Source organism: Alosa alosa, chromosome 16 (assembly GCF_017589495.1).
Source record: "Alosa alosa isolate M-15738 ecotype Scorff River chromosome 16, AALO_Geno_1.1, whole genome shotgun sequence".
Taxonomy (NCBI): domain Eukaryota; kingdom Metazoa; phylum Chordata; class Actinopteri; order Clupeiformes; family Clupeidae; genus Alosa; species Alosa alosa.
In genome coordinates this window covers 21,013,733-21,298,643 of record NC_063204.1, presented here as the reverse complement: position 1 = coordinate 21,298,643, position 284,911 = coordinate 21,013,733, and the positions used below count along the sequence as shown (strand labels likewise).

The window sequence follows — 284,911 nt, the reverse complement described above, 5'->3', positions numbered from 1 at the left end:
TCTTTCTCTTTTTTCCCCTTCCTCCTTCCTCCTCTCCTCTGTATCCTTCTTGTCTGCAGTCTGGCCAACCTGGTGACCCTGGAGCTGAGGGACAATCTGCTGAAGTCTTTGCCAACGTAAGTCACACCGAGGGAGTATACGGAATTCTAGCCTTCTAGGAGTAGGGAGGATCATGTACACCCTGTCTGTGCCAAGCAAAGTGATATACAATGGGTATCCATGTGGTATTTATATATAAAGAATTGCATTTGCTGGCATGCCTGATTCAAGAGTTTGTTATTTAAAATAGAAGCTGCTTGATTAAAAAAAGAATTTCTCAAATAACAGCAGGGGAGTTGCATTTGAAGTGGCTCATATGTATGTGGAGAAATTCGGAGCATTTCAACAATGTTGTGCATGACTGACCCAACATGGCAAACACTCCACTCTTCATATCTGGTGATATTTCTAATCCCAATGCATCAGATTTCTCACCCACATCTGACCCCAAATGTGCTTTTAATCAGCTTAAGACACACACACACACACACACACACACACACTACTTGTTAGGTCACTCATTATTTCTCCCTGAGAGATGGTAAGAGAGAGCACAAGATTGTAAGAGTGGGAATAGACAAAGACATGAACAGAAAGAAAGGGTGGTGAGAGAGAGGGAGAGGGAGATGGAGAGCGACAGAGTGTGTGAGTGAGTGGGGGAAGATTGTGAGAGATGACAGATTGTGAGAGATGACAGATGGTGGACGTGTCAGATAGGCTGGCTCAGCAGCAGGCTGTCTGGATTGTGTGTGTGTGTGTGTGTGTGTGAGAGAGAGCTAGCTAGCTTGTCTACAGCAGCTACCCCTCTACTGTAACACACACACACAGATTCTATCTCACACACTTCTCTATACGCATATCTGCACACAAGCACTGATACACACAGGTACCCTGGCATGCTGTGATGCATACTGTATATACATAGCCTTGTTAGCGCCACCACTTCTCAATGAGACGTGGTCTGGGAACCAAACGTTCATTTTCTCGTATTAGAAAAAAATGCCCAGATCCGTTTATTGGGTGCCACGGATGTCTATCAAATGCGTCTGTGCATAGCTCATCATCGTCTTGCTTTCCCCCCTGTTCTGTGATTGGTTCCCTATCTCAGGCGAAAATTTGCTCCATGGTCTCCAGGCTGCCTTAGCAGCGTGAATCAAATCGCGCGCAAGGCAGCATGGGAACACCCAGGCTAGTGTATACACAGGCACACACTGAAATTATAGCCTTGCCTTGTATATAGATCTAGATATATAGATTTGCACACACACACACTCACGCAAAAAGCAGCTCTCACTGCAAACAACATTTACATGTACATACATACATACAGCGGGGTAAGTATTGAACACGTCAACATTTTTTTCAGTAAGTATACTTCCAGTGAGTCTATTCGCATGAAATTTTCACCGGACATTAGTATTAACTTAGGTAATCCACACATATATGAAAATACAAACATTAATGTCTAAAAGTAGAGTTATGAGTAAAAAAGTAGAATGGCACAGGGAAAAAGTATTGAACACACTAAGAAAAAGCAGTACACAAAGGCAAGGAATGGCAAGGAACAAACTGGAATCTATAAGTAGTTAGAGAAATTATCCCTCCTATCTGTGCAAATTTATATTAGCTGGGTTAGTACATACTGGTAGGCTATAAAAAGGTTTTTTGTTACCAAGGTGTCACACAAGAAACATTTCATGATAAAGGGTAAAAGCAAAGAGCTCTCCCAAGACTTTTGCAACCTTATTGTTGCAAAACATATCAATGGGACTGGTTACAAATGTACTTCAAAACTTCAGAATCATTCAGCGAGCAGTATTGTAACCATTATCTGCAAGTGGAAGGAACATCACTGCATCATCAACTGGCCATGCACAGGATCTCCTTGCAAGATTTCTGACCAGGAAGTCAGAAGAGTAGCCCAAGAGCCAAGGACCACTCGGAGAAAGCTCCAGAAAGACTTAGAGGCAGCAGGTACAATTGTCACAGAGAAAATCATAGGTAATGCACACAACCGCCATGGCCTCTATGCACGCTCATCCCGCATGACTCTATTGCTGAAGAAAAAACATGTCAAAGCTCGTTGCAAGTTTGCTACACAACATTTGTATAATCCTATGAAATACTGAGAGAATGTATCCTGGTCAGGCAAGAGCAAAATGTAACTTTTCGGATGTCATACTACACGCCATATTTGGAGGATAAATGGCACTGTGCATCACCCTAAAAATACCCTACCAACAGTGAGGTTTGGAGGTGGTGGCATCATGGTGTGGTCTGTTTTTCATCTCATGATACTAGCAGACTTCATACAATTGAAGGAATGATGAATGGAGTCATTTTGTTCCGGGAGAATCTTTACATCCACCAGGATGATGAGGATGAGACCTGGCTAGACCTTCCAGCAGGACAATGATCCAAACCATTCAGCAAAGGAAACTCTCAATTGGTTTCAGAGAAAGGAAATCAAGGCCCTGACTTCAATCCAATTGAACAGTTTTGGAAGTTAACTAAAGATCAGGATTCACAAGAGGGACCCCTGGAATCTTCAATATTAAAGGACTATCTGTTTAAAAGAATGGGCCAAACTCACACCAGAATACTGTAACTGATTAGTTTCATCATACAGGAAATGCCTTGAAGCTGTCATTACAAATAAAGGCTTTTCTACAAAGTATTTCAGAAATTTCAGCAGGCGTGTTCAATACTTTTTTCCTGTGTCATTCCACTTTATTACACACAACTCTACCTATGGACTTTAATGTTTGGATTTTTTTATATGGGTGGATTATCTGAGTTAATACTAATGTCCGGTGAAAATTTCATGCAAATAGCCTCATTGGAAGTATACTTACTGAAAAAAAATGTTGACGTGTTCAATACTTATTTTCCCCGCTATACATACATACACACACACACACACACACACACACACACAAAGTGATCAACTAGCTTACACATACAGAGAAATTTGTACACCAAGATGTCACGTGTACATACGCATGCACGCACGCAAGCCCTGCAGATATCTCCTGTGTCTGGCTGGACTCACATGCTCCATATCCTTCTTCACCATTCTGTTTGAAGGTTTGTTCTGTAACACCCCTCCTACTTCTCTCTCTCTCTCTCTCTCTCTCTCTCTCTCTCTCTCTCTCTCTCTCTCTCTCTCTCTCTCTCTCTCTTTTTCTAATTTTTTCCCCTCCTTTCCCCCTGCAGGTCTCTGTCCTTTCTTGTAAAACTGGAGCAGCTGGATCTGGGCAGCAATGTGCTGGAAGTCCTGGTAGGCAGAAGCAACCCCTCCACACACACACCGACAAAGGCACTGAAATATAAAGACTACATTTAAACTCAAACACGGGGGCAACACCATACATTCACTGCATGTATGACACGCACATGAATCACTCTCTTTGAGCCCTCAGTGGCAGTGTGACCGTCAGTCCTCAACAGATGAATGAAAAGCTGCAATCTCTTTCAATGCACAGTGACAGATGAGGTACTGAGTGTGATGTTTGATTAGCCCCTTACATACAGTACACACATGCTACTGAATAAACACACACACCCACACACACACACAATGAGGCGTGTAATCTACGGCAAACACCTTCTCACTGCTACCTTCTCACCACACCAACATTCTAAATTTAGCCTCTGCTCCCATACACCTCCTACTCAGAGCAGTGGTAGATGGCTACCTGAGCACTCTTGTGGTGCAGCGTGTGTGAGCGTGCATGTGTGTGTGTGTGTGAGTGAGCACATGATGCTCACTGAGGCTGTGAAGCAGCCCATGTCACTGGAACCCTAGGGTATCAATGACCCATTTCTCTCCCCCTCTCCATCTTTCTAACGGATCACTCGCTCTGATTTTTAAACACACTTTTTCCTCAATCTGTTGTCTCGCCATTGTAGTGGGAACACCCTGTGCCACGCAGATAGCGGGTAAACAATACCCACTGGCCTGGTGAGGGTGATGTCAGGAAAAAGTGCCCGGCACAGTGCTGTCTACTGAGGGCATGCGCAACACACACACACACACGGACACACACGCAGACATACACTAGACGCATATAATGTTTTAGCTTATCTTTCCAGCGGCAAAATAGCTTTTGGAAAATGCTGTAGAGACTGGTTGGTTATAGGTAGGTTATAGGTCACATTTGTGAAAAAATCCTGTTCGATTCTTGAGACATAATTGTTCATTGAATCGATTTTACAATCGATTTTTCATGTCTAAAGTCGTTTCAATTTTCAACACCAAATATAGGACAATCCACGAACAAGCATTAGACAGGCATTAGGACGAACGTAAAGGGGGCGCTTTGTGTAGGGACACACAATGGCGTGAAGTTTCGTGCACAATGACAAACAGGAGTGCAACATTCTCGAAAAACAATAAGCAGAGTGGACTGCCATAACATCAGTGAAAAACATTACTGCAGGCTTCAACGTGGCTGCATTTACAAATACAATTTACAACTCATGACTGCACAGTTTGCATACCGCTTTGTCCTTCTCCATAGTTTGATATACCCAAACCCCGAAGTGTTTCCATATCGAACTCCTCAAGTTTTTAGAGCCTATCACTCGTATCTCTCATGTCGCACTGGTTGATTGCGTTGTCCTCAATTTTTTGGCAAAACACCAGCAGCACAGCAGCCGAAAAAGCTGTTTCCGGTGCCTAAAATTGGTGGGAATTTTCTTTTTAGCTTTCGCAATGCTTACTGCACTTCGGAATTCTTTGTTATTTTTCTGCTTGTTCCTGAGTTTTGTTACATCTATCTTTTTCATTTGTTTAATTCGTTTAAAATTAATAGTGTACATATTTGGTTAAAATCGATTCCCTATTTTAGTTTTCGAAACTTATGTTGGTTGGTCCAATCGATTGTGCAATTGATTTTCATAGGCTGGTTGTAGATAGCAGTGTTTATCTATTATCCTGTAGAGAGCAGAGCAGTCCTTAAAAGAGGTGGTTTGCATGGTGTTTGTGTACGGTAAAACGGTGTTTGTTTAGCCTGAAAGTGTGTGATCAGTCACACACACTCTCACATGCATACACACCCTTCAACAGGCCACCGACTAAATCACCTGCATTACCTCATTCTGCTCAGGTGATTTTTTTTTTTTTTATATATTTTTTTTCCTCTCTGTCTGACACACCTGTCTCCCTCCTTGGTCTTTACCCAGCCGGACACACTGGGAGCCCTCCCGAACCTGCGTGAGCTGTGGTTAGACAGGAACCAGCTGACCTCATTGCCACCTGTGAGTACATCACGCGCCTCATTGGCCGCTCTTTGTCTCGATCCGAGCCAACGCCTTAGCTAGTTTACGCTTTTAGGTGTTGTGGTCTCTTGCCATTGGCTGAACTTATTTGAAATGATAGGACTTAATATATTTACAATATTCTATATTTTACCCTAATGCTATTCTTAAATACATTCATATGTCTTTTGCCAGGGTTTTTGGAGGCTCTACCAAAAACTTAGTGTAGCCAAAGCATTTTGGCAGGGGTACAGTCCCGGTGTCTACTCCACAGTCCAGGTCTGACTGCCATGTTCCAGGGTTTTAACAGTCTTTTCCCCCTGTGCCAAGGAGCTGGGAAACCTGCGCCGACTTGTGTGCCTGGACATCTCCCAGAACCGTCTGGAGGAATTGCCCAATGAGCTCAGCGGCCTGCTGGCTCTCACAGACTTGCTGCTCTCTCAGAACCTCCTGGAGGTCATCCCCGACAGCATCGGTGAGCCCAGGAGAGGGGAGGAGAACGGGTGGAGGGACAAGGCTTAGATGTGTTATTCGAAAATGTTCTGTTGCCCGTCGTTAGCCATTATCATTATTTGAGAGAGCAGGATTCGTTCAAGGGGCTGGCATAGACCATCCCACCAAAGCATTTTAGGGCATATGCATGCACCATTGGTGAGTTAGATATGAGCCTATGACAGACTGACCCCTAGTGGTAGTGCACTTTTATAGCAGTAAAGGTCACTTGGTATTTTTCTGTAAGGTTTGAGTATAACAAGGGTCTGATTACTTTTCTTTTATTCATGACTTTAATGTGGATACAGAGTATTTTTTGTTACCATCTGAGCGTTAAATACATCACCCAAAAGGAGTCTAAAACATGTCATTCCTCTTGTTGTATCAAATTGTGTGTGTGTGTGTGTGTGTGTTTAACCTAGTGTGTCTCATGCTTACAAATGTACAATGCCACCCCCAGGCTCCTTGAAGCAACTGTCCATTCTGAAAGTGGACCAGAACCGGCTTTTGCAACTCACAGACTCCCTGGGAGAGTGTGAGAACCTGACGGAACTCATGCTGACCGAGAACCTCCTGCAGGTACTCAGCGCACTGTCCCATTAGCCTGTACTTGTGTATGTGTTACATGTGTGTGAGGGCCTCTGGTTACAGCTCAGGAGACAGGACCACTCTCAGGCTATTTACTCGCTTCACTTAGTCAGATCTGAGTGATAAACACACAGACAAAGTCTCCTTGTACTGTCCAGTAATGGGCAGACAGCCAGTAATAGAGATACTATCTTAATTGGTCTAGTTGAGCATGTAAATCCACAGTGGGTATAGTCCTGATAGTATTTAAGGGGAAATGGCATGCAGATGGTCTAATGGTTGGCGGATGGGTCTGCCCCCACCCCTCTTGCAGTCTCTGCCCCGCTCGCTGGGGAAGCTCAAGAAGCTGACCAACCTGAACGTGGACCGGAACCGGCTTGGCACGGTGCCCCCTGAGCTGGGCGGCTGTGCCTGTCTGAACGTGCTCTCGCTGCGGGACAACCGGCTGGCCAAGCTGCCCGCTGAGCTCGCTGACGCCACCGAGCTGCACGTGCTGGACGTGGCTGGGAACAGGTGAATGGACACACACCCCGAGACACTCACACGCAGCTCATACACTGGACTAGCATCTTTTTATACAAGCATTTATACATGCAAACTATCTGAGATGTGCACTCATTTTCAAGTTAAACAAAACACACACACACACACACACACACACACACACACACACCAGCGGAAAGCTTAATGCTTACCCATTAGACCATCATTTTGCAGTGAGGTCATGTTATACCTGACGGAGCCACACCCCAAAGTGATACTTTCCTTTGTGTGTGTGTAAGTGTGTGGCTAGTTGGAAGGAGGAAATTAGATCTCTAAATGACTGCCAATATCAATAAGGCTTTTATCAGGCTTTTGTATGTGGCTCCACTGCTTTTGTTTACAAATGTGTGAATGTGCACACAGGCATCTTTGTAAGCAACAACATGAAATTGTTTTAGTCAACACACTTCTAATCGAATGATCAGGTTATTATGTTAAATGAATACAGTATTAACAACCACGCCTTGCTGTCTCTTTTTTGTACATATCTATCTCTCTCTGTCCTTTGCTGTCTCTCAGACTGCAGAACCTGCCATTTGCTCTGGCTAACCTGAACCTGAAAGCCATGTGGCTGGCAGAGAACCAGTCGCAGCCCATGCTCAAGTTCCAGACCGAGGATGATGAGCAGACCGGAGAGAAGGTGCTAACCTGCTACCTCCTACCCCAGCAACCCACGCCCAGCCTTGGTGAGTCTTAAAACACACACACACACACACACACACACCACACACCACACACCCCACACACACACACACACACCACACACCACCACACCCCACACACACCACACACACACACACACACACACACACACACACACACACACACACACACACACACCACACACACACACACACACACACACACACACACACACACACACACACACACACACACACACACACACACACACACACACACACACACACACCACACACCACACACCACACACACACACACACACACACACACACACACCACACACACACACACCACACACACACACACACACACCACACACACACAAAGTGAACGGCCTCTCCATCTCCTTCTGACACCCCAATTCTAATGCATGCCTTCTCTTTTCTCCCCTTCGCCCACAGAGAACCTACTACAGAACAGTGTGGATGAGTCCTGGACAGACAGCAACCTTAACCGCGTGTCGGTCATCCACTTCCAAGAGGAGGCCAAGCCAGAGGAAGAGGACGACGAAGCTGCTGCTGAGAGAAGGGTAAGCGCACTGTTAGAACCATGGCACCCACCCCAACAGCACAGGACCAGCAGTAGCCTGAGGACAGTGGGGAAGAAGGGATACAATGCCATTGTAGGGCCTTATCCTGCTCTACATTGCAAATCTATAAGGAATAATCTGTAAATGTAAATCAGGTTTATTGGGCAAGTATACAAGCATATACAAGGAATTTGTTCTCTGCATTTATCCCATCTGTGAATTAGTGAACACACAGAGCACACAGTGAGGTGAAGCACACACTAACCCGGAGCAGTGAGCTGCCTTGCTACAGCGGTGCTCGGGGAGCAGTGAGGGGTTAGGTGCTTTGCTAAAGGGCACTTCAGCCGTGCCGGTTACAAGCCCTAACCAGTAGGCCACAGTTGCCCCTGGACACAACAAGTTATCAAAGCAGAATGGAATTAAACAGATTTCTGGAAACCTTTGATAAGAAATTACAAACATGGTGATGCTGATTTGAAGTGTTTCAGAAGTGTATGAGTTAATGTATCAGAGCGTCTGTACTAACATTGGTGTGTGCTTATGAGTTAATGTATCAGAGCGTCTGTACTAACATTGGTGTGTGCTTATGAGTTAATGTATCAGAGCGTCTATACTAACATTGGTGTGTGCTCATGTGTTTCCTAGCAGGGTCTCCAGCGCAGGGCAACTCCCCACCCCAGCGAGCTGAAGGTGATGAAGAAGGTGATCGAGGAGCGCAGAAACGAGGCCTACACCGCCAAACCAGACGGGGACCTGGAGTCTCCCGACTCCGAGGTACACACACACACACACACACACACGCCTCCTACCACTCTTGCTCATGTAAATATTTTACTCAATATGAAGATATGAGGGATATTTAGAAATTCTCGCCACCAGCTTCTACTTCTATCGGGATTATTCAAGTCTGCCAACAGAAAAGTAGTGAGTCACACTAGAGTCTAGACTGAGTGTTAATTTCTCAGTCTAGTGTAAATTGGTGTTGTGCATCACTGCATTAATTATTCTTTTTTATAATTGGTTGCAGGAGAAGCGCCTGAGTGGAGTGTCCAATCAAAGCCACGACTCTCAGGCCTCCAACAGCACTGCCTCTGCGACCTCCCATGATGAGAGGCAGGGCCTCAACAACCAGAGGGAGGCTCTGGTGGACAGCCACAGACACGACCAGGAGGACGAGGAACTAGATGAGATGGAGGTGGAGTATATTGAGGTGAGAAACCTAAAAATAGCCCGTTTCCTGTCCACGCTGAGAGCCTTTATATGTCTGACAGTGAGTGCAGCGGTTACCTGATCACATGCCAGATAACTGCAACACTGTTGCAACAATCATTTGTTTGAAGCGAGTGACAGACTCACAATCATGTTCAGTAGAGTGGGCCATCTCAAAAGGTTCTTAAACACAGAAATATACGTTTAAATGTCTGCTTCATAATCATAATAATAATATTAATAATAATAATAATACTGTATGTCTGAACCAGAAGATTGCTGCTTTCGGCTGCTGAAGGTGTTGGACCGCAATATTAATGACTCTTGAGTAATGATCATCTTTCTGTTTGTCCTGTCTTTCCCATCAGCCCACTGTGCACTTTGCTGAGGAACCCATCATCCGAGGCGGTGACGATGATGAAGACGATGACGAGGACAATGACGATGGCGGTAGCGACGACAACGCCGAGCCGCCTCCCCCATACCCTGGCCAGAAGCAGCGCCTGATCCGCAAGGACACCCCACACTACAAAAAGCACTTCAAGATCACCAAGCTGCCCAAGCCCGAGGCCGTGGCCGCCCTCCTGCTACAGGGCTACAACCCCGATAGCCTCCCCCACTCCCCGCACGAGCAGAACAATGCAGAAGAGGAGGAGGAGGAGGAGGAAGAGGAGGAGCGAAAGGACATGAGACAGAGAGAGGAAGAGGAGGATGATGAGGAGCAAGGGGTGAGCGCTTCTACGCCGCTGCTTCAGCGGACGCCGGGCCCAGAGCTGGAGAACAGCCGGCTGCTGCACGTCAACTCCTCCTTGCAGCCGGTCAAGGTAAGATCCAGGGCCAGCTCCAGCTGGGATTGGCTAGAGGAGAAAGGGGGAGGGGCATCTGCTCAGTGTGGTTGTGTTGTTATTGTTAGAACAGCTTCTAGGTTTATGCACAAAGGCTATTCTACTAGGGACTGAACATTTTGTTGTGCAAACGTTGTATCAGCAGAAGTCAAATACACAAGCATACACACATTTGAATAGAGAGACACATGAATGTTGCATTACAAACACAGGAACACTAGCGTTTGGGTGTAGTTTTAGCATTGACTGAAATGCATGTTAACTGACCTTGCATTTTGCAATTTGCCTGGAGACGCATACATAGGCACTTGCACACATTAAGATGCACAGGAATAAGTGTTCATCTTACTATCATGCACTATGCATTTGGGTTGTTGTCACGGGAATATGTCAGTTGCAACTGCATGGTTTCAGATGATGTGGATGAGCTCTTCATTATCTTTGTGATGGTGGTTGGTTGGTTGGTTGATTGATTGATGTTTACAGCTCTTTCTCTCTGTGCTGCTTCTTTGTTGAGCCGATTGACAGAGTCCCAGTGCTGTCTGTGCGTCTCCCCTCAGTACCACTTACAGGTTTCACAGTGTGCACTGGTGGAAGTGTATAGAGACACACAAAGTAATAACTGGAGACCCTTCTACACACACACACAGACAGACACACAGACAGACAGACACACAGACAGACACACAGACAGACACACAGACAGACACACAGACAGACACACAGACAGACACACAGACAGACACACAGACAGACACACAGACAGACACACAGACAGACACACAGACAGACACACAGACAGACACACAGACAGACACACAGACAGACACACAGACAGACACACAGACAGACACACAGACAGACACACAGACAGACACACAGACAGACACACAGACAGACACACAGACAGACACACAACTTTCTCACGCACATAAACTTCCTCATGCAATTTGGCCAGGACAGTGTGAGCCAATACAGAGGCTCGGTTACAAGCTTAGTAAACTGAACACCAGAGGCCTCTGATAAACATGAATCAGTTTCCCTGAGCTGGTCTGCACACACTCCTCTTCCTTCTCCATTTAAATGAGGTGTCTCTTAACAGGCTATTCCAACACACCGTCATCTCACACCCTGACAGTCAGATAGACTCCAGTACACAAAAACACACATGCAAATGTTTTACGCTAGCCTGTCAACTTTCAAGCGCTAACGTTAATGGGCCGTTATGAACGTTATTGGGAACGTTATTGGGCCGTTATGAAGGTCTTCCTGATAGGGAGGGATCTCAAATGACAGAAGCCCCCTCTTCTCCCTTGTCATTGGCCCCTCCTGCTCCAGGTCTCTCCACATTGGTCCCTCCCTTCAACCTCTCTCTGCCCCCATTTATTTTGCCTGTGTCTCTGTCCACACCTTTAGCGCGCTTCATTTCCACCACATTATTTGCTGTTTCTCATTTCTGTTGAGCCAATCCACTACCCTTGAAAAGTGCCCCCTGACTTTTGCACTGAAGTGTGAATGTGTGTATGTGTGTGAGTGTGAGTGAGGCGAACTGACCTGAAAATAACCAAGTACACATTCTTCTGATTCTAATTGATCTATAATAACAACAATCACAATTGATGTAAATAAATGATAACTATGCCATTTTTTCAGTGCTTTGCTTTACCAGCTTCTCATTAGATCCTTGATCCTCTCTCAACTTAGAGGTTTGTTTTGTAGGTTTGCCCCGACTTGTATGCTGTTCAGTATGGCTAGTAATGGTATGAGCCAATTCTAAGTTTATAGGACCATAGGTTCACCTCAATGTCATCATGATTCTGACATGATCATTTCTTTTACTCCAGGGCATGTTCTGATAAAGCGTTAGAAAAATGGCATAGATAGATAGATAGATAGATAGATATCATATATAGTCATAGTGGATTTGTTAAATTGTTTATTTCTTGAGGCCAGAGAAGTAGACAAGGGGTCACTGTACAGGCCTGTCCCAGCCTAGTCCCGTTTTACTGAGTATATGTCCCTCACCATCTAGTCTTAGTTCTCTGAGCCCCGACAGGTTTTCTCCTCACATGCATCTGTACTGCTATGGCCACCTTACAGCATACATTTACCTAAATGCACAGAGAGGGGATCAGGGATCAGGGATCAAAAAGCCACAGCCTGCAATGTGTGTGTCTGTATGAGTGTGTTTGTGTTACAGCCCATGATATTTGACCATGGGTTAAGATGTGTGTGTGTGTGTGTGTGTGTGTGTGTGTGTGTTATAACCTGAATGAATGCTGTGTTTTTGTTCTGTCCTGTGGGATTGTTACTGTACACATACAATATGTATGTCGGAAGTGTCTTGTGTGTGTGTGTGTGTGTGTGAGATCACCCTCCAGAGGATATGCATGGCAGTGGTGGAAACTTTGAGACCCAACGACCAATAGGCCTAGGAAACAGGAAATTGTAGAATGAAAGAGAAGTAGTGCTTTTGAAGTTGTTCAAATCACTTCCCGTAACTGTTTGCTCCCAAAATATATGAAGCGTAAAGGGAAACTGTTTACCACAATGTATCCAGAAATAGGTACCTGCTTCCTACTTACTTGCCAACATTTAAGACTCTAGATTTATTAATTTCTATGATGCCCCCTCTACTGCTTTTATCATTTCATTATACAAAATCAAGTCCTAACATCTGTAAGTAGGTACTTTTATTATTCAGATTATAGTTGTCAGATACCTTCCGACCTTAAGCTTTGGTGACTTGGCTTTCTGGACTTGCCCGTTGCTTTGGGCAGAGGTTACTGCTTTTCCCTCACACTGTCGCCTCTCTCTTCCCCACGCTCTGAGCACGCTCACTGCGTCCCTGGTCTCGACTCTCCACCTCTGCCTGCATCTGTGATTGGCCTGGGTGGCCTAGCAAAGAAAAGCCTGCTGCTGCTCAGTGGCGCCCAACAGAGCAGACGACAAAAGCCCAGTGGAGGTGCCTCCATCCTGGGGATTTTCTAAATTCACACCCCTGCTTTGAACGAGGGCCCTTTTCAGTTATTTCTGCCACTGAGCATGCTTCTTTTATGCAGAGCATTCATACGGAAAGAATGAATGTGTGTGTATGTGTGCCTGAGAGAGTGATGTCACTTTTTTGTCCATTTTTCTTTATTGTCCTCATTCTTGTTTTGTTTCATTTTGTTGTGTGTGTATGTGTGTGTGTGTGTGGGTATGAGTGCAGGTTTTTATTTTTTGGCCTCACTAATCCGCATGCCTCTCGCTGGTTCCTATCCTAACAGGGGGTGTCATTTGATCAAGTCAATAATCTGCTGATTGAGCCTGCTCGAATTGAGGAGGAAGAGGTCTGTACCTACTCTCTTTCCCATCCAACCTACCTCTCTCTCTCTTTCTATCTCTCTCTCTCACTCTCTCTCTCTCTGTGTACATCCGCCTCTCTTTCTCTCTTCTCCAACGTAAAACAACCCAAGCAACCCATGAAAATTCCATGATTAATCCAACCCAATGCCACGGGACAAACAACCCCCAAACTCACTTCTGAGGCACCAGAGTGTAGCCACCTTCTGGTTAGGAGAGACAATGGAAGTGCTGATAAAGTCCAAGTACTGGAAAGCTGAGGCATTTTAGACCGGCGGTTCTATTTTGCTTTTTGTCTCCTTTCCAGGTTGGACGCCATCTGTGGCAAAGGATGTGATGTTTTTATGTACATCATATTTTTTTTTTTTTGAGAATGAAGTTTACTTGGCATCTTTCCACACCTCACCTACCAGAAGGATTGCACAGCTCTGGGGTTTCCATCCCTCCCTCCTCTTGATCCCTCTCTTTCTACTACTCTACTCACATCTCCCCACGACGTCCCATCTCTTTCTTATAAATCCATCTGCGAGGCTGCAGAATTGTTTAGTGCCGATGGGACACTTCAACAAGAAGCATTTCCCCCTATATAATCAATTTATATGTTTTCTGAGCCCAAATCAGTGAGCTTAGTTCCACGACAAAATCAAGGTGGAAGAAGCTCTCTCCAACAGATGTTGTTGATCAAATTATTACATAAGCAAACCCTCAAAGTTCTTCCATTAGTCAATATGGCAGTGCCATATTATTTCAGACTACTGAAACAGTTCCATAATTTCGCCACACATTTACTGCTTTAAACAAACACTAAGGTTGAAAACAAGTGTATGTTGGTATGAAATAATCAGAACACGTACCTCATTTACCATTAACATTATACATAATGCCATAGAAAGAGAATCCTCGTTGCCTTTCAACTCACCCTAAAGAATTGTTTAACTCCAAGTACTATAGCAGTACCAGTAAGAATCTAGCTATACGGTTAATTGCCCACTCTTAATTATACTGAATCTCACTGTCTAGAGAGCAGTCAGAATTCCTTTGAATTTCCTTTGATATTTAAAGATGTACATCTAACCATTAATGGGACGGATGCTTATAGATCTCTATAAATTGCTCTAGTATCCCTTCACCTCAGATGTGGTTTCTCCATCAGGGTTCATCATATTCCCTACTTCAAGCAGGGCACTCGGTAAAGCCAGAACCCTTAAAAATGTCATGATCCTTTATGTGTTAGTGGTAGAAGACGGTACTAGGCCCTTGCCATTACTTCCCAATGACCAGGCAATGACACATTTCAATCCTGCAACATGGGTTTAGTTTTCCAATTTAGGTGTAATATTTTCTGGTTGGCTGGCTAAGATATGCACAGGAAAGTTGTTAACTTCCTTGTGCTGTAGGTAGGGGATTTCCTACAGTGGCAAATCCACAACCATGCAACAATGCATAGTTGGCTGGTGGCTGGTAAATGCACCGCATGTTGTAGCCAGGATCTGTAGCGGCCCTGCTTCTCGGTATCACATGCACTGCCGGTAGCATAATTGCACAACCTAAGGACCCCAAAGCAGCTAAACAAAATCACCAACAAAGCAACCTTCATGCGCATCACCAACAGAACCGCCTTTGTGAGCATTTCACTGGGGTTATCCAGCAGGCACCTTCCTTCATTGGTGTTTTCATTTAAGCTAGGTCCAGGCTCAACAGTAGTGTCAACTACTCAGCTCAACTTTCAGACCCACCTCCCTCCACATAAATGATGGGTTCTCTAACAACAAATTCTTTGTTCATTCATCTATTCGTTGCTGTGGCCGTTCATGATCCGATCAGCAACATAACCAAACAAAACCCAAGCCCTTGATGTGGGCACCAATGAATACCAACACATTTTCAATCAATCCTCTTCGTTGCTGTGACCATTTATGATCCCATCAGCAAGACAACCATCCAAAATGCAAGCCGTTGGTGCAGGCACCAACAACTACCACTCTAGAAACATAGCGACACAATTCATCAAATCTCCCGAGTCAATTCAGGTTACATCATGATCCCAAGTCGCCTGTGAGCACATCAACTATTAGCTATAGCTATTTCAGCAGCCAATATGATATAATAAAAACAAGAATAAGTCTTTTTAACCAACACACTGATGCCAGAGTTGAATGGTATTAGATCTCTTGGCTAAAGCTAACACACCCATTAGCTTCACCAGGTATAAAAGCAGGTTTTAAGATGTCACATAATTGCAGTTAGATAAACATATTGAATGAATGTGCACTTACGAAAGGTCCTTGTAGAGTATGTTTTGTGCTCCAGTAGATTTGGCAAGCCCACACTTGCATGGACACACTGCATATGGTCTCCAGTGTGAGTTAACTCCAGCAGAAGAGCATTATGGACGAGCCGATGACTGACTCCCAGAGTTCAACCCTCCCAGTCTTACAGTTCTTGCCCCCTTCCCTCCCAATTCCCTCTACTACCCCTTCACTCACCCACCCATCCACCCCTCACTCAATCACTCTCTGCATGGCTTGTCAGGAATGGTTTCTCTCTCATGTTTACCCTTAACCATACCCATTTTGTCCCCTTCTTTCCCTCATCTTGCTGGTTGCGGAGGAGTTTGTTGTTTGTGTATTTTGGCATTGTGACTCATGTTATGGTCCCCCCCTCTGCCTGAAATTGTGTGTCTCTGAGTGTCCATAAAAACCGAGTTATGCTCGTGTAGGTTAATGTGTGTTTATGTAGATGATGTTTGTGTCTCACTCTGGGGTGAATGTTAATCCAAAGCGTCTGGATTGTAATTTGGTCATCACATTTGCTGATTATGATGATTTCCCCTTTTGTATGTAATGAAACTTTCTTCAGCTAAATCTAGATTTGCCTCTAGTGTTAAACCTTAAAGCATTTTTCCTTACACAATCCTTTTCACTTGGATTCACATGTCCGCCCTACTGACTCAGTGTTGACTGTCTGTCTGTCCATCACATTGTCCAAGGCATGTTATTGTTGCATACTCTACTGATGTTTTTAATCAGTGCTCACCTTCTTCAGCCAGCTGCACACCAGGAAGAGCAGCTAAACTACATTACTCATGAATCACAGGGTGGTTATGTACCATTTCTAAATGCTAAGATATTTCCCCATGAATTCCATTTTGTGAATGTTTTAGTTGGTATGCAGCGGGCTGAAGCTTGTGTGAAGGTCACTGGTGGTGTTGGGAGGGGGGTGATCATTGACACTTGAACTGTGACCTCTCTTGCAGTTGACCCTGACCATCCACAGGCAGACAGGAGGTCTGGGTATCAGTATTGCCGGTGGAAAGGGCTCCACACCCTATAAGGGGGATGATGAGGTAAAGCGCCTATTGTAATTTATCTAGTATCATAGAATGATGATCCTTTATTAATGACTGGAGTCGCATCACAAAATGTCTATATGACCACCAGGCTGGTTTGAACTATGTAATTCAACCATAAATTTGAGGCAGACCCAGGGAGATAATACATATGTTTGTACACAAAGTTAATTCTTATACTAGTACTTTAGTTTTAGTCCCCTGGTGTAGAGTTGGCGAGTTGGCTGATTGATTGTTTTGTGGCTTGTGGTCTGCAGGGCATCTTCATCTCGAGAGTGTCAGAGGAGGGGCCTGCTGCACGTGCAGGAGTTAAAGTGGGAGACAAACTCCTAGAGGTAAAGCCTTCTGTGTGACTATTTCTGTGACCTTTGGTGTGTGTGTAGGTTTATTGATTCTGTTCTGATCTGTGTGGATTCTTAGTGTACCCCAAGGTGAGAATGAAATGTCTACCCGTATGGACCCTTTCAAGAGTTCCATTATCAGCATCATAGTTGGCCCCACAAGACTTCCGTTTTAACATTCCATATGTTATCTTAATGCAGAGGAAGTAGATTGGGGCCCAAATAGAACGTTCAAGCATTGTTTTTGTTTTTATTGTTGAAAGGGTCTATACTATTCTGTGTATTTCCAGTTTTCAACCCCATCTCCTTTTCTCTCTCCCATCCACAGGTGAATGATGTCCTCCTGCAGGGTGCTGAGCACCACACAGCAGTGGAGGCTCTGCGGAGCTCGGGTGCGGCCGTCACCATGACGGTTCTGCGGGAGCGGATGGTGGAACCGGAGAATGCCATCACCACCACGCCGCTGCGGCCCGAAGACGACTACTTCCCGCGGGAGCGGCGCGCCAGCGGTGTTCCGTTCTGCATGGAGCCCGGCTCGCCCGCACCCAGCACCGACACCTTTCGCCTGTCCACATGCCTGCTGCGCAACGACAAGGGTCTGGGCTTCAGCATCGCTGGAGGAAAGGGCTCCACACCCTACCGGACTGGAGACACGGTGAGACACAGCAACATTTATATTTAGTCACATGCACACTTATATGGTCGGTCACATGCCTTTAGCACTTGGTATGTGTTTCCATATTTTCCTTAGAGGTTACTTGCAGCACACATACAGCACTTCTCTGCTTATGGCAGGTTTTTTGTAAATGCTGTGTGTTTGTTTACCCAAGTCCTTAACTGGTGTCTGTTGTCACTTGTCATCGACCCTTACACTAGTCCTGTCCAGGGGTGTCATTGTGTATAAGTGTGTCATTGTGTATAAGCCTGCCATGGTCTGCCCCCTGTTAAATATTTCAGAGTGTAAGCCGAGTTGGGTTTTCCTTCTTTTGAGGCTGTTAGAGTAGTGACGTCTTTCCATGCTGTAGGAGAGATCACAGGATTCCTCTGTGAGATTGCTCTGCATAGGACTGCATAGAGGAGCTTACTAGAATTCTGCAAGGCGAAATCTGTCATTTAGCAGCTATTCTGTAGGAAAGTACCATATATGTGATCTTATTCACCATTCTTGCTACACGATTGCTTAACCATGGTAGATACTTGTGTGGTTACATCACAGATTTCAGTACGTACAGTGTCTTCAGCTGTTGCATTGTTCTTTCCCCTTTTTCCTTGACCTTCACAGTGTCACAACTCTAAGCCTTTCTGCCGTCATCATCATGAACCACTTTGTAGCTAGGTTTATGTGTGTGGAAAGGTTCTTTTTTCCCCCACCATGTCAGTCTGTTCAAGAACAGCGTTTAGTGCGGTCGTCAGGGAGACGCTGATATGAATAGCAGTCCTTGACATCTGATAGGGCTGCTGGATGGAGGGGAGTTGGGGAGGGGGGGGGGGGGGGCAAGTGTATTTTTGGTGGCCTCCGCATTGGCCACATGTTCATCGTAACACTACTTTCTAATACACGCACACACACACACGCATTCATATGCCCACACACACACTTACACATTACTGGAATGGCTTTGGCGATGCACAGCACCACTCATCCATTTTTTTTCTGAGTAACTGGAAGTGCTCTTTCCGGAGGAGCTATAACCGGTCAACAGCTTTCTTCTTGTAAGTGACTGTTAATGCTGTGCATTAGTGACTAGTTACATGTAACTCTTTGTCATGAGGTTAGCGCATAGACTGTATAAAATAGGGTTAGAGGTGCTCTGCAGTTGTTGTTTTTTCCAGTTGTGAAGTTGTTTATGTAGAAGAATGTCTTTCTTTGTAAGTTAGGCCAACACACAGTGTGGTTGGAGTGCATGGAAAGACAAGTACATTAATTGAGCTGTGGTATCATTGATGATGTTTTTTTTGTAAATTATGTGCTTTTAATAGTCGCTTGAGTAATCTGTTATTGACACAAGGAGAGTATGCTGGCCCACCACCACCCTATAGCCTCCTTGATGTAAACCCTTTCTATAGAATGCAAACTGACAGTTGGGAAGCTATGCTGCCCACCTGGTAGCTGGTTTTGAACTGGCGAACAGTCCTTCATCTCACGCCATGAGCAGCTGATCTGGTCAGTCTTGTCTTTTTGGTTATGACTAAGCCAAGGAGATAAATATAGTGCATACTCACCAGAGAGGGAAGCCCCTCTTGACCTCCCATAGTGGTAGTTTATATGACAACAAGTATAAGGCCAATGAGTTTATGTCTGCTTGTAGATTGTGTGTGTGTGTGTGTGTGTGTGTGTGTGTGTGTACACGTGGTGAGGATTGATGCGTGTATGGGTGTGCGTGTGTGTGTTTGTGTGTAAGAGGGAGATTGGGGGGTTGGTGTGTGTGTGTGTGTGTGTGTGTGTGTGAAAGCAGTGCTTGCTAAGTGAGTGTGTGTTATTGCACTATGTTGCGCCATCCACCCCTGGCCTCCCCAGTGTACATGGCTGCTGTGGTACAGTGCCAGATCCTCCAGGCTCTCATGCCCGCTCTTCCCACATCACCCCATGGAGCCCTAATCCGTGCCCCCGGGTCAGGCTGGCATTAGTCACCAACTGTCACTGACACTGATACTCATTTTGCTTTTGGCTGTGGCTGTTTTTCAGTCATTTCGCTGTTCCAGCAGTAGCCTAATGCCTGTGATTCAGTCTCCTGTTGCGCAACTAGCGGAGCAGGACTTGATTTTCTCAGGCTAGGGGAAGACACACTGCCCAAATGAATGTCCCCCATGTGGCCTTCAATGGTTTAAAAAGGCTCAGAAAATGTCACAAAAAATTCAAGCTTTGGGGGGAATCTAGCCTGGATGCCAGCTGAACTTTGCCTCGCCCACAACATTTGAGGTCGGGAAGTTCGGTCTGGACTTGTTCCGTTGTGGACCAACTATGCCCGAACCAGAGCTGAGTCACGGTTCGGACCAGAACTCCTGAACGGTTTTGTTCAGAGCTGAAAATGCAACTGTGTGTGACAGAGGACAGATGTGGGTTGCTAGTGACAAAATATTAGCTTTCAGTATGGTACAATGTCTTTGTAAGTGACATTTAAATAAAACGTTTAATTCTTCCCGGTTCTTCCTAACAAAAATGCTGTTGCTAAAAGGTAGACATTTAGCGCAATAACTAGAAAACAATGTTAAGGCATTTGTGGAGAAGCAGAACCCCTGTATCGGTTGAAACACGCACCATAATCACATTCCATCGGACAGTATCAGACTCAAATTCTGACTAAAATTGAGTGATGTCAGGCTAGGGAAAATCAGCAATATAAAGTCAGAACTTACTTTATTTTACTTTTTTTTTCAACTACTCTTATACAGAAAATCTTCTCATCGCAGGGCACTAACATGCTCACGTTGTCTTCATTACTTGTACATTTTGAGAATTTCTCTCCAACCCTCTCTTTGCTCCTCCCGCAGGGTATTTTCATCTCTCGTATTGCAGAGGGCGGATCAGCGTCCAGAGACAACGTCCTCAAAGTGGGAGACAGGGTCATCTCTGTGAGTACTACACCCCCCCACCCCCAACACGTACACCATTACATGGCATCTCTGTCTAACTTCAGTATGTGCCTGGAAAATGAATTTGAAAAGCCTACTTTTCCGAACATTGCATTTGTTCGCTCCTATCATTAACATTCTCCAGCCTGATGTTTCTCTGCTTTGTTGTCAACTTGTCCCTCAAATGCATGACCCTCAGGCCCCATTTTACTGAACCTCCCTAAAGGCAGGGCCTCTACATGATATTTCCTACCTCGTGATCCTCAGGTCTTCCCTTTTAACACAGGCTTTTGCTAACTAACCTATACAGGCTTAACAGTCAGACACCAGTACAATCAGTGTGCCAGTGTGCAGCTAGGAAAAAATGTTCCTGATTTAAAAGGCAGTGTCATTATTGAACACATTTATTATTTATTTACCACTACATTGCTTGTTACACTATGGCCACCTATTCCCAAAATGTATCCTCGTGTGGCATTTAAGCCACAGCCTTTGCCACCTCACTCAGTTAAGCCAGTTAAATTTGATCCAGTGAGGTTCATCCCACTGTCTGAACCTGAGGCCGTCAAAGTTCTGTTCCTTGTAGTTTTTTTGCTGCATGCTTCAGCTGGCTGAAACAGTGTCTACAATTGATTTCTCTGCTGCTATAACTTTCTCCCCATCTTACCCTGAATGGCATTGCCTCCACCTGTGATTCAGTGCCAAAGAAAGAACATGTGCTGTTCAATGAACATGGCTGCCCCTCTCTCTGGACCTCCGGGGATCCTTCTGCATCTATATCTTTCTGTGCCTTCTCTCTCTCTATCTCTCTCTATCTCTCGCTCTCTCTCCCTCTCTCTCTGGTCTTCATCCCTCTCTTCCTGTCTTGCTCTCTGCATGAGCACTAACGCACTCTGGTCCTGCTCGGTGTTGGGTGTTGGTGTTGGGGCGGTGTGTGGGCAGAGCCTGTGGCCCCGCTGACATGGTAACCGCATGTCTTACCATAGCAGCAGCAGCTGCGGTGGCAATGAATCGTCCAATGGTAAGCGCTGATACTGAATGGTCAGTGCTGGCTTCTGTTCGCCGTCTCGTCACCCGATCTCTGGAAGACTTTGTAAGAGTGGAGTAGCTAAATGTAGCTTGTGGCTTTGAGTAGCCTTAGCCCTTTTAAGATCATTATTGTCATAGATAAGCAACCAAAAGTATTGCTCAAGTAAGAAGCCGTCATTCAAGAAGTATTCAGATGTATTCAGTCTTCTCAACTTTGCTTATTTAAGGCGGCACTTTTGAAACCACCTCTCTGTTTTAAATAAGTAAAGCTGAACAGCCTGGCTCATCAGTCTAGCTTAGGCACGAGTGCACATACTTGCAGTAAGTATGAATCCATCTGTTCTTCAGTTAGGACATCAGTAGGGCCACTGGTACTTACTAACTGGACTATGGGACTTGGCCCTCACACACACAGGAAGTGGTCACAGCAGTGTTTCCTGAATGCTCCCTGGCTTGCTCCCGTCACTCCCCTCTCCTGCCCTTCCACCTCCGCTCTCTCGTCAGCTCCACTGTCCTCCCTCTCTCTTCTCTTCCTCCTGTTTGGCTCGTTTCGTTCAATCAGGGCCCTCGCTCTCCTTCTCTCCTCTTTACGCATATTAGATACTGGACATGGCACTGCATGATAGCCACTCAGCCATTTACTCAGGCTGTATGGCTGTGGAATGTATGCCTGATTAAAAGCAGTTATACAGACATGGGATTTTTATATGCATTGAAAGGCAGGATTTGCTGGAAATGTTTTAACCCAAGTAAGAGTACAGCAAGTTTCTATCACTAACACCTGGTGGAGCTACTGTTAACTTTTTAACCCAGCCACCAGATGACTGACCTGTGCTCTTTGTCTTGTTAACTAATGACCTCCTTGCATTTCTTAACATTTAAAACTGAAACTTAAATTGTCATGAGATTTTTTGCAAACTATCTTTCAAAAGATCTGTATGTGAAATAATAGTCTCTCACACATGCACACCCCCTCCAGTAGAAAAGATTTTGCTTTTACCTGTAGGTAGGAAACCCGTCTCCCAAGGGCCCTCACACACTCAGATAGACAGATTTCTCCTCATGCACTTAAAAGTTGGTACAACCCCACCCCTGGAGAGGGTGTCTGGCACCCCCCAACGCCCCAGTCTCACCCAGTTGTTGTGTGGCTGTCACTGATGCAGATCAATGGTGTAGACATGACAGAGGCCAGGCATGACCAGGCAGTAGCGTTGCTTACCGGCACCTCCCCCACCATCGCCCTGCTGGTGGAGCGCGAGCAGGGCCCCCACGCCGGCCGCGGCCGAGCCCACTCCCCCCCGCCCCCAGAGCCTTCCGACTCCCCCGAGCAGGAAGAGCCCAACGACGAGCACGCCAACCACCTCAGCCGCACCATGGAGGACGAGTACCCCATCGAGGTGAGTTCAGGGGATGGAGGGATGAGAGAAAGGGTGAAAGGGGCTGGGACAGAGCCCCCCCAGCTATTAAGGACAGAGTTGTATTCCATATTAATATTTCATGATGAACCAGCATATTTCTTTTGTCCTAAAAGTATTATTACCATTATTATGGAAAACTGTGCTTGGTAAATATGGCTGTTGAAGGTAGAAACAAGTGATTATATCGGTTCATTTTGCTGAGACCTACATTAAAGAGGTTTCTTGTCCCAGACTATTTGCCTTTTAATTGGAGGAAGAAATACCAAGTCCAAGTACTAAAGCACAGTAGCATTACTTCAATAAATGCATTTGGCATTATTATGTTGTGGCCAAGCCTGCGCAGACATGGATCCCGCAACTTCAATCTGCCTAATATTTAAATTTAAGGAAATTGAAATTGAACATTTTAATTTGATGGGGAAGTTAAATGAGACTCATTTCCTTTACCATCAAATGTTCCAGATTAAAGTAAAATGGTTTAGGGATGCTAAAGGGATGCTCTTAATTAAACACTTTGTCTTTTTGATTTTGTTTATCTCATGCCACTTGTCTCAAAATGCTCCTTGAATGCCCCGAACAAAAGTGGTACACGGTATGACCATTTTCTTGTAGCTTTAGGTCTGACGGAATACCCTAATGTCCCTCATTGTTATGTGTTCAGCCAAGACATGAACATGCTCCCCTCCACAACCAGCCCTCAGCCCGTTCATCTGTCCAAACCATTCCTGCCAGTACTACCCCCCCAATGATCTCACCTGATGTTGTTCAAACGAGTAGAGTAGGTCATCATGTATGCTGTCCCTTACTGATCCAAACTTCCTCACCGGTTCCCACCACCTAGAGCACAGAGATTTCAGTGATGTTTGTTGGGTTCACTAAGAATTTCCTGGGAAATGTCACCCTGAATACCCAAATTAAGATTAGTTAGCCAAGGCATGCCTGACTACCAGATCACCAAACCAATCAGAATAATACCCACAAAGACATGGTTTGAATGCTCACTTGACGCTTCCTTTCCTCACAGGAAGTGATATTGGTAAAAGCAGGTGGACCGCTAGGACTGAGTATCGTGGGTGGCAGCGATCACGCAAGTCACCCGTTTGGCGTCAATGAGCCGGGGGTCTTCATCTCTAAGGTAAATGGCAACATAATTGATCCATATGCGCATGCATACTAAAGATACTAAGTTTCAAGTAGACACATGCTAAATTTGATGTCTTCCTCTTTCTGTAAACACCTCCAACCTAAAGAGCCACTGATATGTCACCTAGATACATTTTTATTTTTATACGTGTTCTCTAACCTGTGTGTGTGTGTGTGTGTGTGTGTGTGTGTGTGTGTGCGTGTGTGTGTGTACGTGTACACAGGTGATCCCCCATGGGCTGGCGTGTCAGAGTGGGCTGCGTGTGGGCGATCGGATCCTGGAGGTGAACACCACCGACCTGCGGCACGCTACACACCAGGAGGCGGTGAGAGCACTGCTCTCCAACAAGCACGAGATCCGCATGCTGGTGCGCCGGGACCCCTCCCCACCTGGCATGCAGGTATGCACACACACACACACACTCCGATTGCTGTATCTATATATGTATTCTTATGCGTATGCATTATGATATGCCTAGAGACCTTAGTTTATGTCATGTCATAAAGATATGAGCATTTGTATGAGAATTATGGCAAAGAATCACTCTGATATGCACTGGAAACTCACTTTTTTGTGAGCAGGAGATCGTGATCATGAAGCAGCCTGGTGAGAAGCTGGGCATCAGCATTCGAGGAGGAGCCAGAGGCCACGCTGGAAACCCCTTTGACGCCACAGATGAGGGCATCTTTATCTCCAAGGTAACCACCACGATACACCACTTCCTCCTACCAAAGGAGGCTGTATTTGTCATACCAGACTGACTATAATATTTAAGCAATAAACCCCGAGAGGCCGTTCTATATTGTGAATATAGCACAGCTGAGGGTTGTTTAACGGCACTCAGCTTTGCTTCGCTCGCTTCGTGCCTAACAACACCCCTCAGCTGTGCTATATTCACGATATAGAACGGCCTCTCGGGGCTTATTGCTTTTATAAAATGGCTACCACATATTACGGGCATTAAAAATGTATACAAAATAAACAAATAATCATGAACTGTAAAAGCTATTTCATCTACAAATGTCCATTCTTCTGCGGAGTCCCCATAGAATAGTTCCACCGCTCGTGGAATTGTTGCTCAGCAACTTTTAATTTTAACCGTTATGCATTCTAAGCGCATTAATATAGAACGAAATGCTATATCGGGGAAATATACAACGACATCGAACGCGATTCAACCAATCATAATCAAGGACCGGAACTATCCGTTTTATAAATATACATAATGGACTCTAATCACCTCTCTTCCACTCTTTAATTGTTTCTCTTTCCCCTCCCCTGCCATTTTACTTTGCTCTTTCTTCTCTTCTATTCTTTCTCCCCCTCCTTCTCTTCTCTTCTTTCTCCCTCTCACTCTCATTCTCTTCTCTTTTCTTCCCCTCTTCTTTTCTCTCCCCCTCTCCATCTCCTTCTCTTCTCTTCTCTTCTCTCCTTTCCTCTCTCCCCCTCTCTCTCAGGTGAGCTCCACAGGGGCGGCGGCGCGTGACGGACGGCTGCTGGTGGGCATGCGTATCCTGGAGGTGGGCAACCACAGCCTGCTGGGCATGACTCACACGGAGGCGGTGCGGGTGTTGCGCTCCACCGGAGACACGCTGGTGCTGCTGGTGTGCGACGGCTTCGACCCTCGCAACGTCACAGGCATCGAGGTAAGCACAGATGCAAACTCGGACACAACTTGGGGATTTTTTTTTTGGCCTTTTTTATGCCTTTAATGACAGGACAGTGAAGAATGACAGGAAGTGAGTGGGAGAGAGAGAGTCGGGGTGGGATCCGGAAAGGACCACGGGGCGGGAATCGAACCTGGGTCGCTTCTGACCCATTGAAAATAATTGTTTGCCATTCATGGTGTTTCCCCATATTGTTTACAGTCTTCACCTGGGGTCATCGCCAACCCGTTTGCAGGTGGGATTGTCCGGAAAAACAGCATGGAGAGCATTTCATCCATCGACCGAGACCTCAGCCCTGAGGAGATGGACATCCTGCAGAAGGTGAGTCACTCGGCTGGGCCTGTGCCCAAACACATGCTAGTGTGCACTCTGGGCCTGTGCCCAAACACATGCTAGTGTGCTCTCTGGGCCTGTGCCCAAACACATGCTAGTGTGTGTGACCTGCGTTGTGTTGAACCTGCGCGATTCAGCCCTGCACACGCCCGGACTCGAACCCGTGAACAGCAGCACCTCGGATCGGGGAGCCGCGGGTGTTAAGCAATTGAGCTAAGGGCCTGTGCCCAAACACATGCTAGTGTGTGTGACCTGGCGCTAGGTTGAACCTGCGCGATTCAGCCCTGCGCCCGACTCCTCGAACCCGTGGAACAGCAGCACCTCGATCGGGAGCCGAGCGCCAACAATTGGAGCCAATAGCCCAGGCTACTGGCTCGCATGCCAGCAGCACTCTTGAGGCGTCGGGGAGTGAGGTTTACCAACGTTCCACAAGCACAGCTAAGCTAGCTGGCATCCGTTACATGTGCACGCTTTAAAGAGTGTTCTTTCTTGTTTATGGGTATTTTTTGCCTGTAGTTTTTATTGACTGATAATCAACTGTTGTTCAGTTCTCACCAGCGCTTCATCTCCCTCTGTCCTTCTTATGTGTAGGAGGTAGAGATGGCAAGAGAGACCTCCCAGTGGGAGAGGGAGGAGATGGAGAAAGTGGTAAGTTAGTTATATGTCTATGTTTATGTTTATTCTTTTCATTTATGGTCTACATTTTTCATCTGTCACCAAGCGCAATGATCAGCTGTTTCTTTTTACATTCCGGTTTATATACACACATTCATTTCAGTATTTTACATGCGTATCTCCCATGGTCATACAGCAACGCTTAATGAAGAACTGCCCCCAAAGTGTGCCATAATTCTTACATGTCCATGGAAAGCATCCTGTTGTCCCATGAACAAGTTCTTCTAAAATACCTGGAAGACTTGTCATTCCAAAATGGCCCCTTTGCTTTCTGCTCTCAGTCTGCGCTCCATGTGAATCAGTCTGCTAATTTGTGTGGCTTTTGTTCTTTTGTTGTTTTCTCTCTCTCTCCTTCCTGTCTTTCTTTTTCTCTTTTGTCCCTCCCTGCACACCCTGGGATGTTTGGGTTTCACTCATACCACACTCCTCCATCCCATTCCATCCCATTCCATCCCATCCCTTCACTCCTTCCATCCATTCCTCCTTCGTTCATTTGTATTTCACTCTTTCACTCCATTTCCTCTTCACACTTTTAACTTCATGATTTGTTGGTTGTTTTTGCCACTCATCCGTTGCCCGCACCTCATCCCATACCCTGCCCTTGAACTCCAATCATTGTGTGTGTGTGTGTGTGTGTGTGTGTGTGTGTGTGTGTGTTGCATTGCATGCATGTGGTTATTGTATTGTCCGTGGGTGTGTCTGGTGCGTGAAAACCAAACCAAACATGGTTGTGCCTGAATGAATGCGGCCCAAATTCCACCACCCTGTTTCCTCCCTCCTCCCCCACTCCTCCGCTCATCTCTCTGGTGAAGGAGCGCATGCGTTTGGAGCGCGAGGAGGCCACACGGCAGCTAGAGGAGGAGGCCGAGGTGAGCTGCCCCCTCCACCAGGGGGCGTCAGCAGCAACACCTGGGACCAGTCGCCTCTGACATGGCTCTCTTTTTTCAGGATTTGTGGATTTAGAATAAAAACAGCATCTTGAGCCAACAACAGAAGATTAAGGATTATTGTCTTAAACTGAGCTGTCTCCTATAGTATCTCTTAAAAATGGATCTATATTGAGTTCATTGTCATATACATTGCTCTCCTTTTTCACCTAGTTGTTTAATTTTTGCCCACAAAGTATTAGTCATTTATCATGTTTTCCCATAAAGAGCGATTCTTGTCAAGAGCTCTCTCTGATTTGTCTCAAAAGAAAATCCAGCTTCAGTATCACAGCCAGCCAGGTTGTCTAGTTAGTTACCTCTCTGACTGCTGTTCTTCCCTCCTCCAGAACATCAGCGCCGGTCCTCTGAAACTGGACTACAAGACACTGGCAGCACTACCCACAACCAGTCTGCAGAAGGTCAACCGGGTAAGTCACTCACTCCTCATGCCTCAGTCTGCACTGTTTGTTGCCTTAAGTTAAACCAACTTAAAAAAAATGGTTCATCTCCCATTAATCACTGTGAGATTAATCAATCTCAGTGAGATTGTTCTCTGTGAAACCTGCCTTCATATTATGGGCTGAGTGTGATGAACTCGTTGCTGTAATAGATATTGGACCTGAAACAAATCGGAAAATGTTTACATTCTAGTATTTAATCCTGATTTTTTGCTCGCCACTGTTTCATGACACATTGGGGATTTCTCACTCTCTGAATCCTTACCTCACGTCAAGGCCTCTCTCTAAATAGTCTGCTCTGGAATCTCCTTTGTGCGTTTTTTTATTCCCGGGATCCCCTCTCGCCCCTAGAACAGAGGTCAAGCAGGTGCTTCTGGAATCCCAACCTTCCGACTTCAGCATTCTTCTCTAAAAAATGTTGTCGATAAGTGTAGCAGGTGTTTGGTGTATGAGTCTCTGTGTCATTAAGGAGGTAAAGAATGGAGGATGCGGACTGTGAATTCCTGAACACAGTGTTGCGAAAACAGAATTGAATGGCATTCTTCTTCCACAAAAGCATCATTTCTACTGTGAGGAGTCACAAAACTACTGAACCCCTACCGGTGTGACTGGTGCCCACTGTGGACAAGAGACGACTTCCCGCCACTAGGAAGAGGCCGTCAGCAGAACCCCACACACAAGGGGAACCCATCCACAGTGCCAGGAAGAACAATAAGGCTTTTGCTTCTCTATGAATTTAGTTACAGCAGGACATCCAAAAAAAAAAAAAAAAAAACGGTCAGCGGAAGTCCAAGTCACAAAGAAAGCCCTGCGGTGAAGAATAAAGGTGGCCTTGACGTCTTCCCTGTCTGCCTGTTGTTGGCACAGCAGTCCAAGCATAGCAAAGGCCAAAGCACTTTCATATGGTTGTCACAGCAAGGCTGGATGTGAGATGCATGTGCGTGTGTTCAAATCGGTGCACTGCACTGCACACTACCCCAGCCTAATTTTAGGGGCAGAATGCAGACGCATTGATGATGATGATCTCACACGTGTGTGATGCCGCTTGTCCGGCTCGTTCCTCAGCTGTGCTAACAACACCCCTCCGGCACCTTCCGTGAGGCGGGTGGAACGGCATGCCTCCACCAGTGAAGAAGAGCGCGCCGCATGCTCATCACATGATCAATCGTGCCTGGCATTCCGCAGACCACAGAACTATGGACCAGAACACTCTCGTGGGGGGATGGGGGTGTGCAGGGTCCAGAGAAGGACCCTGGCGGGAATAGGGGGAGGGGAGGGGAGGGGGACAGCTGATGATTGCTCAGGAGTTATTTTAAAAGCGGGCGCGAGGTGATTGGTCAGGCAGCCGATGGGTAAGGTGGGCCGGCGGGAGCCGAGAGGACCGTAAGATCTTCTTTTTTTTCCCCCTGAGCGCAGCACACATCACAGTGTCCTGGAAGTGTTCACTTTCGCGTGGAGGTTTGTGGAGTTTGTCCTGAATCTACAAGCGGCTCTGTAGAAGGTGTGGTAAGGGAAGCTCTGCCTCCATTGGGCTTTGCAGCTTTCTCTCTCTCTCTCTCTCTCTCTCTCCCCTTCTCTCTCATTCAGCTTTCTTTCATCACTTTCTCCTTTCAGCTGTTATCTGGGTCTTTACTCCCATTCATTGTCTCTGATTTGACCCTGGTCATGCCTGGTTGTTAGTTTGTGTTTACAGTTTACGACTGGGATGTAGGAACAATCCATGGTGTTTTTATTAAGTACATGTGAACAGTTTGCACAAGTGTGTGACATGACCTAGTTCCTCACAGAGGTTGGGATTGTGAATACCTTTAGTGTTCAAAATTAAGTTAGCATTGTCCTGAGTATCTATGGCTTTATTTAGAAAAAAAAATGGAATTTAAAAAATTGTTTGCAAGTTTGTGATATTAGTGGTGTTTTACATTTTTAACATGTGTGTTTGTACTAAATCAGAGCTGGATTTTGTGTTGATTCAAACTTTAATGTCTTTCAGATATGCACTACTACTACAATAGAATACCTCTTCTTAAAGGTCGTAATATGTAGAGTCATGATCTGAATGTTCTTGCTAGGTCAGGAGTTTGTAACGGTCCAGTCGGCGTCTTTTCTGAGAGTGTTTAACTCACATATCTCTGCCAGCTGTCGCCTCAAACATGCCGAGAGGTTAGGACAGGGGGTGTTCACTGCCAGTGCAGCGCTCAAGTACGACCCCTCTCCAATACCAAAGGGATTTGCGCTCCATAGCTCTGGCCATCTCAGTCCGAGGCTCTTAGATGAAGATTCCTAGATTAAAATTGCTCTTAGTTCTGTTTTATTTGTGTCAAGGTGGACCCCCCGTCTTTACAAGATATTGTAATGCATTCTGTTTTAACAACCTATGTTAGTGCAGCCCCCCTCGTATCAGTGATTCTTTTCAGGATGTGCTATTTTAGGGGCAAGCTTGGTATCAGGGTTGGCTGAGAGTAGTGTGTGCATGCAGATAGGCCCTTATAGTCTTTTGAAGGAGGCTGAACAGTGAAGTAGTGAGATAGTATGGTAACCGTTGTAGCGATATAATTGCATCGCTCTCCTGCCTTACGTGACTACTCAAGTGACTGTCTCACTGCTAGCTTAGTTAGCCTAAGTGCAGTCATTTATTCAGACATTTTCATTCAAATTGGTTGGTACTGCATGCAAATGTACGACCTCTGTGTCAGTACCTTGCTCTATCAGTGGAGTGACACACCTAATAAGTACAAGTAATGTAATCCACTATTAGACACATTTGCACTCCTATACAAAATCAGTGTGCTGATTAGTTGGCTAGTTAGAGTAGTAAAGTAAACCCACCTCCCCAGCTGCCGTTGTACTGAAAGGGCAGTGGGTCACATGCCACACCAGAACAGACATGCTGAATCCTAAATGGCTGACGTGGGATTAGATGCCATGTCATATTTAGTGGTTCTGGGGAGGAAAGGTCATTAAAGCACTGGCCTGAGAACAGTGGATGGACATGCATGTTTCCTGACCCTAGTTCATTAGTGGAGTAAGCCCTCCACACTCAGGGGCACAATGTTGCTATTATCAGGTGTGCTATTTACTATATAGGCCAAGCTGAATTTAGCTTCTCTGTATGATGCATGGTGTGGAATGCTTCGGCAGACCACAGGGTTGTTGCAGGAATGTTTGGGTCATTGTCCTCTTTTAAATTATGTTATATGTATATGACCAGTTGCCGTTCGTTGTCGAAACAAAATTGCTGTTTAATTACGGAGATATCGGTTTTTAGGTTTATTTGTTTTAGTTGTTAGAATTACAAATGTTTGCAGCTACCCAGAGGTTATCTGGATATTATTAGTAGAGGTATTAATGAGGTATTTGGTTTCAGATGTTTTCCAGTGGGACAATGACCGTGGGAAATGTAGTGGGTATTCTGCAAGAGTTTGGCTACTAGGCATGTTGGATGGTACACTAGCAACAGAGTAGCCAATAGAGTGTCTTTCCCAACCAGGCTGGCTCTAGCTCTTGTGTGATGTTCATCCACTCAGTATCAACTCCTACTCTTCTGGCACTCATTAGCCCAAGACTATTTTGCTATTTATTTATTAGTTATACTCTTTATCTCTTTCCTTACCCACATCACATCCTGTCTTACCCAGCCCCTACTGTGCTGTGTTCTGAGGTTGCTGGGGTAAGGGCTTCTTGTTGTTTGTTTGGTTTTGCCAGCTCCATCTCTTTTTGCCTTCTCTGTCCTCTCACTGCTTTCCTTCCTTCCTTCCTTCCTCCCTTCCTTCCTTTAATACTTGCTTTGGTCACACCCTTTCCCTCTCTTGTGTTCTCACCTGTCCCTTGCACTTTTTCTCCCCCCCCCTCAGTTCTCTCCCTCGTTCTCTGCTTCCGTCCCAATGGAGGCTGGCCTGCAGTGCGTTGCCCCCGTAGACCCCCTGGCCTTCGAGCCCGGGGTGGTCCTCACCACGTACTTCTCCCCCGAGCCCATCAGTGTGGTCCCTGTGTCCCCCAAGATGAGCGCGGTGCTCCCCCCGGCCTCCGGCCTCACCCAGGAGCCCCCCATACAGCATCCCGCCACGCCACAGGAAGGGGAAGAGGAGGAGGAGGAGTGTCTGGTGGACTCCCAACCCATCTGCTTCAGCGAAAACCCGTTCCTGGTGGCCAATCGCAAGGGCAAAGGGCGCCCCCCACAAGAGCGTATTCTGTCTGGGCCCCCAGTGGGTTATGGGAAACAAGGCCAGCTGAAGACCTGGCAGTACACTAAGGCAAGAGGCCTGCGGTGTGTCTGATTGTGTTCCAGCATGGCTTGTTGCCCCTCAGCTAATGGCAATTACCCTCAACACCCCTCGGTGCTTAAAAAGGACATCCTGAAGCCGTCCACTGACCTCATCAGGCGTATTAACAGATTTTTAACAAGCTTTTCCTTGTTTGGTGCCAGTCCCCTGAAAAATGGTCAGCAGGAGCAACTGGTCACTTTCCCCAGTGTTTAAAAGCTGAATGCATCTCATCTCTGCACTAACACTTGCGAAAAATCACACAGAGCATGGTTTGTTTTGCGTTTGTAATTATATTTCACAGGAAAAGATTTGATTCATATTGGTTGCAAAAATGGCCTTTTTTTGTAAAAGAAAAAGCTCTTATTCCCAATCACAGCACACATGTCATGAGACCAGTAAGCTGGTAAAATATTGTCCCTGTGCCAGAGTTAAACCTGAGATGACAGGAAAACCTATTGCAGCAGCGGTTTCTCTGGGAAAGCCTTGCCTTAAGTGGCGTTCCTGTGTGGAGCGTGTCAGGAATGACAGGAATTCCAGAGCGACAGGTGTCTGTAGGGAGAGGCCGTGTTCCATGACCTGTCACTGCTAAACATCATTACCACATCACCACACACACACACACACGTGAATGTGTGTGTCCCATGGGATACTCCAACCACCAGCAGTTATATTGTAGAGTACTGATCACTCAACATAAAAATGTACATTTTCCTAGTTCAATTGCTGCTCTGTTGTGTTCCTGTGAGGGTGAATGAATATAGTGGTGTCCTATGCATTTCTGCTCATGTGTACGTATGAAATAACAGAGCAAATGTTGCAAATGAACTGTTGCAAAAACTGACTGAAAAACCCTGTGGCAAACTACAGTCTCAGGATTTACAACTGGCCGTGACAGGAATGTTAGAGACTCTGCCATGGGGCAACTTGTGGTCTGTGCAAATGCATTGCCCACTTTAGCATTAGAGAACATGTCGTTCCACTGAGTTTGCTGAGTACACCAGTTTTAAAAGTTGGACTATTGACTAACAACATGGCTTGAGGGATTTACTGGGATGGTAGAAGTAGCAGAGATAAGCAGCTGTTGACTGTGTATGTGCGTTTGTGTGTGTGTGTGCGCGCATGCTGTTTTTTCCAGGCACCCTCCACAGACGCCCAGAGGACAGACAGTCCTATTCGTGATGTGTCCTACTCACCCAGCTCCCAGCCCGTAAGTAACCCCCAACACCCCCTCCATGGACACATTCTGCCCACTCCCCACACACACACACTCAAACTCTCTCTAAGTTTGGGCATCTTCACAGAAGCCTGTCTAGACTGTTCCCAAGAGTGTAAACCCATAAGGCCTTTCCACACTGCTAACGGTAACTATAATGATTAAAGTTATAATCCTGTGGACAGTAGAGACCCTGACAGCCCATTAGAATCCATCTAATTTTAGGCATTACATTAATGAACTTGAATATTCTTGAGAGGCTTTCCATGTCAGTGTTGATGCTCCTATTGCTTCTATCTGTGTACATCCATCAACATCAACACATTTAGTTTATGAGGGAATTGTCGAGTCCTGATGGAGCATCATATTCCATTCACAAAACCTTGCTATCACTTTTGGGTAATCACTGCATCCACAAAAAAACACTTTCTACAAAAAGAAAGATCGCTCTCTCTCTCTCTCCTCACCTCATCCTTCCCTCCCTCCATCCCTCCTCCAGCCGTCTGTTAAGCAGCACTCCTCCCCAGCCCAACCGGCAGCTGGCAGAGAGACCCGGTTTGTAAGTGGGGCTCTGTGGTCTGGTCTGGTCTGGTCTGGTCTTCGTGTCATATGGCCTGGCTTTTGCCTGCAGAAAGCATTTGAGCTCTGCCCCTTTGGAAGTGACTTGTCATGTGATCCCAGTCCACATTCATTCAGAATCTTAGGAGTCCTTAGTCAAGAAACATGATGCAGAATTGCATGTCTCATAACACTTTGTAACAAGGCGGAGTTGAAACTGACAGCTAGTGCATACTGGAGAAGGAGGTGTTCTTGAAATATATGTATAGAAAAAAAATCAACTTTGATGGCCCATACCCAAAATCATAAGCATAAACAATGGTTAGAGTTAGGATCTGGCTGAAATGTGAAGTGCTTTCTGATGCTCTAATCGCTAGTGGTCCTACTAGCTATAGCAATTAATGTATGTGTGTTTGATATTAAGACCTGATGTCTGTACTTGACGCATGTTTAGGAGAATATGATCAGAAGTGTGTGTTTCTCTGGGCTTGTGCCTGCTTCTCTCTGTGGTCTGTGAGCCTTCACTATCACCATCACCAGTCAGCTCATTTCCACACGGTTTCTTTTGCTTTTCAGGCCAGTATCCATTTCACCTCTAATGCCACTCCCAAGGACAATTCATCTGTGAGTGTCACGTCTTTCAGTGGAGCTGTGGGATCTTCACTATTCGTCAAGCCATCGCACTTTCAACAAATACACATTTTATATATAACAAAAAAATACAAATAATGCATACAGTAGAATGTGTATATTATGTTTATCCATTTCATTTTTCTTCATAAACAATTTTTTTGTATTGATTTTCATGACATGGTCTGATTTGCCTCAAATGAAACTGAACTGAAAGGACTATTTGATCATAGCTGTTGAAGCTTCGGCCACTGGAGTTGTGGCTTGTACACTTTACAACCAGAGCTTACCCTCTGCCTCTTCCCTTTTTCCCCCCCTTGCAGACCAAGCCGGGTGTGATCCAGCCCATGTCTCGCATGAGGCAGACGGCCTCGCCAGTCAGTCAGGATGGCCACAGCAGCCCCAACCCCTTCCAGCATGGCCCCTCCCCCATCAACTCCCAGACTTCTGTAAGATCCCTCACGACCGTGTAGAGTGCACCGCCACGCGCCCCTCCTACTCTCACTGCATGCCACTGCTGCAGGCTTTAGCGGAACCTTCCGGAGCATCTCAGCGATATCCCATATGGAGATTTTCTGTCATTTTCTATGCGCTTAACCTCTCCTTTTATGGGTCTATTGTTTAGCCAGACTCATACGAATTGACTGAGATTCATTAAACTCACATCACACTGGTGTGTAAGACTTTACATGCAAACATTTAAAGCTACTTTAATTTACCTGGATGAACTTTGATCTGATTTATTTTTTATTTTATTTTTTTTAAAGAAAATGTCCAACACCACATGTGCCATATTTTTTCTACTGCTACTTTTTGTACTTACAGCTTTAAAAAAAAAGTATTAGTGTGCTTTTTTTTGGTAGTGTAATGTCTAGCCGTGGCAGATAGTGCACTCACGTTACCTCAGGGTCGTAGAGTTGTCCCTCCATGTTCCCCAGTGTCGATCCATCTCCACTTTTTCTCTCTCTCTCACACACACAGTCATTCTCGTTCCTTTCTCAAGTCCTACTCCACCTCCTTCCATATTCTTGTCCATTCTGCGTCTCTTGTGCGGGAGGCCAGGTGTGCCTCCTCTGCATGCTGTCCACTGCTGTTCCTGTGGTCCTCTGCTCTTCCTGCTCTCTCATTTGTCTCTCCTGGGTTCCTCTGTGTCTGTCTTCTCGTCCATTCCCTCTTTCTGCTCCTCCCCATCCCTCCTTTCTTCTCTCTTTCTTTCTGTCTTTCTTTCTTTCTTTCTTTCTTTCTTTCTTTCTTTCCTCTGGATCCTGCTCCTGCTGCCCGCCCGTCCCCCTCTCCCTTGACCCTGTGCAGCCGCGCGCCCCTTCCCCTGACACAATTGAAGAGTTCCCCATCAATATCAAGCAGGCCTACAAGGCCTTTGCCGCTGTGCCCCACTCTCTGGCAGTGCTGGAGCCGCCTCAGGTAGGATAGTGGTGTCCCCCGCCCTCAACCCTCAAAGCACAATCCACTGGGGCTACCAAGCATGTTGTGGTCCCCATACCCCCCCCCACCCCACCCCCAGCCGAGGCCCACCGTCTCTGGGTCACCCAGCCCAGGGAAGAGTCCTCTCCTCTGGAGGGTCCTCTTAATGCATGGTTCCCCCTTCACCTGGTGTTTGTGTGGTGTGTTGGGGAGCACGTCTCCCTTTGGGTGCCATCTTCTGTCGTGAGTGTCTTCATCCGTAATGTGGACGGTCGGTCTTGCTTTGTACAGCATTATGTGGATACCCAAACTAACCTGACAGACTATTACACACAAACAAATGGAACCTTAACCTTCCACGGCTGACACATGGTACATGACACCCCAGTACAGTTCTAAGACTCATCCATGAGCATTCACTGCACATCTGCACTGTGCTCCCTCCCCTGCTTGCTTCCCCTTTTGTTGTGACAATGGTGATTTCATTGTAAATATGTCAACAATATTCAGTACTATATTTCCAATTACCCTGTTCTTCTTTACTTACCTTATCGATCTGCCCCCTTTCTTTCTTGCTTTCTCCGTCTCCCTCTGTCCGACTCACAGGACAAATTTGGTCAGCGGAACAATGTTCACCCTGTACAGCCATCCCCTGAGGTAAGATAGCACCCTCAATACATTTTGACGAGAACCGCACACCACTGGATTAGCAGTTGCCTGTTATTAGTGGCAGAAAACTAGGGCAAGGAGCGCACTGATCTTAAAAAATAACTGTGTGTGTTTTTACTTTAAGCACACCTCATCATAGCACTTACTGGCAGCTACTGTACTGTTGACCAGTGCTGTAGAGGAAGTCTCTTGCTAGTGTCAGACTCAGGAGTGAGAGTGATATGAGTGTGAAGTGACTGTGGTGATGTTTGCGGCTCCCTCCAGTCCGATGGGGGAGATGATGTGTTCACAGATGAGGTGGAGGTGGACGGGGGATCGGACTCAGTCTTCCCCCGCCCCTCCCTTGCCTCGGAGGACTACGCAACTCTGGCAGCAGTGCCACGTCTTTCGCGGCCCACTGTGGAGTTTAAGGTACCCCCTGCCCAAAGCCTGGCATTGCCCTCCGTCTGCTGGGCTGTCTTGGTCCTGCTTCGGTGGTGGTGGTGGGGGGCTACTTTGAATAAAGCACTTTATTTAATCCTGTCTTGTTTGTAGTAATGGGATCTACTGATTTCTTTTCCCCTCTTTCTGACGAATGCAAACCTAGATAGATTATGTATTAAATGACCCTCAGGCTGTGATTTTAAATATGTTATAAATTGTTGCATGCTGAATGAATGTTTTGAACTGGGAATAATTAGCTCTGCAATGGTTGTAACAGTGGGACCTCTTCTTCTCTCTTTTCTCAATCATGGAAAGGTTTTGAATGTAAATGATGAAGGTGTCTTTTCTCTGCTAACGTTTATAATAGTCTTGAGCTGTAAGATAAAAATCATTGCTACTCAGAATCCTACTGTACTGTAGCCTACCCCATAAACACCAAACCAGTCTGGATTATCGTCCCAGTGATCCCTGCCTAATCTGAGTGTTCCTTTAACAGACGCCTAGTCCCATGGGAAGGAACAGCCCAGAGCAGCGCTCCTTCAGGGATCGACAGAAGTACTTTGAGATCGACGTGAAGCAGCAGACTCCAGACAACAAGCCCAAGCCCCGTGTCTCCTTGGTGGGGGAGGATGACTTGAAGAAGATGAGGGAGGAGGAAGGTTAGTTACCTTCTCAGTTGATTATCTAATTTCCCAAATATTAGCCGAGGTTTATTCGTAGATTTTACAACATTTCCTCAGATATGAGATTAATACACTGCCATTAATACACTGTTAATATAGTATTAATATGCTTTTGTTTTTTTAACTTGCATAAAACACTATCCTGCGGTTTACACAATGCGGCTAATACACAGGAAATTACTGTAACTGGACTGATTTTTTTAATCTATTTTTTAATCCTCCAGCAAAGCGGTTTGACCAGTGTGCACGGGACTACTTGCTTGATGAGGAAGAGGAAGAGGAGGAAGACCTTGCCAAACAAGTGGCTGCAATGAAGGCCAGTGGAAAGGTGCTGCTGGATGGCGTGGAGTACAAGGTTGAGAGTGTGGGTGGGAACAACTCACACGCTGCCACGCCCCCCAGGATGTGTGCCACTCCCCCTAGCTACAACTCCACACCGCCAAGCTACTGTGGAACGTCCGGGTACGTCACCACTCACCACAATCGCACACACACACGCTCTTAGCCATATCTCACCAATGCACACTTTCATTTACAGGTCTTCACACAAGATTTGTAAAATATTGTTTCTCTTTTTAAATATGCGTGTGTGTGTGTGTGTGTGTGTGTGTGTGTGTGTGTCTCTAGGCCTTCATCAATTGATGGCAGAGGAGACTCACAGAGAAACTCCATGGAGGAGACTTTCAGACTGGACCAGAGGCCCAACTCCATGACTGGGTAAGCAGTCTCAACCTCAAACACCACAAATAGTGTAGAGGAACCAAGAAACTGAACCATCCAACAAAAAAAAAAAAACATCTCATTGCCCACATTTGACAAATTGACAATGTGCACATGTTTGTTTGTGTGTCTGTGTGCAGACTCGTGCCCATGTACCCTGGTGTTGAGTCTGCCGCACCCATCCGCACTGCCAAGGCGGAGCGCAGGCACCAGGATCGTCTGCGCATGCAGAGCCCCGAGCTGGCCATCGCATCAGACAAGGAACTGTCGCCCGCAGAGAAGCGTGCCCTGGAGGCCGAGAAGAGAGCCATGTGGAGGGCGGCCAGGTAGCTCATACGCTCTCATACTTACTAACTCTGTAAACACCATGGGCTGTATTTACCAAGGGGGTTCAGTCTGCATTTTTCTAATCTACTATATGTCTAAGCCATAAATAAATATTTAAATGCAAACAGCTAAACTGAATTAAGAATGATGATCAGCTCCTGTTTAGCTGTCCAGGCAGTGTAATTACCATGGGCCAGAAGAAATGAGGGGGATTTATCTCTGGACAGGTGCAGGTGATCATCAGCAGTCATCTTTTAAAAAAAAAAAGAAAAAAACAAGAAAGGTTTATTATTCGAACAGCCTTGAGACTTGTTTTTAAGTATTTAATGCAGTCGTCTGGGTAGTTTATGTGAGTTTTCCCAAGATGAAATACAAGAACATAGTCAGGAATAGCCTACATTTTCAATATGAGCAATCCTTTCAAAGAGTCTGATACCTTTCATAACCTGATATAGAATTTAGAGTTATAGATTTTTCATATTAATCTGGCAATTTAGTGATCATATTCCTTTACATTCCAATGAATAATTTCCCTCTTCTGAAACACATTAAAATTTAAATTAAAAATTTAAATTATAATGCTAATCAATGCTAACAAAATACAACTTTTAAAGTGCTTTTTTACCACTGTGGACATGTTGGCTGCATCTAAACAGCAGTCTAGATTTCTTGCCTTCAACTCCAACAAACCCCATAGGTGTTACACCTCATTATCCTCAACACTCTGGTGAAGCAGGACAATCATAGGTGTTACACCTCATTATCCTCAACACTGGTGAAGCAGGACAATCATAGGTGTTACACCTCATTATCCTCAACACTCTGGTGAAGCAGGACAATCATAGGTGTTACACCTCATTATCCTCAACACTCTGGTGAAGCAGGACAATCATAGGTGTTACACCTCATTATCCTCAACACTGGTGAAGCAGGACAATCACAAGTACCTTCTCCCAATTTAAGGGGCACATCTATCCTTGTGTCAGAGTTTGACGCTGGTATGCGGGGTTGTATTGAAAACAATGTAAACTAATATAAACGAGCATCGTAAGCAGAGTGTGCAGTACACAAGTCAGTGCCTGTGTGGGCACATCTTTAGATGTGTACAAGAGATACAGTAAACACCCTTGGTACATATGGCCTTATATAAATAAGGCCTCATGAGTGAGTTGCAGATCACCAGATTGAGTCTGAGTCAGACAGATGTGGCACAGAGAACATCCTTGTTGAGTATAGTTGGAAGTCCCACAGTCTCTTCACTTCTTCCTGCTCCCTACTTTCTCTTCCCTCTGTAGCACCTAAGTGTATTTTCATATTCTCTCGACTATCGCGGTGCCCTTTTTGGTAGTCCACAGAGCCTGTTGTTTCTAGCTCTCTCCTGTTTTTGTAATTGCGCTTGAGGTTAATGAGGAGTAACCAGATATCAAGCAACATATCTCCTACTGTCAGCGTTGTCACCAAAGATTTGTCATTTTACATTCATACATCTCTGCATTTATTTAGAGAAATATATACATTGCCGTGCAAAAGTTTGGGGGTTCCATTCCACTCCATTATAGACAGAATACCAGCTGAAATTAGTTGCATTGTTTTTTTTTTTAATCAGGGCAGCAGTTTTCAGATTACATTATGTGCTTACATAATTGCAAAATGGTTCTCCAATGTTTTCTCCGTCAGCCTTTTAAAATGACATCAGATTAGTTAACAGAATGTGCCTTTGGAACATTGGATGAATGGTTGCTGATAATGGGCAATGTTGATATTGCATTAAAGATCAGCCATTTTTTTCTACAACAGTAATTTACAACATTAATGATACAAGGAACATGGACATTTCTAAGTGACCCTAAACCTTTGAACGGTAGTGCATCTCTCACTTTCATTTATAGAAGAGGTTAGATTTCATACATATTTGATATGTAGCTATTCATGTGTAACCATCTAGATTGGTCAATTATCATTGAGTGTCAGTGAGACTATTATCTGTCTACATTGGCGTTGTAGAATCTTCTCTAGTGACTCTAGTGACTCTTCTCTCCTGCCTTTCCTGTTCCTCTTGTTGTTGTACTCTTACTCTTTTCTGCCCTGTTGTGTCCTCGCCTCCTCTCCTCTGTGTTGGTGTGTATATGTTTGTGTGTTTGTACCCTATACCTCTCCCCTTTGCCATGCTCTTTTCCTCCTCTCCTCTCCTCCTTTCCTCATTCTTTTCTCTCTCTCTTGTTGTCTTCCCTTCACTTGCTCCCTTTCTTTCCTCTCCCCCTTTTTTTTCTTTGCATTTGTCTTCCCACCTCTCCTCCTGATTTTGCTCTCTCTCTCTATCCTCCCTTCCCTCTATCCCTCCATCTCCACGTCTCTCTGTGATGGTTGGTTGGTGTAGGCCTTATGGCCTAGAGGAGGATGTCAGGCAGTATGAGCAGGATCTGGCCAAGAGACTGTACCAGTCCAGAGTGCGGGCGTCGCAAGCCAGTGCCAACACCAACCCCAACCCTTCCTCCTCTTCCTCTTCCTTCCAGCCCAGGTCTGCCCTTGCCCGGCCGTGCCCAGCCACAATGCATCTTGGGGGGGCTGTGCTCTGGGCTGCTTTGGGGTGCTTGATAGCGGGTCGGGGCGTTTGAATACTAGGGGTTACCACGTTCGAGAGCTGACATATCCAAGCCTTATAAGTGATCCAGCAAAAGCCACTTCCAGCTAGCTTCGCACGATCACGCGCCTGCACTTTGAGTTGCACTGTTTTGGTCATTTTCCCTCTTTGCGCTTTCTTCTTTCTAACTTTCTCCTATTTTCCCTATATTCCCCTTTTCTCCCTCTCTTGTTCTATTATATTGCACATTCTACAGATATTTACTTTGCTGCCCTTGTATCTCTTTATTCTTTGCATATGTCGTCCATCTGGCATTTCCCATCTGTTTCCTTCCCCCTGTGTAATGCACCCTGTCTTTGCGTTGCCTCTCAATAACATTGGCTCACCTCTGATCATCCCTGTTTCTAACCAGCTGTCTTAGACGTGATCGATATCTAACTAGCACACACTGTTTTTCATACTGTATTGTCCATTACCTGATGCATTCATTCATGTTCTGATGCTATGCCTTTTGCCATTTTGTCATCTTTGTTCTCCATACCTGCTTTCTTTGCCTCTTAAATGTCCTGCTTGCTCTGTCTCCCATTTAGTTAGTCTGTTCATCTCTTTGCTACTCCTCTGTCTGTCTGCCTTATAATCTCTAGCCAGATTTCTGTCTCTTTCTCTTTTCTCCCTGTGTCTCTCTCTCCTCTCCCTGTGTCTCTCTCTCTCTCTCCTCTCCCTGTGTCTCTCTCATCTTTTTCTCCCCTTCGCTCTCTACCTCCCTCTACTCCCTTCCCTTCCCTCGTCTCTAACCTCCTGCTTTCTCTCTCTTGTCAGGATGAAGTCTCTGGAGCAGGATGCCCTAAAGGCCCAGATGGTCATTGCCAAGTCCAAGGAGAACAAGAAGCGCAGCACACTGGACCAGCTGGTCGAGTCGCCCTCGCCAGCCCCGACCCCCTCCCCCACACCTCTGGATGGTGCGCATCAGCCTCTCACCACAGCCACCACCACTTCATTAGCAGCTGGAGTAGTCCAGTATAATATCTGATTTCATTTTTGTTTTGTCTTCAATTGTGTCATTGTCTTACACAGATATCAGTCCTCGAGGTGTGACATCACCAGGCAGACTGGTAAGGAGCACCCTTTTTTAAATGGATTCCTGTTTCAGTGGTCATGGTCTTTTGTTTTCCAGGAAAGTGATGCAGGGCACAATGTGCTGCACACATGACTCCACTGAGCCATCCGAAGCATCACCCACATCTTAACACTACCTACAGCTTATTAGTATCACCCACATCTTAACACCACCTACAGCTTACTAGCATCCACATGGACCCCTCACAACAGTAAACATGCTTTTTAGTGTTCACCCACCACATATCAGTCACTGACGCAAACAGATCACCTCAGGTCAACTCTTTCCTATACATCAACATGGACACTCCCTGCTTCCTTCTCTCTGTCCTCTCCTCCAAACATTTTCTCCTATTTCTCGCCTTTCTTCTTCTCTCTTCCCCAACTATACCTCCTTTACTACTGTCTCATTCATTCCTCCCTGTCCCTTCCTTCCTCCCCTCAATTTCACCATCCCTACTTTTCTTTGACTCCTATTTGCTATCCCTCTCTAGTCCCTGTCAGAAAAGAAGTTTGACTACCGCCAGTTTGCCGCCATTCCTTCTTCCAAACCTGTTTACAACATCGAGGTATTGCCTGCATGCCCTGCTCCTCAGAGCCCCCAAACCCTTAGCCCCTCCACCCGTCTCTCCTGCCCTCCTCTCCACCCCACCCTCCCCCCTTTCAGCCTTCCCGAAGATTATTCGCCAGCGAGCCTCTCAGAGCCACCCGTGTCCACAGTGCTGCAGGCTAAAGATCAGCCGCCATTTTGGCTCAAGCCTTGGCTGCAGCCTTGGTGCCTCTGCGTACCTCTGCTTACAACCGTTTCCACTTCCTGCTTTTCCTTTTAACTAATCGTACTATGGGAGAATTGTAGAAGAGGGGGCTTATGATTAATCTCTAAACAGGTGGTAACAGGTGGGCACAGGTGGGTCACACTAATATGGGGCTTTCTTTGAGATTGTGGGAGAATCGATTCTACTTGAAGCTCCTCTTTAATCACCCCCAGACACAGCTCCATAGGCAGAAGCAGAAGCAGTTTCTCACCAGTCAAGAAGCAGTTAATTTAGATGGGACCTGAATCATGGCACAAGCCAGAAAGAAGCTGCTCGATATTCAGTTTTACCTCCATAAACATGATGGCCACCTGTATTTATTTAGGTGTGTGTAGGTTTAGATTGTAATGTGGCGTAGCCTGTTTGCAGTATGTCAGGTGGAGACACCAGAAGGGAGAGAGAGCAGGAGACCCTCAGGTGGGAGGGTTTGGGGACGTGGCGGGGTGCTTGTGTGTTGAGTTTGGTGCCTGGGTGTTTGTCAAGTGGTTAGTGTCTCACCATTGTGCTCCTTGATTTGTGTTTGTTTGGGTTGTTATGGACTGTCCTTGGTGTTCTAATTTTAGTGTGTGTGTGTGTATGCGTGCATACGCCGTATGTTTTTAAGATGTGTTACTTGTTCTCACATAATCAGCCAGTAGCTTTCACCATCCCCCTCTCCAGGTTGCAGTGTTGGCCTGTTTGATTAAATGAAGTTGAAATGAGTGGAAGCACGATGCATCTCCTCTCCAGGATCCCTTCCACAATAGGTCACTCAGCTGGAGGAGGAATGGGGCGAATATGTGGCCAGTAGTGTAGTGTTATGTTACACAAATGGGTCCATAAAGAAGTGGGCTTTACACAGGCATTTTACCGGTTAAATTCAATGTCTGTGCTTTGGTTTGCATGCTTTGTGACTGTTAGTGTGAAATGTTGTTGTGGTGTTGTATATTGTATGTTCTGTGGACAGACTGGTTGTCTCTGGTAACAAGTAGCGTATTTCTGTGCTTATATGGGAATGAATTTGGCAGAAGGCTTTTGCAAGGTGGCTGGCAACTATGCCTGGAGCTGAGACTAACCTTTCTGTTTAATTGTGCTAACACCAGTTTAAGGAAACAAGGCAGCAGTTTCTTGCATTGCCATCTAGTGGCTGGGGGCTGAAACTGCATTGCTCATTTCAACTTTGGGCTGAATGGTTCAAACGTGACCTCTAACCGCATCCGCTCTCGCTGCACTGATGTGTGCAGAAAGGAGCCGCCTGGGATGGCCCCTCCAACTTCTGTGGCACCTCTGGCTTCTCTGTTTCCATGGTGAACTTCTCCAAGGAAACGGTGTGAACAGGTGAACACTCTCTCAGGTTGCTAAGGTTCTCTTTTCTCTTCCCTTTCAGTCTCCCGACACTGCTGACAACATGCGCTACATTGATGACGGCTCCAGCAACCCAGGTGAGAGCGCAATACCGCCCCCACTCTGCTCGGGGGAGGAACTGCATGCTGTGTGCTCTTGCAGGACAAAGGCCTGTAGTGAAAGAACTGCATCATTGGTTTCATTTGTGTTGTCCTCCTGAATACAGGTGACTTCCTGGGATAAGTCGTCTCCTATTGGTAGGACACTCTTTCCTGTGTATGAGTGTGTGCTCGCTTCTCTTCCACTGCTTCACAGATTTTGTTTTATTGTTTTGAAATTAACCAACTCCACAACGCAACCTAAAATTAGTCAACCTCTACAGCTGTCAATTGGTCAACTCGTCAGTAAAACCGACTTGTCAATCAATTGTCAATCCCTTGCTGCCTAGAAAGCGGGACCCGTTTTCCAAGTGCTTCTTCTGGGGTGTCTCTGAGGGTTTGTCATCTCTATCTCAAACTCTCAAACTATATATTATAGAGTACCTGCTGTGTGTGTGTGTGTGTGTGTGTGTGTGTGTGTGTGTGTGTGTGTGTGTGTGCGTGCGTGCGCACACATCTTCACCTCATCAGTGTTTCTAATTGAATGAGTCAATGAATGAGAATGTGTGTGTGTATGAGAGAGGGAGAGAATGTGTACAAACCTCTTCAAACCTATTGGACAGGATAAAGACAGGGCATGAAGGGCAGAGCTGGATCTAGTGTGTCTGTGACTGTGTGTCTCCACACACTACACTGCATAATGAGCACACACATCCTGCATGAGCAAAGACCTAGACACCCTCTATATGGATGTTTCAGCTTGTGTTTTTATCATTTTGGATCTAAAATTGCATATGTGTGTGTGTGCATGTGTGTGTGCGCGCATGAGTGTTAAGAGTGTCCACAGGTATGAGTGTGTATTTAAGATTGGGGTGTGAAATAACCTTGCCGGAGAATTCCACAGTGGTTTGAACAGGCTGGTCGTGGGGGTTCAGAGACATCACTCCCTCCCTCCTCTCTGCCGATCTCTCTTTCTCTGGGCAACGCTGGAGCTTCAGGTGCCCGCTGCCACCTCTTGCCACACACTTCTCTGGGAGTCTGGGATGGGTTAAGACTAAAAGAACATGTATGGTACAAATACACCATCATGTCAGCTAGTGTGGGGGGAGGTACTGAGTACATGTATGCCACATATGTGGCATCTGATGCAATTGCAACATGCTTTACTACTTCATATAATCTAACCACCTAAGCAAAGCCAAAATCCTCCATTACAGCTGTACTCCTGACCACTTATTTGATCACAAATTGGCATTGAACTAAATCATTCAACCAAGAACATTCTGGACATGCTTTTAGTATTTGACCTCCTCCTCCCAGGGAACCAGAAGAGAAGTGTGTGGCGCCTCTCTCTGCCTGTGTGGAGGTTCAGCTCATGACTTCCTAACCTCCACCCCCAGCTCCACTGGGTGGGTGGGCAGGGACTGGTTTCCCCATAACTATATCCGGGTGTCTGCAGGGGAGTGTCCCACTCCGGGCAGTGCAGACTGGAGCTCTGTGGTCCTCCTAGGATGGCAGGTTGTGCAGCTGGGATCCTACTGCTAGTCCTGCTGCTACTGCTATTCGTCCTGCTACCAGCGTTGCTACAGTGGAGGCTTCTGATTAGCCTGCTCGCCTGGGACTAGCCATGGGGCTATGTTGGTTGATTAGACTAGCTAATTTTAATCTGTCTTTATCTTTCTCTCTCTCTCTCTCACTCTAGCAGTGGGTGCTGATGTGGAGGTTTCTGCTGTGGTGGGCAGCTCTGCTCTGGAGGAGATGGCTCTCTACAGCAACAAACGCAAACTCCGCCAGGCTCGTCGCAGCCTAGAGACAGCAGTGCCCACATAACCCCTAGACACACACTCACACAAACACACACAGTTGAGATTCCCATAAACAATCATATACACACATGCAAACACATTCTCTTTAACACTAATGACTGAGGTGAAGTTTTAAACACTAATGTACCACACTTGTACTTATACAGTTACTGCACAGTAATCAGACTACACACACACACACAGTTTCAGACCAACTTTCAGATCAAAGCACCAAGATTCATGTGTTCAATTCACCCCACTGCCACAACCTTGAGGGGTGTCCATGGACGTGTTCACCACTCCAGCTCCTTGTCTTCTGGACGCCAGTCATGCCTTTCAGAGCCCAGGGGTTGGCCAGGGAAAGCCCGTGTTCCCAGTGCTCTGTGCTGGACAAAGAGCCAACGTGATGCTACCAGACCACCAACACTTAACTCATTCATCTCACCGTTCTGTCATACTCTCCTGCCGGCCTTCAGTTTGCGTTTTAGAAGCTGAATTATTTTAAACTGACAACTCACACTTTTTTTCTTTCTTTTTTTAATTCACATGTAGTATTTTAATGACAAAAAAACACAGTTGTTTTATGAAGAGAGAAAACATGTAAAGAAATGTAGTTGCTGTTGTACTAACTTTTCTGTTAAGTTTGATGAGAATTGTTGATGATGACTATGCTAGAGGTATTCTGTCGCAGTTTGAGGAAGGAGAGACGGCTACCTTCACTACCCCCCTTCCACAGGTCCTAAAGCCCACCAGATTAAACCAGAAACCCATTTGTAGTCCACTCCATTGTGATCTTGTCATTGTCAGGTGTTCTTCCTTTCTCAAAGTAAACGTCATCCCAGAAAAGGGGGCGGGGGGAGTGGGGTTTTATTTCTGAATGCACCAATTACCTCACGGGCATGAGAAAGGTGGTGCAGAGCCTGGCGCAATCACACTGCTCGAGGCCTTGTCGCAGAGCTTTAAATTCATGACATATCTGGCAATCTGTCATATCCTCCATGTGTGAATTGGAGCTTGCTTCAGAGTTATGCAGATGAATGTAGTTGTTTTATTATTTTTCTTGAAATTTGTATTTTTTAATCCATATTTGGGTGTCTTGCATGAAGACGTCATATCAGCCATGAGGCTGATGCTCTCCCAACAATCGTGATATTTTCAAATTGAAAGTAGGAAGTGGCTGTTGTGATCCCTTTTGAACTGGACGGTTAATGTTGTATGACCACTCGCTCGTCAAACACTGTCTGGGAGATGAGTGTTTTTTTGTTATTGTTAAATAAGAGTTGGCATCAGCCTATTGGCTGGTCCTTTCGTGGATTTCCCCATGCTGAAGTAGTCAGTAGTATGTGGTCTCTGGACCAGTTGGAGATTCAGTTTTCCCTGGACCATGTTAAGGTTTTCCACATCTATCCCATTCCACAGAATGAGACAATATACTGGTGAAGACCACAGGAAAACTAACAAACTAAATTATTTTCCTTGTGTGTGTGTATACACACACACACACACAAACACACACACACAAAATATGCCGATAAACATGCAATCATCTGACCATTGCTTTTAAGAGCCAGTGAACGTTCATCTCATCTTCGTATGGACTAAATGGTACCATGCCTTCCTTTTCCACTTTATGGGGAGGAACTCACAAGCAGACATGTTTAGCTTTGTTTAGTGGTGTATAAAACTTATTACACATATCTGCTCTCCGGGGCTGCTCCATACAGGCTTGTGAAGGTTGCAGCTCATTTGTACTTTTTATTAAAAAAAAAAAAAAGTATCTTTTACCATATGAATGATTAATTTAAATCTGAAGCCACTGAAAAAAAATGTTTATGGTCGTGTGAATAATGTACAAAATAACATGAAAGGCTAAACTAAACACTCATCTAATGTGAGCTGGTTCACACCACAGTCAGTGGTCCAGCAGCTCCCTGCGTGTATATTGGCTTTAGTGCATTGGTTTGTTGTTTTCTGCAGAGGGAGAGAGAGATTAATCCTCCGCATAGTATAAAAGAGATAGAAACATGTATTTTATTTTTGAGCTTTCAGAAAACAGTCTTTCCTCGGGCGGACCGCCGTCAGACCTGAATCGGAGGGTTTTGTTTTTGAAGAATCATATCAAGAAAATAGCATTTGTGTTTGTAATTTAATTTGACTAATCTTAGCACCTGTTTTTATCTTCTGTTTTTATTGTTTTTTGTTTTGGATTTTTCTTTTGCTTTTCCATGTCGCTTTCACTGACTGAAATTCAGTTTGGTTGATAACACTTCTGGGAAAGGCTGATTTTAGCTCTGTCTATTGGTTTTCTTTCGCAAAACCAGCGGTCAAAATCATGGTTCTCCAAACTAACGAGATTCACTACATTACTATAATTTCATGTTCCATTACAGGACCGTTGTTTGATCATCCATCTTTTTTGTTTGTTTTGGGTTCTTTTCTTCTCTTGGGGAGGGGAGGATGTGGGGAGGGAGGGTTTTGCAAGCGGGTGGGGGTCAGAGGGTGAGGGACGGGGTTAGAGTTCATCCAAGACTGTAACTAGTGAATTTGTACAACCAAAGAAGTCTATTTTGTGGTTCAGGAATAATAAAGTTTACTTTTCATTTAACATGATGATTTGTTGCTGTGTTTTTAATTGAGTGGTTCATTGTGCACAATTTTTTGCCTAAACTTGGAAAGTACCCTAAGAAAGAATCCAGTCAGCTTATCCATAAATGGCCTTTCTTTTCATTTAGCTCTTATGCTCCGTCCCTTAAGATAGTCTTTTGTGGTAAAGTGCGTTGATGTTTTTATTCATGCGTCAAGACCATCATAGAACCAAATTATTAACATCTTATGTCCATTTGTTGACAACTAAGGATTTACATCCAGCCAGCGTCATAAGAAACAATTTGAGGTGTGTTGGGGGAATTCGTGTGTGTATCAATATGGGGATGTGTTTCCAAGATGTCGGTACTCTGGTGGTCTGTAAGGTTAGTGATATGAAGTGGAGTGAAGGGCCTTTGGAGAAGATGATGGGTTTGTGAAGTGGGGAGTTGGCACCCCCCTCAGGTTACTGAAAGAATGGGGGGCAGTTTCATCCGCCTGGCAGGTGTGCTATTTCTCCTGGGGCTCCCAGCCTGGCTCTTGTTACTGCTTCTCTGCACAGACACACACATTTTTGATTATTCAGTAATAAAGTATATCTATCCATACAGTCAGTGTTTGGCTGTTGTTTGTACCTATCGACAGAAAAGAAAAAAAAAAACTCATGTCCTATATTGTGCATGTTGTAAGTGTAAGTCATGTCCTGTTGTGTGTATGTGAGTGTGAATTTATAGAATGCGTGCATACTTCTACCCTCCTACTGGGAGCCTTGTCCTGTGTAGAAGTGTGTGCATTTTGTAATGGTGTTGTGTGCTCTCACCCTTCTTACTGTTCGGATGTGGGCGTTGTAGAAGGACACAGCACTTGGGCTCTCATCTAACAACTTGTAACGCATACGCTCAAAGCGCTCCTGCTCATCCTCCTCCTGGTGGCACATACAGTACACAAACACAGACCTTTATTACAGAAATCACTCACAATGTGAACACAAAAATGCTCAAAGCTCATGATATGACTTAAGATAACTATAGGACAATGTCATGATATTCAGCACAAGGTTGATGTATTGTTAATCAGGACTAAGGCTTTTAGACTAAATAAGCTAGAGAGGAAAATGTAGGGTGAAGGTTTTTCTGTAGTCATTCAGTACCGAGCACGTGGTTTCTTGGTGTTTTAAGCCCCCAATGTTGTCTTCAAGGCAGCACTGCCTGGAAGGCGCTAGGGTAAGGCATGGGTTAGAGTTAGGATTAGGTGCGGCAGTGGCAGCGCTGCCTGGAAGACGACGTTGGGGGCTTAAAACACCATCTAGCATCCACGTGGGCCTTTGTTTATAGTGAGTGGTACAGTACTCACCAGGGCTAAGGCTTTCTCCACGGGCACCAGACCAGGCCGGATGGTGCCTCCTGCCCGCAGCACTCCCTGCACCTCCTCTGGCAGCATGAAGGATTCGTTGTACCAGCTCTCAAACTCTGTCACGCACATAAACACATAAAACACACACGTATGCAAACTCAACTTCTCAAAACAGTCATGCATCACTATCTAACCTTGCCATCCTGATTCTTACGTGAACTGGTTTTGCCACCAGGAACATGAAGATTGTACATGTTAACACAGCTCAGGCTTTTAGTTTTCAGTCAATAGACTGCACTTCAAAGGAAGAACTTCACATTAACAAGGGAAGGATCACATTAGTTGTCCAGGCAATGGTGGCTAGCGTAATGAAATATGGCTGATGGAGAACCAGCGATGGGGCATGTCCCATAGTGAGATACCTCACTCATGCTATCAGAAAACCGGGGTTACGTGAGTAACCTTAAGTTCCCTTGGTAAAAGTGGGGAAGTGTGTTTAAAAACAAATTCACATAGGCTGTGTTGATGTTGAAGTAGGCTACATTAGGCTACACTTTCCAGGCTAACAGTGCAATACAATAGAAGTAGTCTGATTTACTATGTCAAAAAAAAAAAAAAAACAGATGGCACAGTGGATAGCACTTCAGCTGACTATGCGGAGGTTCCGGGTTCAATTCTCTGTTGGCTTGAACGCCAGGTATGGTATGATTTACCTAAGAGTTGAATTCCTGAGCTTTCTCATTCAAATCCAGAAAGTGTGGCAAAGAGATGTACAATACCTAACATTCTAGACTAATTAGGCAATGTGACACACATGTGTTAAAGGATATCCCCACAGCTGTAATTTGGCCATAGACACGACGCCAAGACAGAAGGCTGAGTACCTCAGGCAATTACAGCTGTGGGGTTATCCTTTTACCAATCCCATCACCACGAGTTTCATATTGCTTTTATAACCTACAACAGTTCCATTGGCAATTCACTTTTATGATACAAAATTGTGTGTTCTATCATTAATTTTTGTTAGTTCATCCTCCGAAACCCAAAAAGTAGCCTAGTTCTAAACATTGGTGTTAACCGTTGCAATGTGACACCACTCGAGAGACATAAGTTGCTTGAAAGTGAACTGCCGTTCCCTTTGAAACCAAGTTTGAAGACAATTGTAATTTCAATGAGCTTCCTATAGGAGTCAGTATTTATACATTATTCACTCTCTGTTGCTTGGAATGACTCAGCACTTAATGTAAAAGTGGGGAAGTGTGTTTAAAAACAAATTCACATAGGCTGTGTTGATGTTGAAGTAGGCTACATTAGGCTACACTTTCCAGGCTAACAGTGTAATACAATAGAAGTAGTCTGATTTACTATGTCAAAAAAAAAAAAACCGATGGCACAGTGGGTAGCACTTCAGCTGACTATGCGGAGGTTCCGGGTTCAATTCTCTGTTGGCTTGAACGCCAGGTATGGTATGATTTACCTAAGAGTTGAATTCCTGAGCTTTCTCATTCAAATCCAGAAAGTGTGGCAAAGAGATGTACAATACCTAACATTCTAGACTAATTAGGCAATGTGACACACATGTGTTAAAGGATATCCCCACAGCTGTAATTTGGCCATAGACACGACGCCAAGACAGAAGGCTGAGTACCTCAGGCAATTACAGCTGTGGGGTTATCCTTTTCCAATCCCATCACCACGAGTTTCATATTGCTTTTATAACCTACAACAGTTCCATTGGCAATTCACTTTTATGATACAAAATTGTGTGTTCTATCATTAATTTTTGTTAGTTCATCCTCCGAAACCCAAAAAGTAGCCTAGTTCTAAACATTGGTGTTAACCGTTGCAATGTGACACCACTCGAGAGACATAAGTTGCTTGAAAGTGAACTGCCGTTCCCTTTGAAACCAAGTTTGAAGACAATTGTAATTTCAATGAGCTTCCTATAGGAGTCAGTATTTATACATTATTCACTCTCTGTTGCTTGGAATGACTCAGCACTTAATGTAAAAGTGGGGAAGTGTGTTTAAAAACAAATTCACATAGGCTGTGTTGATGTTGAAGTAGGCTACATTAGGCTACACTTTCCAGGCTAACAGTGTAATACAATAGAAGTAGTCTGATTTACTATGTCAAAAAAAAAAAAAACAGATGGCACAGTGGGTAGCACTTCAGCTTACTATGTGGAGGTTCCGGGTTCAATTCTCTGTTGGCTTGAACGCCAGGTATGGTATGATTTACCTAAGAGTTGAATTCCTGAGCTTTCTCATTCAAATCCAGAAAGTGTGGCAAAGAGATGTACAATACCTAACATTCTAGACTAATTAGGCAATGTGACACACATGTGTTAAAGGATATCCCCACAGCTGTAATTTGGCCATAGACACGACGCCAAGACAGAAGGCTGAGTACCTCAGGCAATTACAGCTGTGGGGTTATCCTTTACCAATCCCATCACCACGAGTTTCATATTGCTTTTATAACCTACAACAGTTCCATTGGCAATTCACTTTTATGATACAAAATTGTGTGTTCTATCATTAATTTTTGTTAGTTCATCCTCCGAAACCCAAAAAGTAGCCTAGTTCTAAACATTGGTGTTAACCGTTGCAATGTGACACCACTCGAGAGACATAAGTTGCTTGAAAGTGAACTGCCGTTCCCTTTGAAACCAAGTTTGAAGACAATTGTAATTTCAATGAGCTTCCTATAGGAGTCAGTATTTATACATTATTCACTCTCTGTTGCTTGGAATGATTCAGAATAGAGGTCTGCGCGGGACAGATTTTTCAAACCTGCACCCACCCACTACCCATGTGTTATCACATCTCATCCTTATTAGCTTTTTACACACAATACTAGGCAAAACAAATGATTTCTGTTCCTGACTTATGATACAAAGACTATTGACTGTTGAGTGGCCCTGCTGGACTGACCTGTGAGCAAGCGCACCCTGCACTGGTCCACCAGGTGTTGGCAGTAGCTGACCTCAGCCCTGGTACCGCACAGGTCCTGGTAGTCTTGTCGGTACTGGGCCTTCAAGTCCCTAAGCTTCAGCACCAGAGTCACCTCCGCCTCGTCCAGCACTGGCTCACCATCAGACCCCACAAACTGCCCTTTAGGTCCAAAGTGGAGACAGTGCAGAAGGTGTTTGTATGCAGGTAATGTTCAAAGCATTTGGTTGGAATTTACTTGGAACTTTACTTTACTTGAGGCACTGATACAGGCATGGTAAGTTTCACCTGCAAATATGCAGGTGTCATGTGTTTTTAAATAGTAATACTCAAGGCTTAAACTTAACTTATAAAGCTTAAAGCTTACTTCATATAAACTTATAAATATATATTATATATGTATAGTATATAAATATGAAGCAAATACTTCATATAACATATAAAACATATATACAAATATGATGTGGTTTCATATTTATGACCAAACAGCACTATAGCGTTATGAAACAGCACCGACACAAACAGTTCAACAAATCAGTTCAATATGTTCCAGCATACACAAACCATTGACTGTATACAGTCTATGACACACACAAACAGATTTATAGAGTCTGGCTTTTCATTATAATTGGTGGGGTGAGTGAAGGTTTACGTCCTCTCACGTTACTGAGTGTGTACATGGGCCTGAGTGAGTGAGTGTTTAAGTAGTTTCATACCTTGGCTGTCCCTGTGGTCTTGTCTCTGGCGCAGGGTGACCGCGGCCTGGTCGATCTGCCGCTTGGTGGCGTTGACGCTGTCGGTGAGCTCACGCAGGTGAGCGCGTCGCTCCAGCAACACGGCCTTGTTCTCCCGCAGGATGCGGTTCAGCTCGCTCCCACACTCCGCTTTGAAGTCCTCAAACGCCTCCTCTTTAGGTGGCGGACTCCTGGGGGTACAGGCGCTCATGAAGGCAAGAGAATAAACAGGGTCCTCATTGGAGGAGGGGTGTCATTGTTCCTGTACCAACTATACGATATAGCTCAATGTAGGACACACTACCGGTATACATTATCTACTAATAATGCTACCATCTGTAAGGTTAAAAAAATGGTTGGGTGACTGTTGGTCATATTAACTATCATGTTTAAGAATCTGAAGAAAATAAGAGATTTAATTGAGAAAAGTCTAATAGGTGTTTGTGGTCAGGTAGTTCAACATATAGTTGATTCTATTTGAAATGACCATAACTACTGTAGCACACAGGTCAAAAACACATACTCATTAATGCTTTGGTCTCTGCAGGAGAGTGATGGAGAGGCTGGAACCTGATGGTCCTGAGAGGTCTGGTCTGAGGGCTGGTCTGTGTTTCTCTGGGCGGAGCCCCTCCTGATGACCTGGCCACTGTTTGTCTGCTTTCCGGGGCCACCTCTGTAGGACCACATCTCATTAGCAGTGGATCCTCCACACAAAGTAAACTAATGCCAACCCAATATCATAACCGCACTACCACCAAACTAACAACTCGGAATCAGCTACTAATTCAGCTGGGAAGGGTCTGTACTCCTGGGGTAGGGCTGGGGTGGGGTGGTGGAGGAGGCTCTACTCACTGATTCTCTTTGCCTTTTTTGGTTCTGTTCTTGCTGGTGTTATGCGCATCAGTGTGTCTCTGAGACGATGTGGCAACTCCAACGCCGAAGCCACAACCTTCGACCTCTCCCATCGTTCCCATGGCTCCCCTCGCCTAACAGGTAAAGTCCATGATGAAAATCTAGGCAATACTGAGCTTTATAGCTTAATGAACTGATCGCTCTGGACTTGCCTTGTCGGCAGCAGCACCTGGGGTGCTCTGAGGTTTCTCCACCAGGCTGTAGTTCTGGCTCAACTCGTCCCTCACCTTCTGTTCCTGCTGCCTGTTTGAAAACACAGAGCTGTTGGAGTGCAGCTCAGTCCAAATGAACCAAGCAGCAGTTTAAGAAGAAAGGTCTCAGCATCCCAACACAGAATGACGCTATACAACTCAGCATGCAAGGAGACTAGCACTGTATAGTCTATTTGCCACAATGACAACAGAAAGTATATACTCACTGAACAGCCAATTTGAATTGTTTAAACGCTTCTTTAACCTGTCTGATGTTCACAATCTATTAAATGAGAGAGAGAAAAATGATATATAAACAACATATCTATTATTTAAGTTATAGCCTCTGGATTGATGTTCAGCAAGATTTAGTTTGGTTCTTACGCTGATCTCCTCCAGACTGCCGTCCAGAAACCTCTGCACCTGATCCTGAATCTCTGCCACCTGGCTGTCTGAGAGCGGCTCATAGGAACTTGCTACCCGGTTTGGCTAAGACAAAATAATAATAATAATAATAATAACTGTGAATCAGACATGTGGACTCGAGTCACATGACTTGGACTCGAGTCAGACTCGAGTCATGATTTTAATGACTTTAGACTCGACTTGATAAAATTCAGCATGACCTACAGTAAGCCGTTCCTGAGTTTTGAAATTGCAGCACATTTCTACATGGTATCCAACTTTGAGCTGAAATTCTTATGTTATAGCCCAAAATAATTAACTTGGTTTCCATATCAAAGAATCAAAAGTTGATCATGGCATCCACAAGCACCAACTGTGCTTTTGAATAGATAGCTATGTCTACCATCATGTTTCAGGTGACATGAATGTAACAATCATGAGACACAAAGTATTTTGGCTGACATAACATGCAAGTATGATCACATCATACTTTCACAGATATAGGAAGCCACTGTCTTGAAAACGATATCCTAGCATAATAGCCCTTACAATGACCACAGAGCTAATAGTAAAATTGCACTGAATATAGCCTATCCTCAAAGGACTAATGTATGACTTATCTGGTTAAAAAGGTTCATAGCTTAGTCTAGGGTGCAATTGCTTAGGTTTGAATATTGTTTGATGATTGTTTGATTGTTGAATGATGAATGATTACATAAGTTAACAGTAGTTTGTAGTAGCTAGTTAAGCACTACCCTTTCAACAAAACACTGATCAAATGATCAAATGCTACAGGAGAGGAAGGGTGGAGAGAGAAGGCAGTGCATCATTTCTCAATCTGTATATCTGCTCTTAAAATTTGATGGTATTCTGCAACATTCACATCCAGACAGTGATGACTCAAGAGAGTATAGTAGTACTCTCTAGTAGAGTACAAGTCTAGTCAGTGTTCTCTTTTAGTCAGGTTTCACTTCTCTTAACTGCAAACATCTCACATTTGCACTCCCTTTCTCTGTCAGTTATGTAACCATTTAGCATACCATTTCCCACTTTGTAACAAGTAGGAGGGGGGGTAGTATATATTATTACTACACATCATACATCTAACCTATACTGTCTTGGCCCAATGAGCATAATAGTAAAATTGCACTGACAATAGCCTAGGCCTCAAAGGGTAGCTACCAATTAACTGAATCCCTTTAAAGGTTTTTTTTTTGGTGCGCTCCATGCATTATAACCCTAGTGACGTCCCTGTTGAGAGCCAGGGCACTTTGATATAGACTGCACTCACTGTGATTTGGAAAATGGACAAGAATATGAAGAGTTGTCTTTGCCTTTGTGTAATGGAACTGGTGAGTCTTGAAGTCTTCAATAATTAGTTTACATGAAGCACATGATATGCCTCATTCCACTCAGCTAGTGTCTACTGGCTATCAGGCTCATATTTCACTTTTAATTGCAAACAGAAAATGTCTAGCAAGCATCATGTCATTACATGCTTCTATTTCCAAAGGAATGAAAGCTGTTTGTGCCAACTTAATATCATGCTTATCATTGTTAATATTGTGCTATACATGTGGCACAAACAATGTTAGAGTTTGTGACTAGCCACAGAATGGAGCTGGTAAAAAAAGATGAGAACGTGTGGACAGTAGCACACATTACAATTACAATACAATTACAAAGTGACAGTGCACCATTTACAAATGAGTTAAACGTCATCAAATGTGTAGTATTTCTTAAGATATTAATAATTTAAAACAAAATTACTGTGTCATTATTGTCATTTAAATAATATAAAAGTGTTGACCTTGGCTTCCCTTATGAGTCACCACTGGCAGACAGCCTAATAAATTGTTTGCAGGCAAATCTGTGGCCTAGCGCAGTGAAATGCCATCAGTCAAATTATTACTCATCCCTTGCAGTGGACGCCGCAATTTGAGAAAACTATATATATTTTTGCAGCTGTGCTGAGTGTCATGTAGCTATCCGTTTTGTACAGGTATGCACGCGTATATTGCACAGGTATGCGCATGCATATATCGTAAAAGATTTCAAGACAGAAACATTGAGCATATTGTAATCTGTATTTATAAAATCTGTATTTATAAAAAATACTGTAGATTAGATTGATGTGTTCAAATTATGATCGATAGTCTAATAATGGCATTATTGAGTGAAGAGTACCAGATGACTTGTTCAGGACTTGAAAAAGATTAGGACTTGGACTTGGACTCAACTTGGCTTTCATGTGACTTGGACTTGGACTTGACTTGCCCTTCTCTGTCTTTACTCTGACTTGACTTGACTTAGACTTGACTGCTAAGACTTGGGACTTACTTGTGTCTTGCCAAACAGTGACTTGGTCCCACCTCTGCTGTGAATTACAATTGACTATACTGTAGTCCTGTAGTTACAAAATCAGAACTTTAACTTAACTATTTTTTTAGGTAACACTAGCACTTACATTGTTTATTATTATTATTTACATTTATTTATAAATCTTTTTTATTTATAGACTATGAATGGTGCACTGACTGGAGAGCACTTTAAATTTCGTTGTACAGTACCTGTGACAATGACAATAAAGATCTATTCTATTCTAAAAGCCAGAAAGAGTCTTCACTGTGCGTTAGGTGGCACTGCTAAACAGCTTAATGATTATTACATTAACTGTACCTGAGTACAGTAAAAACATTATCTGCCATTTCTCTATAAAAACACTGTACACACACCATATTGCTCTGAATGGCCAGGTCCTCCTTCAGCAGCTGGATTTCCTTCTGCAGTTTCTTCACCTGCACCTGAACAGCGACACATAGCATTTCACCTCTGAACCACTGACTGATGTAGTCATGATAGATTGCTTCCGTAGTACAAATTCATTCTTGTGCTTGTCCATTTTAAAGCATTTAACACTTAAAACTCACCACTGGGTCTATGTGTTCATTAACTGCTGGTTCAGTCTTGATACACTTCATCCTACTGGCAAACCTCAGTGTGGAGAGCTGCATGGGTCAAGGTGATCAGGTGGTCATTCATATTTCACCCACAAATAGTATCAGACATTTGCCTGCATAAACACAAGTGCCTTTATCCTTCATGGTTGCAACATTAATATGTTGAGAGCCATACTCACTGTTTCCTCAATCTGCGCTGCTTCACCATAGATGTTGGCCACCAGGACTGTGTTACAGTTGCCACCTGCACAAAACACCCGAGAGCCAGTTTTAGGAAGCCTGGACTCAATGACTCTATGAGTGGCAAGGCGAAAGCATGTGTGAGAGAGAAAGAGACCGTGAGCAATGTAAGGGGATCTAAACAACAGAGTGAGACTGATATCATGTACAGATGACATGGGGAAATGGGGTTTCCCAATGCTGCCTTATGCGCGCAATTTTATTCACACTGCTAGGCAGCCTGGATTCCATGGACTTTGTTTTCACCTCAACGAAGGAACCAATCACAGAACAGAGGAGGGACAGCAAGACGATGACGACACACTGAACCGGTTATGAGCTACGTACAGACGCATTTGATAGACATTCGTAGCGCCCAATAAACGGCTCTGGGCATTCTTAAACCATGTTTCAAATATGAGAAAATGTACATGTAGTTCCCAGACCCCATCTCAGTGAGATGAGGTTTGGAGTTAGCCAGGCTATGGGGACACATCTCAAGCATGAAGCTTACCCAGGGAGTCTCTGAGGGCGTGGGTGAGTTTGCTCTGTCTGAAGGGTACATGCTCCCTACGCCGATCAGCTAAAGCCAAGATGGCCTGTTCCAGGAAGGACAGGGACCTGTTGATGCACATGGCCTCCTTTTGGACCTGACCCTCAGACTAGACACAGAGAGAGAGATCGAGAAAAGAGATCAGGTAAAAACCAGTTTGCTTTGAAGAAAAAAAAACCCTCTTCACTTCAATTCATATTACAGTAAAGTTTGAAGTGATGCATTGTTGTTTCCCACGTCTAGACTCACCCCAGTTTTTCCCAACCTTTCGGACCCTGCCAAGTCCACCAGGTGCAATTTGGAGGTGATGTACCTGGCATCTGATAAAGTGCGGGAACGAGACTGCAAAATGCACATTTAAGAATAAGTACACTGCAGTAAGCCTACTCAATGTTGTCAACACAGTCTTTGGTAGGCTGTTGTTTATTGCCTACCTCAATGTAAATAGTGAAAATACAGTGAGACCTGGATGAGTTCTTGTTCATGGCATGTGACCCAATGATGCGGTTCATCTCTCCCTGATAGAGATGCACACACAAAATAAAATCAAGACTTCCCATGGCAGACTTTTTTTTTCAACACATTGAAGATTTAACATAACACTTTCACTCACTTCTTACTCCTGTTCATTTTGGAAAGATAAACTGGGAGAATGTGCTTACTCATACTGTATCACAATTCACCAGTTAATTTGCTTTAAAGGTTGCATCAGCGATTGCAGGCCCAAAAAAGGCCCAAACATAAATGATCACATTCATCTAGCTAGCTGCCCGCAACATAAGCAGGCCGTCAAAAAAACGTGTCTCTGTAGGCAGCCTAGGCTCTGAGATCTGCACACAAAAACAATTGCTACCAACAAGTGTTGCCAACCACTCAAAGGTAAAATAAAGTGTTCCAACCAATAATCGATGAGATGCGCGTTCAGGAGAGTTTCAATTGCATGGGAGGGAGGGGGAGGGAGCAGCGAGATAGCTCTCTGTTTTGTTTGAACATCAACAGAAGTGACGTTCCCCTGCCATCGCTGATACAACCTTTAAGAGACTCTTAATTTTATTCTGTGTACTGTGTACTGTGTATGATTTTCACCACATCTGGAACATCTGGAACAGTATTAATGACTAACTCTGAATGGAAGGTTGGCAAAGTATCTGGAGTTCAGTGAGGTGGTCAGCTCTGGTCAGTCATATTACCTCAAACAGCAGGTTCAGCGCCTCTTCCTCATTATGGACCGAATGGAGGGAGAGCCCTTTGACCGACACACCCCCTCCTGCCTCCTCCACCACTGCCAAGCCACCCAGCCCTGCCCTAGTCCCACGCACTGAAGACAACAAGTCCACAAGCATCTCATTGTAGATCTCCAGGTATGACAAATGGATGGTGAAAGAGTAGTTCTGACGATTCTCCACCTCACTGAACACCTGTGATAGATAAAGAAAATTAGGGGGAATAATGTGTAGCTGCTAGTGTTTCAATAAAGTATAAGACAGATATAGATAGATAGATAGATAGATAGATAGATAGATAGATAGATAGATAGATAGATAAATAGATGGATAGATGTGCCTCATGAGACAACAGTGAGGCAAGGTATCTGTGCATATACTAATGGCCTCCATTGGATGTTATTGGGAACTTAGTACCTGTTGTATGGCTCTGGGGATGAGGCCTCTTTGTTTGTAGCTCTCAGTGGCTCCTGTCATTGTGAAGGTCTTCCCTGCCCCAGTTTGCCCAAAACACATGACTGTTCCTGCAGAGCAAAGGTTCAAATGTAGCAGTAAAAATGAATAATTTAGGCAATTTTTCCTGTCTATAAATCTATCCCCACCGTGGCCTGTTATAGAGTATCAGAAAGGGTTCTTTGCCTAATCTGTGTGAAAAGCCTACCCTGTCTTGAAACAGCACCCATTAAAATAATACTTACCATTGTAACCCTCCAGCGCTCCAAGGACAACCTTATGAGCCACAGTGTTGTAAACATCTTCTTGGGAAACATCATGCAAGACTCCATTCATTGGGAAGGACCAAGAACTCAGCTGATTGTTCACCACCCCTCTCTTAGAATCTCTTCTTTGACTGATATTTATTGTCTGAGTGAGAAATCAGGGTAGTTTTAAGGATATGCAGGGGGTTATGTGTGTCAGATGTGGTTTTATATAAAAGAAACATCAAGCAAAAGCAGAGGGACAATATTTAATCCTTCAGTGTCTGATTCATGGACATTTGCCTGACATACCTGTCCATCTGGTAAGTATTGAATGAGCTCTTGAGCGAAACTTGCAGTCGGACGGATACGCACAAACACCCTGACTTCACTGCCATTGTCACCCATGGCTGCTGGGGAAATGTTTAATGTAGGTTAGCCTAAACATTTTCAATACGACAGCCCGACTTCTTTCAAATACTTTCACGTCAGTCTGATTGAAATACTCGGTCAAAGCTACAAAAAACTATTACGTTAGCTAGCGTTACTGTAACGTCAACGTTACCTTGTACTCCCAATTTTGTTTTTGAACAAAATATAACGCTATACGAAATGATCAAGAGTATTTCAAAACATGAAGTCATAGTGTTACAAGAGTAACTCACCTTTTTGTAATTAAAGAAACATCAGTGGGTGGTGAGAGGTGGGTTTTATCGACCACCGAAAATGTTGATTATGGCATAATTTCAGAATGTCCTCAAGCTCTACTGCTTTGTTGACATCGTAGTCATGGAGATTGTAGAGCATTCCAATAGATGGCGCTGCGCACTTTAAAAAAATGTCATAGTAAGGCCTTACCATTATAGTATAGGGCCTAAGCTTGAGCCTGTGCATGATCCAATCACCATACTAAAACTTCCCAGCATGTGTAGAGAGTATAGTTTTCTTTACATAACAAAGTTTAATAGGCATGTAATTATTTCCTTCTGTTTAGATTAGTAATAATCCAACTATTGTTACCATGCCTTAGACATGACTAATGTAGGCCTACTCTTGACATATTTAGCAGTGACACTGCATCTTGCTTTTGTCTTGTAAATATGAATCAGGTATTCATTAACATCGATTGTTTTAAGATTATGCAGTCACATCTTCTGTACATTTATATAAATGCATTGACATCAATGACATCAATACTCTCGTTATGCAATAAGTCAACTACCACATCATTTTATTGTCTGAGAAAGGAAACTGTAAATGAAGACTTAGAAACTCTCAGAAAGAGGCTTTTTCTGCCATTCAACTTTGGCCCCAGCGGCTACAAGCAGACATCTCCGAAGATGAAGCGAATGTTGTCCATGGCATGCTCAGAATCCGAGGAGCCGTGGACAGCGTTCTCCATGACGCTTTTGGCGAAGCGCGCTCTCAGGGAGTTGGGGCTCACCTCCTTGGCCTTCTCTGGATCCACCGGACCCATCATCTCTCTCCACTCAGAGATAGCGTTCTCCTTACTGAGGATCATTAGCACAGAGGGACCTCTGCACAGCACACAAGAGCAGATGGCATGAACTACAGCTGACACATAGCCTCCACATAGATGTGCCATAATGTGTACTATGCAGAAGGAACAAACTGGCTGTAGTGTAGAGATATAGTATATAGTACTATTATGATGAATGCTGTACATCGACTTTCATCTCTGAATTATTACAGAAATCATACTTTTTGCCTTTTTGCCTAGATGTGAGAAATAAAAACATATTCTGATATGACCTAACAATAAACATAATCATCACACTCACTGTGACATGAAATCCACCAGAGGGTTGAAAAAGCTTTTGTCATGATGGTGTTTGTAGAAGTTTTCAGCCATCTCTTTGGTGAGCTGTGCCTCCTTCACCTGAGAAATGCTGAACCCTGCTGACTCAATGCGACTAATAATATCATCTGTGAAATCAAAACAAATCAACAATCATAATAAATGACATGATCATTCTCTAAGTCAACAGTGAGATGTACTGAAACAGATTAGTGCAACCCTATGTCTCTCCACCTGACTCTATAACCCAAAGAAGATGGTGCGTTTACTTTTGTGTTGCTGTGCGGCATCTGGTTTGATGACGGCAAGCGTGTGCTCCACAGGGAAGAAGCGCTGCAGCTCTTTCTGAGCCTCCTCCATTGTGGAGCTGCCATGGAGCTGGTTGACCGGCACGTCATCAATGGCAAACTGGGCACGCAAACTTCACAAAACAGGGGATAAAGAGACTGTACAACTGTACATACAACTGAAAAGTCTAGAGTTATAGTTTCACTAAGATTTCTTCTCAAGTCTGTTGAACCTTTTTAACTGCCCATCAAACGTGGTATACTGTTATAGTTAGGTGGGCTTATAGAAAATTTGCATATTACTTTATAACATTAAGGGCCTAATTTAAATGCTGGACAAAGTTGAGCGATAAAGCAATGAGCAAAGTTCTTGTACATGAACTAAAGCTATTATGCGGTGCATGAGAACTACGAGCTGACCCTCTAATATTTGTGCTTAGGATCTTAATCATGGTATTATATTCACAAATAGATTTTGCATAGTTATTAGTTATTAAATTAGCTCCAGCTAGACGTTAGACTCTGCACTTTGGCAGACATTCAAATTAGAGCCATAAGAGGTCTTTGTACAGTACGGTTCTGTTTATTTATAATAAAAATATTGTATGATAGATAGATAGATAGATAGATAGATAGATAGATAGATCTGATAAGTGAGATCTATAATATCTCAAATTGAAAAATGCAGGTAACAACACAGCAACAGAATAAACTACCGGTAAATAATTGCTCTTAATTGCTTTCCTACCTGTCAGGGCACTTCTCTTTAGCCTCCTCCAGGATTTTGGGACCTAGTAAATTCCTCCAGTGCTGGACGGCATCTTCACGAGTCAGAGCCAGAGCAAGCACTGGGCCACTGCAAGACAGACGACACAGAAACTCTCAGCCAAAAACTCTTCCAAAAACACTTCTCATTTGATGTAGAGATACAGACATGCAAAACAACTCACATACGTAAATGAGGTTTAGTGTAATAATATAAAATGTATGTAATTGTGTCCAGACAAAGGTGCAAAAGAGAGACAAAGTATATGCATTGCAACACAACAACTAAATCAAGGATAATAGGGCAAGGGCAAATAATATGTTTAGATGGTCATGAAAAAGATGGTTTGCTACTTCTTGAAGCTCTTGAAGAGTTAATTTTTGAAGTTCTTGAAGAGTACCGGTAACTGTTCTTATGAGCAAGGCTAGACTTGAAAGCAGGTGAGATACACTGCTGTTTAAAGTTGTTCTTTAAACGTTTTAGACACTAATAGAGATTCAGCAGATATAAAAAAGTTGATCTTATATACACCAAATACGCATGGCCAGTATGTCTGGTTGGCCTACCTGGTCATGTGTTTTATGAAGCTCTGGAAATAATCTTTGCCCTCATGTTCTTTATAGAACTCCCTGGCCTGCTCCTCAGACAGAGTTATCTCTTTCTGAATGGCCACCTGGAAGCCTGCATCATGGACTGCCTGCAAGATCTCATCTGTACCAAACAATATAGACAAACAAGATTCTCTGTTTCTTTCAGTAGGAATGCAAACCACTGGCAGAGTAGGCCACTGTAATCAACAAAATTGAAAAATGTTGTTAATCTGGTGATTAAATGTGATTTCATGGTCACTTTTTTTCTCCTTCACAAGACTAGGTCGAAGCAGAGCAAAAGTTCTCTGAATCCTGGAGTCGTTCTTTCTCATTGTTCCTGTAGCAAAATCAAAAGACGGAAAGAAGAAACCCAGCTGTCTGCTTGCAAGTTCGCTGCTGTCTCCACACACCTCCAGAATCACCTCCTGGCCATCTTTTGACCTGGACACAAGATCACACAGATGCAGATCTATTGTGTTAGTCGAGGTGATTCAATTTAAAGACCACCTCCGGTGATCAATGACGTTTTTGACCTCGCTGTTAACATGTCTATATAATGACTGTTAAAAGATAAATCGTGAACGAAATAAGCAGTCATAGCTGAGGAGTTCTGCTTCAGATCTAAGCTTCAACCAATCACAACCTAGGTGGGACAATTCAGGCCTCAGTACATTAGTGTCTCATAAGGGTACAGAACCATTTCTGAGTACCTGGTGTACTAAAGATGCAAACTAGGAAAGTAACATGTCAACAGTGTGAGTAAGGAGTGCAAGGCCAGATAGATCCCAATTCCTGACATGTCGGAGGAGGGTGTAAAGTTTAGGCCTCCGCACGAAGCCGGAAATGACAAGTAATCAATAAAAAAACAATGGATTTTATTAGTGTCTTTAAAAGCTTTTAAAAGGTATGCCACTAACACTAAACTGATGTATAGATGAACAGTGTTGTGTCCCACCTGTTTTTTGGTCTTATTAGGTCAACTTGAGAAGGATCAATCATTTCTGTGAGGGCAGGTGGGCCTCCATCATCCATATGTTCTCCCTTCTTCAGTATGAGAGCATGAACAGGCCCACTTGACATGAGCATCACAAAATCAGGCTGAGAAAAAAAAGATATTCAATTCAAACAAAATAGCAGGCCAATGCAACATACTTTATGATTGGTATCTAGAATATTAACTCATTACTAGTCATTTACCCTTTGATAATGAAATGTCTGTTTGATGTCTGGTATTGTAACTTACTCCGAGTGGGGAGCAAAACATTCCTACCTCATCAGCCCTGTCTTTATAAAAATCACGTATCTCCTTTTCATTTAGAATTCTCTCTTCGTCTGCAACCACACAGTATCCTGCATCCACAGCCTGAAGGTCAAAGATCACATGTCAACATGTCAATCACATGTCAACTTTGCTTATATGTTTGGTTTGCTTAGTAGGATGTACTACTACAGCATTAAACAACCTAAACAATTGAAAGTGACAGATTATAATGTAGAGTATTCTTTAGTGTTTTAGCCTAGAATAATAACAGCATAAAAATCAGACTTTTTTTTTGATGGTCTCCACTTGTCCCTCTGCCACAGCATCTGGTTTTATGATGACAACATGGTAAGAATCCACATCTGAGGGGGATAATTATCAAGGACATAAAAAATGGTTACATGCAGACATACATCATACATCGGTATTTATCATGGTACAATTTGACCTCAAATATTTACCACTGATGCACTGTTCTGACCTTTAATGTTTAAAACACGCTAAAACCTTGGTAGCCAACACGCTTCTATTCTTGTGATGCCTTACAGTGGTGTTATGCAACGGTATCTCATCCCATAAAGGTTTCACCCACCATCAGTGTCTTTTGATTCCTCCAGAATGGTCTTCTTGGGTGGCCTTGAATCTTGATAGTCTTTAAGGAAAATTTCTTTCACCTAAGTGTGTGAGTTTTAAAAAATGTAAAGACTATAAACAATATTAATAGGTCACCTCTGATGGAGAAAGATGGTGAATCTGTATACTGTACTTACATCCATTTTGTATTTGGAGCCCAATTCCTGTTTTTTCTTCTGCTTTTCAATATATCCCATAATTGTCCTTTGCAAAAGAGGTCCATTAACCCCCTTAACTACTGAAACTAGTTTACCTTCCTGAAACAAAGAAGTAGTTATACCAGTAGTACCAGTAGTAAAGAAAATATTTAAGTAGAATATTAGTATGTAGTGTATAGTTCTCTACTTACCAAATACAATAGAAACACAGGTTGACACTTTCCCTTGAAGATTGTAAGATCACTTATGGAGCTGGCTTCAACCTGAAAGCATAAAAACATATGTGGCCAATTGTGTTTCACACATGCACACGCACCAGTGTAGGTAGGCCCAAAAATGGACCGGACATCAGTTTACACTACAGATGTGTGGTCCATATTGGCTATCATTGGCAATAATGCTGTCAAGGTCTGAAAACTCACCACTCCAAATCGAACTAAGTCATCTCCATTTTCTGTCCGTAGTTTTCGGAAAAGGCTTTCTACTGCCTTGCAAGGACCACACCACTCCTGATAAACGTCCACAACTGACAACGTTGATTGAGGTGAGGAGATGGGGTGAGGTGGGTTTACATAATTTTAATGTTACCAGCAACCAGACCATTGTGCAGAGCAAACTAGCTTAGCAATGTTAGAGCACGTTAGCTAATATTAAAAGTCAAGAACCTGGAATTAACTGTTGGTAAAAACATCTAACGTTATTATACCTACCAAAAAGTGTCGGGTTTGATAAGGCTTCCAACCACTGTTCTTCATCCGCTATTTCAACCTAGCAACAATAAATGCACTGTGACTAGTGCTATCAGCTTTAGCTTCTAACTTCAGCCATCTAGAAGCTAAACTCATTGCTGACAGATTAATTGAGCACTTTGTGTATAATGGCAAAATGGTTATGTAATAGAAATGACTCACGTGGATTGGAACGTCTTTCTTTCTTGCTGACATTATAAAATGAAACCAGGAAACAAATGATGTTAATACTTTATGGCTGCTGCTAGCTAACAGTAACGTTAACTGTTCTTCCTATGTCAAAGGGCTGAGCGCTCTAGATTGCAACCGACAAGTAGTTCTGAGTTCTGATGGATATCTCTGGATTCCACTGCAACAAAATATTCATCTTTTCACTTAACACCAGTTATGTAGGCAGTTATGAAGGATGACGTGAGGTTTTGTTGAAGTGAGCTAACCATAAATATTAACATAAAACCATTGTTCACATTTAATATGCATTGCAAGTGTATTTTTTCATGTCACAAGCTACTTTCAAGGCAAAACACAGTTTTACACGGATAGTCTAATGATATTTCCATTCATATTTGTGTCTCTCTTTCACTGTGAGCTTTTTCTTTTCAGCTTTCATGTATTTTCTATCTGTTGGCCTTCTTGGGTTCAATGTCTGCAGTCAAGTAGCAATTTGTACAGTAATTTTGCAGCCCACCACAATTAGGCCATGTGTGTAATTTTGTAAATATAAGATTTTGGTTAACCCAACTGGTCTACCCAACAGTCTTTAACAGTCATTGCATTGATCAAAACAAACAGGACACCTTCTACATGGTTTTGAATCCAGTTCATTAATTAAATCAACATTCAAAAGCTGTGAACTCTCTGACTTCACTGATTATAGCCTACCACAGACCCTACATTGAACAGTGTAGTGACTGCCTGCAGAACCCAGTGGCTGCTGTCTGAGCCCCTCCACACTAACATTAGAGGGATCATTATCTGATTGGTTCTGAGGATCTGATTCACATGGGATAAACAGGCCAATCCTCCAGCCATATTTCAAGGATTATTTTAGCCTGTCCTTAATCTTATTCGACCTGCAGCAGAGGGCATTCACCTACAGTGGGTGGTGTGCTCAATTGCTTGTTACAAGATGGCTCTCCCTTCATTAGCAGAAAGTACAGATAGGTTGAATAAATTAATAAGGTAAATTAAGCTTAAATTAAGGATAAACATCCTTATTCAGTTTTTACAGAACAAATTCTTATACATATACAGTATATTTCCCTTTCTTTGTGTAGACTGTGAGGATTTTCTCTCAGCTTCCATTACAACACATACGGTTTTGGGTAACATTGCTTGGCAACATTTCAAATTATGAAATGAAATGTAATTATTGCATAAAATAACAACAATAATCACTGCATATCTGTATTACTTCTCCAAAACTGCATTCCACGTGGTTGCTCCATGTCTCCATGTGGAGACATTTTTTGTTGGACACTGTCCAACTTTCACTTTAAGTGCAAACACGCACTTGACTTCAGTGAAATGTATAGATGTAAAGATTAAATCAGGATATTCTCTCATTGAAAGCCACGCAGGGCATTCAAGGTTTCTGTAATGAAAACCTGAAAACATCCTTCTGTAAAAGGATGTCGGCCATTACATGATGCTGGGAGCCAGCCGAGTAGAAAAGGATCTCCGTCTTCTTCTCAGGCTTTGTCTGACTTTGTCAACACGGATGGCCATAGGGCTTGGGAACAATTGGACTGTGTATGAATACAGATTGAAGTATATGATGCATGCTTCTATTTTTGAATCCAATGGATGTAGAAAGAAATCATGCGAAGCACTGTCTGGTAATGGGATGGGCAAGTGGGCCTATTAGTCAGAAAAGTTTTGGATTGAGGCACTGTCCCCCAAGGGTTTCAGAAGGAAATGCCGTGTGAGCCACCATTTTGTTTCTAGGATCCTACTTTTAATTTTTATTTCAGCCTGGAGCTTGTGTTGTATATAGATAGACTAGAGACAGTGACTGTATATGGTCATAACTATTTCACATGCTACTCATGTCAGCTGACTGAAGCAAAAAGTCTTTATGATCAAAGTGGTTTTTAGTTCTCAAGTTGTAGGGGTTTGTTGGAAAATAACTTGACCAGCATTAAAAACCAATAATGTGGCAATGTATATGTTCACATTTAGCAAGTCAATCTATAGAGTAAGACCACAAATACACTTTTCTTCATCCGGTATAATATGATGACTTATTACTATGTACAAATACATAATGAAAATGGTTTAAAATATTTATTTTTCAGTTGGCTGTCTGTAGTGTTACATGTTTCAATGTGGAGTGTATGAGAAAGACTGCTGCCTATTCCCTCAACCAGCCTGAGGTCACGACAGGCAAAAGCAGTAGTGGTGGTGGGGTGGGGGGGTTGGTGGGGTCGAGGTGATACTCCCTCTTTGCTGCAGCCCATTCTCCATCTATCAGAGAAAGTGATGTCTTGGAGGAGGCAACATGTTCCCTAGCAGGAGCACCACTGCATCTCTTAGCTGCAGATAAGGAGATTAGTTACTAGGGTTAACCTGCGTCAGCAAACACGGGTCAGTCGTGGGGATTATCACATATACCTGGGACTTACACATCACCTCCTTAAATTCAACCAGCTGTTTACTTTAAAGCAGTTTTAATTGTGTATTGTATTGTATTTTACACGTATTGTGCTTTTAAGTGGATGATTCTTTACAGCTGTTCGCGGAGCGTCTCAAAATCCAGAGATTCTTGTCACAGGAGTGTGTGTGGGGTAACATTGAACGTGGCATGTTTAATCTGGCGAAGTGCAAGACAGTCCTGGCTGTGGGACTACGACCACTCCAGCTTGGGAGCTTGGAGGGGTGAGCTGAGACAGGATAACACCCTCTCCCGCTAGGCAGCTGGGACGGGGGGCATCCCTGTCACACCTCAACAACTATACCCATGCCACTTACCAACAATAAAGTGGGTGATGATGGCACTGCTACGGCGGCAAATCCCCCTGAAGATGGGAAAACCATGGTGGACTGCCTTGTCAAGGTGAATTATTTCATTCAACTATATCTGCAATGCTGAGTATTAAGTATTTATTTGTTGTTATTATTATTGTTATTTTTATTGATTGCTGGTCAAGAACACTATAATTCAGCGAATTATACTTAATAAAGGCATAGCCTGTGTGCTATAGAATTTGATATTTTGTTGTGCTTTCACTATAACACTATGATGCTGTTAATTATTCCTTTCCAGAAATATTTCCTTTTATGTGTGTCTCCTACCCTTCTTGAGATGGCATGTGATATAACCTAGGGGCAAAAAGGCACTAAGTCTGCAAAAAAAGCTCTATGGTTCACTGGCTTACTATTTCTCTTTTTATATAGTAGAGGGTCAGGTTTAAGACAAAGTAACTTGCTTCAATAAACATTGATGTCAGGAACCAAACAATAGAATAGATTTGGGTCAGCTCTGTTCTGTAAAGCTTTTCTAAAAGGAAATGGTGTGCACAATGCAATAGATTGCTGGTGCACCATTGACTATATTGGTCAAACACTGAGCTGTAGAAAATACATGACTGTTATTGTATAATTCACAGCACATATCTTGCTCTAAAGGATGAAGACGTAAGTATTTAGCCAATGCCCATCTTATTCAGTGACATCTTAAAATGGTGTCTAAATCACAACATGTTTTTACCATTTATACCTCACCAAGTGTGAGTTCATTAATCAAGCAAGCAGCCATGTTATTCTGGGATCTGTGAAATGTGTTTAAACTGGCAAGCTACTGACCAAACATCAATATCAATGCAGTTGGCACTGATAAAAGCAAAGTTGATAGCTGATTTATTATGGCAATATGTTTGTAGGTATGTTTGGATGTCATACTACATTTTAGCATAGACCTGGGTCACAAAACTAGCTTAGTTAGATCATTGACAGATGTAATAATTTCTCCTCTCAAATGACCATATGCCATCAAAATGAATTTTGGGATAATATCAAATTTACATGTACACACGAGTTAAAACATGTACGATGTTCCATTGATATGGCTGATTTGTACGTTCTTGGAGGGATTTCTTTCACTATATCTCGCGTGATGAGACTGAGTGTAAGAAGCTATAAGGCTTATACTGAAATAGATCTGAGGCTACACCTAGCAGATTATTAGTTATGTCTCCAATGCACACACTGATGCTCTAGTCTAAATCCTTAATTAAACATTTTACTTTCTACATTGACCTTGTTCTAATAGAGCATAATATACAGTGTTACACTTTTATTGTCTGTCATTTTAATAAATAGAGATACATTTACCCTCAAAAATGTGAACCTAAAATATCTCTGACTGAAGACATGATAACCAAAATGTAGGTATAATTTTGTATTGCAATTTCTTTTTTTACGTCTTTAAAGAGAGATGTCAGTTAATACTTTGGTAGATCAAGCCTCCATTTTGTGTCACATACTGGACGGCGTTGTGAAGTTAGCCTCTGAATAGTGCTTCACGAGAATCTGCTCTATTCAATTTGTGATCTTCTATGGAGAGTTCTGCAATGGACAGACAGTCCGCATCTCTCTGTCCATTACTGGAGCTGTGTTTGCAAAACATTTACCAGTATGTTGCAAATGTACACACTGCAGAAAGGTCACAACTCCAGCCCCTCAGAGGCTCCTGTAGACCTGATATTTACCCATCACCGGTTTCCAGTAATTTCATCCACCTTTGCAGAAAAGCCAATTGAAAGACTAAGAAATATGTTCAAAGGGAATTCCAAAAAGCTGCGAGATGTCAGTGTTTTAACCTTGTCAGTAGTAAACACTCTGTATTTTACATCTTCTTTCCCAGAGGTATTTTTAACTAGAGTTATACACTTCAATCTTCACCATATTATCCTCAAATTCACCATCCTCATCTTCATCCTCACACAGGTTGTGGCCTGCCACCGGCACCTTGCCTCTTGTGTGGGCGGCAGCACCGACAGCCCTCACCTGCGACAGGAGTTACGGCAGACCCGGGAGCGGGCACACGAGCTCGTGGTGTCCTGTCGCCAGCACCTCACCTCCAAGCTGAAGGACAAAGCTCTGCCTGAGGCCGAGCGCAAGGATGCCGAGCTGCTGTGGGTGGCCTTCTCCTCCTCAGTGGAGCTCCTCCACGCCGACATGTGCAAAGTGTTTAAAGTGGGCAACAACTTTTCCCTGGCCAACACCTGTGCCTTGGTGCAGACTGGGTTGCAAGGTGGGCATAAAACAGAAACATTGATGGATTTAAGTATTTGTGTGTAGCTGTGCGGAATTCAAATGGCTTGTTGCCATGTTTACAAATGTGTTATTATTAGCCTACAATGTATTATTTCAATGTTAGTTCAGAGGTTCGTTTAGTTCTCCTTGTAAGTATTTCAAAGGAAAAGGTGGCCTGGACCACATGGCCTGGTTACACTTCCTCCATCTGTCTTCCTTCTCTAATCCCCACTCCAAGGCCTTATTGCTGCCTATTGTACCTGAATGATGCTGTCACCTGAATTACACACATACTTTTAATAATATATTTGTTGGTGCAGCAAAAATTATATACTGTCAAGAGAAACCACTGACCCAGATATAAACACTCTGACATGAAGATCCCTGAAGCATTAGCATATTTATATAGATGGCATATCATTCCATAGCTATCTTTTTATAGATTTATCTTCTGGTGTGCTTTCCTTCTGTTATATCTGTACCATTGTGGTACTGAGAGACTAGGAATTGGATTTTTTCTTTGGGATTATTAAAGTTTGTATCTATCTATCTATCTATCTATCTAGTGAGGTGAAATAGCCAAGCCAATTGGTTTTATGTATCTGTGTGGTGTTTTCTCCTGCCATGAAGGTGACACCAAAGAAGTGGCCGCCCGCGCTCTGAGCCTGTCCAACCTGCAGCACGAGGAGACAGGGGCCCAGTCTGACAGCGTGGAGCACCAGGAGCTGACCCAGCTGGAGCAAGAGATTGCCCAGGTGGACCGCACCATCGAAGAGATGGAGCAGAAGGTCAACGTCATGCGCTGGACAGTGGAGGCCCGAGGGCCGCAGTACGGCGAAATGGTCAGCACGGACAGCGCCTCCCTCTCTCTCCTGGGTGGAGATGAGGAGGCCTCACCCCAAGGCACATTTCAACAGAGCCAGATCTTTATGATCATGGCCCTATGCGGTGTGGCAGCTGTAGCCGTAGCCATCTGTGTCTGTGTCGTCTTTCTCGTATGAGGGAGAGGTAGCAGTGGGAAGCAAACAGTTAATAAGGACATCCATGGACAGACAGTTATTGACATTCTGTCTTACCTGTGCTGTGGAGACATTGAGGGCCAAATGACCTGTCAATGATGTTGAAGGACTGAGGACTATATCTTCCATCATTTGTGGGCAATTTTGGGCCCAACGGATCCACTAGTTGATTTAGAAATATAATACGGAGTCTATTTAATGATTTGATTGACCGCAAAAAGAATTACATGTTGTTTTTTGGGACAGCCGTGACCTACTGGTTAGCGCTTCGGACTTGTAACCGGAGGGTTGCTGGTTCGAACCCTGACCAGTAGGAACGGCTGAAGTGCCCTTGAGCAAGGCACCGAACCCCTCACTGCTCCCCGAGCGCCGCTGTAGCAGGCAGCTCACTGCGTCGGGATTAGTGTGAGCTTCACCTCACTGTGATGTTCACTATGTGCTGAGTGTGTATCACTAATTCACGGATTGGGATAAATGCAGAGACCAAATTTCCCTCACGGGATCAAAAGAGTATATATACTTATACTTCTGGGAATAAACAAGCTGTCCAATAGGCAAACGTGGAGTTGCTTAATTTAAGAGACAATCTGGTGCAATATAAAAACAAATCTCATTAGGGCTTTGGGCTTCTAAAACAGCTGTGTATGAATGTGTTGAAGAGGATATGTTAAGCGCAATCAATGTTTTCTGCTGTCAAAAACAATGAATGCTTCAAGACCTATAATGAGGATGACATACTGTACATCTGAAGGATGATATTTTGGACCAAATGTGTTATGACAAGGCTAGCTAACTTAGTGTTCCTGTGACATTTTTGCATGTTGAAACTGTCTGAATGTGATGTGTTTTATGCATTAGTTGACAGCTGACACCCAAAGGTAAAAGGAATGAAGTAGAGAAAGTGTGTACCATAATGTTGCAACACTGGATGGATTTATCAGACCTTCAGGATAACATCAACATTATATGTCCGGAAGCACTTACATTTTTGACAACAAAAACAACTTACTGTACCTTTAAAGGGTATAATAAATACCAGGGTCTCTCCTTTATTGTTGTTGTACTGAGTACTTGCCTGCTGTATTAAAGTCTTCAGTTGTCATCAGTTACATGGTAAGTGTATGACATAAACATGACAAATACCAATGCAAAGAAATATTCTATGAGCCAAGACGGTGTCTCAATAAAGTCACTGAATAATCAAGTTGATCAAGAACATCAAGACGCATTTTGTATAAGTAAATATGCTCCTTTGCTGGTAGTTTTCTCAACATTGAGGACGTGAGAGAAGGATGGCGTCATTCTGCAGTATAAAAGGTAAATCAGGACACATTTGAAAGACTGTTTAAATGAAAGGATTAAAAATAGGAAAAAGAACAAAGACATTGAAAATGAGTTATAAAAACGGTTCATCATTATGGTCTGGAGGTGCTTTGATGTAAGAAATTAGAGTAAATGAAATGTTAAACAAGGAGGGCCTTTGAAGCTGTTAACTGGAATCAGTCTGTACTTGATTGGCCAGAGAAATCATAGAATATAAAGCTTGTTGTTCTGTTGTGAAAGCTTGACTGTAGTTACAAAAAAGGTATAATCAAATTGTGGGAGGTGCTCCAAGACATGGGCCTATGGGTGAATACCTCTGCCTCGACAAATTGATAGAATCATGCAAACAATAGTGGAAAATGAAAGTAAGATGGCCAAGAATTCCTTTTCATTTTGCTATGTATTCGAGAGATATGACAAGTTTTCCAAACAGCTGCTTACTTCTAGCTGAGTGTGATCAGTCTTCAACCAATCAAAATGTTGAATCGAAGACAAGATAACAACGGTAATAGCCTGGATGGAGTAAGGAAAGGGAGAGGATTTTTTCAGTTAGCCTAGTCAGGCCCTAGTCTCATAGCAACAGTGTCATAGGAGGATTATGAGATAAAGGGCCCCTGGGCACAGATTTGTAGGCCTGTGGAGTTTTGGAATAGGAACACAAGCAAATAGGCTAGTAGGCCTACTAGCTTTTTGTGTTTACTAGGTCAAAAGGTACATAGGGCTTTTAAAATTGTTGACATGAATGACAAAGCCCTTGAACTATGCACTAAGAAATGCATTCACAAAGATGCTCCGGAACCTGAGACCTTGGTTGGACCTGTCACCTGGGTGGCGCATCCATTAACCCACTGCCCATAGTGTTCTAGAATTAGAGTGTTTTAGTATAGTATAGTAGTATATAGTATATACTCTTTTGATCCCGTGAGGGAAATTTGCTCTCTGCATTTATCCCAATCCGTGAATTAGTGAAACACACTCAGCACACAGTAAACACACAGTGAGGTAAAGCACACACTAATCCCGGTGTTATACGGTAACTGGCTTTCATGTTAACTGGCTGGACTGTTTAGCCTACTTTACCTCTGGAGTTAACGGAACTGCCCCCTTCTTTTGCAGATGTGTTCAGCTGATGATTTAGCCTCCGATACCTGGCCGCAGATTCGTCTGTTTAACTGAAGTTCAAATAGAAAGGTTTGTGATGCTCCATTTTGTTGTTTACACATGCGCTACATGCGCTGGACCATGAATGCTACCAAATAAATACAACTAAATAAATTCCACATGGGTCTCGAACCACTACTAAATTAAACTGTTTGCATGATAACCTGACACCAACATGCTTGCGCCACTAATCAGTGACACTTCCCAGCGAAATTGGTAATACTAGGCCTACTAGTAAATGAGGTCACCTAGTATGTTATTGTCAATTAGAAATATTACGAGGAGATCCTGTGCATGGCCAGTTGATGATGCAGTGATGTTTCTTCCTCTTGCAGATAATGGCTCCCATGCTGCTTACTGGAAGATTCTGATGTTTTGAAATGCATCTGTAACCAGTTTCATTGATATGTTTTGCAACAATAAGGTTGTTCCCCTGTGTTATTCCACTTCATTACATGACTCTACTTATGGAGTTGTTTGGATTTTTTATGTGTGGATTACCTGAGTTATTACTAATGCCTGGTGAAAATGTTGTGCCCCCTGTATTCCACTTTTCACGGGCCCTCTCCTCCATTGGGGCCCTATACTTCCCACTTTCCCCCCCAGTACGACGCCCTTTAATCTGCTGAACCTTCTGCTCGTTTCCAAATATAAAAAAAACTCTCTGCAACTCAATATTGGCCTGCCTGCCTCAGCTGCCTGTGAGGGGCTTTTCAGTTGTGCCTGGATTACTGTTCACTGCAAAGCGACCCAAGGATGAGTGCAACTAACTTTGAAAATCAACTACTGCTCAAACTTAAAGGAGAACTCCGGTGATTTTTCACATAGATCTCCATTTCTCAACGTCCTTTTCAGGCAAGTACCTCCACTCGGCGGCCATATTGCAGCACTTTTTGGGCAACACTTTTTAGGCACTTGCGTGTGCGTAAGGCTTCACGACACCAATCTTGCTCCAGCAGCGAGATCACAACAGATGATTGGCACGATGTCTTCACAGCACACCACATGATTGGCTCAATGTATTTTACAACACACCACATGATTTGCTCAATGTATTCACATGTCGACGTTTTGCTGCGGAAGGGTTGTGATATGTGTAGACATATGATGTGTAGACAACTGCCATATTGGCGTTACAAACTAAACCCATGCATTACTATGGAGGATTTTTTGAGTGCTGTATCTCCTCATTAGAAAGTCTTTGGTAAAACCGGTTGTTCTGGTACCCCACAAAAAGAGTAACTAAGTAACTTTTACTTAAAGTACATTTTAAATGACCTACTTTTTACTTTTACTTGAGTACATTTCAGATCGGTATTTTAACTTGTACTTAAGTAATATTTCATCAAGGTATTGGTACTTTTACTTGAGTACAATATTTTCGTACTTTTTCCACCTCTGACAATAACATACTAGGTGACCTCATTTACTAGTAGGCCTAGTATTACCAATTTCGCTGGGAAGTGTCACTGATTAGTAATTAACAATATTACAATTGACCAGGGAGTCAGAAGGATAGTCAATTCCAAGAGCCAAGGACCACTCGGAGAAAGCTCCAGAAAGACTTGAAGGCAGCCAATTCAATTAAATAGTTCTGGAAGTAACTAAAGATCAGGATTCACAAGAGGGACCCCTGGAATCTGTTTAGAACAATGGGCCAAAATCAGACCTGATACTGCGACCAATAAGTTTTGTCATACAGGAAATGTCTTGAAGCTGTCTTTACAAACAAAGGCTTTTCCACCAAGTATTGAAGAAATTTCAGTAGGCAAGTCATTCCACTTTAATACACAAAACTCTTATGTTTGGATTTTTTATATCTGTGTTAATATAATGTGTGGTGAAAATTTCGAATAGACTCACTGGAAGTTTAGGCTAATTACTGGGGAAAAAAATAAGCATTCAATACTTATTTCCACCATATATTTATTTTACCTGAATATTTTAACATCCAAATTAAATGTCAAAATGAATGTCAGACGAAATTTAAAGTTTGACTGACTGGATTTTGTATACAAAACATAGTGAAAACTGTGTAAGGTCACTCTCACTCTCCCTTGCTAAAGAGCTAAATGGTATAGTCCGCCTGCGCCTGCACGATTCATAAGGTAGTCTATCTTTTGTTTATTTAGTCGAGCATCGCTAGTAGTGGACCGCTAATTGTTTCCACCTCTGGTTATTGTTTTTAGCAGGTTAACGGAGCGGATTATGGTGACTGGCTACTGTGTTATCTTGCAGTGTTGCCCAAAGTAGCCTATCATATTCAGTTTACAAACATTTCACTGATTGCTGCTGTGGCCGCCTCTACTTGAACTTATTATGAACGCCAGCAAAAAAAATAAAATAAAAAAGTTCAACTATGAGATTCGAACTCGAATGACAAAACTAGAACTATAGACTCTTTCAACAATAAAAACAAAAACAATGCTTGAACGTTCTATTTGGGCCCCAATCTACTTCCTCTGCATTAAGATAACATATGGAATGTTAAAAAGGAAGCCTTGTGGGGCCAACTATGATGCTGATAATGGAACTCTCTTGAAAGGGTCCATAATCTGCATATTAACCTGATGCATATCACAACGCAGCAACTGGAATCCATGCATTTCCACTGAATTATTTTTGGAATCTGATCCCTTATCATACCTGTTCATTCTTACTCGTTGCAAACGCTAAACTTCGTGAAGATACTGTCTGTATAAATCGTCTTGTAAATAAACTACCAGTACTTTTTCAAAGTTTTCAATGTCTCGTTTTAAATGTCAGGGTCCTCGGAAGTCTACCAATGAAGTGTGGAGATACATTGAGCCTCGTAAATGGGTGTAAAACAGTGATTTATTTGCATTGCTAGCCCGATGTCGAAGCACCACTATTGAAAAAGCTGTTGGTAGCATCGGCTAACTAGCGCCAGATTTTGGAGTGCAGGGGACAAGCCGAGATGGGCTATGAGACATACGTTCACACTCGGTATCATGTTTCAATACACTTTAGGTCAATATCACACCGGAATTCTCCTTTAATGTCACGTTATCATGCACGTAGTTTAATTTAGTAGTGGTTCGAGACCCACGTGGAGTTTATTTAGTTTTATTTATTTGGTGGCATATTCATGGTCCAGCGCATGTAGCCTAGCCTACTACAGACAACCTGACACTTTCAACGCCGACACATCGTGTTGTAAAGCTTTATTAAACAACAAAGTGCAGCATCACAAACATGTCTATTTGAACTTCAGTTAAACAGACGAATCTGCGGCCAGGTATCGGAGGCTAAATCATCAGCTGAACACACCTGCAAGAGAAGGGGGTGGTTACGTTAACTCCAGAGGCAAAGTAAACAGTCCAGCCAGTTACCGTATAAGCTGCCTGCAACAACAGCGGCGCTCGGGGAGCAGTGAGGGGGTTAGGTGCCTTGCTCAAGGGCACTTCAGCCGTGTCTATTAGTCGGGGTTCGAACCGGCAACCCTCCGGTTACAAGTCCGAAGCGCTAACCAGTAGGCCAGTGTGGTTTATTGATGTTCCAGCTAAGAAAGTGACTAGGAATGTTAAAGGTGCCCTGCCACACAAAACCGTTTTTACTTGCATTTTTTTTAACATGTTAGGTCTATATGTGTTTGTGCTATGTCGTGAATGTGAAAATAAACAGCTACCTCCTTAGTCAGCTCCAGCCACTGAAAAGAAAAAGCAGAGAAATTAGGCCAATTGCAAAAGCTCTTCAGATTGACGTGGAATTGATGAGCTCATTACTATTCATGAGCTGCCCAGTTGAGACCATGCCCACAAAATTCATTTCGCTTTGTGACTGTTTTAGTAGGCCTATGCAAGGATGGCTGAATGTCAATGAGCTATGCACAAATAGAACTTCAACAATGCATTTTGCCCAAGAACCCAGATTTGAGGATCATGGCTTCAGTTTATTTTTTTGGAACAATGCTATAGGCTTTGCAAAAAGGTTGCTGTTGAAGCCTGGAGCAGTAGGCTACCATCGCAGCAGTCTACGACCAGTGCCCGTAAGTAAAACGTTATTGTCAACTCAAGGAAGTGCTACAGGTTTAATGAACTCGCTAGCCTAGCAGGATTTATTTATGCACATTTGGACAATGCTAGCACTCGCTAGCCAAGCAAAGTTCATGCCATGAAGCTAAAATTAGTTGATAACGGCTGTCATGTTATGGAGGAAACCTACTAGCTGTTAGCCAATCAGAGTCAAGCAGCTTAGCTCGTTGAATATTAATGAGAACTGGTGCAAATCGAGCTGAGTCTTTATGCAGGCTTTCAATACCACGCTAGAATGGCTTGAAACAAGGTAACCAAGGCATGTTTTCCACAAAAAATGTTACAGAGTCCATGGTAGAACTTCAGACATTACCACAAAGTAATGAAATACGTGTGGCAGGGCAACTTTAAATTAAGTACTGTCAAGATATGATATGATAGATGAGTAGTACAATTTGGTACAGTAGTCTGGGCCACAGGTGGCCAGATAGCTAGGGCTTTAAAACCAAAAACATTCTCCTTTCTACACGATCTGAACTGGGAATTTCTGGGAAAGTTCTTGGTTTGAATCTTACCTTAAAGGTCGTTCTTTCAGCGTGTCTTGGCAGGGACAGGTATCAAAGTCTCATGACCTCACCACAGGTGTGTCTCAGGGATCAGTATTAGGGCCCCTGCTTTTCTCTATTTATACCACTTCCTTAGGTGAGACCAGGGTTGGAATTTCACGGCAGCCACAACGGCCATGATCGTCGTTGCCCCTTGCTTTGGGTGTGATGGCCCTTTGAAAATCAGAGGTTCACAAGCCCATGTGGCCTTATTGGTGCCCCCTTCTTTCAATATTTGCTTTGCGTCCGACTCATAGCGATTTTAAGCATTTTAAGTCTTTTAAGCAGTGGAGAAAGTGACAGCGCACGACAAGAAAGTGCGTCCAAATTCACCCATTCTTGTCTGTTGAACTACTCGTAAAATAACCTACTCATCTCACAGACATCACATGTATCACATCACAAGAAAGAGCCTTTTCTCAGCTTTTAAACGATGGTGGCTGCTAGTCGCTGTGGTAAACGGTTTGCGAGAAAAGTAACTTTAAAGGGACACTTCACCGATTAGCATTAAGCTTTGTATTAGTAGAAACCCAGTAGTATTTTCGAATGACTGTGCTTCCCCTCCCTCATGTCCACCTGAGACGAGAGATATATGTATTTTCTGTCTGTAAAAAATCTTCAGATGACGCAAAAATCATAATTTTGGGTCATCGGAGGATTTTTTAGGCAGAGGCTGGAGACTACATCTCTAGTTACGCATGCTTTCAACCCGCCGATAATAGGGGGAGTTTCTTATACTGTCTATGGGGGTGTGACCTCACTCCGAGAATTTAGAAAGTGTCTTCTTTTAAGAATCTTTCTTTTGAGCTAAGCTAACATGCTATGCTGTTGCTCTGCAGAGAAAGCTGATAAGTAAGGATGATGGCGGATTTTGAAACTGATATGGCAAATGGGGATTCTGAAGATCTGGTGTGCGAATCCGATGCTGTTACTACCTGTATACAGGTACAGCAAGCGATGAACAGTTGAGGATGATTGAGGAGGAGGCCTGCAGCAAGACCTGCCTATCAGTTAGTAGGAAGAGCCCGGGCCGGCTCGAGCTGGGGCGGACTGATGGTGTCAATCCTCTTGCGAAATTGGCTGAGGAAATGGCAGTATGTAGAGCACCATACTTTTGTGCCACAAATGGATAGGGGGGTCCTGGATACACACAAGATCTTCAGATCTTCCAGTACAAGGCAAAACAGGCTCAACTACCTCGTACATAACGTTGGGTTCCCGTAAGAAGAATATTTAGCATGTCCGGTTGTAGGGAAGCTAACTTTGACGTAATTATGCCTGCGTATTTCTGTTGTACCTTAGCGAGATAGCGAGATGTATTGTTTGGATAAGAAGCTCAGTCCAGCCTGAAGTCTACCCAGCACGGAAACTCATGAGCAAAACCAATGGAAAAGCTATGTAGCTTACAAGACCATTGTACAGTACAGTATGTTAATGTAAAGCATTACAGAGGCCTAAAAAAAATAATGTAAGAGGTTTTCGATGGATTGACAGTAGGTCGGAAAAGCGGAAAGAAGATTATAACTTTTTTTGTTTGTTTTACCATTGACTGTGTTTGAAGATGTTCATGTCAGGTAGTTTCAACATGAACACGACTTGATATCAATTGTGATGATGATGTTAATAATAATAAATAAAGAAATGTTTAACTTTGATGACTTTGAATGCGAAGGAAGTGTGAGAAGAATTTCTGTGTGAACCATCTATCAGATGAGTTACAAGATTCAGTTGGATGGCAATGTCACAAAGTTAAGTTTTAGTCTGCTCAGTACGATGGGAGGCCAACTGAAAAAACTTTTGAATTTGTGTCAGTGCCCTCCCATTGAAAACAACAGTCTGTTTATCTATTTCTTTTACTGTCTATGGTCACACCCCATAAGCAGTAAAAGCAAGCCCACCCCTTATGGGCGGGTTGAAAGCATGCGGAACTAGAGATGTAGTCTCCTACCTTGGAAATATCCAGACTCTCGTACGTACATTTCATTTGTATAGAGTGTACAGGCAGTTCTCGATAGGGAAACGTTTGGAACACTTGCATCGTGACGGGCACTAACTTTGAAATCATTGCTCCAGCCTTACCAAATATTGATCAGAGATCCCTAATGTACTTCCTACTTCGCCTAAACTTTACAAACTGACAAAAAACAGCATCAACAGTTAGGAAACAATGTGAGTCTAGCTTTGCTTTAAATACATTTCTGCGGCCCCAGCAGTGGCGCGACTGGCTGAGGGCACCTGCACTGTACGCCGGCGACCCGGGTTCGATTCCCGCCCCGTGGTCCTTTCCTTCCCACCCCGACTCTCTCTCCCACTCACTTCCTGTCAATCTCCACTATCCTATCTGATTAAAGGCATAAAAAGCCCAAAAAATATACTTAAAAAAAAAAATTCTGCATTTTTCCAACAGCATTTTTTTTACGTTTGCAGGCGTTGCTACTTCTGTTTATCACAATAAGTTTCGGTTTCGTCTTCGCACGAGCTCATAGTCATCGTTCTCAGCCACGCTGACCCAGACTACATACTGAAGGGAAATAGACCTCTGAAGTTCGCCTACAAAAAATAACCAAAACGGACATTTTTGCCCATAAGGAGATCCGGTTGTTAATTGAAGCTAACTATGGCAAGTTGCATTGCAAGTTAGCTCTGGGGTAGCCTAGCAAAAATCTAAGTGTGCCGCCTTCACGTACTGGAGATCACAGTATCCACTCGAAGGCAGAGGACAAAAGTGTGTTCAGGAAAACGTATGCATTTCAGACTTTTTCATCCCCGCGAGAGTTTAACAGGTACGATGATTGAAAATCCCCATGTTATTTTCCCATAGGTAAAATCGCCAGATACCGGATGTCAAAGATGGCAGCTTTTTTGTAGGCGAACTTCAGAGGTCTATCAGAGAATGTCTAATAAGGGTCTATTAAAATTGAGCGGAAGTAGGCCTACGTAGGAGGGCGGAGCCAGGCTAGTCTCCAGCCTCTGCCCAACAAATCGTCTGATGACACAAAATTATGATTTTTGCTCATCGGAGGGCTTTTTCCAGACAAAAAATATAGATATCTCTCGTCTCAGGGGGACATGAGGGAGGGAATTAGCACGGTCATTCGAAAATACTGCGTTTCTACTGATACAAAGCTTATGCTAATCGGTGAAGTGTCCCTTTAAAGCACCCTACGGCGTACATGTACTCACTACGTCACTACGTTTGTGTACTGTAACGGGAAGTTTTTGACAGCACATGCACGGAAGTTGACTGTTGTGTGTAGCCTACATTTTACACACATATCTGAGAAATGCTCCTCCGGTTTCCTCATAACGTCATAGGTTCTTGTGGGAGCAGATCTGCTCCACAACTTTTTGACTTTGGGAAAGGCTGTACTCAGCGTGGAAAGACGGGACGTTCTTTGGTCGACTCCTCTGTCTTAGGGCAAGACAGACTTGTCAGCCCTACCGTTCAACAACCTTTGGAAGTCCTTCGACGTCTATATCTCCGATGGTTTCAAAAGCTTTCGTTGACTGCAGACTTACCGCCCTGGCGTATATCATCTCGAGTCTGCCAGATGTTATGCATCAGAGGGAAGCAGAAGATGCACGTTGGTTATATATTTGCTAACAAAACATCTCAAACCCCGACGTTTCTAAACGTTGGGAAGGACCCGGTGCTTCTGAAACGCACCAAGTTGTTAGTCAGAGGTACCTGTTTATTTCCCCCTTTTTTAGAGTGCTGACATTCCATATATCCTCGTGCACTTTCTGCATGTGTATCTGACTTAATTCATGTAAAAACGGCAATGTCCTTCTGTTGGCCTACCTGTTGAAATTAGATTGTTTACACCCGTTGAATGAACACTAGTGTGATGCTACATACATATTATACATTGAATGTGGCTCACATGCACTTGACTTTCTAATATATATATATTTTTTCCTTATCTTGTTAAAGAGCTCAGCACATCCATGACATTTCTACAGTATGACGTGAGAAAAACAGATATGGTGAAGTCTGGCAGCAGGAAGCTCTTCTTTGACACACATGCCATAGTGCGTCTCTTGGAAGAGAATGGTAAGATTTCCAATTCTTTTGGGGATGAATCAGTCAGGCTGCTGTATCAATACCTGGGAATGATGGCTGATAGGTTGTTGGTGTCTGTTGTTTACTGACAGGATTCAGCACGGAGCAGTCTGAAGCTATTGTCTCAGTTATGGTGAAGACAACCAATGCCAACATGGACACCATGTATGCAGACATGGTAACCAAAACGCAGCAGGTGAATGACCATTTAATCCTTTTATACAGTCTATGGTTTAATCATGCATTTCCTTATGCCTCCCTCATCATGGTTTACGCGATCAGTCATAAAAGTTATGTCAGTGTGGTCGTGTTTCGTAAGGTCCAATGCCATTATAGCCCAGAGGCTTGAAAGTCTGTGTGTGCTACGGGCAGGGTGCGATTTGTAGGGGGGGATGGTGAGGATTTCCCCCCCTCTGGTTTTCCTATCCCTACCTCTGCTAAATTATTTTTATCGTCGGCGGGGACAACATTTATCCCCTCTGCCCCTCATATTGATTAATGCTACTTCATATAAGTAAAGCGCTGCAACATGAGAACAGTCTAGTAGGCTAGCCTACATAATAATCTGACATCAGAAACGCACCGTCACCGTCAGCACTCATGCTGCTGACACAGTGACTGCGTGATAACTTAATTTGGCCTTGATCGTGCAGGACATTTCAGAATGTCGAGTGTGTAATCCATCATAAATGGCTAGGTTCAATGGAAAAGTTAGCTGGACAAATAAAAGAAAACGAGAAGGATTCAGTGAAGCATAATAATGTTTTAGAACCTTCAAAATTAGAAAACGGATGCAACTGAGATGGAGGACAACTGCACGTAGAGTAGAGCGTAGGCCTATTGTCCGAAGGAACTCACATTAAATGAGGAGATAATTGCTGAATGTCACAAAAGGTGTTACAGAAATTGCTTGTCATTGCTTATTCAATGGCTCTCTACCGAAACACCTGTAGTTTGCGGAGGATGAACGAGAAAGCACTCGTTTGATAAGTCAGCCAGTAGTAGATAAATAACTTTTAGAAATAATCTGTACTGCAAAAACGAATGTTGGTGGGTATTTAAACTATCTAGCGGGTGTTTTAACAGCTGCAAGAAATAGAAGCGTCATGGTCTTTATGTTCTGGTTCGTAAATTATTTTCCTAAAACTTCAAGTTGCCCTATAACTTTACTCTCCAAACTCTTCACTGCACTGTAGGCAATTAACTGACAGTATGATAGGCTATTTATTTTCTGTAGGCTACAATAAACACATTTATTTTTTCAACTTTTGCAATATTACGCGACTTGGCTACTGAGCGCCAAATCAGCAGGAGAGAGAATGCACGTAGCCTACGCAGCTATTTGGTTACCAACTAACACTGTTAGCCAATTCACTAACTTAAGACTTCAGTGCCATCATATACAACGTTTTTTTACACAACAAATACAGAAAGGATGGAGGCAGCAAAAGTAGAGAAGTCATTTCAGATGGGGCAAGAACAAGGTGAATTTGTATGCTTGTGAAAACGTAGTCCTACCCTGCAGCACACTCGCTGTTTAAAGTCATACTCCACGGTAAACTAAAACTAAAATGTTACAAAGGTGGCAAAAGTAATATAGGGTATTTTTAGCCATGACATTACTAGGCTATGAATCGTTCGTTCATTTTTTTTTTTTTGGGGGGTTTACAAACTTATTCAAAATCATCCCCCCCCCCCCCTCTGGTTTTTACACAAATCGCACCCTGGCTACGGGTACTGTAAAGTTTTGTCAACAAAAGCTTGGAAATGTGTTAAACACGTCTTGGAAGTTGGAGCTGCAACCACTAGTCCAGTTCACTATGTTTGCTTCTGTGTGTGCTGCTCATGAGTGTGTGTGTGGGGTACATCTTCATTTCCCCCTACCGGCAACCCTTCACACCACACACACAAAAAACAACATTGAGGCAGTTATTTTGTAGTAAAAGCTAAAACAACAACCCAGACATAGGTTAATGATCATCTACTGTACATCTATTTGACATTAGTACCATTGGATTTTGCCACCCAACATTACAATTTGACTGCTGGAAATTCAATCCAAGGTAATCTTGGAGATGTGAGATTGAGAAATTAGTAATTAAATGTCCCTATTTTGAAAATCCAATGGCCTTGGAAAAATTTGGAATCAAAGATTTTCTGATTCTTCATCCTGTAAGGTTTCCAAAATAGTTATTTGAATGAAATTACACAAGGATACTGACTAAACAGGTATGGCATGGCATATTATGTGATTCTTTTTTCTTTTTGTTTATAAGGAAATTATGTTGCAGCGAGTGATGTCTCACATTGTCGCTGTGAAAAAGGACATGATCATCCTGGAGAAGAGTGAATTCTCTGCTCTGCTGTCAGAGAATGAGGTAAGTGAGTGCTGCTGTAGGTTAAATGCACATAGTACTGACTGTGTCATGAAACCATAATAGACCATCTGACTTCGATCCATATGTGCTGTGCAGTGCTTTGAACTTTAATCTAAAAGAAAGCACTTGTATATATTGACTTCTGTCTTTGATGTGCTAATCTCACCCATACGTCTTCCCACAGAAAGTGAAAATAGAGCTACTGCAGCTGAAGATGCAACTAGCTGTAAGTGTTTAACTACATATATGAGAGTTATGGCATAATTTCTCAGAGAAACCATATTTCAGTTTCAGTGCTTCCCATACAGTACTAGGAAGCATGCCACTGTTATCAAATAATGTATTTTGCTTTTACTGTTAACAACTGAACTGTCAACTTCCCAACCACAGGATGTGATGAACAAAGTCCGATCTGACGCAATCATGGATATGAATGTAGAGAAGAGCAGAATGAAAGAGATGGTATGTCTGACATTATAATTATATGGATTAATATTGTTGTGTTATAAAACATTCTTAGCACAAAATATCTGATCATTTCAGATCTTAACAGAATATCAAACAAGTAATAGTAATTCACTGATATTTGTACTATGTTTATGTTCTGATCAATTGATTTCATCTGTCATAGAAAGCAGAGCACGAAAAGAAGCTTCTGGAAGCACGGAATGAAATGATGGAGATGGTACAGCTAAATTAATTACATGGTTATTAATGGGTTAAATGGGCTGTTTAAAGGTGATTTGATAATCATGAGTGAATCAGTTAATACCAATGCGCAGAAGAGATCATATTTGTTACTGTACTTGTTTATGATGATAACATTTCATAATTTCCAGAATGCAGACAATGAGCGCCATGTCACTCAGATTAACATGAAGATTGACACAGAGGTAGCTGGCCTGAAGACCCTGCTGGAATCACACAAACTGGACACCATAAAATACCTTGCAGGTAACTTTTTGTCTTTTGGCACCACAGGTCCTACCCTGAGGTCCTACCCTGTCCTACAGCTGATGCATTAGAGGTCTGCCCAGATGTATTAGATAAAATACTTTGTTTTTGTTGAGCGGACATAAAGCATAACACCTGCAGTGACAGTGCAAGCATTAACCATCTCGTACTGGCAGGGGGCTTAATTTAGGCTGCTAGGTTTAGATGTGGCTCTGTTACTGGTTTGCTTGAAACTAAGCTTTCCCTCATTACAGGTTCTGTCTTCACCTGTCTCACTGTGGTTCTGGGATTCTATCGGATATGGATGTAGATCAGAACGATGAACCACTGGACAGTCACATCTGAATGGACTCAATTAAAGATGGTCTCGGCACAATTAGAATGTGGACAAAAATCGCACAAACTGTAGAATCGCACAAACTGTTGTTGTTGTTTGCTGTTTTTAAAAGGGATGCTTTGTGAGGTTGGCGAGGCATTTTATCTATTTGTCTGCTCTTGACTTCACGTACACACCTGATGTTTTAGAGAATCAAATAGTACCAAAAGTGAAATTATCTTAGACTTACCACTTTTAACTGAAGTCAATTTGAATATCTTCACTCAGTCTAAGTGAACATGAACAGTGAAGGAAGGAACCTTTTGGCCACTTGACACAAATTATTGTTTTATAAGTGTTTTTAGAATAAAGTATAACATGGAAGATTGCGTATTGAACTTGCCTTGGACATACTAATGTCCAATAAAAACACTGCCTTGGACATACTAATGACCTGCAGGAAGAGGCACTGTATGACCAAATGTACAACTATGCATGAAGACCCTGTACCTTTGAAACTTTAGATTTTATAGGTTTTGTAAATATGACAAGGGGACTTCCTCAGGTGCCAACAAAAGATTTAGTATATTGAATATTTTTTATATTTCTAGACATTCTGCATTACACTAAGATACTAAACATTTTCAAACAGTCTTGTGAGACATCCGTTATAAATGTTAAAGAGAATGTTAATATCTTGATACGGTTTCATGAAAATACTTTTTCTACTGGATGCTGAAATTGTGACCAAGTGATGACAAACTGCATGACAGCAAATGGACCATTTGGTTTTCATGGGTAATAAAACTGTTACATTGGATATAAAATGCTCAAATTGTGTCAGTAGATTTCTGTTATTTAACTTGATAATGACTGCACATAACTTAATGAACAATTTAGTTTTAATATTTTTACTAAGAATATATTTAACACGTTTGTTAAAACTATTTTACGTAAAACATATACAATCCATCTAACCATTTGTTTCAATGATGCGTACCTAAAGAAAAAGAAATACTTGGGTACTTGCAATCAATGGGTGGGGGACAATTCCTCCAGAACAGCAGATGGCGACATACTTGAAACAAATACAAGAAGAAGTAAACAGGAAGTGCTGGGCGAAACGGTCTGTAGTACACATTTCACGTGGGCTCTAACATGTTACCTCTTCTATTATCCTGGTACGTTTTACAAACTGTCAATTGTGACATTTATGCAATAGTTCATTATGCTCATTTTGTACTGTTTTATGTTGTCAATGCTATGTGGTTTCTGGTCATTTGAGGTGGAATGAAGTTACAAGTTACCTATTCGCAGGGCACACCACACTGTCAGTTGACGTTACTACTAGCTTCTACTTCATTAGTGAACCCAGCCAGAGCTAGTACTTTGAGTAGGTAAGCATTCCTGTCAGTAGAACAAAAAATAAGCTACAAATTATACATTAAGGATAGTAGGTTGAGCTAAATGGTGAAGTTATTTTCAAACAAATTATGAAGTTATATCAAATATATCAGGCTGCTACCATGCTTAATGTAGGATAATGAATGCAAACCAACACTTTCGATGTCATTTTGAAACCTAAAAGCATACAAATAGTCATGTGGATTGGTTTTCTTTATCATCGTGTTTATGTTGTTCTGTGTGGTGTCATAAGCTACTGGGATCTTGAGTTTCCCCTTGGGGATCAATAAAGTATCTATCTATCTATCTATCTATCTATCTAATTGAATTTACCTTGTAATCCCGTAGACGTCATGACAGACGCTTTCAGCACTAACAGCGAGCTGGTCATTCAGCGCTGTGTGGATGTAGCCTCGATCAGAACAGACCGTCCTGCTGGAAGCTGGGAAGAGCTTTACCAAATCAAGGAGACCTGTCATTTCATCAACGATAACCAGTTCAAGAAGGTATGTAGACAGGATATGGTTTATACACTTTGTATCTGGTATTATAGTATTACTCAGTGGCTTTTTAGTCATAAAGCACTGAGATGGCCACTGTCAGAAATGTTTAATAACAGCATAGATTATTTGTGCCACTCAAAGCTGTTTTTTTTTTTTCCAGAGCTGACTTTTCAGTAGTCAGTGCAATATAAATTCTGTAATTTTCAACAGGTTGCCCTGCAATTTCCCGATGATCTCCTGGTCGATTCCATTCCAATCTCGGCTGAAATAGAGAATAATTCAGAAGCTAAAACCTACATCTTAGGTGACACCTCATATGGCAGGTAAAGTACACCATCATCCATTTGGATGTACAGTCTGCTTGGACATTATCATGTAATAAAGCATCACAACTCAACTTTCTCTCTAATGTATCCTTTTCTTTCAGTTGCTGTGTTGATGAGGTTGCTGCAGAGCATATCGGCGCAGACTGTATAGTGCATTATGGGAGAACATGTCTCAGTCCGTCCAAGCGGCTTCCTCTCATGTATGTCTTTGGGAGGCAGCACATTGACCCTCAGCAGTGTGCCCTTTCCTTCAAGGAACTTTATCCAGACTCTCAGAGTCATGTGGTCATATTGTATGATGTCATCTATTCACATGCCATAGGTGAGTCGTTGCTTTTCTTAGGTATGGTCCTGTGGAGTCATCTCGGTCACACAGGGGTATGTTTTTTGTATGGTGTTTTTAACAAATAAGACACCTGTGTCTTTGTCTGGTTCATTTTCTCTATAGATGCATTGGTGAAGTTATTAAAGGAGACATATCCCAACATTGTTGCCTCCACTCTTGTGATGGATCACTGTCAGAGTCATGAACAGGCGCAAGGCTCACCATCAGAATCTGACTGCAATGGTCCAGCACCAGGGACAGACAGCAAAGTGGTGGAGAAATTTGGCCGGCGCTTTTGCCTGGAAGAGGGTGTGAGAGTAGAGAATTACTGTATGTTCTATGTTGGCCAGGAAGGTGCCACACTCACCAACTTTATAATGACGTGGAACCGCTGCCCTTTCAGCTCCTTTGACCCTGAGACGTCAATAGGTCGGGCTGAGTCCGTCAACGTCAACAAAGCCCTGATGAAGCGCTACTATGCTATCGAGCGAGCCAAAGACGCCGGCGTGGTGGGTATCCTGGTTGGCACACTAGGGGTGGCAAGTTACCTTGCCATCATTGATCGACTGAAAGAGAGCATTCGCATGGCAGGCAAGAAGAGCTACATGTTTGCCATGGGGAAGCTGAATGTTGCCAAGCTGGCTAATTTCCTGGAGATAGACATATACGTGCTGGTGGCCTGCCCTGAGAACTCCCTACTGGACTCCAGTGAGTTCTACCGCCCTGTGGTCACACCTTTCGAGATGGAGATGGCCTGCAACAGCAACCGGGAATGGACCGGAGAGTATTTCACAGACTTCAGAGATCTGTTGCCAGGTATAAAGTTCTGTTTCTAAGCGGTGATGTATCTATCACTGATCTGTTCCCTATGTTTTCTTTTTTTTCTTGATATGTTAGAAGAGTGATATTTTGCCTCGATGGGTTGCAGTGAACAATCTGACATGTAGATGGCAGTAATATTCATTACGGCTCCCTGTCATAGGCCTGTCAGGTCTTCTGTGATGAAGTGCACATTAAAGTGTTTATGTACACCTGGTGCACTTATTAGATGATATAACTGTGCCCCTTTCCGCTTCATTACATTTATAAGTAATATACACTACCGGTCAAAAGTTTGGGGTCACTTAGAAATTGCCATTCCATTCCATTATTGACAGAATACCAGTTGAGATCAGTTGCATGGTTTTTTTAAATCAGGGTAGCAGTTTTCAGATTACATTAGGTGCTTACATAATTGCAAAAGGGTTGTCCAATGTTTTCTCAATTAGCCTTTTAAAATGATATCAGATTAGCAAACAAAATGTGCCTTTGCAACATTGGATGAATGGTTGCTAATAATGGGCAATTTAGATATTAAAGATCAGCCATTTCTTTCACAACCCTTTTGCAATTATGTAAGCACATAATGTAATCTGAAAACTGCTGCCCTGATTAAAAAAAACAATGCAACTGATCTCAGCTGGTATTCTGTCTATAATGTAGTGGAATGGAAATTTCTAAGTGACCCCAAATTTTGACCGTTAGTGTATAATGCCTTAAAAAGGCTAATGTCCCTTCATCATGTGGCATTTGATATGATTCTGAGGTTAATCTTGGCCTCTTTTGTAGGTGGTTGCAGTCATGTGGATCTCCCTGATGCCAACGAGGAGACTGTTACAGATGTGTCTCTGATCACGGGGTCGTTGAGAGCCACAGGCCTACAGGACTCAGAGCAGGCCAAGGCAGAGTCTTCGCGGTCCTCCCTCGTACCCAGGAACCAATCCATGACAGTAGCCAATGCCAACAAAGCAGGTGGGGAGCACACAGCTTGCATGCCACATACATCAAAACAGTTTTCTGTACTTTTACTTTCTAAAATGTATGTTTTGTATTATAATTTAAAATACCCTATCCATTATTAGAAATATGTATGTTTAACAACAGTACATATAATAAAATCTCTATCACACTTAACTAATCTTTATAATAAATTACAATACTGATGTTTGTGTTTGTTACGCTCAAACACTTGTGGAGGTTCAACGTGTTGTCTGGTAAACTGTGAGAGGGCAGGGAGAGACAGCCTGCTGTTGTTTTTGGGCCCGTCTGAGTGGAGAGAGAGACCACTTGTGCTGGCATGTCTGGGGCTAATCCCTGCTGTCTGCTGTTTGGCAGCCGCCTTCCTGTCGGGCCGGAGCTGGCAGGGCCTGGAGCCGCGGCTGGGCCAGACGCCGGTGGTTAAGGCTGTGGAGGGACGCAAAGGCATCGCCATCGCTTACGAGGAGGAGGGCGAGGACAATGCTAACTATTCATGCTGAACGGAACAACGCACCGCCAAAATATTGGCCCTTTTCACAACAAACCCAAGATTCTGGAGGACATAAGTAAACCGTGGCATGTGTACAACAGTAGCATTATGTGCCAGGAACAAAGGCCTGTTTAAATTATGCTCATCTTCCAGAATCACAGTTTTTTTTTTTTTTTTTTTTTTTACTTTTTGCTGTTGCTGTCAATATTAATGTATATATCAATCAAAGAATGATCCATGATAAATTAAAACATTTATTAATTGACAGATATATATGAAATATTCATCAGTAATCATTATTTAACAATATATTTTAAAAAAACGGTCATATGTTTACACTGCACTGATATGCGTCTTTCGAAAATGTTAGTAAAACAATAAATAATTGCTTCAAAACTGAATATGTAGGCCGCCTTCAAATAATAAAAAGGACAAATACTGAATTGATAAAGAAACAAGGTTTGTAACCAGATGAAAATTACAAACAAGAGTAATGAAGTCTATTTTATGTAGAGGTGGCTTTAAATCGCTTTAAATCACAAATTACTAAAGAGGGATCAATAGGATGAATGATGACTGTTCAGACATCCAAAAGATTAAAGCACCAATGTTAATCTGTGTGAAGACTTTGTACAAAAGATGCAGGGAAGATGCCAATCTTTCCTTTACACTGTCCTTCCAGCCAGTCTGTGTTAACTGCCAAAAAAAGTCAAGTCAGAGACTTTAAATGTAAAATATAATTCAGCTATTCAGACATACCCACTCAGGCACTGAAATGTTTAATGAGTCGAAAGTATAATTAAAGTTTAGTATTATGTAGAAATTAACTATTTTTTTTAAATACATAACTATACAGAAATTACCTTTGGAGAGGATTGTGATGAGATCGCCTTGGGAGAACTCGAGATCCTCTGGACTGGAGGCCTCGTAAGAGTACAGAGCCAGAGCCTGCTGTTTGGGTGGCTCCACCTTTGGGTCCTTTGAGAGACATGTTTCTCCTTCAGACACATATACTCACATAGACTACATCTCACATCGCACTGCAGTACTGCATGTCAGTGTTTTTGATGTCATGTAAGTATTAAGTGTAGCATTTTGCAGTGACAAAAAAAGCTATCAGTAACACATTATGCAACATTTTAGTGAAAATACATTGACAGTGAATAGAAATTAGAGTTGGTATGGTGATGGCTTTAATGATCCCTGCAAATAGCGATGCATTGCCCTAGCTACTATACCTCAGACTGGGCACACCACAATGTCAGACGGCCACTGCGCATGCAGTGCCACACCATCGTCATCTCTGACTCCCCAATGGTCACTCTTTCACCAGATCTCACATAGCTGAAGGAAAAAAGTATGAGTGTTTTTATAATGTAAGAGTATGTAATCTGAACTTAGATACTATCTTTTACAAGGAGTATCACATTGCTAAAGTATCTTGCATTTTCTAGTTATTTTACATGTATTGATACCATTTTCAATGAGTTAGTGTATGTTAATCAAGACAAAAGCTCCTGCTTAAGCTAAAGACAGCCTAGTGAATAGAAGTCAGTCTTTACAGGCCAAGTTACTCATAATGTTTGGTTTATTAAGTATGCATGCCTTGCCTGAGAGAAAGTGCGGAGGCGGGCAGGTTGAACTTGTTGCTGATTTTCTGCAGCATGGCCTCATAGGGAATTCCAGGCATTGCTCTGATCACCACAGTGTACAGGAAGTGGACCTTTACAATGCACCCAAGGAGTTCCTGTGACCACTCAGCCTATGACAACATGAGGTAATTAGGAGAGGAGCTCACAAAGTAAACAGCATATCTAATATTGAAGAAAAAAAATCATATTCCGTCACACATTCGTACCTCATTTACATATACATCATCAGGGCAGTCAGACAGTGCTGTCAAAATGAAGAATTCCATTATTTTCATAATTTGATTTGTTTAGTAGAAACAGTTCATTCATATACATACATAGTTATGTGTCATCTTGTACTCATGTATCTCTTAAATATAAAGACTGCAGTACATATACACTCTTGTCCTGTCTATCTCACATGAATGTCCCACAGGTCTGGTGTCCTGTCTATCTCACCTGAATGTCTCACAGGCCTGATCGGGGGCTCTTTGAATGGTGGAGCTGGGATCTCATTTCCTCCATTCTATAATAATATCAAACAAACAAAATCATAACAGGACAATCCTTGTAGCACATGCACATATGGTATAGGATGTTGTATATTTGTTGTTTTAAAATAGCTGTAATATTTTATTACAGCATATGTTTTTATATATTTCTGGACAAGAGAGACTGCTAAAGGAAAAACAATCCATAGACTAAATACATCCCACAGTTCGGAAAGCAAATGTGACAGGGTGTGCAGATCACATGATATGCCACCAGTAAAGTAAACGTTACCTGTCCCTGCTTAGATGAAAGGTCCAAGGGCTCAAGGTAATTATAAGGAACAAGTCCCCTCTGAAAAAGAAAAATCCATGAAATCCCATGTTTAATGTAATTGGATTACAGTCTGCTGTAGGCCATGACATATGACATTGGATGTGTCTGCACTGCTCTATCTATTTAATCTCTACTGAGCCAGAATACTGCAATGACATTAAGACAATTAAATAAACAAATAGACTGCATGTTGGAATCTATGGATAGGTTTTCCTGTAAACCAGTGAAAAAAGTGTTTAACCAGTTGTCATATGTTAACTGTCAAGTATAATTTTGCCATTTCTATTACACTTTTTTGGAATGAACAGTATAGTAAAACAGTCTTGTCTTTTTTCCCTGTATAGCAATGAATGCCATGGTCTGGAAACAAACTGCAGTAAACAATACTGTGAAAGTATACAGTAAATATGAATCTTCTCTGATTTACAATCTCCCACATAATGTGTAATGTTTACTGTTGAAATTGATATATGGCAAAAAAGAGCAGCACTGTTATATTGACAACATTGCTGATAATTTTGACTATCTTGTTCACAACAGTGACACGGGAACTTTAGGAATAATCTAAGCATTTTGAGCAAATAATCCACTATGTGATGCAGTTTGCATAAATTGTTTTGAAAAATGCACTTACTGTTGTGCAACCATTAATGATGATTTGAGAAATGCACCAAAGCGTCTGAAAGAAGCTGTAAATTCGTTACTGACCCCGGCATGGCCAGCCACCAGACATGCAAACGTGCTCACCCTCTCATTAAAGATGACAGAGGCCCAGTTGTCATCTCCCTTCTGCAAGACAAAGACGACGTTGCCTGGCAACACTGCCAGCTCGTCACTGGTCTCGGGGGAGAACTCGTACAGGACTGTGTGAGGCTCTCCTTTCAGGGCTCTGGGAAGACCGAGACCAAAGGGTCAATAACATCATCACCAAATGGATCACATTTTTGTTGCAGACATTTAGAAGTCAACTGAAACATCTAAAAGGTTCCACCAACAAAGCTGAAAGTATGCATACAGATCTAACGTAGTTAATATTTGTAAAGTTAGTCACAGATAACTGAGGGGGAAGGGATAGTTCATACAACCATGTGCTGGTTCTACCTTAGGATCTCCGGGGCTTTCGGAGTGGCTGGGACGTCTTCAGCCTGTCAGACAAAGAGGGCCTTATAATCATGTCTACAGTGTTTACAACAGACTGTTCTGAGCGGATTCTAGTATTTTCGTCTTCTTCCATTTCTAATGAGATAATTGGGGAGTTGCAAACCTGTGGTTGCAGAGCAGCAAAGCCAGAGAATTCATCTTTGTGAACGACTGAGGCCACAACCTGAGGAAACAGGGTTATGTGGGGTTATTGCTCTCGCAGAATTTGTAAGGGGCATCAGACTCATCTCCAGACAATGAGACACTGTGAGTGAGTGGTGCTTCACAGGACAAACACTGGGATTCCATTTCAGCATTCCAACAGAACTAGAGAGCAGTGCAAACAAGTAGTTAAGTACAGTTCAAATACAACTTTGAGAAATGATTTATTGTATATACTGTATATCACATTGGAAAATAAACCATTCAGAATGAATGACAGCATGAAAAAGTCTGCCGATACCTTGGCCTTCCCCAGGTAGTCTTTCTCCTGTAGTTCGGCCACATAGTGTTTATTGGGGTGGAACAGCAGACCCTGTCGTATTTCAACTAGATCAAAGAGCTTCTGTTTCTGTACAAAAGAAGGTAACGATTATTTTGCATCTATATGCAGCATACCCTTCACACTTTTTCTCATATCAGAGACATAGCAGAAAGAATATATAACCATAAAACCACTTAAAACTGCCATTATTGGTGGGAATTTCAAGATGTGCAATTAAATGCCATCTATATTGACAACGACAACTGACTACTTTGAAATGACAAGTATGACATGTGTCTTTATGCATCACTGTTAACCACCTGGACAACACAGGTGTCAGGACACCTGATGTCATAATGACCTTGTCCTTGACCCTATAGCCACGTAATCGTAGATGTGGAACAAATACAGATCAGGAACAAAAATGAATAATAGCTATGGATAAACAGGACAGGAGTGAGCTCTGACCAGAATGGCTTCCAGGGCAAGGTCCACATGTCTGAACTTGGGCTTCAGGGCCAATGCTTTGAGGAGACTTTCTTGGGCTTTGTCCCATTCCCCTTGGTGAGCTTGGGCTAAAGCCATGTTGTGTAGGACCTAAAGTAACAGGGATGCATCAAGAATGTGATTTCTTTATGATTAACGTATTTCTTAACATTTGTTAAGAATATTCTGCATCCATGGAATGTGTGTGGACTAGGTAAGATGTATAGAAATATGTTGGACAGTTTTGATTGCAATATATATAAAAACAGGAAATTCTACCCATTCAAGACATGTGTGGATACCTAAAGGACACTAAATAGAAAAATCCTGCTTTTCAAAAAATCTTGTGCACTGCAATGTGATGTCAGTAATCCTTTCTTGCTTACCTCAGAGGCATAGAGTTTATATCTTAGGCCAAGGAGTTTATAATCAATCAGATTATTTCCTCTTAACTCTCTGAAGGAATTATTGAAGTCTGCAAGAGCTTCTTCAAAACTGCATACACAAAAATGTTCCCACATTATTGGTCAAACACTGAGATGCCACAATGACAAAGTCAAACTAGATGTACCGCATAGCGGTACAAAATATGACCGCCGCTCAGTCCTGTACATCCGTTCCGCGAAAATAAATCACACTTCAATTTGTCTCCATATTTTACTCCATCCCCCCACTCTTGAAACTTTTGTGTATGCTTGTTTGGCATGCCTGAGTGTGTGTGAAAGGCTGCACAGAAAGTACCCTACTGGTGCTGAAAAGGTGAATAGATTGTAGAATAGCCAAAGAAGATGTAGAATTGTTATAAAACCTTTAAAATCTCTAAACAATCACAAGTAGGGCAGTTCATCACAGTTCATCCATTGCAACTGGATTGATGAAAGGTCACTTACACCTGTAGGCTACATTGTATTTGGGAAAAGCAAAAGGTATCAGCATAATGTTATTTATTTTTTTTTTTTTATGTATTTATAAACAAAAAACATCTCTGTCAGTTCCATGCCGTTTTCAACAGCTATCAAAAACAAAGGTCATTTTTGGATGGATGGATTTTTTGTGAATGTTTCTTCTTCTACATAAGATTTTAGTCATCTTTAGTTCATGTAATATTTTATTGTCAATGCACAAATTAAGTAACAGTAGTCTGAAACGTTATTGTTAATGCACAAATTAAGTAACAGTAGCCTAGTCTGAAACGAAATGCTGTTTTACATCTAACCAGTGGTGCAAATAACTGACATGTCCAAATGGGCCTTGATGAAATGCGTCGCTAGACTGTTCATACACATTTTAACGGGCCAAAGTTGAAGAGCTTTTGTCCGTTATTGTTCGTGCAAATATAGGCTGATTCATGTTCCCTTGCATTGTTTAACTGAGGTCCATGGCTAGTCTGGCATTCATCAGACCAAGCTCAATCTTTTAAGAAATCAAAAAATAAATAGCGGGCAGATCAGGCTGGGTTCACCCAGCCTAGTCCATAGGCACCCGATATTGTTTAATTTTCCGATTGAGATATACACGCTCTGGCTATTCTAAATGCAAAAATGCATCAGGGAGTTATGACAAAACGGTAACTAACAAACTAGATCCTAATAGAAAGTTGTTAGCTTCCCTAAGCTACAGGTAGGATTATAAGGTAGGCCTATTGACAACATAAATTGTCAATAGGCTATGCTGGCGACACAAATAAAATCTCCTTTGAAACCAATGGCTTACGCCTTTACAGTATCAAGCGGACTTAAACTGTCATATCGCGGGCGAAAAGTTGTAATAACATTCACGCAGCTCCATGAGTCAAGGAAAGCCAATGAAGTAGCCACTTCTAAATGGGACCCACTACACAGTAGCTTAAGGTGTTTTGCTAAAGCAGCCATAATGAAATGAAGGTGTCATTGTTTGATACTTCACACACACGTGCTTTTTTTTAATTTCACAGACTACAACTACCAAGCTGTAATCAAAGCACATCGATTCCCCTCTCACACCCTGCACGCACTTAAAAACAAAATAAACAGGCGCCTCAGTCTCACGCATGTATAGGCAAAACTGTATCAGACCGTGTAACGTTGGTAAATCTTCCATTGCACAGAATGATTTTGTAGCACGTGCAATAAATGACAGTCGAAAGATACAAACAGTGCTGCTATACATTTGTTTGGTATAACCGCATTTATAGTTTTCTACAAATGCAATAAATCAAATGCCTCCATCACTCAACCAACGCTTAACGGTAACATTACCTAGGTCCTTATTGATATTACAAGATTAACGTACCTGCAGTAAAACCAAGCATGTCCGATAAACATCCTCAGATTTATTTTCGCTTCAAGAAGAAATGGGAATTACACTTCATGTGAACATCGCCCTATCCTTATTAGATCTTCGCTGCAGTAAATTACAGTCCTTGTATGAAGCGCCCATTGTTTTTCCAACCCACTTTTTCCAACAAAATTACGCCTCACTGCAACGATGCGCCATCTAGTGGACAAACGACTACTTCGCCAATACTGAAAATGCAGCCATGATGATGATGATGAATATTTATTTTGGCTTTCTTTTAATCCTACTGATTTTCATTTTTTACCGGGGCAAATCACAAATGAGTGATTATGAGCCAGGTTGATGTGGGCCCTTGAGACCAACATACCATAAAAGATTCACAGAGAACTGTGTCTGCCCTCCTTCGGGGTCCAGTCCAGTGGGGGGGGGCTGCAGATGAAAACTAAAAATGACGGTTCCATGCTATCCATGTGGGGTACATGCTCACCAAGTTTTGTGTACCCCGGTCTTTCAGTGTCCCGGGAATCCTTGTTGGTGTACGCCACTAAATGTACACATAAATTATTTTATTGTAAGGCCCCCATGAACGAAAGTACACAAAACTTGGCATGCATTCAGAGGGTGTCATAATGATCCTACACTTTTAATTTCGTGCAGTTTTGACCTTGTCAGCCAGAGATATTGAGATGAAAACACCTAATTTTTTTGCTTTTTTAATTTTTTTAACTAGGTGGCGCTATCCATGAAATAAGTGGTAATGGGATGGGTTGACATGCCCCCTTAAGACCAACATACATAAAAAAAGGTGGACCTCCTAGGCCCTACGGTTCTCGAGATATTCACAGAAAACTGTCTCCGGCCACCTACAGGCCAGTTGGTGTATAGTAACATAAATTAATTTATTGTGTGCCCCCCATGAACGGAATTCCACAAAACTTGGCGTGCATACAGAGGGTGTCATAATGATCCTACACTTCCAATTTCGTGCAGTTTTGACTATGTTAGGTCACAGATACCTTCAATTACACCACCTCATTTTTACTTTTTTTGTGTTTAACTAGGTGGCGCTATACATGAAATGAGTGGTTATGGAATGGGTTGACATGGCCCCTTGAGATCAACATACAAAAAAAATGGTCCTCCTAAACCCTACGGTTTTCGAGATATTCACAGAAAACTGTGTCTGCCCTACCCTCCTTCGGGGTCCAATTCAGCGGGGGGCTACAGATCAAAACGAAAACGATGGTTCCATGCTATCCATGTGGGGTTACATGTCCACCAAGTTTTCGTGTACCCCGGTCTTTCAGTGTCCCGGGAATCATTGACGGAAATTTGGGCATGCGAAAAAAAAAAAAAAAAAAAAAAAAAAAAAGAACAAAATCTGACTAAACCTATATGACCGCCGCTTCGCTGCGCGGCGGTCATAATTAGCTAACAAACAAGGAACTATGTTGTGGGTCACACTTATGAGATGATGTAATCTTTCCTACAAAGTCAACTTTTTGCATAATCACCAAATAAGGGAAAATCCAGACATACTTTTCCTTTTTTAAAAATGTAATTCCTCTTTGGAAAAAAGCAACAGCTAAATGTTCATCCTTGCCAATACTGCAGTCAAAAGCCTGTGAGAGAGAACAAACATAAAAAAGTTCCGCTGTGAAAAGGAATTACATTGGTCTCTTACTTTTACTTCCTTTTCTCACATATGTTTTATCAGTCACTGTGAGGTCTTATTAGAAACAGACCTTTGACAAAGAAAACCCTTGAAAACAAACTGAATAATTATTGGGAAAGCTCATTATTTGACTCGATAGCAAAATGGCACTCACTTTGCTTGATTTTAAAAAGCTTTAATTACTGAATTGTGTTCAAACTGAAAGAGGAACAAACCTTCTCAGCAGCCTCAAAATTGTTGTTAGCCAGCTGAAGGCAGCCAATGTTAAAGGAGATTTTGGAGTTCTTCTCGTTGATGTCTAGAAATGTCCTCAGGGCAGTCTCAACATCCCCTTGGTCAACACACGCCACAGCCTGATCCCACTGTCGAAGAGTGTTTAGGAAAGACATGCTGTTCAGACTGGCACTGACAACAGTACTGAAACTGACAGGGAGGTAAATGACTTCTCGTATTGCCACCACTCCCCCGTAACTTTCAGATGGGAAGTAAGATGTTTCATTGAGCAGAAGAGGTTAATTATTTCCTCTCATATTCACAGTTGCTAGGGTAAGAACACAAGTCATATTTACCGGTAGCCTATTATACAAATGTCAGCTAATTTGTGAAGCACTCGTAAGCCTTTCTTCAGGCAAAGTTCTGAAAATCCAAGTGGCTTACGATTATTCAAGGGCCTCCCTGCCCAGAGGAGGTTTAATATGGAAATCTTTGACTAGGCTCCAAGCTGGCTTAGGGTGTCAGTTCTAGAATCATTATTTGGAATGGAATGGTTGATCTACTTTTAGGCTAGGCTACCTCAGGTGGACACAAACTGGACTTTTCTGCTTGGCTTTCTGACATTTTCCATATAAATCTGCCATTCACCTTTAGTGAAAATGATGCAAATGCCTGCAAACCACAGACAGACGTTGTATATAGCCTATTTATGTGGGCATAATAAAATAATAAAGCCAAACAAATAGCCCATAACTGCACTGAATGGTCATGTCAATGTGACTCAAAGAATGATTAGGGCCAGATCATAGACTATGATTAGGGCCAGACCTACTGGGCTGTAAGTCAACAAAGGTTAAAGTCAGTTGAAGTTGCCCAAGCAACCACAGGCGCTGGGAGGAGGAAATTCCCATTGCCAGGGACGAGATTTCTATGGTTTGGGTATATGGCATTTCCTGTCAGTGTAAATAGACTGTCGAGGTGATTTGGCTGCTGGACAATGCATGATTGTTTTAAACTAAAAACAAAACGGCATCAAAGAAAATATTCTCTATGCAAGAACCATTTTTTAGAACAAATGAATGCGGCGGCGGGTAGGTCATTGTGTTAGCCAGCTAACATGGACCTGGGATCAATGTTGTACAACAATTTAAAAGATGTTGCATGGAGCACGACGACTCTGTCCCTGGATCGACTTGTCAGTGCCTACAGACTGCCACAAATTGTGAAACTGGATGGTGGTAAGCGCATTCTCTTGCTATTCAGTGATAAACAATGGGTAAACTTCATCAACTTGTGCTACATAACTAGCACGCTAGCAAGGCAAGTTGGCAACTTTGCAAGAATCTGAACGTGGGTGGCTTTCCCGTAGGTAGCTAGCAGAGCTTGGTTACAACCAACATACTTTGTTAGCCATTTAGCTTAGTTGGAAACTGTGTTTCATATATCACTCGTAATTCATTTATTTACCAACTTAACGCTGGGGACGTCGAAACAATGAAATTGAGCTAGGCAACACTTTTATCTACCCAAAACCTGTCGAGAACCATGTAAATGGAAGCAATGTTAGCAAGCTGGTTCTATTTAGCAGGGTAGCTTGTGTGAACAACCAGTTCACCCCAGATTCCTAACGAGCTAACGTTAACCGAATTGGAAAATGGTATTGCAATCACTTTTATGAGGGTGCTGGCGCTGCATGCCTACTAGTCGGCGTACCATTTGGCTTCCCAAACACATCGATTTGTGCTGCACCAAAGCTGACAAGCTGCAGTCAATACTTTGTGTTGTCTTCAAATTAAGGCTATTTCGAGCTTACTTCATCAGCTTTTCACTCTTATCTGGCCTGTCCTACAGGAATGTGTACTGACTAGCTAGCAGTGCATAAGGCTGGCTTTTCCGAACCTCCAAGCAATATACATTGTAGTAATTTCACTGAATAGAATTTGTAGCGTGTTATGAATTTCCCTGTGGAAGCCTGCATAGTAGGATATGTTGGCCTTCTTCTCAATGAATGCTTTGCTTGCTGACGTTAACAGGATATAGCGAGATAAGACATTTAAATACAGTATGATAACATCGGCGCTTAAAAATACCAACTAATTTCTGCAGCCGCTTCGTCTAACCACGCGCATACATCTACAAATGTTATTAAATACCAAATACTAACATCTCGAGGAATAAATGTTTTAGTGGTATGTCGTCGATTGCCGGTTGTAGTTCTAATCTTTGGCACCTGTTCATGAGATGTGGACTGTCAAATGTCAACAACATAGACTGTGGTCAACAAGTAGGCTAACCAACCTACTCTGATTTTAAACTCGCGCATTGTTTTTGGGCTACGTATTATGGTGGTGGTGTGTGTGTGTGTATATATATATATATATATATATATATATATATATATATATATATATATATATATATATATATGAGAGAGAGTTTGAAAAGGCAGCCTTCGAGTGTAGATTTCACCACCCATTATATCATGTCAGTTGTCAGATAACATCTGAACAGGCCGTGTAATCTGTTTTTTTTTTAGGCCAGACTGTGGAAGGATTGCGTGAAAATGACTACCTCTTGATTCACTCATGTCGACAGTGGACCACAATCACTGCCCATAGCCTGGAGGAAGGCCATTATGTCATCGGTCCCAAAATCGAGATCCCGGTCCATTACGAGGGTGAGCCAATCAACTATGCCGTTGGTTTGCTCTTGCTGTGTTTCCTTTGTTTTCATTTAAAATGCACTTCTGTGTTAGTGAAAAAGTCTGAATTCTCATTGGGGCTTAAGGAATGACAGCTGTTTCATTCAAAGAATTTCAGCTAGTGGCAAATAGGGTGTGAGTCAATAGTTGAACTCAGCTAGAATAACAAGTCTTCTCTTCAGTCCATAGCTTGCATTACATGATAATGGCTAATATGTTGCTGACGAAAGCATTACTTGGTTTGATTCAGACGTCAACAGTTTAGATTTAATTATTTTTAGAAATTAGATGAATATGATCGAATTTGGTATGGGAATATTTACCATATTTATGGATGCAACCTGCTTGCCTTTTAGGTGAGACTCACCTTTTTAATTATTATTTGACTAGTACCCCTGAAAATGGGTTAGTTTCTGATATAGGACATATGACCAGTACAGAACACTGGTAAATAAGGGTGTGGGAAGGAACATAAACCGTAGATGTTTAAGGCTGACAGAACGGTTCTTAATGTTTTGTTAAATGTATTGTTCCTAGCCAGTAACAATGGAGTCTAATGACATTTTCAAAAGCTCTGAAATCACATTATGGTGATATGATGCATATGATTTCCATTTGTCCCATCTTTCATTGAAACTATGTGAGTGACACTGTCTATGCCATTATACGGCCTCATCACTGCCTACTTTCTCTTAGGCCAATTTAAGTTACTTGAACAGGACCGCGACATCAAGGAACCTGTGCAGTACTTTAACAGCGTGGAGGAAGTGGCCAAGGCTTTTCCCGAGCGGGTTTACGTGATGGAGGAAATCACTTTCAATGTCAAGGTCAGTCTTCTTTACGTCAGTCCTGTGCCTAATAAATGTTATGGCTAAATTAGTCCCCTTCAACGTATTCCATATTCTTTTATAAGGATGTCAATCAGTAAAGCATTTTAGGGACACACCAAAATGATGTCCGTAGTGGTAGAATACACTGTACTTGCATCTATTCACATGCATGTAAGATAACAGATACTGTTTATTCCTGGGCTGTTTCAAACGTTCTGGTGTTTCTTGCTCCCACATGCAGATGGCCTCAGGTGAGTGTAATGAGGACACAGAGGTTTACAACATCACCCTGAGCACGGGCGACGAGCTGACGCTCATGGGTCAGGCCGAAATCCTGTACACCAAGACGGCCAAGGAGAAGTCGCGCTTCAACACCATCCTCAAGCGCATCGGCAAGCTCAACTCGCTGGGCAAGCTGGGCCGCGGCAAGATGCCGTGTCTCATCTGCATGAACCACCGCACCAACGAGAGCATCAGCCTGCCCTTCCAGTGCAAGGGCCGCTTCAGCACGTGCTCGCCGCTGGAGCTGCAGATGCAAGAGGGCGAGCACACCATCCGCACTATCGTGGAGAAGACGCGGCTGCCGGTCAACGTGACGGTGCCCAGCAGCCCGCCACGCAACCAGCACGACCTGCACCTGATCCGCGAGGGCCACCGCTACAAACTGGTCAACATCCAGACCAAGACGGTGGTGGTGTGCTGCGCGCTGCGCACCAACAAGGTGCTGCCCGTGCACTTCCCGCTGCACGTGGCCACGCTGCCGCGCCTGCTGCTGCCCGAGGGCCTGCTGCACGGCGAGCCGTGGCTGGAGACGGTGGTGCACCGCTGGTTCACCTTCTGCCAGGAGCAGTTCGACATCGACGACTACTCGCGGGCGGTGCGTGACGTGCGTGTGGACTGGAGCGAGGAGGGCAAGAGCCCCAAGAAGGGCGGGGGCGGGGTGGGTGGGACCGGAGGGGGTGGTGGTGGTGGTGGTGGCGGAGGCGGAGGCGGAGGCGGAGGCGGAGGAGTCGGAGTGGGCGGCAGCAACGGCTGCCCGGGCCATGTGCACCTGCCCAGCTCGCTGAGCTCGGCCCGCGACGAGCTGACCCAGTCCTTCCACCGGCTCTCCGTCTGCGTCTACGGCAGCAACCTGCACGGCAACAGCGAGGTCAACCTGCAGGGCTGCGTGAGCCTGTGCGGCGAGTACGCGCCGCCAGCAGCGCCCGTGCCCAGTCCCGAGACGGACTACCTGCTGCCTGAGCTGACCGAGAGCAGCCCAAGTGGGACCAACTCTCTCAAGCCCGACGTGCCCTACGAAGAGCTGTGGCTCGACCACATGAAGAACCAGGCGCCATGCTCGTCTGCGCTAACACTAACAGACCACGGCAAGCCCGTTGTAAGGAGCAACATGACACCCGTGCTACAGTACCCAGTCAGCATCCCTGCCTGCCCCCTGTTAAGCTCGGACCTCAGTCTACCTCCACCGCCGGTGCCTCCCAAATCTGAAGCTGTAAGTCGCTGTCTACCATGATAACGGAATGAAGAGCTTAGTACTTTAAATCTTGTTCTTTGTAGTTTAATGTCTTCAGGGGCTTGTGACTATTGATCACACTCAGCCATTTTTAAATAGAACATTAGGTTATGTTTTAAATTCGTTTAAAATGTAAGTGGATTTCATTTAATGTCTCGGTTAACTTCACGTTACTGGAAGCAGGGGTGCTGCCTTCACCACGACAGGAATGATCTATTTATCTGAGCCTCCAGACATGGCAAACACAAAACCCTCCTTGTTATTGTTTTTCCTTTACCTGGGCGGTGCATAGAGACCATTAAACCATATTTAGTGCTCCGGTGGCATGATTCATGGCTTTAAAGGAAGGACTAAGATGACCTCACTGCCCTGTAGTACACACAGTTATTTCCTACATGCAAACATTAACTGTAACAGGAGAGTGAATCTTTTCGGACCAGTGATTTCAGCTCATCCCTGCATATAAAAGGCTAAGGTGGTGGTGGTGGGGGCAGTCTTTAAAGTTGATCTGTGCGGATTCTCTTTTGTTGAAAAATGGGAACCCATGTCTGCTTTCATATAACTCTAGGGGCCTATTCACATTCAATCCACCAAAATACCACAACACTCTTCAGAGCTGGCTACAAGAATACAGCCTTTTCAAGGCTCCCCCCTCTACGCAAAGCAGCAAATATTTGTGTTAGTCATTAAGGCACACATTGCCACAAAGCACGGCCTACCTTTGAGCATGACTTGGGTTAATTTGTTTAAAAGAAGTCACTGTTTCAGCGACATATTTGCAAAACAAAGTAGCACACAGTATGCCCACGCTTTATTGGTTTAACACCAATACCATTGCTTACTATCCTCTCACACAAGGACATAAAAGAATGTGTCATATCTCAATAAAAGTTGGCACATAATACATTTTGTGCAGGTTAACCGGATCGTAAAAATCACGCCATTGTTTATTTTAGGTTTAAGATTATGTTGATGTTAACAAATGGATGTACAAACCAGACTGTGACCCTTGACACCAGTGGCAGTGTTGACTTTGGTTGCAGCAGATGGAAAGCGCTGTGACAGGGCTGCTCAATTCTGGACCGTCGATTAAAAAATTATCTGGTCTTATATTTACAAAGTCATCTGGACAGAACGGAGAATCTCAAGTTAAAATGATCCATCCATGTATACTACAAAAAAATGAGTACAGATTAGAAATTAGATGTTGATCCTAAAGCCTGAAATTTGTCAAACAGTGGTGAACATTCCTAGCAAACTTTTGTTGTTTGCTTTAAACTGTAAAGGGTCATTCCATGTCAATTCAACCAGGGCCCACGCACTTAAAAAAATCTCGGTCTCAAAAAAATCAGAAAAAATGACCAGGTGTACCTATGTTACCCAGGAGACACACTGTAAAATACTTTTTACTTATGTAAGATTAATACTTTCCAAGATACAGCCAGTTTTTCGGGAAGAGAGAGAGAGTTTCGCGAGAGTTTAACAGGTGCGATAATTCAAAATCCCCATGTTATTTTCCCATAGGAAAAATCGCCAGATACCGGATGTCAAAGATGGCAGCTTTTTTGTAGGCAAACTTCAGAAGTCTATAGTATGTAGCAAAATCGTCAAGTTTGGTCTGGATGATCCTGCATGGTTATAGCTGTCCCTCAAAGTTGATCAAAATTTTATTGGAGTTTTTGGTTGGGCTCTGTTTAGGCCTTCAGAAGATATTTGTACTAAACATAGGCTCTTGATTTATTTTCCTTATTGAGATAAGTAGAAACACTCACACACACACACAAAAAGCAATGGACAAAAAATAAATCCCTTCAGGGTCTGAACAGCAGACCTCACAAGTCTGAAAAATAATTTGGTTCTCATTTTCAGAGCACCCAAACACCTTGTGGGAATATACATTTTTATATGTATATATATTTTTTTCTTTATTCTCTATGATCCCTTCTTTTTAAAAACACCAATTTGACTTGTCTTATGCAAATATAATTTTTAACCCTGAACATGGGCAAAATGCACCATTGACATCAATATGTTTTGTATAGAGTTACCACAGGTTGTATTTAAAAAGAAGGGATCATGGAGAATAAAGAAACAAATAAAAAAAAAATCTTTGTATATTCCCACAAGGTGTTAGGCTGCTCTGAAAATGAGAACCAAAATTATTTTTCAGACTTGTGAGGTCTGCTGTTCAGACCCTGACAGTGTTGCGCGGTCTGCCCGAAATAAAGCGGTTGCCCGCGGATGACCGCGGTCACCCGCGGTTATGAGTCATAAACAAAATATTTTAATGATATTCGGGTCATTTGCGGGCGGGTCAGTTCAAATTAATTAAATATATATTTCTACAAATAGGCCTACTTAAAATATCACAAGAAGGCTGGCATCAATACAGTAAAGCATCAATAGAGTAAAGTCAACAGTAAAGAAGCTGAAGATGCGAGTTAAAAATAAGACACCCCTTCAGGAAAAGCGATATAGGCTATGGGAAATATTGGGAAAAATTCCTAAAGAAGATGACAGTAAGTTATGGTCTATGTAGGCCTACTTCTTGCGAAGCCATTTAAAAGTATGACCGCCAAAACGGGCAGCCTGCAGGAATAAATGTTATGGCACAGACTACACATCCTATGTATAGGTTCGCGCATGCATAAAAGTTACAGTTCGTTGTGTTTGAGACTTTAAACAGTGGATGTGCTTTTGTAAAGCTTTGTGCTTCATTCAGCATTATAAACCAGTTCTTACGCTAACGTTTTGACCAGCAATGTATCTCTAGCCTACCTCGCCTCACCATTTCTGTTTTCGAAAGAAAGATGTATGTCCATGGCCTTCAAATCTTATCCTAGTGTTCTAATCCTTGGTGGTTGCGTCGTGCTTGGCTCTTATTCTCATTCTCTCTCCCACATAAACATTATGTTCTGCATGCCTAAATAAATTAGCTTGTTTTACAGAAATGGCCTACTGTCACACTGCATGCAGACTATAACCAAAAGCACACATTTTGTAAATAAGTGGGTCGGGTATAATTTTGTCCTAATTAATATTCGCTGTCCGAGTTGCGATCGGGTTGATTAAAATATCGGGCGACCGCGGGCCGCTTGTGACCAAACCCGCGCAAAACTGGACCCTGAAGGAATTTATTTTCTGTTCATTGCTTTTTGTGAGAGTGTTTCTACTTATGTCAATAAGGGAAATAAATCTATGTTGCCTATGTTGAGTACAAATATGTCTTCTGAAGGCCTAAACAGAGACCAGCCAAAAACTCCAATACAATTTTGATCAACTTGGAGGGACAGCTATGACCATGCAGAATCATCCAGACCAAACGTGATGATTTTGCTACATACTATTCCTATTTATCAGCATGCAAAATTTGAGCCTCCTACACTTTATTTCTTGCGCTATGGGCTTGTTAACATTGACAAAAAAAGAGGCCGAACAAAATATTTTTTTTTTTTTTATAGATTTTTTAAGACCTAAGTGCGTGGGCCCTGGTTGAATCGACCCTAAACAAAATGGCAAGCAACAAGATAAATAATTGCCACAAAGTATCGCCTCTGCTCACCGAATTTGAACGCACCTCTGGCTTTAGGCTCAACACACCACTCATCTTGTTTCACATTATACCCCTCTGCTTTCTAGAGGTGGGTTCATATTTGCAAACATAGGCACATAACCTAAACATAACGTTTGCAAACAGTTTTCCATTAGTCTTAAGTTTTCGGCGACGTTTTGCGAACAATCGTAAACAGTCTGAGGAGGTAGTTACAATGGAATGTTAACACCAAATCGTTCAAATTGAACTGTTCAGAGAAAACATGTTCGCCACAAATGTTTACCATTTGTTGGTGATTTTAAGAGTTCTATATGGGCCCCCAACAACCCTCCCCTCTCTTCTCTGTTCCAGGTGAAGGAGGAGTGCCGGCTCCTGAACGCCCCGCCCATCCCTCCACGGAGCTCCAAGCAGGCAGGCGTGCCCTCGTGTTCCACCCCAGTAGCCGCTGCTGCGCCGCTCCCCCTGGTCAAACCCCGACAGCAGGACACCCGTTCGCCCAGCCCCACCCTCTCCTACTACTCCTCTGGCCTTCACAACATGTGAGAACCCTGACTGCCTCAGGTCAACACCCAGTAGGTGGCTGGTGCACACTAGTTTGTGCAGTAGTAGCCTAAAACTAGTAGACTAAAAATTAGTAGATTAGTAGACTAAAAATTCTAAGCATGTATTAGTGCAATGAATGAACATACAGTTTTTGGCAACACAAAACAGCAGTTTACCCATTTGAACTTGCAGGAGATTGAAAGATGCACTCCAGCCATTGATTAACCCCTTAACAAGTTCCCGAAAGATTAATAGGTTTTGTTTTTTTATCCGTGAAAAATAAAATCTCTTTACAGCCTTGAAACCGCTAAGTATGCATTCCTACGCCATCTGCCTCATCTCCAATGTGTGCAGCTAATGGCCCCTGCGTACAACATTATTGTCCCACAAGCAGTTAGTGTACAGTGTAATACATGACTGCTGTATAATTCAGCTCCCACGCAGCCCAAGTGTATAAGGTTGGCCGGCCTTGGTGTTGGTCTCAACCTGCTTGATTTGTGGATTAGAATAAACAGAACTGGCAGCTTAGACATGACATTACATTTAGCCACTGGCCTTTATCCAAGGCAACCTCAAGTATATTGGAGGTATTTTATCAGGCCTGGGAATTGAGATCATGGCCATGGAATTTCGAGTGCCATTAAGGAAAGCCACAGTAACAAGGGACATTTTATTTTCTATGTATGTGCTCCCTGAGCCCCTCTCTCGATGTCTCTCTCTCTCTCTTGGCATTTACTCAACATTTCAACAACAAATGTGCTCAAACTGGAGTTTTTCTGACAGGAACTGAACTAGTCCTTGTGAAAACGTAATCTAGTCTTAGACTGCGTTAGCTATGAAGTATATCAAAGCAGTGTTTGGCTGTATGGCATAATGCATCATTTAAGCATTGTGGTTGCAATGTGCACCACGAGCAATTGTCACATTGTAGGATGTACCATTTCAAGTAAGGCAAATGCTACAACTTTTTTTGCTGCTTCCTGGTTATTTTCCGTTACTAATTGCATCATAGTGAGTCAACCGGTGTATTACACAACCTAATATCCACTTTAGAATAACACAGCCAATTCAAGAAAGGAGAGTTTGTGCTCCAAAAAAGCTGAGAAATAACTTTGGTCTGAAGAATTTTTTGAAACTATGGCAGAAAATATATATTGCCATGTTTGTTTTTTTGCAGGTCAGTTTTTGCTCCCCCATTTTAATGCAGCTCTAGATGCAATGCTCATCTTTTGTCAGCTAGGGCTGGGATGGTATGGATTCTTACCGTTGTTGGAATCAGATTCATGATTCCCCATTGAGAGTTATGGATTATGAATTTTGTGCCGCTATCACAGCCAATTAAACTTTAGACAGCCACAGCAACTTCAAAGATCACTGGACCAAATGCTTTAGACATGAAAGAAATAAGCAGTTTATCAACAAGGCTAACACGATTTTAGAATGGTTACATTCATGACGCTTTGCTACTTTTACAACGGTAGGCTACCCCACGTTTTAGGTGGTGTTTAGAAGACAAAGAAAATGATAAATGGTTTGCGTTTGACCCGGTCATTAATGCCTCATTTACATGTACCCGGATATTTCTAGATAACCAGTTTGTAGAAATACCTGGGTATGTGTAAATGAGGCATTAATGGCTGCATCAGGTTGTAACAAAGGTAGGCCCTAGGCTACATGTCGCTGTTAAGTTCAGTTCTTAAACTAGAACATGTTTTTGAATTCTGTTTCAACATTCATGGAGAAAACATGTATGACTGTTTTCTGGCTAAATTTCACAGCTTTCAAGTCTTTGTGTAAATCGAGTTCGAACGGAGAGAATAGAAAAGTGTTCCGATTGTGCCAGTTCTCCCCTACTCTCGCATAGTAAACAAATGGAATGTTGGAACATTGCGCTCCTCAACACAAACGTGAAAGGTTTGCTTCATCTTTTGATACATTTTGAAGTTTTGTTTCAAAAACCTTGAATCCATGTCATAAGATGGTTCCTCACATTAAACATCACAACATTACACACTATATGCACACATGTGCAGGCCAATGTTTCACAGATTTTTTTTTTTTTTGCGGTGATGACTGTGACTGTTGCCAATCTATGTTGGAAGTAAAATTTAACGTGTGTGTGTGTGTGTGTGTCTCCCTCAGCAGAAGCGGTGAGAAGGAGGCGTGCGACTCAGATGAGCCGAGCCAGCCATGCTACCCGTGCCCCTGGCTGCGTGCGGGTGGTGAAGGCTCGACCGGTAGCAGCACCAGCGCCCGTCTGTGCCCCTCGCCCCTGGACGGCACGCCATCCCGCCTGTCGTGGCCCAACGACTTTAGCGGCGCAGACTCGGGCGACTTTGCTTCCATCCACTGCCGCAGTTACTCCAGCTATCCGCGCAAGCGCACCCCCGGCACGCCCAAGGCCTCCACCTCTGGCCCGTTTGACTTTGAGGGGACCCACAGGGGTGGAGGTGGAGATGGGGCAGGCAGGGGGATAGCGTCCTCCTCCAAATCCCCGCTGCAGTCCCACCCAGGTCAGTTCCACACCAAGTCCACCAGCTACACGCTGGAAGTGTCCAGAGACAAACCCATTGAGGAGTGCGATGCCAAGCAGAGCCAATCCTGCCCCATCTTGCCGCCGAGGACACCCAAGCCAAGCGACGCAGGGAAGGACACAGACACAGCTGCTGTCGCCATGACAACGGCAGTGATGGCGGCGGTGGTAGCGGCAACAGCAGTGGTGCCTGACACTACAGAACTGGTGGACTCTGCCTCTAAGAGCTCTTTTGAACAACAACCGCAACAACAGCAGGAGCAGCAGTCTGCCACCGCACCCGAGGTATTCACCATCTCGTACCCGCACACAGACACGTCAGGCTCGACGTGGAATCCGCCCATCGACCTGTCAGGACTGTCCATCGAGGAAGTGTCGCGCTCGCTGTACTTCATAGGACTGTCAGAAGATGTGGTGGCCCTGTTTGTGCGCGAGAAGATCGACGGCAACCTCCTCCTGCAGCTGACGGAGGAGATCCTCTCAGAGGACTTTAAGCTAACTAAGCTGCAGGTAAAGAAACTGTTGCAATTTATTGGTGGCTGGAGGCCCAAAATGTAGTAATATTCATCATAATAATAATAATAATAATAATAATAATAATAAAAAAAAAAAAAACAAACCTGATCAAAAAAATTAAAACAAATCTAGTCTGTGCAAGGCACACAACTGACGGTACCTTGGCCTTGTGTATTGCTCTAGACAGTTTTGTAACTGAACACTATGCACATTCAATGGCCTTACAGTGGTGGCCATTTTGTTTGTCTAATATACATGCATATATTATGTGTATATGTATGTGTGTGTGTGAATATATATATATATATATATATATATATATATATATATATATATATATATATATATATATATATATATATATATATATATATATATATATATATAGGGTGCTTTTATGTATTAACTATACAGTATGTCTGTATAATAGCGTTATGTATCTGTCCAACTCCCTCCTTGGCCTTCGTAGGGATATGCACAATGAAAACACTACTTGCTCAAACCCAAAGCCTTTTTTGTGCAAATCAAAATTATGGATTAGAACAAGGTTTTTAAAGATTGCCATTTGACGAGGTGAAGTCTGCAAATGATGACCGATTGTTGTACAATTGTGTAAACAAACAGTGTAATGAAATTCAGTGAAGAAACTGCACCCCCCCCCCTCCGTATTTTGCCATGATAAAGTTAGTGATTTGATTCACTACCTTTTTCTATGGTAACAGTAACCCAACGTCTGTCTCACCTTTCCTGTCAGATGCTTTCTGTTGAAGCAACTGTGAACCTGGCCTGTGAATGCCTTAGTATATAAAACAGGTCTAATAATAAAGCCATATGAACCAGGTGATTGCTGATGCAGGAGACATCTTTGGGGCATTGCAAAAAAATGAATAAAGAAAAAACGAGAATGTTTCTCAAACAACTGAACCTGTCAAAGCAGTCATGTCATTTATTGATAAGAGACAGAGAGTGTGACGCCATCGCCGGGGATGCTGGCACAGGCCATTAGTAGGTTTACAAACGAGTGAGAAGATGGGCGGCAGCAGTGTCATCTGACATAATCTTCTCTCCAATCACATTTTAATGTAAATCATTTGGGTGGCAGGTCTGCTGACTACAGTAGTATCTTGGTCCTTAATTGTGAGCCTGAATGGTCATGACTCATTCTTCATTTCTATTGCAAAGTGCTTTATTGTTGGCTAGAGTTTCATCCTGACAATGTTAAAACATCCAAGGGACATTTCATGTACATAAGAGCATGTGTTTCACATTTAAGTACCTGCATCTGTGAGCACTTTGACAGTGAAAGAGCTACAGAGTGATTGAGTTCAGATCCAGGGCTCCCAGCCTACCCAGACCCTGCCCAGCAGATTGGGGTCAGTGGCCTGGTCCAGCAAACAGTCCACCTGCTCCTCCACACTGAGGTCCTTCTCCCCTTTCTGGGCGCGGATGCTGTGCTCCTCTGTTCCCTGCGCCACAGCCAGCATTCCCTTCACTGCAGGGTCTTTTTCGAAGCCCAGCATGAGCTCCTCACTGCAACACAAACCAAATCACACACTGGTGATTGACCTGACTCGGTAAGTCCGTACATAGCAGACCACTAGGGATGTAACAATATGAAAATTTAACCTCACAGTTATAGTGACCAAAATTATCACGGTTTTCGGTATTATCGCGATATTTTTAAAAGTGTGTTCAATATGTTCAGAAAGGACTACTAAGCCTACACAAGCTGAAATAGTTTAAAAAAGTGTGACAGCATTTACAAAATATAGGCAAAACCTTATCAAAAGTGCAACATTTAACCAGGGTGCACATAGAGGGGGTGCTGTGGGAGGGTAAAAAATGGTTACTGAGTAGATGTGATTCTTTTATTCTGGTGCATTTCAGGCCTACTGTATGTCAAAAGCAGGCTTGGATAAAGCTGGGAAGGATTAAACACACGGTTTCCGCATCGTGATAATTGGGGGCAGCCGTGGCCTTCGGCGCTTCGGACTTGTAACTGGAGGGTTGCCGGTTCGAACCCCGACCAGTAGGCACGGCTGAAGTGCCCATGAGCAAGGCACCTAACCCTCACTGCTCCCCGAGGGCCGCTGTTGTTGCAGGCAGCTCACTGCGCCGGGATTAGTGTGTGCTTCACCTCACTGTGTGCTGAGTGTGTTTCACTAATTCACGGATTGGGATAAATGCAGAGACCAAATTTCCCTCACGGGATCAAAAAAGTATATATACTTATACTCATGATATTTGAAATGAAAACGGTAATTGTTATCGTCAACATTTTTATCACGGTTTACCATTATACCGGTAATCGTTACATCCCTACAGACCACGTTCCAGTTTTGCTTATAACAATGTACATTACTGGTACATCACATTATTTAAAATGTAACAGAAACACACTAAACTGAATAACTCACAACCATTGCTTCCTAAGTAAATATGGACAAAGAAATCAACTTGAGTGAAATACACATAGTAGATGAAGCTTCAATCTTACCAAAAACCATGTAATAGGCAGTTCCCATCATACACTGCTCTCTCTGATGAATTTTTTTTTATATAGTATATTTTTTGGGCTTTTTATGCCTTTAATCAGATAGGATAATGGAGATTGACAGGAAGTGAGTGGGAGAGAGAGTCGGGGTGGGATCCGGAAAGGACCACGGGGCGGGAATTGAACCCTGGGTCGCCGGCGTACGGTGCAGGTACCCCAGCCAGTCGCGCCACTGCTGGGGCCTGCTCTCTCTGATGAATATACCTGCAGTAAAACTACACTGTGCCAAATGCATGTGGACAAGTTGAGTACCTGGTGATAGTGGCAGGATTGGCTCCCTCCAGCTTCCTCCGTGCGAAGCTGACCTTCTGCAGCGGGTACCAGTTAATCTCCTTGACGTCCACACTCTGCATCCACTTACCACCTTTCTTCAGCTGCTTCATCTCGAAGTTCTGCAGAGGAGCACCAGAAAGAAAATGAAGAAATAAAGCGTGCACTGGCCAATGAGCACATCATCGCTTACGTGAGCCCTAATATGGACCCTTTCAATCTGTTCCAGTTGCAATGTTCAAAACCAACACATACTTTGAAATGAAAATGAATTGGACCTTAGTATAATGCTCTACTAACGGTCTACTTTAAAACTTTTTTTTTTTTTTTTTTTTTTTTTTTGTGTTGGTCCCCCAAGTTACCCTTAGCTCAATGTTGTTTTCTGTCACCGGAAATGCCTTAGGAATGCACATGTTTCTTTATACAGTTAAAAAGGTCTATAAATGCACACAATAGTTTCCGTAAAAGCAGTAAAAAGGTGTCATTATGTCGGTCATCTGGACATGTGTGCTCCCTCACCTTCCAGTCGAGCGAGGGCTCCTTGACAAAGACATCCATGGTGTTGAGCAGCAGGTCGGGCTGCTCGCGGAATGCTCTAAGTGAGTGCACCATGATGCTGCGGATCAGGCCAGACTCCTGCAGCGGCCGCATCAGGTTCACAAACTGCCGCGTCAGTCGGAACGGCATCAGCTCGGGCACCGGAAGGAACTGGGTATTTTAAAACACATAATTTATGGCCTTTCATACCAACTCCAAGAAAGCAGAGTGATTATTCAGATATCTTTCTGAGCATTATGTCTGGAGTTCAACTGGTGTCTTAGCTTTCCAACCATAACCCTAGGTTTTCCAAGTCTTTCTGTCAGAATCTATAGGTAATCCTAAAAAGGCAAAAGAGCCATTGAGACGTGGAGGTGCTGTGACACACCTGTGTGGCGGAGCCGAAGGCATGTCCGAAGTCGATACCGATCATGCCACCCGTCTCGGTGTTGATCATAAAGTTGGAGAGGTGACGGTCGCCGATGCCCAGGAGCCATTGACTGACGCAGAGCAGGGAGTGGGAGCTGGCGAAGTGCGAGCGCAGGGACAGGAACGCCTCTGGGGTAGTGCTCATCCGAACAAACGCACGCCTGCACAGACACACAGCACAGGCATGTTAGCAGCATTGATGCCTTGTGACGACATAATAGTTAATCAAATAATTAGTATCATCAGAGTTCTACAAATATTTACTTTGTTGAGACTTTGTTAGAGAGGTCCTTAAAGTTTTAAAAAAAGGTGTGTTAATTTCTAAAACAAACAGATGCATTTGGGAAGCCATATCACTTGTGCTAATGACATTAGTTCAGTTGACATTGGTTAAAAAACATATAACCCTATTGACTGAGTGCCAACCTCAGTAGATCTTCTGGGACCATCTGTTCAAGCTTCCTAAAGTTGTTAACGGTTTCTGTGCGACTGGCTTTCCTGTAGGAAAATGGCAGCAATCAATTTATTTCCCAGCTTCCATTATCAAACTTAAATCATGAAGACAACTTATCTGACAGGAGAAACTTAGAACCACTTCTAGATGTATCTCTAACAAAGAGAAATGGATACAAGGGATGCAAGAGTTGGTTGTTCACTTACTTGTATGTCTCTGCATACCGTCTTATGTCCTTTCCAAATTTTTGGAGCCATCTGTCATATGATTCATTTGGTCTATGACAGAAGACAGAATATTTTAAAACATTTTAACATTTAAAAAAAAAAAACAGCAGATGTAATTTCAGTAGTGTGGCGAAAGATTAGAAACCGTACGCCAGGATGGTCTTTTGCTCCTCCTCTGTTCGTCTACTGGCCAGGAAGTCTTTCAGGGTACAAGTGTTCTCCATCCACTCAATCAGACCAATCCTACAGGGGAATCATCAGGAACAAAACAGCTTCACCACCATGCACTGACACCAGTTCATTTTCCACAGCCTGTAGTACGTATAGGATATGGGCACTGCAGAGACATTCTTCAGAGGAGTATGATGGAACGAGCTTTTGCCATAGCTACTACCAGTATGAGTAAAAACATACATCGAGAGATACCAACTGTGTGTGCATGTTCAGCAAACGTCAGGAAATATCCGATCAGTAGAAAGTTCCGGAACAGTAAGAGTAAAAGGTACAGGTGTGGTGGTACCTGCTGGTGATGGGCACCACCTGGTAGGTGCGGAGCTGCATGTTCCTCTGGGAGCAGGCAGTGTCGTGGTGCAGGAGGATGTTCATGACGCCAAACAGCTGCTCGATGCGCTGGTCCTGACGCAGGTCCTCGCCCCCCTTCACCAGGAACGGATACTCCTTCTCATCGTCACCGCGGATCACCAGACGCTTTGGACGCCTGATGGACGTCATGACCTTGACCTAAGGCATAAATGTCACCAAAAATCAGGTAAGATCAAATATATACATAAACACAGTCAAATAAACTTTGTAGTATTAACATCTTGTTTCAAATGAATTGATTACTTTCATTTTTATGTACCACCTGTACATGAAATGTCTCAAACAATGCTCAGTAATTTGCTCAGATTAAAGGTGCTCTAAGTGATGTTGGGTAACGTCACTTCTGTTGACGTAAAAAAAAAACAGACAGCTAGCTCGCCCCTCCCTCCCGTGCAACTGAAACTCTCCTGAATGCGCATCTCGTTGGTGATTGGCTGAAACAGTTTGTTGTTTCATGGTCCAGGCTGGACCAGGCTGTTTTTGTTGCCATTTTTGAAGCCTGAACTGTCCACAGAGACGCTTCTTTTACAGTCTAATCAGGGGACAGACAGCTAGCAGATGGTGAGGAGATGTTTGCTGTATGTGACAAAAAATGTTAAGCTTAGAAACCGCATAACATCGCTTAGAGCACCTTTAAGCATATCAAACATTTACCACCTACCCGTTCATCGAATCCTGTAATCTTTGCATGATATTCAGGTAAGGGCTTGGACCTGCCATCATACTGTCCTAAAATAGCAGACGAGGAGAGGAAACATTATTAATGTAAATCTAGCCTATATTGCCTGTAATCGGTTGGGACTAGGTAGTGATGACATTAGTGCTTTTGGGTCCAGGTGACCCAGGTCCTGTTAGTCTTCTGAGCCTCACCTGGGATCTCCAGTTCGTTACGCAGGGTTTCGGCCTTGAAGTTGCTCAGCCAGGGCGAGTACTCCTTCAGGTTGCCCGGCTCCTTCTGGAAGCCCCGCATGTTGGCCGTCAGCTCATCTACCTGCCTCAGGTAGGTCTTCTCCTTACGCTTCTCAAACAGCTTGGAGCCGCCCGCACCAAACACCTTCTCCACCTCTTTATTGAATTTCTGAAGATCAAAACACTCATGAGATGAAACCAATATATAGTTATATATATTCTCCATAAATTCATATACATATATTTCCCCCATATATTAAAGCTGCAGTTGGCAAGATTTTTTTGATCATATTCACTGAAACCGACACTATGCTCTGACAGAACAACATAAATCAGCCGGTTTTAGACAAAAACCTGCACTTCTACCTCCACCTAGAGCCTGTTATTTGTTTTGCAAAAATCCACAGCTCCTGGTTCATCTGGTCCAATCAGAGCAGGGCTGTGTGAGATCTCACTGTCACAGTCTGGTGCGCACTGACGAGCACAAACTCGATGAGAGGGTGCTCGGTGGTAGTGGGGGAGGGGCATGAGATTTGTAAACATTCAAAATTTTGGCTAAGTCCCCTCAATCTGTCAGACTTGCCAACTGCAGCTTCAATGTAACTTTTAGTGGGATGTATTATTCTATGAAATCACGTCTATTGCTAAAAATATAGCCATGCTGTATCATTTCAGTAAAGTATACTTCTTGGGTGATACATCCTAATACTGATACATCTTAATAATATGAAGAGTAGTGACCAAATATACTCAAATTTTAACCTGTATGAACTTCTTGCGGAAGGAGCCGAAGCCCATAGCTCTGGAGTCACACAGAGAGGAGTGCATCTCATCGTACAGAGCCTTCATCTTCTTCTTGTCCAGATTGGGTTTGTCCAGCTGATTCTTCACCTCATCCCACCAGTCCTATAACAGTCCAGAGGAAGTTTGTTCATCATCAACCAGTCAAGTTGGGACTTGAGGCAATGCACAAATTACTTTCAACTGCATTTTGTCTTACCTTAAAGAGCATTTCAGGGTTTGTCAGCTGTTGCAAGGCATCAACAAAATCTTGGACGACTCCTCCCTTATCAAGCAGGGGTTTTAACCTACACAACACACACACAGCAATATCAGTTCTATCTATCCAACCAGAAACAGAATATTCCCAAATAAAAGCATCTGCATCATCTGTGCTCCTCAGTTAAAAATAAGTTTAACAATCAATGGGCTGGTGCGGCCCGCCGGCCAATTTTCAAAACCCAATGTGGCCCTTGAGCCAAAAAGTTTGCCCACCCCTGTCATAAACTGATAATTTTGTTCTTTAAAGATGCTATTTTTTGTAGTTTTGCAGTTTGCGCATTGTTTTTGTTTGTTTGACCTTGGATAATTTGTTGAGCAAATATTCTAGATTTTTTTCGAGACTTTCGCCCATATTTCTATACTTTTTCAGGTCTGGAAAACAGTATTTTATAATTCCATATTTTCCAGACTTTCAAGATCTACACAACAACCTGTGTAAAGTCATGGCCATTCAGATTCCCATCACTTTACAGAACATCACCACAAACCTCTCCACAAACTCTTTATTCTTGTGCCCCTCTGCCGTCTCCTCAAATGAGTAGTTCTCACTGCTGATCATGTAGGGGTAGACCAGCGCCTGGGGGTAGGACTCGGCTATCTCCCAGATCACCTGCTGCACTGCCACCGCCTCTCGCTTGTCCAGCAGGGCCATCATCTGACTGATCCAGCTAATCAACAGCCAGCACGGGACTGCGACAACCTATAAAAGAACAGCGTTGACTCAAGCCCAGTCTACTGATGTCAGAACGATGTAAGAGATACACTATCAGTTCATTGCGACAACTATTCTGTTTATGTAAATTTAAATCGACAAACAACAGAATTTGTTTGATTAATGTTGGATTCAAAGTCCAAATTAACATCTTCATTAAGGCATTAAGCCAAATTGTGACGCACCTCTTTGGCCATGATGTGCAGGGTCTCTGCGGGGTAGAGCTCGACCAGCTGCAGCAGGCGGGGGAACTGGAGGCGAGCCTCTTCAGAGTTGAGTCTCAGGGCTTTCAGCATGGACTCCACCACACACACAGGCAGGCCCTGCTGCTCTGCAAACTTGCTCACTGACACACAAACACACACACACACAATGAGGCAAGACATATCACAAGGTGTTGACTTTAGAATGAGAGTTGTAGAAATGGAAATCAATCATAACAAGATAATTTACAATTAAACCTATCTATTTCAGATCTATATTTAATACTGGGTTAAAAGCATACTATGGTATGATGATTACGTTTTTTTTTTGTTACAGTATCAATTCACTGTCTCCACTTGAATACTAAGAGTTCATAGATGAGATGGTAGTTTACCTGTTCCTCCTCTCTGCTCATCCTCACGGAGTATCTTGTCACAGAAGTTGGCGAGGGTCATGTGGGCCTCAATGATGCCCGCTGTGTCCCAGTGCTGCTGGGAGAAGGACTGCACTTCTTCCTCTGCCCTACGGGTGGCGCTTCTAAGCAACTCTAAGGCACGCAACTGCAGCTTCTCCACAACTTCCTCCTGTAGACACACACACACACCGCCTTAAGTTAATACACAAATTGTCTGGAAAAGCACAAACTTCTACTAATACAAAAGCAAGCATTAATGTTAACTTAGGACTAATAATCTAAATAAATAGGCCATGGTGAAAAAAAAAAAAAGTTTTTTTCAACAGTTCCTAACACCAACTAACTACACAGGAATCAATTGTGACATACAATTATGCATGACACAAATACTGTAGTACATGACCAATGTGCTGGTCTGTTCTGTCAAACCTGCGCGCTGGTAGAAGAGGCCTCGGCATACTGCAGCAGCCTATTGGCCTTGTCTTGGCCAATGGCCCCTAGAGCAGAGGGGTTGTGCTGGACGGCAGAGGCCAGCAGGTGGAAGGACGTGCCCATAAGGATTCGCTGGCTGCGGTAGACACGGCCCTGGCCTGAGTGCTCGCTCTGTCGCTCAGTGTCCTCTGGGGTACACAGAGAGAGAGAGAGAGAGATAGAGAGAGAGAGAGTAAACAGGCAGAGAGAATGTGAGCATGACACAGGTCATATCTCTCAGCAACTCTTCTCTTCATGCAACTTGTATGTTTAAACATGTGTAATTAATTACATTAAGTGTAATTACACATGTATAAACAATACAAGCTGCAGAAAAGGTGGGAATTTATAACTCAAGTCTGGTGAATCTCAGCTAATCAGCACACCAGTTTTATACAAAGACACCATAATAATGCCTGTTCAAGTCAGGCGTCAGGTAGAGTGTGGTCAGTGCTGTAGACTGACCCAGCAGAGGCAGAGTCTTGAGCAGGCTGCTGATCTGTTCGCTGGGTCCGAGGCTGCCGCTGCGTTTGTGGGTGAAGCGGCTGAAGGTGTGCACCCAGCGCAGCAGCCAGCCGTCCTGCGTCTTGGCTTCGCGGTGGAGCTCCTTCAGAAGCTTGGTGGACACCGGGAAGCAATTCTGAAATGGGTTAGATAAAGCAGGTAATGCATACACAGAAATAATATTGTTCTGTGTTTTCAGTCTCAGTACATTTTGTAAGATTTGAGAACAAATGATGGGTCTACACAAAATGAAGAGGCTTTAGTACCACATATAGTACCAATTATAGTGTAGTATCACAGCAGCACCAAAAGCACAATATTCAAGCCACTGACTGATTTGAGTCACTTTTTAAAATTCAGAAGAACCGATTACATTTCTAGAACACTGGACTACAGAGAGCAGCATGTATGAGCACTGTGTGAAGACCTGTTTCCATGCACTGTCTGCCATGCGTAGCTTCATGTTGAACTTGCAGTCCTTGACCAGTGCCTCCAGGTCCTCAGGCTGGTCAGCCTCCATCCCGTCTCCGTCCACCTCCATGCTGTCCTCTGGTGTGGACACTCTCAGCTTCTCCAGGATCTTGTCCAGAAAGAAGCACCTGTAGCAAGCAGAGATGAGACGAAACACAAGGGTCACATCAGGGTTACAGGACTCCTCTCTACTCTACTGCAATACCATAAAACAAACAAACAAAAGCAACCACTGAAAGAGAAATGCTACCGAGAAGTGATGATGTCATCCCACACATTCATGGGGTCCATTTTGGCATCAGGGTAGCGTGCGGTCCAGAGTCTTATGAGGTTTTTTAATGACGTCACAGATACTAGACAAAGCAAACGTATGGGTACAGTTAAGACCAGATACAATGGTACAACAGTTCATCCACAACAAACTAATTACTAAAGAGGAAATAACAGAAGAAATTCAAAAGATTCCCTTTCAAATCTTGGAATTTCAAAAAATGCAAGAGAATAAAAACAAATCAATAACTTTAACAAAGTCTGAGTGCTCAACATACCCAAACATAAGATTTTTTATAATTAAACCAAAGTTTGGGGGAATGAACTTCAGATTGATCAGTGCAGGCAGACACCCACCGTCTCCTGTGATAAAGTGCAGGAAGTCCTGGATCTCAGTCAGCGCCTGCACAGACTGCAGCACCGTCAGCCGGCTCTGGTTGAGCAGCGGGTCGATGCTGGAGTAGTTCTACAGCACAACCACAGGACAACCAATGTCAGCAGAGTCAGAGAGGGGAGATGCACAACACCAACATAAAACTGCTCAGCTGGAGTTAAACTGCTCAGCTGGAGTAATTCTACCGGCAGATCAAAATGACTGCCCTGACAATCCTGCATAGATATATACTCCTGTATGGATAAAGAACACAGATCTGAGTACCTTTAAAATTCATAGTTTATACAATGGTGTATAAGAAATCTGAACACTCAAAGGTAAAGCTAGTAGTTCATGGCATATTTTCAGACTTGAACAATGAAGGCCTTATTATATGGGAATCTTGCTGAGAAGAGGTTGAACAAACTACCTGACTATATAATGCAAGTTGGGGTACACCAACTATATAAATTTAAGAAAAATCTCGACTTTCTGGTATTTTAAAGGTGCCATGTGTAATATCCGCCAAAAAATCAATTCATACTCCACATTCCATAAAAGATGGAGGCAGTATACCTCCAGAAAGTGAGTTGGTCTACCCTAGAGTAACAACCGAGAAACATGTATTGCAGTTTGGCTGGCGGTTATGTTGCCAGCATACCGCCTCCCATGGCCGAAGCTGGTATTATGACACCTGTTGGGCTGTGGCTAGTAATTTAGCATGCTAATTCTGGTTGATATCTCTGCAGCACTATACCTTGCCATTTTTTTAATGACATCATCACCCTTATTTCTTCTCATTCTTTTGATGCGTGTAGCTCATTTTTTGGATATTTTTACCTCAATTCTTACACATGGCACCTTTAATGACAAAAAAATAAAGATAGATGACAGATACACATGCAGAAAGTGTGCATTTGATGTAGGGCCTCAACTAGATGTGCTGACCTGCATGAAGACCTGCATGCAGTTGTTGGCGTAGTACTTGGCCCGGTCGTAGTCCTCCTGCAGCACGTAGAGCAGGCTGAGCTCCTGGCTGTAGTGTGTCTCCATGACGACCTTGCGCTCCTCCACCTTCATGGCGCCGTCGATGAAGCTGAGCAGCGCCTGGTCCCGCTCACCCAGTTGCAGCTGCTTCAGCATGCTACGCATCATATAGGGCAGGTAGTTCTCCTGGTGGGGTTGTCACACACACACACACATACACAGAACACACATGCGACACAGACACAGATAGATACAGACACACACACACACACACACACACACACACACACACACACACACACACAGAGAACACTCATGCAACACAGACACACACACACACACAGAGAACACACATGCAACACAGATACAGACAGACACACACACAGAACACAAATGCAACACAGACACAGATACAGACACACAGACACACACACACACACACACACACACAGGTGTGCATAACACAAACAGACAAACATAACATTGCAAATGAAGAGGATATTTTCATTCCTGTTTTGGTGAACTCTAAAATCAACATTACGGATTAGCATGGTTCATTGCTCTTTGCTATGGTTCTGATGAAGAGTGCTCTGAGTTCGACACAGCAGGGTGATTTGATGCCTCTGAACATGAGATGGTAGCTCACCTGGTAGAAGGGCTCACTCCATATCTTATCCAGGTTCACAGGTGCGCTGTCGTCAATGTTGACCGTGGCGCAGTACTGCAGGGACTTCCACTCGGTCAGGTGACTATAGGAGTCCAGTGCCGCTATCTCCCAGAAGTCTTTCTCTGTGTCCAACGGCTCGCCGTCGGTCCAGTCCTCAATATTCAATGCCTACACAGAACACAACACAGAACACCGCAGAACACACTCAATATGCCAGAGCACTGATGTATTAAGTCATTATTAATAGTTTATAAACACCAGTACTATAGTACCGTTAATATTCGCTGTCTACTTAGAAAAACAATAGAGTCCAACACAACATAACTCCACACGGCACTAGACCTAGCAATACCTGTACTCATTTCATCAATAAAATTACCTGCTTATTAGACATTCTTAGATTCCCTACTAGCAGTTAAGTCTAGAGATTTAATAGTTGACAGAAACCAGTACCTCGTTATAGAGCTTGACAGCCTCAGCATAGTCACTCTTGGCCTCAGCCTGTAGCGCTGCACAGGTGATGGCCTTGGTGCCGATCTTCCCTCCAAATATACCCCTCACTACATCATAGTCCCCCAGAGAGCGGTACAGCCTGCAGGGGAAGGAGAGGAGGATTGAACTAAAACTGATATTTCACCAAAAATTCCCCTCAAAGGAATAAGATTTAATATAGACAAATCTTTTTGATTGGAGATAAATATTCAAATGAGCCAAAAAAGTAACGGCATGAATGAACAGAAAGTGAAAGTTGAAAAAAGTGAACGAAAGACCGAGAGACCAACATAAGATACCAAGGTGATCAACACAGGGACACACAGTCCCCTTTGTCCACTAGTGCAGTGTTTCCCAACCTTTTTTTTTCCCTTGAAGGCCCCCTTGCCTGTGTCTAAGACAAGCCAGGGCCCCCTACCCGAATTCCTATCCGCATATACACACAAAAAGAATAAAGTGATTAATTACAAACCTACAAGTTAAGAGGTCAGAGGTAATAAATAGGTACATGAATTTAAATGTGGAACGAAAATATGTTTTAATTTGGATTGTACAGAATTTTGATTATCTAATTGGGTGTGTTTATTGGGATTTTATACATTTAATGTGCGCAAATATAATTTTGGTAACTTTACAACCTCAGCCCAGGCAACATTGTGCAGACCCCCTGCAATCTCTGGCGACCTCTAGTGGTGTCTGCGGACCCCAGGTTGGGAACACTGCACTAGTGTGTATTGGTCGGTGGGTCATACTTGGCTAAGTGGATCCAGCGCTCGGTGTCGGGGGGCAGCTCTCTGCGTCCGCGTGCCCGTTTAGAGGGCGGCTCGTCGGGCACGACAGGGCCCTTCAACAGGCTCTCCTCCAGCAGCAGGATGCCCATGGGCTGCTGCAGGCTGGCCAGGCAGCTGGAGCTCACTGCCCCTGGCTGCACCCCCAACAGCTCCCTGTGCTGGTAGCTCATGTCCTAAAGAAACAGCACCACACAGAGTCATGTGTACAGCCCGCACCAGCATGCAGCACCTGCCACATGTACCATACACTACAAAGTATGTACGCTATAAAGATGCTGAATTAAGAAACCTAACTGCAATGCCATATCATGAAAACATACCAATGTATTTCTACAGTTAAGTGGTTAAAACTTTGCTCTTAAATTGAAATGTGTGAATATGAGATGAGCTTTCTCCTTAGTTTAGAATGTATTCCAAAAGCCTATTCCAGAAGTCAAAACAGGTCTCAAACAAGTACCTCTCTAATAAACACGTAGGAAAGGAGATACGATGCATAGCGATGCTTGACAGAGGGAGGGTCTTACCTGCACACATGCCACAAACGGGGGGAAGTACACTGTGCTCTTGTTCAAGAAAATGTTCATGTTCTGCAGCAGGTCCTCCAGAACCCCCCTCTGCTCACTAGAGGACTTGGAGCGTTCCATTTCAGCGAGGATTCCGGAGAACAGAGCGCTGAACAGCTGCTTGGCCAGGGTGGCGTCCCTCTGGAAGTGGACAGGAAGTAATCAGTGGCCACTCACACTCATTAACAAAGCGGGGGAGTCTGGAATGAATTCTGTATGCTTGTGTGTGTGTGTGTGTGTGCGTGTGTGTGTGAGAGAGTGTGTATCTGAGAGACATGACCACCTGTGCCAGGGCCTGCAGTGGTGCGATGAGGCTGCTGTGCTGGATCTGGATGTCGGGCAGATCTCCCACCCTGTAGCTGCGGTACAGCGTCACCTGGGCGTCTCGCCGGATCTTCTGCTCCGCTCGCTTCTCCTGCACACAGCAGACACGCGTGGAAAAGGCTACCAACAACAACAGCTGTTGCCATTACCTCAAGGACCGACTGACAGGCCTACACACCATAATGTCACAATAACCTACACGGACATTTAGCAAAATGTTTCCAAAGGTCTAATCCAACATTCAGAGATACATCATATAAGGGAAACCTGGTACCATACTGTAAGTTTTGGAAAATGCCTGTGCTCTTCTCAAGCAGAGGAACAGCACAGAGCCTCAAACACATAAGCATCTGAAGACACACAGATGTCCAGAAAAACCATGAGCTGGATAGCCTACCTTCTCCTGCCTCTGTGAGCTGATCTCCTTCTTGGCGAAGTGCAGGCTGACTTTCTCCTGGTCCTTCAGGAAGCGCCTCCGCAGCCTCAGGATGTCCGCACGCCGCTCCCGCTCAGCTGACGGGAGACAGACACATCGTTCACTACAGTACATAGCTCTGTATGCTATTGCAGGGATTAAAGTAAAGCATAGTTGTATTTTTGTGTCCAGTCAGGACTGAATTGATTAAAGTAAGTCTATAGGTGCTATGTAACTTGATTAGGAGGGCACAGCTTCCTTTTCAGTGACTGGTTAACGCAATTCACAGAGATCTCTGCAGATGAACCAATCCAGTGAACCAAAACACCAGTCAACCAACAGAAATGTATCTTGCAAATGATCCGCAGCATACGAACGATTGTGATTGGTCACCTGCACTCCTGCTGTCTGCCTCATCAGAGGGAGCGGCGCTGCGCTTGGAGCCAAAGCCCGCCCCCACGCTCTTCCACGAGGGGGGCCTGTCCCTCTTCCCAAACACCAGCAGCGAGGACGCCGACTCAGAGGCAGGCAGGGAGTACTCAGCCAGCGTGTCCACGCTGCTGCCTGTCAGCCAGTTGTATGCTGTGCGTCTCCCTGAAGACACAGACACACTTACATTTTTATTTGAACTCACCAATAATATTTCTCAAATATTCAAATATTTCCAGATTCAAATATTTCCAGAGGTGAAATATACAGCTTTTACAGTAACACTCATGGGTACACAAAACATTGCCTGTGCCACACAGCAAGGCAGCAAGCACATACACGCACACACACACTCAGTCACACTTGCACTTCAATAGCTTGACACATACAGATCCACCACCCTATAATGTCATCCTCATCTCACTCTTAAGAGACATGTTTGCTACATTTTAGAAACTGTTCTACGTATGTGAAGAATGCAGAGATTAATTTTCCCTGTGCAGACAAAAGGCTGGTGAGACTCCAGTACCTGAGCCTGGAGCCTGCGTCTGGCTGAACTCCAGGGATCCCTGCGTGGCCCTGACCTGCCCGATTATACTGACGGCCTGGGAGCCGCCGGTGCCGGTGCCAATGCCCTCGCTCTGAGACGCCTGGGTCTCCACAAACATGGGAGTGAGCACCGTGCTCCGCAGACGCCAGTTCGCATCGACCTTGTAGTCCTGAGAGGAGAGAGAAGGAAAGGTGTAATAAACCTTAAACCTGTTATTATTAGACTAGAATGCTGTAATATATTTAACCAACTTTCCATACAATACTCCACATGATATTAACATATCATGCGGCGCTCACAGGACAATTGGTAAATTACTACTCTGTCTCATCTGTATGACTAAATAAAGACTGCTCCAGACAATGCACTTTGAGCTGATTATGCTTCCTTCAAAAAGTTTATTCTATAATCGGCTCCGGTGTGAAGCGGACCTGGAACTTGCACTCAGAGAGCGGGTACTCGAACATGTTGCGGGTGTAGTCGGGGCTCTGGCTGGTCCTCTCCAGCAGCAGGTCGGTGGCCAGGCTGAGGAATCGCTCCTCGATGCGCGGCGAGTACAGCGAACGCAGCACCACCAGCATCCGCTCCAGGGTCGCTCCCGGCAACCGTTGCTCCTGACTCCAGAAGTTACGAACATACAGCCTGGAGGGGTTGAGCAGATCTCCAGCATAAGTATATCTAAGCAACAATCTATACCATTAAAGTATTTAAATAGAGTATTACCAAGACTAAGTGAAAAATGGCGTATATATGAAGAGTTTGGTTCCCAAACGCTATCTGCATTTTTAAAAACATTAATAAGTCATGTTATTTGTATAATTATATAATTTAGGTAATATCAATACAATTGCATTTGTGTTGTTTTGACTGAGTAAAGATGAATCAAATAACAATAAACCAGTTACAGTTCCACTGAAATTACTTGGACAACAAAAATGAAAAGAAATTATTTATGAAAATTCATTCAAATGGGGGATAGTGTTTTGGAACCAAACTCTTCATATTCTGTACAGCACAGCATCCACTAGTGTCCTACAATAACCTACATTCAGCAGCTTTGGAGAGGATCAAACCATTTACCTTGATCTTTGTTATCTCAAATAAGTTTATCTTGAATAATAATACAAAAAAGTTTTCTTCAATGTCTGCATTTCAATGAACAGAAACATTTTTTTATGGGCAGAGTTTTTTTCAGCAGAGGTGGGGCTTGCTGCTACTAGCACACTCACTGAAGCCCAGTGTTATCGTCTGCAAGTCCCTGAAGCAGAGTGTCTTTGGCTGCATTCAACACCTCCAGAGAAGTCGGGTCTTCCTTGCTCTCAGAATCACTACAAAGACAACAGAACCATCAACCAACATGCACACCAGTGAATTAGCATCAAAATCAATACCATCCAGAAACACAGAACACAGCTGAGAGAGACCAACTAAGATGTAAAACTGACATAACTGACAGAATCTCACTCAGTAGAGAAGAGACTGAGAGTGTGAGGTATATATAACTATTGTGTGGACCATTAAGAAGATGAACATAGTGAGAAGAAAGGGAAAGGTCAAGCATACCTAACAGGTCAATCACACCTAAGAGGTCAATCATACCTAAGAGGTCAAGTATGTCAAGTATACCTACGAGGTCAAGTATACCAAACCCAACGGAACAGAAGGCCTGACCTGTAGTTGTCCTGGATCCACATGAGGATGTCGTACATGCGTTCGCGGCACACGGGTGACGGGTGGGAGGTGAACGCGCAGACGGCCGGCAGTAGCTCCTTCAGCTCCTCTGGCTTCAGCGGGGCCAGCAGCTTATGCACAATGTCCAGACACACACGCTGTCTTGCTTCATCTCTGATAACACACACACACACACACACACAGACCCACATATTCAAGTCATATTCAATATCATGGGAGTTTTCTTTAAATGTTTTGTAAATATGAAAGAAAAATCATATCAGAAAGGAATGAGATCCAGTTAGATCTGGTTAACAGTTAGATCCAGTCAAACTATTTATTAATATCTGATTGGATGAAAAGTATTCCATAAGTGGTGATATCCCAGGACATCCCCATGACAACCAAACCACAGCCATGGGTATATCCTTTACTACCCCGCTCTCACTCATGCCATATTGCGTAATTTCACACAACTTTTGTAGCCATGGTTTGTATGCTGATGCTTGTGTACCTGTGGCTCATGATCTGGGTGAAATCTTTGGTCTTGAGGTGCATGTAGATGTCAGGAATGACCTCAGCCCGACTGGCCACACACTCCAGACAGTGAGTCTTCAGGATGCCATGCAGCTTTGGCAGCAGGAAGAACACCGCATTGACAAACCTGAGAGCTCACACAGACACAGAGATCAGACCTAAGGGTAAACATTAGTATTTACATGACCTGGGAGTTTCAATCCCAGTATCTAATGTGGATCAGCCAGCCACATAAAGTTAGCAAAATATATTAACATTCAAAAAGTGGATTGACAAAAGACCTGACAATAACCTGACACCTGAATGTGATTTTACTGTGACATATAAACGGACGAATATAGTAAGAAAACAAATGGCAAGTAAGCTTCAGAGACATGTATCCTTACCTGTCCACTAGAGGGGGGAAGTGCTTGCACACTTTGCTAAGGCCAATAATGAATTTGTCATCCATGTTTTTCTTCTTCAAGTCCATCAGCTTTGAAACGGTGACACTGAATAAAGACTCGTCATGTTGCTGCAAGAAGGTCACATGTTTGTCAATACACATCATCCAGTGAAATGCACACTAGAATTTCCAAATAAACAGCAGTTTCTGTTCCAAAACTGATAGAAAGTCACTTACATTTTTCGCAGCCTGGTAATTTAGGATCAGGCCAATGATTTCAGCAGCAGCAGAGAAGACCTCTTTATACCGAACAAAACCCAGATTATTGGCAAGGGACTGGAAATACCTGCAGAGTCATGCACATGAGGTATTATATAGGTATTACACAAAGGCCTGAATACAAGATACAGTAGTGCTTGTCCTAACAGGATGCGATGCGAGCGAACATTAGCGATAAAATCTGTTTTCAATCGGTGTGTCCTGACTGTACGCAACGTTTTGAGAGAACTTTTGTCGGACGCCCATTTTTCTATTTTCTTTCTGTCGTTCACGTTGCTCTGCCATTTTGAATGAGAAATATGACTCAATAGGAGGGCAAATTTGACGGATTCAGTGTTGACAGACAGCATTTAATGCTACAAGACAGTCGCTCGCTTGTATCCTGTGAGGACACGCTGTTAGATGTTAAACGTCTGAGGTTAATGGCTGAACAGGTGTGTGTTTACCGGTCCTGGTCCACACTACATTCACTATCGTAGGGAGGCAGGTTGTTAGCCAGCACAATGCCCAGCAACTGCAAGCCGACGGAGTTGTCCTTGCTGTTGGGGTCGGTCCCAGCAAAGCGCTCGTAGATCAGACTAAAAGACAAAGAGAATCCCAAGAGATAGAGCAGGCACACACAATTAATATTCATAACTACCGCAGCAGTCTACTGTGTAGAAAAGTCTACACTATCTTCAAAACCTATTCTAATACACATAATTCATTTTATGACTGAAAATAATTTTTTGGGGGGGAAAAAATACTGATATTAAGGACTTCAATTTGTGGGCAGATATGGGCAGCAGGCTCTCTGATGATAAACACACGCATGATCTGTACTTGTGAAACAAGTCAGGGAGACATTTTGAAGGAAGACAATCCTATCTAATATCAGATTTCAAAATTTGGGGCGTTTAAGGTGCGGTATCAAGTCTCTGTTTGGCTCGGTGCAGGGCTCCTCCTCACCTGTAAGGCACATGCAGACAGTCCCTCCAGCACTCCACCACTGTGCGGATGATCTCCAGGTTGTGGCGGAACACCGGCCTCTTCTGGTTGAAGCTGTTCCGCATAAGGAACTCCAGCAGACGGTTGGCTAGGACCTCGTCTTTGGTGTTGCCCTGGAGACGCAGCAGTGAGGGAGCTTAATATTTCAATGCCATCAACATGGATTTTATTGTCAAAAGTTTAAAGTTATTGAACTCTTAGAACCCTAGGAACCTTGGGAGTGGCCAGGCTGGTCCAGGAGAGAACAGTCACCACAATGTCCACCACCATGAAGTGGATCCCCTCCCCACCATTATTCCCAGACACTACCAGCTGCAGCAGTGGCCCCAGCCAGTGTTTGGCATAGGGACAGAAAACCTGATGTGTGGATAACATGACAAAATCAGATGGGGAAAAAAACACCACAATGATAGAACATTCACAATACACAATGCTACATTTTCACCTTCATTCAGTTACTAATGCATTGATCAACTCCTCTATTCATTCAAAAGTATAAGAGAGGGAAAAAGTATGGATCATAGAACAGGTGGACATTAAATGTCCGAGGGATGGATGTGAAGCACTGTACCCACCTCCTCTGTGTTGATAATGAGTTTGGCAATGAACAGACGGATATTGAGTGCCGTGGATGGATTTCCCAGCTTTCCGTGCAGGAACTTCATCCAGGGAGGCAGGTCAGAGGCAGAAGTTCCCTAACACAACCACATACACACATACGTGACATTTGCAGTCTGAAGAAACCACTCAAGATAGCACCATAAATGAAAGCACCTGGCTTACATTCACCTGATACTTGCAGCACAAGTGGTTTTAAAGGAACACGCCAGCGTTCCAGCGACCAAATGTTGGAGTTCTCTCGTCACTTTTGGGAGCTATAGGCTAGATCCAACCACCTCAATGAGCTACAGTATGCTTAGCTAAGATAACGATGGTTGTGAGTTAAAACAACTTATACCCACACACTCTCACCTCCTGGACTTTGGGTGTGATGTTGTTCCTCTGCATATGGTTGAGAAGAGCTGTCATAGTGGCCATACACTCGTGCTGGTTCAGCTCGTCCATCTCCAACTCCACCATCTCTTCCTGGGAGGCAATGGCTGCTTGTTCCTTTACACACACACAAAATACACAAATGTAAAAAAGTCTTCCTTCTCACACATGCATTACTAGGCTAAAATCTTGCAGAATGCCAGAAATGTTCTTCATATTGGCAAGAAAATACAGGCACTTTGATTCAGACCAGAGCTAATTACTGATGGTGTGTAAAACATAAACCTAAAAATTTCATCCGAGCACCAACCTGTGTTTTCTTGGCCCTACTGTGGGCTGATGGATTTTGGGAATTGTAGGAGAAGCTCTGCACCCCAGTGGAAAAGTCGAACTGGCTCATTTCTTCACTAAGACTGCTGTCTGCCATGTAAGACTGGGAGGAGAGGTACACTGGCATGTCTGGGGGAAGACGGCGAAAACAACAGGATCAAACTGTTTCACTTCATGAAAAAATGAACAACATTGTTATGAGAGTGGCACTCTGATGTAATGCCCATTTTTAAAAATAGTGTTATGTAAGCTTACATCCATAGTACGAAGGGTGAAATACATCTCTAAGTAAACATTACAAAATAAATATTTTGTCACACAAGTGGTTGGTCTGGTTATTAACAGGAAGGAGGCTTGACATAAGCTTGAAAATACTACTGAGTGACCATTTGCTACCGACATATCCTTTGTTGGCTGCAACAACACACAAAAGCAAAGTAGAACGTTCTATTGTCCTTAATTGACCTGGTTTTAAAAAGATGGAATCCACAATGGGTGATGAAATACCTTTGATTGAGCAAGCACATCAAGAAACTCTGCTACTGCACAATCATGACAGAATATTAATAAATATTAGTTTCAAAACAGAACGCAAAGATGCTTGGCTCGAAGCATTAAAACGTTTCTATGAATAATGAGTGGGAATACTAGCAACATGAAGAGAGAGGTTGTTCTGCTGGCATCACTGTGTCAAGTTGTTGACCTCATCAGGTGATGGTGTGCTGATATTATTGTGCATACCTAATTCCCATCTCCTCCTTTTGTACTTCATTTACCTTATTTTGTCCCTCAAAACCTCTGGCACAGTATTGATTTATTTGCCCTGAAACATGATGGTGCCAGTGTGGTATATGTTCACATTTAGAATCCTTTCTGTCCCTTATGCCAAGGGTGCCAATGCTTACAGTATGTCCCCTGTATTTTAAGGAAGACCATTTATTTATGTATGATACATTATTCATTCACAAAGAAAATTGGTGTCCTTAAAGGTTGGACATTTCCTATTTTTTTTTTACTTAAGGCATTAAGATCAATTTCCAAAAGATGATTTTATATTCCTCTTTTTAGTCAACTTTAGCAGAGGTGCCAATAATTCTGGAGGGTACTGTATGTGTGTGTGTGTGTGTGTGTGTGTGTGTGTGTGTGTGTGTGTGTGTGTGTGTGTGTGCGCACATGTGTATGTGTATAAGAGAGAGTGTGTGTGAGACAGAGGATGATGCTACAAGGCAGGACTATCAGCAACCCACAATCTAGTCGTGGGTTGCTACAATCTACACATGGGTGTACAGTCACTAAATGTACACATAAATTATTTTATACTCCCCCACCCATGGATGAAATTCCACGAAACTTGACATACAGGTCAGGTTTATCATACACATGAAATTTGGTGCAGTTCAGAACATCTTAACAAAAGATAGGGGTGATATTATTTATTTCAGCTCTATTAATCAAAATGTTGCTGTTGATATTACTTAGTTATTGTATGTAGTCATTAACTTATAGTTATAGGTTATTACATTTTGCAGAAGCTTTTGTCCAAAACGACTTACAGAATATGAACATTACATTAGTTAAAATAACAGTTTTTTTTTAAATAATAAAGTCAATTTTGAAAAAATAAAGCTGAAAAATCCTAAATCAAACATTATAGTAATGACAACAATAATATCGATAACAATATCAAATATCAACAATGAAAAGATAATTAATTATTGAAATGTAAGGTGAACAGAGTCTTTAAACCCCTCTGAAATTCCCAAAACTATCTCAAGAATGCAGAACACTATGCAACTCATTCCACCAACGAGGAAAATTTCTCGATTGTGACCTCTTAGTTTTACTGTATAGTCGACTTTTCTTAGCCTATTACCGGTAGTTATACTTTTTGTTCCATTTTGTTCTGCTCTAATTCTAAGAATTAGCGAGCTGAGGCAATAAAAGGTAAGCACAAATATAAATAATTTTAAGAGGACCAACACAATCAAAAGTGACCATCTGTACAGATTCCAAGGATGTTTGGCAAAGGCCTATAAAGAGTTTCTACAAAGTATGACCGGTGTGGAAAACATCTGGTCACTCCACTTAGGCGCCTCACCTTGTTGTCATGTGTTTTGTAACTATCTGCCCTCCATTATGTTTTTATCTTTGTATTAAACGATAACTCAAACAAGTCTGTCAAGTTATTTGTTATTTTGGAACAATATTCTAGAACATAATCTAGCAAAACAAGAAATCAGCACAGAGTAACCAAACCCAGAGCTCAGAGTATAAAAAGCAGCAGTGACTGGAAAAACAGACTAGACTAACTGCATCACTAAGAGGTAAGCAGTACATTTTATATTTTAAGAGGACAAAGATAATAAACAGTAACTTAACTGAGACTATATACTGTACATAAGAAATAACCAAGACATCAACTTTTCAGGTCTGGAAATGGAGGAACTGAAAAGGCACTACAGGAGAGACGGCACACTCATGAACGTGACCTTCCATACAAATCGTAAGGATGCTTGGAGAAGGGCTATACCGACTTTCTATCAGGAGGATATCAACGTGACAGAAAGGGAGATTAAGGATGGAATACAGATTAACATTTTCAGAGAAGCGGGCCAGAATAGGGGAAATATTCTTAATGTAAATATATACCACACTGGCATCATCATGTTTCAGGGTAGAGAAATTGATACGGTACCAAATCAATTCGAAGCTTTACAAATACAGGTTATGTTAATGTGATGGAAAGGGAAGAATGAGTGAGGTACAGTTTTATGCTTCTTTAAAGTGCCCATATTATGACTTTTGTACGTAATTTAATAATTATAACAAAATTATAATTTTGGATGATAGTTTGGTTAATTTCGAGGTCAGACTTAACTAACATACTGTATATAATCATTTTTTTCTTTTTTAAAGTCATTAACATTAAAAGTATACTGTCCTTTTCAAAATGTGTATACATTATGTGTCTTTTTACTGATAAATAATTAAGCAGACTGCAAATGCATTAATTTAATAGTTACATTTCTATTGATAAACAATTTAAAATGATAGAATTCTGGAGTTTCACTCCAGACATGTTAAACATGAAAACAACTTAGTCTTAGATTTGGAAAAAATATGGCAAAGTCTTGACTACAGTACAACAATAATTGTAGTAGAAGGTTGTAGGTGCATTGTGAAGCATCAGCATAGGACATACATAATTCCATTGAATAGTTTGCAGTCAGAAACATTATCTATAGTGAAAGAGTATCTTAAACTGAGTAACACAGGGGAGGGTGAATATGATGATATATGGGGCGAGATTTTAAGGTATGTTGATGAGGAAATCACATGAATGGTTTAATTTGTTCTGATTGGGTGGTTACTACAATTTGTAAGGTGATGAATATAATTGATATAATTGTGATATATTATTGGAATATGTAAATAAAATTGAGTCAACGTTGTGACATTTGAGCTATACAATCTAACCAGATGATATTTTAGTCCAAGTGAACATTCACACCAAATTTGAAGAATCATGATTGCTATGATGACATTGTTATGAGCTTTAAACCCATATGATATTGTTATGAAAGTAGTTTCACTTCAAGAAAAAACGAAACTGAATCTAATCTAAAGTATGAAATAAAAAGAATGAGCTGTTTACCATAAATGGCTGTGGCCATTTGGTTGGCAGCATTAAGATATCCTTACAGTCATAAGGCCACACCCAATTACAAAAACAAGTGACTCACAGAATCACCAGTCTGTATTCTCAGTGGTTATTAGGAACACACATAGACATGGCAGACAGAGAGAGCGACTGGCGAGAAACAAACTCTAAGAACAAGCGAGCTGAGGCACTAAAAGGTAAGCACAAATATAAATCATTTTTTAGAGGACCAACACAATAAGCAGTGCCTTAACTCTGTCTGCAGGCATAAGACATTTAACCAAGACATCAACTTTTCAGGTCTTGAAAAAATGGCTGAAGCAGCAATCACTGAAGAACCCCTTCCAGCTGCTTCCGAGAATATCCAGAACAACCTTGCCAGTTCAGAGCAAGAGATTCTGAAACCACACTACAGCAATGACAGACTTGTAAATGCAACCTTCAGCACGAAACGGAAGGAAGCTTGGCACAAGGCTATAATGAGTTTCTATCAGAAGGATAATGACTTGTTAGAAAAAAAAATTGACCATGGAATACAGATAAACATTTCCACAAAAAAAACACAGACAAACATTCCCAGGAGAAAAAACAAAGGCACATCAAAAACAAGCACAAAGATACTTAATGTAAACATATACAACACCGGTAATATCATGTTTCAGGGAAAAGAAATTACTTCTGCACTGAAGCATTTTGAAGAGATAAAAAAAATGGTGGATGATGTACAAAGGGATGACTTGGGACCGTCTTCAGGGAGTATTAATTAGAAGAGGTTTGAGGACCATCAATAATTATAACCATAATTATTATTATTCTTTAACCTGAAGCATAAGGATGGAGTCAGGGCATGTCTGGTATGCGCCCTACACTTCCTTTAAGGCAGAAGTCAGAGATCAGGTATGTTGCTCACAGCAATACATGGCTGTCTTGGGTGGCTTTCCTGTCATATCATTGGTGTTTTCTTTCCCAATTTCTCTGACCCAAAATATTTTCATAGAAGCAGATGGGATCTATTTATTTTATGACTGAGTATAGGAAAATGGTATAAATAATGATCGTCTTTTGAAGTTTTACTAAGAACATTTTGGAAAATAACTTACTTAATCAACTTATTTTTTTCAAATAAGACAATACATTAGTATACTGTAAATAAGACAGTACAATAATAAATTGGGTATTTCCCTACATTTGTTTTAATTTTAAGTTCATTTTTTAATTTTATCCTTTCATCTGTGGTCTGATTCTAAAGCCTAAATTGTGGTCCTGAAAAACTGGACTGGATTCCAACCTATACAGTGGACTTGCAGTGTTTTATTGAGCACAGATCCGATATGTATTTGATTAGATGTTAGTATGCCAATACCAATGGTCAATGCAAACACAAACCATTGTGGGATTTTAGGACACAAAAGCTGTGCTAGAGAGACTAAGTAATAACCTGTGTCATAAGTATGTCATGGCGGTGGTAGTGTAGTGGTTAAGGAACTGGGCTAGCGTGCAGTAGCCTGAAAGTTGTCGGTTCAATTCCCGGCTTCCACCGTTGTGCCCTTGAGCAAGGCACTTAACCCCAAGTTGCTCCGGGGACAATGTGATCCCTTGTAATATAGCTGACATATGTAAGTCACTTTGGTCAAGAAGTGTCTGCTAAATGTAATGTAATGTAATGTAATGTATTGTATTAGGTGTTTAAAGCTTTCAGTGGCATATAGGGTGAATTTAAATGGCCATGATGAAATATTCCTATTTTTTAACTTGTAATGTTGTTTTGTCCTATAACTTGCATGATTCTATTATTTTTTTCAAGTTTCATTACTCTTTTTACATCTTACACTTGTTTGTTTATTTTGGTAATTGATTATCCTTAACTGTAACAGTCTCTGGTACAACTCCTTTTATTTTTTATTTGTGATATGTAAATAAAGTTGACTTGACTTATGACTCAGAGGGAATGTACTGCTAATCTAATAATTGCTTATTCAGACCTCAAACGTGACGACTGTGTGTCAGCTGCGTTATTAGTCCGTTTTCATTTTGGCGCCCGTATTAACAGGTTAGAGCGTGCTGGCCACAGCAGCGGCGCATCAGAGACGTTTCTGGCATGAATGCACAAAATATAAAATATATAAAATATATATAAAATATAAAATAAATAAAATAAAAATATAAAATATATAAAATATATATAAAATGCGATGCAGCAGCCACGGAACAGAGACGCAATCCACGCGTCACGGCGGCGGTCTGAATAAGCTCGGAGCCAGAGGCGTGTAACCTGGGGAAGATCATGATACAAATCAATGACTGTATCCAGAGGGATAAGAGGTCATGTCCAATCATTCAGAGCAGTGTTATCTGAGGGGAATGTCATTAAGGACAGTTTAAAAAAGGATGTTGGTATGCATCTTCCGGTAACACTTTACTTGACGGGTGAATTCATAACACATTCATAGCAGCTGTCATAAACTGCACATACAGTTTCATGAGACATGACTCAACATTCATACCAAACCTTTCATGAATGTGGAAGACGGAACAACAACTTGTCAAAATAAAAGTCCAAGAATTGCAACGCATCATTGCTGCTTTTGTTCCAAACCTCTTACCTGATCACGTCACATCTGAGTCAATGGGCTACTCCAGTGCCAAAAAGACAGAACATGGTCAAGCAAATCATTTTTGTTTCATAAAAATGTATTTGTTTTATGATGTAACCTTTGCAGATGATTTCTCATCTTTTACTACTGGGAGTGTCCAACCATTCCAGGCTACACCAATACGGGTCAGCTGAATGTAGGCTAGTTTACCTCCCTGAGTGTTAAACTCAGTGATTACGAATACTTCACAACTTGTATAGTAAAGTGACATTCGATGTAGACTTCATAAGATATTCTTGAAATATTTACAAAGGCTGGAGAGGTTAAATTAATGGTATCCAGGTTACACAAATACGGGTCAGCTGAATGTAGGCTTGTTTACAAAAAACGGCAATGCTGCTTTGCGATTGTTGGACTTTTATTTTGAGAAGTTGTTGTCGTTCTGTCTTCCACATTCATGAAAGGTTTGGTATGAATGTTGAGTCTCATGTCTCATGAAACAGTCATGAATGCTTTATGTGCAGTTTATGACAGCTGCTATGAATGTGTTATGAACTCACCTGTCAAGTAAAGTGTTACCCATCTTCCTGTGTATGCTGTTTACCATCTCTGAAGAGCTTTCTGCAGGATGCTGAATAAATTATCCTTGTATGAGAACCTGGTCATTTCCAGTGACTCATTTCTGTGGTTGCCTTGAAGTTTTATTTGAAGAAAACAAAGCATTGATGGAAAAAATAAAATTGAACACACTTTCAAAACAGGCTCTTAAGCTTAATGAAACAGATCAGTATTACTCATTGCACGGTTCAGCAAGCTTTATCAGAGGCCACTAGGAATAACAGTGGAGAGGGGAGCCACTTCATGGTGGTGGACATTGTGGTCCAAATTTGCTTGTTGTAGGCTACTTTCAACATAAACTATAAATGACTTTGCTGCTTATTTGCTGCAGCCAAAAACATGCATCCACCTTAAAATGCCTTATCAATACTAAGCAGATGGTCAGAGGACCTGCCCATACTGTGCCCACTACAAAACTCTCTACTCAGTGGTCAGCAGGAACATCACAATGATCAGGGCTTGATTGCAAGACATGGGATTCTGCTAATTTAGAAAAACACCACTGAGTGACTAAATCCACAGCTCAATATACAAGGGCATACAGTATAGTGGCTGGAAAAACTAAGGACTAGCTGCTGAAATACTGAGGTATGGAATATATCATTTTAAGAGCACAAAGACAACACTTTATCTGTCACTGCAAATGAGTAATGTAACCAAGACAACATTTTTCAGGTCTGGAGAAAGTGCTGGAGCCACATTTTTGTCCTTCAGAGTGGGCTACTCAACTTTGTGAATGAAGACAGACTTTCAATGTGAAAAGAAAGTGTTCTTCGGCTTTGAATTGAATGTCCAATCAGATTGGCTGCTGAATCTTCGCAGGGGAAGTTGCTAGAAGTTACTAGTGACCAGTAACTAACAGCAATTATTCAAATAGGCCATCTAACAATTGAGTTGTTGTTTTACACAGAAGAATTTAATAACATCAATTATGTTTGTTGAATTCACTGAGAATGGTAGGATCAAATTCACTATGCACTTCAGAGCTTTACCCACATTTGACCAGGCGCAGGTGCTAATTCCCAGGCCTGCACATCAAGAGACTCCACTACTGCAGTTCGACAGGTGCAAGCTTGTATGTGTAACCTTCCGCACAATACGGATGGAGGCTTGGCACGAGGCTATATGGAACTTTTATCAGGAAGAGTATCATTTGACAGAGAGAGTCATACAGGATGGAAGACAGGTAAACATTTCCAGAGGGCAAAGGATTCTCAATGTGAACCTATACAACAATGGCACCATCATGTTTCAGGGGAAACATATTAATATTGTACCGGAGCGTTTTGAAGAATTAAGAAATCATCTTGATGGTATATAAAACTAAAACATTGGGACATCTTTAGGGGGTACTGTCCAGAAGCGGCATGATTAGTGAGTCCACACATCCAGCCTTTGGTCAGAGTTGGCCAGTTTTCTAGCCCTTCTACCATCTGCCATATTTATACTGCTAAAGTTCAAGTTCAATGATTTAATAGATTGCTCAAGTTGGCTTGCAGTGTTGTCAAAAACACATGTAAAGTTGAGATAATGCTATAGCCTAAAAAGAAAACTTTGTTTAATCTTCAGTTCATAGCACATTTTCTCTAAAAGAAGAATTAATTACAAGAACGTCTGGCTGTCTGTTCATCTGTTATTTGCATATCTCTCGAGCCGTTTGTCCGATTGATTTCAAACTTGGCCGGTATCTTGCTACAGACACGAGCATGTGCAGTGCCGCAGCTTGACATTGTTTGGATAAGAAATGCGAATGATTAATATATATAGGTAAAAGAAGCACACTGAGCTGAGTGACAACCCACACGTAACTGTGCAAACAGCCTTCTTAACATACCTTACATTGTGTTTGTGCCCATGTCTGTATCCAGACACACTGACAGTGCAAGGGTGCACACGCGCGCGCACGCACGCACGCACGCACGCACACACACGATGTAAAATAAGAGATAACAGATCACTTACCTCCATTTTCTCCACTCACTTCCTTACGGATCATAACATACTTCTTCTTTCGCTCTATAGGAACCTGGGATGGAGATAATATTACAAATAAATAAATGTATAAACATTAAACAGTATTTGTGGGAATTTGCAGAATATGTTTCTTAATAGTTAACACACAAACAAAAGCAGAATAATTTAAATAAAGACATGAAAACACAATTCAAGCAAAACTGTACTTACATCAATTTCAATGGGAAAATTATACATCTTCTGGATATCTATGAGGTTGTCAAATATAAACTGATTCTGTAAGGTAAGCAAAAAAAAACAAAAAAAAAACATAAAAATGATAATTTCTGTAGCTTTTTTTGCTCAAGTGTTTGATACGCATCCACACAATATCCATACATTTTGTAAGGTGTGTTTTGTTCGGCTCTCACCTTCTCTGGCTTCTCGGTGAAGAGGAAGCCCTGGTAGAACTTGGTCTCGTTGAAGCTGCAACAGATGAGAGCGATGGCGCAGTTGTAGGCGGCGCAGTGCAGCTGCCTCCTCAGCTCCAGCAGCTGGCTCTCTCCCATCATGTTCTCCGTGAAGGCCTCGAAACACGATCTGCCCGTCAATAATAACACACAATAATTATCCATAAAAGTGTTGCTGTCCAATTGATTGACAATGCACTTGAAGCATTTTCATTCTATTGTCAGCAGATGATATGGTAGAGCACATGGTAACTAAAAACAATGCAACATGGCAATTTGTCTTATTTCTTTTTATGTGGAGGTAGAGTGGACAGAGAAGAACAGCTAGCACTTCAGTATCAATCTGACCAAGGGAATAAACCAGTGAATGTGTGGCTTACTTGAGTAGATTCTTTGAGAGTTCATTGCCCTCAGCCTTGGCTGCTCCACAGAAGGCCTGGTTGATCTGAGAGTCTTTGGAGTAGAGTTCATCTTTGGGCAGACGGGAGTACAGCAGCTCCATCAGCTTGAAGAAGCCTCTCTTCATCATCACCTGAGTCTCAAAGGTGGCCTCGTTTGACTGGAGGAATAACAACATCTTCCATTTAGACATTACAGTAGGTTACAGTAGCAGGTTGCGCAGTAAGGTCAACACGGCTCCCCACCAAATAATTTCACAACTTAAACAAAAAGGTCTTTACATTCCATAGATTTACTAGCCTGGGTTTTCCCATGCTGCCTTACGCGCGTGACTTTATTCACGCTGCTAGGCAGCCTGGATTCTATGGACTTCGTTTTCACCTCAAAGAAGGAACCAATCACAGAATGGAGGGAGGGCATCATAACGATGACGACACACCGTAAACCACGTTTCAAATACGAGAAAATGAATGTCTAGTTCCCAGACTCCATCTCAATGAGATGAGGTCTGACATTAGCCAGGCTATAGATTTACATCTCTATAATAAACTGAGCCACATAGGCTATACCTTGGTGAAGCGAGCTTGCAGGGTAGCCATGATGTCCGAGATGTTGGTGATGAAGAACTGGCTGAGGGCTCTGGAGCTGCAGTGAGTGGCCAGAGGGAGAAGCACGCGGTCCAGCACCGCCAGCAGCATGGAACGCACTGGAACGTCTCCATCGCGGAACGTCTTGTGGACAGCAGAGAGTAACTCCACCTGCCGCTCAACACTGGACCTGCTCAGATAAGAATCAAGACACATGTACAAGTAGACACACAGTCACACACAAATAATTTATCCTTTCAGATGAGTTTCTGAATAAGGGATAGGAATATATGGTTACACTTTTCTTGACAGTATCGACATAAGAGAGACATGACACTGTCATGAATGTGTCATAAACAAGTCATAAACATTTATGACATAACGTTTGTTATAACGTCTGTTATTAAGTGACATTCGTTCTTTGTCATAACAAGTTAGGGTTAGAGTTAGGGTTAGAAGTTTGGATTAGGGTTATTGTTTCATGACAGTGTCATATGTTCATGACAGTGTCATGTCACTCGTATGTCGATACTGTCAAGTAAAATGTTACCGGATATATCAATATGAAAAAAGAATATGAAAACAAGAATAGTCATGAACAGGTATCTACAGTATACAATTAAACATGGCATCAAGTTCATCAGTTATGCAATATACATATACAATAATATACGTAAACATGACACCACATACAGTGACACAGTCTATAATGTTAATAAAGCTACTATTAAGTAGATATGTTTATGTGGGTAAACTCTCTCACCGTCTGGCAATCTTTTGGAAGCAAGTCTGGAACAGCTCTTCCATGATGTGCTTCCCATCACGGCACAGAACTCCAACCATGAGCTTCAGCAGCATTGGACTCTGGGACAGTTCCAAGGCATCTAAAAACTACAAACACATTAACATGAACATACTGCCCATAGACATGAACATGGGGGCAGCTGTGGCCTACTGGTTAGCACTTCGGACCTGTAACCGGAGGGTTGCCGGTTCGAACCCCGACCAGTAGGCACGGCTAAAGTGCCCTTGAGCAAGGCACCTAACCCCTCACTGCTCCCCGAGCGCCGCTGTTGATGCAGGCAGCTCACTGTGCTTCACCTCACTGTGGGCCAGATGTACGTACATATACAAACATAGCGTTATCAGCACCATGGACACACCGCAGATTGCGAACGCTGTCAGACCCAAGTTTTCGTCGTATTTATCAATCGTTCAATCCTTAGTGTAAACTGCGCCTTTCTCCGTCCATAAACGCAGTTTACGAACGTCCACAACTGAATGGCAGCGCCTACATACAAGCGCAGTTGAATGAAGTTAACTGATGACAACATTAAAAATAATCAAACGTTTAGCGATCATGAAATAATACCATACATGATAAGATGTAAACAAGCAGGGAGATAATGAAGATCAGTAGTTCTACTCAAACTACTTGTGCACGTAGGCTATGGAAGATTGGTCAAATCTAGCAAGTAGGAAAGTTTAAATGAAAGTGAAAGTAAGACATTCGAAAGGCCAACGACAGTTAAGGTTGCTTTTGGTAGTACAAATACTTTCACCACAAAAACTGGGGTTCTAAATAGCGATTCTGTTGTCTTTGAAAGGTTCTCTTATTGACGCATTGAACTGCAAGTAAGGGATAATGTATTGTCCGCCGGTAATTATCAGAAAATAAGTCCCGACAGGGACTTAACGAGAAAAGAAACCTAACACAATGAATCTTTAAAAATGATTTTGCTACCGTTTCGTGTCTTCCGCTGACAAAATAAATAGTTCGCCACACAGATAGAACTTGACAGTTGCAGGTGTTGCGTGGCAACGTCTTACTAGCTTACTTTCCCTTTCAATGAAATTCCATTGCAATAAGCGAATGGAATTCTTGCGGAGGGATATGAAAGACGTTAATCAACCCGCTGCCATTGACAGCGGTGATTATATACTTTGCCGGTGATTTATATAGATTTAACATAGGCCTGAACGTTGGGAAGGCCCATTCATGTGAATGGAACTTTTTGCAGCACTCTGAAGAGCCGTGTAATAATTTGGATTAACACCTGCTTTTACAAGGCGGAAGTATTTAGGCGCAGAATAGACGTGCGCTTTCAGGAGCAATCTTTGTACATACCGCGGAATACATAACTAGGCGCTCTTTACTCTTCCCTTCCCATCTTTTTACGCTAAACTCCAACTTTCCCCTGGATCTTCCCATGAATGCATATGCATGACATGACAATCGCAATCTGCCACTTTCAGCTCCCGCGACAGGCAGTTTGCGCTTTTACATCATTGCAGCCTGTTTGTACATACCTCGCAATGATTTTACACACACATTGCGAAACAAATACGCCTGAAATGGGCGCAAAAGCGTTAGTACATCTGGCCCTGTGTGTACACGGTGTGCTGTGTGTGTTTCACTAATTCACGGATTGGGATAAATGCAGAGACCAAATTTCCCTCACGGGATCAAAAGAGTATATATACTTATACTTACATATTTGTATGTTTGTATTTCATCTAAAGACTACAAACACATTAACATGAACATACTGCATATAGACATGGACATACTTTGTATGTCCTTTGAAACAATCCATGTCACTAAACTAAATGGAAAGCCATTCACCTTGCGAACGCAGTCCATGTAGTTGTTGCACTGCAGTGAGCCGCGGGGGAACTCATCCGACTGCATGGGGAAGTGGGAGGCCACCAGCACCTCCAGGGCCCTCTGCAGCTCCGCCAGTGGCTCGGCCGGCAGGACGGTGAAGAACGGCAGCATGATCAGAGCCTGGCTCTGGAAGTAGAGGAATTTGAAGAATGAGTGCTGAGAGAGTGCAGAAAACAGCAGAATCAATGTACATTTTTCTATACATGTATAATGTATGTTTTTAATACGCGTACAATGTACATTTTATTTACGCGTGTTCTGCCCATGTAGTGAGTGATCTCAACTCCAAAAACACATTTCAAGAAATTCCCCGTGTGGAAGTTAACAGTGACTTAACGGTGACTAGCAAAGGATTCCCTTTGAAAGAAAAGGGCCAAAGACACTCATTACAGCGGAATACAAACAGAGGAAGTATTCTGTGGTTAAGGTGCGACAGACTGATCAGAGGCTAATTACTCCCACAGCTGGCAGCTGAACATGGCCTGCGGGGCCTACATGGCCTGTAAACCATCTAAGAAAAGGGGACAGTGTGTATTACAGGCTTCCCACTCTAAGTCAGATGTAAAGATTTCAGAGCAGCTACAGAGCATTCAAGAACATTTTACTTTTTTTAGAGTAGGAGATGATTAAATGGGCATTGAATAAACAAAGTTGGACTAACCACAACTACTCAAACAAGCAGTAAAGCTAATAACTAGATATACACCAATTCTGCAGGGAAATATATCTGTATTAATGTATTTTGGCAAGTAAATTGTAAACTGCTGCAGTACAACAAAATTCCCTGATATTCCATGACTTTGTCCCAAGAATGATCAAATTCCCTGACTTTCCATGTCTGGAATAGACTTTCAAAAATTCCATGATATTCCAGAAATTCCATGACCCGTGGGAACCCTGGTATTATTGATGTTAACCTTGAGGTCCAGAGGCAGGCTCATGTCGATGATGAGGGTGGTGAAGGTGGTAAAGACGGGCTGGAAGGCCTGGTGGTTGATGTTCGAGCACACCGAGGAGTCAATCTACACACGACAAGGACAAAGTTCAGATGGGTGAAGGGAATTACGAGAACTTTGCAGTAGTAAAACTACACACCAGTACATACATTTAAAGGACACCTGGCAAATGAAGGAAGACTGTTTAGACTGCTTGTGGTGTTGCATGAAAACTGTTGAGAAGGTTAGGAGTCTACTACATAGAGCAACAATTTTGGGGAAATGACAGAATTTTGGGGACAATGACACTGTTGTTTACCATAAGACTGGCACTCAAAATACAAAACAAAGAGACACTTGAATCTCGTGAGTCAAAAATACACGTTCAGCTCCCGTATATGGAGATAACCATGTGTCCATAGTTCTCTATTAAAATGGATGAATGATGACATGTTGATAAAAGTGAGTGAGTGCAGTCCAGTGTGTGCAAAGCAGGTGTGGCATCTTAACTGTTGTACCTGCAACACTTTGGAGAGGAGCGTGAGGGTGGCTGTTTTGCTCTGGGGAGAAGAGGCGGGGCTCCCCCACCATGGCCTCAAGGACTCCCACTTCTGGAGAATCTGCTCGGCCAAAAGCGTGCCCTGACTCCGCCTCACGGCACGCTCCCGGAAACTGTGGTCCAACATTCCGTTGAGCAGAATGCTCACCTGGACCCAGCCCAAAACCATGTTATCTGTTCCATCAGGCTCCTTTAAGACCGTCATTGTCTCACCATGCTAAGAGTTCAGTTACATAGGCTAACTACAGGATATAAAACAAGGAGGTTAAAACCAACCTCAATTAATTCACATCAAATCAAAATAATTCCCTCATTACTACTGTAATAATGAGCCCTTTATTTATATTCAGCTGTAATAATGAAAGTTATGTAACTGCTTTAAAAAGTGTACAGTTGACTATCTGCTCATTTTAAACCAATGTCTGTTCAGTACCATATCAGTGCATCAGCCTTACCATGCAAGAGTTTTGGGTGGCAGCAATCAGCAGCAGTGGCACAGTAGCATCCAGGCAGCGCAGCAGCTCAGCATTGATGGTGGAGTAGAACAAGCTGTAGAAGTATTCGCCATGGGAGAAGCTCAGGAACTTAGGGTTCAGACTGCCAGACAGTGGCACCGACAGAGAGATGGTGTTCAGTAACAGACCCACTCCCTGCTCACTCTGGAGACAGAGAGCGAGAGAGAGAGAGCGAGAGACATAAAGAGAGAGAGAGAGAGAGCGAGAGATAGACAGCAAGAGACAGAAAGGGAAAGAGAGAGAGAGAGAGACAGAAAGAGAGGATGGGTTATTCAGAAAATAGAGGACAATGCAATTGGAAATTATTAGTCTCACACAACACTACCAAATATAACTACCAGTAACTCCAAAATGCCATAACAAGTTTCACATTTTGGTCAGTCAATACAGATTTCAGGAGGTTCCGCCTCACCTGTCCACCCAATGAGAATGATAGCTGAACAAGCCCCTCAGCCAACTTCCTGCTGCTAACATCCATAGATGGTAGGGACATCCTGTCCTCTCCAGGGGCTATGCCTTTATAAATGGCCAGAAGCAACCTGGAGCCCAGAGAGTGGCTGTAGCCGGCATCCTGGGAGACAAAGCAGAGATGACTCCCATCCCATAATGTCAAGGGTTAAAGGTCTGCAGAGGTACTCGACAGAGCCAAACATACAGTATGTGAATGCAAACCTAAGACAATTACCTAGGAGACAATACAACAATAATTCACAATGGGCAACACTTGGATGGTCTGTCTGCTATATAGACTATCTACAGATAATCAGATTAGACACAAACTATCTGTTGACACTCTGTTAACAACATATGGGGTTATGGGTTGGGTTTGGTTAGATGATGTTCAGTAATTAAACAAAAATTCCATTGACTGAATTTGATTGTCAACAAAACATCTCAGTAGGTGGACTATCCAAATGAAGTGCTACCTCACAATGAAACTCTCCACATGGGGGGCAGGACCAGACCCAAGTGTTGGGTAGAGGCACTATCATGACAATCCTATGATTTCCCTAAATCCTTAGAAAGGTGATTCTGTATAGTCTGCAGTTAATGTTGTTCTACCTTATTGTGAAGTACAGTGGTAAGAAGGCCGGCCTGGTGAAGCTGCTTGCAGGCAGAGAGCATCATCTCAGTCTTAGTGTGGCTATCACGAGTGTCCGGATCATAGAAATCAACTGCACACAGGTCCTCCACACTGAAAGAAGAATAAAGAAAGATGTGACAGAGAATGAGAGGAACGCAACGAGACAATGAAGCGGGGGGGCTGATTTTTCAAGTAAAGTACTACAGATGACGTCACATTCACATCTGATAGAACATAAAGCATATTCCAAGGAGAGTGTGTGTGAGTGTGTTGAACTATGACCTTTGAGCGGAGATACTTCTACTACTGATACTCAGTCATGCACAGAAAATCATAAGCCACAAAAACCAACACAGTCAAGTATTGCTGATTTTTCAAGTAAAGTACTACAGATGACGTCACATTCACATCTGATAGAACATAAAGCATATTCCAAGGAGAGTGTGTGTGAGTGTGTTGAACTATGACCTTTGAGCGGAGATTCTCTTCCTGAGGCTGGCCTCCAGGTTCTGTCTGTAGGGAGAGGAGGCCAGAGCCTTGAGCAGGGACACACACACTTGCGGCAGGTGGGTCATCACCTCCAGGTCGGCCATGTCAAACCCAATGGAGGATGGCTCGCACACAGTCATTGCAACCAGTTCAAAAAAGGCTGGGTTGAATATGTCATCTTCTAACAACTGAGGGGGAGGGAGCAAAAGTATTAATTCCATAATATTTAATAAAACACCTTTATTCGTTCATTTTTCAAAGACGTTTTCAGGTCAAATTCTGAATGGGCGCTTAGTTACAGTATCTTGACCAGACATCAGCTGCCCTTGTCATACCTTCCAAGTGTCTTGCTGGCACTTGACCAGCACCATAGTGGTGAACTCCAGCAGCCTTACGATGATGGTGCACTTGCTGTAGGAGTAAAGCTCTCGCTCGCGGGGGCTGAAGAGGGAGGGTGGCGCCCCCGTGTGGACACAGCACTCTGCTGCCTCCAGGTCCTGTCCCGCAAGCTCTGTGAGGAAGAACTGCAGTGCCGGCAGGAAGCTTGACTTCTCCTCTGACCCTGGAGAGAGGTAAGGAACGGAGAGATTATTTAATTGGGAGAGACACACATCGTCACTCTTTTACATATCATGTCAATGTCAAATTAGGCCTTTCTACCTTGAGGGATAGTAAATGTACTAAAGTAGAAGGGAAGCTTTATATGGCAAAACTTAAACATTAGGTGAAGCATTGTTCAGTTTTTCTCTTTCCCCTTTTACTACCATGAGCCGTTTCCGTCCACTTTGATTAAACAGAGGTGCGTCGCTATAATCACCCAGTATCTGCTGCGGTTGAATGAGGCGCAGCCCTGTGAAGGTGTTGTAGCAGTCCAGGGCGGCCAGCAGCACGTCCATCCACTGCAGGGTGACCCTGACGCTGAAGGGGGCCTGCAGGGCCCTGAGAGTGGGCTGGTTTAGCAGGCCTCCCCCCTCCAGCCTGGACACCAGGAAGCCCACACCCTGCTTCCTCACCTGCTCCTCCAACCACTGGGCAGGAGAGCTCTTCCCTGGGGTAAACAAACAAACAACAAAACAAATCAACAAAAACATAGATCAGATTAATCAGAATCCGGTGGAGTGGAAGCCACAGGTTTAAGTTGTGTGAGATGGTGGTGGTCTAAACATCCAGTAACACCTGAAGGTTGAGAGTTCGATCCAAGCCACCATTGTGTTCCAAAGCAAGACACTTAACCCCAAACTATCCCTGCAGTTAGATCCCTGCAAGTCTCTCTGGATAAGAGCGTCAGCTAAATTATGAATAATACTTATGAAGTTTGTCTTGTGGTTCTCTAAGAACTCCTGAGATCATCATCATAAAGACAATATTCTCAAAATTGCTAACCGTGTAAGTTCTATAGGTGTAGATCCACAATGCTGTGCTTACCTGGCAGTAAAGGCACAAATTCGTAGAAGAGCTCCATGCATTTGTGTCTACATTCGGTCTGTGGTCGGCCACACTGCTCCAGCAACCACAACACCACCTCCAACAGGGAGAAGGCTTTGTCTGGAGGAAACCCTCTGTGTGTGTGTGTGTGTGTGTGTGTGTGTGTGTGTGTGTGTGTGTGTGTGTGTGAGTGAGTGAGTGAGTGAGAGAGAGAGAGAACACATACTGCATGATGCACAATAAATACACGTCAAAAGATAAAGGGTGAAAAAAGTGGGAAAGCTCCACAACATTGTAGCGATATCAGAAACCAACTCAATTTCAAAATGGCTGAATTAACAAACCCCCTTTGGACACCAAACATGAATAAAATCTACGATTCAGAAAAAAATGAACTCTAGAAGAGATGGTGCTACCAGAAGAGAGGACCTACCTGGGCACACGTCGCTTGGAGCTCTGGCTGAGAGAGGCAGCCTTTTGCTTGATGATCCTCTTCAGGTGCTCCAGGGCACTGCTACACTGCTGCACCGTTCCTGCAGGGGCAGAGCGCACACCATGCGGGAGTCAGGGTCACAGGCAAGATCAGAGTCACAACCATAGGTCACAACATGGTCCTACTAACAAGTAGTCCATAACAGTGTTTATATACTGTACTGGTCTCCAAACCACAATCAGTGGACAGAGCCCCAAGTGCTCAAGAGCTCCTGTGTGCACAAGCATAGACAGAAAGAGACAGGGGAAGCAGGTAGCACGCAGCAGCCTTACCCATTGACTTCTCATCTGCGTGGGCTAGTGCCAAGCTCTCCACAAACACGACAAAAACTTCAAAGACAAACTGCTCCACCAGGGAATTCTCCTCCCTGACAGACCAAAACACAGCATCATCGGAACATGAATTAAACAGAGAAAACCAAAAAAATACATCAGAGCACGATTCGACATATTCCAAGTCCATGGAAGTGCCCGACAGCACACTCACACCCACTACATCACACTTGTTGTCACACTGATGAAAACGAGCTTACCTGAACTGCCTGTAGATGCTGTTGAAAGCCAGTGCGGCGCCCAGCCTCTTGAAGACGTTGGGGTGCAGCGCCAGGCTGTAGATGCGCTTGAAGAGGGACTTGATGTTGGCCGGGCTCTTCTCCTGCTGCTTGGGCGTGGTCTGCTTGATGGACCACCTCACAAACTCCTGGATGCAGCGGCCGCTGAAGTCCCGCAGGGTGCTGTCCAGAGGGTCTATCACGCCATCCTAGACAGGAGAGGCGGGTGGCAGATAACATGGGCAGTTTAGTTAGAGATGAATAACGGCAATAAGTGATGTCTTTACAAAGCAGTATACAGAACTTGGCCCAATGGCCCACGCAGCTGCTTACCATGATGGCCTCCAGCACGGCAACGGTGTCCTGGCTCTCAAACTTCTTGTTGTTGGTGAACCAATGGATAAGCTGCATAACCAGAGGCTCAAAGAGCTGCCTCGTCACCTGAAACAGTTGTAAAAATGTTTTTGCTTAGAATGCAAAACAAGATTTTTTGACAAAAACCTAAACACAAATTTTGCGTAACAATGTGTAGAACAATATATTGCATACTAGTATACAACAGGTCACAGGTATACAGTACTATAGATATTGTTGGACCATAATGGTCCTTGCGAGATTAATTGCTTTACCCGAGCAGTGAGAGATCAAATGCATAGACATAGAACTGTATACATAAATTCATACATAGAATCATACATATGAATTCATTCAATGAATACATATTAAATTCCTAAGCACATACACACATGTGTGAGATATACTTTTAACAAAGATAAAAAGGACCTCTGACCTGGTCCACGTCACAGGCCAGTCGCAGCAGCACGGGGAAGACGCGCTTGTGGAGGTTGTACATGGGAGGATTGGACTTGTCCCCTTCGGCCATCTGAGCTCCCTTACCCACCATATACACCACCAGACTGTGGAGCAGCTCACAAGCTGCCACCTGGGTTTACACACACACACACACACACACACACACAAAAGTCCAGAGTTACATGGATATCAAACACAAACTGAACACCATTCACAATAATCAAAGACTTATGGAATCAGTTGCAAATGTAATCCGTCCACAGCCCATATTTCGCACCTTGGTCTGTCTGTCGCTGGAGGTCAGCGCCAGCTCTGTGATGCGAGGCAGGAAGCAGTCCAGGTAAATGACGGGCTTCATGTCTGAGAAGGGCACAGCAAAGTTCAGCCTCCTCTCACTGTCCCACGCCACAAACTTCTTCATCATGTCCTCCGCAGAGATGGCTGAAGAGGAGGGGGAGAGGGATAAACACAACGATACTGAGCGATTAACCTAGATCTACATTACCACCTTATCAAGTAAAATGCTTTAGTATGTGTCAGAATTTGTTTTTGGTCAACATTATACCATAGCATTATAAGCAAACAAGACCTCAAATAATCCATGTTCATGAGAACTGATGTTAATTGAGGGATTCCCCTCATAGTTGAGTGTCAGACACAACAAAGTGCAAATCTGTATATGAGTGAGTATCTGTATGGAGCTCACCGGTCACCAGACTCCTGTTCAGCTGCCCTCCGAGGTGGCCCAGGAGTCGCACCACCCTCCTCCTCACCACTGCGATGGGCGACTCGTCTCCCTGTGACAGACACAAAGAAACCAACATAAGCACACCACACAAACAAGTTTGCTCAACTGCCGCTCCTTGTAGATAGTAGTGTTGTTGTAGGGTCTGGTGTTATGAGTCATAAACATAGTATCACTGTCTCGCTGGAGTAACCCTGCTTATTTCACACAAAATACAGCAAATATATTCACATATATGTGTGTGTGTGTGTACTTCTCGGTGTACAGTAACTACCATAGGCAGGTGCTTTGCCCTCTTCAGCAGTCTCATCATCACTCTCCCATAACTCTTCTCAGTGCCAGAGGACAGACACATCACTTCCATCCCACTCTCCTCCTTGTCTGAAAACAATGAACACATGATTTCATTCATTTAGTCTATTTCAGCTACTCATCTTCATGTCCAATGACAAATCACACAACGGAGCGCCCTCAGCACGACAGCTCAGAGCAGCTTGCTGGCCAGTGGAGCTGCAGTACTCACCCCCAGCGGCTGTTTTCAGGTAGCCGTCCAGGTGCGGCAGGATGTCGCCATAGTGGGGCTGCATGGTCTCGCGTGGGATGTGTGCGGACCAGAGCTCCAGGGCATCCAGCGCAGCCGTGGCCAGGGGCGCGTGGCTCAGACCCAAACGCAGGGCAGCCTGGGGTCAGGAGGTCAAAGGTCAATCAGAGGATTTAAATTTTTTAATATATATTTCATGCAGAGAATAAGTAAGCCCTGAATGCAGTAATACTGGCTGCACTCTGGAACTGTTGCAGCGCAGTTACGTATGTTTGTTAAGGAAGGGTCAAAGAAGTCCTTTCAAGAAAGTCTTTGGGAAAAAATATGTAATAATGTCGTAAAATAATCTTTAAATTAACCTGAAGGGCAGGGATATAGGCCTTGATGTCCAGCGCCACAACATCATGGTGCAGCGACAAGACAAATGTCAGGCAGGCAGCTAGCAGCTCATCCTTATACTGCTTAATACGCACTGACACCTGCAAGGAGAGCAGAGACAGTACATATCCGACATATTCAGCATTAAAATGTTATAATTCAGGTCAAATTAATTTCTCTAGGTTCTGTATAAGTTCTTAGAGATTTGCCTTATTATTACCTCTTTTCCAAACTTGGACACAAGAGCAAAGCAGGCACATTTAACTGGATCCTTGTCCTCTTTAGCTTTGTAGCTCTTGGGGCTAATACCCTGTCAAGGAAATATTGGTGGTCAACAACAACGATCATGTCAAATACCGTACCGTAAGTGTACCTTCTTATAACACATCAGTAGATGTTCATAACACATGAAATTCATCACAACAAATTAAGTCCCAGACATAGAGGGTCTTTGCTACATTCAATAATGTTTTTAAAACACCCATCCTCTGTTTGTTACCTGGAAGTATTTGATCTTCTTGGCGATGGTCATGGTGAGGGAGAGCAGCCGGTAGAAACCGCTGACCAGTGGGAAGCGGATGGACTGGAGGATGAGCTCGTGGCTCAGAGGGTACACCCACTGCTCGAAATACTCCAACCTCTTCTGGGACAGCAGCTCACTGCAGGCGGCATCATCATCATCATCATCATCAACAACAACAACAACGTCAGTGGAGAGGGCTCAAGCACGGATCAAGATTCCAAACTTCCCCTTCGTAACGCAACTGACTCAGCCAGCCCCAGACAAGTCAGCTACAGTGAATGCCAGTGAATTGTTAAACACAACTATTAGTGAAAATAAGCTGATTTATGCCTTGAGATTGTAACATAGGACATTTTGTGTGAACTAAGCAGTTCACTATTTTTGGCCTTCTACTACCTGCTGAAGTCCACCAGGTTAATAAAGGCGGTGAAGTCTTTAGGTCTGTTGGGGATGAGATGGGCGGCAGGATCTGATGATGGCACAAGGGCGCTGCCTCCATCAGTCTGACCCTGTGGTGGGAGAAAATCAACACAGCTTAAAAGCAAGAGGAACCTTTAGGCATCTAACAGGCACAGGTAGCTTCGCTGAATGGCTGTGGGTGGATAAATGTGCAGTACTGTACATGTATGTAAGCATTTAGCATTTGGGAGCCAGACCTGCCCTGCCTCCTCCTCCATGTTGATTTTCTGCACAGAGAGATCCAGCTTCTCGATGACCTTTATGACGGACTTCACCACCTCATCGTACAAAAGTCGATTCAAGGAGGACAGGTTGGAGTTTTGGGACTCCAGGGTTCCATCCAAAAACCCAGTGTGCTAAAAGACAGAATGGTCCAACATGCTTTTAGGACATCTGCATATCAAGCCTAGTCATGGACTTCAGGGACTGTGACATTAATTCACTTCCAAATCAAATCAATGAAGAGGGTGCATCTAAATCATAAACTTGATGTCTTACGGTGAGATTTTCACAGTCTAGAATTCCCCTGAAAAGCTCGAGATAGTCCCGGCAGGATGGAACCTTCCATTTCCCAGTACGCATCTGGGAGGACTCCCCACCTTCCCCCTGTGAGGGATCACCCTGAGAAGTGCCACCATCCTGAAACACAGGAAACTGTTCTTAAAAAGAAACCTGCTAAATTAGTGATGAAAGAACCACAATGTATGACCAATCTATGGGTGCCACAAGGTCGACCCCCTTTTGTGCACGTGGCTGTGGTCCAACCAGTATGGCATGCACACAATTTGTGTGAATGGATATCTTTATGCAAACTAGGTTTAAACTAGTTCATTAGCATGTCACAAAGATAGCTGTCCCAACATTCCTGACTCACCTCTAGTTGAGGTATCGGCTTTGAACAAACACGGATCAATCCCTGGTGCACTGTGGGAAAAAAATAACATTAGATAACCAATAACACCACCAAAAGCCACGATACTTACATTAAAGCTTATTACAAGGGTCAATAATTTAGTCATCTCCAATATGCTTTATTTACGTATACCGTATTTTCCGGACTATAAGTCACACTTTTTTTTCATAGTTTGGCTGGTCCTGCGACGATATTTATTTATATATATATATATATATATATATATATATATATATATATATATATATATATATGTTTTTTCCCTCTTCATGACACATTTTTTGACTGGTGCGACTTATACTCCGGTACGACTTATAGTCCGGAAAAAACGGTATATTCTTATACACCTAGATATACACTATACATACAGAAGCATTGGGACACCTCCCATTATACCCTCAGGACCGTCAATTGGAATCCCATTCTACATCCATAGGTATTAATATGGAGTTGGTTCACCCTTTACAGCTGTAGCAGCTTCCATTGTTTTGGGAAGGATCTTAGATTTTAGAGTGTCTGTGGAAATGTTTGCCCATTTAGTATTTTTTTGAGGTCAGGCACTGATGTTGGACAAGGCGGCCTGGCTTACAATAATTGTTCATTGAAGTCCTTGTGGGTGTAATGGTAGGTATCCCAATACTACAGTTTATAGTCTCTCTTCTCTCGATATGTGTGTGTGTATTGTTTACTGAATATTTCTCCCATTATGATAATTCACACGCGCAGACACAGCAGCGAGCAAGGAAAATACAACAGCAAGAGAGGAAAAAACAGCTGCGAGCGAACTTATTTGCTTGTGAAGATGTTTCACTGAGCTCTCGAAAAATAACGCCATACTCTGCTTTGACTGATCTCCCCCTAACCAAACTGCCTCATGAGCCTGGTGTCACTACCTTGGACGGCCATATTGCCCCACCCTCCTGCTTACCAACAGAACTGATGAAGCTCCAAAGCACTGGACCCTTGGCTGCCATGGCAACGAGCACCTTGATGATGGCTCGGCAGGTGGTGTGCTGCATCCGCTGGCTGTACTGGGGGAAGCTGTCCATTTGGACCACCAGGAGCCGCTCCAGGACTGGTGTGTAGACCTCAGGGATCTGCAGTTAGCCAGGAGACACTTTGTCAAAAGGGGCCAATCGGTGATCGATAGTCCATACAGAGGCAAACGTCTTTTACTAATCCAATTGTCAGAAGAGTCCTGATGGAGAAGTCATGTTATTTCATAAGTAAAACAACGAACTCTTTCGTTCTTAAAACCAATTTCAAGTTTTTGCCTGAAATTGCACAGCACGTGCTTCAGGGGCCACTGTTCCCACCTAGTTTGCCCTATAATCAAATGCTTGACCTCTTTGGAAAGCTGAGACACTGTAATTTATTGGGAAACAATAAGAATAACTGTGAGGTGTACTAACACAGAGTAACTAGAATATTGGCTAGGCTAGAATATTGTTTTTTCTTTCTGCCGGATTACAAGCATCTCTGAACTGACCACATTTCAACCCTCTAGATCACTTGATATGACTTAGAAACACAACTGAGCCCTAGCGCCGTGGCCTACTGGTTAGCGCTTCGGACTTGTAACCGGAGGGTTGCCGGTTCGAACCCCGACCAGTAGGCACGGCTGAAGTGCCCTAGAGCAAGGCACCTAACCCATCACTGCTCCCCGAGCGCCGCTGTGTGCTTCACCTCACTGTGTGTTCACTGTGTGCTAAGTGTGTTTCACTAATTCACGGATTGGGATAAATGCAGAGACCAAATTTCCCTCACGGGATCAAAAGAGTATATATACTTATACTTACTTACTTATACTTGTGAAGGTGTGTGTAAAAGTAGATCAATATTGAATGAAAATATGAGTATTTTAAACCATTATTTGCAAAGGCATGCTCATGCGTTTTGTAAAATGATCTATGGAAACTCCTCATAGGACTTTTGGTTGCCCAAAATGCATACTGCCAATCAAATACTTACTGCAAATGAACCCCTTTGTGTAGAAGCATTATCTTGGTCTCAAATGAAGGGTAACACTCTGAAGTTTCATGCTTGCATTTAAATTGTACTTGAAGGGTTCTGATATGGAATGACTACACCAAATATGGAATAATTACACAAAAATATAAATCTTTGCCATTTCTATTTCAATTCAATTGGTGTGTATAAGATGGACTATACATCTACACAACTTATATTGGATGACACAACATGGATATTCCATTTCTATGGGTTCTTGTGGACATTTCAAGACCCAATATGCTATATCTACATTGCTAAGGATATACACAAGACCTAGAGGGTAGGAAATCACTAATGGGGGGAGGGAGTCCGTCGGCCATTTTGAATTGAGACATAGTAAGATCATTTTGATCATGTAAAGCACAACACATATATTACATGAACAAGATTGTCATGTATTGATTCCCAAGAGTCCAAGCTTTTTTAAATGATGTATAATAGATTATGCTACATAAGAATCTGATGTATAAAACTTATTTAGAATATTGGGGTTAGGTGGGGGAGGGGGTAACCATCCCGCCGGCGGGACACTGCGATCCGAGAGGCTTGCAACTTGCATTACTGACAATGGAACAAATTTCAGCTTCACCAATGACGACCCTTCACGAGAAAGATCTGCACATTTAATTGAATGGACACAGACACTGTACCCTGTCCAGGTGTACGAGGACACTGGCGATGGAGTCCAGGAAGCTGGGGAGCTGGTAGATGTTATCATCATCCCGGTCTGACTCAGTGAGGTACATCTGCTTGCAGCGCTGGATCAGCTCTGTATACATTAAGTCCACGTCCTGTGGGCAGACCACCTTACACGGCTGAAGAAGACCAAAGGAAAGGCATGGATATGTGGTCACACTATAATTACTTGCTCATTAATACATGAACTTGATAACTCAATAACTTGATTTCTATCTTTAGTCCTCATTTAATATGTCTACCCCTATACTTATAGTGAACAGATGCTCCTATGTGAAATTACTATAAGGTCGTTTTAAATCTAATCCATTTTAATAGTGGGTTTGATAATGGGTATGACAATAATGCTTGAAAATAAAACCTACAGCAGCAAAGAGCCCATATCCTCGTATGGCAATGGAGAGCTCCTTGTTAGAAGAGTCTAAGGTCTTAATGATGGCACAGAATTTCTGCATGAAGAACTTCAGCTTGCTTTTGTGCTCTTCAATGTTTTCTGCTACCAGTACTGCAACCTGTTCAGGGTTAAAGATAGAACAAGAATTAACAAACTAACAAAATTCAAGATTCAACTGTTATAGAGTAATCAATTTGTGGTAGCTACCATAGTTAACAAGTCATCCACCCAGGTTAACAAACTAGACGTAACTTTACACAATTTCAAACTTCAGGCATCAAAATTCTAGACCCATTTACAAGGAAGTTTATTGTCACATGCATATAGTTACTGGATGTAAGAAATGCCGTGAAATTATGTCTGGTGTCAGCCTATTTGTGCATTTATGGGGGGTAAAAAGTGCAGTAGAAGAGGGGTTTAGTAGATTAAGTGGCAAGGGCTGCATAAGAAAGGTGGGGGAGGATGGGATTGGGGGGCACCAACAAGGAGCACCCAAGAGCACCAAGAGCACCACCTTTGCAGGTCCAGAAATGGCCCACTTAATCAAGAGGTGAAACTGAAACGCTTGTGTAGTCTTTTCAATTGGCTCACTTGTTTTAGAAATGACTCCAGGGCATAATAACTGGTCTTCTTCATCTCCATATTGATGTGGCCACACAGTTTGGACATGACCTCAAACACTGTCCTGTAGTGATCCATCAGACAGCTGCTGAACTGGACGGCATGCTTGGCAAATAGCCTGAGTCCAGCTGAGAGAATGACAAGACAAGACGAGAAGAGAGACAGAGACGTTCATGTCAAATCAGGGGGCAAAAAACTGAAATACATACATAAGCTTCATATTCAAAATAAGTGATCAGGCTTACCAAAGGTGACAGCATAACGCTTCATTTCACTCTGTACAAATGAGATATAGAAGTGAAATCAAAATACCCTCTAGATTCATAAAATACCTTCTATGAGTGGAGGAGCTTAGTTATCATGTACATTTTTGATATACTGAAGGTAAGGCAAGGGTAGAGTTAGGGTTCCTACCTGAGGACTAATGGCTTTCAGTGCATAATCAAAGATCTCTTTTGAAGCTGTGGGATCTGTATGGGAGGATATATACTGTATCAACTGTAAGATTTACAGGTGGTTGAGACTAACCAATGGAAAGAACAAAGCACTACATGTGTACAGGACAACAATAAGCATGATTTGCTATCATCAATAAAATGACAATGAGCTCTGAAAAGATGTAAAAAAAAATAAATCTTGAGAAAATGATTCCACTGTAGTTTGTCTCAAATGAGAATGTAAATCACTATGTTACTGCCAATGCCAATCTAAAAGTGCCTGCTGTAGAGTGACATAGAAAATCAGACAGGCAGAGAAGACCACACACCCTCCTCCATAGACTTGGTGAAGTTCACCATGAGCGCTGTGATCCCCCTCAGGCACCCAGCCACCACTGGCAGTTTCGGCTCCCTCGTAGCAGAGGTCATCTGCGGACAGCAAATCATAATTCTATGTCTCACAGATCACCAGAGTATTGCGAGAGCATGGAAATGAGACAGATGGGGCCTGAGTTCAGTGGCGATATAGGTAACGGGAAGCTACGTCAAGGTGGGCACTCTGAAATGGACCACTCCGGTGAAGTGAAATTGGTTTAGTCAATCACATTCAACCAGTGTTAAATTCTGACCTATCTATTTCTCTTTTATTAAAGCTGCAGTTGGCAAGATTTTTTTGATCATATTCACTGAAACCGACACTATGCTCAACAACATAAATCAGCCGGTTTTAGAAAAAAAAAAACACACTTCTATCTCCACCTAGAGCCTGTTATTTATTTTGCAAAAATCCACAGCTCCCGGTTCTTCTGGTCCAATCAGAGCAGGGCTGTGTGAGATCTGACTGTCAATCACAGTCTGGTGCAGTTTGGTGCGCACTGACTAGCACAAACTCGATGAGAGGGTGCTGGGTGGTAGTAGGGGAGGGGCATGAGAGTTGTAAACATTCAACATTTTGGCTCAATCTGTCAGACTTGCCAACTGCAGCTTTAATTAACTTCGGCCTGACTCTGCAAACTTTGTGCGTCTGACTTCACTCACAAAAATACACTGTCAAACTCGCACCTATAGTATTTACCTGGCCTTTTAGCTCTCCAAGGTATGCTCTGTAGAGTTTTTCTGAGTTTGATACCATCTCGCTGGGATGGACTTCACCCAATACTCCCAAAAGCTCATAGATGTTACCAAGCACTGGAACAATAAACCACAAGAGAATTTGTACAAGGGATTTCAGCATGAATGTCCCACATTCTTTGTTACTCTACATCCTAGATCTGATTTAGTTAGACTGAATTAATCACATCTTATTAAAGGGAAAAAAACAGTATTTGGGCTGGCTTTACTGTCAAAGGCTAGCAATCAATTCTTGCCTGTAGGGATGTAACGACTACCGGTATAATGGTAAACCGTGATAAAAATGTTGACGATAACAATTACCGTTTTCATTTCAAATATCATGATTATCACGGATGATTACCACGGTGTGGAAACCGTGTGTTTAATCCTTCCCAGCTTCATCCGAGCCTGCTTTTGACATACAGTAGGCCTGGTACAATGAAATAAAACTGGTACCCTATTGATTCTGTTATCTACTTGATGGATTTAATTGTGGCACAAAGCCAATTATACGTGACCAAGGAAAAAGTGAACGGAACAACACACAATGTCACGGTAACGTTATACTATGAATTAAGAATGCTCAGCTCAGCCAGGTTTGTTTGTGGAGTCAGGATAGGCCTATGCCAGGTAGGCCTATGAATGTGAATGAAAATATGCCTTTCTCCAGTAGCAATAGGCCACCTTAAAATGCACCAGAATAAAAGAATCACATCTACTCAGTAACAATTTTTTACCCTCCCACAGCACCCCCTCTATGAGCACCCCCAGATGAAAATGAGTTCCAGCGTCCCTGGTTAAATGTTGCACTTTTGATAAGGTTTTGCCTATATTTTGTAATAGTAAATGCTGTCACACTTTTTGAAACTATTTCAGCCTATTAGTCCTTTCTGAACATATTGAACACACTTTTAAAAATATCGCGATAATAACGTTATATCGTTACATTCCTACTTGCCTGTATCAGGTAATTTGTTCTTCTGACAGAGTTCGCCATAAAACTTGTTGAACATATCCCCCACTTGCAAGTTTTGGCCAACACTGGAATCCTTTGTCAGATACAAGAGCTAGAAAGAGCAGAAAAGACATTTGTATAAAAATGCATACACTATGTTGTGGAAGTTTCATTATAAAGGTTTCACATCCTAAAATCCAGTTATGCCAGTTATCAAAAAATGTCTCATACCTTGATCAGTAGCTCCAAGGCTGGGGCACGGCATTTGGCCGCTTTGTCTTTGGTGTACACAACCAAACAAGCGTCCTGAGTGAGAGATGGAGAAACCATTAAACCATTACGGATCAAACCATCTTGATTTAATAATGCAGACTGTATCAGCAGGATTAGAGATGCTTATGGCTCACTAACTGAATAGCATTATGACTTGCATCTGAGAATTAGACTGAGTGGTAATCAATTGAATATGCCCTTGAAAATGTGACAGGTCAGACATGCATGAGATTCCCTAACACAGATCAAAATGCAATCACAGAACATACTCCACTCAAATGTTCATCAGTTCACAGTGAACTGTATGCAATGCTGTGTAACTGTACCTTCAGCTCAATGGCATAAGTCTTTTCCCATCCTTTGACAGTGGATATCTTTTGAAGAAAGCTTTCCAAAAGACGCAGAATATCCAGTCGGGCATCTCTTAGCTATAGATAACACCATAAGAAATATACTGTTGAACTGCACAAAGAACCAGAGAAGAATGTAGCACGGGTATTATTGTGTTTTAATATCGTGCTCGAGAGGCATCTTATAAAATTGGATGTCAACAGAAAATACATGCAACCTCTCATACATAACAAAGCTACACACCTCTTCACTGGACAAGGATTTTCTGAGAAAACTGAGTAAACCCTCTTCTTTTGCGAATAGCAAGGACGTCTGTAAAACTGATGGGTAAGGTTACATTTAATAACGTTTTATGTAATTTATTGGAGCAATGACAAGATAAATACTTAACACTTAAAATGAGGTGTGATTGCATTCATTGGAAGCTGAACTTTTCTGTATGATTTAAAATGTACTTTGACTGAAATGTTTTAAATATGCTGCTATTACAGCAAGGTTCATACACTTCTTTCATATAGGATCAAGCAGGTAGGCTAGCTAGCCGACTTAGCAAAAGTTTGTCATATAGCTAACATCAAGCTGCCTCTACATACACCCAAAATAGAAGGTATTGTGTTGCTAATTTCGCTGTTTATTCACTCACCTAATTCATTTTCGCTCTTTGTAACCATGCATTCTTGCCCTAAATCGCCAATTATGTCGTGGCACCTTAGAGCTGCAATCCTTGTATCAGAATCAGTGAGATAACCATGGAGTTTTATCAGATAGCCTTGAATACCTCCAACACTACCGGCTGTGTCGGAAGACATTTTAGTGCGAATAAAGGTGCTTTCTTTGTGTAGCTGTTACAGATTTTGCATGCTCAAACAACAAAATCGGCGGCAAATGAACACAACAAACAGAGCCCATGCGAGAGCGAGGTTTGCCCACTTCCTTTTACTCAAACATGACGACACATGACGACCAAACCAGACTAAACTGTAGAGGGCACTGCAAGCACTGATAGGCCCTACTGCTGTTTTCATGGAGTGCCTGATTTAATTTATCAATATATGTGAGCGGTTGCAAGTCAACGAAATGCTCATATAATTACAGCCAAAATCAGGGCCGCAGTGGGGCCACTTTTCAGCCCGGGAGTTTCAGCCCCAAGGCCGGCCCACTTTTTAGTGGTGGTGGAAATTGGATGAATAAGGCAACATTTCAGCTCTTACTATCCTGTAGTTTTTATTATAGGCTACCAATATTCCACTATTCCACAAGGATAAGTTGATAAGTTAACAAAAACGGGAAGGAAGAAATAAAGCATTTGAAATGTATCCCACAATTCCACTAAGAGGCATATTGAACTATTGTTTACATGTTTTTTCTGCATGGGTCAGCTATCATGTTGTTGTTTGGTGCTTTGCTCCTTTACTACACCCACTTCTGAGCAAACAAGGCATATAGGTTGATCATGTAGCCTACTGCTGTCATATAGCCTACTGTTCTTTCTTACATAAAATAATTTTAATTCATATGGTTAACTCTATTATCCTTTCTACTTGTCCCTGTAGTCATAGCTAATTTCAGGCTCATCATTTTCAGCGGGGGACTGGCTGATCTGCTGCTCAGAGGCTACTTTTGTTTTTAGGCCTAGGCTACTGCATTAAGCTTGAGTTTTGTGATCAATATTTGCATAATATTTGCAAAGTCTATGAATCGCCATATTGAATGATACAAAAAGGCAAATTGTTTTAATTAATTTAATATGTTGCTTGCGAATAGGTTGACAACGCTACAACGTCCAGTATTAACCCAATAATAGGCTACGGCGCTATAATCATGGCTAATTTACCAGTTGCCACTTATTCTGTCCTCTTCAAAAAAAATCTGGAAGTTTGGCACATTTGGCAGCATTTTCCTCCAATACTTATCGTATTTTTCACCTGGCCTTTCCAGTCCCTCATGGCCTCTTTCTACCATCCATCCTCCCTGACGCTTATCACTACGGTAGTGCCGGCCCAGCTGGTATCTGAGAAAACTTTTTAGAAAAGACGGGCTATATGGACCCAACCAATTAACTCTTCTTGGAAGGCGAAAACAACTCATGCAGAGGCTGTGGTGGTGTTAGGCATAGGATGCGAACGTGTGTAGCCAACTTAAAGCTAGATTAACGTGGCAAATGTTAATATTTTTCCCTCGACCGGCCCAATAGTGAAGCGGCCCACCGGGAATTCTCCCGATTACCCACTCCGGGCCTGGCCAGGCCAAAATCGACATCTTTCTGTTTTACATTGTCTTAATTTTTACAGCTACGTTGTTAACTCTGGTTCAGTTGTTGACTGTGTCCACTCCCACTCAAAACTCAAGAACAGCTGTTAATTAACATTAATGCAGTGATTGGAAGTTCATGATTGGACCTAAAACGGCCATATCACTGTCTGCATGGCCTGGTGACATTTTTGTTACCGCTGCTTTTTCGTGGGTGTTTGCAGACATCATGGCTGCAGACTTAATTTTAAGGTAAGTTTTGTAGACTATATCATAAAACAAAGTAAGTCTTTCGTATAATATTAAGTTTCATATAGCCTATGTCTTGTTTGTCAGGGCTTGGGCAGTTTTTATGTTGGGGATTGTCTTGTCTGAACAACTTCCGGAAGGTAACTTTCTTAGTCAATATCATGTTTGTGTATTTGTGGTCCAAAAGTCTAAATCTGCTCTTTTACTTGTAAAGGGTCAGGACCCATTTCTGGCGACACTGGAGGTTATCACCCTGGCTCTGATGACTGGGTCTCCACATTAGGAGACATAGCCGACTCTTCAAAACATGATTCTAAACAGCAGCAGTCGTTCTCTCTAGAGCCACTGGAGACCTGGGAGAATCCTAGTATGCAATGGATGTTTGCAAAGGCAGTAACCTCTGGGCAGGCTCTTGGTAATCATCAATTTGATCCCAAGGCTTCTGAACTCTCAGCTACTGGTTTCTCAGCTACTGATTTAAACTCTTCCATCTCTAAGCAATTTGCAAGAGAACTGTGTTCATGGTGTGCGCTGCCTGCACAAGGAAATCCTGCCCTCTCCCAGAGTGGGAATGTTGGCTCATCTAGCTTTCAGAATGTTAACCGTGCAAAAGTTCCTGTTGGTTCCATACAAAACGTTACAGGTAGTTCTCAAGAAGGAGATCATGATTACAGTAACTCTGCCTCACTCCCCAGTTATTATAATGCTTTACCAAGTAATCCTGGAGGCATGGCTGTTCTCCCTAGTAATTCCATCAGTTCCCCCCAGGTCCATAGACTTCAGCCTAGTGCAGTCAAAGTAATGCAGCCAACCAACTCAATATTTTTTCAGAATGATGATGAAATTGGCCAAAACCCCACCAGGTCAATTCAAATGCGTGAACCTGACACATTTGCCATGTATAGACAGCCTGTGTCGGGTGAAGACAGGCTTGTTCAACTGCAGAGCGGTTCTAGCCAATACAGTGGTGCCATCAAGACTAACCAGCAACCTTTTAAAAGGGCAGTTTTTCAACCAAGGCCTCAAACTAATGATTGGGTGCAGAAAAGTTATCATGGAAGCCCAGACAAAAAGTTGGACCTGATTAAAGTCTTTAATGGTCCAAATTCTAGATCTCAGTATGGCAGTAAGACCTCACAGGAGGTGAAAACTGCTTCCGATGATTTGCATCAAAAAAAGAGGCGGAGCCAGCAACATGTTCAGTCTGCTCAAACTCCCTTGAGTCATGGTGTCCACATTTCTGAGCCTAAAAAGAACCCTGTCTGGAGTCCAAATGAGTACTATTCAAGACCAGACGCACAGTTTGGATCTGAAGACTCTTCAAGACCCGTTTCTCTGTATGCCACTGCTGCCACAGTGACGCTCGGCACATCTTCAGACTACGTTGGTCAAAAAGAGCAGAGCAGCCAGCAACCTGTTCAGTTTACTCAAACCCATCATGGTGTCCAGATGCCTGAGCCCAGTAAAAGGAACTATGCCCTTGGAGCTGAAGACTCAAGAGTTGTTTCTCCATATGTCATTGCCACAGCTATAGGAACAACTTCAGGCTACCTCAATCAGAATGAGCCAAAGCATCACACGCCTGCTCCGAACAGCTCTAGCTACCACTTTGTAATGAATGGGCAGCATGCTAATGGCTCTATTGGAAGCACAAGTGGGGCTGAGAGCAGACAGCCCAGTGATGAACAAATCCTTCCTTCAAGGGCTGAAGCACTCAATCTGCTAAAGCAAGCTCTTAAAGGTGTGTCAAGAGGTCACCCGTTTCACTCTATAATGCAGAGGCTTATTCCTGCTAGTGCTCCCTCCTGGAACATGGGTGAAGGAGAGGACTTCCCTGGCAGTGTTGAGAGTTCCCCATCTTTACACGAAGTTCAAAGTCCTTTTGGAGATGGCAGTGGAAGTCGCTTGTCCCCCAGTGTGAGTCAAGGGGGAACTTTGTACAGTGGAAATAGCAGCATAACTCATTCTGATGAGAATTTTGGTTCTGGGAAACCTGGCAGCGCAAGTGAGCCCCAAGAGCCACTCCCAGATGGTGGTGTCTTGTCTCCTTCACCTTCGGTGAATGTGTACAGAAGTGCATCCGGTAATACCTTCTCCAATGTTTGGTCAGCCCACAAAGGCTATAGTAATTCAGCTAGGATGGAGACCCCCATCCAGCAAACAACTACTACAAAAGGACTTTTGCAAATGGCCTCTGCCTCTATGCCACATAAAGTGAACACAGCTATAAAAGTTACTCCTGCTCAGAGCAGAATCCAAGCATACAGTTTCTACAATCAGAAAAATTCTGGCATGAGAAAAGTAGTGCCAAGGATGCGTACAAATAGCTTTTCTGTGGTTCAGATGTTATTTCCAAGCATAAGTAAGGGTAGTCTGAGGCCTGAGGTCACTGCTTCCAAAACTAGCATTAAACGCTACAGAATCACAAAACAACCTATTGGGTTTCAAGCTCGTTATATTGTAAAATCCCTCAATCCCTATGAGATCACTAAACATATGTTTTCAGAAACCAGCTATATGCCATTAGCCTCCCCTTATACCAAAAGATCCTCACAGGTTAAGTTTCCTACAAAAAGCAGAGTCTGACTTTTCCTCTCAAACTAGATCTTGGGGTCCTGGAAGGTGAGTGTTTTTGTTTGTTTTTTCTTGTTTGTTTGTTTGCTTGTTTGTTTGTTTGTTTGCTTGCTTGCAATAATAAACGCTAATAACTTTGATCTTGTATTACAGGACTTTGTAAACAAGCTGCCCACATAAACACAAAGCAAGGTAAAATTGAATTCTTAAAGGACATAATACAAATGATTTTTCTATCATCTACATGAAATGTGTTTGTTCTTTATAGGGCTCCCCATCCCTTCCTGGCCACTGATGATCAAGATGTGTTTGTTACAGGACTTAATAAATAAATAAAATTAATCTGGCAATTGTTGGCTGACTCACTGTTTATATAGATTCAAGATTCAATACTTTATTGCCATACAACTCGTTGCAAGTTGCTAGGGATTTGCTTCAGTGCGGACAAAGACATCACCATAGACACACAGAAAAAAAGACATGGAACATATATATACATATGCTGTACGGAGTCTCACAAAGGATCACCCTTGACATAGGCAGCTAAAAAGGGCACACTGCTCACAACATACCTGGATGACAGTCCAGGAGGCTAGAGTGACGGGTCAGGTTACAGTAAGTGACATGGTGCATAGGGATGCAGAGTGCAAATCCACAACTTTATAATAAATAGATGAATAAACTAATATGGGTAGCATAAAACATATAGAAGAGTATTGTAAAAACAGTGTAAAGAGATGTGCAAACTATACAGACTTGTTAGGAGAACCTTTTTTTCATGAGATACTGGTTCAGGGATGGAGAGCTGTTTAGAGATTTGATGGCTCTGCCGTATGTGCTGTTAAGAAAGCGGGAGGTTTTTGTTCTAATTGCTCTCAACCTTCTCACTGATGGGAGGATGGAGAAAAGGGAGTTGGCAGGGTGAGTCTCATCTTGTAGGATCTTTAGGCCTTTCCGGTGTATACGGGCCTCGTAGATCTCACAAATGGGGGAGAGTTTACAGGCAATCATTTTTGAGGCCGTATTGACTATCCTGTCCAGCTGCAACCTCTGCTGGACAGTAGAGTTGCCATACAAGACAGTAACAGAAAAGGTGAGGACACTCGATGGCAGCTCGGTAGAACTGCAACATTCCCTTACAGGCCACCCCAAATTTCCTCAACTAACGAAGGAAAAAGAGCCTCTGGTGGGCTTTTTAGGTTATGTTATCCTCCAATTTTAAAGAGGATGATATTGTTGTGCCTAAAAACCTAAAACTGTCCACCACCTCTCTATTGATGCACAAGGGCTGAGATGCCTTCCCACTTCTGCGGAAGTCCACCACTAGCTCCTTAGTTTTGGAGACATTTAGCTCTAAGTTGTGGATAGAACACCATTCAATAAGTGAGAGGACCCATCCCCACCACTGTTGTATCATCTGCAAATTTGAACATTTTATCAGAATCAGTGTGTGCAGTCATTATGGTACATGACCATTTAAACCTCATGAGGGCCCAATAGACCCAGTAGAGTAATTTACACCCAGTAGAATAGTTAACACCCAAATAGACCTTCAGAGAAGCCGGCAGAGCCGTAACACTCTCAAAAACTCTCAGATGCCCGTTCTGTCTATTCTGTGAAGAATGACAGGGTGACTACTTCATAGAATCCCCCTTTATCCAGTTAAGGACAGCAACAGTACAAGGAACAATACTTTAGCCCAGTATTGATGCCTATTGCCTACTTGCAAACGTAAGCCTGACATGTCTTTGCCTCATTGGACAGTAAAGGCCATATGACATAGAACAGTGTTTCTCAAACTTTTTCAGACCAAGGACCACTTAACCAATAAAAAAAAACTCACGGACCACCTAGCTGAAATAAAAACCAGTAGACCTACTTCAGCAATATATTACACAATAGGCCTACTCGCTGAACCACCTTGTTTATTGTCTTTGAACCTTGCTTATTGTGTCAAGATTCATATGATTTAGACTGGCGTAGCTTACATAGGCAGTGTTGCAGAACTGTTTGGATTTACATACAAGTTGGTTCAATATGGCAAACAACTCATCTATATTATATTTTACTACATTTGCTCGCGGACCACTTGGGATAGCTTGCGGACCACACTTTGAGAAACACTGACATAGAACATTAATTGTAGTTGGATTGCAGTCCAACTCGTTTGCATATTTTATGTGCATTCATGAAAATCCAGCTAAAGAAAATAAGTCATCCCCCGTGTTATATGAATTGACAATGGAAACTCGACTGATCACAGGAGGAGCTGTGAACAAAAAAAAGGTACACCCTTTTACACCCTTTTATGAATGAGGAGTTAATCACTCCCCTCAAGTAAATCAAAAGTTTTATTTGCATAAAAACATTTTATTTGAATTTTAAACATCAGGATTTCTTATTTACTTGGTAAAAATGCACATTAAAAAGTTGGTTGAAAAAACATCTACTCATGCCACTAGTTCATACATGGAAATTAACACTGACCAAATGCACCATAATTGCTATCAGCTGAAATCAATTAGCTAATTAGACTGAGCAGTTGTACCTATATAAGCCCAGTTTGACCATTAGGGAGAAAAAACAAAGAGTGAGCTGCTTTTGGATCTCTGACTAAAGACAGCATGATGCTCAGGTACATGTTTACTTTTTGTGTTATTATTTCTTCTTGGCTTTTGTTCTGTGTTCATGAATGATCTAAACATGGTATATTCTGCAGGTTTGTTTGTGTCTGCCTTTTCTTAAGTGAAGTAAGCGGTCAACAAGGTAAGAACTTGCTACATCAAAGTAACTTATTTGATTTATATTTAAAAATATATGCTTTGTAATTAAAGTCATTATGTTGTAGGGTCTGATGATCCCTTTAGTGTTGGATTTTATAACTTCGATGATAGCCCTTCTGGTAGTGGCTCTGTACCCACTGTAATTGACCTGGGCGAACTCAAAGGTGGACGGAAGCCGCCAAGTTCCAGTTTTACAGATCCGTCTTACAGATCCTCAATAGGAAGTTATCCTGCCCAATCAAGTCCAATGCAGATGCCACCAAACCAGGCAAGCTATGCATGGATGCCCTCAACTTGGCTGAGCCAGCAAGGCCCATCTCAAACCCAGGTGAAGCCAGTGTGGGGTCCCAATCGCCCTGCTCAGGAGGCCCAGGTGCCGCAGACCGCCAGCCAGCCAGCCAAGACTCCACCAGCCCCAGTGAGTCAGGCGCCGCAGACCACCCGCCAGCTGGCCAAGACTCCACCAGCCCCAGTGAGGCAGAATCCGGCTCACTATCCTAAACCTACACCTAGCCCTACTGGTGATTCTGTGGCGGAAAAGCGCTACCTTGTTATAGCTCAGCCATCAGGTTTTCAAACCCGCTATGTGGTCAAATCATTTAACCGTTATGTACGAGGAAAAAAGATCTTTTCCCAAACCACCTACATCCCACTGGACTACCGTTCAAGTGAAACTGCCCCTGTCCATTTCTCCTGGACATGATGCTCAGACTGTCCAAACTGGAGGCCCTTTCTGCCAGGTAAACATTGTTTATTCGTGTGTGTGCTTGGCTGTTTTATTGAGCGTATAAATTTAACACCTTTCTCTCAACAGAAAAAGATAAGTTTGCCCTGTTCCTCCTCCTGTCCTGTGTTTTTTTTTTTTTTTTTTTTTTTTTTTTTTTTTTTTTTTTTTTTTTTTTGTGTTAGAAATTCTGTATTTGGTTGGCCTTTCCCCTTATTTGTTTTGTCTCTTCAGGCCCTGGACTCCCAACTTGGATGGACATGTACAACGAGTTAAAACAATAAAAAGCTTTTCTGTAATTTTCTGCATCTGCTTGCTTAACTTTTAGCTCAAGTCTCCTCTAGTACTTGTAGCCTATATGTATTGTCTTGGTGATCCAAATGGAAGAGAAGTGAGCCCAAACCCCCTCAAATCAAACTTGCAGTGTTGTATAAAGTACTAGAAAGCAGTACTTGAGAGTACAAGTATCGACTAGAAAAAGACTTTGGTAGAAGTGAAAGTTACCTTTTAGAATATTACTTAAGTAAAAGTATCTGATGTATACTGTGCTTAAGAATCAAGTTATTTTCTGATATTTCAAATACTTAAGTATTTGAAGTAAAAGTAAAAAGCAAGTGGTTTTTGTGAACTTTATTTTGGCTTTCTTATAGTAAAGCATATTCGGGGTTCCCATATCTTCCTAATCAAATCACATTCTTTTCTAGGACTTTTCAGGCACAATTCTAAGTTCAAAGAACAGCATATTTTTAGAGCTGACATCAAAGAAAAAAACAGAAATGCCACTCTTGTGTGAACTTCAGGTAACAATGAGAAATAAATAACTTATTTCTTTAAAAAAAAATGTCCTGCTGGCAGGGAGACCATTTTGGTCATGTGGTATGAGCATTTCTAGGGCTTACTCCCCAGGTCGCCATCTCACTCACACACACACACAGGCCACCTATGTCCAGCAGCTACTAATATGCCAGTCATAGTTGAAACTGAAAAGGTGTCTGTTCATCTTCAAAAGAAGCTGGTTTTCAAAGTTGACAGAATTCAGTGCCCGGGAGTTTCAGGCCCAAGACCGGCCAACGTTTTCAGCTACTCTTGTCAGATGGCCATCATGCATCATTGAAAAGTTGAGATTCCAGGCTTTCAGAAAAGGTATGGTAACCTTTGCCACTTTTTCGGTAACGACCAACCCCTCTGGCTCACAGACTAGTTCAGGTCTGAAGTTCAAGTTGTTGTGGTATTTGGAAAGATGCTTAGGTAAGTGCTGGTGTGTTAAATTCAGGATACATCCATGTGAGCTTCTTTGTTCCTGCAGGCTTTCTCTTTGCATTTTGTTGATGGTTGCTGTTTGCGGTCAGTCTTTTTCATTTGGGATGTATCTGTTTGGTATGTAATCTTTTAAAGTAAGAGTTTGATCAAATAAAAAAAGTAATGTAGAGCTTCTCATTTTCTAAGTCACCGGTATTTGCCTAGATATTGGACTTCATTCGTTTTTGGAAGTTTGTATGGAGCACCACATTCTTCTATGAAAGACCTCTCAACCCAAAATGAAGAACTTCCAAGTAATTACGCACCTGAAGATGATTATAAGGATGAGGATGACCCCAAGTCCGAAAGGGATACTTCAGCCACGGGGATACTACATGAGTGTTCCCTTAGACCAAGCTCCCATGCAGGAAGCTCAACTGAAGACGCCCTCACTCCCAGTGTTTCAAGGTGTTTCAAGTTTTATTTATTTGCATTTTTATTTCTTTATTTCCTGATGGGTGTAATTGGTGTCTCTCTTGCTTTTTCAGGCTCCTCTGGATCAGGATTGTGTCTTTCACAGTATATGTTAAATAAAGACTACTTTTTAACATGCTTTACTTTTTGTGAATTTATCAAAAATTAAGTTGCCTATATTTGGACACCTTCAAATGTGGTCATTGGATCAGTGGGAGATGTACTGTGGTAGTTGTGCTCTGCATTTGATGTCTTTCTGAGGTGCTCTGGAGTTGTGGGGTAGGTGCCAGCTAGGTTCTGGAATATTAAAGCTGGTTTAAGTAGTGGATGCTTTCTGGTGTTTTCAATATAAATACTAGTATAAACATGTGTGTCCAGTATTTATCTAAACTGGATTTGCATTAACATGCCATCCAAAATTGTAAAAAGACAATGTACTTTTGAGCAAGTGATATGGCTTGAGCCAAGTTGACTGGCTGTGGTTTTTCATAGCTATAGTATTTTCACATTACTATGAATGATTCTTTTTATGCTCAAGCCTTTCACAATTTAGACAGTAAGAACTCGGTTAAATTTCTATCATGGTCTTTATACTGAGCACTTCAAACACCGTATTGGTTTAGCCCTTTGCATTGTGTGTTCACATATCACAAGTCTACCTGTAGCAAATTTAATAACTTGACAAAATCTATTTGTCAATTTATTACCGTGAACAAGCCACTGCACTTTTATATTGGGGCCCAAGAACACAATTTACAATTCTTCAGACCTTTATGATTAGATCTAGAAACATTCAGCAAAATGAGTGCACCTAATTACTTTTACCAGGCTTTTCCTGGAAGCCTTTTCAGCCAGCTTGTATATTTCCAAACATCAGCAGTGTTGCAGCGGCTATTGTTTTAGTGTACCTGTTTACACGGACCTGATTGGGTGTTGCACCGTGTGAATGAGCATGTTAAGATGATGAAGGATTTATGCATGTGTCAAAGTTGAATAAAGAGTTGCCTTGTTGGTCATGAACAAAATATTCAGTTGTCCCAGTGAACACAAAAGGAGCAGAATATAACAGAAGGTGCTGTTACAACACAACTGACGCTCCACCGGAAATAATATGAGCTGGGTAGAGAGCTTTCTGTGTCTGTGATGTCCACTGTTGCAACATTAAAGGACTACATACACCTGCACTCCGTTTTCGACAACAAATGCCGAACTCTGCGGGGTTGTATTGAGAACAAATGTTGTCTTATGGCCTCCTTACACCAAACAACCTTGACAAGATTTTGGAAAGATTCATTCTTGATAGATTGTAGTCTTTTGAGTAAAGCTCGAATGGGGGGCATTAGTTAAGACTACGATCTTTCAAGAATCTTTCCCGAATCTTGTCAAAGTTGTTTGGTGTAAGGTGGCCATAAGTAATCAAATGTCGAAAGCGGAGTGCGCCATACTCAGGTCAGCGCTGGTGTTTACAGTGCCTAATTCACCGAAGATTACATCAGTTGTAAGTGCAAACAGCCGCCCTCTGGCAATCAACCTACAATTGGCAGCAGCAGTGCAAATGAAGAGGCAGGCCTGGTGCAAAATGCCAAATACAGAGATACAGAGAGGTTGAATGGTTCAGATGGATATGCGTGGGGTGGCCGATGACATGAGGTAACCACTGTTTAAACCCTTTATCCTTCTAGTTCTACGTTTTGCATTTTAAAAGTGGCTCTAAAAGCTGTTTATATCATTTTAATATTTTCTTCTCAGGGTTTCACTGCTTTGTCTGCTGCTGTTGTTTGGGAGATGGAATTTGCTTCTTTATGGTGAAATTGTCATTCAATTTCTTTGACATTTACACTTCATTTGTAGCTGTGAATGTAATGTGTTAATTCTACAAGTTGAGCTACAGCTTTTTTGTTAGTGTTACAAGTTAAGTTACAAAACTGTTTGTTTATTTTCAGGAGCACTTGCAAATCCATACCAGCATGAATATGGAAAGTATGAGGATGGGTCTACAGTATATGGAAGTGGCCCTGAACTATATAACCCTGAAAGGTACTCTGGACTTGACCAAAAATTCAAAATCCAGCAATCCAATCTGGCTAGCAACAAACACTCCACAAAATTATCCAGTAAAGTAAAGTTCAGGATTTCTCCAAGTCATTATGAGTTAGGACTCCCTGAGCACCATCAAAACCCTGTTAGCAAATCTACAAGCTTAGATGGCCCCTCAATGTTTCAACATCCTTCCAGAAATACTGAAATTGCACAAATCGGCCTGGCCTCTTCCGTGGGAGAGAGAATTCCCCAGGATTCTAGTCAAGGTATGAACAATATCTATACCCCTGAACGTTCTCAGCATGCTCGGTTTAAAAGTGCAGCTGGTGGCTTTACCCAAAATGCACCAGGCAGTCTGTATCCCAGCAATCCTTCAGAGACCATTGTGCATACCGTCCCTTACTTTTCCATTAGTAGAAAATATCCTACACATGAGCAACTTCAAAATAATAATTTGGCTCAACGGTCAACACATTTCACTGAGCCAGGAAGGTCATATCCTGTCAGTCCCATCAGTAACCTTGGATATTCATCACATTTTGTTGGACATAAAGACAATACACAGAGCATGACCTATGACCCCTCTTTGCAGGACATCAACAGTGACGCAAAGTATGTTCCCCCTTCAAGTGTTAAGAGAAGTCTTGCTCCCACATCTTCCAATGCAGGATATCATGAGCGTAATGCTTCAAAGTTGATTCAAGACCAAGATGCCCCCGTCAATGGTAAATGGGCTTTTCAAAGGCTTGTGTCCAGTAACGGTGTGCCTATTCAGAGTGTAAGTTCTTGGTCCTATGGTGGGCAGAGGCCAAACAACAAGATGTTTGGCTCAAGTCACAGACCACCTGCTCACCCTGGTGGAAGTGACTTTGACATGTCTTACCTTCCCCAGAGGGACGAAGCACCAAACCAAAAGATATTCACACAACCTGCTAAAATTAGACCTGCTTCCCACATTAATTCTCCCAGTCAGGTTGATGGCTCAATTGACTCTTTGAAAAACTGGGCAACAACTGATGAAGACCAAGTCAGTGAACTTCATCCATTCACAGAAGATCCAACATCACAGAACTCTCCAGAAGAACCACCTCGAGTTGGCAAGTCTCCCACTGTTGAAACTGAAGATGCATCAAGTGGTAGTGCCAGAGGAGACGCTGACTTGCATCAGTCTTTTGAGGGAAGGCACAAAGCCTTGACTGACCGCAAGCGGTTAATCCAACTCCGACCCCAGACCAGGTATCTTGTGAGGGCCTTTAACCATTATGAGCAGGGCAGGCTCTACGAATCACGTGGTAGGAACAACCCAACAGAAATGGCCTTCCTTCCTGATGGTCCAACACTGCGTCTACGAGTCCAGAGCAATGAAAACCCTAGGAATGGTCACAGGAGGTAATGTGCAGTGTATTTAATGCTTCAACTGCTTCCTTTCTTTTGCTCCTTTTTAACATCAGTTCTTATTTGTTTCCTTAACGGACAACTGTGACCAATGATGTGCTTGTGATCTCCGCACCCTCTGGCTCTTTACTGGATATTATCCTATGATTCTGGTTATAATAAAACAAAGCTGACCTGAACTCTGCTTATTTATTGCATAACTGATTACTAAGTATTTCAAATGGCTGTATCCCTTAGGTGTCACTACTGACCATGGAGTTTCCATAAATTAAATGAAGTTTAAGCTTTCAAAGGCTTTCATTTTCAGGCATTTTAATTTCACATAATGTCATATGTCATTGTCAGACTCAAAATTGTGCGCTCTACTTTAGATGTAAAAGCAAGAGTATCTCTCAATTTCTAATATAGAATCTCTAGAAAGAAAATGAGTTGCACAACCCCTTCACCCCACCTTTTGGTTCTGTCACCCATTACTGGTCTTTTACAAATTTGACTAATATCCTGGCTAACTAAATTTCTTGATTCATTTTTAAAGAACATTTGGAACACTGGGTGTTTTCACCAAAACTACTAGAAATGCACATATTTATTGTGACGTTACTATTGGCATAAAAATATTAAATAAGACATTCAAGACATCTCATGCCCCGAACGGCGCAAAAAAAGTAAAAATGCTGTAGTGTTGAAGTGTTGCTTTGACATAATGCATGAGATGCTGTGCACATTCTATGACTGATAGTGAATTATTTGCCGAGAACACCTGGTAATGACCATGGAATGCAGTCCACAATGCATTTTGAAACTTGTCAGGTACGTCCACTAGCACTGGCTCCCTCACTCATGCCTTATGTGCTTTTGTGGGGGAAAAAGATGCGTGTGGGGGTTGAAATGTGCGAGTCCACCAAAGAGGGGGAAAGGGGGGACACTGAGCATCCTGCATCTGCTGTCTGTAATCCACTACCGTTATTGTTCTGGACCCCAAAGCTTCAGACGTCATGTGTCTGTTTGTCAATTTTGGATTTTAGGTGCTCCTTGTATGCCAAGATGTCTCTGTTCCATTTGGTGATAGTCTGCTTCTCACACACCCAGATCTCATTAGCCACCTAGAACAAAAGGATTGGAAGTCAATTAGCCAAAGCGGTTCTAGTTAGCAATACAGATACACATTGAGTCACACATCATATATGAATTCAGACTAGAACTTAGACTGACAAAGATAACAGCACTCATTGACAATTGAAATATCATGTTAGATAGCCTGTTTTAGTCTTTAACCAGACAACAGACATCCGACCAAGGCAGCTGTACCTGCTGAATGAGTCGGAAGTCATGGCTGACTAGCATCATGCCGCCCTCAAATTCGTTGATGGCTTCTGCCAGTGCATCGATGGTCTCAATGTCCAGATGATTAGTAGGCTCGTCTAGAAACAGCATATGGGGGTTCTGCCAAGCCAGCCAGGCGAAGCACACACGGCACTTTTGCCCGTCCGACAAGTTCCTGATGGGACTCACCTGAACAGTACGAGGAAAAGAAGGAGGAGATGAAGCTCGAAAATAATAAACGTAAAACGTAGAGTTCCTGCGGGTTTATTGGTTATATAATCCCCATTAGATGGGACATTAGTCCCAGCTATTCTTCCTGGGTTCCGACAGTATAACAATATGATACTTAGGTTAAAAGTTCATTACCTTAGATTAACAAACATTAGGTTAACAAAAATACATACAGATGACGGGTTCCATCTGCTCACCTGCTGTTTTCCCGTCAGGCCGTAGCGACCGATGATCTTCCTCATCTCTTCCTTCTCTTTGATCTCGGGGTAGCACTTCATCATGTACTCCAGAGGAGACAGGTCGAGCTCCAGCTGCTCTGTCAGGTGCTGCAGGGGAACACGAGGGCAGAACTACCTCACCTGCCTGCTCAACGTCACTCAGCATTTGGGAGGTTTTTTTTGTTCCAGGAGGACTGTGAGACGCCACAGAAAGGTCTTACCTGGTGATATCTGCCAATCTTGACGTGTGAGTGTTTCCTGATCATACCATCTGTGGGGAGCAACTGGGGAGAAGGAAAAACACACATGAGAAATGAAAGTAACAAAAGTACAAAGAGTGGTGGAAAAAATAACACCAAAAAGAGGGCTGGATTGGAGTAATCTAATAACATTAACTCAGAACTACCTCTCCCATCAGTAGTTTGAGCAGAGTGGATTTGCCAGCGCCATTTGGACCCACCAGAGCCACTCTGGTGTCCAGATCAATACCAAACTCCAGGGTTTTGTATATACATGGCTGAGAGAGCAATGGAAAAATAATCAATATTAATTTGAATCATTTTTAAAGCAAAAATTGAAATTTCTGAAGGACGGGTGGAAGAGGTAGTGAACTCACTGTGTCCTCTGAGTATCTGAAGCTGACATTCTGGACCATGATGACCGGAGGCGGGATCTTCCCACAGGGAGGAAAGTAGAATGACAGCGTCTGTGGGGTTGGGTGAGGGGACACAACCAGGGTTCTAGATTAACTTTTTTGATCAGCAGCCAATGTGGATGGTAACTTTCTAAAGTTACTAGCCAATCATAATTTCTACTAGCCATTTTTTTTCCAGTGAAAATAAGAGAATTGTGAGTTTATGAGATGATCTATCTATCTATTTCTCTGTCGATATCATCCCCTGCTTCATTCCTCTTCTTAATAAAAATGAGACATCAATTATTATCAACAATGACAAGCCAGCTGGAACCTGCCACTCGTTTTCTCTCCCTCTTGTGTGTGCTCAGACGCGTTCTCAATTAAATGGAGTAGCATAGGGCCTACGTTCAATTTGGATCTTTATAGAGAGGACCTGAAAAGTATCATCTTTATGTAACATTCTGTTGGTGCATGTTGACATTGTATAGCCTACTTTCTCTAACAAGAGTGAAACAGTTTGGAGTACAGCTACTATTTATTGGCCGAATGTTGGTCCCTCCTCTGTCTCGTGCCCTATGCACAGTGCGTGATGCGTCTGGTGGTGGTGATCACTGATCAGGCAACTTTTTAAAACTGAAAATTTTCGCTAAAAGCTCCTCACGTTCCATCTTCAGCTAACTCCATAGACAATAAAATAAACAACCTTGCTGCTTCAGGTTTTGCGGCCTCCTTACATGACATCAGCCCCCCACAAAGGAAATAGGTAAACAAAATGCGTTAATTGCATTAAGATTTCGTAACACGTTATGTATTTGTGTTATGTACTTTTTACTTTACTTTACTGGCTAACTCCCTCCTCTTTCAGTCTATGCTCCCTGCTCTGGCTCCGTTCGTTCTTCTAATTCCTTGTGTTTTCTGGTAGACGCTTCGTTCGTGTCCATGGTCTCTCGCGCTGGTTTCACTGCAAACTGCGCGCAGCCAATGGGCGTATGAAATGTCATCACGTAGCATTACGGCACAGTGGTCATGGGAAATGTAGGAAGTACTTTATGTATCATGCATGTAATGCCTCATGCATCACCGGCCAAACTGGCTAGTAAGTTTTTATTAACACCCGCCAAAATAAATTTTAACCCGCATTTGGCGGGTGTTAATTTAGAACCCTGGACACAACATTGAGCATGCGGCAACTGCTATCTGTAATCCATTACGGTTATCGCTCTGGAGTCATATCTCTATAGTTATTTTAGTGAGAAACCACAAACATTTTTGAACTGCTGGTGCAATCTAGAGACAATATGAAGTAATCATCTGAGAATCTAGTCAGAAAGTTCCCTCAGGCTTAAAAATATATATTAGTGCTGTAAGAGGCTGAGAGCATGTGTACTGTGGCCATGTGTGTCACCATCTAAATGCCAAATATAACTTCATCACAAAACCACTTTTATGAGAGGAGGGCTAAGTCAGTCATGTGTCTCTACAGGACTTTAGCTGTAGTGATAATTCAATTATTATCACTGTTTGGACTTGCATGATATTCTGACGTTATACTCATCTGAAACAACTAGTGGTTAACCAAGCTCTAAGTTGCAGTGGAGGATAAGGAGGAGGAATGTGGAGACATTGTAGAATCACAAACATGCTTGAAAGTGGACAGCCCCTCACCTTGTCATTGACAACTCGCTCAGTCAGGCCAGAGGCGACCATCTTCTGCAGGGTCTTCTCCTTGCTCTGTGCCTGCCTGGCCAGCTTGGCAGAGCCGTGACCAAACCGTGCTATGTAGTTCTACTCAGGACACACAGAGAAAGGAAAATGTTATTCATATGAGTGGATGATGAAGGACATGTGTAACAATACTAAGCACAACATATATACCTTTTTCCATACTATATCTATAAGTATTCATACTCCTGGCAAATATTGATGTAATTTGTTTTGACTGAAAATGACACTGCCACATGGCTAAAGGCAGAGGTGGGAGTAAGTCACACATGCGCAAGTCACAAGCAAGTCTCAATTCTTAACCTTCAAGTCTCAAGCAAGTCCAAGTCATTTTTTTGTGACAGTCAAGCAAGTCAAGTCAAGTCATAGCTTGGGTCAAGCAAGTCAAGTCAAGTCATAGCCAAATCATACAAATTCATGATGATTTACCCATTTTTCATTTTAAAATAAGCTACAATAGGCTAGTTATGAACTGCTGGAGTTTTATTTGTAACAAACAAATACATTGCATTCATTCAAGCCACATAGCCTACATCTGAACGAATTATAGAATAAGATGAAATGTATACGAATAAAAATAAATGTATTTCAAGTAGACCTATTATAAAATAGCCTATTATTGTTTCAATATGCCTCAAATATTAGGTAAGCTACATCAAATCATGAAAATATATTCAAACAGTTCAAGTTACACCTGTCCTGACCTGTCACATCTCGAGGGACCCAATAATGTTGAAAAAGTGAACTAATCAATCAATCAAACGCTGCCGCCAATGTCACTGCCAAACTTTGACAAGCGCGACAGCGCAATGGGTTTTAGGAGGGTTTAGGACCGTCAATGCTATATCATATTATACATAAGCCTAACATGTGAAGTAAGCTACTTTTCTATGCTGATTTCTGGCAGTTAGCTAGGCCTACTTACTGTTACTGCACTTACTTTAGGTTACATTGGCAACATTTTCGCTATATATCAAGATTAAACTTAGAATGTTTAGAAATGTTTCACTTTGATATTTCACACATTTTAACCTAAGTCTGTCTCATTTGATCTGGCACTTGCTGTTGGTCTGTCGCGTCACTTGGTAACAATGACAGGTTTGCTCGTGTGATGCATGCAACAGCACCTAAGGAGATTTTCTAAAATCGTAAAGTTAACTCCTTAATATCTATGAAAAAAATAAAACATCAAGTAATTTCAAGTCATTTGTCTCAAGTCTAAGTCAAGTCTCAAGTCATGAATAGCAAGTCAAGTCGAGTCTTTTATACATGTTGATCAAGCAAGTCTCAAGTCCTAAAAAATGTGACTCGAGTCTGACTCGAGTCAAGTCATGTGACTCGAGTCCCCCATGTCTGGCTAAAGGTTGGAAGACATTAAAATGTTAAACAAGATAAAAAGACTTATTTTTTTTATTCAATGTTTCTCCCACATTGTCTTACAACCTTTTGGCATGTGGCAATGTCATTTTCAGCCACAACAAACTTGGTCAAGAGAAAATCCACAATAAATCAATATTTGCCAGGGGTATGAATCATTTTTTTCCTAACTGTATAACACTAAATTCATGAAATCAGGTCAACTTACACGGCTGTGTAAGTTGACCAAGTGGTCTACTTGGCATACAGCATGCCGTGTGAATGCCTGCCGACGAGCCAAGGGCTAGTCTTAATCCGTGCCTGGGAACCAGGCCAGGGTGCCAAGTCGACGAGACACGTGTGAAAGGGAAGGGGAAAGGGAGGCTTCTCTGCAGGCATGCAAGGCTGGGCCGCCTCACCTTCATATGTGAGATCTGGTCCTGCTCCCAGTTGAAGCGCTTCATCTGATTCTCCTCCAGCTCCTCTCTGGTCTTCACATACTGGTCGTAGTTGCCCTGCAACCAGTTAAACATAGGCATGCATGAGACGTCAGCTGACACTGACTGAACATAGCACAGAACTCAGTAACATGTACTTCCCATTTCTTTCCCTTTCTATAATAATCGATACCTAAAGTCTCCTCTGCTTTTTAGCTTGAATGTTATTCCTCATTTTTGTAAATTGCTTTGGTTAAAAGCATATGTCAAATTAATAAATGAAAATGTTAACAAAGTCCCCCAAGCTTGAAGCAGTGCATGTTTGTCTCCATATTCCTTTGTATAAAAGAAATAAGGAGTTAGCCATCATTTAAATTCTAGAGGTTGCCATTATAATCGCTGTTGGTGTTCTAACTCAGTTAATCTTAGACCTGTCTCTAGCGCTCTGTCACTTCAAAGACACCAGCAATGGGACATAATTAGAAACAGCCATAAAGACATCAGATCCTGCCTTCTATGGCTGTGATTAGTGTCCAGTTGGCTTTAGGCCCTAACATCCACTCCTGGTGTATGTCCAGGGGATCTGACAGGAGGGTGCTACCTCAGCTCGCATTAACCCAGCAAGCTTCTGACGCACCAAAACGCATCAGAGAAACTACACTAGACTAGATACTTGTATGTGTCATGGTCTTAATTGCCTATACAGTGAGTGTTAAAATGAATGATTTTTTTAAGTGTTTCTTTTCTTTTTTCTAAATTTTTAAATTCTTTTTCTACATGCGTGTCTATGAATGAGAATTTTTCTTTTAAATTCTTAAATTCTTTTTTCTAAGTTTCTAAATTCTTTTTCTACATGCGTGTCTATGAATGAGAATTTTTTCTCCATTTTATGGAGTATACTTTACTTTTTTTAACTGAGCTATGGTGACCCACATCAGTGAGAATTGGCTGCTCTTTATTACCGTGTAATACTTCAGTTTCCTTTGATGCAGGTGGATGATGTTAGTGCAGACACCGTTCAGGAAGTCTTGTGAGTGTGATATGAGGACCAGGATTCGCTTGAACCTGATAGTTGAAGAAGATGACTTAACACACACCTAACAAACTAAAATGTAAGTATTTTAGAACTATTTTAAAAAAGGTAATAGTTCCTGTTTCTATTTTTGACTACCAACCAAATACATTGGTAACTGCCTTTCAAGACCAGCAAAGAGTTATATGATCATGGAAGAAATGATTCACGTTCTCCAAGCAATAAAAGGCAAGTACTCACGACTTGAGCTCTTCCTCAAGCCACACACAGGCATCCAAGTCTAAGTGGTTAGTGGGCTCATCGAGCAGCAACATGAAAGGCTTGATGAACAGAGCTCTAATAGAAACAAAGACAGGGGAGAAGAGAAAATTAACAGGGACAAGAATGCAAGGTTTCACAGCAAATGGTTAATTTAGCCACACACACTAACACACACAAACATAGCCATATGTAGCCTATCAGTGGTCCAGCATTCTTAGAGTGATAAAATGGCAAAAACGTTCCAGCTATTGTTACACAGAGAATCCAGGTAGTCCTACTTAGCCTACAGCAATGCACAATGTGGGATACATGGTTGTCAGGTTTTGGTCAGTTCTGTAAGAATTATTACTATGAAAACTATGATCACTGTCTTTGTTTTCTGTTATACCCTATTTCCAGCTCAAATGTATTTTCTTGCTTCAACTTAGGCAAAAAAAAGTAAATCTGAGGAAAACCGTAAACATATTTTCTGGGCTATATGCATACATCTTAGGCAATATTATTAATCTGGCCCAGTCACTCACCGGGCCAGCGCCACGCGCATCCTCCAGCCTCCACTGAAGTCCTTGAGCTTCTTGCGCTGCATGGCCGGGGTGAAGCCCAGGCCGTGCAAGATGCGGGAGGCGCGCACCGCCGCCTTGTCTGCGTCAAGCTCCTCCAGGCGCTCGTACAGCTCCATCAGCTTCTCACACTCAGCTGAGTCACAAACAAGCAGAGGGTATACACAAATATAAGAAACATGATGGTGGGACACTGTAATATCATTGGAAAGCTTAGGCTCTTTCATGATACTTGCGTGTGAAGTATGGAAGTATGTGAAGAATGGACTGGGTGTTTTATGAAAAGGAAACAGAGATGGTTTACTGCACTAAATTGTGCTTTAGTGCTAAGTTGTAAATTATAATGGAACACAGAGCGCCTTTGTGAGCTTAGCTTATACAGAGCTCCCTAGTCTTTACACTGTTCACAGTCTTTTCTTTGATAAGGTGAACCTCATACTCTCCAACATATCTGATTCATAACACATAACTACATGTTTTAGAGAGCATGATTGAATGAATGGAACTGGGTTCATAAAAATATAATCATTTCATGCAATTCAACTGCAGAAAATAACAGCAGGGCTAGTTCTTCAGAAATGTTTGTGTGTGTGTGTGTGTGTGTGTGTGACGGCCTGTTAGCCCTTCTGCTTGTTGTCTCTCTTGTCTACAGGTGTGTCAGGAGGCCCCAGGAGCTAATGAGCTGATGAGCAGCAACTGTCCAAATAAAAGGGCTGCTTTCCCTCTCCTTGAGAGGGCCTTTCTTGCTTTGGGTTTTGGACATGCAATACTGCACTCAGACACACTGCAAACATACAACATCCATGCATTACTGACAACTGATTTGATCCCATCTCACACTCTTTGTTTGTTTGTTTGTTATTTGGTTAATTTGATTTGGTTAATAAATCCGCAGGTTAGTTAAAATCTAACTTCTCGCTCTTATGTTGTGGCCTTACCCCTATGCCATAACAGTGTGTGTGTGTGTGTGTGTGAGAGAGGGAGATCCAGAGAGTAAGTGTGCAGGTGTCCCACTCACCGTCTTCGTGTGCTAGTCGTTCAGCTTCCTTCTCCAGCTTGAGCCTCTCCTCATCCACTTCCATAACACACTGCAGTGCTGTCTTCTCACTGGGCTCCATCTCACGTGTCAGGTGGTAGATGTCAATATGCTCAGGGATGGGGACCTCGCGATGACCAATAGCTGACAACAGCATGGACTTGCCTGTTGGTAAGAAGCCAGAGTGGATTAATAAATAGATGCTGAATAGAGCTGATACATTAAGAAATTGTGGTATGTGATGGGAAAGCATTAAAAGAATAAAATACATCATGCACAAATTCACATGGACTTCTACCATTACAGCTATAAATGTAAAGGTCAATGGATTATACATTCCAAGTGCTCACTTGCTGAAAACAAGCATGAATTGATCTAAAGACCGGCAGCTTCAGGGCTAGACCATTGAACTGTCTAATAACAACTATGTCCATCCATTTCCCCTCATAATAACCACATAAACGTCTATGCCACATACTTCCTGTTAACACTTGGTGTTAAAATGCTTCTTGGGTGGCTGGATCACAATTGGACAATGCTATCGCTAAATACAAGTGAAGATGCTGTAAGCCACCCAGAGAGGTGTCTGTACCTGTGCCGTTGAGGCCAATGAGTCCATAGCGGCGGCCCGAGTTGAGTTCCAGGCTGGTGTCGCTCAGGAGCTCCTGGCCGTGGAAAGTGAGCGAGAGGCTGCTGATGTGCACATCCGTGCTGTTGGGGTGAGACGCCAGCACCCCAGTCACGGCTCGCGCCTCCATCTTCCGCAGCTCAAACTCATCCAGCTCCTTTGTGAGTGACGCCACATCTGCAGGAATAAATAAATATAAAGAAAGATTGAAACTGGGGTTGAATGTCAGATGAGCAGCTTCAGGAGACTAAATCATGGGCTGGATTCAAGACAATGTTTGTAAAAGTTAGGTGTGCAGTTGTGGAAAAAATACAAAGTGTTTGTTTTGATTCGAAATTGTACTGCTAGTTTAAACACATATGCAGGCCATCTTACTAGGAAAAAGCTGTATCACAGAGTAATGAAAAAAACTATTCAACTGATTAAAACAAACCCATGTTTCTCAGTGTTTATGCTACAGCTGTTTTCAGCATACCGCTGGCATTGTACCCACCTCCATTGACAGTTCCATTTTGCTGGTTCTCTTGATCTCCCTCGCCGTTCACCTCCTCTGTCTTTTTGACACGTTGGCGGGCCTTGGCTGCCTCCTTCTTTTTCGCAGCCTTCTTCTTGGCCAGGTCAGAGGGCATGGCTGCGGCAAAGGACAGCAACCTAAGACAAAATATTGCCCTGTCGGTGACCCCAGAAGTATTGGCTGCTGGCTGCATTATGCAACACTGACTTAGCTTGAATTTATCCTCACACATTTACAGCACGTTATGATGTACATGATTCGTATCAGTAGTAATACATGTGCTCAATTGTGTTCATGTAGGTGACTAAAATGATCACCAACTTTGTTTCAACGTTTCATATTCAACCTACAGATGTCAGGGAAAACTGCAGTTCCGAACAAACATTTGATGAACCAATATGCGATTCTGACAGCTAAAACAAGACCAAGATGTTATGTAACGCGCAGGGCGCATTGGGAGATTATTCGGAAAAACAGCGCATGGCAGCACTGCGCACTTAGCACAGTGCTTTCGGACTGTGTGCCAAGTCTTGGGACAACTAGGCCGCTAACGTTAGCTATCTGGAAATCGCAAGTTACCATAGGCATAGCGGATAGAGAGCAAGCTAACATTAAATATCATCTAACACTGACAGCCTTAGAGACATGATATGAGATGACTTTCAATTTTAAAAACGCAACTCGGTGACATCTAGCTTTCTGTTTAAGCATGATTACCTGTTCTAACCAAACACCGGTCATTTGCTAACATAGCTATTAGCTATTATTTGCTAATAAGCCAAAGGCCAGGTTTAGAAAGTACTCAACAACCTGTAGTAACTTTAGCATTAGCTGACAGGCATACCCTGCAATGTGTCAATTCTCAATCGCCATGAGTAACGCATTTTCCATTCTGTATTACTGCTGTCGTACTTCTAAGTATTATCACTGCATTAAAATATTAATCGGCCATACTAGGTAGGAATATAATTTCATGAACTTTCAGTGGTCTATCGGGTGGCATGATGGCTAAAATTCATTCGAATGACCAGACTGACATCCACGTTGTGTCCAAGAGCTAGATAAGTTCTCTTGTCTTCACACTGACACAACATATCCGACAATGTCAGTTTTCCCATGGTCAACATTTGTGGACGATAAATAATTTTAATAACAATGCTAATGCAATTATTTGTAATTATATATACACATGGCGTAGGAGATGTCTTACCTTGGTCACTGTGATCTGGGACACTCTGTACCAAATGTGGCGACAACAACGCGCGTTTCTCTCCTCCACACACCGAGCAGATGATGAGTCGTCATACCATATTTGGTCAAGGGCGGTAAAATTCAGTCTCCGCCCCTCTGGGAGGGCCTAGAAATAGGTCTTGCATCCGTTGGCTTCCCAAAATACTGTAATTGACTTTATTAATTTGTGTTTATTTTATTACTTTATACATTTACTTTTTTTTATTTATTTTACAGAATATACAGGCAACACAGAATCATTTAGCACATTTGAGGAGTCATGCAGTCATGCAGTTATGAAAACTTTTTTTCAAGGGTCAAACATGATATTTCGAGAGCAAGTTAGTTTACTTGAGTTTACTTCTGATGAAATATGAGGAATTTTCCCTCGTCATCATTTCACAGACATTACCCTGCTGCGTTGCCCCATTTTCAATCTAGATAGGATAGCCTACATAAAAAGTCAAACAAATGTAGGCTAAATTATATTAGTTGTACAGTAATCAACTAGAAATACGCAACTATCTCAAAGAGTGTAGTCTAATTTAGGTATTTATATTATGTTTTTGGTTTTTAACTACAGGGTATGCATCAACATGGGTTATACTAAAATAGGAGCATGCTGTCAACTGGATTTTCTTTACTCCCTTCACGGTTGATGACGTGTCTGCCTTGAGGATCACAGATTGAAAACATCACCAGTTCCAGGACAGGACCAGCATTACTGAGTGTGAGCTGTGGACAGGCCGGGCCAGATTGATGAGTGGAACGTATTTGGTCGTATGTTGTTTCTACGGAGGGCTGGGGTAACAACACATTATTCTTCCTCTTCTCTTTCTGTGTCGTGCTCGGTACCGTTAGGAGCAGGTTAGGAGGCTTGGATGGCAATGCGAGGACAATGGGGACCCATAACTTCAGTGTGGGATATATGTCTGGAACAAGACAATTTAACGTTACTTGTTATAACGATGTAACATCGTGTGATATATATCACAAAACTGACCGACGTTAAATGCGGAAAACATCGTCTTGAAAAGCGGGCGACGTTATAAGGAACTGATGGGAACTGTTCATAGCTAACGTTAACTTCACGTTAGCCTTATCAATTCGGTAATGTTCTTCTTAACTGTTAATTTCTGGAACTGCATTCAGGAGGTGATGTCTTCCAAAGAAACTCTTTTCGTGGATCCAGCAAGCAAGTGTTTATGAGACTGAAACAAATCAACAAATCGTCTTGTCTTTATTGTTTTGACTGACCTCCCAACAGAGTCAACACATCATTCTGTGGTGTCCTAGCTAATGTTAATAGCGTTAAATATTTCTCCATGATTTGTACAAAGCTACGATTAGGCATAGAATAGGAAGATCGCTCCTTATAAGAGAACATTCGTTGTGCTTCGTAAATGTAATGTATGTTAGTGTAACGAATTTGATGCGGCATATCATCTTGTTTTGGGGTGCCCCTGTGTCACCCCCATTGTTTACCTGGTCGTAGTCCAAATAATAACAAACAAAGGTGAAGTTGGAGTGACACTGGGAGCTTTGCGTATTTCCCCTCTCTTCAAAAAGGACTTCAAAGCGGTCTTTGATACAGTGCTTTTGACAGAGCGTTGCGAAGCTGACCCAGGTGTGCCATGCGTCTCTCATCTTTCCTCGCCGTATTCCGGCCTGCCCTCCCCCTCATCCTGGGGCTTTCTTTGGGCTGCAGCCTGAGTCTGCTGATGGTGTCATGGACTCAGGGGGACACGGAGGAGACCTGTGGTGATGAGCTTGGGAATGGAGGTTTGTTTGCCGGCGGTCATTTGGGAGAATCTCAGGATAACCTGGCGGGTGGAGCTGGAAACGAAGACTTCCAGCCACGTATTGTGCCCTATCACAAGGACCCCAACAAACCACACAAGAAAGTTCTCAGGTGAGTTATTTGCTAGTAGACTACATTAAACACTAGGCTATCAATTGAAAGGGCAGTGCACTATAGTAGTCCATGAGTGTTATAGACTCAGCAAGATATCTTTCATAAAGTATTCTGAAGTTTCAGCACTTTATGAGAACGGAGATAGACCTAAGTGTGAAGGCCCACAGAGACACTACACTACAGTATTCATTGGGCTACACAATCTTATAGTGGGGTCTAATGCACTGCCTGCAATTGGATGCCGTTTCAGTAGACTTGAATGCCATTTCAACATTATCTCTACAGCTCTGCTGCAGGCTATTGAATATCCACAGTAGATCCTATTAAGAGCTGCTGGTTACTATATACATTTAAACCCACTTATCTAAATAATCTTCTTAAAATAATGTTAGTCTGGCAGAATTCTTATGAACCTTAATCATTTTATCAACTTAGCCATTCTTTCATTGACTCCCCACAGGTAAAGTTCTAGAATATGTGCAAACATGGACAATTTGGAAGAATTATGACTGGGGTTGACTGGGGTATTCATCATTTCTTTAGAAAGGATGTTTGTTTGGTCATACAGGCCATTCTGACATGTGTGTGTTTTATTATGCTTCCTTTCGGCATTTATCAAAGTACGGCCATCATCTTTTCAGACCTATGTAGAACATGGCCCTCAGCAAAGCATAGTTAGAAATAAAGAAGCCTTTTCAGGGAAGACAGTAAACAGCCGTTAGGCTGTGTTGAAAATGTCTTGCAACATTAGCAAAACCCAGGGAGCTACAATTTCCCAACAAAAACGGTTGACATGGTCAAATTTTGAAGAGACTCCAGCCTAATGTCCTCTTTACTCTGTCTGTACCGTCTCATTTTAATCTGATTACCACCTCAAAACGGGATGAGCCCCTTTTAGTATGCCTATTGTTGTAATAGTCTTATAGAGTTAAAAAGGACATTATCAACTCCAGGACGAAAACATAAGCTTACATGAAAACTGCATCCCTTTGTCTTATATTTTTCAGTATCCAAAATTTGTAAAGACACCATCAACAAATATTGCACAAGATTGATATTTGTGAGTTTAGACATAAATGTTTAGCTGTTGCAGATGGTCTGTTAGGCACAGAGGTGGAACATCAAGCCCACTGATATGCTTTCAAATAGAACCATTTGGATGCCTGTGGATGAGAAGCCTTTTACAGTTAGGGTCTGCCGCATTGTTTTGAGACTGTCTGCTGCTGTGTTCATTTTCAGAAATTGTTTTTGTAAAAACACGCTTTTATGTGGACTCGGGATACGAATTTTAATGTGTTCCAGGTCAAATGTATAGACTGGATACTAGACAGTAAGAGTAACCCCCAGGGTATTTTGTGTCAGCCATAATCTTTAGAAGAGGTTCTTCCGGCGCTGGATATTTGGGCCAGCTGCATTGTGTTGCTGATCCATTCACCATAAAAAAACACAAGCACATGAAAATGAATGAGAAAATCAATCCAGTGACTTATGAAGTCAAAGATCACAAAGCAGGACTTAATAACATAATACAGTGTGACTCTGATGTGGAGTTCCCTCAGGCATGACATCAAAGTATTTGATCATAATCACATAAACATGGTATTAATTCCCCTTGTTTGTATTTTTGCCTTCCCTTCCGGATCAGGACGCGCTATATCCACACGGAGCTGGGCATCCGAGAGCGCCTCCTGGTGGGCATCCTGACGTCCCGCGCCACCCTGAACACGCTGGGCGTGGCGGTGAACCGCACAGTGGCGCACCACTTCCACCGCACCTTCTTCTTCACGGGCCTGCGTAGCGCCAAGGCGCCGCACGGCATGTCGGTGGTGACGCACGGCGATGACCGGCCTGTGTGGCTCATGTACGAGACGGTGCGCCACCTGCACCAGCACCACGGCAACGACTACGACTGGTTCTACCTGGCGCAGGACGACACGTACACGCAGGCTGAGCGCGTCATGGAGCTGGCGGGCCACCTGAGCGCCGGCCAGGACCTGTACATGGGCCGTGCCGAGGAGTTCATCGGCGGCGACGAGCGCGCGCGCTATTGCCATGGTGGCTACGGTTACCTGCTCTCACGCAGCCTGCTGGCCCGCCTGCAGACGCACCTGGACTCCTGCCGCAATGACATCCTCAGCGTCAGGCCTGACGAATGGCTGGGCCGCTGCATCATCGACTATCTGGGTCTGAGCTGTGTGGAGGTGCACCAGGTGAGGCTTTGGGGATTAGTGGCACTTTAATGTATCTAGTGATTTTATACAGAATTAGATCTTGTGAGGGTTGGTTCTGGTGTATTATAATTACGTCTAGAAAAAACAATCGAAATGTACTTCTTCTTCTATCTCAAGACTCTCTTACTATAGCCTTTAGTTTAGAGAAAATTGATATCTGTGATAATACTTAAAAGTGCATGCAGTGTACTTTGAAGACCATTGTTCTCTCTTCTCAAATAGCTTATTGTCTTCTGGCATCATTTTGCAAAGTTGCCGTCTCTGAACAATTTACTCACCGTCACCGAGTGTGTGTTGGGTTTTTTCCATTTGTTAGACTGAAACTGAAACAGTTGGTCTGAGCCAGCTGGAAGCCCTTTAAGACATATACAAGACTGTTTCACTGTACTTCACGTCATCTGGTGCTCTGCTCTCTGCTTCTTACTTTCACTTAATGAAAGGCCCTTATGTTGCTTTTGCCTAAAGTTATGAGTTCCTGTACATTCTGAGGTCTTCTGTACCTTGTGTTCTCTAAAGCTGGGATGAGACTTGAGGTTCCCTAATTAGAGAGTCCACTACAGTGACCTCCTGACTCAGACTGCCTCCCGACTTAACCACTACTGCTGTGCACCTGAGATTCATTACCAGACTTCTCTGACAGTAAAAGCCCAGGGGTGTTTGTTTCTACTTTTCCACCATGGTGGTGATGAAACGTCATAGACATTTTTTATAAGGCTCCCCTGTTAAGGCAGCATGCATATAAACCAGTCTCTGCATCAACCACGTCAGGGTTTGGGGCCGGAAATAAAGCAACACCCATGCTCTTGCATGAGGCACAAGGGTTGTTCCACCACTTCCACTTTACAGTGTGTCACCAATCCAGGACTATAGAGTCACACAGCCCTCGTTGTTTTCCCTGTGGATTACCGCTGTCTGGACTAGCCTGTAGTGGGACATTTAGAGAAGGGGTGAGGTAAGGAAGCAGAAAAGATAAATCCACATACGCCAATAATGTGGCTAATACTAATACTATTAATATTGTCTAGTGAGGCAAATAGTATGCATATGCCCTCTCGGAGCATGCATAGATACTGAAACTGATGGATAAAGAAAGCCATAAACAACAGCAATGTATTGCTGTATACAGCACTTTTTAAAACTTTTAATGTGACATGAGTAATGGGAAATCTCTCTCAAAATGTACTGTACATTTCCCCAGCACTGCACATATTGTCTAATAAACCCCTCATCGGTAGAGCCCTCGGTAGAGCCCTCATAAGCCCTCATCGGTAGAGACGTACCAAGTGTGTCATTATGGTGTTATAGCTGGTTTATGTGGTAGCTGCGTATTTCCCCTGAGCTCATGAAATGTCGGACTGACACTAGACTTTCCAGTGCTGGAGTGCTTGTTTCTGCGCAGTGCCAGCCAGTATGGCGAGGCTCCGCCGTGTTTACTCTGTCTGCATTCCGTCTGATTCATGGTCCCCTTCCCTCCGAAAGTGCTCGCCTCGCTTCGCTCGTCTGATGAGCCCACGCTGAGCTGGACCGGGGGAGCGGTGCAGAACCCCAGGCAGGGCTGACACAGGCCATATTTCAAGCAGGGTTTGCCGTGAGCGGCACTCACCCATCACTGAGAACGCTTTCGCCTCGCCTCTTCTCTCGCTCACTCTCCCTTGTCCACGCTCCATTTGGAGCTGATATCTCTCTCTAGAAAGTCGGTGTGGTGGGGTGCAAGCGGATGTCTTGTCATTTATTTGAAAATATCTGCTCTGCTGCTACAGTTAACTGTCCCATTTTGCAATCATTGTGTTAGATTGATGAGTAGAAGATTAGATGTAGGGAAAAATGATAAAACAGTTTCACAGTGAAATATGCAAGTCAGACAAGATCTTTTGTTAATATAATATTAATATAATATAATATATACCGGTATATACAGTGTTTCCCATTCATTGACTAATCTGTGGCGGGACGCCACGAAATAAAAATCGGCCGCCACAGATGAATATTCTATGATTAATTTAATTTAATTTAATTTAATTTCAATTAAATATAAGGTCAAATCCTTGCATTGCCATTGAGCTGCGCTTTTTACGCACGCAGCCTTTCCTTGCCCCGCTCTCTCTCGTAGCCCGCTGCCCCTCCTCTACGTGCATTTAACAAAATATTCACGATTGTTGAAGGATTGTTGTTGCCACATAGAAGCATTGCATAGAAGACGTCTGGCTAAATTGCTATTAAATCCACTTAGCATCGTCACCATGCTGCAAAACTGCTGCATTGAAGTGAACTCTGCTAAGGTCTTATCACAACATAGTAGGCTACATCTAAGAGACTAAGAGTTAAGTTAGACTAAGTTAAGTTATGAAATCAAGCAGTATCTCAAAGTTAACGTTAGAATACTGTTTGGATGTCGAATTTAGCATGCTTAGCCTACTTACAGCTGCTTGTCAATTTCGTTGAAGGGCTCATTTTATTGACTCTGGCACTGAATGTTTGCCAAATCCCGATGTAAATGGAAAAGTGTTTTCCAAAATTCAAAAGTGCTTGTCCCAAGGAGAAGTACGAACCTTTAGTTTAACTATGTAGAAAACGTTATGAATTGCATCCATACATCAGCAGCCTTTCAACTGTGTTACAATTGTAAGGGTTCCCTCAAACGTCTTAAAGTGAGAGGCACTCAATTAGACCTATACACTACCAAGACGATCTTAATACACCCCACGTTGTCAAAGTCAGCTACCGCCACAAATTGAATCCAATTCTGTGGGAAACACTGATATAATATTTGTTAATATTTGGAGAAACTGGCTGGGCTACTTCGAAGAGACTAAACCCAGGGATGACCGGAGCAATCAGAGAACTTGTTTTATTATGGTGCACAATCAACTGACGTTTCGACGCACTGCGCCTTCCTCAATATTTGTTAATATAAAATAATTTAGCACAAGTTGTATCAATGTAGTGTTAAATTTATTACACATAAACTTGAGACTACATGTTGACATAACTTAACTTAGTCAGCAGCAGGATGGCTTGCTTGGGAAAAGTTGAGTGAACAAATATTTTTTACAGCCCTGTAAGCTACAGTTGGTAGTCCTTTTGTTCCTAGAAAAGTTCCTTGAGCACTTCTCTTTCTTTTTTTTTACACAGGAGATGACGTACCGTTACTTTGAGCTCCGTAAGAACGCCGACCCCGAGCGTGAGGACAGCCCACAGTTCAAGAACGCCTTCACCGTGCACCCGGTGTCCGAGCCAGGCCTGATGTACCGCCTGCACAAGCGTTTCAGCCAGATCGAGCTGGACTGGACCTACACTCAGATCCAGCAGCTGCAGGTGAGTCCCAAGAGTCTCAGGACCATCTCCTCAGTATCTGGACACAAGAGAGGTCTTCCTCAGATGTCAGTATTTTGCCCACATGGTCTATCTAAAGCAGTATTTCACAAAGTGTGGTCTGGGGACCACTGGTGGTCCGCAAGCTATCCCAAGTGGTTTGCGAGCAGACGTGGTAAAATATAATATAGATGAGTTGTTTGCAATATTGAACCAACTTGTATGTAAATCCAAACAGTTCTGCAACACTGCCTATGTAAGGTATGCCAGTTTAAATTCTATGAATCCTCTGACACAATAAGCAAGATGCAAAGACAATAAGCAAGGTGGTTCAGTGAGTAGGCCTATTGTGTAATATACTGTTGAAGTAAGTCTACTCTTTTTTTTAATCTAGGTGGTCTGTGAGTTTTTTTTTAATTGGTTAAGTGGTCCTTGATCTGAAAAAGTTTGAGAAAAGTTTGAGAACACTGATCTAAAGCCTCCTCCACTTGAAGTCAACCCCAGCCTCTTCGGTCTCATCTCGTCAAAAATACATTGGATTAACTGGATAGAACAGCTGAAGTTTGACAGTGTCACCGGTATTCAGGTCTATTCAATGCGGTCAACTCACTAGCTTAAAATTATACATGAGGCATTATATATAATAGGACCTGATCCAGGTATAGTCTTGTTGAAGATTGCTGAGGTTTGCTGAGATTATAGAAATGTGGGACAATCTTGCTGATAGCGGTTCACTTTTTTGTTCAGTCAGCCATGACATTCCATGAGCCTTTGGAATGTTTGCCCTAAGCTGAGATCCTTGAGGGTTTACTGGGGCGGCAGAGTTAGTCTGTGAAAAGCCAGCTCTTCCTCTTCTCTGCTTTCCTGAGCTATGTATGAACATGCTCTGCTGTTTAAATGGAATTAATGAAGGGAAGTATAAGGGTGCATGGGTTAGAGTGTAGGTAGCTGTAAAAAGTCTAGGTAGGTAAGGCCAATATAAAAAAAATGTCCTATGATGAACAGCAGTTGTTGATTGGATATCTTCATGCTGTGTACAAAGTTGTCCACAGAACTGCATCAGCCTCAATGCACTACCACAATGTTGTTGCAACGTTTACATATGGGTTACATTTAGATTTTGTCAAACCTTAGTCACCCATGAGGCGTCAGCCAAAAGAAAGTCTGGCCAGTGGCCACGTTGTGGGACAACAGGGACAACAGGGACTTGATTCAGTGTCTCAGTCGTATGCAACACTAAGCATAGTGAAAACATTCTCATGTGTAAAAAAAAAAAAAAAACATTCTCAACTATACTGTGAGCTTATTGGCTTTAGCAGACACTACGGTGTCCTCCCCTTCAAAATGGGAGCCGTCCTGGAGGCCAGCAGTCAGTGGAGCTCCTGCCAGATTTATTGGCTGGGCTCAACCCACACAGAGGCTGACACACACACACACACACACACTCCCACTCGGACGCCACTCTGGCTCTCGCGCCAGTGCTCGTTATGGTGTCACCGGGCGGCAGGAAATGAGGGGATGATGTCTCCAGAGGAACAAGTCGTGTTTAATGGTAGGGTCAGCCCCCATGACTGCACTGCGCCAGGCCAGGCGGCCAGCTGGCGTGTCAAACCGGCAGGAGCGGCCTAATAATGTCCTCTCAGTCAGTGCCGACGCCACTCACCAGCAAGGCCCTAAATGTGTGTGTGTGTTTGTGTGTGTGTGTGTGTGTGTGTGTGTGTGAGAAAAACAACACATTTTGCTTGCTAATCAACAACACATGACTCAAGACCAACAAAATTATGGTTGTTAAAAAGGTCATAAAATGGGGTCGATTGTTCAAAGTTGTGTTAACGATTATGCAAGAAACATTAAGTCCACGAGAGCTCTTTCACTGACTGTTTTGCTTTAGTTACGCCTCCTGTTTTCCGTACCATTTTCTGTGCATTTTGATGACTGTACTTATGCAGTGACTATGCAAACAGCTGCAGATTTAAACAGGGCCACAGCACTCTCTTTCATCCTGTACTGTTTACAGACTTCACAGCTGCTCTGCTGCCATGGATTAGTCCTATCTGGCAGCCCACAAAGTACAGTATGTACCTACATAGAGGATACAGTATAGCGCTGTATTTACACATTCTAATGGTGGATAAAGCAGTGGCCCACAACATGTCCAAATTCAATGTGGCACAGTCTTCATTTGTGTTTCACTGGTATGATATTGTTCATACTATAACTAATTGATAAGTGAATTGAAAACCATGAAGCACTACCTCCCACAAAATCCCATGGCTTCTACAAACCGTTACAAAGCAGGTTTGCTTAACTTAGCTTAGTCAGCAGCAGGATGGCTTGCTTGGGAAAAGTTGAGTGAACAAATATTTTTTACAGCCCTGTAAGCTACAGTTGGTAGTCCTTTTGTTCCTAGAAAAGTTCATTGAGCATTTCTCTTTCTTTTTTTACAAAGCAGTACAATTACTTTTGGTACATTTAGTTTTGTCTATCAGTGATAATGATAGTTGTGATAGGCTCTCCTTAATATGGGTGTTTTTTTTGTAATTGGATGCTCAAGCAGGGGCGATGTGTATTTTAATACTTATAGTTACTATTTAGTTACGATATAGTTTAATAAATAGTTTCTGTCTTGTCTCCCTGCTGTCTAGGCTCAGATCAGTAACCTGAGTGAGCTGACCCCCGAGGGCAAGGCTGGCGCCACGTGGCCCGTGGGCATCAACCCGCCCTTCCACCCCAAGACCCGCTTTGAGGTCATCAACTGGGAGTACTTCACCGAGGACCACATCTACTCGTGCGCCGACAGCGCGCCCAAGTGCGAGCTGCGCGGTGCCGACCGCGCCGACGTGAGCGCCGTCCTCGAGACGGCCGTGGAGCGCCTCAACGAGCGCTACCAGCCTCAGCTGCGCTTCAGCAAGCGTCGACTGCTCAACGGCTACCGGCGCTTTGACCCCACGCGGGGCATGGAGTACCAGCTGGACCTGGCGCTCGAGGCCTACACGCAGAAGGGCCACAGCCAGGTGATCGCCAAGCGCGTGGGCCTCCTGCGTCCGCTCAGCGCTGTGGAGATCATCCCCATGCCCTACGTCACGGAGGCCACGCGCGTACAGGTCAGTTCGGGTTCAGGTCACTTTATTTGTAAATGAATTTAATTTGCAGCAAATGTCTCCTCATTCGTAGACACACATTTGGAACAACACAGGCACTTAACACACGTCATTCATCTTTACACGCATTTTACTGGCAAGTCAGTGACACATACTGAAACTACTCAATGGTCTAGTCATTTCTAAATGTTTTAAATAAGACTAGATAAAATAATGAAATTAATAAATAAAACCACTCCGAAGCACTACTTGTACAATGTTGCTATGACTTATTCATCTGTGTTATGTCTGGTGGAACAAAATGTTGTATTATTTTGTTTCATGTTTCATTCTTGTTTTTGTATCATTAAGGTCATCCTGCCGGTGACAGCGCGTGAGCAGGACTACGTGGGCAACTTCCTGGGCCGCGCGTGATGAAGCTGGCGCTGGACCACATGCTTGTTAGCGTGCTACTCGCCTTCCTGTTTGTCTACGACCCGTTCGATGCGCAGCGCGTCAGCCAGACGGACGTGTTCGCCGGCGCCAAGGCCATGATTGGCGAAGTGGAGAAGCGTTACGCCGATGTCAAGATCCCCTGGATCAGCGTCAAGACCGAAGTGCCCTCGCAGGTCAAGCTCATGGACATCATCTCCAAGAAGCACCCAGTGGACACGCTCTTCTATCTGGCCAGCGTGTGGACCGAGGTCAACGCCGACTTCCTCAACCGCTGCCGCATGAACGCCATCAGCAACTGGCAGGTCTTCTTCCCCATCCACTTTCAGGAGTACAGTCCGGCGCTGGTCTACCGCGACCAGCAGCCCTCGGCCTCCTCCTCCTCGTCGCTGGGCTCGGACACGCTCCACGACGGCCACTTCGACCGGCACGTCTTCGAGGAGGCCTGCTTCTACAACGCCGACTACATGGCGGCGCGCACCAAGATGGCCGCCGACATCCTGGACAACGACGAGCTGCTGGAGAGCATGGACGTGTACGACGTCTTCGTGCGCTACTCGGGCCTGCACGTGTTCCGCGCCGTGGAGCCAGCGCTGGTGCAGAAGTACGTGCGGCGCACGTGCAACCCGCGCTTCAGCGAGGACATCTACCACCGCTGCATGCTCAGCAACCTGGAGGGGCTGGCCTCGCGCTCGCACCTGGCCATGGCGCTGTTCGAGCAGGAGCAGGCCAACAGCACCTAAGCTTACCTGGGACACACCTGACCCCCCCTATCCCCCTCCCCACTCTCAACTTGAGGGTCAAACTGACTTGCTTGGTGTTTTCCCAGACAATCTGACCTTATTCTGACATTAACTGGTGAACTTAACTTTTCCTAAGCTGGAAGGAGTCAGGCGATGCCATGAACACAATTCCCTCCGGCAGACTTGTACGCCGGGGTGGGGATGCGGAACTTGCCAACAGTACAAGTTTTCTGCTGTACTTTAAGCACATATTTCAATGTTGGAATGACCAGGGACGGCCTAAACTAAGTTGTTTCAGGCCATGTCATGATAATGTATGCTCACTGTGCCAGTGAAGAAGCTGCCTTCTCCTGCTGTACTGTGGGGATGGGGGTGATCGATGGCCAAGGTCAGCCATGTTTATCAGACCTTCCTTAATGCTGTGAGACAGCCCTGAGCCTTTGGATGTGTCTTTTATGTACCTGATTGTATGAAGTTTGAAATGAAGCCATGTCTTAAAAATGTAATAAAGAAGGACAATTAATCTGAATCTGTGCGATGTGTGACAAATAGTGAGTCACTAGAGACTTTCATTTGATATTGTTACCATAACTCTTCATGTTTTCTGTTACCTCAGTATGGATTCTGTATAAGCTCAGCAGGATGTTTACTTCAGGCAATAATTAAATAATGAATAATTAATTACACTACTGCTACATTTACATTAATTCATTTATCAAACATTTTCATTTAAATCAAATTAAAATATAGCTATTCATTTTCTTGGTGAAATTGTATGCATATTGGTAGAGTAGACATGAATGAGTCAATTGTACATATCGTATAGCGCCATACCTTTGGGGATTGGGCCTGTAGGGAGTCACACCGTCTTGACTGGGGTTTGTAGGGAGGGCAGGAGTGACATGCAGGACCAGGGGCTTTGATAAGTGGTTCTGGCCTCTCTGTTGTCAGACTGCTACTGGAGACATGCCGTCTCCCTCCCCGGCTCGCGCCCGGGGCCAATTCAATTTCCTGTGTTTGCACAGATGGGGTTCAATGGAAGGGCCGCGTGAAATATTGCTCTCTGCAGCCCCCCCCAGCCTCAGAGGTACAGACGCACAGCAACACATGCATTCAAGCTAAATTGAATTCAGCACATAATTGAAAAAAACATGAGTTATCCGTTAACTGTCTTCAGTTTTACTGCCTCGAATAATTCACTGATAAGAGAACCATACCTGTGTAGGATAATGGTATGTCACGTCAACCCATAGTACCACTTTGTGACCTCATATAGGACAATCACTTGATAGTAATTCATTTCTCAGCTTGTCAGGTCATCCTTGACATCAAAACTAAGCTTCACATGAGAAGGTTTCATTGCATACCGCTGTGTTAAATTTCTATCACACCTCTGGCTGTGAGCTGTCGGCAGACGTTAGCTGATGGGAGCAGAGAGGAGTGAACTTGTGTGGTTTTCACAGAGTGCATTCCTCAGACTGAGTGCTTCTGCAGAGCTGTGTGAGTGTGCAGAACTGTATGAGTGTGCCTTGGAAGCGCTGTCTGCACAGTATGCCTTACATAGAGTATCTTACCAGGCCTGCCAGTGACATGTTTACCACTTCTGTATCACACACAATGTCCTTTTCACAAATGCACACACACACATGGTCTATTCCTGGCTGTCTCTCCTATCATCTACTTTCTTCCTGTATTATTTATTGGTAGAACTCAACTCACACTCAAAGTATCTCTTGTAACTCCCTTTTGCCTGCTCAAGTCTCTCTTTCTCTTTAATTTTTCCTCCATCTCCCCCTCTCCTCTCCAAGTTCACAGACTCCCACCTTCCCCCGGTCCCTTCATCTCTGTTGCTTGCTCTCACTCCCACTCCCTCTAGGGTAGCGGGGCCTCCCAGCGCCAGGCTGAAATTCAGTGCACATGTGTCTGTGGGGAGATTAGAGTGGAGGCTGCGCAGAACGTCTAGCATCTATAGCCCGAGCAGCCTGCCGGCGCGCTGGCTTGGTTCCAGTGGAGGGAAAAGTGAACCGTTTTCCTACTGCGGTTCTCAATGACTCCCTTCACACATCACCCCCTCTTCTTTCTCTCTCCTTTCTCTTTAAGAGTTTTGAGAGAATGAGTGATTAACAGCAGAGAGCCGAAAGCTAGTGGAGAACAAACCCCTCTGTTAAAGACCTCATTCCTCGCCTCTCTGCTGTTATTTGTTGCTGTGGACGGTGGATTTGGACTCGAGTGAGTGTGGCAGGCAAAGCAGGGACAGGGAGTGAGGTGATTGAAAGGGTCTCTGTGTGCGAGGTAGACTGGGGGCGGTGCTGGGGTGTTGGACGGACATGTTGCCCACCAGAGAGAAGACTTCCACCTGCCTCCTCACAGCAAGAGAGCGGCACACAATACAGAGCCTGTCTGAGCGCAAGGGTATGGCGTGTATGTGGAGAGGCCTGCCAGAGAGAAGTGGAGCTTTCTCCAGTGGAGGTGTTGCTGTTTATACACATGGGGCAAAAATAAATGAGGGAACATTACGGCAGCCCAATGAGAGAGAATACATTACAGTCTGTGTCAAGTCCAGTTAGGTATGTTTTGATTTAATAAATGTTACAAGTTCTTAAACCTGTTAAATCTAAATCAAATAGTCAACAAGTAAGTTTAGATCAATATAATCTCAATATTAGATGTGGATAAATACATATTTTTAATAATTAATTTAGATAATTTAAATATAAAATCAGTTTGTTCCATTACCTTATCTACCAACTTTATAGCAACACGTCAATGATCAGCCGTGGTGGCACTACTTTATCAGACATACTGGTTTATGACTCGGTCTCAAGAGAAAGTTTGTATGTTCAGTGTAGTTTATTAATTCACTTTCACTCTTTGTGAGGTTGGCTGTTTATTGTTAACCCAAATAACTCCCTCCCCATCTGAAAATGCTGACCTCATCAACCCATAGAGCATTTCATCTGTTGATCAGATGACTTGCCACAAGATGGCAGCACCACACTAAAAAACTGAATTGGGGATTTCAAGGGAAACCAAATTATGTTAAAGGATTGGTATGCTTAGACCGTCAGATATTCCTATTCCAAGTACCCTGTAATACCACAGCAGTCTGTATTGATAATAAAGAAAAAAACTGTTTGACTTGACATGTTGGACTATCACCGCAATACAGCACAAGACATCCACATCTTTCCATGATTATGGGCTTATCCGTAGGCCACACACACACTCACAAATAAAGACATCAGACCATACTTATTTCCAGCTTTTTTGCATTTACAAACTTTGGCAAGCGCTTATTTATTGACATCCAAGCTGTCTGACAGTGACAAAAAGTCATAGCTGTTCCTTCACTTGGTTTTCTCTTTGCTGACAGTGGATGAAGGTGATGCTTGAAAAAAAAAAAAACAGTTTTCAGTGAGACATTCGAGTCTGGTAAAAAATTAAGAAAGAGAATGCTACCTCAGGCCTTTCTGACACTAGGTTAGGACTAGCGTTCTCCTTTAGCGTGGTAGAACCTCTGCATTTCTTCCCTCTGACAGTAAAATATAATTACACCTGTTTACTGTATGTCTGGAGGGATCAGTGCACTCACACCTCTGTATTTCTCAAAGACCTGCTTTAACTCACCATGACATCAGGGACTAAGGGTCACTTGACGCTTGTAAAGGAGAAAAGGTTTCAAATGGTGGAGTGGAGTCCAACACGTTGTCAGTGTGTAGAACAGACCATGTGCATGGCAGCTGTCTAGGAAAGCCACCTGAACAGCACCAGCTGAGCCGTGGCACCTGCACTCCAACAGTAGACTCTTGTGGTTTAATGTGTTCATTTGCAACGCTGATAACAATCTAGTGGTGGAGAGACTTCTCTCTGGAGCACTGGTGCCAGGCAGGCCACTATCCACTGTCCAATATAAAGCTTTAGGGGCAGGTTGTCATAGCAACTGCCTCAGAAGTTATCAAAATGGGCTGTGACATATTCTGGATAAATGGTGGGAATCTTTTTTCTTCTTCTTACTAATGAGTGGGATGGCAGGGGATGGTTTTGTCCATGCAGCATGCATTAGTTTTAAACAAATCTTTTAAAAACCTTCCATTTCAATCAGTTCAATCTTATCAAAAGTAAGATCAATGAATGATGAAAGTGCCAACATTAACAACTTAGGGGAATACTCAGGCAACAGTAGAGAATATGGGCACAGCTGAAACATCCAATGAGATGCCAAGCTGCTGTCAAGTCATACCCCTTTTCTGCCAGACGAGTAGGGAGACGAGGGCTAGGACCCGGCATGCTAAAAAAACAACCCAAAAGAAAACTCCACCAGATCAAGACCGGGTTTAACACGGATGCTATCGTTGTATGTCAGCAAAGAAGTGTCCTCTCTCCTCTACTCAACCCCAAACACAAAAAGCGTTCCTTTTAAACTTCAAACTACTTCCCACCCACCCACCATACCTCCCACCCCTTCACACACAAAACTGTACAGTTGTCATCCTACAGTGTAAAATGTCTATATTTACATATTACATTAAAAAAGAGAAATAACATCCGTCGTGGTTTCATCCAACACTAGGTGTAACAGTGGCTCATGATTGTTCCGTAACTATGCTTCTGTTCGGAGTCCACATCTGGAGTCCATTCCCTTTGGTGACTCCTCTATTTTAACAGAATGAGGAAATTCTGGTGCAGGCTGTTTCTGTGACACAAATCAATCCAATGTCAAGTACAACTAAAAGGCAAACACAAACTTTCTTTGAAAGAAAAAAAAAGTCACAAATAGTCAGTCATTTCATAACGGGGCCTCTGAAATTGGCAATGAAACCCATGTCCAACAACAGGACATATCAGTGGATACATTACATGTGTTGAGTCATTGACATAAAAGGAGCACATTTGCTTTTTCATGCAGTTGTGTAACTTGTTTTCTGACAAGGTTTTCACCCAAATATGGGAGTGAACCTATGGAATATATACATAACACACCCTGACAGTTGCTTTTGCGTACATCTTCATTCCACCCTGTTTCACCTGATTGTTCCCCATCACAGTTCCATTCAAAGCATAACAACTATATCCCACTTCACACAACAATCGTCCTTACTAGACCTTATAGTGTGCTCCACGCCTTACACGTAACAACAGCAGTGCAACACCATGTGAAGAACGTCTAAGGTAAAGAAAAACAGACTATTTACAGTAAGTAACTAACATTTGCTCCACATGTGGTTTGCATTTTGAGTGTGGCAATGTACCTTGACTGTAGTTTTACTCCAGAGAAGCAATGCTTAGTCATATCCTTCAGACACACAACAAGGAGCTTTTGTGCACTAGTTCGGGCACAGCTTTTCTCTACATTTGGTTAGGTAACAAAGAATGGGCTGAAACAGAAGGTGACATGATGTGTCCTTCACCACCTCCATGCTAAATCTCTGGGTATTAATCAATACTGCATCTTATCTCAATATATTAAATATTAGTAACATGACTTCATGATTTTACATTACTTAAGTCAATTTTTAAAAATTACAATCAAATACAATTTAAAACTATGGTTCCCATTTCTATCCCAAGAAGTATTGATACTTAAACAAGAAATGATGTCTACCCATTTTAACAGTTACAGGAGAACCAATGAATAATCCTTCCATTAAAGCTGCCTGATTTCAAATACTTAATTAAGAGATTTTAAATGACTTCAGTTTTTCATTTTTAAAGAACCATGACCATAAAATCATGCTTCTTGGTGTTAAAAAAATACTTGAATACAAACACACAGAGCTTACTGCTCACAATGTAAAAAATAACACTCAAATGGCTGGAGCCCAAAACACTTGAAATGTGGGGGCCTCATTTGAACTACCCACCAGCAATAAAAACAAAGAAGAGATGCTTTCTGGAAGATGAGGCTCCAGTATAGCCAACTGAACAGATGGCTCCATGTTCAGTTCCTTTGTAGGCATCTGTTTGGATCTGTCCTCAAGCATTTGAGACCAGGTGGCCAAAAGCATGCTGTTGGCTTGAGCCGCATCTAAAGACTTGAACTAGAGACATGGCACTGGGACCAACTGGACTTAATTGGTTAGGGGTTGGGAGGAAACGGATGCAGTGTTCTCTGGCAGGCCTGCTGTGGCAACAGTTACAACAGGCAGGCAGGCCTTGTGTGGGCACCGGTCAAAGGTGATCGCAGGTGTATGCACCAGCTGGTGATGTTCCCTCCCACACACGTTAGAACATCAGACAACAGATCCAGGCAGCAGAGGAAACAGATGGCAAACATGAGGGAGGCCTGTGTATGGCAAGGGGGAGGGGTGAAAGGTGAAAGGTGAAAGGTGGGGGGTTGAGGGTCAGGCTTAGGTGTTCCTCAAGGCCAGTGCCTGTTCCAGCTCCTGTCTCCGCTGTTGAATCTGTTCATGAAGGAAGAGCAACACCACATTTTATATACATATAGCAGCTATTCTCTCTGGTCTGAGGATTTCTGCTTAAATACATAACAGTACATACATGTTGAAATGTTATTGAACATATACTGTACATCCGCAATATCCTCTATTACTACCAGGCCGTAATATTTTATCACAATTTATTGTCACCAATTTATTGTCATCAATAGATTTATTTCTGTTGGACTGTGCTACACGGAGTAAAAGAGATCATATGTTTATTGTTTGAAAAGTTTATATCAGAGAATGAGGGTTCCATGGAAGTATCCCAGTGTGTAGTAACATCTGGGTGTTGGAGCACATCTCACCTTTGAGTAGAAATAGCGGCTAACAGCCTCCTGTGTCCAGGGCTCCTGGTAGAACTCTGCCCTCCTCTCCTCTTCCGGGTTACCCACAACATCAGTCATCAGCTGCAACCAAAGGCACACATTCAGTCAATACAACCCTTTACTCCCCCAGAGTCAATGACCATTCGGCAGTCTCATCCCAGCTCAATCAGGTGTAAGCATAATTAGTGTCTATGAAGAACCTTTTCACGATAAAGAACCTGTGAGTAGAACCTTTTCTGGATACTCAGAAGAGAAACACATCTCCTACATTCTAAACCAAGCCTGTAATGATAATGTTCCCCCATGGTAGGTATTTGCAAGTAGACAAACTGGGAAATACAGCCAGCATTTTGCTCTGTGGAGCCTAATGTACCTTAAGGTCTCTGCTCTGGGACTTGAGCCAGTCCTGGATGTAGCCTTTGGGGTCCCTGGAGAAACTGAGCATGAAGTCCCTCTGGATCTTCAGCTGGTTGATGGACTCAATGGTCTCATGGATCTGAAATATTAGACACATTACTCTAGACACATTAGTCTGTCTTCTGAAATATAGAGACTGAAATATGTTTGCATATAGGTCTGTACATAGTCATGAACAAGCACATTACTACAAGTCAACGGTATATCATTTTTACAGTTCTAAATGCACACGTAAAACAACAATATGATATACCCTTAAATACGAATGTAGAAAATTGGAGCATCTAGCAAAAACAAACAAAAGTGGGCATGTTGGAATACCCATGATCCTCCATAAATTTCACAAAAGTGCTAGTGTGACTCTGATAGGATCATGTTCTGCATTACTGAGGGCGAACGGTATTGATCGCTCTATTGAACAGCCCAATTCTCTAGAGGGATGATTATTGGGTGTTTCCAGATGACCTGCTGACACCTACCTTGTTGTCCAGGGAGGCGATCTCCTGCTGATTAGCTGTGGAGAGGAGGAAGCTGCTCATCTGAGCTTTCAGGGGGTCCTCCACCTCAACATCAATATCGTAACACGCCGTCTTCTTCTGGTCATTAGGGTCCACACTGCAAAAAATATGAAATAATGAATGGTCCCAGACTTGTGCCAGGAATACACAGCGGTGTGTCTAAAAACGAATGAATACAAGTAACAACAAAACTAATGAATAAAAACGAATTTCTAACTAACTAATTACTAATCGCTCCACAGTAAAACTCGCTGTCCATTCATTAACATTGTGAATGAAAGGATTTGACTGACCTGATGACGTGGTTGATGACTATGGGGTCAGGGGGCAGCAGCAGATTGGTGAGGCGCTGAGGAATCTCTGAGAACTTGAGCCGAGGGCAGTCAAATATCTGACCAGAGAGAACACAGGTTAGCATTCACTCACAAAGTCAGACAAGCAGTCAACCATCACTGTTTAATTACAGCATAGGAGTAGCGAATGCCCCACAGGGCGCAAGGTCATTCTGTCCATGAAGGGAATTGTTGTTTTGAGTCAGTAATACATGCTATCGATAGAGGATAAACCCTTGGTAAAAGTGAGTCACTCTACGTACCACACAACCTAACATAGATCCTGCTTAATCAGGCAACACATTTGACTTCATGTGCTAATAAGTTTCAATTCTATTTAAATATCTGATCATTTTGCTGGTTGTAGGTTGAGAGTATACTCAGTTGAGAGCACAAAGTTGACTTATGAGAGCTAAGAACATATCATGGAATGCTACCAAACCCTCTACATGACTGTACACACCTGCTGGAAGTACTTGTCACAGTTGATGTACTCCTTATCGTGGGAGTCCTGGAGCTTGTTGGTCTTCACATACTGCCAGAGGGCCTGGATGATGCAGGACCGGGTCTGCGTGTGGATGCCCAGCAGACGAGCCAGCCGCGGGTCTAGTTTAAACTGGGGAGGCTATGGAGGACAGACACATCAAATGCTATCAAGCACATAGCTGCCTGTCTACATGCCTCACAAATCAGACAGTGTTGTATTTTAATATGCAGTGAATGACACACCAACAGACCAGGAATGTCTGTAGATGCCTTTAGGCTGCATTATATAAAACGCATAGGATCTGCTGTTGCTTAGGACATGTTGCACTGAGGGCTTTTGAAACCCAATGGAAGACTGTTGTTTCTACTGAGTCTGCTGCACATGGGTAATGTCCATGCTGGCTAGCCCCCGGCTCTGGTGTCCTCACCTGGTAGTCCAGCATCAGCAGCAGGGTGCAGCGTACGCTCACGTCCCCCGGCCTCTTCACCTGGAAGCCGTCCGTCTCCTGGGTGGTGGGAGTGCGATGCCACTGTGGGCAAACACAGGTACGTGGTCAGTACCAGGCAGAGACACAGGAGCACAATCACAGACAAGGCTACATAATGCAAATGTGCATTTGGCCCTGAAAATCATTCTAAAACTTCTAATCCTTTATCATCCTAAAACATGTCTTATTGCTAGTATACTGCAGACATACTCTCTCTCTCTCTCTTTCTCTCTCTAACACACACACACACACACACACAAACAGACACACACACACAAACAGACACACACACACACACACACACACAGGCAGGCGCACATACACACACACACAAACATAGGCAGGCGCGCGCACACACACACACACACACACACACACACACACACACACACACACACACACACACACACACATACACACACTTTAATACCATATTGTCACAAAGCCCAGTCTTTCCTGGCAACACTCACCATTCTCAACTAATTGGATGGGCCATAAGGATGGAAACATAGAACAAAAGAAGAGACCAGGATAAGGACTGTGGGGAAGGTGGGTTGATTTGACCTCTGACCTACACATGAAAGTGCTCAAACCCAGGGAGCATAGTGCTCATGGGCCAGTATGCTCCATAGCCAGTCATTAGCCCTGGGCATTGGCGGCAGGGGAATTGCACTTGCCTTCTGATGCTAACTGCTAGCTCATGTGAGCACGTAGGCAATGCAGTGCATGCCAGATTGTAAAGCGGTTGCTGCCTACAAATGAGATGACGAACCATAACTCTATGAAAAGGTGATGACTGAAAATCACGGGAAATGATATGGGTATTCAAATCAAATGGAAAATAAATTACAGAGAGCACCACAGTAGCGTAAACAAGCTCTTCAGAGGCAAGCGTGGCATCTGATTTGTATGCAGAAATGTTCTAAAGACGACACAAGAGGTTTAAATAAATGGTTTCAAAATGTGCCCCCCCCTCCGCCCTCAACCCCACCCCTAGCCCCTCTATGCTCTAAGAACTTAATAGTGTGAAAATGGTATTGAAGCCTTAATCTTACCTGTGCATGGCTGCCCATTAGCTGTAAAGAGAAACACTTGAGGTTCTCCAGCTGAGCATATGAGCAACACCTACTGTCTCTACCAACACAGCATTTGAAGCAGCTCCGTGGGCTGAACACTGAAAATCTCACAGGGCTACTTTACTGTAAATGCATTCACTCTGTTTCTGTTCCCATGTACATAGTCCTCTGTGGCTAAATTATTTACATCTCTCACCAACATTAAACTTCAATGGAAAAGTCATTATACTCGACTATACGGATCTCTTATCTGAACTGCTAATGTTTTTTTGTTGTTTTTTTTTAAAATAAATTCCATTTATAAAATATAAATGGAATTCTACACTCTAAACAAACAAACCTAGACCCACTGAACCCCACACATACAACACAATGATATCAAGCTGAGAGTAACGGAAAGTAATGTCACAACTATACTCACTTTTGAATTTAAAGAATGCTTACCAAATTAACAAAAAAGGACTGAACTTGACTCTAGTGTTGTGGTATTGTAACATTGCAAATAGACTGAACTTGAAATTTGTTTGCAACTTCCTTTACATCTTTAAATGCAGTCTGTCAATGCCCATTTGGAAACTGAGACAGTGCAAAGAAGAAACCTCAGTACAGAAATGTGTGTGTGGGTGTGTGTGTGTGTGACAGAGAGAGAGAGAGAGAGAGAGAGAGAGAGAGAAAGAAAGAAAGAAAGAGAGAGAGAGAGAGAGACCAAAGAGAGTGTATATGTGTGGGTGGGTGTGTATTTATATGTCTGTCTGTGTGGGCTGCATACAGTATTTATGTTACTGCAGGTCATACTGTATATTTGTGTTTAAACATCTACAAGGGATATTCTTGTCAAAGAATGCAATGTAAACCTCTAGTTTTAACAGTTATTTAACAGTTTGTGGTAAAACATTAATTTCACTGAAGTCCATTGTGAATTCAAACAAGTTTATTTAATCTGAAAAAGTGTTTTTCTCCTGAAAAACAACTCACAATAATTATTTTAGAGAAACATTTAACAATCGCATGCTGTGTTTGTACAGGAATCCTAGCTACCTCCTAACACAATGTCAACAGTTAGCAAGAACTCAAAGGCCCTTATGCCAAAACAAAGTGCGACCAATGTGGCTCTCCTGAACAAACTGTGTCAATTGTACTCCATATTCGATCACACTTTAACAATTGTACTATTGACACACTCTTGTTGTGAGTTTTATGCACAAACACTTGTCATGTCCATGCTTTAAACACTAATGCTGACCTTGTCTCTTTACACTCTAAATGAGACGAAGGGTCAGCTCACACAGATGTTCACAAAGGACGGCACTGACTGAGAGACGCTGAGTCACGGCACGTCCAAGACATACTGGACTTAGCAGCAGAGGCGGCGTGTGAGTCCCCCCCCCCCACCCCCACACGCGTCACTGAGACGATGAGCGAGAGGGGTTGTGGGGAGGTCAGTGGGCTGTGCTGGGTCATGGGGCGAGGCGGCCACAGCGGCCTGCTCTCCCCGGAGGAGAACGACGAAACGAAGTGACAAGCACGGCCATCAGAAGACGTTTGGATTTATTTATTGTGGCTGCTGTGTTTTGCGGCTAGTAAGGGTCCAGCTGGCCTACATTAGTTCTGGCAAGTCAACTACTTTTAGACAGGTGACGTGCTGAGGGTTGTCTGGCCACAGTCATATAGAGACACTAGACATAGACTTCACTACAGAGATGACTTTGCCTACAGAGGAATACGAGGAAAGGGAGACGTGGGCAGTGTTTTTTTTTAGAGAAGAAGAACCTTTACTCACCTCCACCAGGTGGTTGTCTGGGCCATACAGGTCTTTGTCCAGCTCAATGACCAGGCTTTTAAAGAACGATGAGAACTTCCTCTTCTGTTTCCCAGGCTACGGTTTGAACAGAGATATGGATGGTTAAACATAACATGCTAAATCATACGTTAATCTGAACTTATATAAATAAATATGCTCCATTTCTAAGCATAGATATTCTGTGGTCTTGGAAATTCATCTTTGCACAGGTTTGCTTACACAACTGCACTTAGCAAAGTCCACATAACTCTGGCATTCTGGAATGTTTCCATTCCAGACTTGACAAACATTCTGAAACCTCCAGCACTACTGTAAAAACACCCATTTCAGAATCAACGCAGAAAACAAAATAGTGGCAAAAAAACTTTTCACACATGATGGTGCTCTGTTGAATGATGGTTCTCTGTTGCTAGTAGGTTCTAACAAAGACAATTCTTTGCTTTACGACAAGAGTGCCACCAAGAACCACAGGCCCACTTGGGTCTGGCCAGAGGAAACCACATGAGACGCTAAAAACTCTCCCTCGCAGGGTCCACTTCCTCCAGAGGCGTCTCCTCACAGTGCCAGCTGCTATGGAAACCTCAACTAGCCGCTGAGCGCAATCTGAGCGGCGGTGGCCTAAACCGTCCGCGCAAGTTGAGTCAAGTCCAGCGTAACAGGGAGTGACAATGCACTGCTGCCTCTTTCTGAAGTGCTCTTGGCTGCATGGGTCTATCAAAACAATCAATCAGCCCCTCCACCACCTCTTCCCTTTTCCTCCTCCGTCCCGGCTAAGTAACTGTGAGCCAACTATAAACACACACTAGAACTAATCATTACCAATGTTTATGTCTCTGCTACGAAATGAGAGAAACAGAGAAAGAGAGGGAGAGACTCAGCTCGGGTCCAGCTGCACTGTGCAATCAAAGAGCTACCAATTTTTATATTTGAACGGTGGGGGAAACAGAATGCAACCTCCCGAAGGGGAGGGAGGGGAGATGCAGAAGGGCTGTGGGCAAGAGCCACAAGGGGTATACTTAACTGAAAGCCACATATTTGTCATTGGCAGGATATGAGATCATATGTGTGAGTGGAATGCGTGTATGTGCACGCAGTAGAAGATCTGCAGTGCACGCACATCGCGCATATGAGGACGACACAAGGGTGTTTCAGTCAAGACTTGTTCCGCTGAGAGGGAGTTCAAGGTAGTAAGTATCTTTACGATGGCGGGCCCACGAGGCGGATGGATGTGGAAGGATCGATTTGTTCATAAATTACAAGGAAGGACGACGTCCACAAATCTTGACTGTCACAGAGAACGAGAGGCTGTCTACGCTGCCCGCTGCCATTAAGCAGGGATGAAATATGAGTTGCATCATGCGTACACTGCATCTCAATTCTGCAGTTCAGCCAAAGTCCTCCACCAAGTCCATAACATCTCTACCAAATCAAAGGAGACCAGAGCTAGTGCAATGCTGTCACTTAGAGTTAAGGAATTTGCAATATTTGTAAAGATTTGTTGTAGTTCAGATACTTACGTCATCTAGCAGCTTGCCCTCCACCCTCAGCTCCCATGATGCAATGCTCCCGTCGGAATCCTCGGCATCAGGCTTGGCGGGGTTAAAGGTGTTTGAGATGTAAAGTCGCAGCTTTCTCTTTTGCTGCGTGGGAAAGCGAATCAAAGTGGTCAAAGCACATACCAGCACTTTCCAACAGTTCATTGCACCCCCCACTCTTAAACAGCCTATGCTTTGCTCTCATTCACCATAGGGGGCCCTAAAGGCAAAATCTTTCATATAATGAAGCACTTGCACCATCCAATTACTGTGTTTATGTTGTAACATAATGGCTGGGGCAATTGCTTCAGCTCTTGATCACAGCTTAATCTCATAGCTTTCTGCATTACTCCTCGATGCTGTCAAAGTAATGGTAATGGCTTCCTGGCAACTGCATAACAAAGTCTCCACAAATGTCTTTAAGTTTCAATTAGATGGAGCCTCACGTCAGCCTTGTGAGTCACTCTGAGACATGTCTGCCATATTAGTTGATGTGCAGTGCATGCAAATGGACATTCATACAAAGACTTTAGAAAGGGATTTGGGTGCCCACAGCTGCCTTGCTCTGTTCGAAACCACACCAAGTGTTGACCCTGTTCTGCCTCTCTTTATTTTTAGCTAGCCTCATTTACCTGAGCGTTGTAGCCTGCGGAAACCTGCGCTTTTAGACAGGATGGATTTATCTCAGGGACTCATGGTATAGGTGTCAAACACTGTTCCCTGAGTGATGCTGCTGTCCTACAGCAGTGCAGTAGACAATGGGGCCTTGGAGGCTGCTGGGCTGACCAGAATTTACTGGCCTCATAAAAACGCTAATTCAGATCAGCCCATCATTGAGGTTACCTTCATGGGTCTCTTCAGGGCCTCCTGGATATCCACCCTTTTGCGCATGATGGTTTGATCCAGTTTGCGTTCAAAGGCCAGCAGGTCCATATAAGCCTGGGACTCAGGCACCAGCTCCCGGATCTGTTAAAGGACAATCATACAGAAGGGAAGTCATGAGGAAGATATTCACTTTATCATCAGCGGGTAAACCCTGTATAACACCAATAATGAACACATGTTACACATGACTTTGAAATTCACATTCATATGACAACATATTGATCACAAGCCCCTCTAGCCAGACTTGTTTGCCTGACACATTGTCCCTTAAACTGCCCTCACACTCTTCTCTGGCGGCTACGTTAGGTGACAACCAGCAAAAGCGTCAAAAATGGCAGCACTGAGCGCAGACAATATGGCTACCCCAGCAGTGTTCCGCAGCGCCACAATCTCATGCCATTCGCGCCCATTCCCAGGGCCACATTTCCATTCCATCTGGCATGCCAACGGGCCAGCATCCAAACCCAGCCCTCGCCTACAGATTCCTCCACTGCACCAAACCCCAGACTCCTGTCCCTTCAGATGTTCATATCTCTCGCGCAATTCAATTCCAAATCAACTCATTCTCTCTCTTTCCGCCACTTTCTCCATCCTTCTTTTTGTGCCTGTTCTCCAGCTCCTATATCTCGTCTAGCGGGGCAGACGCAGACGCAGACGCAGACGCAGACGCGGCGCAGACGAGTGCGTGCTTCACCACTGAGTAATCTGTCTGGCGCCAGGGCCTCGCTCCTATCACTGCCTCTGGCTCTCGCCACTCCGATAAAAACGCTGTGAACTGTGTGCCTCACTCCGCAAACATGGCTTTTTGTCCTTTCTTTGTCTCACACTTGCTTTTCCAAACACACACGCTCACACACACACCACATACAAAACAGTCATACTTTAAGTACTGTTTTTGGAGCTAAATGAAAAGGCTAAATCTCAGACACGTGCCAAAGACACCGGTGGCTAACATCCCTGAATGCCTGCTAACACTAGCGCTGCTAGCTGACTCCCGGCAATGGCTGCGTCCCCCTGTGCCTTTCAGCCGATGCCTCCACACCCACCTGTGGCAGTGTAGTGCCCTGGCATGAATAACAAAAAAAGATTGAACTCTCAGAGGTGTATCCCCCCCTGATTTCAAAGGAGCCAATTCCAAGCTCAACTCTCGCCCGCTCGCAGCTCTGTTAGGGGAGGCTGAGTCATCTAACCATCACCCTCCCAAAAAAACACTCCAACCCCTCTACCTCTCCCTGCCTGTATAAACTGCTCTGTGCATAACCTTTAGCTAAACCTGGTTCTTTTCAGAAAAACCCTCACAACTGAAATACAACACTTCCATCGTCCCCCCACAGAGACATACATGTTAGGATCAAACAATATCAAGCGATGGGATATATAAGAGATTAATGCTTGCTCCTGCTTACCCTTTGTGGAAGGATCTTGTCAGCCATTTTCCTCCTCTTGGCGCTAAGACGGAGAGACAGAGATAGAAAGAGAGGGGGAGAGAGATGGAGAAAAACAGACAGAAAGAGGAAGAAAAGAGGTGTTACTATGGTGACTGATAGCGGCGTAGTATACGGGACATCTGCTAAAAATCTGGGAGCCATCCAGCATCCTGGCATCCCAGTGGTGTGTGCGTGTGTGTGTGTGTGCCAGTCCAGACGGGAATGAGGATTGTGAGCTCAGACACCCATTGCACCATATCACGTGAAGATTTGGCACGGGGCTCTTTCAACTCACCACATCACTGACTTGGAAAAGGTCTCTTTATGTGTACTGTGTGTGTGTGTGTGTGTGTGTGTGTCTCTGTTTGTATGTATTTATTTCACCTCCTCTCCAATACCATACCACTGATTTAATTTCACCCTCACACACACACACTGGTTTGCATTTCCACATGCACTCTCTCTATGCTTTAATCCTATTAGCATCTCTGTCCTTCCCTGGATCTAAGGAAGCAGTCATTCATTTAACCTCCGTTTGCACTTCAATCACACAAAAAACAAACTTAATTTGTTGGTAAAACCCATTGCTGGCACATCTGAATGATTGCGATTGTTTTAGAAGGTCAATAATTATGGTGGCATTACTGAAAGTAAGAACAGAAACTGTGTTGCGATGGTGTTCCGTCTAAACCCCTGGACACTACTCTTCACTTCTGACACTGCTGATGGTTGCTCACAGAAATGGCAAAAACATGTACAATCCTCTGGCTGATGTTATGCACAAGGTCCCTGCAGGACAAAAAATGCAAACTGTGGCACTTACACTCATGCACTTTTTATGTTTGTCACCGTAACAACATTCCAGAGTGCATCATGGGAGAGACATGCTTTGAGGTGGGAGTGGGGATTAAGTGTTTGGGTCAGAGGCATCAACATTTCCGCACACTACCACATCAGAGTCGTGTCTGAGGTCTATTTGTTTCATGACGGTCATGCTCGGTGGTTTGAACAGGCCTCTTACAGGGTTCAGAGGGTGTGAAGATGGCCACATATAGCCTAGCACTATATTTACATGTCAAAGCCAAACTGAGGATGTGACCAACAGCCTCTGCTCTACAGGAATTGACACCTGTAAATGGTGAGGTGTGAACTAGGGGTATTATTCTTACTACATGTCTTAAACAAACATGAATTTGTTTGAATGCGAAAGCAACAAATAACACTTCATCGTCCGCTTATAAATGTCAGTTTGCTTGTGCATCAGCACTCTTGATGGAAATGGGAAATAGATTCCCAATGGAGAATGTGATTGTGACTGTGATTGATGATAGGCCCAGACAGATCTGCCTGCAGCTCACACCAAATTAGCTGGATGACCCCCTGGTCTTAGTGGCGATGCTGCCCAGTCCATCCCACACAAAAGGGACACCAACAGCTCTTGGCTCCCACCACCCTAGTTGACAGTTGGAGCCTGAGTAACATTCCCCTAGAAATAAAAAAAAACCTTCTGGCGCTTAGAGAAAACTCAGCAGGGTCCCATCAGTACTCTGGGTAGCATATTGTGGCTAATTGCTAGATACTGCAGCATGTTGAGGAGGGAATGGAGAATCCTTGGGGTGACAGTGACAAGGACACTTTGTGTTGTGCACGGTGAAACAGTCAGAGACATTCGACAGACAGACAGAAATCAAACCGGACGCTCACAGTGGAGAGTGTGTCCTCAAACGGCATATCCCACCATGCCATGCAAGCGGCTTAAAGCATGCAGCCGCACGTTCCTTCTCTAGGGGAGGAGGGAGGGGGTCAAAGTGAAGGTCAACCGCTCAGGGGGACATCCTGACTCTCTGGGGCCAAAATGGTCCAAAAAGCTCAAGAAACACTGGGGCATCTAATGTTTACCAATTCATAAAAACACTGCATGTTTGTACTAAATGAGGCTAAATGAATTATTGAAATATTTTGCATTTGTATGAGTATGATTTGGGATGGCTGTTTTGGTTTTGGCTTATTGCAAAAAATAGTCACATCAAAAAATACCAAATTTGAGGAAATAGCAACTTAATTCTACTGATGTAATCTGACAGTGCAGTGACAGTGCAAATAGTACCCTGGGATAAAACTCTTCAAATATGAATAGCAACTAGCATTTATGATGGCTAGTTATAAAATACTGATGAATACTGTACAGGGAAAATGTGTGCTTTTTTCAGTGCTGCAGAGCCTTGGGGAACTAAAAACGAGCCTCCTGGAAATAGACGAGTACAACTGTGGGAGGATACAGGATCTTGTGATGGAACTGGTCTGGAGTGTTGGGGCTGGGCAGGAGGTGAGGAGGGGGAAGAACGCTGGGGGGGGGAGGGGGAAAAAAAACTCATCATGCAGCAGAATGAACTCCTACTTTGATCCGAGCGTGGGATCTGATTGGGCATCTCTCATGTCCATCTGCCTCGCTGGCATCTCATTGGCTCCGGGGAATCCCACTGGCTTCCTAGGAGTTGACGGGATTTGAAGGGTCTCTGATTAGAGGGTGTTGGTGACAGAGAGCATGAGGTCTGAAGACAGCCAGTATGTGTGTGTGTGTGTGTGTATATGTTTCCCTGTATATGAAGTCTGAAGACAGCCAGAGAATGTGTGTATCTGTGTGTGTGTGTGTGTGTGTGTGTGCGCCTGTAAATGTGTTTACCATCTGCAAAAAGTGTATGTGTATGTGTGTGTGTGTGAGGGCATGTGAGAAGGACAGTTTGGGCATTTGTGTGTCAACGCATGTACGCATGGATAAACCAGCAGCCGGTTGTTAGAGTAACTCATAGGCCCTGTGGTCTGACCGCACTGCCATGCTTCACAAGTCTGACAACAACAAGGTCACATGTACTGTGACACAGATAAACAACACAGTGATACCTTTGAAAATAAACCAGGGAGTTAAACAAATAAAAACATATAATTTCCTATTTCCTTTTTTTTTTTTCATACCAGATGAGCTCTGTTCAGACACTGCGAGCAGTAGCTCAGTGGTCTGTAGTTTGGCAGGGGGCGGTAAGGGGTTGTGCAGCCCCAGTTAGTGTGGGTCAGGAGGGGGACGTTCGCACTGATGGAGGACAGCTGGTCTGCTCCGTTCACTCACGCTGGGAGCACCTGGCTCACCGGCGCCATCCATCAGCCTGTGACAGAGGTGCCCGTGGAGGGGCGGGCAGGTGGGGCTGGGAGTGGGGCGGGCAGGTGGGGCTGGGAGTGGGGCGGGCAGGTGGGGCTGGGAGTGGGGCGGGCAGGTGGGGCTGGGAGCTGGGGCGGGCAGGTGGGGCAGGTGGGGCTGGGAGGGGGCAGATTGGGGCTGGGAGTGGGGGCGGGCAGGTGGGGCTGGGAGTGGGGGGGCAGGTGGGGGCTGGGAGTGGGGCGGGCAGGTGGGCTGGGAGTGGGGCGGCAGGTGGGGCTGGGAGTGGGGCGGGCAGGTGGGGCTGGGAGTGGGGCGGGCGAAGGCGGAGGGTGGGCACGGGGGAAAACATTTCCCTGCCGTGTCTGACAAGGTCGGGCGCCCGAGCGTGGATCAATTGCACTGTGGTGAGAGGACGGCTGCGGTGGGGAAAGTGAGAGAGGCAGAGAGGCAGAGAGGCCCAAAAGAAAGAGAGGAGAGAGAGAGAGAGAGAGAGAGAGAGAGAGAGAGAGAGAGAAAGAAGATGTGTAGACACACAGAGAGATGACAGAGAGAATCTCAGCAAGAGAGGGAAAAAAGCAGGTATGCACCAAAGATAGACAAAGGGAGAGAGAATGTATGTGTGTGTGTGTGTGTGTGTGTGTGTGTTCCCCATAATGAGGTCTGAAGGCAGCCAGAGAATGTGTGTATATCTATCACTTACTCCATTGTGTGTATAAGTGAGTGTGTAAGTGTAAGCGTGGGAGTCGTAGGGGGAAAAAAGAAAGGAAAAAAAAAGCGCCAGCAGAACAAGCCTGTGTTCCGGCTCCCTCGGCTGGCTGCTCCATTGATCAGCTGGCTTTAATTGTGCTACCTGCCTGTCTCGGCGGGGGACCGGAGTGGATGAGAGAGAGAGAGAGAGAGAGAGAGAGAGAGAGAGAGAGAGAGAGAGCAGCGCGCTCAGCCAGTCACTCGACAGTCTATTAACGCACCGTCTCGGGGGCCACGGGGGTCACTGGCAGCCGGGGAGCGGCAAATGAGGGACATTTAGTTACACTGTACCGGCCGCGCTGGAGACGGCAGCTCGTGAGACGAGGTTCGCACGAGGATACACAGAGATGCGGACTGCCAGACAAGGTGGCCAGATAAAGCCACTACACACTGGGAGCGTATGGTACTAGCGCGTCATGTCTGTGTAGTGACCGAGGCCAAGTGTCATAAAAACAAAGGCAGACCAAAGAAAGGGGGTCTGTCACATTATCCACGCTCAGTCAGGACGTGAATACTCATAAACTTACATACTTGTTTATGTTGGCATACTTGTGTGCTTGGCATGCTGGTTTATGTGCTTAAAGTAAGGGAGCAAATTGGCCACGGCTGGGTCTACGAGACACGGACTCACAATATACCATAGAAAAAATAAGCCAGTTAGGTGTGGAGGCACTGAACCAGATTTAGTTAAGCGCAGGGATACGGAGCAGCCCTGGTCAGTGTGTGACTCTCTCACAGAGTTCTGGAATGTTTTTGTCAGTGCTGAATTTACGTAGGGGCTGGACAGAGGCATATAAAGACAGATAGCCTCGTTCTCTCCTGGCTGGACTGTGGACGGCCACCCACAGGAAGCAAATAAAAAGGAGACAGAGTGGCAGTATTCATCAGAGATACCGGAGCCTAACAGTAAACAGTCACACACACACACACACACACACACACACACACACATACCCACACACCCACACACCCACACACACAAACACAGACACAAACACTGCACAGACCACTGACGTCAGTAAAACACTGTACATGCCATTGATTAATAGGACAAATAAAGAACTGAGGTGGAGTCTGTGCGTTTGTGAATGAGCGTGTGAAAGGCGAGAGGACATACAAACTCATGGGAATGAGATCCATAAGAGTGTATGTGACCTCACACAGACTCCCAGAGATTCAAACAAATATACTCACACATACACACACAAACACACACACACAGATGTGTGCACACACACACACACACACACACACACACACACACACACATACACACAGAGAGGAGCTGGCGACACAGTGATCTCCACTCACTTCCTGGTCCTGTTCTGGACGGCAGGCTGCTGGACCTGCTGAGAGGCAGCGGGCCGCTTTCGGCTGGGCTCCATCCCCGGGCTGGGCAGTCCGGGGCGCACGGCGGGGCTGCCCCCGTATGGAGGGCCCGGAGGTCCCATCGGCGCCCCCTGGTGGGGCATCCGTGCTCCAGATGGCATGCCAGGACGCTGGGAGACAAAAGGATTAGGTTAAAAGTGATTGAATGAAATATAGGACATAGATGTTCAGGCATGTGATTGTGCTTGGCTAGGATGTAATGTCAATCAATCATCAATTGTCATCAGTCATCTCAATCATGGCTTCCTCATCTACTTCCTCTCTACACATCTACTGTCAAAACTGGACTTTGCTTTAATGCTTTACAGCCTTTTAGTGTTTCACTCTACCATCACGTGTTATCGATGCCAAAATCCAATGAGTCGATGGCTTGGACTAATTATGTAAAATCAATACAATGTCAGGCTCAACACTGTCATTGGATACTTCCTCTTGAATTCCTGGAGCTGGAGACATGATGATACTGCATACTGCAATAACTCCTTTCCAAGTACAGACATCAACAAACCAATATGTGCAAATGAGTAGAAGCTGAGGATTTAAAAACACTAAGTGAAACATAAATTCATGCTGCACACCAAGGACTCACTCACACACACACACCTGCAAGATCATTATTTAGTCAAGTTTTTCTTATTAAACAAAATAGCTGTGTGTTTGCAAGCATGGGACACTCTCTGATAAATCACACACTACAGCCCGGAATCTCGGAACCAGGAATATCTCCTCACACACACACACACCACCTGGTGTGGTCACTCCTCCAGAACAGCTGTACAGAGGCTGACACCTGCTCATCAACTGAATAATGTCCTCATTGTATTAAGCAATGTATACAATCCAGACTAGTCCATGTGTATTATATGTGTGTTCTCTGAACTTTGAAAAGCTGGGCTGAGCATGACATATTCTGCAGTCTGCTGTCACCCACCCATCCACACACACACACACACACACACACACACACACACACACACACACACACACACACACACACACACACACACACACACAGAGACACACATTAACAAACAAATTTCCATGCTGTTCCATGACAGATATCTGTCCTGATTACTTTGTGCTCACTGGCAGGATATGACGGCTTGCAACCACTTGCGCTCAGCTTTTTTAGGCAATCAGGAGCAAACTTCCAGAGGAGAAAACAAACAGGAGCGCAGATGGCATGCTGAGCGCGCCGTCAGAACGTCGTCTCCGAGCGCGAGGACGTCGGAGCATCGGCCTGGCCAGGACTGATCAGAGACTCCGGTACACTTTTCAACCCACTAAGGGGGGAGACGCACGTCAAAATGACTTCTCCCCAGGGGCGAGTGCAGCATAGGCTGAGGATCGCTATGTGTTTGGCAGTCTACATGACTCAACTGCCTTTAATGAGCATCACTGCCGCGTAGACTTTGGAAACAGAGGAACTTTCGCAGTTAAAAGCATCAGATCCAACTTCCCTGAAACCTTCGTCTCTCTCGTTTTTTAACGACCATGGGAGGGAGTGCAAACACACTGGCGAGCCAATTAGTTTTTACGAGGTAATACACCGTTAGTCTTAATGAGGCAGTTTTGATACAGCCCTGTTATAAAATGGGCTTCTTTTAACTAGGCAGGAAGTGCTACCCTGGCATCCTCGTGGCTGTGAGATGTAGCACCTGGACGGGAGGATTTCAATCACTGGTGACTTCCTGTGGCGAGCAAGAGGTGAGATGAGTGCGTAAACACTCTCCTGATCCGAGGTTAATGACCGACATTCCCTCAACAACTGTGCTCGACAGGGGGTGGGGGTAGGGGTGAGGATGGGAGACACACACTCATGCAAACACACACACACACACACACATGCTCCTAGCTGGACTCTACACCGTTGTGAAACAGGCCTCTGCTGGAAGGCATGTTGCAAAATTACAAATGTTACAACTACCACTCAGTGTAGCGCAATGAGAAGAGAAAGCCTAGAAACCCCCACCAATATCTGGGCGTGGACCAGACCTGTCCTCTAGGTTAGACACACAACCGACCGTGTGCACACTGTCACTGTCTGTTTGCTGTTTTCAACCATATGCACACACAAACATGAACCCCTATATACTGTCACATGAACACACACACAAAGATGCATAGGCCTACACTTATATGGGTATGTATACTACACAAACACACACACACAGAGAGACAGACAGAGTAAGTGAGAGTGTGTATCTGACTGGTATCAGGCATGAGATGGTCTTATCTAGTTTATTCCTGCAGCAGGGTGCTGTAGTGTGCTGCAGTGGGGAGGCAGATAACCAGGGCCCCAGACCCCGCGCACATCTCTGTTCGCCTCTCCGCTCCTGCAGCATCACTGAACCTGCTGACCCACCAACAAGCCACCAACAGGCCCTCCCAGTTAAACACACGACCGGACTGGCATGGCGGCTATCAGTGCACCTCTGTGCCACACACAAACACACACACACACACACAAAGCAAATAAACAGTTCTGAGGCAGAAATGGGTTTAGGTGCGGTGGGTGAAGTGAAATTAAGATGGGCAAAATGTAAAAGGAGAAAAGAATTTCACAACAACCTAATAAATATGCCTGCCTGATTTAAGTTCCACAACATAGTCATTTCTGACAAGTGAATTTATCCTGTGTAATGACATTCTTTGAATTATAGAGAGCAATGTTTGAGCAATGTTACAGAGCCCACAGTAATACACTAACTCTTTTATCTGTTTAATTAAGTCATCTTTGTGCCATTTTCCTGACACCTTCCCATTCTCATGTGGTGGGATAGACGGTTCACACCTCATGTAGGTGGCCAGACGGACTATTTGACCACTGATTAACTGAGCTGACCGGCTGGATACGCAACGCCCTGGACCGACTTCTGACTGTTTGTGAATCTTCATTAAAGGCCAGCTAACACACTGAGAGCACAGAGGGTGGCTTTGTCCTGGGGCGGGCTGGAGCGCTGCCTCCAGCGCGGGCGTGAGGGGTCACCGAGGTTGCAATGGAGCCCGTCCATCCAGGGAGAGAGGGGGCTCTGGCGCGAGGCTGCTGAGGGGCACAGGTGGTGCTGTCAATCTGGGGTGGGGGTAAAACCAGCGAGCAGCTGTGCGATCGCTCCGGCCTGCCTGGGCATCGTGTTTTTAACACAAGCCACACACATGCACACACACACGCACACACACATGGACACAAATACATTCACTCTCTACACACAATATCTCTCTAGAACAAATAAAAATACCTAGGCTTTGTCTCTGTTACCCTTTGCCTCTCATACCCGCAAACACAGAGACTTTGTCTTTCACACACACACACACACACACACAAACATACAGAGGCACAGACGCACACACCCCCACACACATACACTCACACACACAAACACACACCCCGACACACAAACTCTGTCTACGTGTGGCTGTGGGCTCTCTGGGCTGCTGGCCAGTGCCTCTTTCCCCTCTCCTTGAGCTGCTCACCCTGGCTCTTCCTCTGGTTTCACTCTGCTATCAGAACAAGAGGACACCCACCTCCACTGCTCCCTCTCTCTCCATCTCTCTTTCTGTCTGTGTTTCTTTTATTCTCTCCCTCACACACACACACACACACACACACACACACATATACAGGCAGGCAAAACACATGCACACATGCGTGGGCGTGGGGCCAGACCTCTCCGGCGAGTGTGTTGGAGGTCCTCTGGCATGAAAACGAGGGAGTGAGGAGGAGCACAGAAGGAGGTGTGTGTGTGTGTGTGTGTGTGTGTGTGTGTGTGTGTGTGTGTTTGTGTGTGTGCTTGAGTGTGTGTGTGCGCCCGCGCGTTTGTGGTTTCAACGTGGTCAAACGTTTTGGGTGAACCACAACAGTAACATACTGATGGGCAGATCTGAAGGCATTTTGACACTGTCAGGGGTAGAAGTGCAGTGCACACATTCAAAAGCCTGCATGCCTGCACCACCACACACACACACACCCATAGTACTGACTTCATTCCATCTCTTATGCCTGCTAAAAAAACTAGCCTTTCGGATACTTGGGCCACTGCCCACCTAAAGACTCAAACTGATGTAAGGTGTTGATTTGACATTCACCATCTGAGACAGCCAGAGTGATGGGAGGAAAAGAAAAGACAAAATACTGAGGAGAGACAGGAGAGAGAGAGAGCTCTGTGGTAGGTAGACAAGAAACATCATGACCTTCACAGCCCACAGCATGGTGTGTGTGTGTGTGTGTGTGTGTGTGTTTGTGTGTGTGCTTGAGTGTGTGTGTGCGCCCGCGCGTTTGTGGTTTCAACGTGGTCAAACGTTTTGGGTGAACCACAACAGTAACACTATACTGATGGGCAGATCTGAGAGCATTTGACACTGTCAGGGTAGAGATGCAGTGCACATTCAAAAGCCTGCATGCCTGCACCACCACACACACACACACCCATAGTACTGACTTCATTCCATCTCTTATGCCTGCTAAAAAAACTAGCCTTTCGGATACTTGGGCCACTGCCCACCTAAAGACTCAAACTGATGTAGGTGTTGATTTGACATTCACCATCTGTGAGACAGCCAAGTGATGGGAGAAGAAAAAGACAAAATACTGAGGAGAGACAGGAGAGAGAGAGAGAGAGCTCTGTGGTAGGTAGACAAGAAACATCATGACCTTCACAGCCCACAGCATGGTGTGTGTGTGTGTAGGTGTGGGGTGTGTGTGTGTGTGTGTGTGTTACTGCATGTGTGTGGAGGTCTTGTGCATCTCTCTTATTTTTGTTACTATTCTTGCAAACTCAGAGGTAATGGTGAACCCTTGGAAAGCAGTGTTGACCCTTCAACTGGATGAGGAAAGACAGACATTTCTCAATCCCTCTTGCTGAACAACACTCACACTAGACTGAACCGCCCTGAAGGGAACCACCAATTCTATCAAGAATTAGCTTTAGAGAAGCTAAAGAAGACTTGCTGGCCTGCTCATAACAGGAACCCATTGTAAACCGTGTCTCTAATGTCTTTTCTTCACCTGTAAGCTTGCGCACTAAGCGCTAACCACTTGTCCTCTGGAAGGACTTTGGAAACGTAAACACGCCTACGCGTCACTGTGCAACGAAATAGCAGAGCGTGTCACAAACAAAAACAATCCTGACAGAAAAGAAAAGAAAAAACTAATTCCGAGCGGAGACGGGCAGGTCTGGAGGAGACATTGGCACTGCGGGCAGAGAGCATTAACATGCAGACGGCTGTTGGCAGAGGTAGCGAACAGCCGGGGCTCCGACGGAAAGTCAGGGAGAAGAAAGAGCATGTGGCATCGGCAGGAACATCAACGAGGCCGAAGGCACGACTGATTACTCAAGAGAAATCATTACTGAGACCCCTGTACTGCAGCTGCAGAGCTGGGACAATTGAAATCAAGTTCTTTTTGAGGAGGAGACAGGAGAGAGAGAGAGAGAGCTCTGTGGTAGGCAGACAAAGAAAACATCATGACCTTCACAGCCCACAGCATGGTGTGTGTGTGTGTAGGTGTGGGGGTGTGTGTGTGTGTGTGTTACTGCATGTGTGTGGGAGGTCTTGTGCATCTCTCTTATTTTGTTACTATTCTTGCAAACTCAGAGGTAATGGGTGAACCCTTGGAAAGCAGTGTTGACCCTTCAACTGGATGAGAGGAAAGACAGACATTTCTCAATCCCTCTTGCTGAACAACACTCACACTAGACTGAACCGCCCTGAAGGGAACCACCAATTCTATCAAGAATTAGCTTTAGAGAAGCTAAAGAAGACTTGCTGGCCTGCTCATAACAGGAACCCATTGTAAACCGTGTCTCTAATGTCTTTTCTTCACCTGTAAGTTTTGCGCATAAAAGCGCTAACCACTTGTCCTCTGGAAGGACTTTGGAAAGCGTAAACGCCCTACTGGCGTCACTGTGCTTGAAATAGCAGAGCTGCGTGTCACAAAAACAAAACAATCCTGACAGAAAAGAAAAAAAAAACTAATTCGAAATGAGACGGGCAGGTCTGGAGAGACATTGGCACTGCGGGCAGAGAGAGCATTAACATGCAGGCGGCTGTTGGCAGAGAGGTAATGAACAGCCGGGGCTCCAATGAAAGTCAGGGAGAAGAAAGAGCATGTGGCATCGGCAGGAACATCAACGAGGCCGAAGGCACGACTGATTACTCAAGAGAAATCATTACTGAGACCCCTGTACTGCAGCGGCAGAGCTGGGACAATTGAAATCAAGTTCTTTTTGGCTTCAGTCTGCTCCCATAGATCTTGGGAGTTGTTTGAATGATGCCAAATTGAGAAGGCAAGGTTAGGTCACCCTCCTTACTGTCAGCCTTCTGATGGTTCAGTGAGTGCGAGGCGGAAGAGAGAGAGAGAGAGAGAGAGAGAGATGGTCAGACGGACTGAGTTGTGATATGAATTGTAAACGCGACTCGGGCGCGGTGCTGGCGACCGAGGGCAGCTGCGAGAAGTGGAGCGTGGATACAGTGGTGTCTTTGTGGGAGCGGTCTCAGAAGCACGCCCCTGATGTTTCATGGGGGTCAAAGGTGAACTTGTCTTTTGACAGGCATCATGTTGCTTTTTTAACGGCAGAGGAGGCAACAGCTGTGAGACCCGGCCTTTTGGTGCTGAGAGGTTTTCTTACTCCGGTTATTTGTCTTCCACAAAACTTATATTAATAGAGTGAAACTAAAATACAGCACCAACATATAAACGGAAGCCACGGCTTTCATATTCAGCAATAGATTAAAATATGATACATATGATAGATATGATATGACACATTAAGGTACCATAACTACCATCTTAACATATAAATCCATTTCCTATGTCACCAACCATAAAAATGTGATTTAACATGAATAGATTACATATTATAAATATACAGGTAGAGAATGAACAATGTTAATCACTCTAAGCACTATTCATCCATGGCTATTTCTAAGACCTACCAGCATCCATGTGAATGTAGCAACCATGGTATAAAGGCTTCTTGTATTGTCAGTCAGTGAAAAGCACTGTATATAGTTAGCCACTGAATGGGAGCTAAGGTCTTTCAACCCAGTAGAAATACCACAAACCAGCAGTCACCACACCACCTGACCCCAAGGTCAGCTTTATCTATACAGACATTCACAGCGTAGAAAAAACAACAAAAAGAATCTGTCTCTCATTAACTAGTACAATGTGGGAGGAGGAGTGGAGTTCATGTGTGTGGGGGCGTGTATGTATGTGTACTGTGGGCGGTGGTAGTGTAGTGGTTAAGGAGCTGGGCTAGCGTGCAGTAGCCTGAAAGTTGTCGGTTCAATTCCCGGCTTCCACCGTTGTGCCCTTGAGCAAGGCACTTAACCCCAAGTTGCTCCGGGGACAATGTGATCCCTTGTAATATAGCTGACATATGTAAGTCACTTTGGTCAAAAAGTGTCTGCTAAATGTAATGTAATGTGTACTGTATGTGACTACAGAATGAGAGTGGGAGGAAGAGACAGAAAGGGCACCCAAACATTCAAAGAACATTCAGATACATACAATTACTCTCTGCTCTCCTAACCTTATGTACAACCCATTACAGGGGAAACACACTCTGCCTACAGAACTAAATGAAAGAAAAAAAACGAATCTGCCCGTGTCACCCCTTAGATGCCAAGGCCACTTATTGGCATCACCGTGGCAATGCATAGTGTGAGTAACATTTTCTCACATCAGTAAAAAAACAGATCAGTGTCTCTCATCATCTCAGCCTCCCTGTCACTAAAATACATCTCTATTTCCTCCAGACCAGTGATGTTTTCATACACCATATACAGTCTACTTCAGTCTGAGCTCTGTAAACACATGCAGCGCAAGAGAGCATTGTCTGAAGGGCCATTTCAGCTCTCAGACACATCCTGTTGCAGGCTCTGGCAGGGAGTGTGTGTGTGTGTGTGTTTGTTTGTATGTGTGTGTGTGTATGTGTGTGTGTGTGTGTGTGGGGGGGGGGTCCTCAAATCAAATGGTGGGAAACATTTAGCTGGGAATAGCGGGAGCTTCGTCAAGGTTAATTAGACCACTGGGACGCACGCCGCTTACTTGACTCGTTTATCACTGATGCGCTGCTGCTGCTACAGCACAGCTAAATTCTGCACCCAAACCAGCGGCTGTGGTGTAGGCCAAAAAAAGAGAAACACATGATGCTCAATCCCACCGCAATGTGATTTATACGTAGCGAGCCGACTTCTAAAAGAGATGTCAGATGTTTGCAATTCCAAATGTCTGTAGCATGTCAATGGGGAAGCCCACAGAAATGGCGCATTAAAACTTCTGTTTTTGTCGTTTTCTTGAAAAGCGGCCATCCACTGTGAGGGCCGGCATAACTGTCAGCGAAGCACAGAAAATAACTCACTCCACAAAGCCAATTAAGTCATAATGTTGGCACGAGTCTTTCTCCTAATCAAACCAAAAAAGGCATTACGGCGTTGGCCCCAACTCCAGCTGTAAAACACAGGCATCAAATGAGACGAGACAACTAGTCTGCTCTGTGGCTGAGGTCTCTGATGTTGTGGCCCCTTAGTAAGTACCTCTAAACTTGGCTGATTATTTCTGAAGTGAATGGCCACAGCAAAGTCTTTGGTCTCAAAGTTACCAACGTTCAGCTCTTTGGACACACAAATGGATCTCGAGGCAGAGCATTGCATAGCTCAATGAAGTGCTACAAACAGTGCAAAGAAATGACAGCTGACCTTTTAGGCAAAACACAAAATTACAAAGTTGTATTTCTTTCTGGTGAGACCACATTGACCTGAAATGACAATACAGTGAGAGATTTTAAAAAGGCTGACAGCTGTTCCTGCTTGACAAAGCAGAGGTTATCATTAATAAAATATCATATTCTTTCCGAGTTGAGATTGAGAAACAATGCTGCTGCAGTAAGCTCACTCTCCTCTCCTCTCCCCTCGCACTCATTCTATCACTTCCTCTGAAGACGCACGTTCACTCTTTTGAAGCTATTTCGGTGAGTTGCCTCCTCAGCGCAAAAAAAAAAAAAATATATATATATATAATATGTCTGAAGAACCGTCAACATTTGCACAAAGTCTGTCAACAACATAAACGCAGTGGTGGCGTTCCAGATCTTGGGCTTGTTTCTTTGCTAGCAGTGCGATCCACTGCTAGTGACTCCGGTGCTCTGAATGAAACAGAATTGGCCAGCTCCTCTATCCACGCTCCCAGACAGATCCTGTAGCCAGGAGGTTTGTCTGCTGTCTTTCCTTCCCTTCCCTTCCCTTTCTCTCTCTCTCTTTCTCTTCCTCTCTTTGTATCGCTCTCTTTCATATACAAACGCACGCCTGTCTGCGTGCCCGACTGACTCCCTCTCTCCTGCCCACCCCCACCGCTATCGCCACCACAGCCCCTCTCCGTCTTTTCTCCAGTGCTGCTTTAAAAAGAAAGGCAGCGTGCGCGAGGCTGGAAATAACCTTCACATGGACGGCTCAGCCTGCTATCGCGTGCACACAGACGGCAGTGGTGGCGGCAATGCTCTCTCTCTCTCTCTCTCTCTCACACACACACACACACACACACACACACACACACACACACACACACACACAGACACACACATACACTCACCACTCCATGGACGAGGAACTCAAACAGTTTGCTCTTGGTGGCTTTGCGAGCTCCTCCAGCCGACTCCTCAGTGGCCATTTCCCTTGTCCCCCTGCACGCCCCGCTCTTGCTGTCCTCTCTCTCTTTCCCCCTCTCTCTCTCTCCCTCTCTCTCTTTTGTCTTTCCCTCTCCCTCGCCTCTCTCTCTCTATGTCTCTCTCTCCTTTTCACCCTCTGTTTAACTCCCCAGCCCCCCTCCCCTGCTCCACTTCACTTCCCTTCTCTTTGTGTTTTCCTCTGACTGCTGTCCCTGCTTTCTCTCCCCCCTTCTCTCTCTCTCTCTCCCTTCCCTGTTCTCTCTCTCTCCTCTCTCTCTCTCTCTCTCTCTCTCTCTCTCTCTCTCGCTCTCCCTCTCTGTTTTCAGCGTGCTGCCCTGCTGGGTCTCTCACTCAGTCTCGCACTCTCGTGTAGTTGAGCTGCCTTTCATGCAGCCGGCAGAGGGGACGAGAGCAAGAGCGAGAGAGAGGGAGAGGGAGAGGGAGAGAGAGAGAGCGAGATAGAGGGGGGTTGGAGAGGAGGAAAGGAGAGGAGGGGGGAGGAGGAGGAGGAGGAGGAAGAGGAGGAGGAGGGGGCGACGTGCGTGGGGGTCTGGCAGGGGGGTTCCGGCCGGCCCACCTCCCTGCTGCCCTGCCCCCTCTCACCGCAAACAGCCACCCCCTGCCCCCTCCTCCACCCTCCCCTGGTGCAGCTGTTACATTCCATTGGTAGATAAGGCCATGCTCACTGACTGGCTGACTGAGCCCTGCGGTGGGTGGGTGAGCTCGCCTCCCCAGTGAGCTAGTCGCCCCAGCCTCAACCACCATTCCCTCTCTCTCTCTCTCTCTCTCTCTCTCTCCATCTCTCTCTTTTCCTCTCTCCTTTCCCTCTGCCATCTCCGCTCTGCTGCAGTCCAGTGTGCGGTGGCCCAGGGAGCATGGCTCATTCTCAAAACAGAGCAGAGCCTCTCTTAAAGGGGGTGGCTTCCCTTAAAGGGGCCCGGCTCATTTCTTTTCGTTTTTTTTCTCTCGTTTGTTTGTCTTTTCCTTCTCCTCGCGTCCCAGCTCACGCCTTCCATTGGGGGGTTTCCAACCTCCTCCTTGCCTACCTGGCAAACACTAGCGTGGGGCTACTCACAAGCAAATAGGTTCCTTTTTTTCTACTAATATTAAAGATCAATGTCAATGATTTTCTTGAATAAATAAAAAAACAATTGGACAACTTTAGAACCTGAACAAATTAACACTACACATTCCTTACACACTCATGAACGCATACTATACAAAAAGCCTACTTATAATGATAACAAAAAGATATCCCTATATTCAAAAGGGTTATAGGTCACCATACATACTAACAAACAATCAGATGCTCCACACATATGCTCCATTAAGGCACATACAAAGGTAAGAGGATGGATCCCTCTGTTGTACCTCTCCCACTTTTAGCTCTTCTAAAGGGCATCTATCCGTCAAGGCACTCTCACTTGGAAACAAAATGAAATGTGCAAATAAGGACACACACACACACACACACACACACACACACACACACACACACACACACACACAAAGAGAGAGTAAATAGTAAATTACATTTAATTCTGTATTTACTATTTCACCATTAACCACCAAGTACATGAAGGCTAATGGACCAACTTTACAATCAGTGCTCAACTATGAAGGTCAGAAATATTTGAAATAGAACAGGGATGATACTGAGGAGCTGCTGTATGGCTGATGCTGCCCTGGTTAGGATAACAACGCTCACACACACACACACACACACACACACACACACACACACACACACACAGACCTCACTACACACAAGTGTACACATACACACGCACTCAGCACAGACATCTTATTCTTCCCTCCATCTGTCAGGGAATCCAGCCCCCTCCTTGTCGGCTCTTTAATTAGCCGCTAATGGGGAAACACCACGAGGGCCTGTTAAAGTGGCCACGGCTGGGTACACAGACACGAGCAGCACCAGCCACCACACACCTACACACGCACGGGCAGAGTCGAGACTCTGCAGTCTGACATTAGCCATCTCTGGCCCTGAACTGGCTCTAATCTGGGCTGGATGTGGTGCTCCTCTGGAATCAGCTGCTATTAGGACGCACATGACCAAAGAAGGTAAGGACTCCCTCCTCCTCTCCCCCATCCCCTCTTTCTCCTCTTCTTTCTCTTTCCTCACTTCCTTCCCCCCTCTTTTAAGAGCTTCTGAATTATTCATAAGGCAATCTGAATGACAAAGGGACTCCAAGTGAATAGTGTGTGTGTTGAAGGGGGGTGGTCGTGCAACAGAGATAGAAGGTGTATGAATGAAACTGTGTGTGTGTGTGTGTGTCTGTGTGTGTGTTGTTTTTTTAGAGCAGACACGAGCCGCTGTCACTCTCCCCACTACGCCCCTAAGCAAAAGTTGACCCCTGGAGGTCAGATAGTCTGCAGGAGGGAGGGTGGGTTAAAGAGAGGTCGGCCTCAAACAGACATGCTCCTAATTTCCTCTTGTTCCAATTGCATTGAACTCAGCAGTGCACAACCCCCTTGAGTAGAATTACCTCAAAAATTCTGTTATTTTTCCTCACTGCAGTTTAACTGATTAGAGGAAGCACGATAGTTAATTGTTACCCTCAGCTTAGCTGTGGTTTTCCATAATGTGATCAACTGGCTGTAAAATTCCACTTAGACACTGCTTGGGAAAAGCCGGTCCATCGGCTTTAGTCCTCAAGTGCAATCCACACATGCTATTATCCCTGCTATTATGCACTTGAGATCTCCCCAGTTCCTCTATGGCTATTGAGGCATAGCTCCAGCTGCTCTGTCACTGTGTAAACTGCAGGTTAAAGGACATCACCTTTGACTCTGGTGACCCCAATTACAAACCCTTGCTGTGCAACAGAGCCATATATCACCCAGCGCTCTAGGAAACCTTGCAAGACTCTGTGTCCTTGTCCCTGACCAATGGCGAAAAGCCTTTATACTTTATTAAGGCGTCAGTGACAATCCACAGCTGTGTGGCCTCATCTGAAGATAATGAATGGTGCCTGACACACGACTACTGTCTCAGCTTCAAATACGTGATTTCAAGAACTGTAATGTAAGCAAGAAAAAATGTATATGGCAAAATCAATGGCAACCTGTCAAAGTATAGTGAAAAGCAGAAGATGAAATAACCAAAACATGCACACGCACACACACACACACACACACACACACAGAGAATGACCATAAAAGACAGCATCAGTTCTTGGGCTTCACCTTCTCGCTAAGTTCATTTTGGACTAAAAAGCCCCTCTGATGTTTAGCCAACACTGATTTCACTTGGCAGCCCACTCGCCAATATAAATTCCAACCCTCAGGGTTTACAACCCAAAACTGTACTAGATGTTCTGATATTCTAATGATCACAGCCACAGTCCCGGAGCAATGGCTCCTGTCTCAGTGAAGAAGAGTGAGGAGAGCAATAGAGAGATTGAGAGAGAGAGATTGAGAGAGAGATGAATTGAGTAAACGACTAGAGACTGGATGGCAGGGATGAGGAGTTATGGGAGAGAACCTGTTTACTCTGATATGACTGACAAGAGCGCTAAACGGACTTGTCAGAGGACAGAGCCAGAATGAGCTCCAGATCTGGGCCAGAGGAGATGGAGGCTGGCAGACAGAAATTAACAACATGGAGGCTGATAGGATGGAGGGGTGTAGAGGAATACATAAAAAAAAATGCATTCCAAATGCCAATTCAGCTTTTACTGTAATTAGCCTGGTGTAGCCAGACTCAATTCTAAATATTTCCCGACCTCAAATTTTGTGGGCATGGTTAATGTGGGCTGGCTTCCAGGCTGGCTTTTCATATGACTACTTTCAAAATGCCAACAAAATCAGCATGAATTAAGGGACTGAGTCAGTACAGCGTGTTTCTCCCTGCTTTAAACAGACATGGATCCTGCAACCTGACGGACTTGCCTCTCTGCCAACCTCAAGGGTGACACCTGCTGGTGAGACATTAGAACTCCTTATTTCCTGGCCAGCCTCCACTATTGAGGGGTATGCTGTGAAATTCAAGCTTTTCTCTTGGCTGCTCACCTCTTTGCCAGTGCAGCACTTCTCAGAAACCCAGTATGTGTATAATAAATATATAGTTAAATCGAATTTCACAGTGGTCTTATATAAAGCAGAATCACTTCCTCAATGGCTTATTCCATGCACTGTTTACCCACATATCAAATGTAATACAACATGACATATAAAACATCCCAGGAAAAAGACATTATGCGTCTTCAGCAAATGTCAGCTGCCAAACTAGCCGTAAATATCGTCGACCCACGTGGGGAGCAGACTACTTGATTGGTCCAGAAAAGACCCCCTGCGTGCGTCCACGTACCCCCTGCTGGACCCCCTCCCTCATCCTCCAGTGCCAGTCTCAACAAATGGTCAAGTCCCACTGACTGATCTGAGAAGGGGGCAGGGGGCTTACAGAGCAGGGGGCAGGGGGGTGAGGTAGGGCGTGGTGGGGTGGTGGGGGGTGGGTTGGCATACAAGCTCAGAGGAGACAGCAGTACTTCGTCTAGCCAGTAGAGGAAGCTCATTGATTGGCGTCTTATTGATTCCTGTCCAGACTATCTAATTCACGCCAATCAGAGCAGAGACTGACTGTCTGGTGCTGTGTTCACACTGGCTGAACACCTAAACACTACAGACAGTGGTGTAGTAGAAAACGTCAGGTCGAGTGCTCCCAAAACAATTACGATGTTCATGTTTCAAAATGTATAAAATACAGTTAAAACATTCACTTTGAATTGCTGGGCTGACATACTGTATATCTTGCTTGTTTAGCTTCACAATACTGGCTCAAATACTAGAGTGACTTCGATATGCACATTTACTTGACTTGCAGATCTGAATATCTCCTTACCAGTGGCTTTGCCTTATTGTAACATCAGCAACGATGCATTAGTTTCGAGGAAATACACTCACAATAAAACATACATCAGCTGTGTCACAGTTTGCCACAGATAAAAGCACAAGATAAATGTTTATTTAGCAAGTCATGATGGGCTCACGGTCCTTGCTGACTTTCCCCTTCTGACCACAAGGGAGCATCTGTGAGGTCTGTGATGTGTGTGTGTGTGTATGTGTGTGTGTGTGTGTGTGTCTCAATGCACTCTATTCAGCCCTTTCCGCCCCTATCTTTCCAGCCGGTCACACACGGTCACCAACAGGCAGAGAATCGAAAATCCTAAAATGTCATTTCCTCCTAGAAAACAACCATTGATGAAGCATGATGAATCGCCCGCCTTCCTGGCTCACACACACACACAGCCCTTGCCCAACTCATTTAGGGGCAGATTGGTTTCCTTAATTAGCACAAGGCTCTTAATAAGCACTGAGTTGAGCTGGCGTGCAGGACCCCCACCCCAAGGACAGACACCCCCTTCTTTTTTCCTTCGTCTTGGTGATTTATTTATTTTTTAGGGAAACCTGATTTGAGATCCCCCGCAGTGAGGGATTCTCCTCTAGCTGCCTGACTCCGTGCTCTTACACAACACAACGCAACACAACAGCGCTCCACTAGGCAATTCAATCTGAGAGGGAGAGGAGAGGAGGAGTGGAGTGGAGCAGCCACAGCAGCAGCAGCATATAAAATGGTGATATAGCCCACAGTATTCTACAAACAAAATGGCTGCTACAAAGCAGCTAGGGGGACAATACTGACTGAAAAACAAAAGTATCACATAGCATTTAATTGCCTTTTAAATATTTAGCTTCCATGAAAGGTACTTAGAGTGTGACTTACACTGATTATTTTAATGATACACATTAACAAACTGATTGAAACATGACTGTGCCAACAGTTGAGGTGGTGAGAGCAATATGGTGGTTTCATTTTGGCCCCAATAGTCATGTTGGCAACATTCATATATAATTCTAACCCTCGTTCTGTAAGCAAAAACAGGCAAACTGACTCACACTACAGCAGTCGGTGAGCTAGAATTGAATTCTGACCAACAAACTCTATTAGTCTGCAACTTAAACAATGTCACAGTGGATAAATCAATGTCAGGCATGAACAAAAGACCTGCAGAGTGGCTGGATTCCGTTTGGGATTAAAGGGTTCACTGTTCCTTTAAGAGCTGATGCAAGGCTTGCGAATGGAATTATATGGAAATGAGAGACGATGTAAACTGCAGAGTTTTGCAGCAGCCAGACCCCGCCGGCGGCCCTCTCTAGCAGTGGAGGGGAGTGGAGGGGTAGTCATGCAGAGTGGTGTGCACGACCATGTCTGTACAACGATGGCCTAAAGCTACCAACACACAGAGTGTGCATGTGGTGTGTGTGTGTGTGTGTGTGTGTGTGCATGCTCAAGTATGTGTGTATTAATGTATGTGTTTGTGAGAAAGAGAGGGAGAGAGAAAAAGAGACAGAAAAATGGGGGGTGCACGACGTGACCAAGCCTGACAGTTTTGGAAAAATGAAGTCCAATGTGTGCGCTCACTCTCTCCCTCTCGCTCTCTCTCTCACACACACACACACACACGCACACACACACACACATTTGTGCACAAACGAATACGACACACATCAGGTATAGAAGATGTAATAAGTCATTATTGGCGTGGCAGGGAGGGATGTCGGTGTGGTCTACACAGGAACCGCAGCAGGAGTAACGGTGCTCAGTACGCCAGCCAACACTCCCTCAAAACCAGAGGCCTTTTCTCTCTGACTACACTGAGTCTAGAGCCTGCCAGAGCCAAAACCAAGCCCCGATCGGCCGATCCCATTTCTTACTCTCCCAACTCTTAAAGCAGGTGCTGCTGTTTTACAGTTGCATTTGAGACGAACCAATGATGAGCTGAGCATGATGTGTGTTGCCATGGCAACAAGGGGCCAATGAGATGAAGGAAAAGCTTATAGCGTTGTCTGTTGCATGGCATGGTGCACCTCAGTTCATACGGTATCAGTCTATAATGAGTCTGTGCTGAGTGTCTGAATGCTGACTTTGTGATTTCCTCTAATGAAGCAGGTCTGAATTACTTACAATTCTGATTCAATTAGCATGTTCAAGAAATAAAACAAGACCTAAATGTACTACACTACTACTTAGTCAGTGTCAAGGAAAATATTCATCAACAGATTTTTTACAACTCATAAGTGTACCCATCAGAAACAACTGTGAATCATAAATCAAATGCAACGATCAGAGACATTTACAGTAGAATGCCTGTGGAAAAACACTCGTCTTTACTCATGGCGTTTATTACAACCCCACGGAGAGGGAGTCGGACGTTTCCAGGTGCAGAAATGTCAGGGCTTTAACTGGGTGGCACGATTACATCCCTTCCTCCCCAGAGAGCTGCAGCCAGAGTGACAGGAGTGCCACGGCAATTACGGGCTTATGAGACGGGCCCTGGCTGGGCCGCACAAAGCATCTTTATCCACTGGCTTCCTGCTCCAGCTTCTTGGCAGGGCTCTTTGTTGCTCTGTCTGTCTCTCTGCTACTTTCTCTCTCTCTCTCTCTCTCTCTCTATCGGTTATATACTGCCACTCTGACTCTCAAACTCTCTCACAAACTAGCTCGCTCTAAGATTTGGACTCTATTTCTGACTCCATATTCCAAACGTTCACACACTCTATCACATGCTTTTTTTCTCTCAAATATACTCCCACCTTTGCAGCTCTTTCTCCCCCTCTCTCTTTCTCTCTCGTGCTCTCTGTCTCCTTATTTTGTGTGCTTCTCCCAGAAGAAAGCATTGCTGGGGTGCATAGTGCCTGCCCTGCCTCACAATTAGCCCAAATGCACCAATAGACTGGCAATAAACACACCTCTGAGATTTCTGAGATTCACTGGCTGCCAAAAGAGAGAGTCCATTCTTGCCAGGAAAACAGAGACCACCCACACTTGGCGCCAAGGTCCACTAACTTTAATATCAACTGTAAATACTTTGTGAATATTCATCTGCTCCAACCTGAAGTGATTTTTTTTCTAAAGGACTTGCATATGCAGTAACGGATATTTGTGTTGAGTGTTGCAGCTCTCGCACTGGATAAACTGTGGAGACATGAACATGCCCACAGAGGGATAGGCATGGTTAGCATTTACTGCACACAATGGATGCACTGCATTCAAGTGCATGGATGGACCAATCAGACTCAGTAGGCTCTGGGTGTTATCATCACTCTCAGAGCGGTCATGCTCAGGGTCAGATCAGTGGTCGATATATTGAGAAGTGCTGTGTCATGGAAACATTTCAGAACATGCGGCAGATATGACCAGATCCTGCTGTATCTGATTGGTATTTACTCAACAATCTCAGCACTGCATAAACCAACGCTAAATGATCTGACACCAGACACCACTATCAATATATTCCTATTTATACATGTACAAAAGTACAGAGCAGTTTGCCATACACAGATAGATGTAAGTGGTAGTTGGCAGCCACCCCTCCATCTTTCCCTCTCTGGTCCATGATGTGTCACTGGGGTGGCCAAGCAGAGAGCAACCAGGGCAGGGGAAGACAGACAGGAGTTTATTCAGTACGCTTTTTGATTATCAGAAAATGGGTTCTTGGACTGGTTCTGTCCAGAATTCTTTGAACTTTGGTCCTATCTAGTGAACGAGCCCGCATTTCCACCAGTGTTGAACAGAACCAAGGATGCGTCATTAACAGAGGGTGTTGTGTGCATAACTAAGCTGTGGAATGACACGGCCACTCTGGTTCACAGGACAAATTAATTTAACTTTTAACTTAAAGGCAAAGTCAGGGATTTTGCATGAAGTCGTGTTTGTTTCTGTTTCTGTTTACATTTATTAGCAGACGCTTTTGTGCAAAAAACATACATTATATTTTAACCAAAGACCATATGAAACACGCAAGAGAGGTAGCTCACCCCTACCTTCAGTATTCCCAGAGAAATTACACGCAAACTTTCATTTTTGTTTGGGGGCAGGCTCCCCCCACTTTGTTTGTTTCCAGTTGTCAGAGCCTGGGCTACTTATCGAGCGCTTGTGGGGAGATGACAAAAAATGTTATGGGCTTCAGATCGCGTAAAATCCCTGACTGCACCTTTAACTTAAAAATGAATTTTTGGTTCTACCTCGGAACCGACTTCTTAGGTTCCGAACCGATCTATTTTTGGTTGAAATGCTTTGAATGGTTCAACATCTGGAGCAAAAATCAGAATGGAGTCGGTTCTGTCAGTGGAAATGGCATATCCCTGTTCCTAAGACAATAGACTAGTGGGTACTTAACTGCATAGTTGAAAAATAACATAATGTATGCTTTGGTTATCAAATGATTTTCACCTTTCACCGTAATCATGCCTCATCAACATTCCAAACAAAGTAGCAAAACAACCACACACACAAAGATAGCCAAACGAATTAGCTTGCTAGAACATTTGGGGAAAATCAATCTCGATCGGATATTACAACAGAGATGTTGTGAATGATTGGGGTCACCAACGTTTTGTGACATCAACATAGGGTCACCTGCCAAAAAAGAGTTGGGAACTCCTGGTATAGAGTGATAATAGTATGGAACAGTACATTATTATTGTTATTACTACTACTACTAGCAGTTGTGTAGTAGTGTGTTAGTAGTAAAAGTAAGAGTTGCTTAAAAAAAATTTTGTTTCTAGCTGGTAATGCATTACTAAGTACATGGATTTAATTGAATGGAAAGTTCACTATTGCTGAGGCATGAAACTAAGGAAGCAGGCCATCATGTTTGCATTTGGGGATGTTGTGACTCTGTGCATGTATAGAAGGGTGGGTGTTGGAGAGGGGAACTATAAGTTGGTCTGTGCTTAAATTCAGTTAAGCACTGATCCCATTGCTGGAGAGCATTAAAAGCCCCTTATGCAAGAGACTCAGATGAGTTTACAGCACAGGGTGTGCTTGTCCTATACCACGGACATGTCCAGGGCTGTGAGGCAACTACCAGTACATATTAGCCCTATTCATTCACCAACCGTCTGGACTTAGGCCACCTTATAAGTACTGTATATTCACAAAGCTTTAATCTCTTATTTTAGCTAAAGCCTTTTGATATAGCTAAAAATTCTGCATGAACACATAAATCCATGGACAGCTTCACAAAACAATGCCCATATATAGATGTACGTACATTTACACTCACTCAGAGCCTGATACGCACATCTCTGACAGACCCACAGAAGCACAGAATGAGAGAGAAATGGAAAGAGATGAAAGAGGAAAAAGAGCTGGAGCCCACGTTATTTGCCTTTAAACCGCACTCATGTATGGATTACCGATAACAAGCCCCTTAGCAACCCTGCTCTCAGTCTGCGGCAGTGGGCTGCACACAGGAGGGCATGCAGGGATATCGAGCCTTTGCCTGTAAAATGGGTCAGCTCGCGTACAGCCAGACAGTACCCTTCCACTGCAGACGACTTGAGTCTGACCATACTAGACAGCCGTGCGGGAAGGAGGAGAGAGCAAGAGACGAGAGAGAGAGAGAGAAAAAAAAGAAAGAGCGATATAGCATTCAAAGAGCTCAGAAAAACGGAATGCTGACTGGAACCCCTGCTGCTGCACAATGACGCTGGTATCAAAGGAAAGCTCTTTGGCTTATTTTTTCTGAAAAAAAAAGAAAGGATGGGAAAGAAATGACGGAGGCCAGTGAAAATTGCTAAATGAATACTGTATGGTGCTAAGGGGTGAATTGAGGCCTTTGCGTTTCCCTTTCGCAAAGATAACAGCTTTTCAAAGGAAGCGTGTGTAATTACACAGCAATTTGGGTCATTGCCATCTGTAGTTATGCTGTAGAATTACACAAATCACTTTGAAATAAATCTGCACTGGTGGTGAAGGCTAAATTACCTTCTACCCGCCTATTTACAGGGAGCTGGGCTGCTTGTTTCCTGAGAACTTTAACAGGGTAGCCTATAGCTGGCTGGAAACTCCAAGCAAGGCATATTTACATGCTCATAAAAAACAGACAAAACAGATTTGAGAACATCTCGATTTTGTCCTTAACAAGACCAGACCTCCACAGGTTCACAACAGTATACTATATGAAATCTTATGTTTCTTTATAGTAGTTCTGTTGCATATTAAACAGCAATTCCAGTATGCATAATATTCCATTAAGAGCTGTTTTGTTCATACCAGTAAAAATGTGATTGTTCTTTAGAGCTTGCAGGTGTAGCGGATGAGTGGGAGGTGGGGAAAATGTAATGACACTTGACTGCATAGGTGTCAGAACAGTCAGATAAGACAGATGGCCCTTAGGGCATCCCCAGCTATCATCATGACACAGCAGGGAGTGGCTCCACAATCAGAGTCTCAGATATTATAGTGTTTATGTTAATAAACAGTCCACTACACTCATGGTTGGCTCGACCCAATGTCTGTCCCTTATGAAGTTTCCTGGCTAACAAAGCCTAGGTTTTCTTTCACGCGGACCCTGCATTCCTGGCCAACCAAAAAAGGAAGTGCTCCCATTGTCTAATGCACGCTGCAAGGAATCTTGAATACAAAGGCCTAAAGCTAGGGCAGATCTAATAAGTGCGATGAGGAGGGCTGCATTTGGGTGGCATCAATTAAAAAACCCTGAACGGACTTCTTCAAAGACAGACGCAGGATGCAAGTTGCAAATAAAGCATAGATTCAAACAACCTTTGTCCATCCTGAGCACAATGTACCACATTTACCTGCTAGGTCAAAGCAAGGATTTCCTGCTGCGAGACCTTGTTACTAAGGGTAGATCAAAAGCACAACGTGACTATGCTTGTTCTAGCCAGGCTCTTGTTCTAGCCAGGCTAACACACACACACACACACACACACACACACACACACACACACACACACACACACACACACACACACACACAGAAAGGGTCCTGGAAGAGGACCAAAAGGAGCCATTTATCATTACCATTTAGTCTCAGTCCCTTTCACCATTCATGGACAGGGGCCTTTATCTGAGAAATGTAATAAAAAGTAAGACTGTGGAAAGGAGAGAGCAGAGAAGATGAGAGAATGTGTGCATTTCTCTCTCTTTTTTCTCTCTCTCACTCTGTGTAAGTCTTTCTCAGCTCCCACAGCTGCTGCAAGAGCCTCTGCTCTCTGAAGCTCTCGAGCTGTGACAAGGAGAAGTAATGGGTCCTTGAATACTAATGGGACTCTCTCTTTCTTCTGTCTTTCCCTCCTTCTCTCTCTCTCTCTCTTTCTTTCTCGGCCGTCGCCACCGCTGCTGCCACTAACAGACGGGATTGAGGAGCAGTGAAGCGAGCCGCCATGATCCCTTTCAGGTGGCCAGGGCCCCCTGAGAGACTATTCTCTTGTGTTGGGAACACCAGTTCCCTCCCTGGAGGGGGACTGCTCAACACCTTTGCCCAGAGGTGACAAACGCACACCGCTGCTGCTACCGCTGCTACTGCCGTCGCGGACTGCTTGTTCTCAGTTCAGGACTGTGCCCCCTGATAGAATGGGAATTAGTGCCGAGGGGATGGGTGCCCGCCAAGCCACACTGACAAAGGAAATAATTGCCCAGAGAATAAAGTGATTCCAGACACAAGGGAGGCACTGTTCAGGGGCAGTGAGAATTCCCTCTCCCGAATCTCCCCACTCTACACTGGACTCCTGGGACCTGCCGGATTTGCAGTGGAGCGACCTGAAAATATTTCAAAAGGCCAAACCCTGTCTGTAACTGTTAAATGAGTATTGACACCACAGATCCTGTTTTATCTTTAGACACTCGGAAGCATTCATTTATGGTCTAGCTAGAGGAAATATATACTGGGACAGGGCACCTTTAGGTGATCCTTTATCATTACACATAGGCCTGTTCCAACCATTACTCTGAAATCAATACGACCTTTCACAAGCCTCTCTCTAGAAAAGAATGAAGATGGGAATTCGGGGGAAGTGCTCACTGTGCCAGCTCGATTGGATTTTGACAAGGGGGCCAAACATTGGCTTTATTTGCACACGTATATTGCGAGGTAGCGGAGCCTGCCTTCCCCCCTTGTGTATGGGATAGTGTGGAGGCTCTGCATTCCAACCGGGTTATTGCATGGAAATCAAATGTTTTCCTAAGCCTGGTCAGAATCGAAGCACAAGATGGAATGGAATGGCATGCATACAGATCATAAATGAATCTCTGGTACTTTTTGCTTTTGGTCGAGAGCATTCAAATGGATTAGAGGGTGGTAGGGTATATGGCTTTTTCTCTACTTAAAATAAACAGTGACCTCACACAAACATTTCAGACATTTTTTGGAAACCTGGCTTGGTCGACTGAAATACTATGAGTAGCATTTAATTAAAACAAGATCTTGCGTGAGTTTGCACGACACTGGTGATGGATTTCCCTGTGTGTGTGAGTATTGTGTGTGTGTGTGTGTGTGTGTGTGAGTGTGAGTTACATTTATAACTAGTGGAAACTCGCTCACTTGCTCTCTTAGGCTAGACTCAGATATAGCTCTTGTGGAAGGTAAGTGGTGTTCAGACCTCAGTCCCTTTATGCGACATGACATTATGGAGCCATCCTATTTTAAGAGGTACCTTTTTTGAGCCGATATGGGACTGAGCTAAAACCGAGCTGAGCTAATGAAGACTTGGTGGCAGAGGGTGGCGGACAGTGAGTGCTAAATCAGATAAAGTTTGGCCCGGAGTTTCCGAGCCAGACCCCCCGGCCTGGAGTTCCTCCCATGCATCCATGCAGAAGAGAGGCTTCCATTACGGGGCATTCCACACGTCCTTGCCTCTGGAAACACCCGAGTGTCGCGGTGCAAACTCGGATCTAAAGGCCTCTGGGGAAAACAACAACTCCCTCTCCCTCCTGGCCACCACTGGCATTAAACAGAGTTCTCACGAGTAGGTGGAGATAAGGTGGATATATCCTCTGTCCACTTCAGGATGGGTAGGACACAACATAGGGCTTGCTGATTTCAATCTCTAATTCCCTGCCCTGTATAATTACATAATCAATCAATATGCTCTCTTCTCCTAAGCCTATAAGCCATTTCAAGGAAATCAAATTAATGACTTCATGACAGTCGTCCTCAATGACTGGAGAAAACCTGATAACAGAAGGCAACACCCTGACACTGCTGGGATGGTGAAAGTAATATGAGTATGCAAGGGTGTCACACAGAAAATCCAGTCAACATTTTCTAACGGTCTCCTTGCCTCTTCTCTTGTTCATGATGCTGGTCATGATGGGGTGTAGGTCTAATATAAGTAGGCTATATGACATAATATAGGGCAGTGGTTTACAGGTAGTTCCATCCAAATAGAGTAAAAGGGGGATAAGGCAAGTCTATTGAACAATACAGAGTGATATAAAATAGCTTTGGGTGGAATAAAATATTTGAGTGTGATAGTCTATATACAGTGTGTGAATAGAATTAAACTTTATAAATTGATGTTATAAAATGTCTTTAGAAGCAATTCTGTTTACCCCCCTGAAGCAGCGGCCAGGATTCACCTGTTTATACCTTGTGTTCCCTTGGCAATTAGACTGTCCAGACAGTCAAAAGCTGTCTACGCATTTCCAGTCTCGACACACCGTGCGCAACAGAGACACGAGCAGTGAGAGCGGTAAGTGTCGGGGCTACGGGGGTGGGGGGCGGCTACTGTCTACGCTTCATGTTCCTGTTATTACTCTTCAAGTGTCTATCTCTCGCAGTCAAGGTTAACAAGCCACCCGTGCCCGCAGTGTCTGAGTGCTTGGATGGAGGGAGGGCGGGAGGAGGAGCGGTTAGGGCGGGTGAGAGTGCGACTACTGTATGTACTGTAATTATGCAGAGCACAGCATAGCACAGAATTTCTCTCTCAAGCATACACAGCAGTAGGCTAACGTCATTATTTCCTAACCTTTGCACAGTTATGTTCAATTCATTTGAGTTATTGGCAAAGGGTGAACTGAAGACCTATTTAGGCAAGGTAAAGAGTGGTAAAAAATACTCAACATACTAGTAGGCTACAGTTTCTAGAGCTTTTGCCGTTGAGTAAAACCGGCACCAAAACTAGACACAGCTTATAAAACATTGCCCTGCGAGCTGACGCGCAAATGCACCTAGGGGTACCAAAGTGGGCTGGGCAGCGCGGTGTGAATGAAGCGTAGCCTACAAAATAATTCGCATCGTGGAGGCGAAAATGTCAAGAACAAATAACTATCTTGCCGTTGACGCAAAGAGATGCTACTGTCGCATAACTCCTACCTTTCTCTCCATCGGTGCAATGCAGTCTGTGGTCTCGACTCGACAGCAAGAATAATATGAACAGAGGGTGTCTACCCGTTGCTCTGGCAATGAAGTTCCTCGCAGATTCCTCGCAACGGTTCTTCCTTACTCCCGCTTCTTTCACGCAGTGATAAATGAACGGCTAGCGGTTCAGGAGAGGCAGAGCGTGAGGGATGGTGCCGGGTCTGGCGAAACCAAGTGCGGTTGGAAGTGAGGCGCAGGCGCGAGCACCGCTGGAGACGGGTTAAAATGAAATTAAGGCTCAAGAGGGAGCGTCATCAAATTACTCCCCGGTTTGTAGTTTTCCATCCCCAAAAATATTTAAATGGGACAATACCAGATCCGTGGCTGAAAACTCAGTAAATATCAGCAGCATAAGCTACAAGTAAATAACACAACAACCCAGTATACAGATATTGGGTGACTCCTTGTGCAGGGAGCAAGATGATAGGCTAAAGAAGTAAAACTGAGTTAGGGGATGTGTGTAAAGAGTGGAATGAGATGTTTTTTGGGTGTTTGGGACTGGGAGTAGGTCAGTCATAAAAAAAAAAGCACTCTGGCAAATGCAGGTGTTTAGACCTAGCTGCTGGTGTTCATCAACACTAAACTCAAGCTAAAATAGCTTTACACCTGATAACTCTTCTTAAAAGTACCTACATCTATTTAAATACCCACTGCAAAAATAAACTTTGAAACCCTTTTTAAACATGTCCGCTTGGTGTTTAAATGTGTTACAAGACATATCACAGTATGTCAGTAATCACCATGGCTTAGAATTTCTGGTATAGATGAGCAGTGCCCTAGGTCTAGATGTTTGAGAAGGAATAGTCCCTCATTGTTCCATGAAAATGGATGGTACTCACTGGTGTTCTCTTGCATATCTAGCTTTACAAGACATGTCAGGACAATGTACATTAATGGTAGCCCACACATAACTTCCCTTTGGGGACGAATAAAGTAATCTATCTACCTAAACATTCCATCTGTCTCTGTAAAGTCTTTACTATACTAAAGGGAGGTGACTGAATGCTGTGTGGGCGGGGTGGGGGATTTCATGCTTAAGCATATTTCTTAAATCACCTGAAGGACTTACCACAATAGTAGGCCTAGAGAAAGGCATATTAAGGCACAATTTCTCTACACTAAGTAGCTCATACACATATCCTGATAACTATTTAAACATGCAGTTTGAGACTATACAAGAAATGCAGATGAACACATACAACACTTTCAAGAATTGCTTTTATATGTAGTTTACAGATGTAACTCATTTACAGCAGGGAACACTCGTTGCATCTCCTTACCACCATCTAGTGGTCACTCTTGGCAAAACCTTTGATTACTCACCAGAGAAGCCCTCCACGGGTAATTGCATAATAATTAGACATGCGGCAACATTCAAGAGCTTAATAACTAGGTCCCTCGAGACTTTTTTCGTTTACAGAGTGAAAACAAAGCATGAGGCTTTGTGTTAAGTGAATGAAATGTAGCCTTTCTGTGACTGTTTGCTGATTATTTACTGCGATTCTAAGGGGATGGTCATTTGATTAAGTTTCCACTACACTGCACCAACTGATAAAGGACCACATGAATGCCCTTGCATTCTCAACTGACAAAGTTTTCAGTCAAAAAAAGAAAGAGTGGATAAAAACCTCTACTGGCATCCATGTCAGACCTAGCAATCTCAGAGCACACTTTCACTAAATTCAGAAATGAGAGGAGTCAATCAATCAATGAATCAAATGGGTTAGTTCGCTGACGGAGCTCCTAATACAAAGGGTGTTGAGAGGATTAGGGAGTATAGTATCTGCTGGTGTGCCGGTATCGTAGAAGTGACCATGACCAGAGCAGGCAGTGGATTGGTGCACGTTGACTTTCCTGGTTTCTACCGAGTAGCCGTCACTTTGGCTGGCCAGTTCTGGCTTCCGGTCAGTCCTGGACATCAAAGTAATCGATGGCAGGCTCTTCTTTTGTTGGTTTGAGCCAGCTAATGCTAGTCTCATTCCTATCACACATACACAGACACAGTTTTCAAAAGAGCATGTTGAATTATACCAACACCTGTGGGAAATTATGAAGTTATTAAAGAGCTCCCACTGAGGCACTAAACATCTCCATTCTTCTAAACAATGTTTTAACACTCCAATCCAACAACCAAAGGTTGAGTTATACAAAAACTTGTGTTCTGTCTGAGTTGGACTGGCTGATTACTGAGTGCTCTCTTACTTGCTGCCGTGCTGCTTGATGTGGGCGATGGGGGGAGGGGCCCTGCCGCTGGTCTCCCTCTCGATCAACGCGGTCAGGGTGGAGTTCGGGCAGGCAGACTTCCCCCTACAGACGACAATCCCCAAGTTAAAAGCCGAGTTGAGGAAACGTGGCAATGAACCCTCGTGCAGCAGATGACGCATCATCAAGAACAAGAACTTCAGAACGTATTAGGGTTAAATTAAGATGCTGCAATGAATAATCCTACATGCCTGGCACAGAGGAAGCAATCAGCAATGACGTCAAAACAAATTTAAAATGACAACTAATCACAAATTCAAGTAATATGGACCCTTTCAACAAGGTAAACAAAAACAATGCTTGAACGTTCTATTTGGGCCCCAATCTACTTCCTCTGCATTAAGATAACATATGGAATGTTAAAATGGAAGTCTTGTGGGGCCAACTATGATGCTGATAATGGAACTCTCTTGAAAGGGTCCATATGGCAAAAGAATAGACATATTTGGACTGTGTTGCAGAGGTTCCCACCTGATGGCAGTGATGACCACGTTGCGTTTGGGTTCACTGTCGTAGCTGACACTCTCTACGGCATACACCTCGGCCAGCTCGTGAACAATGCGCCGGTGTTCCCTACTCATGGGCGGGAAACAGTGGCTCCGCTTGGGCAGCTTGCCCTGCAGTCCGTTAGATCATCAGTATTCAATGAACTCAATGTTTTAATATTTCATAATATGACAGTACCCCTCAATCCCACCCCACTGGCAATGGCCTTGAACTTATGAAAGTGCACGTAAACACATGAGAATGGCCTTACTCAAGAGGAGGCGTACTCTCTTTCTAGGCATACAATTTTAATGTTTTTCATGATTTTGGCCATACAAAACAAGCTGTTAATGCTTTACATACCACACAGAGCGTGAAAAATTCACATTTTCATAAATTTATCAAAATAAAGAAATGTGCCCTTACCTTGCTTGCCAGTTCAACTAGGTTTTTGATTTCTCGTTCAACTTCACTGACGAACTTGAATTCTTTTCTGTGTAACAGACACAATACATATATATATATATATAGTGTTTTTGTGTTAACCGATGACATGCTATAAAGCAATACTGATAATCTCTTCACATCGAAGCACATATGCTCCAGAGTGGTGATAGATAAACTAGGAAATAACCTGGCGTCGTCCTTGAGAGAATCGCTGTACTTGGAAGTGGATCTAGTGTTAAAAGGATCAACCGACTGGTCGATCTGCAGGGCTTCAGCCAATCGCCTGTAAACAGAGATGAGAACAACAAACTCAATGGCCTTCAAGCCTTTAGGTTTATGACTACTAATACAGCAACACACATACTCGCACACAAAAGTCCGTAGAACTTACTTGTTCCTTTCCTGCGTGGCACACTCCTCATCACATTCCAACCTGAAAAATACACGACACACGAGAGTTTACTCACACACTCAAGGCTTTAATTTCACTCATTTAGTCTTTCATTGGTCATAGCTCTGCTCACCGGTACTACACAATAGAAACCTATTGTGGTGAATGTAGTGGAGTTCTGTATGGTAGGTTTGTGTAAGTCTGTAATATCTGTAGAAAATCCACTCATCGGGCAGTTTATTCATCTGTGTTTGGGTAGTAAGACTAGAAGGGTGGGGTGAACTACCTGGCCTGTTTGGACTCTTTCTTGGGGATAAGCTGCCCAATATCCACTGATTCTCCCAGCTGCATGTCTGACAACTTGCTTGCCATTGCAATAGCAGCATACCTGTGGTGCAGGCAGACACAGACACAAACACAAAGTCTTAACTCAATGGTATAGATGAGGAAGCACTGAAAACATATCTAGTCAAAATGATGAGAAGAACAGTTGAAAAGTTGAAAACACTCTCAGGTCAGCTGTTGACTGACCTCTGGTAAGAGCTGGCTGCCTCTGTGCATGAGACTGTCTCCTTCTTTCGCCCGCAGTCACACTGCACTGTTACCTGCAGGTCAATATCACATGTGAAAATCACCATCTCCCAACCAGTCCCATAGCCAAAATGTCAACTCTTAAAGGTTCTCTAAGCATGGCTGGTTGAGGTCTTCTCTGTTGACGTTTGAGGGGTTTTAGGGGCAGCTGTGGCCTACTGGAGGGGCAGCCGTGGCCTACGTGGCCTTGAGCAAGGCACCTAACCCCTCACTGCTCCTTCCGAGCGCCGCTGTAGCAGGCAGCTCACTGCGTCGGGATTAGTGTGTGCTTCACCTGTGTGCGGAGTGTGTTTCACTAATTCACGGATTGGGATAAATGCAGAGACCATATTTCCCCTCACAGGAAAAGAGTACCGGTATATATACTGAAGTATTATCAAACAAAACAGAGAGCTAGCTCGCCCCTCCCTCTTGTGCTTCCTTGTCATTAACGCACTCACCCCCAACCCCCCAAATTTCCCAAAAAGTTGGTGTGTTCCTGTAATTACAATCAGAGAACACAGGTACCACGACAAACCTTGGTGGTGCAGGTGTTGCGCGGGCAGGGCTTGCCATGGTGACAGGGCGCGGTGCAGGGGTGCTGGCACTCAGGCCGGGGGATGACGCAGGGCTGGCGGCACGCCTCGCCCTCAGCATGACACTCGCCGCGGTGGCAAATGCGCTTGCAGTGGTGGGAGCCGCAGGGCAGCAGCTTGTTGCAGGGAAGGCCACAGGAGATTTCCTGCAGGTGGCACGGGATGTTGCTCCTTTGCTGAGAGGAAGAGGAGAGAGAAAGAAAGAGTGGGTGAGGAAGAGTTGGGAGGACAAAGAGGAGGGCACACAAGTGAGACCGCTCGAGAGAGAGAGAACGCAAGAACAATAGCAGAGAAAGACAGACCTAGAACAAGAACGGAGACATGTGGAAAGTGAAAGTTAGATCTAGAACAAGAACGGAGACATGTGGAAAGTGAAAGTTAGATCTAGAACAAGAACGGAGACATGTGGAAAGTGGGAGAGGAAAGAGTGTTCAGAGAGAGCATGCAGAGGGAGATGCAAAAAACACAGAATCACATTACATCACTTAATGGAAACAACGACCATTCGTAAAGTGCTTTGTGGAATTTCGACAAATATCACTTTTATTTTGCACAAAGCGGCAATGGAAAAAACAGCTATAGAAAGGAGAGAGTGACAAACAAAAATGTATAATACCAAACAGACTTCACAACAAATGTAACAGGATGTGCACACAATGAGTGGGGAACCACATTGAGAGCCAGACCTCATGCATGCCCATACACCACTTCTTCATGAGGTAGGTGCAGGGCGGGCACTTCTCCTCACTGTGGCAGTTGTGGAAAACTGAAGAAAAGAAAAAAAAAAAAAAAAAAAAAAAAACATGAGGAAAAGGCTTTTCTAAAAATAGTCACAATGTTCAATACACTTGATTTTGCACAGATTGTTTTTCAGTGAAACTTCCCGTAAATGCACACAAATTGCATAAGACGCAGAATGTATAAATACAGTCACTGTTGGTAGAGTCAACTGTAAATTGTAAACTGTAAACTGCACTGCAAATCACTGTATACAATTAACAATTATCGCTGTCAGTACTTTGGGAGTAACATTTCTGAAGCTTGTTGGAATAAGATGGGTAGTAGTATGATCATTAGGTACCTGGGTGGTCACAGTCATGCCGCCGGGCACAGGGGTTCTTGCACTCGGGTGGTTTGGTGCCACAGGGGATAGGCGGGTACAGGACAGTCTCTCCACAATGGCACGTCAGCTCATCGAAACCTGGCATGTGCACACACGCAAGCATAAACACAAAAAATACACTGCAGCGTCACACAAAGTTTTCTCCAGTTGGGCAGCTTTAGTTGGGCCGTGCTGGACTGGGTGGTGGAACTCACTAGTTTGCCAGCAGGGTTGGCAGTTGCCACGGTGACAGGGCTCCTGGCAGCGATGCAGACCACAGTTGAGTTTATAGCCGCAGATCAGAGAACACTTATGTTCTATGTCCTACACACACACACACACAAATAAACAAATCCAAAGAATGTGGCAATAACAAACTTCAGGGTTTCAACTGACACAAGATTTACCATTGATACCGTCACCATAATAAATTTCCTCTTGGACATATGCTTTCATTTAGTATTAGAATGGCTCCTTTGTGTTTGTTGCGTGAAATATATGGAGACCACTCAGCTTGAGAGTGTGGGAACTTGACTTATCAACAGAAGCTATAATACTGTCCCATTTAAAATAAAGGACCAAGGGCCAGTCAGAGAAGAGAAGCCCAACAGATTGTATAGCTTCAATGACGCAAAGTTACTATGCTTGCTATCTATTTGTAAATGTTGCAAAATATACAGGTTCTGCAAAGACATGCAATGTTCATCAAGGAATTTAACACACTTAATTAGCACTTAAGCTTCTGAACCTATGGCTACAACGCAATTGTATTCACTTGACAAAGTCAAAGACATGCAAAATGCAAATGCAAAATTGTATAGTACATCCACTTTCCATTACAATAGTGGTGACACCCATTTATTACGTAACGGATAGTGGCCACCTAGGTGTCCTGATATATGGAATTAATGGACGAGGGCGAGGGGCAAATAACTCCCCGACACGCATAACAGGACACCTCGAAGGCCGTTATGCTGCTTATCACCCAGTTGCCACTAAAGGCAATAGTCATACATTTACAGCATGCAAAAGGAAACAAGCAGTTCCGCTAAAAAAGAAGATGACTTGTTCAGTTTGTTGTACAACTTTCTTTGGCCCTAACGGCGATAGCATGGACAGTTGTTATAGTTACCATTCATAAACATTGATATGGAATGGTGATTAAACTTTTTTTTACCAGATCTACTTCATAGGTGTCCCGTTATTCAGAATGAATAACCACCCCACCAGCCAATCAGAAAAGAGTATTTCTTCTCTCCGGGTGATAACAATATTTAACCCGAGTCACCCGTAGCCACTCACCACACAGCACAATTCCCCACACTTGTGTCTGCCACAAGAGCGCTTCTTGTTGCACTTTTTATCACAGGCAAAACTCATATCATCTGAAAGAAAGCACCATGAGACAACCATTAACTTACAATCAAGAAAACAATAAACAGAAATGTGTTTTTTGTTGTGATTGTACATCAAAAAGCACACACACCTTCTGTTTGGATACTTGAGCAGGGGACCTCCTGAAAAAAGAACCGGGAGACCACAGAATGAAACATTTCTGAGCTGATTGATTAGAGGAGCCTAATACTGCAATTAAGTCAAAGGCAGGTGACAAAGGGACTAGGCTCCAACTGCTCCAACAGTAAGGAGAGCGGGCCTGCTATGGCCACACTGGGACTACAGGAACATGGTGAGGTCAGAGAAGCAAGTGGAGGAGAGGCTCACCTTGGCCTTGGAGCCGCAGCGGCATTTGATGCTGGAAGTGAGGGAGCAAGGCCCACATGCGCCCTCGTGGCACAGCTTCTCACACATGTGAATGATGTCTGAAGAGCGAGACAGAGCCACACACAGATATTCACTAACAACACTTACTCATGGTGTTCTACATGGAGGTTTGGGACCAACAGCAGCAGACTTAATCAGGTAGCTTATTCCCAGCCTTCTTTTTCAAGCTGTGGCATTTTGCTTGAACACTTGCTTTCTCCCTTCATTAGGAACAGCAGAGTTGTATGCATGGATTCTGCATGACTTCTGTCTGCTTAGCAGCTTCCTGCCCATTGCCTGCAAAGCACTTCATGACCCTGGCGAAAGAGCTCACCAAACATACTTTCTGCTTGCCTCTCGGTGCGCAAATAGCATGTGTCGAAATACTAAAAATAAACCAGCGCACAATGAATCATGGCATTGACCGGACAAGACGGGTAGCATCAGGTAGCTTACGTTATAAGGAGTTAATGGAAGGCCCTGCATTTTGCACCTAGGTGCAGCCTAAAACAAGCACACCACTGCAAGCAATCAATTTGCTGCAATAATTAGCTTCCACTTTAAACAGTGGAACTGGCTATACCTAATGATGTGGTGGCACATACACGTAAACAAATTAGACGGGTCTACTAAAACTATTTTTACTCTGCGCAAACAGAACCCTTCATACCCTGTATACGCCTATGGAGTAATGTCCAAGAGCTAATACCACTGAAACTGGGCAGTGCTATGGAATGTGCACCGACTTAGTAATAGTGCTCCCATCAAATCATGGGAAAAAACTTTGTGACAGTTAAAAGCATAACAATGACAAAAAAAACTGTTTCAATGCTGTTTTCAGTAGCCATCATAGGATACTTTCTGCGTTAGGCAGTTAGTTTTGTTTACTCATGACAAAGGTAGCTAAGGAAACGTGCTGTCAACCCACCATGCCATGTGGTTTACATTATTGAAGACTGAATCATGACAAGGCTTAGCAATGAAAGCAGTGCATCAGGTTTGGAGCACTCAATGTAAATTCAAATCACAAACTCTAAATAGAGTTGAGACATTCTTTTTATGCTCCACCAGTGCACTACTCCACATCTCTATGCTGTTGCAAGTGTCTTTCCACATGAAATTGTCCAGCTGCTTTTTGGAACACTTTACTCAAATGGCCTCCACAGTCCCCAGATCTAAATCCTAGTCAATATGGACTGAAATCTCAGAGGAATGTTCCAAGTACCTTGGTGAATCTCAGCCGCCAAGTATTAGGGTAGTTCTGACGACAAAAGGGGGTCCAAACAGGTGCTAACAAGGTGTACCTACTAAAGGTGTACCTAAAAAAGTGGCCAGTGAGTGTGTAATGCATGGTCTCTGTCCTGGTCACACTTTCTCTCACACATCAACTCAAACACACAATAATGTCTTTCACATACAGACACAATAAGAGCCTATTAAAGGAAACAGCTTGAGCTCTACACTTCCCTTCCTTTACACTTTGTCAGTGACGAACACAAACACACACAGTCTCACCGGTGGAGCCGCAGGGCAGAGGTTTCCCACAGGTCTTGCCACAGGAAGGTATTGGGTCCTCACAGCAGCGCCTCTCTGCGTAGCCCAGCTCCAGCAGCTTGCTGAGCGCCGTCTGGCCGCAGGGGCAGGTGCGCACCAGGCGGGGCGAGAGCGGGCATGACTGGCACGGCCCAGTGTGGCACGTCTGCTGGCACCGGTGCCTCTGGCAGTCCAACATCCTGACCACAGAGAACAGAAGAGAACAGATGTGGGGCACTACGCCAAATGCTATGTGTGAGTTCAAGTTGTACTCAATCTACAGGGATTTCATGAAGGGCTGAAAGGAGATAGAGAGGAAAGGACTGGGTAACAGGATTTTATGTGGGTATGTATTTGAAAAGTTTGGTTCCAAAACCCTATATATCTATATATTTAATTGTGTATTTCAGGTAATATCAATGAAATTGCTGTTTTGATTGAGTAAAGATAAATAAAATAACAGGATTTATGAAAATTCATTAAATTGGTGGATATAGCGTTTTGGAACCAAACTCTTTATTTAGATTAGATTAGATTAAATTAGAATAGATTTATTGTCATTGTGCAGAGTACAAGTACAAAGACAACGAAATGCAGTTTGCTTCTAACCAGAAGTGCAACAAAAAGCAGAAAGGTGCAATGTGATATACAAAGTATAGGCAGGTGGTGTATAGACAGGACAATAAATATAGTTCAGTGTAGACAGTAGTATAGAGTTGATTTACAGAAGGTAGTTTAGAGTAGTATAAATTACCAGTAAATATAAATATGTGCAGTGTATTAGCAGTTACCTTATAAGAGCAGAATAAATATGAACAATGTATGAACAACATGTGCATGTAACATTACAATAGTAGTAAGACTAATAGATATATGCAGTGTATTAACAGAATATAAAATAAGAAAACAGAATAAATACGGATATTCAGTATGAAAATATAGACATATATGTACAGAATGTACTACAGCTACAGAAACAGTAACATTATAAGAGCAGTAAGAATAAGTGTATGTGCAGGATGAATAGTAATAAGAGCAGTAGAAAATGGCATAAGTGTTATTGCAGTACATTTGTAAATAAATAGATTACTGCATTTGCTAATACAAACAAGACCATAGTTGTATGTACAGAATAAAAATTAAGAAAAGAAACCTCTTCACTACGTGCTTTACATTAAAAAAGGACGTGGGGGCCCAGTGTGTTGAGCTGAAGTCACTCACTTTCCACAGGGCTTCTGACAAGAGAAGTGTCCAGAACCGTCAAAGTGTTCCTTATCGGTCCCGCAGGGAACCTCTCTCAACACCACACCACAGTAGCACACTGTAAACACAGGCAGAGAGCAACACTGGTAAGAGGAGAACAGTGGGAAAGGCCACAGGAAACAAACAACAAAGATCCTATTTATTAAAGCATTAAGTGTTTATCTGAAGTTTTGACAAAAACGTAAACACACAAAACAAACTAGTGTTACAGCTTAATGCAAGGTAGCTGCAGCACAGATCTCACAACTGATACTCACTGAGCTAGGAGATCCGTCTGATGGCAGGAAGGAATGAATCGGAGTGTGAAGCAGACAGTGGGAGTATTCTATTCGCTCACCTTGCTGGACCCGGAGCTGGCAGGGTTGACAGGGCCCGTTGTGACACACCTGGGCACAGGTGTGCTCAGTGCAGTTCAGCGCAGCACTGCACACCTCCTCGCAGCGAATGGCCACCGTCTGGCTACAACGTACCAGCTGGCTACATACAATCAACCAAACAAACCAATCAACCAACACCTTAGAACTAAATCTTGGGTGGATCATAACATGAAAGGACTTTTAGCACCAGCAACATGTTAGAATGGGGCACAATAACAAGCCTTTTTACCCGGAGAAAAGAAATACCCTTCTCTGATTGGCTGCAGGGTGGCTATTAATTCTGAATAACGGGACACCTATGACATAGATCTGGTAAAAAAAGTTTAATCACTGTCCCATATCAATGCTCATTGAATGGTAAAGTACGGTTGAGCCTGGAAGCAGGCTACGCAACAATGGAATCAACTGTAAACAAGCTAACTGCCAACCGTTATCACAGTCAGGAGCAAAGAAAGAAGTACAACAAACTGTTGCCAGCTTCTTTTTTAACTGAACCGCTTGTTTCCTTTGCATGCTATAAAGGCATGACTATTGCCTACAGTGGCAACCGAGTGATGAGCGGGATAACAGCCTTCAAGTTGTCCAGTTATATGGAATTAATAGACTTGTTGGAGGCATCCGCCTCATCCATTAATTCCATTTATTATACAGCTCTTCACAATGCTAGTAGAACGCTCCATTGACTTGAATGGGATTTCCCAACGTTCTACGGTAAAATATTTTCATGGAATTACATCTGCAAACATATAATTACCGCTGTCAATGGCAACGGGTTTTGTGCTGCTGATTTTAGTTTTTCATATCACTCCGCAAGTAGACCGGTCACTTCTTGCATTGGAACTTCATTCAAAAGTGAAAGCAGACGGTTGATCAGCTGTGTTCTAAAGAATGTTTGATTCAAGTTCAGCGTGTGTTGCGAACTATTTGTTTCTCAGCAAAAGCCAAGACGAAACGGTAACAAATAAGTGTAAAGAGATATCGTGGCGTTTTTAATTTCCGTTTTGGCAAGTAGCCGTATAATAAGTGGGATAATGTATAGAACGTCGGTCATTATTGGGAAAATAAGTCCCTTCAGGCCGGTTCGCCCTGTCGGGACATATTTTCCCAATAATGACCGGCATTCTATACATTATCCCTTACATAACGGGATACTTCTACGATTGTTATCCCTTACTTAATAAGCCTTGCAGTAATGTGGTTGTTACCTGGTTTTCCCACATGTGCATGACTTGGACACGACAGCTGGGCATTGTGGACAGGGTCCTGGATGGCAGAGGCTGTTGACAAGACAGACATAGGGTAAGACCTGTGTAGCAGCTATGGTATAACTATATCACACAACTAGCTAGTTTGGCATTTATCTTTTCTATAGATTAGCAAAAATGCAATCTTAATGTTACTATGGAAACAGAATGTGATGTGAGGAGAGACGTCAGCTCTGTTTGGAGGGGCTTACATGTTGCAGGGATGATTGCAGTTTGCTCCACTCCTCTTCTTTCCACACATATCACCACAGCTGTGCGGGATCTCACTGCGCTGCCATTCCGGGTTGGTCACTTTGCCTGACAACAGGGAAGTGATGATCTGGCTTATGAATACATCCAGTTGAAACCAGAAGTTTACATACCTTGTACATACACATGCTAAAGTTGACTAAAAAGGAGGAATAAAAAAAAAAAACATTATTTCATTAATCCTGGATACTATATGCATCCTGATAAAGTTCCCCTGGCCTTTGGAATTAAAATAACCCCACATCATGACATACCCTTCAACATATCTCTTGATTGGCATGGAGGGGTACTTTCCATCATCTCTAAATGCAAATCAAACCATGTTTTAGGCTAAGGGAACTTTATCAGGATGTGTAGTATCCTGGATCCATGAAATAACTGGCATTTAAAAATAAAAATCTGCCTGCCTCTATGGGAATTTAGGGTAATGGGGTATGTATACTTATGAGCCCCTGTATTTTAAGGAAGAATATTTATTTATTTATGATGCATTATTCATTCACAAAGAAAATTGGTGTCCTTAACTCATTGAATGCCAAGCTGTTTTCGGAAGCTTTGTCCTAAAGTGCCAGCAATCTAGACCATTGTTGATGATTTTTGTACAGCCACAGCATATTCTGTGTTATAGCTATGAACACATATAATGGCTTGTTTAAAAGGTGAGACTTTAAGCTCTCAGTGGGTGCAAACCGTGTATTTCTACACGCCTCTGTTCCTGAGAAATCCCAAGCTAAACAGTGGCTAGTTTTCATCAAAATCGCTGTTTTTTTTTTAGAAATGGAGATATAACGTCTTTCATGAAATATTAAGTGTTGCCTGTAAACTTTCCGGGAAGTGATCAGCGAGACCTGGCGAGACTGCCACCTAGTGATAGACCCACGAAAATGGCCTGGTTTTGAGATGACGTGCAAGCGTCACTGATTCGACCCAAAGCGGCAACCGAGTTATGATAAAATGTCCAGATTGTGCGTTTTCATGAGTTTTCGATCGTCATATGGACCCTTTCAAGAGAGTTCCATTCTCAGCATCATAGTTGGGCCCACAAGACTTCCTTTTTAACATTCCATAATGTTATCTTAATGCAGAGGAAATAGATTGGGGCCCAAATAGAACATTCAAGCATTGTTTTTGTTTTTATTGTTGAAAGGGTCTATATTTCATTTCCATTCATCACAGAGTTCCCAAAATCACTCAATATAAGGTGTGTTAGAGTGTCTAGTTTCGTAATTAAAAATTATTATTTTTTTTTTTAAAGTAAGGCATTAAGATCAATTCCCAAAAGATTTATTTTTTTATTCCTCTTTTTAGTCAACTTTAGCATGTGTATGTACAGGGTATGTAAACTTCTGCTTTCAACTGTATAATATGCTTTTATCTTAACTTGAGCCTAAACCATAAGACCACCTAAATGCCAAAGGCAAAATCTTTATATCAAGGCAATCACAAAAGTCATTTTAACTATTGCATAAGACACTGTCCACATAACAAATAGGGTTGTCATTTTGAAGGAATACATCAGTCTTACAACCAAATTGGACACAATATTGTATACTACTTTCATTACAACTCCAAGAGTACTTACTTTCATTACTACTCCAAGACATCTGGTGACAAACTGGATTTAATTTTTTTGCTGATGCTGTATTTATACTAAAACATCAGGAGATTACTTTGAAACATAAGCATATATATAATGGCTCACTCATGCAAAGCCATGATGATGTTCCTGTTACAGGAGCACCGAGTTCTCACCACAGAAGCATGTGTAGGAGTTCGGAGCTCGGAAGGCCACGTGCTGGCATGCGGGACACCTCCATCCCTCACTTCCATCTGTGGAATAATGAATAGCACAGTTTATGGAATCTACACGCACTGTGAGGAACATCAACCACACTCTTCAAAAAGTCTTGCACAACCATCACTAGTAGTGCACAGAAGTCAGCCCAGTGCAAAATTTCTCACTAACGGTACAAGACTGATCACTCATTTTTTTCTCAATGACACTATGGGTTGAGGCATTAACTGACTGATATGTTGTGTCTCTCTAAATTCAACGTAACCACTTTTTAACCACCATTTAGATCAATTTCTTTTTTTTTTTTTTAATCTGACAAGGTATACATGTAAGGGATTGCTGAATCACCCCAACTGATTCCCTGACCGGCCAGGACTGTTGCATGGCTTTGTGGATTTACCGTCACCCTGCGAGGCAGGCGAGCGAGCCCACTTCTTAATGCAGTTGAGGTGGAAGACATGGAAGCAGTTCTGGCAGCTCCAGACGGGGGCCATGACGCGGATCACCTCGCAGCACACCATGCACTCATACTTCTCCTCAGTCAGCTGCTCGATCAGACAGCCTGACCAAAGGGAGCAAAACAACAACACTCAGTTCAGAGAAATTTCTAAATGCCCAGTCATGACAAAAAGGACATAGCTCTCTCCCTGCAAATAATAAAGTAATATGCATCTTTGACATTAGGCTATGGTGGTGAATTAGCACGATAACATTGTTACAGTTAGTTATCATTATAGGCCTAGTTAGTTATCGTTTCTGGTATGAATGGCCCTGAAAGGAATTATCTGGAATAAAATGCACTTTAGATCAATTTACGGATGATTGGGAGCCGGAGTTGGAAATTCACAATTTCGTCGCCGTTTAAAAAAAAAAAAAAAAAAAAAAAAAAAACATAGTCCAGTATTTCTTTTCTTCTATTCCTATGTTTAAAAAAAAAAAAACCTACGAAGCGACGAAATTGTGAATTTCCAGAGCGTGTTACTCCACACTCTGCAATCGACTCCTACGAACTTTCCCCTAAAGACGCCAGCTGCAGCAGCAACATTTCCGGAAAGGTACTGGCTTGATGAAATTCATTCTGGACTCTCTATCCGACCACATAAAGACCTCGGGATACTTCGGTTTGGCTTTAGGGACCCTCTACTCACTACCACGTAAGTGTAATGTTGTTTGGAACTGTAGAAGAGGTATAAAAATAGCGTTTTGTAGCGGCGAAATTACATGCCCTGGTCACTTCCAGGCTAACGAGTTTTGACTAAAAGCGGTAAAATCCAACTTTCTCAAAACACATCCGAATGACATGATTTTGATGTCAACTCAACGCATGTACTCCCAATCATCCGTAAATTGATCTAAAGTGCATTTTACTCCGGATAATTCCTTTAACACTGAAAAAAATCTTTCATTAAAAAGCACACAAAGGACACCATTGATCAAATTTGATCTAAAACTTAATCTAAACCGTACATATATGTGTAAATAAGTGATACTGTGAGGGAATGGGACATTTGTTTAATATTCTCTTAATCCCCCCCCCCTCTCTCTCTCAATCACTCACTTTGTTTTTCACATTTGTGGCCACTCATTCTTACTCTCTCACCTGTCTGAGTCTCTTTGCTCTTGGGCACATGATCCATATGCCTCCTGTGACCAGCTCTAGGGTTCGGTCCCCCTGTGTGCCTCTGGCCCCTGTCCTGCAGTGGTGTTCGCCTGCCCTGAGCTCTCCCTGTTCCAGCCCTCCAGCTGGGCTCCTCTGGATTAGGGAGGGGGCTCCTAGGGGGTGAGGCCACTCTCGGGCCTTTGTCTTCTCTCCGCGTCTCCCTGTCTGCTGGCTGATGCTCCCTCCAGTTGTCCCTAGAGTGGCGAAGGTCTGCAGGCTTCCTCCTGGTCTCACCTGGGGGATTCCTGTTGGGGGCTCTCCAGCTCTTGTGGTTCCGAGACTCGGAATCTTCGTCCGAGTTGGGTCTTGGTTCTGGAGGCTCTGCCGGGGACCAGCTCCTTCCAGAGTCACAGTTCTCCTGGTTCTCGTTCCGTTCTCTTGGAAGGGGTCCTCTCGCACCTTTCTCTGCACGACCTCTCCTGGGTTCTTGGTTGAACTTCCGAGGCTTTTTTTGACGCGTGTCGCGGAGCTCCTCGCTTCTCATCCCTGTGTTGTTAGGGACCACTGAAGGCTTCTGCCAGCGTGGTTCTTCTATGCCAGACTGAACATTAGGAGGCATTTCTGGCATAAAGGCTGGGATGTCACCCTGATTCCGATTAAAGTGTCCTCTACCATTCCCTGGCTTGTGCCATCTTGGATTTTGGCCCCTTGCACGTCCTCGACCAGTGTGGTTGCCTTCACTCTCACCTACATTTCCATAACCGTTTCCTCTGCCTCCTCCTCCACCTCTGCCTCTACCTGGTCTTCCTCTCCCTCTCCTGCCGTCATCTCCTTGGGGAGAGTGATAGCTATCAGAAGGTCTTGTCCAGTTTTCTTGTACAGGAGGCTTTCCACCTTCATGATTAGCGTTAAAGGAGAAGGCTTGTTGAAAGTGCTGGCCTGTATGATGATCGCTACGATTCCGCACGGCGTCTGAACGTGGCCGACCTCTCTTGGACCGATGCTGGATCTGTGCCGCACGTGGAATAAACTCCGGTGTGTCTGGATTAAGTTCCAGAGTGTCTGCACATAAAGGACAGAATCAATGTTATGCCCCCGGATGACCACAGTAGCCTACGCATATTTTTCAGCTAGAAACTACAAGTTAGTTAACGTAGTATGGTTCTACAAGATAGTAGTAACAACAATACCGTATTGGTGTTACCACGGCCAAACTTGAACTTCGTAACATTAGATAGCCTGATTAGACTTTGACTTTTGGTTGAGAAAACTTGACCATATCATTGCAGAGTACACACTCTTCATGTATTATATTAGAAGCCATGGTTTCGGTAACAGACAATTTAACGTACGTTTATCTATCATTTATTTATCATAACGTTAGTGAGCTAAATCATGGGACAACCTGCAAATATATTGTTTAATGTTTAACAGGCAGCTAACTTAGCTAACTTTGCTATCCCAACTAAACTTCCTTTAAGCTGCCGAGCAAATTTGCTACTTTAACTTGTTTAAAAAAAAACATGACGCAATGAACACATTCTGGGATGATTGTACTGTACACACGAACCCTATGAGGTTATGCATCTGGCAAACTGTCCAAAAGTAACATATCAGCTGTCATGGCTAGCTGGGGTGGTGAATAAACCAGTGAACTAGCAGGCTACGTTAGCTAGCAAGCTAAATAACTTAGCCGGGGACCAACTAAAACTAGAAGCAACTTTACCAGTAACAGAAGCTTCGGCCATTCAGTCACGCTGTCCTGCAGCCCTGCCCCAACTCAGCAGAGCCCCACTCTCTTGATCTATTAGTTTAACTGGTTAAGTCTAAAAATACAGCAGTACTTCTCACTCGTGGTTTGAAAGCTGGACAACTTCCTTATACACAATTTACTTTTTACGTACCGTCCAATGACAAGCCCTGGCTTTTTGACGACAGGACATGTGATTCTTTCGTCACACAGGATCGCAAGGCTGTTTCTACTGTATTTGGTAAGCTAAGGACAATCAGAGAATGTCTAATAAGGGCTCTGGGACAATGCTGTCGGATTGAGGATTTTGTTTGTTTGTTTGTTTGTTTGTTATATTTATTTATGTTTTTAATATAAGAATAAGATTACACTTGTTTTAAGGCCAACCTGCAGTTTCTTAGATTTAGTGGCAGTGCTTGCTTTCTGATAGAAATTCATCACAGTTTTACCCCAAGCAAATGTCTGTAGAAATAAGCTTATGTAGGCCTAGTAGTATGTTTTCAAATTCAAATTAATAAAATATAGCATTTACGTTTTTTATGTCTTGTAGCCTGCCCTACAATAACCTGCAATAACTTGCTCCCTTTGTGACCACCAGGTGATGCTCAACTTCACCGATTCAATGAAGCAACAGTCTCAAAGAATGTTGTGCCTATGTCTAGACCATACGCGTAGATTACGGGGGGGATGGGGGGTCAGAGCATCAGTGCTTAGGTAGATTACTTCTAGGTCTTCTTAGCACCATATGATATATCAATGTGCTGCTCACCATCTTTCAGTGCAGCTGTAAGCATTAAAATCAACAAGGCTTGCTGTTTGATTTCAGGACACCTGTTAAATTGCTGTTGTAGCCTAATTAAATCTGTCAAAGTTAAAACACATATTTACTATCTATTCTGTTTCACATGGTTGTCTAGCTGCAGCCATTCAGTCCTCAATATACATAAGCTAAATAGTGCATGCATGCAGGTCTTGTCTTGTTTTTGGTGATTAAGCGAAATAAATAAAAAAAAAGGTTTACACACCACCAGCACCTTATGGTTGCAGGATTTTTGCACTGACTTAAATGTTTCAGTCTACATCCCCCTGAACTAGGTGGAAAATAACCCTCAATTTCTATAATGCATATTTTTTCAAGAACAATGGAAATGTATTGGATGCATATCTATAACCAGCTCAGAGGATTTTGGAGAGCTCAAACTGGTTGCTTTGAAAATGTGTCAACTCACACAGATGCAGATACTGACAGTAGGCTACGCTGGTAAAAAGTATCGGTTGTCTGCTTGTGAAGATGTTGTTGTTTCTCCAAATGATCATCCTTTCTAAGCATTGTATAGTATATTAGCCTACTAGTCTTGAGCACCAGTTCATTTGTGTGAACTGGTGCATTTATGCATTTATCCCAATCTGTGAATTAGTGAAACACACTCAGCACACAGTGAACCAGGGACGTGCACAGGGGGGTTGCTCAGGTTGCCCGTGCAACTGCCCATGTGCCCTTCTTGACTCATGTTGCCCTTCCAATGGGGAAAATAAAAAATAAATCGTACAATGGATGCAGAATTTAACGTAGGCCTAGATAAAAAAAAAAATCGCAAAGCCTCATTCACTTCCATTCGGGCACCGAAAGTGAAAGTCAGTAGGGGAAGGGCAAACTCTGTTTATGTGGCTGCAGCGCTGCACGCGACCGGCAACTGAGCTGAGCCTGCATAAGCGGCCCTAGAAGGAGATTGTCGCGGTTGTCGTACAGTAGGCTATGAGACGACTCAACGTTGTCGGAAAAGGTGAGTTTGTGATGTATAACAAACGAAAGATCATCGTCATCAAGTTTTATGAAATTAATTAAAATCTTCATAAATCCAGGCTGAGTTTGCCACGTTTAGCCTAAATAATCAGACAGAAAACTTGCAGAGAAGCAGCCCGTTATCACATAGCCTATAGGCTACCCTTTTTTTTCAGGTCAGAGCAACTGCCCCTCAAAATTCCTGTGCACGTCCCTGCAGTGAACACACATAACAGTGAGGTGAAGCACACACACTAATCCCAGCGCAGTGAGCTGCCTGCAACAACAGCAGCAGTGAGGGGTTAGGTGCCTTGCTCAAGGGCACCTCAGCCCTACTGGTCGGGGTTTGAACCGGTTAAAAGTCCGAAGTGCGAAGGCCCACATTGTTTCCTGACTGCCAATGTTGTTTAGTGTCAGTTTGTAAAGTTTAGGTGAAGTAGAAAGTTGAATCCCTGAATAATGTAATTGGTTAGGCTGGACCAATGATTTCAAAGAAAGCGCTATGGCGCCGATGCGAGTGTTGGAAAGGAATCCCAATTGTGAGTGACCAGACTAGGGTTGCCACCTGTGTCTGACAAAAATCCTGGACATTTTGACCATCCAATCGACCTTTTTGTTTGTAAGCAACGGCGCCTTTCGCACATCTAACCCAAGATAAAAACCGTCTTTCTAAGCGACAATTGTATAGCTAAAATTAGTAAGAATGACAATTTCTAGTTATTTGTTTAGTTAATTGCTTTATTTAATATCAGACCTTTATTATTTTGTTATATTTTCAACAGTTTTTAGTTGTGGACACCTGGGGGTGAACTAAAGTTTCAGGATAAGCAGTTGCTCACATAAAATTATATATTATACTATATAATGGAATCACTAAATGTTTTTTACAGAGGTGTTAATTTGGCAAATTAGTTCAATAAAGAAGTGCTGTGTTCTTTTCATCACTTAATTTTTCTTGTCCTTTTTATGTTGTCTACATAGTTGTCATTGTCCTCTCTGTTTCCATGCGTAACACTACAGTGTGCTTATTCTCAAATTGCTGTGGCCCTTTGTGTTATCAGATGAAGCTGTCAAACGTTGGAGTTACAAATGCAATTTTACTCACCATAAATAATGGTGTTTAATTTTCGTGATGTGTTTATGTTCCTTTTCCATTAAGGACCAAGCTTTGCTTTAAACAAATTTCCTGAGGGATCAAAAGCGCTCAAAATTTCCTTACTGGTTTCTTGTGGCAGAGTAGTAGGCCTAATTTTATGTAACTGGGTGCAGTTTGTGTTTTTCTTCACTGTACCTATAAGATGTTTTTATTTAGTGGGGAAACACAGTATATCTTGCTCAAGTCAATGTGTAAATAATAGTGACAAAACATTTTTTATTTATGAGGCTAAGAAGTCTTGTCTATTTCTGCATTAAGTGTATGTGTAAACACTTTTCTCAAGGATTAGGAGATATTTGAAGTTAATGAAATGTGTGTGAAATCATTGTGTCTGTGTTTGGGACGCTGTGTTTGCGTTAAGGTTGATTAATACAGATTATACTGTGCCTACATATCCATACAGTGACATCATGCATGTTTTTTTTGTAAGCGTATGGAATAAGCTGACACCACACTGACTGATAGCGCAGTGCACTGACTCTCATTATTTCTTCCTCCAGTAAACCTGACGTAAAAGCATGATCTTTATTCACAATTAATTTCATTGAAATATGAGCAGACATAGGCCGCTACTGGGTCAGGCTTGTATAGTCTTCCTTGCTGATTAAGGTGTTCTTGGAATTCCAATATGAGGCTTAGCGATATGTTTATCTCCAGAATATACTGTAAGTTCTAGTTTCTTTGGTGTGTATCAGGAATAAAATGTAACAGTATTATTTCTTAGTCAATATTAGTCTAGATGTCTAATAAAGGTACAAAGGTGTGTGTGTGTGGCTATTTTGGGTTAGGGAAATCTATTTACTACAGGTTACATTTAAAAAACAAGGAAAGCGTAATTTGTGACCAAATACTCACATCCTCACTTTGCCTGTCCTCTTGAAGCAGCGTTAACCCCTGCTGATTGCCCGCCTCTGTCATCAGCTGATGATTCACAAATCCCTTTCCCTGTATGTTTATCAACCTGTTGATTTTTATCTGGGCTTGTGTTAATCAGCAGTTTACAGAATGGCAGAAAGTGTGTCTGTGTGTTTAGAGCAGAGACTAAACACACATGATTGTAATGGAGAGAGTGTGTGACAAATCTGTGTGAGATGTATCTCAGACATCTGACGAAAAAAATAGGTCAGGTCGACCTGAGGGGAGAAGGAAGAGAGCACTTGTATGGCCTATTATCCCTTTTAATACTTTCCCTTCACTTTCTACACACTCAGAAACACACACATGCACACACACACACACACACACAGATAGAGGGCATAAAAGATCAAATTAGAGCAAAAGTGCTTCGTTTCAATGACTAAGCTGATTATTGGCTTCTATTTTTTGGGTCGTTGGGTTTGTCTGGATGTCTGGATGCTTTGCACCTTTGTGTGTACATAAGTGAGTGTGTGTGGAAGTATAACTGATATCTTCTCTGTCAGGCTTGGTACAAGGCTCTTCCCAGTGTGAAATTGGCCTCAATTATCTCAGTAAAACTTTAAATCCTTCCTAAATCCTCCCTGAAATGAGTCCATGTTCACAAACACACACCTACCCCTACACACCCACACAGACACTCTCTCTCTCTCTCACTCTCTCTCTCTCTCTCTCTCACACACACACACACACGTCTGTGTGCCTACATACAGTCAGGATTTACAGCTTCTTTCACAGCTTGACGCAATGTATTACTCTAGGTTTGCAGAGTTCATTTTCCCCAATCTTTACTGTACAGAAAGAACACTTCAGTCCCTCTGTATGATGTTAGTCAGATCAATTAAAGTATGATAGAGAGGGCCATTGTGAAGCTAATTACATTCATAAATTAAACATATTTTATAAGTAAATTAGTAAATAATTTATGCTTGTGGTAGACATACGGTTAAACACAATTTTACACATTTTTACAAACACAAATCACATTTGTACAAATATGATTAAAGTCCATTACAGTATTATTACAGTTTTTCTCAATTGTTTACACACAATTACTGGTACTTGAGACACAATGATCACAACATGTAACTCGTGCACCAACCCCCTGAACCAATTCTGCTAAACCACAAGCACAATTCCTGCTTTACACTCAAATTGCAGTTCTAAAGCACACTTTTTTCAAAACACTATTCTCTGCATTTGGCACAATTTTCATGAAGAAAATCTCTTGTTTTCACAAGGAACACACTGCCATTCAAATTCTAAAGTTAATTGCCCTACTATGCACACTGACTCATCACATGGGCAAACACCAGTCACACAGTTTTACAATTAGCAATCAGAGTTTTAGTATAATGCTTGTGAGGTGGATGAGGTACTGTGGCCAGACCGAAACAGAAGAGAGGATGCAGCATAGTTGTTGTTTTTTACTGTGACTATACAGTAAATTCTTCTATTGTTATGTAGACCACTGTATGTGCAACTTTGTGTTGTTTAGGATGTACACTGTGGGCCAGATGTACGTACATTTGCGAACGTAGCGTTATCAGCGTCATGGACACACCGCAGATTGCGAACGCTGTCAGACCCAAGTTTCCGTCATATTTATCAATCGTTCAATCCTTAGTGTAAACTGTGCCTTTCTCCGCCCATAAACACAATTTACGAACGTCCACAACTGAATGGTAGCGCCTACATACAAGCGCAGTTGAATGAAGTTAACTGATGACAACATTAAAAAGAATCAAACGTTAAAGGGGTGGTTCAGGATTTTGGACATAAGACCTTATTTCCAAGTAAGCAAGTGTGATATTTATCAGTGGAGACCGTTTTCAGCACGTTTCATCCAGTCCTTCTAATTGCAGAGCTAGCGCAAGTCAACGGTATGTGCTAGCCTGCCACTAAAGATAGTCTTACCCACTCCAAAGTACACCTGAGGCAAATTCCAGACAATCGATGTAAATGTCTGTTGATAGAATAGTGTAAGAAATACAACTACCCTTGCATCGCGTTGCAATAGTTATACTTTGGTCCCTAAAGTTGTTAGTAGTCATTTTGCAACTCAGCGGCGGACTGATATTACCAAGGCTACTACTAGGTATCCCCATTGGAATGCGCTTTACTGTTTACTTTTCGGCGCATTACTACTAACCGAGCAAGTATAATTCGCGCTGCTAAGAAACTAGTCCCTCAAAATGTAATGCGATCGTTGAAATGCAAGGATAGAATAGCGTTAGAAATAACACTGTCAATACAGACATTTACATCGATAGTCTGGCGTTATAATTTATTTGCCTCGGGTGTACTTTGGAGTGGGTAAGACTGTCTTTAGTGGCAGGCTAGCACATACCGTTGACTTGCGCTAGCCTAGCACCTGCGAACTCTGCAATTAGATGGACTGGATGAAACGTGCTGAAAACGGTCTCCACTGATAAATATCACACTTGCTTACTTGGAAATGAGGTCCTATGTCCAAAATCCTGAACCACCCCTTTAAGCTATCATGAAATAATACCATACATGATCAGATGTAAACAAGCTAAGAGATAATGAAGATCAGTAGTTCTACTCAAACTACTTGTGCACGTATATAGGCTATGGAAGATTGGTCAAATCTAGCAAGTAGGAAAGTTTAAGTGAATGGCGCGGAAAGTGAAAGTAAGACATTGAAAGGCCAACAAAAGTTAAGGTTGCTTTTGGTAGTAGCCTACAAATACTTTCACCACAAAAACTGGTGCTCTAAATAGCGATTCTGTTGTTTTTTGAAAGGTTCTCTTATTGACGCATTGAACTGCAATTTGGATTAACACCTGCTTTTACAAAGTGAAGTATTTAAGCAGAATAGGCGCGGCGCTTTTAGGAGCAGTCTTTGTACATACCGTGGAATACATAATTAGGCTCTTTACTCTTCCCCTCCCATCTTTTTCACGCTAAACTCCCACTTTCCCTGGATCCTCCCATGAATGCATATGCATGACATGACAAACGCATAATCTGCCACTTTCAGTTTCAGCGACAGGCAGTTTCGCGGCTTTTACATCATTGCGGCCTGTTTGCACATACCTGCAATGATTTTACCGCATTACCATTGCGAAACAAATACGCCTGAAGTGGGCGCAAAAGCATTAGTACATCTGGCCCTGTGTGTTTTGTGTTGTTTGGGATGTACACAGGGGGTAGCCGTGGCCTACTGGTTAGCGCTTCGGACTTGCAACCAGAGAGTTGCCGGTTTGAGCCCCGACCAGTAGGCACGGCTGAAGTGCCTTTGAGCAAGGCACCTAACTCCTCGCTGCTCCCCGAGCACCGCTGTTGTTGCAGGCAGCTCACTGCACCGGGATTAGTGTGTGCTTCACCAAGGGCGCGGGAAGGGGGGTGCTGAGGGTGCTGCAGCACCCCCTGCTGGCAGGAGATAGATTTTTAAAAAATATTATATATATTTTTAAATAATTACTAATTCGCTGTCTGACATTATTTATATTTTGTATGTGAAATGATGAGTCAAATAGCAAAAAAGGGTTATGGATAGGTTTGAATATAGGCTACTAAAATGAAACAGTTATAGAGATCAGCGTGAGCGTGAGTCAGTTACTGTAAGAACCGTAGCGTGGTTTCATCTATGTGATAACGATCAAGTGTGTAGGCCTACGGTTGATATAGGCCTACATATTCTATGTGATTTACACGTTCAAAAAAAACCATGGATAAGCTGAAAGAAACTTTAATTGTGTTTTACAGTTTTGCAAAAATAATAAATGCATAGCTAGTGAAATCATTTTACTTTCCTAGTCGCTAAGATAGAAATTATTAGGACACATAGGCCTACTTGCTGTGGAGACGACACACTCTATAGGCTATTCAGAAATTATTTGCGAGATCATTGCAGCCTGATTATTAGCCTATATTTAAAGCCTAACATCTCTGGTGTGGTTTTGACGATCAGAAAAGTAATTTTCCTTAGCTATACTGAAATAGGCTAACAATGTCAAGTCGCGCTTCTGTGGGGTTAGGGTGGGCACAGTGGACTCGGAGTGCTGTCGCGGAACATTGGAATTTGTGGCTGCCCAGGACTTTTCTAAAACTTCTCGCTATCACCCACACACTGCACTAAAATGACTTATTTAGCAGTCAAAATCCTAAACATGTCCAGGGGGGGGGGGGGGGGGAAACATCCATTATCCATTATTTTGTTATTCAGCACCCCTGGTCAAAATAGGTTTTGGCGCCTGTGCTTCACTTCACTGTGTGCTGAGTGTGTTTCACTAATTCACGGATTGGGATAAATGCAGAGACCAAATTTCCCTCACAGGATCAAAAGAGTATATATACTTATACTTATTGTTTTTGTGGGAAAAATAAAATATATTTGTTACCATGTATTTGTGTGTTCTGAGTATAAAAACAATATTCTCAAATATTTTACAACACACATAGGTATGTACTGTCTATAGTAAGTGTAACACTGAACAAAAAAAGGCCTAAGTCATTATGATGAATGGAGAAGAAGTGTTTTCCATTCATCATGTTTTTCATTGAGTACGTCAGTGTTCAACTAGTTCTTATAAATGTCTATTCCTATGATGGTTGGTCATTTGAAAACAAAATACCGTTCTGGGAAGAAAAAACATTGTTTTAAATGTAAAGTTCATTTTGCAGGAGAATTGAGGGCTATTGCTAGCCTGGCGGGCCATCCTATATCATTGAAATGTATAGTCTGGAATCGAGCCATTCACCTCGCTTAATCCAAGAGGCGGGCAGAGAATTGTCTTTCAAACTGCCTAGGCATGCAATAGGCCAGCCTTCACGACCATATCATTATCCGATTCGGCAAAGCGGCAAATACATCCTTCTTGAAAGGAATGACTTAAGTGCATTGTGTTGCTCAAAAAAGCACAAGTCAACTCCTCAAAGTTGGCGCCAACGCCGATTCAAACAACCGCTCTTCGTTCGCCATAGCCACCTTCCTTGTTGTTCACCGTGCTTTGGGACTGTCGTTATCCTGTTAAGCCGCCTTAAGACTCTCTAACAAAAATAGGCTGTGATTGGATAACATCCACGGTGTTAGCCAATAGAAATTCCTGTGTTACGACCTTTTAGCATGTTAGTCTATAAAATTGTTGCTCAGTTTGTCGACACATTAGAAATTTCCATTGAAACTGAATTAAGGTTTCCTTCCATAGAATTTTGGGTGCTGTTCCTGTGTGACCTACGCCTGACCTTACTGGTCAGCGTGTTCATTATTTCCTGCAGCCATAAGGATGCCCCTCTGAACTGTCTCCACCAGCTAATGTTGAGGTGGAGACCTGTGAGAGGCACTGAGACTTGAAGGGGTGGCCTCTGTGATGGGTTTGTGCCTTGTAAAGAGCAGTCAGACTTCCTGGAGATCAGTGATACCCGCAGCAGTTTCATGAAAGCTCGACGGAACTCCTGGTTGGAGCAAGGGTAGATAAAAGGGTTGATGCAGCTGTTGGAGTAGCCAAGCCAGAACGCCACCTTAAAGATGGTCTCAGTCGGCTTTAACATGGGGAACATGGCACCTGCACACACACACACACACACACACACACACACACACACACACACACACACAGACACACAGAACAAAGATGACAGAGAAAATTCCAATCGGTTAAAGCATCAAGGTCTTTCAGTGTGGATGACACAGATGTCAGTACATGTGTGTTTGTGTGTGACATCACAGACAAACAATGTCTACCATGACTATTTCATTATCTGAGTGCTTGTTGTTGGTGTTGCTGCGGTTGCATATTATTGTGTACATACCCAGTGGTAGTACAATGAAGAAAGGCAGCCAGCAAAGGATGAACACCCCCACCACCATGGCCAGGGTCTTTGCAGCCTTCTTCTCCCGGGTGAAGCGCTGCAGCACGCGGGCATTCATCCTCCTGGCCCCCCCGGATATGTCCTCCCCCAGCACGGCCCCACGCCGATGGATCCTCAGCACCACCTCCCCGCCCTCCCGCTTCACACCCCTCTCCAGGAAGTGTGTGGTCCGGCGCGCCACCACATACACCTGCGCGTACACCGCCAGCACCACGCCCAGGGGCAGGTAGAAGGAGAGCAATGAGGAGAAGAGTGCGTAGCCGGGTTCCTGGGTGACTGTGCAGATCTTGGCGTCCGGCGGGCGGGCCTCCTTCCAGCCCAGCAACGGCGGCACCGACAGGGCCACGCACACCGTCCACACACAGACCAGAACTACACCGGCCCGCCGCCTGGTCACCAGGGAGCGGTAGTGCAGGGAGTGGCGCACGCCCATGTAACGGTCTACGGCGATGGCGCACAGGCTCAGGATGGACGCCGAGCAGCACAGGACGTCGAGCGCAGCCCACGCGTCGCAGAACAGGCGGCCAAACGGCCAGCAGCCAAGCACCTCCAGCGTGGCCGAGAACGGCAAAACGCAGACGCTGAGGAGCAGGTCCGCCACTGCCAGGTTGCCAATGAAGAGGTTGGTGGCTGTTTGTAACTGGCGGTTCCACAGCACTGACAGGATGACCAGCGTATTCCCAAAAGCGGCAAGTGAAATAAACATGGCCAGTAAAGATGCCACACCCATGCTGTGAGCATTCAGTGCCAGGTAGGGACAGGAGGTAGAAGGCTCTTCACTGCTGTTGCTATGCAGAGGCAAGCCAGTGATTGGGCTGATAACAGTCACACCTACTTCTTTGTCAGTCATGGTGTTAACACTATTTTTTTTTCTATTCAGTAGACTTCTTGACCCACAACTGACAAAATAAAAATCACCACACAAAAGTTGCATTGAATTAATGTACAAAATCTGAAAGTTTCTTAAAGTTACATTACTAACTTTTAAAGACAACAAATTCTACATAGCCTAAAGCTTTCTCACCCGTACGAATGTTTGTTTCATGATGTCGGAATACGCTGATGTTTTTTTCCCCGTTGTTGTTGAGAGAAAGAGCAGGACGCGTCTGCGGCTGAATCCCGACTGGAACTCGGCTGAAACTGCAGGTCATCGCAGCTCCACCACCGATCCCTCCACACATACACACGTTCCAACAGGAGGCGACAAAACTACATAGCCTATTTGGTCAGACACTACTTGAACCATAGGCTACATGTTAGAGTAGGCTGTAGGCTATAAGTATATATACTCTTTTGATCCCGTGAGGGAAATTTATCCCTCATTTATCCCAATTCGTGAATTAGTGAAACACACATGTGAGGTGAGGTGAAGCACACACTCCCGGCACAGTGAGCTGCCTGCATCAAGAGCGGCGCTCGGGGAGCAGTGAGGGGTTAGGTGCCTTGCTCAAGGGCACTTCAACTGTGCCTACTGGTCAGGGTTCGAACCGGCTACAGGTCTGAAGTGCTAACCAGTAGGCCACATGCCCACAAATAGGCTATGCTTTTTTGTTATGCTGTGACAGGTGAAAGATAATTTGCCACTAAGTAATCCGGAACACAGCCTCCACAGTGTCCAGTAGGTCGTGAAATTTGAATAGCATAATGAATGAATGAATAATTTGAATTGAAAATTGAGTAGCCAAGTCTTTGCATCGTATTGTGCTGTTAATGTTAATGACATTATTACGCATTTAGTAGGCCTAGTTTTCTAACGCATAGGGATTTATGTGTTCCTGAGTTAATTTTCAGATTTAGCCTTAGTGTGATACAGTTTAATTTACAGCTTACGGTCTACAGTTAGCCTTTGAATGTGTTCTTTTTTTTCTTTTTTGCGTTGCGTTTTCGCCGGGTTCCGTGAAGTGGAACAAGATTATTAAAACGGATAGCCTGGATAGACTATTGTCACACAAGTAGCCTAGGTTCTCCCATTAGAAATTCTTTCAGAAGACGTGTAGGCCTATTACTAGACTCAGTAATGCACATATTGGTTCCAGTCTGTTTTGGCATGGGTTAGGCTACTCTGTCGGGTAGATATGGTTTACCTACTAAAGCCAGTTGTGTAACCTAACAAGATAATTTCAGCAAATCTGATATTTGCCAGTGATGTCGCTGGATTAGCCTTCTTAAAGGAGCACCACGAGTGTTCATGACGGTCTAGCTCGTTTGAACCTGCCCAGCCACAGCCAACCTGAATCAGGCTATGTGGGAACGTGACTGTGAAACGGTCTCACTAGTCCAGGCACAAGTGTCACGCACATCCACAGCTCTTGCAGATATGATGGTTTCTCCCGGTAGCCTACACAACCCACAGCAGCATTCACTATTAAAAACGGCATCTGCGGCAACAGCTGGCTGGTTGCATCTCACCTGCAGCGTACAGTTGCCACATGTAGGCTACGCATTTCATACACATGAACGCTCGCATCCTTTAACGGTCCTATGACCTTTAAGCCACATCATCCATGAATCACTGGAGGACTGCAATCTGGTCCATGGAAACCACATTTCGTCAAATGAGAATAAACAAGGGCCAAGGGTGATTGCCACTTGACTGAAATTCCTGAATCAAACAAGCATCACTGATAATTAAGACATAGGCTATTTATATAGGCCTATAAATATTTTATATTACAAGTATTTTGCGCCAAAACATAGGCTATATGCTACCAAAGTCCAAAGACTGTTTGAGTCACATTGCAAATCTATGATGATGCATCTTTCTACAAAATGCTTTGTCTTCTATATCATTAAGTTATTCAATAGGCTAAACATATAGCCTTACATTAAAGCTTTAGGCTTATGTCATTTCGATCAGCTACAGACGAGTGGCAGACAGATCGTGATGTCAAGCAGAGATTGTTGAGTCACATCGTTGCAAAAACTGTAGTGATGCAATGCAATGTAATTTTTATCTGTAAACATATGCAGCTATGCCTAAATTCTGCTTACTACACATTAATTATAGGCTAATACATTATAATATAATATTCAGTATTCATTATTGAATGCTTAGCTGTAATGATGTTTTTCCTTATCATTTAAAGCAGGCATACCTGCGGGCATGTCATTGGGATAGGTTTTCTACAGGAATGTTTGAACAGGGACTGCACTAGTGTATTCTAATTTAAACTATGTATGTTAGTACATACATATTTGTAAATTGCTTAGCCATAGATCTTCCCACCATCATGGTTCTTTCAGATTCCAGACAATCCCACACAGCTGTATTTCTATTGGCATGCAGAATACTGGAACAATTTCCTAGTGACATGAATGCAAACATAGGCCTACTGTATGAATGATGAGACGCAAATTATTTTTTCTTGATGTAAAGCCTGACATAAGACATGCTAATATTATCACATCAAACTTTCCCAGATATGGGTAGTCCAGACTGTCCTGAAAAAGGAAGATAGCATGTATAGATGGCCATTACATTACATTACAATTAGATTAACTAGCTGAACTAGATGACCACTTCTACATTATTTAATGGAGTGCTGAAATGGACACTATATTTGACTATTTCTGAACTGTTAAACTCAGTAAATATGTTTTGTGATTATCTTAATGCAGTATCATCATAACTACTCCAACTGTGTGTGTATGGTTACAATTGAAGTGCAAAATAGTTTAGGCTGTAGCAGGGAATAATTGGAGGAACACAGGTTCAGGCCTTATTTTAAACGAGGTAACAAATGATAACATTCTGGCTTCTCTGGCTGAAAGTGCATGGAGTTGTGCTGTGTCCTGCCTCAGCCTGCTAGGATGTTGTTTATTTTGACTTTGTATCTCGAAATTCTGACTTTTTTCCACATTATTTTCACTTTATGTCTCTTTTTTAAATGTCTGAAACAAACATTAACTTAAACATTAAACATTAACATAATTTTGTTGGCTTCTTACCCAATAACTAGGCCTCATTCCACTAGTTTGTTCTTTGCCAATAGCTCTTTATCAATACATGATATAGACAGCCCTGCCTTACATGTGGGATTGTATAATACTACTACTGATTCTTTTGTAGAAATCTGTTGAGTATGAAATATTTGCAGGGTATTTTAGGGTACTGTGAGGGTATTTTAATAAATCAGTTAGTCAGACATGTGCTAGCCTATACATTACCCACTTGTTTTAAAGCAATTTTATTTTGTAATCTCTGTGCACATCCCTATGTGTATAAGAAAGTGTGTAATGCAATATGATGTGACGTGACCTCCACTCTCTGCTGGGGGTCTGCCATTTACATACAGAGAGTAAATTACATCTCACCTCATTTGACCTCTTATAGAGCATAAACCTCACGTCAGCATGCCCGTTTAGAGGCCAGAGGTCCATAATGTTTGCTTTTTTATGTTTTTTTTTGCCCCACTTCAAAGTCACATTTTGACATTTTAGGTGAGGAACTTAACATTATACCCTACACATGCAATGAAGCAAGAATTGTCAGGGCTACTGTTGACTCTAATTGTTTGTTTCTCTAGCTTGGAGAATAATTTAATGAGCCAGATAATGTGTTCTACTATAACAGAAGCATAAGCCTAAGGGTGTCTTGAGATTTGAGACTTTATTTTAGTAACATATCATGTTGATCCAATGGATTTCCCTTTCCTTTTCCTTTTTTCCTCACATGTGTGTATCACATGTGCACCCCCAAACAAACACACACACACAAAGAAAGAAAAAACAAAGTCAGCTATCCTTTGTGTGTGTGCACATGTGCATGCAGGCAAGAGAACAATTCTGACTGGGTGATAGGGCAGCAGAGATGTTCTGAGACTTAAAGGTCAGTTTGCTAATTAAACAACTTAAAGCTGCTAACAACTTCCACCATCCCACTAACACACACACACACACACACACACACAGTAGCACTTGTGTGTGTGTGTGTTTCCTCTAAGGGTGAAGCCCTAAACACAGTGAGAAGTCTGAAGGCATAATCTAACTCAATCCAACCTAAAGGTTTTGGAGGTGAGAATATCACCTTATTATTAATGCTATGCTAATATTAGCGTAATGATCGCTACTTATTCTTGCCATTAGGTGTATGTGTGTTTTAAAAGAAGGATAAAAGACACAGATGGAGATGTTGATAAAGGGAGGACTTGTAATAGAATTACTTTTAATTTCCACTTTTTAATAACATTTTCTTCCTATTATCGTCAGATTACAGTTTAAGAGAACCTTTGGTGAAAACAAGTCAAACTCAGTCAGACGACACACTCACAATATCTCTGGGTCATGTGACATGTGCAGGTTCCATAACCATTCCTGCTTAAAAATGCTTGTGCATTCTGGGAGTTGTAGTTAATATAGTATGCTTGCACAGGAACTGTTGTTTGCTGATCTGTCTTAGATTGTATGTGTGCTTGTTGCTGTCGCTTGACCAAGCATTTCCATGTCAAAATAAAAACAGTCAAAAATAGGAGAGTTGCTGTAGAAACAACAATTGTCCTTTCCATTGCAAGGTGTCTCTTTTGTGGAGGGGCATCAGGAGTGACTGTGAAAGGTTCCACTGCACTGTACTGTTCCTCCTCCTCCTCCTCTTCCTTGTACTCCTCCATTAAAACTTGTTCTGTTGTCTCTGTGACAATGTACCATTCAGTTTCTGTTGTTATGACCACTGTGTCTGTCTCAACTGTGATGTCCATTTCTGTGTTGGTGTTTATTTCAACAGTAATGTTTTTCTCTGCGTTGAAGTCCAAAACATGAGGCTGACAGGTTTGAAAAGCATGCACGGCATCTAGAACGTTCTCACCCTTAGCTTCCTCGGGCATCGAGCACACAGGCCCATTGTCTCGTTGTCCACGGTAACGGCCTAACCAAGCTGCCAGGGTGCATATGTTTTGTCCACAGTCCCATGGGTTCCCTGAGAGTGTGAGGTTCTCCAGTGAGACCCAGTTCTGCAGGACGTTGCGTTCAAGAACCTGTAGGTGGTTGGAATGCAGCAGGAGGCTCTTAAGGCGTGGAACCCCGTAGAATGCGGTAGGTTCCACCCACTCCAGGCGGTTTCGAGAAAGGTCCAGGTGTTCAAGCGTGGGCCAGTGCCAGTATAGGGTTCTGCCCAGCCAAGCAGCGTTGTTCTGGCTCAAGTTGAGTGAGCGCAGTGAGGTGAGGCGTGCAAACAGGCCCAAGTTGACCCGGTTGAGTCTGTTCTGGTCCAGCCTCAGCTCTGTCAGGCTAAGAAGCCCCACAAACGCATTCCTTGCCAGTGTTATCAGACGATTCTCCCCGAGGTCCAAAACCCGAAGCTTGCGCAAATCCTGGAAAATACGAACGGGTACAGACGTGAGCAAGTTCCGGCGCAAACGCAAGACCATCAACTTCCTTAGGCCACGAAACTGGCTGGAGCTCAGCGCCGACACCTGATTGGTGGACAGGTCAAGGAGCCGGAGATTCGGTACAGGCCTGAAAGTCCTGTTGGGCAGCAGCCGAAGCTGATTGGCGCTCAGCTCCAGCTCCTTGAGCCTGCGCATCCCGAGGAAAGCCCGCTCATCCAGGCTCTGGATCTGGTTGTGTCCCAGGAAGAGCCACTGCAGCCTGTTGAGCTGGAACAGAGCCCCCTGGGGCAGGTACAGCAAGTGGTTATAACGCAGCGACAGGCCCGAGGAGCCAATGAGATCCTGTGGAACGGCAGTGAGTTCTGCATTGTCACAGTAGCGAAGCCTCCCCTCACAACGACAGGGCAGAGGACACCTCCCCTCCGAGTCCAAAGAAGTCACAAACACTAACAAACACCAACACAAACACAGGATAACAGAACGCATGGGCCACAAATACATCACACAGTCTGTGGGGAATGCCATCGTAAAGGAGCCACAGAATCTCTGTCTGACACACTAAGTCACAACAACTCTTTTACAAATGGTAGGAACTGGTCATAAATTTATATACACAGTAATACAGTGCAGTCCTGGATAGGATGGGGATGGTGAAGAAAGTCTTCCTTCAACATTTCCTGTTGAAGAGGAGAAAGGAGATGACACAATGAATATTGATAAAGTCAGACAGGGATACACAAAACAATCATTTATATATCATTACAAAAGGCAAGAAAAGCCAATTTAGATTGAAATATTATCCTACACTAAAAATATTCTCTATATTCACATTCAGTTGTGTACTTCACCACACACTTACATAAAACATGAATGCACTAGTAGCCTCTATCTTTCACCTGCCCCATATATTTACAGTACAAATACAGTACATTAAAAAAAGGTTTTCCTCTTACCTGCCTCTACGTGAGGTTGTCCAGTAAGTAGAGTAAATAATCCAGATGCAGTGTATTCCATTTTAAACCTTGGCCCACTATTTTAATTTAGTGATGATGGTGCTTGTTTTTACGGCGTGATCTTGACCCTCCCATCTGACCCTATGCTGTAGGTTACCTCTGAGGAATCTTGGTCTTTACAAGTGCCTTTCAGTGTGGAGAAGAGGAGGTAACTAGGCATGCCTCATTTCTCTCTCTCTCTCGCTTTCTCTCTCTCTCTCTCACACACACACACACACACACACACACACACACACACACACACACACACACACACACACACACACACACACACACAGCTACCCTCTCCAATGCTTCCCCCAAGTGGCAAAAATGAAAAGTAGATCTTAAAAAAAAAAAAAAACACATGTTTTTTGTGGGATGTGTAAATCATGAACGAAGTGTTATCATACAAAATACACTGAAATATGTATGTAATCAACTCTGAATACAACACGTAATTACACATACATTCATTTGGAAGTGTCTAGTCTCACAATATTAAGAGTGAAGTTCAGTTCATGCATGTTGCAATGCTTAGATTAAGATATTAATGATATAGATTAAGATATTAATGAAACTCACTGAACCAGCATTTATGTTTATGTGTTTATGTTTATGTGTTTATGTTTATGTGTTTATGTTTATGTATATGTTTATCAAATATAGCAGACACAAAGTAGAACAATACAGTAGTTTAAATTAACAGTAAACAGTTGGTAAGCCTACATTAAGAAAAAATAATATCAATAATGTTAATACATGTCAATGATCAATAACGAAAATAAACAAATATCATACAAACCATAACTCATAGAACCATAAGAATTAAAGTTTTTTTATGATTGCTTACATAAACACTAAAATCAAAAGTATTCCACAGTTAGCGAAACCATACACTCAAGGAGCAAAACATCAGCCCAGATTTGCACAACTATAAGCACATTATCAGCTTCACACTGTTTGCAAAACGCTACACACAGTGATTTACAAAACACTAAATACATTTCTCTACTTTAGACACAGAAGTGAGGGGAATGTTTGCTTTTGAGATGTGTTTATGACATTTTGAATGTTGTGCTTCATTTTGCTGGAGATTTGAGGCATTTTGCATTTGTTTATTCATAGATCTATACTAAGGCAATTATTGGATGGTGTTCAGTAAAGTAATGAGTATTTACAGTACACATGCACTGGTAAATAAGTGTGGCATTTTTATACGTTGTGTTTGAAGTTACTTCCTGATAGATTTTTGTGTGTTAGGGAGAGAATTGTGTGTGGTGTTTTGCAAAGTGTTTCATGAAATTAAAAACTCAGTCAAAGGCTGAGAATTAGTGTATGGTTTTGCAGATTTGGTATGGGGTTATGGTGTTTGAGTGACATGTTTCAAAACATGTGTTATGTGCAAAGATTTTCTGTGTAAACAGTTGAAAAAACTATAATTCATTTAGCAAAAGATCTGACAGATTCTGCTAATTGTGTGTAGTGTTTTGAAAAAAACGGGCCCTGTTTTCAAAATTGTGCTTAAGCAATTTTAAAAAACTGTATTATCACACAATAAAGTTACGGTGCTGTTATCACAATAAGTGGCATTGGATTATAGTGAAAATGATTTTACCCTGTTAAACTTAATGACACAAGCAGGTTTTTTGGTGCGCAAACAGTTACATACCTTAAGGTGTCATTCACAGGTGTCAGGTGTCTAAGGTGTCTGTCACACACCTGTTAAAATGATTAACTTTCATGGATGTTTCACAGGATTTTCATGTGTGCAGGTCCCTTTCTGGTTTTAAGTTATGATGAAAATTCAACTTTTTCTTAATTTTAGAGCCGAGTTTTGCCAAAAG

General features: G+C 43.3%; 16 protein-coding genes and 3 long non-coding RNA genes across 51 annotated transcripts in view; 10 read left to right on the top strand and 9 right to left on the bottom strand.

The window, feature by feature from the left end:
• The window catches only part of scrib (scribble planar cell polarity protein), an 80,964-nt gene extending 32,778 nt beyond the window's left edge, over positions 1-48,186 (top strand). The window contains exons 5-47 of one of the 21 annotated variants that reach the window (XM_048266265.1): positions 60-116; positions 3,256-3,319; positions 5,227-5,301; positions 5,632-5,776; positions 6,254-6,372; positions 6,695-6,894; positions 7,444-7,610; positions 8,028-8,155; positions 8,801-8,929; positions 9,183-9,365; positions 9,733-10,188; positions 13,479-13,541; positions 16,811-16,900; positions 17,161-17,238; positions 17,573-17,899; positions 20,737-20,817; positions 23,010-23,243; positions 24,289-24,399; positions 24,632-24,808; positions 24,990-25,106; positions 25,866-26,054; positions 26,277-26,396; positions 27,000-27,056; positions 27,896-27,952; positions 28,357-28,437; positions 32,319-32,717; positions 33,865-33,936; positions 34,442-34,501; positions 35,077-35,124; positions 35,454-35,579; positions 36,442-36,552; positions 37,159-37,209; positions 37,486-37,632; positions 38,141-38,303; positions 38,552-38,789; positions 38,955-39,044; positions 39,188-39,373; positions 41,752-41,892; positions 42,775-42,914; positions 43,030-43,067; positions 43,566-43,640; positions 45,253-45,307; positions 47,010-48,186. In XM_048266265.1, coding sequence (XP_048122222.1) covers positions 60-116; positions 3,256-3,319; positions 5,227-5,301; positions 5,632-5,776; positions 6,254-6,372; positions 6,695-6,894; positions 7,444-7,610; positions 8,028-8,155; positions 8,801-8,929; positions 9,183-9,365; positions 9,733-10,188; positions 13,479-13,541; positions 16,811-16,900; positions 17,161-17,238; positions 17,573-17,899; positions 20,737-20,817; positions 23,010-23,243; positions 24,289-24,399; positions 24,632-24,808; positions 24,990-25,106; positions 25,866-26,054; positions 26,277-26,396; positions 27,000-27,056; positions 27,896-27,952; positions 28,357-28,437; positions 32,319-32,717; positions 33,865-33,936; positions 34,442-34,501; positions 35,077-35,124; positions 35,454-35,579; positions 36,442-36,552; positions 37,159-37,209; positions 37,486-37,632; positions 38,141-38,303; positions 38,552-38,789; positions 38,955-39,044; positions 39,188-39,373; positions 41,752-41,892; positions 42,775-42,914; positions 43,030-43,067; positions 43,566-43,640; positions 45,253-45,307; positions 47,010-47,137 — 5,773 coding nt within the window. In that variant the 3' untranslated portion in view covers positions 47,138-48,186. The other 20 variants (XM_048266255.1, XM_048266257.1, XM_048266247.1 and 17 more) reach the window with 20 other exon arrangements.
• A 1,556-nt stretch (positions 48,187-49,742) lies between these two features.
• On the bottom strand, positions 49,743-62,696 carry kif9 (kinesin family member 9). 3 transcript variants are annotated; one of them, XM_048266266.1, is made up of 21 exons: positions 62,563-62,694; positions 62,210-62,310; positions 61,898-62,063; positions 61,617-61,723; positions 61,167-61,394; positions 60,411-60,494; positions 60,226-60,318; positions 59,938-60,085; positions 59,384-59,448; positions 59,175-59,252; positions 58,980-59,048; positions 56,224-56,328; positions 56,067-56,122; positions 55,801-55,891; positions 55,589-55,722; positions 55,260-55,409; positions 54,719-54,927; positions 53,985-54,164; positions 51,049-51,164; positions 50,516-50,620; positions 49,743-50,249 (listed from the first exon to the last, which is right to left on the bottom strand). In XM_048266266.1, exons 2-21 carry the CDS (start codon positions 62,303-62,305, stop codon positions 50,157-50,159), a joined length of 2,373 nt encoding a protein of 790 aa, XP_048122223.1. In that variant the 5' UTR covers positions 62,306-62,310; positions 62,563-62,694; the 3' UTR covers positions 49,743-50,156. The 3 variants fall into 3 exon arrangements, with proteins under 3 accessions (XP_048122223.1, XP_048122225.1, XP_048122226.1); XM_048266268.1 differs by having other exon boundaries at positions 62,210-62,307; XM_048266269.1 differs by having other exon boundaries at positions 50,157-50,244; positions 62,563-62,696.
• A 406-nt stretch (positions 62,697-63,102) lies between these two features.
• LOC125309381 (thioredoxin domain-containing protein 6-like) lies at positions 63,103-68,466 on the bottom strand. The gene is made up of 15 exons (XM_048266270.1): positions 68,323-68,466; positions 68,122-68,179; positions 67,834-67,937; positions 67,603-67,674; positions 67,391-67,510; positions 67,213-67,294; positions 66,906-66,982; positions 66,630-66,722; positions 66,315-66,457; positions 65,619-65,800; positions 65,336-65,480; positions 64,752-64,859; positions 63,986-64,137; positions 63,700-63,844; positions 63,103-63,435 (listed from the first exon to the last, which is right to left on the bottom strand). The coding sequence occupies exons 1-15, from the start codon at positions 68,353-68,355 to the stop codon at positions 63,216-63,218; spliced, it is 1,734 nt and encodes a 577-aa protein (XP_048122227.1). The 5' UTR covers positions 68,356-68,466; the 3' UTR covers positions 63,103-63,215.
• A 2,162-nt stretch (positions 68,467-70,628) lies between these two features.
• On the top strand, positions 70,629-74,807 carry LOC125309562 (regulator of G protein signaling 9 binding protein). The gene is made up of 4 exons (XM_048266577.1): positions 70,629-70,746; positions 70,892-71,215; positions 73,108-73,414; positions 74,047-74,807. Exons 2-4 carry the CDS (start codon positions 71,120-71,122, stop codon positions 74,415-74,417), a joined length of 774 nt encoding a protein of 257 aa, XP_048122534.1. The 5' UTR covers positions 70,629-70,746; positions 70,892-71,119; the 3' UTR covers positions 74,418-74,807.
• A 9,646-nt stretch (positions 74,808-84,453) lies between these two features.
• mcur1 (mitochondrial calcium uniporter regulator 1) lies at positions 84,454-90,044 on the top strand. Its single transcript, XM_048266360.1, has 9 exons — positions 84,454-85,203; positions 85,454-85,573; positions 85,675-85,778; positions 87,859-87,960; positions 88,145-88,186; positions 88,351-88,422; positions 88,592-88,645; positions 88,800-88,914; positions 89,169-90,044. The coding sequence occupies exons 1-9, from the start codon at positions 84,804-84,806 to the stop codon at positions 89,222-89,224; spliced, it is 1,065 nt and encodes a 354-aa protein (XP_048122317.1). The 5' UTR covers positions 84,454-84,803; the 3' UTR covers positions 89,225-90,044.
• A 229-nt stretch (positions 90,045-90,273) lies between these two features.
• dph2 (diphthamide biosynthesis 2) lies at positions 90,274-94,500 on the top strand. 2 transcript variants are annotated; one of them, XM_048266284.1, is made up of 8 exons: positions 90,274-90,411; positions 90,548-90,627; positions 90,983-91,140; positions 91,348-91,460; positions 91,565-91,785; positions 91,912-92,604; positions 93,397-93,579; positions 93,943-94,500. In XM_048266284.1, the coding sequence occupies exons 3-8, from the start codon at positions 90,988-90,990 to the stop codon at positions 94,083-94,085; spliced, it is 1,506 nt and encodes a 501-aa protein (XP_048122241.1). In that variant the 5' UTR covers positions 90,274-90,411; positions 90,548-90,627; positions 90,983-90,987; the 3' UTR covers positions 94,086-94,500. The 2 variants fall into 2 exon arrangements, with proteins under 2 accessions (XP_048122241.1, XP_048122242.1); XM_048266285.1 differs by lacking the exon at positions 90,548-90,627.
• On the bottom strand, positions 94,316-102,982 carry ncf2 (neutrophil cytosolic factor 2). The gene is made up of 15 exons (XM_048266286.1): positions 102,809-102,982; positions 102,458-102,540; positions 99,028-99,136; positions 98,624-98,752; positions 98,135-98,242; positions 97,796-97,855; positions 97,633-97,676; positions 97,279-97,420; positions 96,490-96,549; positions 96,166-96,232; positions 95,934-95,971; positions 95,686-95,837; positions 95,314-95,419; positions 94,939-95,053; positions 94,316-94,771 (listed from the first exon to the last, which is right to left on the bottom strand). Exons 1-15 carry the CDS (start codon positions 102,980-102,982, stop codon positions 94,686-94,688), a joined length of 1,473 nt encoding a protein of 490 aa, XP_048122243.1. The 3' UTR covers positions 94,316-94,685.
• A 708-nt stretch (positions 102,983-103,690) lies between these two features.
• garem (GRB2 associated, regulator of MAPK1) lies at positions 103,691-115,284 on the top strand. The gene is made up of 6 exons (XM_048266283.1): positions 103,691-104,044; positions 105,343-105,483; positions 106,204-106,334; positions 106,579-107,829; positions 111,755-111,942; positions 114,092-115,284. The coding sequence occupies exons 1-6, from the start codon at positions 103,924-103,926 to the stop codon at positions 115,035-115,037; spliced, it is 2,778 nt and encodes a 925-aa protein (XP_048122240.1). The 5' UTR covers positions 103,691-103,923; the 3' UTR covers positions 115,038-115,284.
• Positions 115,285-115,902: 618 nt separating this feature from the next.
• Positions 115,903-167,007, bottom strand: prkdc (protein kinase, DNA-activated, catalytic subunit). Of its 2 annotated transcripts, XM_048266041.1 has the most exons (86): positions 166,729-167,007; positions 166,329-166,405; positions 166,061-166,162; positions 165,693-165,767; positions 165,465-165,573; positions 164,469-164,581; positions 163,723-163,822; positions 163,371-163,426; positions 163,202-163,232; positions 162,927-163,084; positions 162,307-162,453; positions 161,896-162,060; positions 160,161-160,329; positions 159,194-159,243; positions 158,818-158,958; positions 158,517-158,675; positions 158,257-158,369; positions 157,837-157,996; positions 157,558-157,647; positions 157,319-157,438; positions 156,942-157,098; positions 156,693-156,799; positions 156,380-156,470; positions 155,951-156,114; positions 155,651-155,803; positions 155,194-155,301; positions 154,843-155,069; positions 154,583-154,677; positions 154,251-154,350; positions 153,818-153,951; positions 153,210-153,440; positions 152,728-152,954; positions 152,372-152,580; positions 151,882-152,014; positions 151,232-151,390; positions 150,760-150,963; positions 150,264-150,452; positions 149,728-149,832; positions 148,769-148,936; positions 146,906-147,033; positions 146,125-146,332; positions 145,537-145,715; positions 145,118-145,286; positions 144,918-144,983; positions 144,696-144,759; positions 135,841-135,989; positions 135,510-135,647; positions 135,113-135,232; positions 134,751-134,894; positions 134,499-134,650; positions 133,997-134,128; positions 133,509-133,617; positions 133,273-133,400; positions 132,864-133,013; positions 132,350-132,523; positions 131,908-132,006; positions 131,110-131,320; positions 130,658-130,847; positions 130,093-130,293; positions 129,682-129,797; positions 129,244-129,375; positions 128,922-129,101; positions 128,359-128,570; positions 127,568-127,706; positions 127,094-127,282; positions 126,409-126,633; positions 125,445-125,553; positions 125,068-125,170; positions 124,774-124,945; positions 124,308-124,482; positions 123,801-123,991; positions 123,351-123,540; positions 122,938-123,098; positions 122,529-122,740; positions 121,979-122,066; positions 121,741-121,884; positions 120,940-121,147; positions 120,731-120,798; positions 119,987-120,207; positions 119,617-119,709; positions 119,446-119,517; positions 119,212-119,283; positions 118,745-118,946; positions 118,339-118,527; positions 117,802-117,941; positions 115,903-116,525 (listed from the first exon to the last, which is right to left on the bottom strand). In XM_048266041.1, the coding sequence occupies exons 1-86, from the start codon at positions 166,892-166,894 to the stop codon at positions 116,321-116,323; spliced, it is 12,381 nt and encodes a 4,126-aa protein (XP_048121998.1). In that variant the 5' UTR covers positions 166,895-167,007; the 3' UTR covers positions 115,903-116,320. The 2 variants fall into 2 exon arrangements, with proteins under 2 accessions (XP_048121998.1, XP_048121999.1); XM_048266042.1 differs by lacking the exons at positions 115,903-116,525; positions 117,802-117,941; positions 118,339-118,527; ... (3 more) ...; positions 119,617-119,709; positions 119,987-120,207 and adding an exon at positions 120,450-120,645.
• A 927-nt stretch (positions 167,008-167,934) lies between these two features.
• On the top strand, positions 167,935-171,508 carry LOC125309602. Of its 3 annotated transcripts, none has more exons than XM_048266633.1 (5): positions 167,935-168,587; positions 168,672-168,724; positions 168,799-168,999; positions 171,312-171,350; positions 171,427-171,508. In XM_048266633.1, the coding sequence occupies exons 1-5, from the start codon at positions 168,475-168,477 to the stop codon at positions 171,492-171,494; spliced, it is 474 nt and encodes a 157-aa protein (XP_048122590.1). In that variant the 5' UTR covers positions 167,935-168,474; the 3' UTR covers positions 171,495-171,508. The 3 variants fall into 3 exon arrangements, 1 of the variants encoding a protein (XP_048122590.1); XR_007196152.1 differs by having other exon boundaries at positions 168,002-168,587; positions 168,799-171,206; XR_007196153.1 differs by lacking the exon at positions 168,672-168,724 and having other exon boundaries at positions 168,002-168,587; positions 168,799-171,206.
• A 2,234-nt stretch (positions 171,509-173,742) lies between these two features.
• Positions 173,743-174,098, top strand: LOC125309327. The gene is made up of 3 exons (XR_007196112.1): positions 173,743-173,793; positions 173,878-173,924; positions 174,007-174,098. It is a non-coding gene; the product is annotated as an uncharacterized LOC125309327 (long non-coding RNA).
• Positions 174,099-174,560: 462 nt separating this feature from the next.
• On the top strand, positions 174,561-174,964 carry LOC125309328. The gene is made up of 2 exons (XR_007196113.1): positions 174,561-174,681; positions 174,900-174,964. It is a non-coding gene; the product is annotated as an uncharacterized LOC125309328 (long non-coding RNA).
• A 2,337-nt stretch (positions 174,965-177,301) lies between these two features.
• On the top strand, positions 177,302-178,413 carry LOC125309325. The gene is made up of 3 exons (XR_007196111.1): positions 177,302-178,028; positions 178,128-178,183; positions 178,322-178,413. It is a non-coding gene; the product is annotated as an uncharacterized LOC125309325 (long non-coding RNA).
• A 1,695-nt stretch (positions 178,414-180,108) lies between these two features.
• Positions 180,109-191,059, bottom strand: abcf2b (ATP-binding cassette, sub-family F (GCN20), member 2b). Its single transcript, XM_048266153.1, has 15 exons — positions 190,980-191,059; positions 189,749-189,906; positions 189,220-189,432; positions 188,610-188,792; positions 187,556-187,727; positions 187,011-187,106; positions 186,700-186,802; positions 185,720-185,815; positions 183,888-184,007; positions 182,202-182,291; positions 181,992-182,102; positions 181,807-181,869; positions 181,565-181,693; positions 181,122-181,325; positions 180,109-180,916 (listed from the first exon to the last, which is right to left on the bottom strand). Exons 2-15 carry the CDS (start codon positions 189,882-189,884, stop codon positions 180,800-180,802), a joined length of 1,833 nt encoding a protein of 610 aa, XP_048122110.1. The 5' UTR covers positions 189,885-189,906; positions 190,980-191,059; the 3' UTR covers positions 180,109-180,799.
• A 594-nt stretch (positions 191,060-191,653) lies between these two features.
• Positions 191,654-203,103, top strand: chpf2 (chondroitin polymerizing factor 2). The gene is given in 6 exon segments (XM_048267061.1): positions 191,654-192,911; positions 194,560-195,124; positions 198,278-198,460; positions 201,103-201,561; positions 201,910-201,964; positions 201,967-203,103. Coding segments are annotated over 6 exon segments (2,307 nt in total). The 5' UTR covers positions 191,654-192,633; the 3' UTR covers positions 202,734-203,103.
• A 2,882-nt stretch (positions 203,104-205,985) lies between these two features.
• On the bottom strand, positions 205,986-248,947 carry smarcd3b (SWI/SNF related, matrix associated, actin dependent regulator of chromatin, subfamily d, member 3b). 7 transcript variants are annotated; one of them, XM_048266188.1, is made up of 16 exons: positions 248,563-248,947; positions 223,677-223,864; positions 220,863-220,952; positions 218,444-218,486; positions 216,996-217,118; positions 216,135-216,257; positions 214,597-214,692; positions 212,796-212,816; positions 212,211-212,219; positions 211,681-211,782; positions 211,230-211,391; positions 210,728-210,825; positions 210,396-210,531; positions 209,873-209,995; positions 209,479-209,580; positions 205,986-209,134 (listed from the first exon to the last, which is right to left on the bottom strand). In XM_048266188.1, exons 1-16 carry the CDS (start codon positions 248,572-248,574, stop codon positions 209,081-209,083), a joined length of 1,482 nt encoding a protein of 493 aa, XP_048122145.1. In that variant the 5' UTR covers positions 248,575-248,947; the 3' UTR covers positions 205,986-209,080. The 7 variants fall into 7 exon arrangements, with proteins under 7 accessions (XP_048122145.1, XP_048122141.1, XP_048122142.1 ...); XM_048266184.1 differs by lacking the exon at positions 248,563-248,947 and adding an exon at positions 233,344-233,862; XM_048266185.1 differs by lacking the exons at positions 212,211-212,219; positions 248,563-248,947 and adding an exon at positions 233,344-233,862.
• An 860-nt stretch (positions 248,948-249,807) lies between these two features.
• Positions 249,808-266,208, bottom strand: nfx1 (nuclear transcription factor, X-box binding 1). The gene is made up of 24 exons (XM_048266776.1): positions 266,031-266,208; positions 264,305-265,366; positions 263,105-263,266; positions 262,662-262,739; positions 260,852-260,957; positions 260,601-260,672; positions 259,356-259,495; positions 258,977-259,076; positions 257,738-257,955; positions 256,184-256,281; positions 255,948-255,978; positions 255,764-255,846; positions 254,677-254,785; positions 254,441-254,560; positions 254,046-254,125; positions 253,302-253,535; positions 252,725-252,798; positions 252,480-252,581; positions 252,194-252,235; positions 251,990-252,085; positions 251,782-251,848; positions 251,341-251,486; positions 250,810-250,914; positions 249,808-250,588 (listed from the first exon to the last, which is right to left on the bottom strand). Exons 1-24 carry the CDS (start codon positions 266,050-266,052, stop codon positions 250,513-250,515), a joined length of 3,423 nt encoding a protein of 1,140 aa, XP_048122733.1. The 5' UTR covers positions 266,053-266,208; the 3' UTR covers positions 249,808-250,512.
• Positions 266,209-275,123: 8,915 nt separating this feature from the next.
• Positions 275,124-276,599, bottom strand: LOC125309142 (alpha-1D adrenergic receptor-like). Its single transcript, XM_048265873.1, has 3 exons — positions 275,690-276,599; positions 275,300-275,442; positions 275,124-275,189 (listed from the first exon to the last, which is right to left on the bottom strand). The coding sequence occupies exons 1-3, from the start codon at positions 276,597-276,599 to the stop codon at positions 275,124-275,126; spliced, it is 1,119 nt and encodes a 372-aa protein (XP_048121830.1).
• A 4,133-nt stretch (positions 276,600-280,732) lies between these two features.
• The window catches only part of LOC125309141 (leucine-rich repeat transmembrane neuronal protein 1-like), a 5,815-nt gene continuing 1,636 nt past the window's right edge, over positions 280,733-284,911 (bottom strand). The window contains exons 2-3 of the mRNA XM_048265872.1: positions 281,227-282,518; positions 280,733-280,747 (exon numbers count right to left, since the gene is read on the bottom strand). Coding sequence (XP_048121829.1) covers positions 280,733-280,747; positions 281,227-282,518 — 1,307 coding nt within the window. The remainder of the gene's footprint in view (positions 280,748-281,226; positions 282,519-284,911) is intronic.

What these genes read in the sequence shown, in the direction of transcription:
- kif9 (XM_048266266.1), bottom strand. Translation starts at nt 62,305, where the DNA reads ATGGGTGACAATGGCAGTGAAGTCAGGGTGTTTGTGCGTATCCGTCCG. An exon ending in ATGAACACATAGACCCAGTG is followed by an intron (nt 59,049 to 59,174) that starts GTGAGTTTTAAG and finishes GTCGCTGTTCAG; the next exon opens with GTGCAGGTGAAGAAACTGCA. An exon ending in AAAAAAGGCAAAGAGAATCA is followed by an intron (nt 55,410 to 55,588) that starts GTGAGTAGAGCC and finishes GTGGTCCTACAG; the next exon opens with AGGTGGCCCCGGAAAGCAGA.
- LOC125309381 (XM_048266270.1), bottom strand. Translation starts at nt 68,355, where the DNA reads ATGTCAGCAAGAAAGAAAGACGTTCCAATCCAC. An exon ending in CTAATAAGACCAAAAAACAG is followed by an intron (nt 65,801 to 66,314) that starts GTGGGACACAAC and finishes TCTTGTGTCCAG; the next exon opens with GTCAAAAGATGGCCAGGAGG. An exon ending in TGCCGCACAGCAACACAAAA is followed by an intron (nt 63,845 to 63,985) that starts GTAAACGCACCA and finishes TTGATTTCACAG; the next exon opens with ATGATATTATTAGTCGCATT.
- LOC125309562 (XM_048266577.1), top strand. Translation starts at nt 71,120, where the DNA reads ATGCCACTTACCAACAATAAAGTGGGTGATGATGGCACTGCTACGGCG. An exon ending in TGGTGGACTGCCTTGTCAAG is followed by an intron (nt 71,216 to 73,107) that starts GTGAATTATTTC and finishes ATCCTCACACAG; the next exon opens with GTTGTGGCCTGCCACCGGCA. An exon ending in GGTGCAGACTGGGTTGCAAG is followed by an intron (nt 73,415 to 74,046) that starts GTGGGCATAAAA and finishes CCTGCCATGAAG; the next exon opens with GTGACACCAAAGAAGTGGCC.
- mcur1 (XM_048266360.1), top strand. Translation starts at nt 84,804, where the DNA reads ATGCTCCTCCGGTTTCCTCATAACGTCATAGGTTCTTGTGGGAGCAGA. An exon ending in CTCTGCTGTCAGAGAATGAG is followed by an intron (nt 87,961 to 88,144) that starts GTAAGTGAGTGC and finishes GTCTTCCCACAG; the next exon opens with AAAGTGAAAATAGAGCTACT. An exon ending in CACCATAAAATACCTTGCAG is followed by an intron (nt 88,915 to 89,168) that starts GTAACTTTTTGT and finishes CCCTCATTACAG; the next exon opens with GTTCTGTCTTCACCTGTCTC.
- dph2 (XM_048266285.1), top strand. Translation starts at nt 90,988, where the DNA reads ATGACAGACGCTTTCAGCACTAACAGCGAGCTGGTCATTCAGCGCTGT. An exon ending in CATCTATTCACATGCCATAG is followed by an intron (nt 91,786 to 91,911) that starts GTGAGTCGTTGC and finishes TTTTCTCTATAG; the next exon opens with ATGCATTGGTGAAGTTATTA. An exon ending in AGCCAATGCCAACAAAGCAG is followed by an intron (nt 93,580 to 93,942) that starts GTGGGGAGCACA and finishes GCTGTTTGGCAG; the next exon opens with CCGCCTTCCTGTCGGGCCGG.
- ncf2 (XM_048266286.1), bottom strand. Translation starts at nt 102,982, where the DNA reads ATGTCTTTCCTAAACACTCTTCGACAGTGGGATCAGGCTGTGGCGTGT. An exon ending in CTGTCATCTTTAATGAGAGG is followed by an intron (nt 96,550 to 97,278) that starts GTGAGCACGTTT and finishes TTTCTTTTTCAG; the next exon opens with AGGGGACTTGTTCCTTATAA. An exon ending in GCCTCCGCACTTTCTCTCAG is followed by an intron (nt 95,420 to 95,685) that starts GCAAGGCATGCA and finishes TTTTTCCTTCAG; the next exon opens with CTATGTGAGATCTGGTGAAA.
- garem (XM_048266283.1), top strand. Translation starts at nt 103,924, where the DNA reads ATGGACCTGGGATCAATGTTGTACAACAATTTAAAAGATGTTGCATGG. An exon ending in GATCCCGGTCCATTACGAGG is followed by an intron (nt 105,484 to 106,203) that starts GTGAGCCAATCA and finishes ACTTTCTCTTAG; the next exon opens with GCCAATTTAAGTTACTTGAA. An exon ending in TGCCTCCCAAATCTGAAGCT is followed by an intron (nt 107,830 to 111,754) that starts GTAAGTCGCTGT and finishes TCTCTGTTCCAG; the next exon opens with GTGAAGGAGGAGTGCCGGCT.
- prkdc (XM_048266041.1), bottom strand. Translation starts at nt 166,894, where the DNA reads ATGTCTTCCGACACAGCCGGTAGTGTTGGAGGTATTCAAGGCTATCTG. An exon ending in TGTCTGCATGTGCCTTACAG is followed by an intron (nt 134,129 to 134,498) that starts GTGAGGAGGAGC and finishes TTTGTCTTTTAG; the next exon opens with TCTGATCTACGAGCGCTTTG. An exon ending in TTACAGGATTCGATGAACGG is followed by an intron (nt 120,208 to 120,730) that starts GTAGGTGGTAAA and finishes TTTATGCCTTAG; the next exon opens with GTCAAGGTCATGACGTCCAT.
- LOC125309602 (XM_048266633.1), top strand. Translation starts at nt 168,475, where the DNA reads ATGATTGGACCTAAAACGGCCATATCACTGTCTGCATGGCCTGGTGAC. An exon ending in AACCTCTGGGCAGGCTCTTG is followed by an intron (nt 169,000 to 171,311) that starts GTAATCATCAAT and finishes CTTGTATTACAG; the next exon opens with GACTTTGTAAACAAGCTGCC. An exon ending in CCACATAAACACAAAGCAAG is followed by an intron (nt 171,351 to 171,426) that starts GTAAAATTGAAT and finishes TGTTCTTTATAG; the next exon opens with GGCTCCCCATCCCTTCCTGG.
- abcf2b (XM_048266153.1), bottom strand. Translation starts at nt 189,884, where the DNA reads ATGCCCTCTGACCTGGCCAAGAAGAAGGCTGCGAAAAAGAAGGAGGCA. An exon ending in CTTGAGGAAGAGCTCAAGTC is followed by an intron (nt 186,803 to 187,010) that starts GTGAGTACTTGC and finishes TTCAACTATCAG; the next exon opens with GTTCAAGCGAATCCTGGTCC. An exon ending in AGCGAGTTGTCAATGACAAG is followed by an intron (nt 182,292 to 183,887) that starts GTGAGGGGCTGT and finishes CCAACCCCACAG; the next exon opens with ACGCTGTCATTCTACTTTCC.
- smarcd3b (XM_048266184.1), bottom strand. Translation starts at nt 233,421, where the DNA reads ATGGCCACTGAGGAGTCGGCTGGAGGAGCTCGCAAAGCCACCAAGAGC. An exon ending in GTCCAGAACAGGACCAGGAA is followed by an intron (nt 220,953 to 223,676) that starts GTGAGTGGAGAT and finishes GTCAACTCCTAG; the next exon opens with GAAGCCAGTGGGATTCCCCG. An exon ending in TGCTGATGCTGGACTACCAG is followed by an intron (nt 211,392 to 211,680) that starts GTGAGGACACCA and finishes TGTCCTCCATAG; the next exon opens with CCTCCCCAGTTTAAACTAGA.
- nfx1 (XM_048266776.1), bottom strand. Translation starts at nt 266,052, where the DNA reads ATGGCCGAAGCTTCTGTTACTG. An exon ending in TGCAATCATCCCTGCAACAT is followed by an intron (nt 260,673 to 260,851) that starts GTAAGCCCCTCC and finishes TCTTGTCAACAG; the next exon opens with CCTCTGCCATCCAGGACCCT. An exon ending in GCAACACCTGCACCACCAAG is followed by an intron (nt 252,799 to 253,301) that starts GTTTGTCGTGGT and finishes ATTGACCTGCAG; the next exon opens with GTAACAGTGCAGTGTGACTG.
- LOC125309142 (XM_048265873.1), bottom strand. Translation starts at nt 276,599, where the DNA reads ATGACTGACAAAGAAGTAGGTGTGACTGTTATCAGCCCAATCACTGGC. An exon ending in CTTCATTGTACTACCACTGG is followed by an intron (nt 275,443 to 275,689) that starts GTATGTACACAA and finishes GTGTGTGTGCAG; the next exon opens with GTGCCATGTTCCCCATGTTA. An exon ending in CTTTCATGAAACTGCTGCGG is followed by an intron (nt 275,190 to 275,299) that starts GTATCACTGATC and finishes CCTCAACATTAG; the next exon opens with CTGGTGGAGACAGTTCAGAG.